The sequence below is a fragment of the Bemisia tabaci genome, chromosome 9 (genome assembly GCF_918797505.1).
Source record: "Bemisia tabaci chromosome 9, PGI_BMITA_v3".
In the NCBI taxonomy this organism is placed as follows: domain Eukaryota; kingdom Metazoa; phylum Arthropoda; class Insecta; order Hemiptera; family Aleyrodidae; genus Bemisia; species Bemisia tabaci.
The window spans coordinates 9,016,536-9,300,644 of record NC_092801.1 but is presented as its reverse complement, the minus strand read 5'-3'; the positions used below and the strand labels follow the sequence as shown (position 1 = coordinate 9,300,644).

At 40.0% G+C, this 284,109-nt stretch overlaps 7 protein-coding genes and 3 non-coding genes across 24 annotated transcripts; 6 read left to right on the top strand and 4 right to left on the bottom strand.

The window, feature by feature from the left end:
* Positions 1-6,640: 6,640 nt before the first annotated feature.
* Positions 6,641-6,759, bottom strand: LOC140225556 (5S ribosomal RNA). Its single transcript, XR_011900602.1, has one exon. It is a non-coding gene; the product is annotated as a 5S ribosomal RNA (ribosomal RNA).
* Positions 6,760-11,866: 5,107 nt separating this feature from the next.
* Positions 11,867-11,985, top strand: LOC140225546 (5S ribosomal RNA). Its single transcript, XR_011900592.1, has one exon. It is a non-coding gene; the product is annotated as a 5S ribosomal RNA (ribosomal RNA).
* An 8,411-nt stretch (positions 11,986-20,396) lies between these two features.
* Positions 20,397-46,625, top strand: LOC109030916 (uncharacterized). The gene is made up of 4 exons (XM_019042140.2): positions 20,397-20,608; positions 29,489-29,683; positions 41,726-42,137; positions 44,753-46,625. The coding sequence occupies exons 1-4, from the start codon at positions 20,597-20,599 to the stop codon at positions 45,214-45,216; spliced, it is 1,083 nt and encodes a 360-aa protein (XP_018897685.2). The 5' UTR covers positions 20,397-20,596; the 3' UTR covers positions 45,217-46,625.
* On the bottom strand, positions 30,841-30,959 carry LOC140225547 (5S ribosomal RNA). The gene has a single exon (XR_011900593.1). It is a non-coding gene; the product is annotated as a 5S ribosomal RNA (ribosomal RNA).
* An 8,165-nt stretch (positions 46,626-54,790) lies between the features above and the next one.
* On the bottom strand, positions 54,791-105,324 carry LOC109030947 (uncharacterized). The gene is given in 5 exon segments (XM_072304222.1): positions 54,791-56,977; positions 56,979-57,031; positions 58,533-58,841; positions 63,887-64,094; positions 105,191-105,324. Coding segments are annotated over 5 exon segments (924 nt in total). The 5' UTR covers positions 105,215-105,324; the 3' UTR covers positions 54,791-56,647.
* An 11,232-nt stretch (positions 105,325-116,556) lies between these two features.
* LOC109030939 (uncharacterized) lies at positions 116,557-205,236 on the bottom strand. Of its 14 annotated transcripts, XM_072304175.1 has the most exons (11): positions 205,041-205,228; positions 203,680-203,948; positions 158,977-159,102; positions 155,464-155,595; positions 148,652-148,796; positions 132,377-132,477; positions 129,690-129,805; positions 127,398-127,736; positions 122,112-122,234; positions 120,695-120,826; positions 116,557-116,937 (listed from the first exon to the last, which is right to left on the bottom strand). In XM_072304175.1, exons 5-11 carry the CDS (start codon positions 148,706-148,708, stop codon positions 116,687-116,689), a joined length of 1,119 nt encoding a protein of 372 aa, XP_072160276.1. In that variant the 5' UTR covers positions 148,709-148,796; positions 155,464-155,595; positions 158,977-159,102; positions 203,680-203,948; positions 205,041-205,228; the 3' UTR covers positions 116,557-116,686. The 14 variants fall into 14 exon arrangements, with proteins under 14 accessions (XP_072160276.1, XP_072160284.1, XP_072160277.1 ...); XM_072304183.1 differs by lacking the exon at positions 148,652-148,796 and having other exon boundaries at positions 205,041-205,229; XM_072304176.1 differs by lacking the exon at positions 158,977-159,102.
* Positions 174,840-186,646, top strand: LOC140225399 (uncharacterized). Its single transcript, XM_072304189.1, has 4 exons — positions 174,840-175,323; positions 183,205-183,276; positions 185,096-185,260; positions 185,710-186,646. The coding sequence occupies exons 1-4, from the start codon at positions 175,252-175,254 to the stop codon at positions 186,184-186,186; spliced, it is 786 nt and encodes a 261-aa protein (XP_072160290.1). The 5' UTR covers positions 174,840-175,251; the 3' UTR covers positions 186,187-186,646.
* An 8,203-nt stretch (positions 205,237-213,439) lies between the features above and the next one.
* Positions 213,440-222,127, top strand: LOC109035768 (uncharacterized). Its single transcript, XM_019049516.2, has 4 exons — positions 213,440-213,590; positions 218,609-218,837; positions 220,436-220,659; positions 221,152-222,127. Exons 1-4 carry the CDS (start codon positions 213,534-213,536, stop codon positions 221,479-221,481), a joined length of 840 nt encoding a protein of 279 aa, XP_018905061.2. The 5' UTR covers positions 213,440-213,533; the 3' UTR covers positions 221,482-222,127.
* A 6,277-nt stretch (positions 222,128-228,404) lies between these two features.
* LOC109035767 (uncharacterized) lies at positions 228,405-240,772 on the top strand. Of its 2 annotated transcripts, none has more exons than XM_019049514.2 (4): positions 228,405-228,545; positions 232,315-232,489; positions 236,776-236,993; positions 239,328-240,772. In XM_019049514.2, the coding sequence occupies exons 1-4, from the start codon at positions 228,420-228,422 to the stop codon at positions 239,379-239,381; spliced, it is 573 nt and encodes a 190-aa protein (XP_018905059.2). In that variant the 5' UTR covers positions 228,405-228,419; the 3' UTR covers positions 239,382-240,772. The 2 variants fall into 2 exon arrangements, with proteins under 2 accessions (XP_018905059.2, XP_072160163.1); XM_072304062.1 differs by having other exon boundaries at positions 228,405-228,551.
* A 1,585-nt stretch (positions 240,773-242,357) lies between these two features.
* LOC109035766 (uncharacterized) lies at positions 242,358-260,474 on the top strand. The gene is made up of 4 exons (XM_019049513.2): positions 242,358-242,621; positions 256,217-256,388; positions 258,041-258,258; positions 259,903-260,474. The coding sequence occupies exons 1-4, from the start codon at positions 242,565-242,567 to the stop codon at positions 260,293-260,295; spliced, it is 840 nt and encodes a 279-aa protein (XP_018905058.2). The 5' UTR covers positions 242,358-242,564; the 3' UTR covers positions 260,296-260,474.
* The last annotated feature ends 23,635 nt before the right edge of the window (positions 260,475-284,109 follow it).

Below are 284,109 nucleotides of genomic sequence, written 5' to 3'. Positions count from 1 at the left end.
TTATTTTTCGTTTGATTCATGTCGATCGAATACATATACCCTCTCGTTACATGCAGAATACTTATCATGCTCTTTTTTTTAAACTGAACAATTTGCCTTCTTCTGCGTCTGCAGCAATTGTTGTTACCAATATGTTGAGCTTGCTAATTTCAGCTCATAATACATACTGATTCTCTAAAGGCTTGGGCGAAAGCAATCCGCCTTCAACTGCGTCTGCAGCAATTGTTCTTACGATTATGTTGTGCGTGCTGATTTCAGCTCATTACATACTCGACTCTCTGAAGGCGTTACATGAGCGAAAATAGCGCGATCTATCGGTAAACGAACAAAGTAGGGATTGAGCGATTCATTCGCTCACTTCTGTTGTTCCCCAACAGGGTTCTCTACTCTCGTACATTAAACGCCTTCAGAGAGTCAATTATGTAATGAGTTGAGATCAGCACGCACGGCATATTCATAACAACAATTGCTGCAAACCCAGCTGAAGGCGAATTGAAAACAACAGAATTCTACACGTTAAAAAACATGCTAGCTCTTTAATTAATATTGTTACCGACAGAGAGTTGTATTTTATGGTGTTTTTATGGAGGATTTTTGATGAACTTTACAACATAAACTATAGCATAAGCTCAAAATTGGTAACCGGGTGGTTACCATAGACAAAATAGGTAAGTAATAGACTAACTAATGGCAACCGACAAGAGACCCGACAGTTGGACGCATTTCTATCAAACGGACCTAAGCGCCATAGGGTGAGGAAGGTAGAGGGGGGCTTGGATTGGCGGCGGAATCGGGCGTCCGGCTTATTCCGTCCTATACTCGCAATGCTTTTCCATGGCGCATAGGTCCGTTTGACAGAACGCGCTATCCGGCATTCTAAATTCCTCAAAAGGAACTCAATTTGGCGCTTAGTTCCGTTTGATAAAAATACGTCCAGTTAGTCCATCATTTCCTCTCTTAGTCCGTAAAAACCACCAGTTGCTACCAATAGGATCGCTCCATACTCCCTACGTCTCTTTGGCTATAGCTTCGTCTATCAATTTCAATAAGCACTCCGCAGCAAAAGTTTGCAGCAGACCCATTGTCATTATAGCAAACCAGACAGGATTCCTCAGTAGGAAAAGTGAGAGAGCAAAAGACGGTGGAATTCACACATGATCCATTACTTTTCGCAAAGAAGGGAAAGACAACTTTTCCTTTTTAGTGGGACATCGCAACGCGTTTCCCGCTTTTTTTCGCTTGCACGTTGAACAATCCCTTGCTTTCGAGAAGCGGCCATTATTCACAATGCGTCTTACTCAGTCTGTCAGTAGTTCCGTGGGAGTGTGGGGGGGAGGAGGATGGAGAGGGAGGGGGAGGGGGGTCCGAACTTCTCGACTTTTCATTTGAAGGGACGAGAGAGAGAGCTGCGTGCCTCGGCATGCCCCTCGTTTGCAACAGGCGAACTATCCGTGAAAGCTAAACCAGCATTGCCACATTATAACATAAGTCAAACGGTGCACTGAAAAAAATTCTTGGCGTTTTTACCAAGGTCCGTTGGTACCTTTACCATCTCACTTTTTTTACCAATTATTGGTAATTTTACCAAGACAGACTGGTAAGCTTACCTAAAAACCGGTATTTTTACTGTTTTTTTTTCAAGTAAGAATATCACTTTTATTGGTAATCAATTCCCGGTAACTTTGCCATTTTATCTCGGTAATTCCGTCACAGTCGATAAAAAATATTGGCGTTTTTACCGGGGTCCGGTAAAATTACCAAGAAAGTCGATAATTTTACCGTGATTTCTCGGTAAAATTACGAATTTCATAAATGGTAATTTTACCAAGAAAAAACTGGGATCAAATAGAACCCTGAGTTCTCGGTCATTTTACCTTTTTCTTAGTGAATACACCAAGATTTTTTTTTCATTGTGACGGTGAGAAATTGCGTATCTCCGTTTGCAACATTGCAGATTTTCCGCCGTGCTTTATTTTTTCTTCGGAAAACCAGTTAACTTATAATTTCTAGAAAAATTCCTTGAAATTTTATCTCCGTTGACAAAATATTCGGTTTAGATTTCATGCTATAAAGTCGGCTTGTTTCTTTTAGAAAAAGTAAAATAGGAACAGAAATTTTAAAACGCTGTGATGGAGATGTATGGACCACATTTTGCAATAAGGAACCACTATTTCTAGCATATTTTAGAAACAACATTCATGCCATAGATTTCCCTACGCAGGAAGGTCCTTTCACAGCCAGCTTAGAGCCAGAGATAGTGGTTTCTTATTGCAAAATATACTCCATATAATCTCGCTTTTTGGCTAACGATAGCACGTAAAGTAAGTTTCAGTAAAAATGGATTAATTTAGTGCGAGTCCGAATAATCGCGCGAAACACGGTAGGGCCGGCGTTAAACGCATATTACCGCCTGCAAGACTGCATGAATACTTCACGCCTTGCGCCAAACAGAGTGCGGCCGGCGTTAAACGCATATTAGCGCCTACAAGACTGCATGAATACTTCTCGCATTGCGCCAAACGCCCATGGCCCATATACAAGGATTCCTACATTTTTACCTCATGTATTCATCCATTTTAAAGGGACCACCCTAAAAAGGGGTGGAATATTAAGATCAAAGGGTCGATGCGGGACTTTCTGATCAGAGGACGAGGCGTGAATGATCCATTATCGATATTTCCCCATTTGAAGCTGTGGTAAAGAATCTATCTTTAAGGTGATCGTTGCGAACACCCTGTTTATCGATCCTTTTCCAGAGGTTTAAACGGCGGACCAATCGATATATCGCAAAGCATACGTCACGCCACTGATCTGGTTCTAATTTGCCTAATTTTTTAGTCTGTTAATAAAAAAAACTAAGCTATCTGAACAAATATCTGTGAAGTGATAAAAAAAACTCAGTACGTTAACGACGATGAATACGACCCTAAACCACCTTACGTTTTTAGCACTATTAACTTCTTTGTATATGGATCCTCGTATTCAATGACGTTCAATATGCAAAAATGGCTTCAGGGATGAACCCACTTTATTTAAATCATGATGGACTCTGCACTCAGATTTGCGTGGAAGTTCTGGAAAGCAGCGACCGAGTTTCTCTGCTTGTAAAATACCATTTTTCTTCAACTCGTTTCTGGTTTTGGAATGCGGACGTCCATTTGACATGTCTGTCAAAACCGAACGGAGCTTTCACAGTGAAGGGATAACAACTTTCTGACGTCATTATTTGCCGTCTGTGCTTTCTCGAACAAAAGGATTTGATTTTAAATGGGGGTTTTTCCCAAAAATATTCAGTTTTTAAGTGAAATTCTTTGAGGCACATGGACCCAACTAGCATTTTTCAACGGGAAAATCTCGATATGTTGCGATTTTATCGGCGATAAAATCGCTAGGATCATCAACATCTGAGCAATCATCCTCGATCTTGTTAAAATATAATCGCAATTTTATCGCCCGGAAATTTATCGCGATATTATCGAAACAAAAATCACGATGTTTGGCGATCTAATCTCGATTTTATCGACGAAAATTGATCGCGATTTTATCGAACAAAAAATTGCGATGATAGCGATTTAATTGCCATAAATCGCAATTTCTTATTCGATAATATTGCGATAAATTGCCACCGATAAAATCGCGATAATCAACCGATAAAATCGCTATTTATCGCGATCTCTGCTACTTGGGGACGGATAAGCATATTGGCTCCATTAAAGGTAGAGTTAAGACAAGTCGCCTGCCCCTTTCCCAAAAAAGGAATTCCACGAATTTTAAAAAAAAATAAGTAAGGGAAAAGGTTGAAAAATGTGTGAAAAATTTCCGTAGAGGAGGATTGCCGAAGTTACGCGAAATACGTAGTTTTATACGAAAATAATTGGAAATGGAACGATGTGTTAAAATCACCGTTATTATTCCGTGGCATTATCATGCATTATGAGAAAATCGTAGGCTTAAGTAGAGCGAGGCAAATATGGAAGGATAGGGGCGATCCTTCAAATTTTGAGTAAAAAAGAACACAAAATAATTTTACCACTGTTAGAGATATGCCAGTTGTCTAACTCACCACACATTGGTCCAGGGTCGGTGAAGAAGAGGTCGAATTCATCTCCAAGATACATGATTCAGATTTTCAACTTTCCTCAGATAAACTACTGCGTCCTAGAAAAGTGTGCAAGGTATTAGAATTGCAAGCAAGGACGAGTTACTTTTTTTAATCAAGTTTCATTTTTTCCCGAAAATTAATTTTCTTATGTGTGTCAAACACGTGACGGAATCAAATAAAATGATCTGCCGCATGAGTTTCATGAGAAAATATAAAAACCTGATTAAGTCCCACGGGGCAAAAGGAAGAATAACAATATTTTAAACTAATAGACAGAAATGAAATATAACAAAGTGCTTTCAAGTGACATAACCATTTTAAAGAGGAACTATCGTTCTTCCACTTGATAAGACGCCCTCACAGTCATAGCATTCGGCCAACTGTAACCGCTCGATGTCGCATTGAGAAACAAATACGTAGATATGAATTTTACATTAGGTTGCGATCCAGTGTCACCTATTTTTACCATTGAAACATAGTTTAGATAAAAATAAAAAAGTCAACGGCACGCAGTGTTAGGGATATGGTTTTCGTATATTTACCATTGATACATAGCCTAGAACAAAATAAAAAGGTCGAAATCAAGCAGTGATCCCAAGCGGTCCCCCATCTGAGTACCAGCTACGCCTGACGTTGCTTAAATTCGGTAATCGGACGAAAACCGGTGCATTTAACGTGATATGACCGTGGGCCATGAACGAGGGTTCAACCCCGCGCTTTGCCCAAAAAGATGACGGGGCGATAGCCTGATCAGAAAAATTTTAGGGAGGTATTCCTTTTCTAGCATGGGTCATGAAGGCTATCTCCATTTAAATCTTCCGTCACATTCTTACAGCGCAATGATACAACTATTTGAACTGTCCGGAATGCGTGAGGTATCACGCCGCTTTTGAAGGCGTTTTCAAATCAGCCAAGTTCCGATACCCGGATTATCGTTTTCCATAGTTCATATTCTTTAGTTATATTCCGTACCACTCGTTTATTTTTAATCCTCGTAGAAAAACCACCCATTTGCTAAATACAGTTCTAGCTGAAGCGCACTTAAGCGCATTCATGACTACAAAAATGTTAACGGAAAATCGAAAAGGCCAGCGTGCATGAAGGCTCTTTCAATTATCATCTTCCGTCACATTCTTACGGCGCAATGATACAACTATTTGAACTTTCCGGAATGCGTGAGGTATCACGCCGCATTTGAAGGCGTTTTCAAAACAGCCAAGTTCCGATACCCGGATTATCGCTTTGCATAGTTCATTATTTTGTCATATTCCATGCCACTTGTTTATTTTTAATCCTCGTAGAAAAACCACCCATTTGCTAAATACAATTCTAGCTGGAGTGCACTTTAGCTATAAATTCACCACTGCAAAAATGTCAAAGGAAATTGACACGCTCAGCGTGCATGGAGACTATTTCCATTTAAATCTTCCGTCGCATTTCTAGGGCGCAATGATACAACTATTTGAACTCTCCGGAATGCGTGAGGTATCACGCCGCATTTGAAAGCGTTTTCAAAACAGCCAAGTTTCGATTTCTGTATAATCGTTTTGCATAGTTCATGTTCTTTGTTTTCATTTCTAACCACTTGTTTATTCATAATCCTCCTATAAAAACCACCCATTGGCTAAATACAATTCTAGCTGGAGCGCACTTCAGCTATGCATTCACCACTGCAAAACTTTTAGAGGAAATCGACAAGCCCAGCGTGCATGAAGGCAGGCCAGCCACAAGGGGGACATACTGGGTCCCTGGTACCGGAGCTCGGGCCCCGGAGGGGGCCCGTGTTACCCGTGAAAGACCACTACGAATTCATATGCAACCCTTGTTTCGTAAGAAAAAGTGAAAAATTTACCCTAAACATATCGCAAAAGGTGAATAGATTTTCAGAAACACGCTGGGGCACTGTAGAATTCTTCTTAAATTTTCAAAGAAGTATACTCCTTGGAAAATTTCTATCTATTTTCAAGATTTTCAGCACAGAGGGATATTTTTAGTAACTGCGTTTCATTTTCTTCCGTCGTCCGATGCTAAGAGTCTCCAGTCTGGGCATCCTCGACTTCAATGGCTCATGGCTCAACTCCCTTGCCAAAAACAAACGAAGGGGGAGTACAGGGGGGCCTGGCCCTCTCAGAACTGAAAATAGTATCATATGAACCCCCCCCCCAAAAAAAAAAAAAAATAAATAAAAATTTTCCATATGTTTTGAATGCAACAATTCGCAAGTATTTTGGGCTGAAAGTAGGAAAAAAACATAGTTATTCCACAGAAATTGATGGACAAATTCTTTATGGAAGCTTCAAAATGCGTCCGATTACTCGTATAAATTCTAAAATTTCTCGGGGGATGCCCCTCGGACCCCCCCCCCCCCCTCCGTGCTTGGGGGCCGGACCTTAAAACTGGTACCAGGGCCCGAGATCGGATGTGGCGGGCCTGCATGGGTGAACCATTAAAAAACTAAAAAAACGTGATGAATTCCGGCCCGCGGATGTCTTGTTCTTGTATTCTCGCCATTTATGCATACTCCAGAGTGAAATAAAAAGTCAACAGCACGCAGTGTTCCCAAGCGGTCTCCCATCTAAGTACTAACTACGCCCGACGTTGCTTAACTTCGGTGATCGGACGAGAACCGGTGCTTTCAACGTGGTATGGCCGTTGACAAATTGAGGTTTCAGCCATCCGGATGTTGAGTAGCCGCAAAAAGGCACGATCTTGTCGGACCTACCTCCATCTTTCACTGGCTGGGTAATACAAATGATCCAACAAGGGTAGATCGCTAGACCATAAGAGTACGTTTAATGGGTAAAACGATGACATTTTTCACCTATAAAGTCTTTTCTAAAATTGCCCTTTGAAGGAACCATACATGCACGCCCCCACCAATTTTTGGGGGAAAATCATAGTTTTTCACTTTTTTCTGAATTTCGGTAACGGTTATGACTCGGAACTCGTGTAAATTAACTGGCCCCATCATTCTCAGTGCTACATTCGTTTCATGCTTTTAAAATATAAGTATCTCAAGTTAAAAGGGGATTTGGGGGTCTCACATTTTTTGAGAGAAATAAACTCGTAATAAAGGTCCCTAAAGTCCCTCTGTAACTTGGGATATCGATAGCTATGAGGTGACACATGAGTTTGGAGCTAAAAATCATGGGGGCTAGTCGTTTTGAAGGAGTTTTAGAACATAGCCTTTTCTAAATGAATGAAAAACGATGATTTTCCACGGAAAATTGGCTGGGGCGTGGCTCCTTAAGGGGGCGTTTTGGGAGAAATTTTTTTAAAGGAAAATATCTTATTTTCACCCAAAGAACAAGCTCTGATGGCAGTCTGCGAGATGATTGTTGAAAATGATAGACAAAGCGGTAGACAAAGAAGACATAAGGAGTATGGAGCGATCCTACTGGTTCAAACGGGTGGTTCTTATAGACTAAAGGAGAACACGATGGGTTAACTAAAGGGGCTCTCGTGGGTTGCCGTCAGTTAGTCTATTAATAACTTCACTTGTCCATTGCAACCACCCGTTTCCACCAATGGGATCGCTTCTTATCCTTTTTGTCCTCTTTGTCTATAGCTTTGTCTATCAATTTCAACAATCTGCCCACTGGTGGTTTAACATTGGATCAATCTGTAGATTGGATGACTATTACATGCTGAACAGTGGCGTGGCTAGATTTGCGATATATCTGTCGCAGACAAATAGTAAAATCAGGCATTTTGTCAAATGTCTAGGCAAATAGTAAAATATTCTAACGTAGATTGAAATTCTGATTCTTTTCCTGATTTTAGAAAAAATAATTAATTGCTCCAGGAAGAAAAAATTCTCGATAAAAAATTTGCATCTCGCCATTGTATTTTAAAACGATTTTTAGCTCCTGAACAGACACTCATCTCGAAATTTTTAGCATGTCATAAAATACAGAATTTTGAGAATGTGAACATTTATAAACATGAGAAGGAATTGAAGAGGTAGAGACAAAAAGAGTCCGTAGGTTTGATGAGTTATTTTTCCAAAAATATTGAAAACTCGCGGGCTCTTCGCCATAGATTCACAAAATTGTGTAAACCGTCAAAATCTCCGAACCTGTTATAATTTTTTAAAGGAGAATAAATCAAAATCATTCCTTGCAGTTTTCACAGAATTTTCTTCGCGCAGAGAGGAAAAATTCAGAAGTTCTTGAGAATTGACACACGATGGTTTTCCGTTTGAAAAATTAGGAATGATAGGAAGTCTGCAACGTTGCAAACCGAGATATAAAGTTTGGGAGTTCCACGTAGATATGTGTTTTTTTACGCGCTCCAATTCTACTTGCAGAGGAGTCTATATGAACGTATATCTGCCAAACGGAACTACGTGCATTAAGTCATGAGCCCTGGGACCCCTAAGAATGCATGCACAACAGGACTCACGTAATAATGCGCATAGTTCCGTTTGGCAGAAATACGTCCATATAAAAATCGTATTCTAGCGGAGAAAATCTGGTGACGTTTTGAACTTCAGAAAGCGTATCTTTCAATAACTTACAATTCAAATAAATCTTATCACATGAAACCGGTAAAACGCCTTCAATCATTAAGAACTGCAATTTGTAAAACAGTTGCGTCTTGTGTCGCATTGCCGCTTTGCAGGGTCATGAGGAGTGTTGAAATGGATGTAGGAATTATTTTCAATGCGTGTCTTAAAGACTGCATCAAAAACAGAAAAAACAAGGCCCCCTTGAAATTTCGCGCGGTCACGCTGTTGCGTCAATTAGTTTCATTCAATCAAGAACGGTTACGCTACCTTAAACTCAATGTGAAATCTTAAAATTATCGATTTTCAATAAGTACCGTTAACTTTAAAATAAGTGATTTGTCTAATGAAACTTTCCTACCCTGATATGCAAATAAGCCACTAGCTCTGATCCTTTCCAAGAGAATAGATTCGGCAACATATCTGCGAAAAAATGTGCAGTTTTTCGCTTTTCTCAAAAACACAAAACCCCCGCCTAGAACACACATTTTCCGCTCAGCATCTGTCACGAATACATATAGATTTTCCACCTCGCCCGTAACACATCACCCCAGGACCTGGGCGGCATCCATCACCTTGATTTTGACACTTCTCGAACAGCGCGCAATAATTCGGAACATTAGTGCATTTCGCGGGCACCTGACGAACGGAATAACGTTCTGCCGCGCTTTGGGAAAACGTCATATCAATCACTCGGAGGCTGCCGAATTTCTTCCAGTTAAATGCAAACTTGATAACTTTTTAACTTATTTGCAGACAATTTCTGGGTATATTCCTTTTCATTTTTGACGGGTCTAATTTGTTATTGAACTATACTGGATCGGAGGATTTCAGGAAAACGAAATGAATTTTCATCCCATATTAAGATTTAAAGAGTTCAGCGAGATGATTGTTGAAAATGATAGACAAAGCGGTAGACAAAGAAGACATAAGGAGTATGGAGCGATCCTATTGGTTCAAACGGGTGGTTCGTATAGACTAAAGGAGAACACGATGGGCTAACTAAAGGGGCTCTCGTGGGTTGCCGTCAGTTAGTCTATTAATAACTTCACTTGTCCATTGCAACCACCCGTTTCCACCAATGGGATCGCTTCTCATCCTTTTTGTCCTCTTTGTCTATAGCTTTGTCTATCAATTTCAACAATCAGCCCGCTGATGAAACTTGAAAACATCGGTTAGTTACGACGATCTCATATCTAAGAAACGACGAAAATTTCACTGAATTTTATCGGCAGCATAAAGAAAATTCAGTGAAATGTTCGGGCAGCTTTGTTGAACAATTTCTTTGTAAAAAAATGAAATGGCAGAAGAAATTTTTAAACTTCGCATGGCGCTTGTGGTACTTCGACCGGAAGGTGACGACATCCTGTTAACTAAATTCCACCCAAACTTTTTTCTACTTTTTTTCCACCGAACGATTAATTTGCAGTAAAGTTTGGCAACATTTGGATACACATACGCCGTTCTACCTTAACGCGACAGCATTGCATCCCGAATCCGTGGAATATGAATGCCGATTATAAATAATACCCCAACCTCCTCTCCTTCCCTCCATGGTATCACGGATTATGTGTTTCGGTCGTTTGCGAATAAAGAAAGATCGTTTGTCAATGCCTCTCTCTTGGATGCAAAGCGGCGGGCTTGTGGCTTCCGTGAATGGGAGAGGCGCTTTTGCAACTACTTACTCCGAAAAAGATGATAAGAATGAAGAGCGTACCTGATCTCAACTTCACTTTTATGGATAATAAAAAAGAAACATGGGGTATTTCACGTGCATGTTGGAGCAATAACGACAAAAAATGTTGTAACGGTTGAAGATTTCAATATGAAACATGTAGTTTTAAGATAATCTGGTTATAGTTTCATTGCCAACGATATGACCCTATCTTCTCTAACCCTTTCCGGTCCTTACAAAACTGAGGACTGCCGTGCTGAGGAAGAACGCCGTATGAACATTTGAGAGTTGCCAAATTTCCCACGATAAAATGTTCATTTTTGAGGAGAGTTGTGAATTTTTTCTCTTCAGATTTTCAGATGATTCGGATACAGTTTCGAATGAAATTCTCTGAAAAATTGGAAGGGAAATCTTCAAAAATTTCCGTGCTAAGTTTTATTTTATCCAAGGAGAATTTGCAACGTCTGGGGGCTCATATGGCGTTTTTCCTTGGCACGGTAGAGGAGGAAAGCTGCATTTTCATACACGCACGACGCAAGGAAAAGAGTATATTATTTTCAACCGCGCGCTGAAAGAAGAGCTTGGATCGACTTTGATAAATGGATTTGAAAAATGCCGAGCCCTTCTTCTTTTCTTCGCTTTTCCCACTTTGGAAAAGACGTACCAGCGAATTGTTTTGGTTTTATCGAAAATATCAGACGAATAATTATTCCTGGAAAATCGTCCAGATCAGATCGTATCCTCGGCATTCTATCACGGTAAATGGCGACGACCGGGAAAATAATCGTTTAATTTGTGAATTTTGGCAACGTTGCCGTGCTACGGAAAAACGCCGTATGAACCTTCGGGCGTTGCCAAATTTTCTCTGATAAAATACGAATTTATTGGGGAAATTGCTAATATTTTTCTTCCGATTTTTCAGACTATTTTGTTCGCAATTTCATCTAGAATATCTGAAAATTTTAGGGGAAAATTTACATCAATTTGGTCAGAAATGCATGAATTATCCAGGGAAATTTGGCAACTCTTGAATGTTCATACTCTTGAATGTTGTACTTCCTTAGCACGGCAGAGCGGTGGAAAAACGACTAGCTTCTCATGATTAATAGGGCTAAATTGTCTTGCTTCTAAACTAAAGATATCCCAATGTATACACGGGATTTAAGGGACCTTTTTTACGGTTTTTTTTCCCTGAAAAATCCAAGACCCCCAAGCCCCCTCACCTTGAGATATCAATATTTTTAAGACCATGGATGAATTTAGCACTGAGAATGAAGGGGTCACTTACCTACTTAGGATTATTTTACACGAGTTTCGATCAATAACCGTTGCCAAATTTAAGAAAAAACTATATGATTTTTCCCGAAAATTCGCGGGGACGAGGCTCCTTCAGAGAGCACTTTTGGAAGAAACTTTAAGGGAGAAAAATGTCACAGTATTACACATGGAAAGTGCTCTTATGGTCTAGCGGTCTAACCTTGGATCACTCTGTATTACCCAGCCAGTGAATGATGGAGGTAGATCCGACGCGATCACGCTTTTTTGCGGCTACTCAACGTCCGGATGGCTGAGACGGCGACTCGTCAACGGCCATACCACGTTGAAAGCACCGGTTCTCGTCCGATCACCGAAGTTAAGCAACGTCGGGCGTAGTTAGTACTTAGATGGGAGACCGCTTGGGAACACTGCGTGCTGTTGACTTTTTTATTTCGTTCTGTACTGTGTACCAATGGCGAATATACAAAGACTTTCTCCCGGTCCATTCAAATGTTCAAACTTTTGTTCCCCAACTATAGCCCTTGATCCGTCAGTCCATCTCATTTTTAGAATGGGTGAAAATACATTCTTTATTCCGGTGTTTGACACTGTGAAGACCTCAAATACATGAGTCAATCAGTAATGGACTCCCGGTGTCTTTTCTCACCGTGTAAAGGGACTCTAGTAGGAGCAGCATCGCTTTTTTTTTTCTCGTTGAATCTTAATTTTGAGGTTCCTGAATCCCTGGAAATGTGTAAGCCTAGAGCCTGGACTGCCATAATGCCCTTCGACACTAAAAAGAAGGCTTAGCGATAGATTCGGAATCGAAACATATCGACGATGAAACTGAAAAATGCGCGTAAATCGGTCGCGGTGTTTCCAAATCTCCACTTCTATTTCATTTTTTAAAGGAGACCGAACCAAGATTGTCGCTTGAAATTTCCAAAGAATATTCTTCACATGGAGAAGACAAAAGTCCAAAGTTTTCAAGAGATGACGTTCAGTAGTTCTCCATGTATATACAAAACGAAGTATGACGGAGAGTCCGCAACACCGCAAACCGAGACGCGCATTTCTGCAGTTTCACAATCGATATGTCAACAAAATCAGCAAAACCAAAAAAAAATTAGGTTAAGTTAATGTGAGAACGTTCTATGAATCGTATTTGGTAGTGGTTCGATGTATAATTTAGTTCAAAACAATAGAGCATAACCTCAAACAAAAATTTTAGGATTTAAGTTGAAAAGCTGGAAATGAGAAAATTTCTCACAATTTCAATTTTCATTGCCTTTTGATAAAAAAAAAAAAAAAAAAAATTAAAAAACATCTATCACAATTGACCCGTTCCCTCGGATTTCTAAAGTGACTTTTGAGGCTATGTTTACACGTTGAATCAATCGATATCGAAACAATAGATCGTATTCGATACATCTAACGGGTGAGATTGTATCGATATCGATTGGTTCGTCAAAACATAAACATAGCCTCAAAAGTCAATTGAGCAATCTGACGTAGAGTCCCTTTATACTGAGAGTCAAGACAACACCCCTCATGGAGTCACAAACGGGAATAAAGATTACAGAAATTGAACGTTCTTTGTAATCTTTGATCGGCCCATTCCTAAATTTCTTTCCCCATTCCTTCTCTCATTCCGTTTGTTCCTTGCCGAACCCGTAATTCCCTCGTCCATTCCAGATTATAATCTTTGCAATCGGTGAAAATGTAATCTTTATATACCCGTTTGTGACACTGTGAAGGCCTAAAATACAGGAACCAATCAGAAATGGATTCACATTGTCTTGACTCTCAGTATAAAGGGACTCTAATCTGACGGAAGTATTTTAAGATAGATTTTCGATTCGTATGCAATTCGTAAGAGCACGAAATGGCCAAGAGTAGTGAAATTGCTACGGAATTTCTCATTCAGCTTTTCTGACTTAGGTAAGCGTCCAGCCCACCTTCAAACTAGGGGCTTCAAAGAGGCTCATCGATGGAACTGTTGACTGTTGCCTTTCAAAGATCGTCGGGCCGACGATCTTTGAAGGTAACCGATGTGTTCGAGATACATCACAGATCAGATATTGAAATTTTCAAGGAATTCCGTGCAGAAATGGCTGAGAAATAGAAGAATTGGTGCCAGTTTGAGAGCCCCAGTTTGTAAGTGGGCTGGACGCTTTATATTCTAAAGTTTTAGTTCGAGGTTATGTTCTATCGTTTTAAACCAAACGGTACATCGAACCACTATCGAATACGATCTATCTCACTCGTTTGATGTATCGAATACGATCTGGTCAGAAGGCAGGATTCTGGATTCTCCCACCGAACGAAAAGCAACAAACAATCCTGGTCCAGTTTTGAGAACTTCAAATTAGCACCGTCAAAGGCGGCTGCACCCAGGCTTAGGAGCTTAAACTCGAGTCACATCAGCGTAACACAACACACGAGCTTACTTACCGGCTCGAGATGCCTCGTGGCGCGCCTTCGTCGGGGGCGCCCGGAGCCGCGCGATTTGCATACACGCGAAGTTGCAGGCGCTGCGTTCGAGACCGTTGACAGGGGCTGCGGAGGCTGTCACTTGTCACTCGGCACTTTTCACTTGTTCACTCGTTGTCGCGATCCTCGGTTCCGAAGCGCAGCGACTTTTCCGAAAGTCGGCGTAATCCCGGGAAGAAAGCCCGAGGAACAGCTGTTCGCTCGGCGTTGTTGACATATTTCCGCAGTATCCGTTTAATAGAGATGCAGCATGTGTGAAGAATTTGCGATTTGACTGTTGATTCTTATGTAAAAGCACACACCATGTCTATATTTAAGACTATCGATAAGCATGTAAATCAAGAGAAGAAAATTATTTGGCTTTTATGGAGCACGTCTCAAATGACAACAATCCATTCAGTGTGCGCAAAAACTCCATATGAATAACAAGTTCTTTTCAATTTTTAATTTTTTGTTGTTGTTTGCGGACGGGACTTTGGCCTTCGTGCATCGGCACAAACAACCAAGAAAGATGCGAACTACTCAGCTCCGACTATTTGAATTATAGCGCTGAACATATTACAGTCGGCGTAAAACACATATTAGCGCCTACAAGACCGTGTGGATACTTCAAGCATTACACCAAACACAGTGCGGTCGGCTCGGTTTACTTGACACTCATTAGCGCCTACAAGACTGTAGGAATACTTCACGCATCGCGCTTACGTGCTACGCATATCGATGGCTAACGAACGATACCGCCTATCTGTAAACGGACGATTTTGTAGAACGAAAAGAAAACTTCGCCATTTTTGTAATTTTAAGGTTAGATTTAAAATTTTTTTCATACACTACAGCATCATGGAAGCGCTCCCCAACAGAATTGAAGAAAACTTAAATAATCAGCTTGCGTTATTATACTGTAAAATGCGGCAAAGTCACCAGCTCCTTTTTGCCAAAATTATATTGTTCGTCAGTCATCGATATTAGCATCTACAAGGCTGTATACGTACTGTACGCGGTGCACTTACATCAAGGTGCAGCTTTATCGTAGCATATTAGTAATTTACCGGTGTCAGACTTACCGCCCGCGGTGTACACAATTTCTGACCGGTGTATACCGCGTGTGGCAAACACCAGTTTACATACTAGTAAAATGAAATAAAAGGAAAATGAAAAGTTAAAAATGGTGGTGTCTCCAGGCAAATGAGGAAATCTCGTCTTCATACTCTAGCGCCAGCACAGCTTTACTCTTTGCTATTCAATTTGAGGTGAGCGCGCAAAAATCTAACTGTGCTGTTCTGTTACAACAACTATCGGCCATAACGACCGAAAAAAGCTGGTCCCCTCAAGGTTGTTATGCAAAAATGTCATACATTTTTCTTTTTTCCGCGAGAAATCTTTTTTAAATGTTTGCAAGCACTTTTAGAGCCTACTACGCTGAAAAGCAGAGGAATATCCGTAATTATTGGTAGCAACTGTAAGTCCCGCTATTTGAGTGGATTGTGAGTTGACATATTATTCCCTTGCAACATACGCGAAATCGATGGTGTCACTAACTTTTTTAGCATGATTATGTAATGCTCCTCCAAATCGTTTTCTTGTGATAGGTTTTTGATTCTATTAAGTATAAAATAGCAATGAAAATTGAAATTGTTACGAATTTTCAGCTTTTCCACTGAAATCCTAACATTTTTGTTTGAGGTCATGTTCTATTGTTTTGAATCTATAACTATACATCGACCCACTATCGAATACGATATATCTTGTCCCGCTTATTGCTACTCTAGAAAGAATCGGTTTCTTCAAACAATAAAATCCGATTTTCAAATCGACGAACACCTAACTGCCGTGTTAAGGAAGAAGCCGTATGAGCTTTCAGACGTTGCCCAGTGTCCTTTGATAAAATACAAATTTATTGGGAAAGCTATGAATATTTTTCTCCCATTTTTTCAGACAACATTGTTCGCAGTTTAATAAAAAACATCCGAAAATTTTAAGGACAAACACGTATCACCTCCATCCAAAATAAACATTTTATCGGTAGGAATTTGGCAACTTTCGAATGATCATTCGGCGCTCTCCCATAGCACGGCAGAATGGAGATGTTGCATGTGTGAGGAATTTGCGATTTGACTGTTGATTCTTAAGTAAAAGTTTGCAAGAAACACGATGGTGCCACTGGTTTTCCCACAACTTCAAATAGGATAATATCGAAGATCGATCATTCAAACCTCGCCTGTGTGGAATACACTTAAAAAAACTTACGTAGCGGATACAATTTAGGCATCGCAAGCGGCACAATTCGTCATTCCTTTGACACAAGGGCGTATTTTCATTTCCACAAGAGCCTTGTTTCTCCTTTAACTCCATTTTTTCTAAGCTCCTGTGGAAATACAAATACGACCTCTCGTCAGAGGAACGACGAATTATACTAGCAATTTGACTTACGTAACAATTTAGATTTTGAAATTCATTGATTTATTTATTCTTACGGAAAATAGCCTACTTTAGTGAAATGAAATTTTTTTGCCGGTTATGTATTAGTCTTTTATCTCGAAGTATAATTCGATCCATTATTTTAGAGATCGCTGTTGATCTTGTTCGATCAGTATCTGGCATCGAGTCGGCGTATTGCCGATGGCGGTACATGATGGATCGCAAATTTTCCTGTTTTCTTGTCAGACCTCCCTCCAATTATAAGCTATTAATCTCTTTTAAACACTCCCGCTCAACTCTGCCAGAGAAAGAGGGGGGAGAAAGAGGGAAAAATCAAATCAATTTTTATATCGTATATTATGTAGATGAAGAGTCAAATCATAGGGAGGCTTAAGTAGTTTTCCCAAATAAGCCACCTTTTGAGTAGCTGAAAAAAGGTTACCTCTTGTGTAGCTGAAAAAAAATATTCTTTAGCGACGTGATCGTGAATGTAAAATCTCAATAAATCTACCTCATTTGATCTCGTGAAATTTGAATAATGTATTGATTTATTTGGTCTAACTATTCCCTCCTTTTTAGCCTCTGAGAAAGTATTTTTAAACTAATGAGGCTGAATTGGGTATACATTGCATCATATGTTTTTTTTTTTTTTTTTTTTTTTTTTTTTTTACAAAAAAGCTAATCGATTTGATGGTTCCTAGCAATTCATTTCTATTTCTTTATTTAGAAATATTTCTTCATCCTATATTCTAAAGCTGGTTTTAATAACAATGAAAAGATTAACTCTTGATGTTAAACTACGTGTGAAAATTCAGTGTCTTCATTTATATCTAAGTAAATTTTTCGCGGTTGTTTCCGACTATGAATGGATATTATTTCAACTGTAAAGATGATGTATTATAATATAAAATATACCGTCCTAAATTCCGGATACTTCTGATTTTCCTTAAATAATAACAAAAGTTTCTCAATTAAAATGCCTCACCAATGTTCATGCCTGTGCCAGAAATTATTTGGGAGGTAGAAACCACAAAAAAGTACGTTTACTTTTTTATTCATTTTTTTTTTTTAAAAAAAAGAAAGAAGAATTAGAGAAACTATGAAGATAACAATGTACTCAACAGAAGACATGGTGAACCATTCAAATGTATTTTTCTAGTTTTGACGATTAATCTTTCCATTTTTAAAGTATAATGGGCCTGTTGCATGCGAGAGATACAGCCGTGCGAATAGACTTTTCAGAGGTTAAATGACACGAAAATTACGATGGTCACATTAAAAAAGTCTGAAATACACTCCTTACTGCGCAATTTGTGTTATTAGGAACGCGCTTTTTCAAATTTCCCGCGTCTGGAGGCAGTTTTCTAACGGAAACAATTAACGGCAACTCGCGGCTATTTCCGGTCAACTAAAACTGACAACATAACCTAAAAATCGGAGCTCGTGACATCGTGAAATGAAATGTAGATGGATTGCGTTGAATATTTAAAAGTTGATCGATTTGGTTACCGCATAAAGCGTATATGGACCACTATAGGAGATCACGTTGGGTTTGTAAACAAACTGAAGGAAAAAATAACAACAACAACAACGACTCGACATTTTCCGGAAATCACCGAGCCCGCCGTTTGCTCGTTTCCGGTGATTAGAAAACTGCCCCCAGACGCGGGAAATTTGAAAAAGCGCGTTCCTAACAACGCAAATTGCGCAGTAAGGAGTGTATTTCAGACTTTTTTAATGTGACCATCGTAATTTTCGTGTCATTTAACCTCTAAAAAGTCTATTCGCGCGGCTGTATCTCTTGCATGCAACAGACCCATTCTTCTCAGTTTTTCAATGCTTTTTCCTGCGATGCAATTACTAGATTTCTTGTATATCAGTCAGGGAGACGCTTCTATCAAGTCCACTCCTTAAATATCATGGAGGTTTATAAAACAACGTGCTGGCATATCCTGTGAAAGCTAATGAGGAATGTGTATTTTCAGCGACCTTTTTGTACTTCATTAAAACTTACACTTTTTAACCATTCAAAGGCAGTCTCTCTCAAAGCTGCGCAGTAGCAGACACTTTCTGTCTTGTAAAACTCATTTCCCATGCAGACAGCGCTGAAATCTAGTTCTTGCGTCGTAGTGGCTCGCTTAGGGGCACTAACTCTTCCTCGGTGTTGCCAACTATTAAATAATTGTTTCTTCTTTTATTATCATAAATTAAAATGATCCATCGAGTCAATTATACTTTGCGTGTTGAAGATTGATAATTGGATTGCATTTTGCAAAAAGGAACCAGGAGCATTGCAATGTTGCTAAGATTGTGCAACTTCTTTTGTCTTGGAAGAAAAACCTGATAATTCATCAACAGTTTCTATTTTACTCGCTAAAAACAGTAAATTTAAGACAAAATTACAATGTAAATTTCATATTTTGTCATGGTTTCAGTAATTTTATTGCAAAGGATGAAAATTCACAATCTTAGCATCATCGCAATTCTTCTGGTTCCTTTTTGCAAAATGCAATCCAATTAAATACAACTAATAAACGATATCATTTACCAGTCCAGAACCATCTACCTCTCGCAGAGAGGGAGAAACGACGGGTAAATTGTGAATAATTTTCCACAAATTTTTCAGACAGTTGTGTTTAGTATTTGCTCTAATATATCTGAAAATTTTAAGGGAAAATTGACCGCGTTAAGCAGAAAGAAACCGAGCCACATCAGCTACTACCAAATTTAACTGGGCACTTAACTTGTTTACAAGAGAACGTCGATAAGGATTCCTTTGAAAATGATCAGGGATTTGATTCGTACTATGTAAAAAATGCACTGAAATATGCACAAAAATCCCCACAACATTTTCATGTAAGAAATTAAAGTGCCCAGTAAAATTTGGTAAAAGCTGATGTGGCTTGGTTCCTTTCTGCTTAACGCGGTTCATTTGGACCACATTTTGCAATTAGGAACCACTATTTCTCGCTTATTGTTTAAAGAACGTATATGCTATTGGTAGTATATGTAGTAAAGTGATTTTATGGAAGAGCCGGAGATAGTGGTTCCTTATTGCAAAATTTATCGTACTTTGCAGAAAATTCACTGAAATTTGCACAATAATTCTGCACAACCGTTTTCATGTAAAACATTTTAAATTTGGCAGTAGCTAATGTGGCTTGGTTCCTTCCTGTTTAACGCAGTAAAAAGTATAGTCCCTTCTCGCAAAATGGGGTCCACTTGGGCGACATAAAATGCAGTTTGGCTAGTTTCGGGTAAATGAGTGATCATACGGCGCACGGTGGATCGAGTCAATAGGGAAGGTCGGACAACATTTGGAAACTCTAAACTTACGACTTCATCTATACAAACTTTGAGGTTTCAAAAGTGGTTTCATTGGCTTCCTCGAAAAATTTTCTTCCGAAAGCACTCCTTCATAAAATGTGATGAAATAAACATCACATTTTGCAGTTTTAGTCAAAAATTCCATGTCCGACCTCTCTAATTTACTCGAACCACTCTACTGTGCTAAGGAAGAACGCCATATGAACATTCGAGAGTTGTCAAATTTCCTTCGATAAAATGTTCATTTTTGAGAAAAGTTATGAATATTTTTCCTTGAAATTTTCCGGACTTTTTGGTAGAATTGCGAGCAAAATTATCAGAAAAATTGGGAGAAACATAATCAAAAGTTTACCAGGAAAAGGTTTTATCAAAGAAGATTTGGCAACGCCTGAAGGTTCATACGGCGTTCTTCCTCAGCACGGCAGAGGCACCCTGGACTTTCATCTTCACCCTCCAAGATGTAAATTCGACAACGCTGTTTTTCCCGACGTTGCCGCTCCGGGCAAGAGACTCCCGGCTCCCCGAGTTAATAAGATGCAAGCCGGGGGGAACCTGGCACGGCGGGGGATCCACGGGTCCGTAGGCAGACACCCAATACCATCGGACGCTTGGTTCTTGGTCTTGGTGCTCTTTGTTAGTTTCCTGGAACCCTAGGTCCTGATCAGGAGGCCCCGGGGAATATCATCCCAGCTCCGCGTTTTCCTTCGTAGTCCGGTCCGGGCGTTGCCCTAGTGTTGTAGCGTTGTGCGTCGTTGTGCTATAAAGTCTGCGCCTTTTACACTCCCTGTGTTAGTCCGTGGCTGTGAAAAAGTTCAACATGATTGGATTGGTAAGAAATTGTTTTCTTCTTTTTTGTGCATAGTTCCAGCGGAAAAAAGTCGAATTATAATGGCGAAAATGAACCGAGTTCATCGAAAAGGAACCAACACTGGAAAAATAAAACACATTGGATCTAGAGTCTGGACTCTTAAAAACATCGACAAGAAAAAATACTCTTGATCCAATCAGATTTAAGCTTAAATCAAGAACCAAGCCTCTTAATTTAAGCGGATTTCCTTTTGATTTAAGCTTAAATCTGATTGAATCAAGAGTCCTTTTTCTTGTCAATGTTTTCAAGAGTCTGGACTCTAGATCCAATGTGTTTTTTTCCAGTGAACCCACTGTAAGTTGAAACTGGGAAAAAGGGATTTGAAGTTTTATTCCTGCATAAAACTATGTAGAAAAAATCTAAAAAAATACCTCTCTTAACCTTCCCTCATTTAACTCTCTTTTCATAAAAAAAAAATTAAACTTTCAGTTTTGGCAGGAGAAAATATACGACAAATGAAACGCAAAAATATTCTTAACCCAATTTTTTCGAAAATGTGGGTTACCTCCTTTTTGATAAACTCGGCCCAATAGATTCTGTGTTAGTGGAAGATTTTTTTTTTTTTTTTTTTAATTTTTAAAATTATTTATCTTTAAAAAAAAAACGACTATTTTGTCGTTCCCCTCACAAAAGAACGTAACTGCATATAAGGAGATTAAAGGACAAGGTGCACAAGTGCAGGTCTTGAAAAAAAATTGAGGTAATAATGATCTTAAATAAAACTAGTCGTGGAGTATGAACTAGGAAAAATTCGCTCTCAAAGTCAAATTTTTGAGTATCAAAAAGTCAGTTTGAACTTTCTTTCCTCCATTAGGTTATACATATAATTTCGAAACTTCAAAAGCATACTTCTGAAAATAGCAAAAACTGCTCGTATGCGCCTTCCACCCAAGCCACTCATTTCAAAATTGCGACTTTTCCCCCGGAAAAGAAAGTGTCAAGGACTATCCCCTCAAATTGTGGTACTACCTAAATTTGTTGGATGATATTGCCTTTTCCATTAGTTGGGATACTAATTCTCGGGTTAGTAACCGAATATATTGGGGTACAATCACAATTAATGGGAGGTGATATTGCAATTATTTGGGGGTACTATCAAAATTAATTTGATATTCTGAAAATATATCTTGAAGAGCTCTAACTTTCTTTTTGTTCATCGCTCAATTCCTTTTTTTGCTAAATTTTGCGCGAGTAAAACAGGCTACATACCGCATATTATTAGCTATATCAGGTAGTTCGTAAACTAGAACTTTTAGGACTTAGATGAGAGAAGGACTCTCAAAATTTCGGAACATGAGGCGACTGAATGTTCGGGAACCACAACAATAATTTCACTACTACCAACAATTCGCGGTATGCCTGTTCCACCAAGGACCACCAGGCACCAATGCTGCATAATGTTGTTATTAACGTGCCATCAAGCGCTTTCAGTACGTCACTCGGTAAATCGTCAATCACACCATTTAATCAATGATGTTGCCATATCTCAACTTCGTATCGCAATTCCTTCTCGTGGTTTGACAAGAACTGAGTTCATGAGGCTGCGATTTGACAACAACGCTTTTTAATTGCGGTGCGTTAAACTCATACCAAAGTGTCGCACACGATTGTAGTATTTTCGCAATTTCGTGTGAATCATTAAATGCAGCATTTTAAATATTAAGTATAGTAGCTGTTATCGAACATCTGCCATTTTCAGGGATAACGCTTTTTTAGAATCCGCTAATCTTCAAGAGTGTCGCAGTACCGAAATGCATTTTGCCAAAAGGAACCAAGCGCAATCCCATGTCACTAAGATCATGCAAAGTTTTCTATCCTAAAAATGTATATTGATTTTTCAAACAAGTTTAATCCTTACTTACTCCCAATGAACTATAAAGTCAAGATGAAAGTTACCGCTGTAAAATTAATTTTTTCATGATTTCAGTAATTTTATTGCAACCACGTGAGTTGCACAACTCTAGAAACATAGGAATACTCTCGGTTCCTTTTTGCAAAATGTGATCCAATTGGACTGCATTTTGCAATCTGGCTCTTCTGAAAAAACACGTATGTGCATAGGGAAACTAATGGCACATGCGTTGTTTTTGAACTGGGCTGGAATTTATAGTTCCTTATTGCAAAATGTAGTCTGATTATAAATTTTAATGTACTCACTTGCGGTAAAAAAGCAATGCATTATTAATTAACTAAATTTTACCACACGTGAGTACGCGAAATTTTATACAATTTTTATATAATTGAAAACATTGAATACGGTTTTTTTGAAACTTAAAAACGCAACATCCTCTGTTTTTACATATAAAAGCTTCGTATACCGTCTTTCAGACGAGATGAGGTGGAGTGCATTTTGCAAAAAGGAACCAAAAGCAATCCAATGTCGCTAAGATTATGCAGCTTCGTTTACCTTGCAACTATGAACTACTACACTAAACAAAATCATCCAACAAAATTCATCTTTACTCTCAATAAACTATAAATTTATGACGAAAATTACCTATGTAAATTTAATTTTTTGCGTGATTTCAGTAATTGTATCGCAAAGAATGTAAGTTGCACAATCCTAGCAACATTGGAATACTCTTGGTTCCTTTTTGCAAAATTCAATCCAATTATGATACAAATTTTATAAAAGTCTTGTGTGTGTGTGTTTCAAAAGTGTTTCGAAAAACCCATATTCAATGTTTTCAAATATGATGAAAATTTCATAAAATTTCGCATACTCACTTGCGGTGAAAAAGCAATGGATTGTTAATTAATTAAATTTTACCGCAAGTGAGTATGCGAAATTTCATAAAATTTTCATCATATTTGAAAACATTGAATACGAGTTTTTTCGAAACATAAAATGCGACATCCTCTGTTTTTACATATAAAGGCTTTGTATACCGTCTTTCAGACGAGATGAGGTGGAGTGCATTTTGCCAAAAGGAACCAAGAGCATTCCTATGTTGCTCTGATTGTGCCATTTTTTTACCTCGCAAATATAAACTGATCATCTAAACAAGTTTGTCTTTCTCCCAATAAACCATAATTTCAAGATGAAAATCACCCTGTAAATTCGATTTTTGGCAGGATTTCAGTAATTTTATTGCAAGGAATGCAAGTTGGGTGTCACAGCAATGCCCCGCAGATTATTGCCCCGTGAAACTCAGCCTGTTGCTGTTGCGCGGAGAAATGCAACTAATATAATAACTAACTAATATAATAAACTAAAATATACTGATGAGATATCAACCAATTATAAGAGGGAGGGCTGTCAAATGTAACTAGTTTAGTGATGAAAAATGGCATTAGGAATTTTTCGCTGACTTCGATGTTTTTTTTTTACCAGGTGAGGTTATCAAAAGTCAATAACATAATCTGCGGGGGAATAAAATTCTACAATTCTTGGTGCGGGGCTTTGAAACAATTTTATTTCATTCCTGCGGGGGATTGCAAACATTTTGTTTCATTGCCCCGCACCATAAGTTTTATTGCAATGCCCCGCATCTTGCGGAACAATGAAATTCCAGTTTGTTTCATGGGGCAATAATCTGCGGGGAATTGACACGTAATCCCAATGAACTATAATTTCAAGATGAAAACCACCCTGTAAATTCGATGTTTGGCAGGATTTCAGTAATTTTACTGCAAGGAATGTAAGTTGCGCAATCTTAGCAACATTGGATTGCTCTTGATTCCTTTATGCAAAATGCAATCCGGGTGATCTCACGTGGAAAATGGCAGGATTGAGTAAATTGTTCTAATTAACGACCGATTCAATTAATCCTATCAGCCGCTTGTCTCCTGGATGGACGTCCAGTTGTTCGTGTCCATGTTACTGTTAATACTTGTGTACTTACTCCTCTATGTGTATTCTCTGTTTCCGCCGTTTTTCGTTGTGATCGTTCGCTTCGATTTTCCCCTGCGTTGCGCTTTGTGGTTGTGCATGTGTTCGTGATCTACCTCCTCGTAATTTGATCGGTCTCTCCGCGAACCGTGTACGGGATAATTCTGCCGTGCTAAGGAAAAACGAAGTATGAACCTTCAGGTGCTGCCAAATTTCCTTCGATAAAAACCGAATTTACTGGGAAAATGGATATGTTGCATGTGTGAGGAATTTGCGACTTGACTGTTGATTCTCATGTAAAAGTTCGCGAGAAACACGATGGTGCTACTGGTTTTCTCTGAAATCAACTCCGAAGCTCAAAAACAGCTCTCAAGTTGAGGCCAAAATGGAGGGAATATCCCACGCTATCCTGAGAGTCCACCTCTACATCATGAAAAACTCTCCATGGAAAGATAGGGAACAAATACATTAGCAGTGATGCCGTGTTTTAAGTTTTAGAGTCCTCAAATAAAGTGGCAGCCCTGTCAATGTATTTGCTCCCTATCTTTGCATGGAGAGTTTGTCTTGATGTAGAGGTGGACTCTCAGAATAGCGTGGGACATCCCCGGCCATTTTGGCCTCAACTTGAGAGCTTTTTTTGAGCTTGGGAGTTGATTTCAGAGAAAACCGGTGGCCACATCGTGTTTCTCGCAAACTTTTACATAAGGTTCAACAGTCAAATCGCAAATTTCTCACACATGCAACATTTCCATTGTGAATATTTTTTTTTTCAAAATTCTCAGACAATTTTGTACGCAATTTTACTCAAAGCTGCTGAAAAATTCAAGGAATAATAATCACAACGTTCCGCAAAAATAATCATTTTATCGAAGGAAATTTGGCAAATCCTGCATGTTCATAGGGATTCTTCCATAGTGGGGCAGTACAGATGAATGGATCTTTCAACTAGAGAATGTGAAAATTCAAGTGCGCTGCGTCACAGAAATGTAGAGATTTTTCAAAATTAACGTTTTTTCCTAGTCAATCAATGGTCAATCCTGGAAGGAACTTGCATTTTTCAAGAAATTTACAAGGGGAACTTACGGACCTGCCGCCTCCGATTGGGCTGAATTTTTTTTTACAGACTCTATGGACCAATTCTAGAGGTCAATTTGAGCCGTTTTCCCGAATGCGCCATAGGAAGGGCGTAAAAAATTCCCAAAAGTTGCGTTTTCGGCGTGTGATTTGGTCGTGCGGCGCGTGGCAACACTGAAGCAGCCTCTAGTACCGCTTTATCGGTCTAAAGGTTTCTGTGGAGTCCGGAGCCCTACTGCACACGTACTGGTTCCATGATAATGATGTCCCGGGTTCGATCCTCGACTTTTTGTTTTCCGCATGATCACGTAACATTTTATTTTTAATTCTTCATCCGCATTTATAAATCAAGCAGTTCCGATCACTATCCCCCCCTCCCTCATTTTACGTACATTTTCCCCCGATATTTATTCACATTGGCCACGTATAATCGTATGAAACTTCATTGATATAAATTAATGAATTAAAAAGCAAAGGGCTAAAATAATGTGTTCCTTGGTGACCCTTGCATGCACATGGGTTTGGGGTTGCTCTTCGATTTATTTACACATTACATATTTTTCCAGGAAAACATTGGGAGATAATGTAGTAACAAATAAGGTTTTCTTTTGCTTTTTAATTCATTAATTTATATCAATGAAGTTTCATACGATTATATGTGGCCAATGTGAATAAATATCGGGGGAAAATGTACGTAAAATGAGGGAGGGAGGGGATAGTGATCGGAACTGCTTGATTTATAAATGCGGATGAAGAATTAAAAATAAAATGTTACGTGATCATGCGGAAAATAAAAAGTCGAGGATCGAACCCGGGACATCACTATCGTGGAACCAGTACGCGTGCAGTAGGGCTCCGGACTCCGCTGAAACCTTCAGGCCGATAAAGCGGTACTAGAGGCTGCTTCAGTGTTGCCACGCGCCGCACGACCAAATCACACGCCGAAAACGCAACTTTTGGGAATTTTTTACGCCCTTCCTATTGCGCATTCGGAAAACGGCTCAAATTGACCTCTAGAATTGGTCCATAGAGTCTGTAAAAAAAAATTCAGCCCAATCGGAGGCGGCAGGTCCGTAAGTTCCCCTTGTTAGAGCAGTGGCGAGGCGTGAGTGATCCATTATCGACATTTCCTAATTTGAAGCTGTGGTACAGAATCGATTGCTAAGGTGTTGGATGCAAACACCCTGTCTATGATCCTTTTCCATAGGTTTGAATGGCAGATCAATCGATTTATTACAAAGCACGCCACGCCACTGATCCAGAGCATTTCGAAGGGAATGAAGCAAACAGTAATTTAGTAATTTCCACCTACAGTTCGCAGATCTTTTTTCTACAAGCGCATATCCTTTTTGGATATACTAAAACAGCAGCGATAAGATTTGAGAGTCTATTGACAGTTAGATAATCTTCCCCCCCCCCCCTCAAAAACCCCCAAATATCCACTCGTTTTTTAGTGTATCCGGGTATAAAGAGTAGTAAGACTTTCGTGGAGTGGTCCCCTAAAATATCCGTCACATCCTGTAATTCACTAAAATGGAAGTTCAAGCCACTTGAAAATTTGAAATTTGAAAAGGGATGGATGGAATACTGGTTGTTCGGCTTTTTCTCAAATATTGGTTGATTCTCTCTAAATCCACAACGTTCCGCATTTCGGAGATGGTTCGCGACTTCCCTGACTTCTTTTGGTTTCTCCTCGTAGAACTCATTTTCACCAGGTGATTTCCCTGTTTTTTTCTAGATTTCGTTGATATTTAACGTGTCTTAAAAGCGCCTCGGGGGGGTTGGACCGTAGAGCGGTCAGGGGATTCACCCCCTTGAGTAAATTATAAACGCTATTTTCTCACATAAAATGTGATTTCAAGATTAAAATGGGCCATCGTAATTTGTATGAAAGTTTTATGACAAATCAAATGTTTATTGCATTTAGCGGAAGATATATCTATTGGTAGCATAGGGGTAGTGTCGTGAACACCCTGCATCTTCATCCGAGAAAAATGCCAGGAGGAGTAAAACACTTTTGCTTTTTCCCCAGAAAATTGTTGATTTTAAAGGAAATCGATCGTGTCAGTTTTCTCACTGTTCATTTGAGGGACTTGGAGGACAAGGCGCGTAAGTCTAGTTTTTGCTGTTTCGAGAAATACGTGTTTGAAGTTGCGAAATTGCAGGGATCCTTATGGACCATATGGCAGATAGAAAGTTCAAACTGACTTTTTGATGCTTAAAAATTTGAATTTGGGAGCAAATTTTTCGCAGAATTTGCGTTAAGACTGGTTTTACTTGAAATCATTCACTGGAAAAAAAGCACATTGGATTTGGAGTTCAGACTCTTAAAAACATCGACAAGAAAAAATACTCTTGATTCAATCAGATTTAAGCTCAAATCAAGAACAAAGCCTCTTAATTTGAGCAGATTTCCTTTCGATTTAAGCTTAAATCTGATTAAATCAAGAGTCCTTCTTCTTGTCAATATTTTCAAGAGTCTGGGCTCTAGATCCAATGTGTTTTTTTTCCAGTGTTGATACCTCAGTTTTTTTTTAAAAACTGCACTTATGAGTCTTGTCCCTTAAGCCCCTAATTTATATTTAGTATTTCTTTAAGCAAAATATGAATCTCCACGATTCCATATATTGTGAAAACGCATCCATTTATTGTTACTTGACCTCTTCATAGACCACCATACTAAACTCATACTGAATCGGCCAATACTACATTTACCGATTGTTTCTTCTATCTGATTTTGTCCGAGAGGGGTTTTACCCTCGTCTTCGCGACGTAGAACGCGACGCAAAACACCATTCCGCTGCGTCGCAGAGACATTCTTCGCCTGTATTAGGATTATTCTCTCTCAATCGGACGTATTTCAGCCAAACGGAATTATATGCATTAAGACATGAGCCCTGAGACCCATAAGAACATATGCATGACAGGGTTCACGTATAATACACTTTGTTCCATTTGGCCGAAATACGTCCAATTAGAACTGGTTTTGGCGATGATTCCATCTCGATTCCTGGTTATTTTTAGCGCGGGCATTTTCATTCAAAACTGGTTCACGCCTTTCCGATCGTCCGCGCCTGTCAATGCCCTCGTGGAGTTAGGGTCATCGCTCGGGAAAACCTAAGAATCATGGAATGTTCCCCAGTTTATCGAGACGCGAGATCTGAATTTTTTTTTTTTTAAATCGGACGTTTATTCCTATTTTTATCCTCGCGATTGCGAGAATGTCGGCAATCCTTCCTGACGACAAGAAAAAGTATTTAATTCGGCGATGAGTGAAAGCCACGGGCTGCGGTAATGATGGGCGTAACTTCAGAGATTCTCTCATGGTCCAGTTACACGGTCAAAATGAGCCATAAAATTGAAGCTCTGATTGGTGGAAAAAGACCTGAGGTGAGGATGCGACCAATGAGGGGCCCAATTTGATGGCTCAATTTGATCGTGTAACTGGACCTTAAAAGGCATATTGAGACAAGTATCTCGATTTGCGACGTTGTAGACTTCCTGTCATACTCAAAGGCGTGGCGTGCTTTGCAATATATCGATTGTTATACCATTTAAACCTAAGGAAAAGGATCGATAAAGAGGGTGTTCGCAGCAAATAGCTTCATAATCGATTCTTTACCATAGATTTAAATGGCATGACAATCGATACATCGCAATTCACGCCACGCCACTGTTCATACTTTATTTTTCAAATGGAAAACAATTCCATAAATGGTAATTTTACCAAGAAAAAACTGGGATCAAATAGAACCCTGAATTCTTGGTAATTTTACCCTTTTCTTAGTAAATACACCGAGATTTTTTTTTTTCAGTGTAAAACTACCTAGTGCGGCACACACACACAAAAAAAAACAGAAGAAGAAAATAAAAACGAATCTTGAGTGAAATCTCGTGCGATATCGCTTCCACTGATCTATTTTGTTTGTTTGCAGGTAGCACTGTGCGCTTTGGCCGTTTTGGCACCCACCGAAGGAAACCCGATTTTGGGGTACCCGCCGTTGTTGGCGCAGCCGGCCCCAGCCGCGATTGTACCCCTGCCCCTGCTTCACTCCATCCGGAGTCAATATCACTCCCAGGATGAGCTCGGCCAGTACTCCTACGGCTACAGCAACGAGCATTCCAGCAAGGTGAGTCGATTGATGTGTCATAACGTCGCTTGGCTGACATAAGGGCGTACACCTAGAGATGAGCCCAGGAAAGCATTGATTTATATGCACGACAGGGTTCATCGCCCAGTGTAGTATTCTTTGAGGTCATCATATATTTACAGTTGGGATAGATGTAGATACTCGAGCTTATTTCACTTCAGCTACTATAATTATTGCTGTTCCCACAGGAATTAAAATTTTCAGTTGGCTTGCTACTTTGGGTGGGATAAAGTCTAATAAATTCAGTCCTCTCGGTCTTTGATTTACAGGATTCTTATTTTTATTCACTATAGGTGGATTAACTGGAATTATTCTTGGTAATTCCTCTGTAGATGTTTGCTTGCAAAACAACCCTCACGTCAGGAGGGCGGCGATATTAACCTATGGAAAAGGATCGATAAAAAGAGAACACCTTAATAATTCTGCCGTGCTAAGGAAAAACGCCGCATGAACCTTCAGGAGTTGCCAAATTTCCTTTGATAAAACATACGAATTTCCGAGTAAACTCATTAATATTTTCCTCCCGATTTTTCAGATTTTTTTGTTTGCAATTTAACCTAAAGTCCCCGAAAATTTCTTATTTCCCCCAATTCTTACCTGTACTCAAAAATAAACATGTTATTGAAGGAATTTTGGCAACTCTCGAATGTTTATACGACGTTCTCCCTTAACACCGCAAAATTGACAATGATAACAAATCAAATAGCGGGTAACAAAGCTAATTTTCACGTAAATATACCACCAAAACGTTTCGGCTGAAAACTTAGCATTCCTCAGTTGGATATCAACAGTAAAGAATTGTAAAAATCTAAAAACGTAGTACTCAGCTGCACCTTTCAAAGCGAGGAAAATCTTGTATATAAGAATATTTGTGCGCAACATTGTGCATAACAGCATTTCTCTTGCGCTGAAAGGTAAAGCCAATCACTACGTTTTTAGATTTTTACAATTTTTTACTGTCTTCATTCAACTGAGGAAGGCTGAGTTTTCAGCCGAACCGTTTTGGTGGTATCTACGTGAAAATTAGCCTTGGTATCCGCTGTTTCAATTGTATTTGTATAGTTGTGGTGAGGTCCGACCTGCAATCTAGTCCTCGTATTTTCGCCAATGATACATATTTCACAGCGAAATAAAAAAGTCAACAGCACGCAGTGTTCCCAAGCGGTCTCCCATCTAAGTACTAACTACGCCCGACGTTGCTTAACTTCGGTGATCGGACGAGAACCGGTGCTTTCAACGTAGTATGGCCGTTGACGAGGTGATGCTTCAGCCATTCGGACGTTGACTAGCCGCAAAAAGGCACGATCTCGTCAGACCTACCTCCATCTTTCACTGTCTGGATGGTACAGGATGATAGGTTAAATCGCCAAACTATAAGAGCACATTCTATGGGTAAAAATGTGACATTTTTCTCCTGTAAAGTTTCTTTAAAAGGTGCCCGCTAAAAAAGCTATGCCCCCGCCGATTTTTGGGGAAAATTTGTAGTTTTTTCAGTTATGGATCATTACTCGTGTAAAATAACTAGGCCCCTTCATTCTCAGTGCTAAATTCATCCATGGTCTTAAAAATATAGGTATCTGAAGTTAAAGAGGGATTTTGGGTCCTTACATTTTTCAGAGAAAAAGACTCGTAAAAAATTTCCCTAAAATTCCCCTTTAACTTGGGATAATGATAGCGCTAACTTTGCTATTATATATCATGTCACGAGCTGCGGAGCATCAAACATATCTTATAAACCATAGCTTCAAATGGGGAAATATTGATAATCGCAGGGGCGAGGCGTGAATGATCGATTATCGATATCTCTCCATTTGAATTGTGGTAAAGAATCGATTATTAGGGTGTCCGCTGCGAACACCCAAATAGTCGATCCTTTCCCATAGGTTTCAATGGTAGATCAATCGATATATCGCAAAGCACGCCACGCCACTGGATAATCGATCATTCACGCCTCGCCGCTGGTTTGGACCCTACAAACACACGATATTTTCCTCAAATTGGTCCGTTGTGGTTGAAATATTGACGAATAAATTATACTTTCTTATATTAAATCTACATTGGAAGTTAACAAACATCCACAAGGTGTCTAACGTTCGTAAATACCAAAAAATATAAAGAAATTCGATGTTATCTGGACAATATCAGGAAAATTGATCGTGAATTACGAAATTATGAGTGCTTCAAGCATTTTTTGAACATTCGATTCGAGTCATTAAATATGTTAATTGGTTTGAATCAAACGCGTGCCAATTTTTTGCGCGAAAAATCAGAGAATCTCGTCTAAAATATCAGGAAAAATCGGGGAAAAATTTTAGGGAAAATTCAAAATTAAATTTGAGTCGACACCCTGGTTAAGATGTCGAACAAATTCCTGTAAACTGCATGTTAAAGAGACCAAATACAAACACTTTTCTCGATAATATTCAATCCATGGAAGTGACTGCTTTTCTCCTCAAATGAGTGGTAACTAGCCTTGAATGTCCGATATGGGATATGGCTAGTTTTGCTTCCACAATATCCTTCTGAGGCGGTTGAATCCTATGGGAAAAGAAACATTCCCCGGTAAAAATTGGCGATAGGAGCTGCGTTTCAAAATACCATAGGAATTCTTATAGCCGGCTAAAGAAGGCTACAATAAGTCATACAGCTGGCTGTAGAATGCGGAGAAAATCATACGGCCGGGCTATACGAAGCGATAAAAGATTATGCAGCCGGGTTATAGTTCCTATCGCCGGGCTTTACACTTTATCGACTGGCTGTTGCTTTTTCGCCATAGATTATAAAAGGCTATAAGAAATTGTGCAGAAATTCGTGTGCTTTGGAAATAATTAAGTTTGATACGGAACCACCTTAATATTTACAAAAGACACATAATATTTTCCTTTAATGCATATTTGTTTTCATCAATTAAAATGAGAATAATCCATACAGGATGTGCAAACATTTCAAAATCATGAGTTGAATAACGCTGACTCCGCCAGATAAATATTAGAGCCTAACACAAAGCGGAGCGGCGACGCACTGGCGCCTACAAACCTAACAGGGATACTTCACGCATTGCGCAACGCGTGAAGTATCCCTGTTAGGTTTGTGGGCGCCAATGCGCGTATCGCGCTGGCTTCCCGCCTGTCGCGCCGCAGCGTGCCACGGCGCTTGAAGCAACTATTTCACACCAGAGGTATTGCACAGTATCATACGAAACTGAAGGCGCTCTAATATATTGGGAATGGCAGGCATCTATCAAAAGTACGGAGCTTTCCTCGCAAAATAAATCAAGATACTACGGCCCGAAAAGAGAGCAGTAGTCCAAAAACTCACGAAGTCCTAGCATCCGTAATTAGCAACGTTTAGCATACACTTTATCGCTTGGCTGTTGCTTGATCACCATCGGCTGTAAAATGCGATAAGAAATTGTGTAGCCGGCTATAGAAGCTATTGGAAATCTTACAGCCGGCTGCAGGTCTATGGTATTTTGGAACACAGATTCTACTGCCAATTTTTACCAGGGTTCCCAAAATCTTGCCAAAGTATTTATCTCAGACATAGGTATTACCAGTATTTTCGATTGCACGGTTGATAAATTACTTGTCATATGCTTAATGTTATGCTTACCTCCCACACCTTTCAGTTTATCAGTGATTTGAGTAAAACTGACTGCCTAACAAAATCAAGCTTTCTATTGATGTGAGCAGTTTCGAAAATAGTTCTGATAATCTTTGTATAGTCCTCCTCAATAAAGTTTACCGAGTCTTTCTACTTAGTCAGTGCCCTGCTTCTGCCAATCTTGCTGAGTCGTTGTAACTAATTTCTGCTACGATGCATGTATTGGTGCATCACATCAGTATGTAGGCGCTTTTTATTTCAACGAAGCATTGAAAACTAGAATATTTAATTCGCTTATCACTTGGGTCACTCCAGATTCATTTACCAATAGACCAACCGATTTGCCCGAAAGTACTCGCCGCTTTGACCTGTTTTTCCATTGAGTTTCTTCGTAAAATTGGACTGGATTTTGCGAAATGGAACCAAGAGTATACCAATGTACCTAAGATTGTGCAATCTACATTCTTTGAAATAAAAATTCTGAAATCATGCAAAAATTGACATTTACAAACGTAATTTTCTTCTTGAATGGGCCTGTTGCAAACTTTTGCTAGTGCAGAATGAAGAGTTGTTTCTTATAGATAATGCCTCAAAAATCACGATGAGCGCATCGGCAAAGTCTGAAATGCACTCATAAATTCACAATCTGCGTAAGAAAATTGCGTTATTTTGAGCTTCCCGCTTCAAAAACGATACCACTGCACAGGTGAACATTTTGTTAGAGGAGTCGCTCCATCGTCGGCAATATTCATCATGGCCGACGCTTGCGCAGTTCCTCGCGTAATTCGAGGAGAGTTCAAGGTCAATTAAGGCGGGCGAGGAAAATATGAACGTAAACACGCCGATTGTTATATGGTTTAATCCTGTTCAAGTGTTATCTCGTCCCATCACACGTGTTTTGGCGGACTGGCGTCGGCCATGATGAGTATTGCCGCCAATGGAACGACTCCTCTAACAAAATGTTCACCTGTACCGTAGTATCGTTTTCGAAGCGGGAAGCTCAAAAAACCGCAAATTTCTTACGCAGATTGTGAAGTTATGAGTGAATTTCAGACTTTGCCGATGCGCTCATCGTGATTTTTAGGGCATTATCTGTAAGAAACAACTCTTAGTTTTGCTCTAGCAAAAGTTTGCAACAGGCCCATTTATAGATTACCTATTGAGAGAAGAGATGAACCTTGTTCAGATGATCAGTTTATATTGCAAGGTAAAAACATTTGGACAATCTTAGCAACATTTGAATACTCTTGATTCCTTTTTGCAAGATGCAATCCACTCAATCCACAGACTTAAACTAGATCATGTCTGCTTCGGAAAATCCATGATCAGATCACTTCCCTTCCCGTGAGCGGTGAACTTATCTTCTAATCTTTCGAATCCCTAAAGTAAATGATATGGTTATGGAGGCTATTACTTTTAATACGTGTGTTATTAAATTTTAGTTTTCAGTTTTGTTTAACTATACGTCTAGCGAAAAAAAGCCGTGAAACACCATAAAAATGTAATCTTATCAGATAAAATGATCATACTACTTCCTCACAATAAGATTTTCTAGTTTTATGATGTGCCTCAAAAAGTAAAATCCCTCGTCATGGAAAAACAGACTACTTATAATAAATTCTACCCACTAGAAGTACGTACTACTTCAATAACTTCTAGTTACTCCAAGTAATACCGAAGCAATGCCTAAAAAAGTTAATTTGAGATTTTTTAATAACCGCTTGCCGCTTGCTGTTCAAAGAGAAACAAATTTTTGCAAAACGGGAGATGTACCTGAAGCAGAAGAGGACCTGTTAATTAGACAATGCCGGATTTTCTCCATTTAAACTTACGTTAAATAATCGATTCTTGTCAGATCACCTGGCCCCTCCAAGAATCGATACATTCCCATTGTTTTAAATGGAGAAAAACAATGTTGCCAATTTGCTGGATCCGCAATGACCTACAGCAAAAAATTCCTGAGTATCGTCACAGCTATCTTTAAGGACAAATGCCAGGTCACGGGAATTACGCCCCCCTGGAGGCCTCCCCTCCCCCTCACCATTTGACTACGGCTCTGCTCATTCATGTTTTGTCAGTTCGCCTCTTGTTGAATTTATTTGTGTTTCGAATGCACCGAATGAAACGATATTGGCAAATATTGATCATATTTGTCGAAACCAATCTCGAGTAGTCATTTTCAACTGGTGATGCGATGCATTAATTCACACCGTTAACAGAGCGTACGCTTGCCTTTGCAGTCAAAATCACGGGAAATCATATTGACTCAGGTCCGAAACAAATCTGCTCTTCGATTTGAGGTTGCCTAAACTAACGTGATTTATATTAATGTTCGGAGTTTTGGTATGAAGAAAACAATTGGTTGATTTTTAACGCAAAACGGCAACGTTGTGCCGGGTATTTTCGATTTCAACGTGTGCTCATGGGGTCGTGAACTGTCTATTCCGACGGTTGCATCCAAATTGGTTCAAAATTGTTTTAGCCGTGAGGTCCATCGTTTGTCCATCAATCAATTCGTCAGCACCCGGGAGGGAACCATGTTTGAAACGTTGCCAACTTTTGAACTTAGTCGGGAGGGAGTTTACGAGGCATCTTTTTCAGACAGGATCTTACTACTATAATATCATCTTTTGTTTTTCTCTTTTGTGTTATGATCTAATGGACCACTAGACATGGTACGAATTTAAGCATTCTGCGATACATGTATCTTAACCAGAATTTTACGTGGGATACGATTCGCGCAACGAAAATTACTGACACCAACTCCTAACGGAGTTATTAACATTTTTATTTCACATTGGTTACGAGGAATTTGAACTGCCCGCTCACAAGAAACTCAAAGCTCTACGTGAGTCAAATCGCGCACTACAACGATTTCAGCAAGCTTCTCAATCGAGCAATGTTCATTACCCACCATGTGTTTTTTAAACTGCAAGTAATTTGCTGTAGCTGAGCCAAAGTGTCAAGATAGAGGTTGCCAGACTTTTATATCACAAAGACTGTCATGATAACGTTTAGCGCGCGATGTGAACCGCGTAGATCATTGAGTTTTCATGAGCGGGCGGTTTGAATTCACGCACCAAGAATCATTAAATATCTTGGAGTAGCCAAATTGCTGGATCCGCCTTTGTTTGTGAGCAACTTAAACTATATTGTAAACTTTTGAGTCGATCCATTTGCAAAAGAGAAAAAAACACACAAACACCCTAGCTCATTCACGTCACATTTTGATCTGCAATCGAATAAGAGCGCGAGAAAGCTGGCAACGTTGCGCCCGGAACAATATATGATGGATGATGAGACTGACTTACCTTTTTCCCGTCCGTCGGCAGCATGCACCGCTGTGAAAGCGCAGGGAGCAATAAGTGCATGCTGGGATGAACCTCGAGACACATAAAGGCATGTGCTAACCGTGGCTCATACAGAGATGACCTTACTGCTCTCTTCGCTGTCACGGCTGCATACAGTGCAAGAGATGCAATTTGTCATCAGATAAGTGTATTAGGGGAGATCCGCTGTTCACGCGATGTTTAGCATCGATAACCTTACTCCCATACTCTGTCAGTCCGCGATTCGGGCAGTCTAGCTGATCACCTTCGTCCGTAAAATTGTTGTCTTGAAGAAAGTATGCATTATTAGAGCGCATAGTTGACTACATAACCACCCACTGGAAAAAAACCACATTGGATCTAGAGTCCAGACTCTTAAAAACATCAACAAGAAAAAGTACTCTTGATTCAATCAGAATCTAGCTTAAATCAAGAACCAAGCCTCTTAATTTCAGCGAATTTTGTTTTGATTTAAGCAAAATCCGATTGAATCAAGAGTATTTTTTCTTGTCAATGTTTCCAAGAGTCTAGACTCTAGATCCGATGTGTTTTTTTTTCCAGTGTTTACCAATCTCAACTGTAACTTTTTACTATTTTTTAAGTGCAAAACTAGACAACGATAAAGTTTAACATTTTTACAGAAAATTTGATGTTAGAAATTAAGCACTGATAAATTGAACTTCACTAGAATAAAGAACTAATGAATCAGAAAAGACAAAGGCTTAAATAAAACAGAAGGCTGAGAAAAGATAGGGCAAATTTCAAACCAAAAGGTAATGTTTTCACCCGTGTAGAAAGGGAGAAATGTACAGAACTTTCGAAACTTCCACTAAGATACTCTCGTGATGGCCTCGTAAAGGCCTTCCATTCATAAGAAATGAACGAACAAATTATGAAAGAACAAACACACAACTTGGTTTAATGATTTTAACTTCCGCCGCCGCGCCGCGCCGACCGCACCGTGTTTGGCGCAATGCGTGAAGTATTCACGCAGTCTTGTAGGCGCTATGCGTTTCACGCTGACCACAATAACCGCACTGTGTTTGATGCAATGCGTGCAGTATTCGCACAGTCTTGTAGGCGCTAATATGTGTTACATGCCGATTGCCGCGCCGAGGGCTCCTTCTTTTCATCTCAAGTCCTCGTCATCATTTCTCCCTAAGTCGCGCCGTTCCAGGCCAAATTGTGTGTTTGGTTTCTCTCTTAACTCGACTAATTAAAGGTGCTATCTCTTGTATCAGTGAAAGTAGACAAAATTAGAAATTACTATACTCTCAGGAAATGAGAAATTTTGTAGCTTTTTCTCGTTTGTAATTTTTTTTTTCTAAATCCGATTTTTTTAATACCTACATTTAAGAAAAATTGCAAAATTTGCCGCCCCCCAGATTTGCCGCCATGGGCTGCGGCCCATGTGGCCACCCCCTTCATCCGGCCCTGCTGCCAATTACACTATCGACTCGTCCCACTAAAATACGCTTTTTGTCCCGTATCTACGTTATCCGAGCAAAACTATCAGATCGTGTTCCAGGAAACTAAAAAGGATTGTTCGTCGAAAATACTAGTTCTATCTGAGTTTTTAACGAAACCTGATTAAAATCGGCCGCCGGAAAAATTTGTCTCCGGTCTCTTTTCTTGCACTCATCACGTGTTTAATCTTTAGACAGAAATTTTTAAGTTTGTCCGACTTCTGCATTGATTTTGAGAAGCATTGAGTATTCTTCGCATTCTGCTGGGAATTTTCAGAAAATAACCTTTTTTTAGCTGTTTCGTTTATATTCTTGGTTCAATATTCTAATACAATCACATCTCGCGAAAACATTTTCGAAAGGGGATAAAAAATTAAAACGTTTTTCTTTGGAAAGCGTTACATAGAGAAACAACAGACTGGGGCTTGACTAGATGAACGTTATTTCCAGAAAACGTTGTTTTGAAAAAACATTTTAATAGAAAACGATTGAACGTTACATCTACTAAATCTAGTTTTTTTTTTTAAATCAATAAAACAATAATTAATGCCACATAGTGCCCCTCGCAAAATTTTACATCGAATTAATTAGATAATTCGTGAATCTCAACCCCTCATGACCTCATTTGTATGTATCCCGGCATTAACTGTTATTTCAACCACCCTAAATGACATGAGAGAAATGTATTGAATTATGCTCATGACTGTATATGGGGCAGAAAGCGAGTCATCAACCCTCGAGTTAGGGAAAAAAGTTTCGCGTTCTTTCGGCGGAGGGTAATTTTCAACTCTAACTCGTTCAAAGCTTATAAAAATTTATGGAATACTCTCGCGTCTCACTTCCTCGGACTGACGTTAAATACATGTTTTCAGGCAACGTTGCCTGAATGTCCGGGAAAATTCAAAGAATATCAAGGAACGTGTTAAGTGCGGATGAAATTGACTCTGATAAACGCGGAAGTTCAAAAAATGAAATTTTCCTGATTTGAAAAATGAATTTACGTGGATCGAAAAATATAAAGAGTGAACTTGGTTGTTTAAATGTTTATGATCGGTACCTTTTACTTAATATTAGAATCTCTTGACTCGAAGAAATTCCTCATCCTTAAGATGATGATTCCCACACTTACTTTGACCTTTTTGTAGAATTGCCAAGATCAGGTCACTCCCTGGAATCTCATCCCTCTGAGCAGGATTTAACCCCATACATTGATTGCGTTTCTTCTTGTACTTTGTGTGTAAAACCCATCCTGTTAAATTTCTTGAATTCATGCGTTCCACAATCTAAAATGTAAATCCCTCCCCCACCCCTTCCAAACACTTGAAATCCATTATGAAAAAGTTTTCCCCAATATCAAGCATTATATCGTCATACTTTTGTGAATCATATTTTTCCACCATCCTCTATATTAGACGTTCCCCCTACAAATGTATTTTTTTCTGCAACATGATTTACCCATTTTATCACAAAATATGTAATTTAATTGCAGAGGTATGAATGACCAAAGTTGCTACTGCTTCCCAATAAAATAAACAAATTCTACTACTACTGCACTGAGTATGATGATCTCTATCAATTAACTCACGTCTATTTTTAAAGGAGAAACGATCTTTGCTCCAATGGTACAAATGAGATCGTTGGGTTGGTTTAACTCAAACCTGGTTTTTTTAAATGCATGGTTGGCGCTTTCTATTATTTCTATTGCACCTCTGTTTTTTCTTTTTTAAAAAAAATTAAAAAATGTATTAGTTTTTTCAAGAGACTTGTGCGAAAATTTTACTAAACGCTAAGTTAGATAGATAAATATTTTATTTCGACCAAAAATACAGGGATTTCAAAAGAAGTCCTGAAAAATTTTCCACGTACAATTTTACAGAAGTATCTCTACATCCTAAGTTTGCTCAGAAACATATCCGAAAAGAGTTATCTGAAACATACATTTCGAAAGTTGCTTCGAGAGTTTTGAAAAATTCTGTTTCACGGTACTTGTTACTAGGAATACCAAGATATCTTACAACAATGACCACTCTAAAATCCGCAGAATCCAGACCAATTTTTCCAGTCTGGCAACCCTGCTTCACACAGAACGAATGAGGAAAGTAGAGGCGGGCGAAAGTAAAGCACCGAAAAAAAAAATTGCTGACTGAATGTTTCTCGAGTTGAGGACTCCTTCAGTCTGGCTTCCCTCCCCTCGCCCCCCCTACCTCCCCAAACATCCCCAACCTCCCTTCCCCCACCGTCACCCCCTTTCGGGAATTCGGGAGGTCTCATAAATCAAAGCCTCGCGTCAAGAAGCATTTGATAAAGGCAACTTAGTTTTCCCGCGCGGATTTTCCTTGAGTCTCGCCGAGTGGTGACTCGCTCAGGGATGCCAATTTTATGTGACAATCCGCCGATTTTACCGTGATTTTCCTCAGGAAATTTAAGGTCTTAAGACGAAGTTGCAACAAGGGGTGCTACGTCTCTGCTGCGCGCCACTTAAAGTGATACTCTGAGCCTGCCGCCTCGCGTATGGTGTAGGAGACACGGAGTATGGGACAACGAGAGGGATTTCCGTTTGAGTCGATAGATTTTCGTGAAATGAATATTTCTCGCGTTTCTTGCTCAAATTTTCCGATCGAAAGTGAGCTCCTATTATTTGAAAAAGAGGGGAACATTGCAAGCCTAGCTAAAGCTACACCTTCAACAACTGGAGTAGCGAATTGAAAGTAATGTACAGGGAAAGTTCCGTCAACATATTCCTTAACCAATTTAAATCTTTTTACTTTGTCCATAGCTTTGTCTATCAATGGAGATGTTGCATGTGTGAGGAATTTACGATTTGACTGTTGATTCTTCTGTAAAAAATCGCAAGAAACACGAAGGTGCCACTAGTTTTCCCAGAAATCAACTCCCAAGCTCATAAAAAGCTCTCACGTTGAGGCCAATATGGAGGGGATATCCCACCCTACCCTGAGAGTCCACCTCTACATCAAGACAAACTCTCCATGCGAAGATAGGGAGAAAATACATTGACAAGGCTGCCGTGTTTTCAGGTTTGGAGTCCCCAAATAAAGTGGCAGCCCTGTCAATGTATTTGCTCCCTATCTTTGCATTTTGGCCTCAACTTGAGAGCTTTTTTGAGCATGGAAGTTGATTTCAGAAAAAACCAGTGGCACCATCGTGTTTCTCGCGAAATTTTACATGAGAATCAATTGTCAAATCGCAAATCCCTCACACATGCAAAATCTCCATTGCTCCATACTCCCTACGTTTTCTTTGTCTATAGCTTTGTGTATCAATTTCCAGCGGGCCGATTATTGAAATTGATAGACAAAGCTATAAGCAAAAAAGACAAATGAGATATGGAGGGATCCTATTGGTGGAAGCGGGTGGCTGCAATGGCCAAGGAAGGTAGGTAACAGACTGAGTAACGGCAACCCTCGAGGGCCCCGATAGTTAGTCAATAATTTTCTCTCCTAGTCTATAGGAGCCACCCATTTCAACCGATAGGATAGCTGCATACACCCCATGTTTTCTTTGTCTATTGCTTTGTCTATCAATTTCAATAATCGACCCGTAGAGGCCTTTTTGTCTTTTTGCTCTTACACGTCTCACAGGATCCCCTCCTTTCCATGTTCCAGGTTGAGAACAAAGACTGGGCCGGCGTGACCTCCGGCGGCTACTCCTACATCGACGCCAACGGGCTAGTGCAGGCCGTGAACTACGTCTCGGACGACGTGAACGGTTTCCGCGTGGCCGCCTCCAACCTCCCCGTCGCCCCTCCCGCGCCGGTGGTGCCCCTCCCAGTCGCCCCGCAGCCAATCGCCGTCCCCGCCGCGCCTCTCCCTGAGCCGGTCCAGGACACGCCCGAGGTCCAGAAGGCCAAGGAGGACCACAAGAAGGCCTTCGAGGACGCCGAGAAGGCTCTCAAGGAGGCCGAGAAGCAGGCTGCCGAACACCCCGAAGAGCCCGCCGAGGAACAACCCCAGGAACCCGCTGAGGAAACCAAGTCCGAAGGAGAAGCCAAACCCGAGGAGGAAACCAAATCTGAAGGTAATGGACGGCGTGAACTAGAAGCAGTTTGACTGCGATACTGCCGTGCTAAGGAAGAACGCCGCACAGTGGAGCGAGTCAATTAGAGAGGTCGGACATGAAATTTTTGATTAAAATTGCAAATTTTGATGTTTATTTCGTCACATTTTCAACTTCTATGGGTGCATCTAGGAGGAAATTTCACGAGGAAACCAATGGAACCGCTTTTAAAACCTCAAAGATGTGTATAAACGGAGTTATGAGCGTTTAAAGTTTCCAAATTCTGTCCGACCTCTCCTATCGACTCGATCCACCGTGCGCCGTATGAGCTTTCAGGCGTTGCCAAGTTTCCTCCGATAAAAACTTACATTACTAGGGAAATTGTGAATGTTTTTTCCAAAATTTTCAGACAATTTTGCCGTGTGAACCAGTGGCGTGGCGTGATAATCGAATGTCGATAATTATCCCATTACAGCAATGGTAAAGAATCGATTACTAAGGTGTTCGTAGAGAACTCCTTGATACTCGATCGTTTTTCGTAGGTTTAAATGGTAGATCAAGCGACATATCGCAAAGCACGCCACGCCACTGGCTATATGAACCTTCAGACGTTGCCACAATTCCCTCGATAAAGACCGAATTTACCGGGATAATGGTCAATCTTTTTTCCCAAAATTTTCAGACAATTTTGTACGCAATTTGAACTAAAATATGTGATAATTTCAAAGAAAAATGTGCGCGAATGTCATCCAAAATACATGTTTTATCAAGGGAAATTTGACAACTCTCGAATTTTCATACGGGGTTCTTCTTTAGCACGGCAGAATACACGTTACTTACACTGTTAAAAGTTTCCGATTGTTGACTTTGGGTCACTTTGAGCGACTTTCGGTCAGATCAACCGAAGAGACTTGGTTGATCGACGCAATGTTCGGTTAAATCAACCAAGGCCGTAGGTGACTGAAACATCTGGGGATGAATAATGTGTCCTGCTGAACAACCATGTGTCTCTTTAGGCCTCATCAGCAGATTACACTCGTCGGTGCATATCGATGGCTTGCGAACAATACCGCCTACCTGCAAACTGAATACAGAATGAAGTGAAAACTTCGCCATATTTGTAATTTTAAGGATGTATTTGCAATCACTGGTAAAAAAAAAACCTCTTGGTTAAAGAGTGCAGTTTCTTATCGCCGGATTTAAGAGTGTGGACTCTTCTTTCAAGCGGATTTTGAATTGAATCAATGCAAAATTCGCTTGAATCAATGAAAAAACCGCTTGAAACAAGAGTTCAAGACTCTTGAATCCGGCGACCAGTGGCGTGGCGTGCTTTGCGATATATAGATTGTTATGCCCCTTAAACCTATGGAAAAGGATCGATAAACAGGGTGTTCGCCAGCGAACACCTTAATAATCGATTCTTTACCATAGGTTTAAATGGCATAGCAATCGATATATCGCAATTCACGCCACGCCACTGCCGGTGACAAGAAACTGCACTCTTAAGTCAATGCAACGCGGCATTGGTCCAAGAGGTTTTTTTTTACCAGTGATTGTTTCATACATTACAGCGTCATTGAAGCGCACACCTAAAAGATTGGAAAGAAAACCCTGAAATAATCAGTCTGTACTATAGAATTTGGCAAATTCGCAAACTTATATTTGCCAAAATTGTCAGTTCGGCGGCATTGTTCTCTCAATATAATATTGATGCACTTGCTGCGCCAGTCCAATGCGTCCCCTCAGTTTTGCACTGATACTCATTTGAGATCAGACTTTTTAATCTACACGGAGAAAAAAACTTCGTGCGTGGGACCCGAAGTTTAGGTCATGTAGATCTCTGAAGTTTTCGGATTGAGCATCTGAACACTTTAGATCCAGCTGCTGAGGTTCGGATCACACATCTGAAACTTCAGTTTTTACATCTGAAGTACTTCGGTTTTCACATCCGAAAAACTCCGGTTCTCACATCCGAAAAACTTCGGTTCTCACATCTGAGGAACTTCAAATGTAAGAACTGAAGTTTCAGATGTTTGATCCGAACCTCGACAGCTAAACCTAAAGTGTTTAGATGCTCAATCCTAAAACTTCAGAGATCCATACGACCTAAACTTCGGGTCCCACGCACGAGGTTTTTTTCTCTGCAGAAATACGTCTCCCAGATAAGACAGAAATATTTAGCTAATATTTAAATAATATTGTTTGGATATTTATGCAAACACTGGGCTAATATTGGTTAAATATTGAGCCAATGTTAAAAGTGTACACCATATTTCCTTTTGGCATAAATACTGTGCCAATTCTTTAAAATACTGTGAAATACTGTGCCAATACGGTGAAAATATTTTTATAATATTTCGGGCGAACATATTATTTTTAAGAATACTAAATAAAGATTCTTTATATATTTTTAAAAGAATAATTTTGATTAAAATATTATCAAAATATTGTCAGTATTGTGTAAATATTGCGACAATACCGGCAATAGTTTCCCAATATTGTAAACATATTATGTCTTATCTGGGTATATTACCACTTTGCTACTTAAAATTCAAGCCACACGTTCAGTATTTTCTTTCAGTTCGTAATTAAATTCATGCCTAAATAACACAATTTCTTATTTATCTCGTCAACAGGTGAATCACAACCAGAAGCTGCCGCACCTGAGACCCCGCTGCACCCGAAGCCGCCGCTCCAGAAAAGGCCGCCCCCGAGGCCCCCGCCGCCGCCCCCGAAGCTCCCGCCGCCCCAGAGGCCGCCGAACCCCAGGAGGCGCCCGCCGACCAACCCAACGACCTCACCAAATCCGGGGCGCCCGCTCCCGGCTCGCCCGACAGCGTGGCCGTCAACTTCGGCGAACAAGTCTCAGGAGCCGCCCCCGCTGACAGCGCGCCCGTCCAGCCCGTCGCCAACCCCGATATCGCTGCAGTCAGATTCGGCGCCCAGTTCCCAGGCGCCCAACCCGTGGCCGTCCCCGAGGGCGCTCAACCCTTGCCCGCACCTCTCGCATTCGGCGCCCCGCCTTCGTGCCCAACCCCATCTTCCGTGCCTTGCCTCCCTATGTTGGCTACGTCCCACAGCCCTACGTGGCTCTGACTAAGAGGGACGCCCCTTTTGACGGGGAGCCCCGCCCTTACAATAACAATTACCCAATTAAAGAGTACCAACTTCCTTTAAGTAGGAGGTTAGGCTCCTCCGCCAAGGCCCCTGTCCATGTTCCATCCGGGATCGTCGATGGAAACGATAATGACGTCGTTAGGCGATAGATCTTTTTCATGTCGCGCAAAAATCCTGAGACAAAGTAAAATCTCCAATTGGCAACACTGGTTTTTTGCAGTGCTAAGGAAGAACGCCGTATGAATATCCGAGAGTTGCCAGATTTCCACCGATAAAATGTTCATTTTATAGGAAAGTTGTGAATGTTTTCTTTTGAGATTCTTAGGACTTTTCGGTGAAATTACGAGAAAAATTATCTGGAAAATTGGAGGATAAATATTCATAAGTTTACCAGGAAATTAGTGTTTTATCAATGGAAGTCTGGCAACGCCTGAAGGTTCATACGGCGTTCTTCCTTAATACTGCAGTTTTCCTCCGTTGAGATGCATGAGGCACAATCGATATTTGTCGAGGGGAGGTGTCGCCTCACGATCGATTGTTCATTGCCAGCATATTTTCAGCATGCTGATGTTCTAATGCGGTTTGGGTATCGCTGTTGAAAGTTCAGACTTTGCTACACGAGGGATAGTAAGACAAAATTTCAGATTATAGTCACGATTACTTAGTTTCTGAAGAAGTGAATTAGGTTGGTAAATCTACTGAGTCGGAATCCAAGTTATGTGTTTTGAACTTTCATCAGCGTCCAAAACTCCGAAGACTCCCTGAAAATTTTACTAACTATGTCATTACCTGCCATCAAACATGGAGCAACATTCTTCATTCCAATTCTGCCACGACCCTAGGCAAAATATTGGTTCTTTAATTCTTCCTACCTGTGCCACGCAAAAAGTCTAATAAACTCAATATAGAAAGTCTGAATAGTGCTCAATTTTATCATAACTTATGGTTAAAAACAAATTAAACATTGAGTGAATTTGTTGAGGTGACCTCATACTTTTCTGGTATGGAATTTTGGTTCTTCCTATTCCAATCAACGATGCAAGTCACAACATCTTATTGTATCCATCAAATTTATTTTGCTTTTGTCAGAAGCACATGATTTTCATTTATTGTGCCATTGAACTCAACGACACTCCGACATTTAATGTTCAGTGTTAAACTGTGAAGCCCTATTTTCAACTGAATGCCTTGAACTTGGTTTTTTGAAAATCAATCATTGGTTTATTTTCAGTTAAAGCTATGAATTCACCGTACAGAAACTTTGCACTTGTTTTACCTTCGTGATACGTTCTTTCCTGGTTACTTCCAATTTTCAGTCGGTTATGTCATGAATGAAACATTTATAAATTTTCCAAATATTTGTCAGAATAAAAGGTTGTTACCCTCCAGTGAGTATGACTTTCATTGTTTTTTTTGTACCTCTTAAGTTTAAAGTTTGTCTAACAATTTATTGAAAGACACGGGTGGGAGTCGAAAATGACATCATATTCGACGTCATGACCAGACAGCTTGTCTGGTATGGTCATGTCAATAGAATGACGGACGAAAGGCTGCCAAAGAAGTTGCTTGATTGGGTTCCTCCTGGAAGGAGACGAAGGGGACGCCCAGTGAAAGGGTGGCGACAGGGGATTTCAGAAGAAATGAGGGTTTGTCAACTCCCTGAAGGGCTTTGGGAGGATAGAGGACTTTGGCGGCTAGGGGTCGCAGAGCGCCAAAGAGCGCTATAAAAGCGACTTTATACATACATACATACACGGGTAATTCCGCCAGTGGCAACTTTCGATAGGTGGTAACTAACAAAGTTCGCTGTGTCAAGTTTGTTCTATACTTGAAAGCCCAACATGGATACGTATTCAGCACTGCGGCGTGGCGTGAATTGCGATATACCGATTGTTATGCCATTTAAACCTATAGTAAAGAATCGATTATTAAGGTGTTCGTTGCGAAAACCCTGTTTATCGATCCTTTTCCATAGGTTTAAATGACCGATCAACCTATATATCGCAAAGCACGCCACTGATTTCTCCATGAAATTTGCAGGAGAAGAACGAACAAAAACTGAAACTTCATCTGATCCAATTTTCTTTTGAAATTACAACAACTGCTTAGAAGCTTTCAGTCCTTTCTACCTCGCCCCGGTAAAAATAGGCAGTAGAATCTGTGTTCCAAAATACCATAGACCTACAGCCGGCTGTAAGATTTCCAATAGCTTCTATAGCCGGCTACACAATTTCTTATCGCATTTTACAGCCGATGGTGATCAAGCAACAGCCAAGCGATAAAGTGTATGCTAAACGTTGCTAATTACGGATGCTAGGACTTCGTGAGTTTTTGGACTACTGCTCTCTTTTTGGGCCGTAGTATCGTGATTTATTTTGCGAGGAAAGCTCCGTACTTTTGATAGATGCCTGCCATTCCTAATATATTATAGCACCTTTCATATGATACTGTGCAATACCTCTGATGTAAAATAGTTGCTTCAAGCGCCGTGGCACGCTGCGGCGCAACAGGCGGGAAGCCAGCGCGAAACGCGCATTGGTGCCTACAAACCTAACAGGGATACTTCACGCGTTGCGCAATGCGTGAAGTATCCCTGCTAGGTTTGTAGGCGCCAGTGCATCGCCGCTCCGCTTTGTGTTAGGCTCTAATATTTAATCTGGCGGATTTAGCGTTATTCAACTCATGATTTTGAAATGTTTGCACATCCTGTATGGATTATTCTCATTTTAATTGATGAAAACAAATATGCATTAAAGGAAAATATAAAGTGTGTTTTGTAAATATTAATGTGGTTCCGTATCAAACTTGATGATTTCCAAAGCACACGACTTTCTACGCAATTTCTTATAGCCTTTTATAATCGATTACGAAAAAGCAACAACCAGGCGATAAAGTGTAAAGCCCGGCGATAGGAACTATATCCCGGCTGCATAATTTTTTATCGTTTCGTATAGCCCGGCCGTATGATTTTCTCCGCATTCTACAGCCAGGTATATGATTTTCTGTAGCCTTCTTTAGCCGGCTATAAGAATTCCTATGGTATTTTGAAACGCAGCTCTTATCGTCAATTTTTACCAGGGCGAGACAAACTCATTTTTGGTCAATTTGTTTTATTCCCTTTTCCGCTGACACTCACGCTTAATTTAAACTTTTTGCACTTTTTACACTGCGCGTTTCTAATATCTCCGTTATTTTTTCGCGTTTTCAACGTGCGTGTATCGTGTCCTACGCGTCATTTGCCTCCAGAGAAACCTATTTGCAAGTTAAAAGTCATTCGTGATTTCACATTATAATTTAGTACGTTGTAGAATCTACGGTTTAATCTCAGGAGAAATGTCTCCATGGGTGCTGCGTGGCTTAACTTCCAGACGATGCTCCTTGATCTCATGGGGTAGCCCCCTGGGTTGTATCTAAAAAATTCATGAAAAAAAGCACTATGTAACTTAAAACTGCGCTGAATACCGCTAAAATGATAGAATTTGGCCCAATATATTTACCTTAAATGACGTTTATGACCAAAAATTAAAATTAAGATTACTCAAATGAGAAAATTCGCGATTTCATCACATAATCTGAGAAAAACTCGCTGTTCCATGTCAAGGCTTCAAAGTAGGTTAGCTTATCAATGCACTGGGAAAAAAAAACATATTGGATCTAGAGTCCAGACTCTTGAAAACATTGACAAGAAAAAGGACTATTAATTCGATCAGATTTAAGCTTAAATGTTTTTAAGAGTCTGGACTCTAGATCCATTGTATTTATTTCCAATGTGGGTACGTAACGCAGCCATGCTAATAAAACCTTAAAAATGATAATTTTTAAATGTAACTCAATTGCCTCAAGAATATGTCATTTATCTATCTGCATAACTTTTATAAACGAAATTGGCTTTATTAAATATAAAAAGTAACGTTAGATAATAATCCCATTATCTGAAAAACAGGAATAATGGCAATATCTATATTTTTGTGGGAGAAATTGAACCGTATAAGCTATATAGTAAATTAATTTCTTATTATTCTCCCTTCTGCGCTTCACTTATGCATTACAGAAATTCTTTGACCAACTACATCTTGATGGAAGTTCGAAGGTCTCCCAATTTATTAACCTTTTCCTAAACCTAATTTGAATCAGTGAGAAGGAAAACACACCAACTCGGGAAAATAAAAATAATCAAGACACACACAAAACTGCACAGTAAGTGAAGAAGTTAGTTTCAGAAAAAGATTTTTGTTGCCGATAAAGACAAGTGCTTATGGACACTTTAAAGGTCCAAGTTAAAACAGACGTGCTAAATTCAATGACCTTTATGTAAATTAACTGTCTTTCATGGAAATTGAGTATTTTCGAGTTATCGAGTTGGTGTGTTTTCGTTCCCACTGGTTCATTTCTGAGCGGAAAGAGCAGAGCATAATTCAATTTTCAGAAATATATTTACCAGCCTTATCGTGAAACAATTTCACCACTTCACCTAGAAAGTCATACGCTTGTATTTAAACTCCAGATATTCTGTTGCATTTTATCTAGTCGAAAACGATGACTATTCCTCAACGGTCATTGTTTTTGTAACGAATTCCTTGCGATTCATCAGGATTGTTCTTTGCAAATTTTGCACTTGAACGTCAAAATTATTTTCCCCGAAGGAGGAACAAAACAGAGAATGGCCAAACAGAGGATATCTCATTAAAGAGGGTTAAAGGAAACTCTACAAATCATGCTCAGATACCTGCTTGGTTTGCGATTTCGAGAGTCCGCAACGTTGTTATACATTTAAATAGTTTATTTTTATCTAAAATTGACAATGTCGCAATGAAAATTGGTAATGGCTTCCTTCAGCTGCACAAAATAACGCTGAAATTAAGTTTAAGTGTAAGACAGACAATGGAAGCTTCAGTTAATCCCGCATGTGAAGGATAATGAATGAATTTCATTAAGGCGCCTGCATGCAACTATTCGGGCTCCGTGGATGTCCGTGTTGCCTACGCACAGAAATGAAGGCGTTCGGGATTCGAACACTAGCCGCTTCACTAGCGGCGCTCAGCGGAGCGGGTCAACCAGAGGAGTCTTACCAAATGTGGAAACATGGAGAGCTCATATCAATGTTAGTACTGAAGTAGAAGTTTGAACGTGCATTTTAGAAGCGGTTTCATTGATTTTCTCGGAAAGGATGTGTCCCATTAAGGAGGGTATTTTGACCCAAACTTTGGTCGGGAATTGAAACAGCTTAGAAAAATGTTATGTATAGTCAAATCGACTGTTAATCATCTACCCTGTGAGGACTAGTCCTTATTCGAGGTGTTTTTAAAAGGTTTTTGCCTGATTTACCAGCGCAAAGTAGTGAAGTTTTGCAGTTTTCTCGAATAATTGCTCATTTTCGGTCCTATATTAGATTTTTTATCTATGAACACAAGCGACTACCACTTTCTCCTTTAAATATGTTGTAATGGGTGTACTAAAGATTAGCATATTCGAATATAAAAGTGGTAGTCCCTTGTGTTCATAGATAAAAAATCTAATATAGGACCGAAAATGAGCAATTATTCGAGAAAACTGCAAAACTTCACTACTTTGCGCTGGTAAATTAGGCAAAACCTTTCAAAAACACCTGAAATAAGGACAAGTTCTCACAAAGTAGATGACCAACAGTCGATTTGATCATACATGACATTATTCTAAGCTGTTTCAATTTCCGACCAAAGTTAGGGCCAAAATACCCTCCTTAATGGAACACATCCTTTCTTTCAAGGAACACACCATACTATTTATATTTTGAAGAAACTAACATCCAAATGTTCACTTTCAATAAACAAATTATTTCTAACCAATTTAAATGGTAAGTACAGTTAATTTTGTGACGAGTTTAATGGTGCGAGGATATTAAATGGCATAGTTCCTCCATTGCTTCATTTAAATTTCAAAAATATCTCTTAGACATAAATAGTCGCTCTACACAAATCATACGTAGCACAAACACCACGATATCAAAACTGAAGCACGAATGAAACTCACATCCTGCGCCTGTGTGCAAGTGTTCGTGCCCAAGAGATATGTTTACAGTGTAAACGAAGAATTGAAAGCGCTCTGCCATTTATATAAGCCCTCGTCGTATAATGTAAAACCATGCATTTATTTTGAATATCTGGCATCATTTCTTCCGCGATCCAGACACCGTTTAAGAGAAAATCCAGTCGCTGGAATTAAGACCCCGCCCAAGATATAAAAAACTACAATTAGATCATATTGATGTTTATTGGCAACTGCCTTCTCCTCCTCTTATTTAATTCCCCTTGTTTTTTAAAGCACGGATTATGACGATCTTCTCACCATTCTGGATTTTTCCTTTGGGGTTTTCGTTGAAGCATACAAACTTGACGTCATTAGCATGACCGGATGTAAAATGTAATATTAGAGGGTTTTCTCAGTTATCATAGAAACCCGATTTTTGCACTCTTGTGTATCGCCGTTCCTCTGACGTAAGGGCTGCCATGCTAGCAGGGTTGCCGTGTTTTCAGTTTTAGAGTCCCCAAATAAAGTGGCAGCCTTGTCAATGTATTTGCTCCCTATCTTTGCATGGAGAGTTTGCCTTGATGTAGAGATGGACTCTCCGGATAGCGTGGGATATCCCCGGCCATTATGGCCTCAACTTGAGAGCTTTTTTTGAGCTTGGGAGATGATTTCAGAAAAAACCAGTGGCACCATCGTGTTTCTTGCGAACTTTTACGTAAGAATCAACAGGCAAATCGTAAATTCCTTACACATGCAACATCTCAATACGCGTTTCCTAAAATTAAAGGAAGGACGCCGGTAGAAGATGGTGAAAGAACGGGACGACCTGCGACTTCTGTGAATGATGCAAACGTGGAGAAAGTTCGTGAAATTTTTAGACAACAACATTTTCCCCGCTTTGAAAGGTACAGTGGAGTACTATGTTTCTAGATTTGAAAATATTTTACTGTTTTTATCCAACTGAGGAGAGCTGAGTTTGCAGCCGAAACGTTTTGGTTGTATTTATTTGAAAATTAGCCTTGTTACCGACTGTTTACCTATTTGTTATTATTGTATATCATGTCGCGGGCTGTGAAGCATCAAACCAATCTCAATTTTTAGAAAATACGCATGTACTAGCATTGCAGTAAATTGTAGTGGAATTGGATGTGTCGGTTGAGCAAGTCCATCAGAAAATTTGTGAGTTAAAAAATATCCGAGTGGGTCAAATATGCCACCGTAGAATTAACGCTCACTGGAGAAAAAACACATTTGATTTAGAGTCCAGACTCTTGAAAACATCGACAAGAAAAAATACTCTTGATTCAATCAGATTTAAGTTTAAATCAAGAGCCAAGCCTCTTAATTTGAGCGGATATCCTTTTGATTTAAGCTTAAATCTGATTGAATTAAGAGTTCTTTTTCTTGTCAATGTTTTCAAGAGTCTAGACTCTAGATCCAATGTGTACTTTTTCCAGTGCTCTATGAAAAATAAATGATATTTTTCAAAAACTGAAGACCCACTCCATTCGGGGTTGGAGAGCCGGATTTATGGCCTACAAGCAGAAATGCATCCAAGCAAGCTATGGAATAATTGCATGTGAGCGCTGGATCGTTGCCACATTTCTTCATTAAAGTTGAGTAAAATCGTGAATACTTTTTCCTTTGAATTTTCAAAGACACATGAATAAATTGCGATTAAAGTTCTCCAGCATTTTCAGAAGGGAGTACGCACAAGTTTCCCAACATTTCACACATCTGAGGAAACTTCTCGATGTCCAAATGTTCATACTCTCTTTCCCAGACAGAACACCCATTGGCGGATCTAGCAAATTGGCAACGTTGTCTTTCCTCAATTCAAACATATGGAAATGTATCGATTCTTGGAGGGGCCAGGTGCTCCGACAAGAATCGATTATTTAGCATAGATTTAAATGGAGAAAATCCGGTGTTGCCTAATTGCTGCATCCACCTCTGAGAACACCGTCTGTGCTCAATATCCAGCTCCTACGCCAAATGAATATTCGATAGTTCCGAAATTTTCGCTAATAAAAAATGCATTTCCACTGGAAGTTGTGTATATTTTTCTTTTCCATTTTCAGATATTTTAGATAAAATTGCATACACGATTGTCTGAAAAATTAAAAAAAAATAATCACAACTGGCCCAATTAATTCGTTCTTTATCGAATGAAATGTGGCAACGCCCGACATCTCGTACGGCGCTCTTCCTATGCATCGCAGTACGATACGACTATTAAATCAGAACTCTCAGTCTCGAGATCAATGTAATGGATCGTATTCGATAGTGATTCGATGTATCGTTCTGTTCAAAACGATATGACATAACCTAAAAAAAAAAATTATGATTTAAGGAGGAATAGCTGAAAGTGAGACAGTTCATAACAATTTCACTTTTCATTGCCATTTTATACTCATAAGAATCAAAAATCTATCACAACAAATCCTCTCTCAGATTACTTAATTGACTTGTGAGGCTATATTTACGTGTTGAGCCAATCGATATCGATACATTCTCACCGGTACTGCCGTCATAGCGAAGAGAGCAGTAAGTGCAAAAGTTTTGAGAAAACGGGCTGAGAAGCTTCTGACCGGAAAATTTTATTGAAAGAACCCTCCGTCTTTTGTCAAATTGCCTTTAATCGTCCGAAAGACTCTTAGAAACCATTCGGATGATTAAAAGTCGAGTTAATTCATTTTTATTACAGTCACGGCAATATTAGCGCCTGCAAGACTACGTGAATACTTCACGCATCGCGCGTACTCCACGGTGCGCATTGTTAGTGCCTGCAAGACTGCATGGATACCTCACGCATTGCACATACACCACTGCGCTGCCAAGATAGCGAAGAGAGCAATACGTGCAAAAATGAAGTTTTGAGAAAACGGGCTCAGAAGCTTCTGACAAGAACATTTTATTGAAAGAACCCTCCGTTTTTTTGTAAAATTGCCACTTATCATCCGAATGACTCCTATAAATCGTTTGGATGATCAAAAATCGACCGATTTTATTTCAATTACATTAGAAGAGTATTTCTCATTTTCACGCTAGGCTTGTGTTAGGCAAGACAGCAGTAATTGCTATCTTCTGCATGCTTTCGTGGTTACGTTTTGGACTCACAACAAACACATTTTCATGTTAGAAATTGGCAGAGGAGGGCGGCACTAAACTTGAAAGCACTGTTTTCATTGGCTCTCCGGAGGAATATTGTCACTTAATGCTATGTCTTGCCTAAAACTTAGCCATTTTTTGCGCACTTGCGGCTTCCTTATACGTCTCATTTTAATAAATTTAAGATGAATTTTGCTATTTTAGCTCGTTCAGTAATTTCATCTAAAAGAGATGAGACGAATTTTGGAGGAAACTCGGTCTCAAAAATTTGACCCTTACTGCTCTCTTCGCTATCACGACAGTACAGTTTGATGAATCGATTTAATCTATAGTGTATTTTTTTCGCGTGGACTGTCCGCAAAGTTCAACCTGCTCCAAAAAATGAGCTTGAAGGATTTTGACGAGGGTAACTGAGAGAAGACAACACAGTCATGCAAACCTTAGAGGATGTAAAAAACTGTTTTATTCCGAAGTGACACCGGTAAATTTCATTTGAAACCAATCGCAAAACGATGTTTTAAACATAACACATTTTCAGCTACATTTTCTAAAATATTAAACAGGTACGTACAGCAATAAGGAGATATTACTTATTCAAGATGGCTTAGGCATGTATCACAGAAGTATGTAGGATAAAACGATCTTATCTAGTAGCAAAATGTATGTTCCTCACACGGATCTTTTTCACTTATAAATAGCAAAACTCCAAGGCGGATTCCATGCCCATATGATAACACAGCGTGTGATATATTTTGAAGTTCAAAGACTATAGATCAAAGAAGACGAAAAAATCGAGACGAAAAGGGGAGTCGAAAAATTCAAAGTTAACGAAAGCTGTGATGCTTTTTAATTCTGAAGTCGCTTTGAACACATTTTTAAACATTTTAAAAATACTCAAAACGCTCTTTTATCTCTATTACACCAAGCAAACTTTCACTTCTTGAGAGACTTTATTTCAGTTCGTTCGTATTTTTTCTCTTTGATCGGTGTTCGAGTGATCTCGTTCAGCGGCGTGGCGCGAATCGCGATACATCGATTGTTATGCCATTTATACATATGGTAAAGAATCGATTATTGAGGTGTTCGCTGCGAACACCCTGTATATCGATCCTTCTCCATAGGTTTAAATGGCATAACAATCGATACATCGCAATTCACGCCACGCCTCTGATCTCGTTAGTTCTGAACTACACGCCAAAACAGTTTTCTTTCCAATTCAACCGAAAATCAGGAGCAAAAATTTACCATCGGATCTATTTGATTTCCGGTTGATGCCTCAGAGTAAAATCCAAAGATTCAGCATCCCAGGAATCTGTCGATTTTCTTCTGAAGTGTAAGTGGTGAGTGTTGGATAGACAGGCGAGGAGGAATTACATTTTTGTTTTTGTTTTTGTGACGCTTTTGTTTTTGTACGCACGTACATTTTTGAGTTTATTTTCAAAAGTCCTCAAGGCTCCTCGTCTCCCCATCCAACAAGGGGCCTTTCTCATGTGTGGGACTTTCATCGACGCTATCCTGGGGATGAGTGAGAGACAGGGATTGAAATTGGAATTTCTTTTGTAAGATATTTTGAAAACTCGTGAGATCTCAAGTTGTGGACTTATTCATGACAAATTGCGTGAAATGGACCACATTTTGCAGTCAGGCATCATAATTTCCGGCTTATTTTAGAAACACCATACCCGTCGTTAGTTTCCCTAGGGAGGTGTTTTATCCTAGAGCTAGAAATTATAGTTCCAAATTGCAAAATGCAGTCCAAATGTGAAGTAAGTGTGTCAATCTCGTTAAAATGTAAGTATTCGTCAACTGGACTGCATTCAGCAATTCAGAGCTATACATTCTGGTTCATCTGAAAAAACACGTATGTGCATAGGGATTCTGATGGCACATACGTTTTTTTTTTTAAACCAAACCGGAATTGGACTGCATTTTGCAATTTGGAAACATAAATTCCGGCCCGGTTTAAAAACAACGTATGTGCCATTAGTTTCCCTATGCTCATACGTGTTTCTTCAGATGTGCCAGAATTTATAGCTCCAAATTGCAAAATGTACTCCAATTGGACTGCATTTATCAATTTGGACCTATAAATTCCGGCCCGGTTTAAAAACAACGTATGTACCATTAGTTTCCCTATGCTCATACGTGTTTTTTCAGATGTGCCAGAATTTATAGCTCCAAATTGCAAAATGTAGTCCAATTACAGTTCGTAATTGCAAAATGTAGTCCAACTAGGAAATTCCAACTGCCACATCATCATCATCCCCGGAGGTAGGGGAGGGTGTCGGGGGCGGGTCTTAAGCGACGGGGGCGACGGGGAGGTTGGTTCCGGCGGCGCGGAATCCGTTGACGGGGTCGGCGATGTAGGAGACGGTCTGGGGGAGTCCGTAGGCGTCACGGTAGGTGTAGCTGCCGCGGGTGATACCGTCGGCGGTCTTGAGCTCCTCCTTGGCGGAGTCCTGGTTGGCGTAGCCGTATTTGTACTGGCCGAGCTCGTCCTGGGAGTGGTGCTGGACGGAGGTGGGGGCAGCTACTGGGGCGGGGATGACGGCGGGGGCGGCGTAGGCGACGGCGGGGGCGGCGACAGCGGGGGCGGCGTAGGCCACGGCGGGAGCGGCGGCGTAGGGCGGCGGCGTAGGTTACAGCTGGGGCAGCGACTGCGGGGGCAGCGTAGCGGACGGCTGGAAGGAGATTACGGGGTGGAATTATTGCGATGGTAGAAGGAAAGAACATATGGATATTAGGATATATTTGAATAAAATTAAGCAACCCCCGGTGAAAATTGGCAAGAGGAGCTGCGTTTCAAAATATCATAGGAATTCTTAGCCGGGAATACAGCCGTGCTTAAGAAAAACGCCGTATGAACCTTCAGGCGGGGCCAAATTCCCTTTGATAAAACGCAACTTTCCTGGTAAATTTTTGAATATTTGTCTTCCAATTTTTCAGATAATGTTTGCAATTTTACTGAAAGTTCCTGAAATTTTCTAGGAAAAATATTCATAACTTTCCTCAAAAATAAACATTTTATCGAAGGAAATTTGGCAACTCTCGAATATTCATACGGCGTTCTTCCTGAGCGCGGCAGAATAGCTCTCTCTCAGTGTTCGAAACTCACAGGCGCCAACTCGCCAAATGCGTCTAAAAAATGAAGGCTGTGCGCCAACGTAGCCCGTAAAAATAGCCCCCCTCCCCCAAAACGAAATAAATTCCTAATTTTTCTGTTTTGTGATTTTTCGAAAATTACAAGTTACAGCTACTAGTTTTGTACTTAAAGCATACTGTGTCTGACTTCTCACAAAATGCGCCGTGATATACAGGGTTATTCAAAAGTCACGCACCACTGGCCATGAGGAGGGTGGCCATTTGAAATTTTTGAGTTGCCCCCCGCCCTCCACCCCCCGAGGGGATCAAAAAGTTGAAAGTATCTAAACAAGTTTCCCCCTCGATATGAGGAAAGACGTCTGAAACCGCAAATCGATATCATAATTGAATCGGTGAGAACGAAAACACACCAACTCGATAACTCGAAAATGCTCAATTTCCATTAAAGACTGTTAATTTACATAAAGGTTATTGAAGTTGGCGCATCTGTTCTAACTTGGACCTTTAAAGTGTCTATGAGTACTTGTCTCTCAGCAGCAAAAATATTTTTCTGAAACTAACTTCTTCACCTAATGTGAAGTTTTGCGTGTGTCTTGATCATTTTCATTTTTCCGAGTTGGTGTGTTTCCGTTCTCACTGATTCAATTAGAACTAAAGTAGTGGTCAGCGGTGCGTAACTTTTGAATAACCCTGTATACTGCCGTGCTAAGGAAGAACGCCATATGAACATTCGAGAGTTGCCAAATTTCCCCGGATAAAGCATGTATTGTTGAAGAAAGTTATGCATATTTCTCCTTGAACTTTTCAGACTTTTTCGAAAAAATCTCCAACAAAATCCTCTTAAAAATTGAAGAAAAAATACTCACAAATTTTCCTAAAAACGCGCGGTTTGTCGAAGGAAATTTGGCAACGCCTGAAGGCTCATACGGCATTCTTCCTTAGCGCGGTAGTATAGGCAAAGAGTCATTTTGGCCCCTAAAAATTGAGCTTGATGGGTCACATGGCTCCTGAAACTCGAAGGTGAGTTTCGAACACAGCTCTCTCTATACGCCTATGAAGGAAGCATCGATGATGACTCACCTGGGGCGGCGTAGGCGTAGGGGTAGGCGGCGTGGGCGACGGGGAGGGCGGCGGGGAGGGCGGCGGCGTAAGGGAGGACGGCGCTACGGCGGCGACGGCTGTGGGCGAGCTTGGCGACGGCGGCGGCCTGCTCGTTGAAGAGGTGGGCCTTGGCGGCGACGACTTCCGGGGTTTCGGCGGGGGCGACGGCTTCGGCGATGGGCACGACGGCTCCGGGGGCGGCGGGGTGGGCGACGAAGGCGGGCACTGGCATGGGGAAGTTGGTGCCAGCGGCGCGGAAACCGTTCACCGGGTCGGAGACGTAGGACACTGGAACATTGGAGGAGGCATGGAATCAGTTACTCGTGTTTTGCAATAAATGAGGGATCAGCTGTTGTTGAAATTGGTAGACAAAGCTATAGACAAAGAGGACAAAAGGAATTTGGAGGGATCCTATTGGTGAAAGCGAGTGGTTGCAATAGACATAGGAGGTAGGTACACGGAGAAGAAAACTTCGTGCAAGCACTGAAAAAAAAATATCGGTGTATTTACCAAGAAAAGGGTAAAATCACCAAAAATTCAGGGTTCTATTTGATCCCAGTTTTTTCTCGGTAAAATTACCATTTATGGAATCGGTGATTTTACCGAGAAATCTCGTAAAAAAAATTATTGAACTCTCTCCGTAATTTTACTGGACCTTGGTAAAAACGCCAATATTTTTTATCGACTGTGGTAGAAACACTGAGATAAAATGGCAAAGTTACCGGGAATTGATTACCAATAAAAGTGGTATTCTTACCTGAAAAAAATGGTGAAAATACCGGTTTTTAGGTAAGCTTACCAGTCTGTCTTGGTAAAATTATCAATAATTGGTAAAAAAAGTGAGATGGTAAAGGTACCAACGGACCTTGGTAAAAACGCCGAGAATTTTTTTTTTCAGTGCGGTTGTTGAAATTGGTAGACAAAGAGGACAAAAGGAATTTGAAGGGATCCTATCGGTGAAAGCGAGTGGTTGCAATAGACATAGGAGGTAGGTATACGGAGAAGGAAACTTCGTGCATGGGACCCGAAGTTGAGGTCCTATGAATCTCTGAAGTTTTCTGATCACGCATCCGAAAACTTCTGCCGTGCTAGCGAAGAGAGCCGTGAGTGCAAAATTGAAGTTTTGAGAAAACGGGCTCAAAAGCTTCTGACAAGAACATTTTATTGAAAGAAGCCTCCGTTCTTTGTCAAATTGCCACTAATCGTCAGGAAGACTCCTAGAAATCGTATGGATGATTAAAAATCGACTAATTTTATTTCCATTATTTAAAAAGGGTATTTTTCATTTTCATGCCAGGTTATTGTTAGGCAAGACAGCCGTAAGTGCTATCTACTGCATGCTTTCGTGGTTGCGTTTTGGACGCACAACAAAAACATTTTCAGGCTAGAAATTGGCAGAAGAGGGCGGCACTTCACTGGAAAGCACTGTTTTCATTGGCTCTCATGCATCTACGGCTGCCTTGAAAAAAACTGTGTCATTTCTTGGGCACTTACGGCTTTCTCAGACGTCTCGTACTCATTACAGTAGAATGGATTTTGCTGTTTCAGCTGTCTCAGTAATTTCATCTAAAAGAGTTTAGACGAATTTTAAAGAAAACTCGATTTCGAAAATTTTGCACTTACGGGTCTCTCCGCTATCACGACAGACTTGAGGTCGAGCTGCCGAAGTTCGGGTCAGCCTCGAGGCTTTTCGGTATGTACCGGAGTACTTCAGATGTCTGACCCGAACCCCTCGGTATATATCGAAGTACTTCAGATGTCTGACCCGAACTTCGGCAGCTCGACCTCAAGTTTTCGGATGCGTGATCAGAAAACTTCAGAGATCCATATGACCTCAACTTCGGGTCCCACGCACGAAGTTTTTTCTCCGTGTAATAGACTAGCTAACGACCACCCACGAGAGACCCTATAGTTAGCCCATAATGTACCCCTTTATTCCATAATTTACCCAATTAGTCTTTAAGAACCACTCATTTCACCCAATAGGATCGCTCCATACTCCCTACGTCTTCTCTGTCAATCGCTTCGTCTATCGATTTCAACAATCAGCCCGCAGCAATTTAAATTGCGGGCCGAGTGGCACCCTGCTTATACGAATTGCCACTGATTTGCTGATCTGCCTGGTACCCACGTGGACACCGGACTGGAATATTGGAAATAGCATGAAATCAGTTACTGTATCCAGAACTATATGTAATAAGGTGGTCCACGCTACTCTGCGAGGAGAGCAAGACCAAAAAATTAAAAAAATCGCAACTATTGTAAAAATATGATCTCTGATGAATATCAGTGCAAGACTGGGGGGGGGGGGGTATCTGTGAAACACATCTACGTGAGCTGGATAATCCACTGGGGGGGGGGGGGGGCTGTCTTGTTATGATACTCTTTTCAGCTTTTTCTGGAATGTTTTTGGCCTTACTCTCCACGCAAAATAGTTTGAACTTTACAAGACAGCTGCCATGAGATTGCCTGCATATCGTGTTGCAGACAATTTCCACTTGCAATAATAGTGTACATTGGCCATTACATTGACCGGACACAAAGACATCCCGGTTTCGTAAAAACTCCTTAAAATGCAAGTGCGATAGCTATTCCGACACAACTGTCGGGGGGTTGCATACGCTTCTGTTTGAAGGCAATTGTTGCACGAGTGAGGATATGAACTCTCATCAAGGTTGAACGGTTGCAGCAACGTGTATTTTTCAAATAGCCCCTTAAAATGCGAGCGATAACTACGAGGGTCATCCAAAAAGTAAGTTTCCCTACCTTGTATTTTCCGAACGAAAAGAGATAAATTAAATCGGTAAAAAAACACTTATTAGGCATACTCTAAGCTTTAAAATAAATCCAAATTTTTGAAAATCGGTTAAGGGGTTCGCGAGAAAAGTTAATTTTACTGAGACAACCTCCTGTCGCCGCGTGCCCACCTCCGGGTCAGGATGCGCGGAGAGTCGATTACTTCAGACTCGGGTATTCGCCTCTAAACATCACATCAGAAAGGAATTTAGAGGTTTTCGTTGAGTAGGTCTTACCTTTCTTTTTGACGTAGGCCCCACATCTTTTTTGACATTTTTTGTTTCATTACAGACTACAGCAGCTTTTTGATGCCTTCCGCGAAGAAGCTCTCGCCTTGGCTCCGAAACCAGTCATTGACAGCGATCTGCACTTCCAAATCAGTTGCTTTGCGTCGGGAAATTTTCCCCCGATCCTCCATACTCTCTAAATTTAGCCATATGTGACTTTCATCTGTTCCCGAGCGGAAAAACGTCAACGATGAAAAGCGATTGCCAACCGATTCAGAGGTACAGATCACTGTCAATGACTGGTTTCGGAGCCAAGGCGAGAGTTTCTACGCGGAAGGCATCAAAAAGCTGCTGTAATGAAACAAAAAATGTCAAAAAAGATGTGGGGCCTACGTCAAAAAGAAAGGTAAGACCTACTCAACGAAAACCTCTAAATTCCTTTCTGATGTGATGTTTAGAGGCGAATACCCGAGTCTGAAGTAATCGACTCTCCGCGCATCCTGACCCGGGAGGTGGGCACGCGGCGACAGGAGGTTGTCTCAGTAAAATTAACTTTTCTCGCGAACCCCTTAACCGATTTTCAAAAATTTGGATTTATTTTAAAGCTTAGAGTATGCCTAATAAGTGTTTTTTTACCGATTTAATTTATCTCTTTTCGTTCGGAAAATACAAGGTAGGGAAACTTACTTTTTGGATGACCCTCGTATTTCAACTTGACTGTCGTGGGGTTGCATATGCATCTGTTTGAAGGCAATTGTTGCACGAGTGAGGATATGAACTCTCACCAATGTTCAACGGTTGCATGCAACGTGTATTTTTCAAATAGCCCCTTAAAATGCGAGCGATAACTATTTCAACTTGACTGTCGTGGGGTTGCATATGCATCTGTTTGAAGGCAATTGTTGCACGACTGAGGATATGAACTCTCACCAATGTTCAACGGTTGCAGCAACGTGTATTTTTCAAATAGCCCCTTAAAATGCGAGCGATAACTATTTCAACTTGACTGTCGTGGGGTTGCATATGCATCTGTTTGAAGGCAATTGTTGCACGGGGGAGACAATGAACTGCCGTCATGTTTGAACGGCTCTAACAACACAAATTCACTTAAAGGTTTTAAGTTAAAACCTTCGTTGATCGCGAGCGATTCCTGATAAATGAACCGCGTTAAACGTGAAGGAACCAAGCCACATCAGCTGTTGCCAAATTTAAGTTGGCAATTTCATTTTTTACCTAGAAACAGCTGTGCTGATATTTTTGTCAATCTCTATGAGTTTTCCGCAAATGACGAAGTAAGCTCCTTAAAATTTTCAAAGGAATCCGCACCAACGTTCTCTTGTAACAATTATATTGTCCAGTTAAATATGGAAATAGCTGTTGTGGCTTGGCTCCTTTCTGATAAACGCGATCCAATTATTTCAACACAGTTGATGAGGGGTCACACAATAAATAGTCGAGTTTCGCCTAATTTAACGCCTTGAATTGAGGGGCTAGGAGAAAAAGGCGCATAAGTGCAGTTTTTGAAGAAATTGAGATAATAATGATTTCAAGTAAAACTAGTCTTAATGCGCATATTCTGTGAAAAACTCGCTTCCAAATTTCAATTTTTAAGCATCAAAAAGTAGCTTTAAACTTTCTTCCCGCCGTAGAGATCCATGTAATTTCTAAACTTCAAACACGTATTTCTCAGAATTTCAAAAACTGCACTTATTCGCCTTATCAATGGACCACTAGACGAGGTACGAATTTAAGCAATCTGATGCATGTTCCTTAACCTGAATTTCACGTGGAGCACGATTCGCGCGACGAAAATTACTGAAACCAACTCCTAACGAAGATATTAACGTTTTTATTTCACACTAGTTACGAGGAATTTGAACTGTCCGCTCACAAGAAACTCAAAGCTCTACGTGAGTCAAATCGCGCACTACAACGGTTTCAGCAAGCTTCTCAATCGAGCAATGTTCATTTCCCACCATGTGTTGTTAAAACTATAAGCAATTTGCTATAACTGAGCTAAAGCGTCAAGATCGGCATTGCCAGATTTTTATATCACTAAGACTGTCATGATAACGTTTAGCGCGCGATGTGAATCACGTAGAGCATTGAGCTTCATGTGCGTATGGTTTGAATTCACGCATCAATAATAATCATTTAATATTTTCGTAAGTAGTTGATTTCGGTAAGTTTTGCTGTGCACATCGTGTTTTACGTGAAATGGCTAAGATACATGTATCAAAATGCTGATATTCGTACCTTGTTTAGTGGTCCATTATGAATGTGGAATTTTTGGTGTTGAAAAATGCATACCAGATTGGAGAAGACCGTAGGCGTCGATGTAGCTGTATCCACCTTGGGTGATGCCGTCGGCGGTTTTGGTCTCGTGTTTGGCGGACGGGCCACCGCTGTGACCATAGGTGTATTGGCCAAGTTCATCCTGGGAGTGGTACTGGCTCGTCACTGTGTACGGGTAGTAGGGTGCGTATTGAGCTGAGGCCAAGAGGCACGAACCGGCCAACTGCAACAAAAATTCAACAATTTCATCAAAATCCTTTCAAATTTGATAACACATTAACCGAAAAAAGTGAACTTAAGGTGATTCGATGGACGACATATTTTGTGTCAGAACGGCATGCGATATATCGCATCAATTGGTTCCATTTCTTCAGCTACTCGTCATTTTTCTCCAATTTTGAGATCGCGATTCTGTTGTCAGGAGACTAAAGCACTCATTTACCAATTTTAACAAAGAAATTCAAGTATTAAAGGCGTGGTTTTTTCAGAGAGAAAACATCGCATTCGATACTGATATCAAAACTGCACTCGAATGCAATATTTCATTTCTAAAAAAACCACGCCTTTATTACGTTGAATTTCTTTGTTAAAATCGGTAAGTGAGTTCTTTAGCCTCCTGACGACAGAATTGCGATCTCAAAATTGGAGAAAAATGACGAGTAGCTGAAGAAATGGAACCAATTGATGCGATATATCGCATGCCGTTCTGACACAAAATATGGCGTCCATCGAATCACCTTAATTTGAATCAGTGAGTTCGAGAACACACCAACTCGGAAAAAAAAATTGTTCAGGAAACACATAAAACTGCGCAGCGGGCGAAGAAGTTAGTTTAAGAAAAACCTTTTTGGTGCCAAAGGACAAGTACTCAGAGACTTTGTGAAGCACCAAGTTGAAATCGATTCACCATGTTTGATGACAGAGAATTAAGCGTTTAAGAATTTCCGAGTTGGTGTGTTTTCGTTCTCACCGACTTTCAGATACTGATTTTTCATAGTCTGCCCAGAAAAATTTATATTTTTCGACCTGAATAACGCTTGAATATTTATATAACTTGTTGGTACAAGGTATACTGAACCGAAAAAAGAAAACCGCAAAATCGGATGGTCACCCGTTTCCCTTGAAATGGCCAAAAATTGGTATCTTCGATGAAATACTTCGATTCTTCCCTTTTCCCGTCGCTGTTTCAAGAACTTCCGATTGCAATTTCGAAATAACCTTTTGCGTACAGATGCTTCTATCCATAAGTGTTACTAAACCGTAAAAAAAGTGAAAATCGAAAAAAAACCGAGTTTGTGTGTTTTCGAACTTCCTGATTCATTTATCATTCTGGGTGTAAAAAAAAGTGCGCGAGAACTCAAAGCATGCTAAATTACCCGCTACGGCAGTTAGTTTCACATCTTGACATTGCCAAAGTAAATACTGCAGCAGTTAATTCAGCATTTTGTAAGTTCTCGCACACTTTTTTCTCATCCAAATATTGAACTTCACTTTTTTCAGTGTTCTAAAGCTGAATGAAAATATCAAGTTTTTTAAACATTTGAATTTAAAATTTTTTTGTGAGGACATCAAAAAACGCTCTCCTGCAGGCTGAATTTTGAAATTGATAGATAAAGCTGTAGACAAAGAAGCGAAATAATGAGAATGGAGCGATCCTATAGGTTAATTTGGATGGTTCTAATAGATCAAGGTATAAATGATGGACTAACTAAAGAGTCTCTCGTAGATTGCCGTTAGTTAGCCTATTATCTAACTACGGAACTTGACCCCAAAATCCACAGAACGGTATTCATGTAAAAAATTAAATTGCCCAATGAAAGTTGGCAGTAGCTGATGTGGCATGGTTCTGTGCTGCCTAAAGCGGTCCAATTCCGATCACATCATGTCGTTCAACTCGGACAGGCATCTTCGCAAGACGGATTCCATTTACCGCGAGATCGAGAAAAAGTAAGAGGAATCAGCAATCAGCGAAAGTTCACGGCGGGTCAAACACCTCTCCACTTTCCTCGATTCTTCGCCAGCAGTGTTCGAGCGTCTAGCAGATCATGGACCTAAGCAATGTTGCCAACTCGAGGCAAAATAGCCAGATCTCCACAAAGGAATGCTCGCAAAACACGAATGTGTGGCAATGGAGTCGCTTCTTCCTCAGCGGTCGATGGGTTAACCAGGTGAACGACTCGTCGGCGAATGCGCTGACCCTTTCCGAGGTCAGCAGCAGTGGCGTGGCGTGCTTTGCGATATATCGGTTGTTATGCCATTTAAACCTATGGAAAAGGATCGATTAACAGGGTGTTCGCAGCGAACACCTTAATAATCGATTCTTTACCGTAGGTTTCAATGGCATAACAATCGATATATCGCAATTCACGCCACGCCACTGGTCAGCAGTCTCGTTGTTTTCCTCTGTGACGACCTCCGGGCGCCAGACCCCAGACCAACTTTGATCGAGTTTTGATTCTTGCGGTTTTGAATGCAAAGAACAATCGGGTGTATTCCTATCGAACGGAACTATGTGCATTATGGCGTGAACCCTGTTATGCACATATTCTTATGGATCTCAGAGCTCATGTCTTAATGCACATAGTTCCGTCTGATAGAAATACGTCAAATTAACTTTTGACCGTCACACACTGGACCGGGTCAATAAGAAAAGTCGGACAAAATCTGAAAACTTCGAAAGCTTGTATTTTTGGAAATACGAAAATGAAAAGAGATAAAGTGTGATTTCATTGGTTTTTGGTGAAATTCCCATTCAGAAACACCCCTTAAAATTGAATTTGTGACGAAATCAGCATCAAAATTTTATGATCCCAGACCGACATTAATTGAGTTTTGATCCGGGGGTTTTTGAATGCAAAGAACAATTGGACGCATTTCTATCAAACGGAACTGTGTGCATTAAGACATGAGTCCTGAAACCCATAAGAATAAGTGCATAACAGGGCTCACGTCATAATGCACATAGTTCTGTTTGATAGAAATACACCCAATTCATCCATTAGAGCAGTAGACACCTCTCACGTCAGGGAATCTCATTAACATATTTTTCAACCTGATCACGGGTAACAGTGGCGTGGCGTGAATTGCGATGTATCGATTGTTATGGCATTTAAACCTATGAAAAAAGATCGATTATCAGGGTGTTCGCAGCGAACACCTTAGCAATCGATTCTTTACCATAGTTTCAAATGGCGAGATATCGATAATCGATTATTCTAGCGTTGTCTCACACTAGCGTTGCCAGCTTAGAACTTTCAAGGTGTTGCTTTCCTCTGTAGGCATGGCTCTCTAACGACTTGAGTTTCAACTCACAACGCGGCTTTTATTCTCGTTCTAAACTCGGATGCTTTAATGCGCACCGTTTTTAGACTAATAAGTTTAGACGTGTAGCTAAAAAAAGATTCACTTTTCGTGTTACGTTGAGTGGTAGTAAACTGACAAATTTTTGTGCCGTGGAGAGACATTCTCAGAGAAGAATGCATCATCAGTCTGGTGGCAAAAAACAAAAAATCTTTGAATTTGCTTAAAATGACGCTTTTTCAGGGGAATAATTATTCTATCTCCAGGGTAAGTCCGTTGTAGATTATTCATGTGGGGACTGGATTGATATTCTAATCCTTTCAGTGCATAAAAAAAACTGAGTTACTCTCTGATTGGTCTGCGAGTTTTAAGCTTTCAGCAGCCCAATGTGAGAGAACATAGTTCATACGGAGCACAGTGGATCGAGTCAATTGGAGAGGTCGGACATGAAATTTTTGACTCAAATAGAAAATTTGATGATTATTTCATCACATTTTAAATTTTATGGGCTGCAACTTGTAGAAAATTTCACGAGAAAACCAATGAAACCACTTTTAGAACGTCAAACTTTTGTGTAGATGGAGTTAAAAATTTTAACAATTTTAAAATTTCGTCCGACCTCTCCCATTGACTCGATCCACTGCGCGTCGTTCTTTCGCATCTCGTCAAATCGCTGCTCGGAGTCAAATCGAGTCGATTAGAGAGGTTGGACGTGAAATTTTTGACTAAAGTTGAAAATTCTGATGTTTATTTTATCACATTTTAAATTTCAAGGGGTGCAATTTGTAGAAAATTTCACGAGAAAACCAATGCTACCACTTTTAGAACCTCAAACTTTTGTAAAAAATGAAGTTAAAAGCTTTAAAAGGGTTAAAATTTCGTCCGACCCTCCCATTGACTCCATTCATTGTGCGTCGTTCTTTCACACACTGAAAAAGAAATATCGGTGTATTTACTAAGAAAAGGACAAAATTACCAAGAATTCAGGGTTCTATTTGATCCCAGTTTTTTCTTGGCAAAATTACCATTTATGGAATTGGTAATTTTACCGAGAAATCTCGGTAAAATTATTGAACTTTCTCGGTAATTTTACTAGACCTTGGTAAAAACGCCAATATTTGTTATCGACTGTGGTAGAATTACTGAGATATAATGGCAAAATTACCGGGAATTGATTACCAATAAAAGTGGTATTCTTACCTGAAAAAAATAGCAAAAATACCGGTTTTTAGGTAAGCTTACCAGTCTGTCTTGGTAAAATTATCAATAATTGGTTAAAAAATGTGAGATGGTAAAGGTACCAACGGACCTTGGTAAAAACGCCGAGAATTTTTTATCAGTGTGGAGTTAAAAACTTTAAAAATTTTAAAATTTCGTCCGACCTCTCCCATGGACTCAATCCGCCGTGCGTCGTTCTTTCAGAGCTTGTCAAATCGCTACTCGGTTCCCTCGATGCTTTTCGTCTTTGAACTTGACCGTAGGAGGCTGAAGAGAGAGCACTGACCACGGCTGCTGACGCCGGCCGCCGCGCCCTCCCGATCTGGATGTCCGATCTAGTTCTTCTGTGGGTGGGCGCCGCGGAGGCGCGGTGGCTCCGACCTTGGGGCGGGCACGGGCGCTGATAATAATCGACACGGTGACCTTGGCAATGGTCGCGGTTTTGCCCTCTGCCTCCACCCGTCGAACCGGGAACACACGCCGCTTATGCAACCGTTGTTGCCGTTGATCGCCGAGAGACGGAGGGTTTGGATTCCACCGAATTGAATCCATCGAAAGATAAAAACGAGAATCAATTAGACTAGAGTACCTGTATAGCGAGAGGATAGACAGATGTGAAACTCCGAAAATCCATCAGGCCTTCACCGATGCCTCCGCGAATAAAGTTAGGGCCCAGAAATGCAGCCAACCTATGAATTTCAATTATCCAGAGCGATCTATTAGTACAATTGTTAAGAACCATCGTTTATAAAGCACGTATCTGACTTAGTTGTTGCATATATTTACTCATTTTTGTGGAAGAACGCTCATTTATGTACTTTCTTAGCCATCTTCGTTAGAGTTGGAATCTACGGACTGGCAGTGAAATTTTGTGCGTTAGAAGTTGGATAGAAGGGTGGCTGCACTTTTTGGCCCTAAGCCCTCCATGAAGCGATCTGTCCATACTCTCGCTATACAGGTACTCTAAATTAGACTTGAACCTCTTGACAAATTATTAAAAAAACCTGAAAATTTTGGAATGGAAATGTGGTTGCGCGATTTTTTTTAGCAAAAAAATAGTCTAAACCGAATGAAATGAAAGTTTAAGGTATTCGTGAGTGCGTGTCTATAGCAGAGACATTTTAGGTTTTTTTTTTAAAAACAATTGCTTCGCAAAAATACCCCTTAAAAAAATCACCCCTAAATTACGTCCGTAAGTGTTACTGATGATCCTGAACAAAAAAGACGATTTGGAGCTATGAAATCCGTGTTCAAATATAATTTTATTAGAAAAGCGCATTTTTAACTCCTCTACCTCACAACGAGGAGTGTCATTCCTGATAGATTTGGCGGCAATGCGATGAGCTCCAGTTAGTCCATAGTCCGTTGCCTTTCCTAAAGTCATAAAAAGCCTTTTACTCCAAGCCACCGTATTGCTCTCACTTTTATGACCTCCTCAAAGTTTTATGACTGTCTTCCTCCTCTGAAAACTTGGAGTGTTTGGACACTCTACTGGACGCTACAGGAATAATAAACCGAAAATGATGAACTGATTTTTCATTCAAGTAAAAACGATGACTGAGTTCTGGACTACCAGTTTATTGACTTCACATATTGTTTTACGCCCGAACGATCACAGGTCAGTATAATACCCGGTTGATGGATTATTAAAGGCCTTAAAAATCTCTGAGGGTTTGGTGCGGGATTTGTTTTTAGACGTGACCGAAAAGTAAAAAGATCCCCTCAAATGGCTATGTCAGAGCCTGTTTTATATTCGGACACCTGAGAAAAATATCTTCCTCTGAGAGAAAATAAGGTTGTTGATCCGTCGGGCAGTGGCGAGGCTTGAATGATCCATAATCGACATTTTTCCATTTGAAGCTATGGTGAAGCATCGATTATTAATGTGTTCGTTGCAAACATCCTGATTATCGATCCTTTCCCATAGGTTGAAATGAAAGATCAATTGATATATCGAAAAGTATGCCACGCCACTACCGTCGTGGAAAACTAATCTACCGCGCTACGGAAGAATGTCATACTGCCGTGCTAAGGAAAAACGCCGTATGAACCTTCAGGCGTTGCCATTTCTATTTATAATACATGAATTTCCTGGTAAAGTTATGAATATTTTTCTTACAATTTTTCAGATAATGTTGTTTGCAATTTCACCTGAAGTTCCTGAAAATTTCAAGGGAAAATATTCATAACTTTCCTAAAAAATGAACATTTTATCGAGGGAAATTTGGCCACTCTCGAATGCTGATACGGCGTTCTTCCTTATAGCACGGCAGCATAAGAGCCGCCAGATGTTTCCTCCAACAGAAAAAAAATTTATATTGAATGCCCTTCATGTGATGTTTACCTGCATTTACAGTTCTGTAAATGATAACTAATAAAATATGGTGATCCAGGGTTAAACGGCCAGACTGCAGGAGCCGAAACACCCCCAACCCCCCTCTTTAAACAAAGATTTCGATTTTTTTAGATCACTTACGAATTCAGGGCATAACTGTACAGCAAAGTCCGAATTTCCATGAGATTCAGTTCAAAACCGTTGCCATAATTCAGGAAAAACGATTACTTATCGATTTTTTTTACTATCGATCGAAAAAAACCCGAGTTGATGTGTTTTCGAACTCACTGATTCATTTGAAACTAAGATAAACCTGACCATTCATAACACCACGCTAGTTTAAAAATACCTCTGACATTTTTCTCACGATAATTCGTCGACAAGTACAGCGGGATACATGATTTAAAGTCGAAAATGTTTCACATCACCCAAGAGCTCCCTCTCGTGCGCAGCATTGCACTGCCGTAATAAGGAAAAACGCCATGAGCCTTCAGGCGTTGCCAAATTTCTATTCATAAAACACAAATTTTCTGGTAAACTTATGAATATTTTTCTTCAAATTTTTCAGGTAATGTTGTTTGCAATTTCACCTGAAGCTCCTGAAAATTTCAAGGAAAAAGACTCATAACTTTTCTCAAAAATGAACATTTAATTGAAGGAAATTCGGCAACTCTCGAATGCTCATACGGCGTTCTTCCTTAGCACGGCAGTGCAGTTGTGTTTACTCGCGTTAATTATTCGGCGAGCTTTTAATCTGCTTTGCTCAGCTTTTCTCCCATTTGAATAAAAAGCTGCGACAGAGGGATAAAATGAGACACTCCATAATTAATTGCAGCTAATGTTTTAGCTTCCCTTGCGACAACGCGGATAGCCGACGAGGGTTTTGCAAGGCAGAGAATCATTCGATTTCAATGTCATATCATTGATGCCAACCCTCCAACGAGATTTTTCCGCTGCTCGTGTTTTGATGCTTCACTATAATACTGCCGTCCTGAGGACGAACGCCATATTAGCCTTCAGACGTTGCCCTGATAATGTAATTGCTCCCTGTCTTTGCATGGAGAGTTTGTCTTGATGTAAAGGTGGACTATCAGGATATCCCCTGCATTTTGGCCTAACTTGAAAGCTTATTTTGAGCTTGGGAGTTGATTTCAGAGAAAACCAGTGGCACCACCGTGTTTCTCCCGAACTTTTACATAAGAATCAACAGTCAAGTCGCAAATTCCTCACACATGCAACATCTCCATTCGGGATTCGAGTACTTCTACTAAAAATTAAAATTGAAATTTAAAAATGTATCTAAATTTTTTAAATTAAAAATTTTAAGTAAAATTCTATGAGGAGCTAGATGGTGCCACTGGTTTTCTCTCTAATGAACCCCAAAACTCAGAAAAAGCTCTCAAAGTTAAGCTGGTAATGGAGGGGATATCCTACGCTACCCTGAGAGTCAACCTCTATATCCAGTCAAACTCCCCATGAGAAAATAGGGACCAAATACATTAGCAGGGTTGCCATGTTTTCTGTTTTGCGGTCACTAAACAAGGTGGCAACCCTGTTCATGTATTTACCCCCTATCTTTGCACAGACAGTTTGTCTTGATGTAGGGTTGGAGTCTCAGGGTAGCGTGGGTTATCCTCTCCATTACCACCTCAACTTTGAGAGCTTTTTTGAGCTTTGGAGATGATTTCTGAGAAAACCAGTGACACTATCGTGTTCCTCCCAAAATTTCAAATAGGAATCAGTGCTCAAATCACAAGCAAGAGCTCCATTCATTACATTATTCGGGTTGTGCGGAGCCTTTATTTTCGAACTAATCGTGAGAGGCAACCCACCGATCAAACGCACACACAGATTAAAACGTGACGATCAAACAACGTGCGTTCATGTGGAGCGACACTAATTTTTCCTTTATTTAATTAAGATTGATTAAAGTCATTTCGTAAATTGACGGATGCACTGTTTTACTCCGCGCCTTCCTTTTTTCAAGATGCCATGATTTTCATTACGGCGCACTATGGTCCACAGACCCTATTTAACGGAACTTTAGTCAAATTTTGAGGGTGGAAAAAATTAAAGTTTGGCACTACAGTTTTATCATACATACTCTCATGGATCGTCACCTAAGTTTTCATCGACTAATAATGATTTATAAGATTGTGACGGACCCTAACAACAGAGCGCGCGGTAGGTCTTCATTAGCTGATTGTGAGCTGCATTCGGTGGTGCGTTACAGGGTGTTTATTTTACCGAGTTACGCCTCATCTATGTAAATTTTTGGGCAACGTGGATCCACCTGATAGCAAGTGACTTCCTTTTCACCCCGTTTCATTAATTTTGAACCGAAATTTGTATGCTTTTGAACGCTCCAAACATACGCCAAAAAATGCTAGAAATCAGTGAAATTCGTAATTTTTAGGAAGCTCTAACTTTTTTTTAATTCTAGTTAATGCTTTGCGGATTGAAAAATCTTGTTCAACATATCCTTGACTTTAAAATGATGCCAATTTAAATTGCGCCTTTTTGCAACTAACGGTCGAAATTAATTTTTTTCGGAGTGCACCTCCGTACATCAAAATGTGGAATATTCCATGCATTTTTGGCGTTTTTGCGACTGTTAAATTTTTTCTAGGTACAAAATAAAAGTATTCCGATGTATTTTGAACTACTGAGTCCGAAAATGACCTTTGTATTTTCTTATCACCTCTCAATTTTCCGAAAAAGCAACTTTTTCCCGGGAAAATGAGCAATTTTGACGTATTTTTGTCATAATTGCAATTCATGTTGATAAATTATACTGGACCCGTGATAAAGAGATTCTGTCATGTATATTAAGCTGCTAAATCCGAATATGAAATAGGTTTTGGTTAATCACCCTCCAGTTCTCCGATAATGCCGATTTTTCCGCGCCTTTTGGGTAAAACCTTTCCCGGACTCTAAGTGTGCTAAAAATACGGTTTAAAATTGATTTCGATGTTTGATATATCGATTCTTATGTATTTTGACTTGCTAAACCCGAATATGACCTTAGATTTTTCCTATCACCCCTCATTATCCCGGAAAATTTAATTTTCCTCGGAAAACGAGCTTTTTTGGTATTTTTCCGACGATTTTCCGTATTCTGAGGAAAACGGGGGTCTGTAAGAGGCAATTTGAGGTCGAACTCCGGTTAAATGTTTCTTAAGACGTCATAGAAGACCTAAAGAGGAACTTGGAAAATCGCTACAGCTCCATAGAATAGGAAAATTGGCGCAAAAATACCGAAAAAGCTCGTTCTCCGAGGAAAATTGAATTTTCCGGGATAATGAGGGGTGATAGGAAAAATCTAAGGTCATATTTGGGTTTAGCAAGTCAAAATACATAAGAATCGATATATCAAACATCGAAATCAATTTAAACCGTATTTTTAGCACAAGAGTCCGGAAAGGTTTTACTCAAAAGGCGCGGAAAAATCGGCATCATCGGAGAACTGGAGGGTGATAAACCAAAACCTATGTCATATTCGGATTTAGCAGCTTAATATACATGACAGAATCGCTTTACCACGGGTCCAGTATAATTTATCAACATGAATTGCAATTATGACAAAAATACGTCAAAATTGCTCATTTTCCCGGGAAAAAGTCGCTTTTTCGGAAAAAAGAGAGGTGATAAGAAAAAACAAAGGTCATTTTCGGACTCAGTAGATCAAAATACATCGAACTAGTACTATTTAGTACCTGAAAAAAATTTTACCTACATGTTGCAGAGGTCAACAGTCGCAAAAACACCAAAAATGTCCATTTTTTTCCGGGTAAAATCGGCTTTACCGGAAATTTTAAGGTGATGGACCAAAATGGAGGTCATATTCGGATTTACCGCCTAAAAATAAATGAGAATAGTCTGATCTCGACAGAGAGACACTTTTGTTATTATTTTTATACATGTCTAAATAGGGTGGAAAAAATCTTCAGTCTTAAAAGCGCCAGAAATCACATTTAAGGTTAAGTTTCTCGGTCAGGATGTTAATATTTTGTTAAACTAAGATGTAAAATGAAATCAGCGACCCAAAAAACATAAGATCCAACACCTTTTATAACGGTGCAGTGCATTTTCGAATAAAGTTCCGTTAAATCCAGTCTGTGGACCATAGTGCGGCGCTCGGTGGATCGGGTCAATAGGAAGGTCGGACAAAATTTGGAAACTCTGAAAGCTCATAACTTCGTTCATACAAAACTTTGAGGTTCTAAAAGTGGTTCCATTGGTTTCCTCGTGAAATTATTTTCTAGAAGGACTCCTTAAAAGAGGGGTATTCAAAATCGGCGATTTTGCCCTACTCATGGATTTTGCCCGGAGTTGGATATGTTGTTCCCTATCACAAGACACGCTTTTTCTCGGCATTGGCAAGTTCACCCAAAATTTTTCCCGCGCGCTACAGCGTTGCCAAGTTGAAAACAGGCAAAACCCGTAAGTGGCATTAAAATTAAGCTCGACATTATAAACATGGTCATTTCCTAAAAGTGCGCAATTTTTAGAGAATTTTCGTCAAAACCGCAACTTTATGGCTCAATTTTAATGCCACTTACGGAATTTGCCTGTTTTCAACTTGGCGACGCTGAAGTGCAAGGGAAAAATTTCGGGTGAACTTGCCAATGCCAGAAAAAAGCGTGTCTTGCGATAGGGAACTACATATCGACGGTGAAACTACCAAACCACGTATCTCGTTTGCGGTGTTTAAAAATCTACGCTCACATTTTATTTTTTGGAAGTAGACCAAATCAATATCATTCCTTGAAATTTTCACAGAATTTTCTCCGCGCGAAAAGGAAAAATCACAGAAATTTTCAAGACTGGACGTTAAATAGTTTTTCATTTAAAAAATAAAGTATGACAGGAAGTCTGCGACGTCGCAAACCGAGATACGTGGTTTGGTAGTTTCACCGTCGATATCCAATTCCGGGCAAAATCCAAGAGTGGCAACATCGCCTATTTTGAATAACCCCCTTTCAAATGTTACGAGATGAACATAAAAATTTGCAGTTTTACTTGAAAATTTCATGTCCGACCTCTTTGATTTACTCGATCCACTGTGTGGTAGGAATGCCTATCGCCGTTTCTCGATTATGAATCTTGGGTACACGTCTAATACTCTAATAAGAGGACTTCGATCGGATATCTTATATACTCGATGCCGATTACAGTTAATTGCTCCGATTGATACGTGCTAGTTAAACTTGCAGGACTATTTTGTTCCTATTTTCTCATTAACTTTGCCGAGACTCCATCCATCATTCTTCAAATTATATGGTGTAGGTAGTGTTGCTTCAATGTAACATGCAATACCTATTGCATCCACTGATGAAACTTTTTGCAGCCTATCAAAGTGTATAGACGCATTTAGTGGTGACGTCACGGAGCGATATTGTTGGTTCGATATCTCGAAAGTCGAAATGTGCCCCAACAAACAAACATAACCTCCAAAATGAACAATTGATGAAAGAATGCTAAAACTAGCCCAAAACTGAAACATTAATCCATGGGACCGTAAAATTATGAAAGCTAGTTATTTTCCAAAACGTTTGAGACCACATTCACAAGAATTGATAATATAATGAGCTCGTGACATAATACTTAGTCTTTTGTTTGTTGCGGCACATTTCGACTTTCGAGATATTGAAATTAAATCGAGATGTGACGTCACACTATATGCGTCTATATGGACCGCGTTATGCAAAAAGGAACCAAACCACATCAGTGGGCTGATTGTTGAAATTTATAGACAAAGCTATAGACAAAGAAGACAGAGAGTATGCAGCGATCCTATTGGTTGAAATGGGTGGTTTGTATAGACTAAGGGGTTGTATAATGGACTTCCTGTAGGGTCTCTCGTGGGTTGCCGTTGTTTAGTCTATTACCTATACGTCCTATGTAGATTACAACTTCCTGCTTCCACCGGTAGGATCCCTTCATTACCCTTTTGTCTTCTTTGTCTATAACTTTGTCTATCAATTTCGATAATCAGCCAACAGCTATTAGCAAAAACTGCAGGCCGATTATTGAAACTGATAGACAAAGCTATAGACAAAGACGACAAAAGGGATTTGGAGGGATCCTATTGGTGGAAGCGGGTGGTGGCAATGGACATAGGAGGTAGGTAATGGACTAACTAACGGCAACCCACCAAAGACCCGACAGTTAATCCATCATTTTCTTCCTTAGGCTATGAGAACCAACCATGTCAACCAATAGGATCGCTCTATATAACGGAATATTGGAGTTACGGCGGTTTTGGAAGCAGCGAGCCAATATCGCGCCGCGAGATCGTGGATCCGCGAGTTTTTCATGACACAGCTTGTCACATCCGTCAGTGACATCGCTCGGTGACATCACCAGACACAGCCTTGTCAGATAGCCCGAGGAATCCCCCAATTGCGTATACCTCTACCTCGGGCGCCGGGCGACCGGGAGTCCACGGAGCGGCAACCTAACCAGTTGCTTTCCGCGGATTTCGGAGTCCTGACGGATGTGACATGCTTGGTCAGGGGTTTTTGGCGAGCTAACCGTGGGAATCAGCAGGCCTGGAGACCCACGAGGAGCCCTCTGAAATCCCCTGAAGTCAGTCGTCTCACCAACCGTGTCTACGCCTCCTCGCGGACCCCGACGCGTGTCTCACCCCGTGGTCAAGTCCTCGAGTATCCCTCGGCCGAAAGTTGTGGTCCTACGGTCCGTCCCCGACCCCCCTTTCGCCCCAGCGGTTTTTCACCCCCTTTTGAGTCCTCGACTCCTCAAGTTGCCCTATCCCGCGTCTCACCCCGGTGATTGAGCGTTGAGTATCCCTCCCCTCGCCGAAAGTCCCGTCCAGCATTCCCGACGGCTCTTCCGCTTGGAGACCCCCTTCCCCCTTCTTTTGTAGTAGTTATATCTGTGTGATAGTTGTTAGAGGTCTGTGTGACCAAGTTATATTTGTACCGTTACCCAATACATCGAGTGGCCACCCCCTACTTACGTGTTCCTTCTTCGCCTTAGGATTCTAGGATACGTTCTTCAGGTAGGTGACCACCTATATAGAGTGAAAGGGCTCTTACATCCCCCTAGATCTACCTTCCCTATTCTAGGACTACCCTTTCTGGTGGATATACGCCCCCATTCTGCGACCATCCCCAACGTGTTCAGCTACTTAGCTCTGAGAGCTGAGCACGTTATAAGTGGTGCCGGCCCCGGGTAATAACACTATACTCCCCGGAGTGTGCTATTGTCCCGTACCTCATTCGCAGCCAAGCAAAATTTTTTTTTTTGAGTGTGAAAATTTTTAGAAATTTTATTTTTATTTTATTTATAAATTATTTGAAGTTTTTTTTTTTTAAGTTCAACTTAATCGCGTTAAATTTTTCAAAAACTTTAGGTCATTTTTCCAAATAAAAATTTTCTTTCTGTTACAATAAATTTAGACACTCTTTGCTCTACCTAAAAATTAACTTTTATTAAAAATTACGGCCAAGAGGCCATAGTTGCCCCAATTAATCACATCCTCTTCTCCACACACACTCCGTTCAGCGATATTTTTTTTATTCTTATTTTTCTTTTTTTTTCTTAAATTTTGAACCCCAATTTTCCGACCTGACAAAATTTTCAAAAATTTCGAGTTTTACCTCATTTATCACCATATTTTTCGGTAATATTCCATTCTCATGTGCTACATCGTGCCAAAAAAACGTAAAAATACTGTCAGCCGTGTCCTATCTAATCTTCCTAACGCCGAGCAGCAGCAAATCCCAAACGGATCATTACAGGCACCTTCAGATCTTACGAACATCTTACGTGCTTTAGGATTATTGGATACAATTACAGAAACAATTGATAGAGAACAGTGAGAGCGCAAAATTCCCCAAGTAAGAGCCCTTTCACTCAGTATTTGTGCTACGCTTGCTTGCTTACTCTTCAGTACTCTTTCACTCTAAACTTTTCACTTTCAAATTTTCGCATTTTCCATTCTTCTTGTCCCTTTTTTCTTTTTTTTTGGAACATTTTTTTTTGTAGCAGTCTCCTCGACAATTAAATTAATTCACTATAATTTTGCCACTAGAAAGCCATTTTGATCTACATAGAATTAAATCAAGAAATTTGATCAAGTTAAATTACTCATTTCCGCCCTGTGACTTTTTAATAAAATCCCTTCCGGAAACCAAGCAATTTACCTGCAGAAAATTGACACTTTTAGAAGACGTCAACTACCCTGTTTACTCCATTATCTGATCAGCTCATTGGTAACGTTTCGCGTTACAACTATCAGGAATTTCAGGATCTCCAGATAACGAAGAACAACCAGTGCCAGTCTATAATAACTTGGTAAATTTACTGTTTATGTGTGTTTCCTTACAGGTGCAGAAAGAGCGGAAAACATCCAGTATCCTCAAATTTGCCCTTAATTGTTGTTTGTTTGCCTTTTGATTAACTTTCTCCTTATCTATGAACTGAAAATCTATCTCTTCACTCTAGTAAACTAACACATTGCAACACCGCTTTTCGCCTGCAAATAACAAACATCCGCTTTCTTCCCTTTCAAATTTTTTATTATTTTTTATCCATTTCAGGTCTTTATTTTATTCTTTTTTTTGAGTGCTAAAACAAAACCCACATCGCTATGTTCACAATTGTAATCTCGAGCCGGGCGAGCGCTTACAACTGGAACTAGGGATGTTTAAATAATCTATTGCAGTTATTGCGTCGAATTTTTTTTATCGTAAAACAAAATAATCATTAATTATTTTTTATTTTTTTAACCCTTTTTTCGCGTACCGATTGCGGTGTCACAACACAACTCGACACATCCATCCAGCCAAGAACCTTAAATACAAAAAATTTTTCTTCTACTAAATCTGGATAACCCTTTATCATCCCCTTTTTAGTACAAACTACGTACAAGATTCACTGATCAACCGTACATTTAGCAGCCTTCAGCTGAAATGCTCGCTCGAACCATGCCGTGCCGTGCCATGCTCGTGAAATGCATACCTTCAATTTACTCATAGATTTAATTTCATTCAAACTAACATATGTCGAAATCTTACCATTCCTCCGACAAGAAGGCAAAACTAATTTGGATAGCCACATTACAACATATAAAATAAGAGACGAGTTGAAACGTATAGATCCACAAAAAATTATTCTATTTTTAAAAAATACACTAAACAAAAACACCAGCGAGTGCGAGAAAACTGAAATTAAAAGAGTACTTACATTCTCTGTTAAATACGCGTCAATACAAGAGTATGAGGAACAATTAGAAATCCGCCCGACTACCTTCGACCATAAAGGTAATCCAAACGATATATACCGGCTTGCAAAAGACCGATTAATAGTCGAATTAGCCAAAAGGGGTTATGCTTATAATTACTCAAGTGTAGACAAAGCCAGAACAGCACTAAAGACCATAATCGCAATAAGAGAAAAACACAAAACCCAGTCCGAGCAAACACAGCATTCTACCGACGAGCAGACATCACCTATCAATCCCCTACAAACCCCTTCTCATAGCGGAAACAGCGTAAGAGACTCAGGAATCCTCAGCGACCATCAGACTCCAGAAAACCAAACACAGGAGCAGCAACTCCCGCATACATCAGACGAAAGAAACGAAGAAGAAGAACAAAGGGTAGAACATCAAGAGGAAGAAGAAGAAGAAGAAGAAGAAGAAGAAGAAGAAGCAGAAGAAGCAGAAGATATGGCGCAGAGACCCGAATTTTCAAAACTCAAGATCCCGTACTTCAGCGGAAAGACATCGGAAAACCTCACCCAACATTTCAGACGACTAGAAGCCGAGAAAGAGGCGTACGGGTGGACCGACGAAACAGCCAAAAAAGTCCTAGCCTATTTCCTGAGCGACAAGGCTAGAATCTGGTACGACAACGAAAAGAGGAACAATGGATTAAACGAAAAAACCTGGGAGGAGATTAAAGAAGCTTTCGAAGCACGCTTCGTAACAGAAAAAGACAGTTCGGCAATCATAGCCTTCAGCTCAAGGAAACAAAAACTAACAGAGAGACCAATGGATTACTTCGACGCCATGATCGACCTGAGGGAAAAGCTACCACACGAAATAGACGAAAAAACCCTTGTATTATACATCAAAAGAGGCCTTCTACCACAACCAAAAAAAATAGTCCGAGAGCAAAGACCAGAAACGCTGGAAGCCTTAAAGAAAACACTCTTAGGGGCAGAGGAAGCTCTGGAAATCCTAACATCATCTGAAGATGAAGATGAAGAAGAAGAAAAGCCGCCAAAACCAAGAACACCAGGCAAGTATCGCAAACTGGAAAAGAAAATGGAAAAGATAGAAGCACTTTTGGAAGCCAAGGGGAACAAGTTCAACTCGTAAATACAGAGAGACAAGATATCAGAGGAATAGAAAAGAAAATGGAGAAGATAGAAGCACTGTTGGCAGCCGAGGCGGACCACGTTCAACTCGTGGTTACAAAGAGACAGGACATCAGAGACATGGTGGCAGCAATAAACCGCCTATCTGCAGGACAGAGCCGGTATGGCGAAAACTCACAAATAACATCTGAAGGTACATCGAAGGAAATTGAGCGTATATGTTATACATGTGGCAACACCGGACACTACAGCAGATCCTGCGCCTTAAACCGAAACCGGAGAGATTCACGAGGACCATCGCCCGATAGGTACCGAAACAGATCGCCAAGGGACGAATCTTATGAGCGACCGCAAACAAGCCAACTACGCTGCCAAATTTGCGACAAACCTGGTCACGCCGCATTAGCATGCCAGGACTACATGAAGAACCAAAAAAACTAACTACGCCTCAGAATGCCAGTGATTCTCAGGTAATTCAAAAACCAGAGGCTTCCCGAGAATCAAAACAACCCATCAGAGTCTACCTAAACATGGACGTACAAATAGCTCCGGGAGAGGTCACAACAACGCCAGCAAGAGCCCCAAACTTCCAACGAGACGTACGGGCATCTGTAAATTTCAGCCCGTACAAGATAACTTACGCCGATATTGAGCCCAACGAAGAAACGAAGATGATTAACGAAACAGACTTCCTGGTGACAATTATAAATAAGTCAAAATCGCCATTCAAACTGCAGAAAGGCACTCCAATCGGAACTATAAAAAACGGCGAAAAACTGACAACAACGCATACACCAAAACACAGACCCTGGATTACAGTGAACTTGGTAGATGACACACGAGGAGAAGAAGAAAAACCACGCGTCATCATAGTGGGAGACTATCACATGCATGGAGCAGCGGACGAGCTCAAGAAAACGCTGACTCCCATTGCCAAGGTCGAAACGTTTTGCTCAGCCGGAGCCGAGATGAACGAGGTATTAGATAACCTAAATCATATAACACCTGAAAAAAATCGGAAAACAATTGTAGTTATAGTCGCAGGAAACCGCGATTTTGACCGCCAATATTGCCTCCTAAATCACTCAGCCATTACAAATAACATGCCACTGGGACGCATTAGGGAGCTGGTCCAATCGTACCACGTAGCATATGCTACAATACTACCAAGGTATGACGTCACCAGACTAAATGACAAAATTGGCCTTGTGAATGCGGACATGGTAGGGCAGTTGATACCAGGGAAAAACTTAACAAATATTCACCTAAACAGTGAGAACCTACCAAAGACAGCATTTAATAACAATGGCAGAGATCTTAATGAAAAAGGCAATAAATTATTAACAGCAATAATAACGGATCACGTGAAAAAAATTATAAATGATCAGCTGGAATTGGGAATTGTAAGTGCAATTGAAAATGGCACCAGAAAAAAATTAAACCTAAAACGCCCTCTCCGAATCAAGGGGGTGGTAAATTTTAAAGAAACATCCCTTATGTTAGACACAGGATCTTCCGTAAACTTAGCGCAGCCAGGATTAGTAAACAAGGACGAAGTACGAGAGGTGAGAAACTTTCAACTTTTAACTGCATCAAGTGAACAATTTTCGCCGAAAGGAGAAGGGATACTCGACGCTGACCTAGGACCGGAAAGACTGCAAATTTCATGCTTCATCACCGACAAAATTCCAGCTCCTGCAATTTTAGGAATACCCTTCTTAACATATTATTCGGCCCTCATTTGTTTCGACACGCAAAAAGTTATACTCAGAAAAAACGTGAAACACCCCATTAACCCTTTGTTGCACGGAAATTTTTTTTTCATTTTTTTTAAAAAAAATGTTATGGTTAAATTTTAATGATAAAGATAAGCACAAAAAACGCTTCAAAAATTTTTTCATCCCTTCTCTAAAATACTGTAGGGGTAGGAAAAGTGGTAGAACTGTCATACCACCGCACACTCACCTTCCAGGTTTGTCATTGTGCGGTGGTATAATTGTGATACCACTTTGCTGACCACATTGGATTTTAATATATAGAGTACATTTGTATGTATGTATGATTTCAACTTTCTAATTTTAGTGATATCGATTATCACATATATCATTTTTGGGTCAAGTATAGGTGGGGGGGGGGGGGGGTCCAGCGAGTGGAGAACGGCAGTCAAGATGAAAATAAATAAATAAAAAAAAGTCAAAATTTAAATTTCAAACACAAGCAAAATTTTTTTTAAATTAATATGAAAAAGGTCAAAATCCAAAAACTTTGTGACTACACAGAATTAGGGTGGAAAGAATGGGGAAAAGAAGAAAAAGAAAGGGGTGTATATTTGAAGTTCTAGGGGAAAATTATTTTTTTGTGGGAGGGGGGGAAGGAAAAAACTAAAGAATATTTGTAGTCATTAAAGAGTGGCATGTGCGGTATCATTTTCTGGGTCATTTTGGTAGTAGATTTAATGTATGAAGTCAAAATAGCCCCCCCCCCCTCCACAGTCAAAGATACTGCCCCGAATTCAAGATGTCTGACTTTGAAAGGCAGGAGGGGGCATTTTGTAAATTTTTACGTGATTAGGCAAGTGAGATATCAATTCTTATGAAATTTTGGTCCAAAATTCAATATAAGGATTCAAAATTTCATATAAGAAGTCATAATAGCCCCCCGGTCAACGAAAAAGCCCCAAATCAAAGATGGCGACTAAATTTGAAAGGCAGGATGGTGCATTTTTTTAAAAATTTTACGTTATTGGGCAAGTGAGGTATCAATTCTGATGTAAATTTGGTCGTCGATTTCATATGTGCAGTCATAAAAGCCCTCTAGTCAACGACAGTGCCCCAAATCCAAGATGGCGGCCGAATTTGAAAGACAGCAAGGTGTATTTTTTAAATTTTTACTTGATCAGACACCTGAAATATCAATTCTGATGTACCTTTTTTCGTAAATTTTATATGTAAAGTCTTGAAGGCCTCCTGCTCAAAGGGGTGCCCTAAATCCAAGATGGCGGCCAAATTTAAAAGGCAGGAGGGTGCATTTTTTTGAAATTATAAGTGATTAGGCAAGTTAGGTATCAATTCCAATGTCACTTTGGTCACCCACATCATATATAAAGTCATAACACCCCCACCAAACCCCCCCCCCCCCCCGGTCAAAGAGGGTGTCCCAAAAGCCAAGATGGCGGTCAAATTTGAAAGGCAGGAGGGTGTATTTTTTAAATTCTTACGTGATCAGGCATCTGATATCAATATCAGATATCAATTCTGATAAAATTATTGTTGTGAATTTCATATATGAAGTCATAAAGGCCTCCTTTTCAAAGGGGGTACCCTAAATCCAAGATGGCTGCCAATTTTGAAAGGTAGGAGGGAGCATTTTTTGGATTTTATGTGATTAGACAAGTTAGATTTCAATTCTTGTATCATTTTAGTCGCACATTTCAAGCATGCAGTCATAAAAAAAACCCCGGTCAAAGAGGGTGCCCCAAATCCAAGATGGCGACTGAATTTGAGAGGTAGTAGCTTCGAGCTTCACCCGAGAAATACGCTTAGGACAAGGAAATGTCGGTTCTCGAGCGACATTGGGATCAAAAATTGAAACGGGGAGAAAAATTTCCTCGAGAATGCACAGAAAATTGATTTTTCTACAAAATGCTGTGTGTGCGGTGGTATAACTGTCATACCACTTTATTTCAGCTCAGAAAATCGACCAAAATGAAAAATCAAGTAAAAACTGCAATGTACCTAGTAAATTACGGCTAGTTAGATTAGAGAATCACATTTATCTAAAAAATAACACCTATTTTTCACACACGACTCGAAGAAAAACAATGCGGATCCGACATAACCTAAAATACCGGGTTTTCATGACATACAATACGCTGTAGCCATGTCACTTTGTAAAAATGAATGGTCATACCATTTAGCAATGATAACTAGAGGTATATTGGACCCAATGATTCAGTAGTTGAGCCCGCTCATCACATTGGCAGCGCTGTAAAAATTAAAAACCGAAGTGGTATGACATGTATACCACCGTGCAACAAAGGGTTAAGCTCGAATTCATTCAAGATACGCCAAATTTGAAAACAATCCAGCGGCCCCAACTACAGATGATGACCAAGATGAAGAGAATCTCATAGGATTCTGCATGGCACTCGCTCCGGTAAAGGAACCTCGTGACAATCACCGGAACTCTGAGGCCTTCACGAAAATCAGCGCAGAGATTAGGCCTGTTGAGCTATCATCACCTCCGAAATTCAGGGAGTCTTATAAATTTGGCGTGCGTAACGCGTCAAGAGATCAAATTGCAAAAACCACAAGGAAATTTTGGGTAAATGACCTAAGATGCTTATCTATTATTCGACACTTCACTACTGGCCACCCCTGGCGCGCGAGTCTATGCAAAGTTTTGAATTCAAAAAACAAACTCACGCTCGGATCTTCTAAGCGGCATCGCCTTCAATGTGCAATTAAACATCGCCTATCAACACCTCGTAATTTACTGAGCAGCATAACTGAGTTAAAACGAGGAGCATGTACTGCGGATTGCATAGGGAATTAGTTCAACGAAAATCAACGAATTCGCCTACAGGGATGGAACGTACTGAACCACCCAACGTACAGATGAGTTCTCCTTCTGATGAAAAATTTGCCGACAAATTTAATAAATTGCCTCAAAATAAAAATTTACCTCTAATTCTTGTAATCTGCTGTGCCCTTGCTTGCGCAGTAATAACGATTAAAGAATGGCTAACACATTTAAAAAAACCATTACACCAATATTTCGAAGCAACGGCGAATGCAGTTCGCATTTGTGCCTTCAACACATGTGAATGCTTCCTCCCTTCCTCTATGTTACCGGTGAATTCACTTAGAGACCGTCTGAAAGTGTGCCACAAATTTTTACAACCTGGAAAATCCCAGTACTATCAAGTACTTCGTAAATGTAAATTTAAAAAATTTACACAATTTTTGAAAAAAGAACAACCAAGAACCTTTATTCAGCAGAGAAGAAACTTCGTTCCCCGTCAAACTTTCTCCAAATCACGTAAACGAAAGAAAAATAGCATGTTCTCCACTTCCTTACACTCTCCAGCTCTCACCACATTTTCAGTCCATTTTTGCGCCAGATTTCCTCTTTCTTTCCATAATTTCACTTCACAACAAAAAATCCACCTTAAAACATTTTCTTCACGGAAAATGATTTTCAGGCATACGCCCTAATTTGATAAAATGCGTTTATTCTTTATTATCTTACTTTTTTATTGAGATTCTAAATGAGTAACGCGCTCTTAAAGTATAAACTCAAACAGCTCGGGAAGAGCTAGGCGGTTGATCAGCGAACCTTAGCCTTGTTTTTTCTTCCTTCTTCATCAGCAATTTCCCAAAAATTTAATTAAATTTAGTTTAATTTTTTTCTTTTGTACCAATCGGTCACTTAAATTTAAATTTTTTAAATCGGAACGTGTTCAACAGAACCTTTTAGCTTGACTGCAAATTGCAGTTTGAAACCAGAAAATTTGACCTCTATGGAAAAACACTTGTGAGCATAGGGGGACTAAATGGCACATGCGTTGTTCTAGAACCGGGCTAGAATTTGCGCAGTCCAATTGACCTACGTTTAATAAATCAAACATTTTCTCAGCAAACTTGTTCACCAGCAACACAATTTGCTGCTCCTGCGGCACCGAGATGCATCCCAGCCACGAGATGAGACGCAGAGATCTAGCAGTCATAAGTGATACAGATCTCACCCGAGAGTTTGGATGCATCTTTGTGTCGCGGAAACAGCAAATTGAGAGCAACGCATTTCTACGCGATGGCGAAGAGACATATGATCCGGGAGCGTTGTCAATTTGTCTCATCAACTGAATAGAAATAATACCTTATACAGAGCATCTTTCGAAAAATTAAATGAGTGCATTTTTTGCCGAGCGGAGCTGCGAGCATTGAGACGTGAACCCTAGATCCCTTAGGATCACGTGCACAATACGGTTCATGTTGCGGTGCGTGCAGCCCGTTCGATGGAAATGCGTCCATTATTCTTCACGATGAAATGCGCAGAAATAATTTCAACTCTTATCAAAATACGGAACCTTCATTTTGGCACGGAGAGGGACGCGCGAGAATGGCGGACTACCGGGACCGAGCACCAAACAGATACAATTTTGAATAATTTATCAACAAATTCACGGCAATTTAATTTTTTTTAATTCTGATTTTTTTTAGTCACAGTCTCGGAAGCGTCGCGGTACTTGCGCGCCCTTATCCTTGCTTAAGAATTCAGTTAATCGAAAATTATATTGAGACACCGATCTTAATAGAGAAAAGTCGATCAAGGATTAAGTCTTAGTAGACAAAATTATTAAATTATCAGCAAAACTCTCACACTCGTGATTCTCCACCGATGTTTGAGACTCTGTTTTCCTTCACGGCGCGGGCCCCCTGTTGCAGTGATACATAATTGCCCGCCAAACGTAATCTCAAAATTAACAGCAAGCTGACCGTCATGTCACTTCCCGCAGAGTTTGACAAATTTCATTTTTACGTCTAGATAAGTCGATCAGTAATTACTTTTAAGTGAAAGAGCAGCGCTGCAATGAAGGGTCTCTCGCCGCGTCGTTCAGGCAAACTTTAACACACATTTTTACGCAAATTCCAATCACATATTCAATTTCAATTCATTCAATTCATTTCGTTTCAAGTTCATATTTCGTTAATATTTTGTTGTTCCACTCATGTAGGGGTGCGTCTCGATCTCCACATGAGCCATAATTCAAATAGGAAACCATTCTTCCTAGAGCTCATGAGGTGGTCCAGAGGCGCCCTTGTGTGAAGGGAACGACGAAGTATATGAACTCCATAAGAAATAACGGAAATTGATACCAAATTATTTCGCACACTTACCAAGGAAAATTCTTGAAATTTTACTCTGTGCAAAGAGACGAAGCGCAACGCGCAGTTTGTAAAAAGAGCAATTACGATAGGAATAAGTTTAGTTTTAATAGTTAAGTTCCATGAGTAAAAATACTTTAAGTAAAAGGCCGATAATTCGGCATTAAACGCCCCAAGTTACAGTAGAATTACGTATAGAACTAATTTGTCTCATCCTTATACTTCATAAAATAAATGTAGGCACTTACGCCCACATTACAATGGAAGAGACCTCTTAATACCTAGGTGGCTTCCTAGCAAGCTTCTCAACATTCAGAAAGTTCAACTTTTAATTATTTTTACACTCCATTTCGTTAAATCCCGTGCGGGACAGACGCGGCGCACACTGGTCCGGGCCAGCAGGGGAGGTCGAACACAAACTAATAACTTCGGAAACTTATAAGATCGAAACTAGTAACGAGAAAGTTTAAGAGCGACTACATTGGTTCTTTCATAAAATTCACGTTCAGAGACAGCCTGTCTGATTGGTTTCTTGGAATAAAAACATACCAAAATTTGAAATTTTCAGTCAACACCTTGATGTCCGACCTTTACTGTTTGCTCGTACCACTGTGCGGCGCAAATCGCAGTGCGTCAATAGCTAAGCCATTTGAAGCTGTGGGAAATGATCGATACCACGACCGTAGGTTTCCCATTAATTTGAGTGGATCGAACAATAAATCGCAAGACGCAAGCAATATGCCATATTGAGATGCAATTTACACAATAAACTACCGGCGTAAAGGAAAGAAAACTTGAGTAACGAACGGTCAACATCACTCCGAAATAGCCTCGGCTATTTTCACTAGCTACCACTAGAATGAAACATTTTGGTACCATAATGCGAAACGTACCAGGATGAATCGCGTCAATTTAACATGTACAATTCCACCATGATCAATTCAGTTTCTTTTCCTCCTTTCTTTTACAAAAAACAGGCACTACGCCTTCACAAAGGTTGATCTTTCGTTGCTCAATGCCTCGCCAGAGCATCAGAAACAAAACCAAATTAGTCCCAGAAATTAGTTCTATACTAGTCCTTAGTTTAAGACTTAAAAGTTACTGGAAATTATGATAAAATTTAGATGTTATACAGAACAAAACTTAGTCATGTCTAGATGACAGTGAGCTTTTCTCTCATTTCTTTTCTCTATTGTCTTACTTTTACGACTCGAACGTGCAAACTCTGTTAATTTACATCAACAATTTTAAAGCACGAATCATGCTCACTAAGTATTAGAATTAAAAAGGTTAAGGGTAGTATGTAGCAGAAATTATTTTTTAGGAGGCCGCTCACTTCGCCTGAGCGACAGTTTCCAAACAACATGGAAATTTCATCCACACTCCCCCTCACATGCAGAAATTAGGGACGACCCAATGGTTGTCATAGGGCAAAAAAACCACTAACGGTCATCTACCTTCAGAACACAACAAAATTTGTCTTCACTTAGGACTCCGAGGATCACCCTAACAACAGAACTCTCAAAAAAACGTGCTTCGGGGGCCTAACTGAAGATAAATATCCATTTATAACATTGATTTCAATTCACTTGTCACACGACATGCCAACAAAAATTAAGGCTCCTAAAATGCTAGATTTCTGAGACAAGAAAGAAACAAAAATCAGCATCTTGTAAAGACGAGCTTCAAAAATTTCACGTATCCAGACGTGGATATAATGCACGAAGCCCTAAGAATTGCCACTCAACTTAGGAAAACTTCGTGTAGTATGTTCAAACTGGTTCTGTCTCTTCCAAACTTAATTATAAGAGCCGTCGGGGAACATCTGCTACTGTCAATACAAACTCCAGCAATAAATATATTTTAGTGAATTAAGCTTAAATTGAATGCATTTTAGTATTTTTAGCAAAGTGAGCGCCAGAGTGGAGGCCAGCGCAGCCGCGGTGTTCTCAAAATGAAGTAACTCCTCATCTTCGACACGTTAATTAGATCTACTCACTATCTCCCTCAAAAAATCCCTCAGTTCATGACGAGAACCGAACGGGATCGTTCACGGCAGCATTTTGGCAGCACTGTGATTGCGTTGGCCCCTACCTGCCACATCATTTCAAAAACATGTAGATAAAATAAATAATAAATGAATATAACAATAATAATAGTAGCCACACCATTTCGAAATAAAATTTAGGCATTAGAAATAAGATGTAAATAACTTCGAGTAACTATAGGCTAAGAAAAATGCAATTAAATTAAACTAATTGCTTAAATGGAGACAACCCAGCGTTGCCAAATTTCTCGACCCTCCTCTGCACCTTAATTGTGAGCTGAAATGTTCTCTACGTCGAGTTATTTGCGTCGCCTAGCGCATACAACCATCTCAACCTTGTCTACTTCAGCCTTCATGCATTATTAATAGCATTGTACAGTGAAATAGTCAACTATAGAAAAGAAATTTATAAATCAATAGCTCAGTAGGTCAATATTAATTAATTAATTAGCTCATCGCAGTCAATTGTAGTTCAGTAGGTTAGTAGTTTCCTTCTCATACATAATGAACCATACTAGTGCACGTAAATAACTTTGCATAATTACATGTTTAAAAAACATGCCTATACACCCTCAACTCTCCACGATAGTTCGCATGATTTATTAACATGTCGCATGATTTGCAGCACTTTTTTTTCTTCCATGCTAAGTAGTTCCGTACTAGTAGAAGAGTTAACTTATTGAGATAAAAAAAGGCTTGTATACAGCAAGAACCTCGTACAGGGTAATTCTTACTTCCTTACGAAAAAAACTAACTTTTTCAGAAGAAAGAAAATTTATCCGTTTTCCCCCCCTTCCTCTTGTTAAAGGCCTTGTAAACAGCTTTGCACTTATGCACTTAGCTTTGAATGCACTTATCAACATTACCCAACATTGTAAATAGTATGTACATTAGAACATTAAAAATCCTAAGGAAATTACTCAACCACTCAAAATCTGCGGACAGGCAATTAATGAGCTTCCGGCAGTCGGACCGACGGACCCCATAGAGCAAAAGGGATGACGAAAAATGGACACCGCCAGCAACAACGCCCTAGCGGGGAAGGGATCCCCCCTCCCCCCCTCCCTCACAACTCCATTACCACAAGTTTCAGCGCGAAGCAGCTCATCGCGCCCTGACGAGCTCGAACACTCGAGCGCGACCAAAAAAACGTGGAACAGCAGTTGGCAACACCGCCAGGTTGCCAATTTAAATCCAACCAAACAGTGCGATTTCGGTTGGATTTACGTCAGATTTTTTCCACCACAATTAGCAGCCCCGCCGACATACCAAATCAGTCTCCGCGGCACTAACTTCATGTGGAAATCTGACCAACACGAAGATGTGGACACCAGGGTATTCAGACACAATTGGCAACTCCGCCGAATCACCCAACAATCTACACAGCACTTAAAACGCATGGAAACCCGCTATGCAAAAGTAACCCAAATTCCTTTATCATAACACCAACTGGCAACAACTCTGAACTACCAAATTGATCTCCACGACAGCAATAGGCGGAGATCTGCAGGAGGAAATAGCATTTTTTTTTATGGGGCAAAATCTTCTATATTAAGCCCACCTTTTTTTTATTCTTGCTACTTGCGATTACTCAGCACAAAATCGCAGACTGAGGTCGGGGAGATCGCGAAAAATCTTTATTTTTTGAGTAAATCCATTATATCACTGCTCAAGCCTTTATTTTCCGAAAAAGCTAAAAATCAAGCCGACCTCAGGACCTCCAGAAAATTACCATCACCTGGCCCCACTTCGACGGCCACGCAAAACGACCTGCCATGTACCGACCAACCACGAAATCGTCGCCCAAATCGCCAATTGCCAATGGCCAATGACCAATGGCCAATCGTCTCAAAGCTGCCAACACCACTCGAAAGTGTAGAGCTGGGAGTATTAGAGGGATAACATGTTGCAACTTTCGCGGCGCCGAGGAAACTCAGCCCCAGAGCTCTACCCGCGGGCCACGCCAAATTCACGGGACTGAAACCGGACCTCAGCCTCAACGGGTTCCAGGGCAGACGCCCCAACCCCCCACCCCATGCCTCTACTTCCAGGGGGCCCAGGGCGAACGCCCCCCCCCCCCGACCCCCCCCCCCCCCCCCCGCCGACACAATTTGAGTGAAATGAGTAAAAAAAACATTAGCTTTAAGTGTACATACATAATTAGGAGTAAAATATTTTTTTTTACTTTCCTATACAAAGTAAAAACCACGTAACCAGTCAAGCATCAATCATGGCCAAAAGTTTACACGCCGAACAACGCTCAGCTGTTCGAGACACCCGATATGAAGCAAGAAGCTACTCGCTCTCCGGCCCCGCGCCGAGAGTCAGCGACCTTCCCGCCAGCTGACCGACTCATATAACGCCGGCGACAAACGCCGAGCGTTCCCCAGCGTCATATTTCACTTTCCTTCTATCCCTGTACAGTTAAATCTTTGTAATTAGACCCATTGTTTAGATTTAAGAATGACAGTAGCAGGTTAATGCTCCCAAAAGGACGGGCATAATGACTGATAACAAATTTTTTTTTCTTCCCAAATCACACTTCCCCGGTCTGTACAAAAAATCATACCCCAGTGTTGACTAGCTGCTTCCAAAACGTTAGTCCTCCCAGTGACCCACTGCGGATAATGAGGTCATTATCCTGTGTCGTTGTAGGGGGAGTATAACGGAATATTGGAGTTACGGCGGTTTTGGAAGCAGCGAGCCAATATCGCGCCGCGAGATCGTGGATCCGCGAGTTTTTCATGACACAGCTTGTCACATCCGTCAGTGACATCGCTCGGTGACATCACCAGACACAGCCTTGTCAGATAGCCCGAGGAATCCCCCAATTGCGTATACCTCTACCTCGGGCGCCGGGCGACCGGGAGTCCACGGAGCGGCAACCTAACCAGTTGCTTTCCGCGGATTTCGGAGTCCTGACGGATGTGACATGCTTGGTCAGGGGTTTTTGGCGAGCTAACCGTGGGAATCAGCAGGCCTGGAGACCCACGAGGAGCCCTCTGAAATCCCCTGAAGTCAGTCGTCTCACCAACCGTGTCTACGCCTCCTCGCGGACCCCGACGCGTGTCTCACCCCGTGGTCAAGTCCTCGAGTATCCCTCGGCCGAAAGTTGTGGTCCTACGGTCCGTCCCCGACCCCCCTTTCGCCCCAGCGGTTTTTCACCCCCTTTTGAGTCCTCGACTCCTCAAGTTGCCCTATCCCGCGTCTCACCCCGGTGATTGAGCGTTGAGTATCCCTCCCCTCGCCGAAAGTCCCGTCCAGCATTCCCGACGGCTCTTCCGCTTGGAGACCCCCTTCCCCCTTCTTTTGTAGTAGTTATATCTGTGTGATAGTTGTTAGAGGTCTGTGTGACCAAGTTATATTTGTACCGTTACCCAATACATCGAGTGGCCACCCCCTACTTACGTGTTCCTTCTTCGCCTTAGGATTCTAGGATACGTTCTTCAGGTAGGTGACCACCTATATAGAGTGAAAGGGCTCTTACATCCCCCTAGATCTACCTTCCCTATTCTAGGACTACCCTTTCTGGTGGATATACGCCCCCATTCTGCGACCATCCCCAACGTGTTCAGCTACTTAGCTCTGAGAGCTGAGCACGTTATACTCTATACTCCCTATGTCTTCTTTGTCTATCGCTTTGTCTATCAGTTTCAATAATCGGTCCGCTGGGCAGTTTAATTTTTTACATGCAAACGGTTGTGCGGATTTTTGTGCAAATTTTAGTGAATTATCTGCATGGTGCGAAGTAAATTACTTAAAACGTTCAAAGGTTTCCGTGCAAACGTTGTCTTGTAAAAATTTAAATTAACCCGGTTACATTTTGCGATAGGTGATGCGTGACTTGGTTCCTTTCTGCTATATGCGGTTTATATGCGGGTTATTCAAAAGTCACGCACCACTGGCCATAACTTTAGTTCTAATTATGATATCGATTTTCGGTTCAAGACGTTTTTCCTCATATCGAGGGGAAAACTTTTTTAAATACTTTCCAGTTTTTAATCCCCTCGGGGAAGGAGGAAGGGGGGCAACTAAAAAATCTCAAATGGCCACCCCCCTCATAACCAGCGGTGCGAGACTTTTGAATAACCCTTGTATGTTCGCGTCCGAACCCGAAAACTGTTCAAACGCAAAAACTCGCCTAGCTAAGTGCTTACCCCGAATTTCATGACAATGTTGCATGCGAATTTTATTCGATTTCTTGCTCGACACATTGCTCATCAATCATCATCAGGTGGAGTTTAGCGTTGATCTGAACCATTGACTTTTTGCTCCAAATGAACTTATCGCTACGATGGTTTCAAGGAGCAGAGCGCAACAGAATCATGGAAATAATTTTGAAATTCAATGAGCGGATGGTTCGCAATTTTCGTACCACGAAATGACAATATTCTTACATCCTTTGGTCGATAAATGCAAATTTTAAACGGTCCATGAATTAGCTCCATATAGGAGAAAGAAAGGTAATTTGCAATGCAAAACATATTGCAACTTATTTCAATTTTATTGCGATTGAATTTCAATAAGTGGAGCCCCTTCAATTAGAGAAAATACGACATACACAACACTCTGGCACAATAGCAATCATTTCACTATGCAGTTGCAATTAATTGCAGTCTGCGCTCCTTCGGTAGTGCGATATATACTGTCTCTGCGTCCGATGAAGAATATTATTTTAATACTTCTAAAGTGTGAATTATGGGGCTAGATGTACCTCCAGACAAGATGGTAAATTACTGCTATGTCTACACTATTTTGCGGGGAGAACAAGGCCTAGGAGTTTCGAAATTTTTCAATTGGAGCTCAAAATTGTTGAACTCTTTGACTTTGTTTTCCTCGCAAAAAAGTGGGTGGACCCAGCACCAATTTACCGCCTCGTTACATGCAGTTCCGGCCGCATCTTTTAGTGTTTTTTTCTTGTTTGCCTCTAAACGAGCCCTGTTTCTTGCAGTTTTGAAATTGATGTCGGTTGGGTTTTGGATCTACGACTGCACAGCAGCACCGCATCCTATGCAAAGGCGGATCTAGCAATTTGGCGACACCGGATTTCCTCCATTTAAACCTGTGCTAAATAATTGATTCATGTCGGAACACCTGGCCCCTCCAAGAATCGATACATTTCCATAGGTTTAAATGGAGAAAAGACAATGATCCTATGAGTATGCCAACAAGAGGTACGGCTTTGGCCGCTACGCAGCCGAATCCCTGAAGGGGCTTCGCGCCCTTAAATGGCCGTTTCCGGGTCATTATTAGACCGCGTCAAGCAGAAAGGAAGCAAGCCACATCAGCTATTGTCAAATTTAATTTTGCAATTAATTTTTTCAGCGAAAAAAGTTTGGCGGATTTTAGTGAAAATTGCAGTGAATTTTGTGCATAGTACGAAGCAAATTTCCTAAAAGTTTTAGAGGAATCCGCACAAAAATTTCCACGTAAAAACTAAATTGCCCGATTAAATTCGGAAATAGCCGATGTGGCTTAGTTTCTTTCTGCTAAACGCGGTCCAATCACGACCCGGGAAATGGTCATTTAAGGGCGCGAAGCCCTCTCTAGAGATTCGGCTGCGTAGCGGCCAGAACCGTGCCCCCTGTTAGTGTCCCAAGTAGCATGGGATTCTATTTCCTGTCTAGCACTAATTTAGAAACTGTCTATTTTCTAGACAGAAAAATGAAATAGAAAGAAATTGGAGAGAAAAAAGATGTATCAAACAGAAGTGAGAAAATTTTAAAAAAATTCTATTTTCTGTCTATTTTCCGGACACTGAATACAAGGAAAACAGACAGATTTTGTTGTTTACGTATTGTGTTTTTTCTGTCTGTTTTCTAAATTTTAAATTTCTGAGAAATAGATAAAAGAAATATCCAATTTTTCTCCATTTTCCATCAGGTTTTTGGATATTTTTACTTAAGGAAAAAGCCCTGTAAAATTTCTAGACGGAAAAAAGACCCACCTTGTCGATAGGAAAAAGACCTATTTTCTTTGGTAAATAGTGACACTCACTTTAAATTTTCTGTCTACTTTCCGTAATGCTAGCTACTTTTTCTTTATTTTCTAATTTTTTTTCATTAATTTCTTTTTTCTTAAAATATTTTCATTTTGCTCCCCTCCTCTTCTTCTCTAGCGCTACAGCCCGATGTGAGCCTTGGCCTCCACAACAATTCCCCGCCACTGCACTCTGTCAAGTATCTTAGTTCTCCATCGTCTTACTCTCAATGCTCTAATGTCCTTCTCCATACATCCTCGATCCATCTCAGCCCGCGGCCTCCCTCTTTTTCTATTTAGTGCCACTCTTGCCTTTAGAACTACCTTCGGCATTCTGTTATTGCCTATCTTTTCCACGTGGCCAAACGATTGGATTCGTTGGGCTTTGATGAATCGCCTTTTATCTTCGTGCTCAAGTATTTGGTCAATTAATTTTCATTTTGCTACTGGGGTATTTACAGGATGCGGCGATGCTAAGCAGCCATAGATCCAAAATCCAACCGATCCGAATTTCCTTCCTCGGCGATCCTACCAAGAGGTGCGGCTGAATGTGAGTGGGAGCTCCCTGCACCACGCCCGGTGAAAATATTCGCTCGTTATGTATTCCAGATCCAGATCTCGGCACAATTGCCACTTTTATGAATCTATATTTAATTCAGTCGCTCCTCATTTCAAGGTCCTCTCTTGACCCCTCACTCAGGGAGTCAGGGCACAGCGGGACGCCAAACCGGACTCGGGCCTCCTCACGCGCTCCTGAGCTAGGAAAAAAGGACGTATGTGCCGAACTCTCTCCGATACGATATGTCGTTCTTACAGAGAGGTTTGAATATTTCGTCATGAAATAAAGCTATTTATTGGACAAAACAGGCCATGCCACTGCTGTCGTGCTATAGAAGAACGCCGTACACTCGAAAAAAAAAAAACACATTGGATCTAGAGTCCGGACTCTTAAAAACATCGACAAGAAAAAATACTCTTGAATCAATCAGATTTAAGCTTAAATCAAGAACCAAGCCTCTTAATTTGAGCGGATCTCCTTTTGATTTAAGCTTAAGTCTGATTGAATCGAGAGTATTTTTATTTGTCAATGTTTTCAAGAGTCTGGACTGTAGATCCAATATGGTTTTTTTCCCAGTGTATTGACATTCGAGGGTTGCCAATTTTTCCTTTGTATAACGTGTGTTCTTGACGAAATTTATGCATATTTTTTCTTGAAATTTTGAGATATTTTAAGTTGAATTGCGTACACAATTGTGTTGAAATCTTGAAAAAAAATATTTACAATTTTTTCAGTAAGTTCTGCTTTTATCGCAGGAAATTTGTCAACGTCTGAAGGCTTATACGGCGTTCTTCCTTATTAGCACGACAGACTGGTAATGCGTCAGATGGAACAGGACCGGGTTGGATGTGTTTGGGCCCACAACGCTCAAACTCTGGAACAGGCCCTTATAAATATGTATCTTCAATGGAGATGTTGCATGTGTGAGGAATTTGCGATTTGACTATTGTTGATTCTCACGTAAAAGTTCGCAAGAAACACGATAGTGCCCAATTGGTTTTCCTGAACAAGCATTGAGCATTATTATTTTGATAATATGTAAGGTTTTAATTGATATAAAATTAAGTTACTCAACATCCCGCCCGTAAAATTGTACATCCAGCTACTCCAACGAGTTGAAAAACTTGAAATATCTTCAGTCATTGTAAAATTCGGCAAGTTGAATGTCAATTCAGTAACTTCCTATAACTAATTGGCAACAGCGTTTGATTGCAAAGGTCGCCAAAGGAGAATTTTTCCTCCAAATAAGGAGACCGAATATCGTTTCAACTGGGCAGTCCCATACATAATAGCAACTAAACATGGTTAAAAAACTTCCGTTGAGTACATTTATCTCTAACGTCAGTTCAGTCTAAAAAATTTGATTTTACTACGACAGTGAGGCAAGTCGTTAGATTTCGGCGGAACTCTCAAAGAGATAAAAATTCGCCTGCAAAGCAATCAACAGCAAAATTCGGGAGGATAGTTCCGCCGTGCTAAGGAAAAACGCCGTATGAACATTCGAGAGTTGCCAAATTTCCGTCAGTGAAATGTTCATTTTGAGGACAGTTATAAATATTAATACTTGAAATGTTTAGGTTTCTTCGGTAAAATTGCTAGTAAAATTATTGGAAAAATTGAAAGAAAAATATTCATAAGTTCACCAGGAGATTCGTGCTTCATCGAAGAAAATTTGGCAACGCCTGAAGCTTCATACGGCGTTTTTCTTTAGTACGGTAGAGTTCTACGGCTCTAACCTAGCAAAGTGTATGAGCGCACAGTGGCACAATCCGCCAAAATATCTGCGAAAAAACATCAACTTGAGTTCAGGACTAGTTTCTGGTGTTAGTTCGTCGTTTCGCGTATATTTTCCACAAACCTTGCCTTTAAAAGTTCGATTTCATCATTGGAGAGTGCAAATGGGCAGAATTTTGCGATGAGTAATTACCGTCGTGTCTCATCTATTAAATCGCCTATATGCATGAAAGAATTGTGGAAAACGTTGTTTCTAAAAGAAAGCAGGAGTATAGTACATATAGTTTCAAATTGCAAAACAAGTTGGATTTTGCAATCGCTAGCGATAGCAATATTCGTCATGAGAACGTTAGCTTCTGGGATATGAAAATGTTAAGGTACAGTTCGTTTGTAGTATCTTCTGAATTGAAGGGGCTATGTAATTTTGTGTTGACATCTCTTTTTTAACATTTTTAATTATTTTCTTTGCATACAAGAAAGCTGTTATGTACCAATTATTTATTTTCGTTGAATTATATATGGTTTTCGGAAGTTAACGCATTTAAGTTTCAGGTTCGCTTTTTCGGCGTAAAGTATACGTAAGGTGTCCCAAAAGCACCGGGACTTGTTCTGTAACTTCGAAAGTAAGATAGATACAGACACACTGAAAAAAAATTCTCGGCGTTTTTACCAAGGTCCGTTGGTACCTTTACCATCTCACTTTTTTACCAATTATTGGTAATTTTACCAAGACAGACTGGTAAGCTTACCTAAAAACCCGTATTTTTACTGTATTTTTCAGGTAAGAATACCACTTTTATTGGTAATCAATTCCCGGTAACTTTGCCATTTTATCTCGGTAATTCTACCACAGTCGATCAAAAATATTGGCTTTTTTTACCAAGGTCCAGTAAAATTACCGAGAAAGTCAATAATTTTACCAAGATTTCTCGGTAAAATTACAAATTCCATAAATGGTAATTTTACCAAGAAAAAACTGGGATCAAATAGAACCCTGAATTCTTGGTAATTTTACCATTTTCTTAGTAAATACACCGAGATTTTTTTTTCAGTGCATGATCTTGATTTCATTTTAAAGATCAACTCAATACCTATCGATTAAAACCAAGATCAGCTCAATCGGATAAAAATTGACCGAGTTATGGCAATTTGAAATCAGCGAGGAAAGTTTACGCCTACGGTTTTTAAGGAAGATTCTTCATCGCCGTAAATCGAAAAGTCGGCCGATAAAGTGATGCTTATTGTGTTTTTTTATTTTCGAGGTGTCATTTATCAACATTTTGTACCATCAAACACAACAGTTGACAGTGCGTATTATTGCAAAGTACTAAAGGAGTGAGGATGCACATTTCCCGGAAACGGTCGGACTTGAAAGCTTCGTGGATACTCCATCAAGACAATGCGCGGCCTCACACATCGAGCTTAACACGTGAATTTATGAGTAAAAATGGAGTTGAAACAATCCCTCATCCCCCTAATAGCGCTGACTTGGCTCCATGTGATTTTTGGATGTTTCCTACGCTTAAAAAGGAGCTTCGCGGACGAAGATTCGTATCGAAGACCGAAATCCAGAATGCAATTCAAAACTTCTTCAACTCCATCCCAGAGGAAGAATTCAGGAAAACAATGTTGGATAAGTGGCAAGAGCGCATGAAAAAGTGCATCCGGTTTGATGGACGGTACTTTGAAAAGCAAAAGGAAGTTATGGAAGATTCGGAGGAAAGTGGATACGAATATTAACTTTTTGAATCCTGGTAAGCGAAAAATCTTCCTAAAAACCGTAGGGGTAAACTTTCCTCACTAATTTCAAATTGTCATAACTCGGTCAATTTTTATTCGATTGAGCTGATCTTGGTTTTAATCGATAGGTACCTGTTGAGTTGATCTTTAAAATGAGACCAAAATCATGTCTGTATCTATCTTACTTTTGAAGTTACAGAACCAGTCCCGGTATACTTTTGGGACACCCTACGTACGGTATTTTTACTCTACACATATGCCCGAATACGCATCATAAGGGACCTATGTGCTTCCTAAGTTGCCAAGTATTAATTATTGCTTGATGATTGGTCTAAAACATTCAATACAACCAGTAAAAATTAACTGTCCCCGACGAGATTCGAACCCCCGCTCGCACCAAAAGGGACATAATTTCATGCGCCAGAGCGGTGGTGTAGCCAACTGAGCTATCTCGGCACGGCCCAAATATAGGGAGAAAAAAGAACTATAAAGGGACCTCGGACGCTGAGCGGGGCTCCACAAAAGACGTCCTTGAGGTTTCGGCGGTGCGGCCACTGCCGGCCGTGATAAGAGAACGGATTAAGCGCATTTCTCTGTGAGATATTGTTTGCCTATGCTGTCATGTGTCTCAAGGTTCATCTCGGCATGCATTTGCTATCGCGGCAGTAAGCTGAGGCAATATTTCTGTATTCATGGATTAAATCCATCAATCGAGTTCTGATTTTGGCTCATACATCCGTAACGGGTCCTCCAGAGCAATTTTCCACCTTGTACGATGGTTATTATTTCTTTATATCTATGTTTAAAATTTGAGGTGGGATGATGGTGGCTTCTCAAGAGCAACGAGGTAGGCGATCTTTTGCACCAACGAACAGAAAACTGATGGCGAAAAATAGCCAATGAAAACCTCCCAAAAAAAAGAATTTGCCTAAAAACGGAACTTCGTGGTTCTGCGCAGATTTACCAGTCAGACACGACATCTCAAGGTGGAAAAAAACTCGCTGAAAGCAAATTTTAGCAATCAACACAACTTGACGTAGAGACATGATTGGCTAAAAAATACAACGGTTTTTGATACATCGGAAAATCAACCAAAAATCGGAGACTGGGCGAAACGCTCAAGGTCGCAGAGGTATAGGGAATCCCATAGCGAAAGCAACGGAACGATTGTAATATCATGGGGAACTCCGTTCCCATGACAATACAGTTCAATTGGACTGCGTTAAGCAGAAAGGAACCATGACATATCAGCTTTTGTCAAATTTAAATGGGCAGTTTCATTTTTTACATGAAAACGGTTGTGCGAATTTTTTTTTTGCAAATTTTAGTGAGTTTTCTACCTAGTACGAAGTTCCTACAAATTTTAAAAAAAATTCGCACAAAAGTTCTCTTGTAAAAATTAAATTGCTCATTTAAATTTGGCTAAAGCTGATGTGGCTTGGTTCCATCCTGTTAAATGCCGTCCGAATATAATTAAAAATTTTCTGGTTCATTTGGATTTCATCTGGATTTCTGGTTCATTTTTTTAAAACATTGTGTACCATTAGCTTCCCTATGTGCATAGGTATTTTTACGGATGAGCTAGGGATTGTAGTCTCTAATTTTCAGTGGTGTGGCGTGAATTGCGATTTATCGATTGTTATGCCGTTTAAACCTATGGTAAAGAATCGATTATTGAGGTGTTCACTGCGAGCACCCTGTCTATCGATATTTTTCCATAGGTTTAAATGGGAGATCAATCAATTTATCACAAAGCACACCACACCACGCCACTGGAAGTCCTAGTATGCATACTGACGCAAAAGTGGGCGTCACTAATTTTAGTCTCTGAAAGGTCATGCCTCCGTTGTCATCAGACGTAAAAAACTAAAGTGCAGGAAGTTTTTTTTTTTATTTTCTGCTCAACTGCAAGCCTCGATTAACTGTCAAGAATGTCCATGTAACACCGACTACTAACCGGCAACCGATTGAATCGACTCACCGTGCGACACTCCACGCTGGACATTCGAGATCTCTCAACTTAGGATAGGCGTTTGCTATAATTAAACTGGATTAGTTGGCAAAGAATTCGGAATATTTTTCAGAAGTCTCGGTTTTTCGTTTTCCATTAATTACAACCGGGGCCCGTGGGCGGAAACACCACCCAATTCGACTTTTCGCTGACTAGGGCGGATTTAATTTTTTTCTTTCTTTCTTGATACGGCGTCCATCAACTCAATGTAGCGGAAAACGCGTGCTGAGTAAGTTTGCCCTTTTAGTTTATCTAATTATACATTCCCTTTTTTCCATCGTATTGTTTTACAAACAATTGTCGAGTAAGCGTCTCATAAATTGTCACGCCATCGAAAAAAACATCTAGTGTTGAGTGGGTTCCTCTTTCTTTTTGTTTTGTCATGGGCGTTGTTGCCAATATTTAATTTTTTTAGGTGGTTTTAAAATTTTCAAGGAAACACCCAGATCCGTAGAAAAGTTTTTCCGGACGCAGTGAGAATGTTTCTTTTCACACTTCATTGATTGTGGGAAAAAATCTCGAATCCCTATCCGTAAATTTTGGAAATTGAGTCTTTGGTGCTTGGAAATTTTGATTTTTTTCTATTTGTTCGATTTTTTTCGATCCATCTATTTTATTTTTATCAGAGCACCGGCTTGGATTTAAGAAATCTTGGAAAACCGACATTGCACTGAATTAAAAACGGATAGCAATTTTCATGCATTGATGTACCTTTACCACAGAGTTGATAAAAAGACATCTCATAGGGCAGCGTTTACAACATTTTTTTTTTCTTTTTTTGACCTTAGTAGTTGCCATTGCACCTACTTGTTCAGTAATTAGCGGTATAAAATGATAAAATAACTTTAAAGACAAAAAAGAGGCCTACTTGTCGAAAAAAATAGCTGAGTCTCACATTGATACCCGAAAGAAACGTGTTTCTTCCGTTATTAGTCTCACAATTTGAATATTCTGTAAGATTTTGCTGTTTTATTTTTGATTGAGCAGATAAATTTGATTAGAAAAATCATAATTTACTCATAATTTACTGCGATACCTACTCCTAAGTAGTAAAAATAAGACAAAGCCAGTGAAAAAAGTTCTTTAAGTTCGGTTCTTCCTTGTATATCAGAAGACGGAATTTCAATTCCTACAACTGAATAACTTTGAGTTCGTATTGATTTACATTGACTCTTATGCAAAAAATTCTAACCTACAACTTAAGAACAGACCTTTGCGATGTATCGATTGATCTGCCTTTCAAACCTATGGTAAAGAATCGATTATTAAGGCGTTCGCTGCGAACACTCTGTCTATCGATCCTTTTCTATAGGTTTAAATGGCATAACAATCGATGGATCGCAATTCACGCCACGCCACTGACACAGATAGAAATTTTAGTTGAAAAAATGTATAGACACATACCCGAATTCTCACAACACTAACTTTTAGCGCTTTGTTCTACCCTTGCGTTACAGTCTCCAAGGCATTACCCAGCTGACTCGCCCTCAATCAAAAACGCTTGCAGTTCCGCCGGGCTGAGGAAGAACGTCGTATGAACGCGAGATACGCGTTGGCACTTTGGCCATCGATGCAGCGCTGAAATGGACTGCGTTGAGCAGAAAGGAACCAAGTCACGTCAGCTATTGCCAAATTGAACCGGGCAATTTAATGTTTTACATGAAAACGGTTGTGCGATTTCCGTGGATTTTCTGCTTAATACGAAGCAAATTCCTTGAAATTTTTCAAGAAATCGGCACAAACTTTCTCTTGTGAAAATTTAAATTGCCCAGTTGAATATGGCGATAGCTGATGTGGCTTGGTTCCTTTCTGCTGAGCTCGGTCCAAAGGTTGTCAGCGCTGGAGGTCGTAGTTTGGAATGTACCATCGGGAGTGGAATGCATGGGATGCATGCACTGGAAAAAACACATTGGATCTAGAGTTCAGACTCTTAAAAACATCGACAAGAAAAAATACTCTTGATTCAATCAGATTAAAGCTTAAATCAAGAACCAAGCCTCTTAATTTGAGCGGATTTCCTTTTGATTTAAGCTTAAATCTGATTGAATCAAGAGTATTTTTTCTTGTCAATGTTTTCAAGAGTCTGGACTCTAGATCCAATGTGTTTTTTTTTCCAGTGTGAGAGAATTTGGGAAAATGCGTTGTTTATAAAAAAAGCCAGAAGTATAGTAATTGCAAAATGCATCAATTGGACTGTGTTAAGCAGAAAGGAACCAAGCCACATTAGCTATTTTGAAATTTAAGTGGGCAATTTCATTTTTCACATGAATACGGTTGTGCGGATTTATTTGCAAATTTCAGTAAATTTTCTACTTAGTGCGAAGCAAAGTCCCTAAAAGGCAAAGGCAAAGGTCCCTAAAATTCTAAAAGTAAGAGTAGCACTGAGCAGAAAGAGAGGGAGCAGGCCACGGCTGAGATGGATCGAGGATGTAGTAGATCGTAGGATTTATTTGCAAATATTAGTGAATTTTCTACTTAGTGCGAAGCGAGATCCCTAAAAGGCAAAGACAAAGGTCCCTAAAGTTCTAAAGGCAAGAGTAGCACTGAGCAGAAAAAGAGGGAGGCCACGGCTGAAATGAACAGAGGATGTAGAAAAGGACATTAAAGCAATGAAAGTAAGACGATGAAGAACCAGAATACTTGACAGAGTGCAGTGGCGGGGAATCGTTGTGGAGGCCAAGGCTCACATCGGGATGTAGCGCTAGTGAAGAAGAGAAAAAAGTCCCTAAAAATTTTGAAAAGATCCGCACAGTCCTCTTGTAAAAAATTAAATTTTCTAGTTAATTCTGGCAACAGCTGACGTGGCTTGGTTCCTTTCTGCCAAACGCAGTCCAAAAGTTGTCAGTTCTGGAGGGCGAAGTTTGGAATTGCCGGCCAGGTTGGCCTAGTAGTCAGCGCGTCTAACTCTAGGTTAACAGGTCCCGGGTTCGAAGCCCGGTGGTGGCGTCTAATTTTCACGGAATTGACGAGTAGATCTGCTGAAACAGATTCTCCTAGGCCCTAATCCCTGAAAATTGGAAAAGCCTGGAGCATGGAGAACCCTCGATGTCTACGGACACTAAATATTGTCTAAAGTTGGCTGAAGGTGCTAGACACGAAGCCATTAAACAAGCAGAAAAAAAAAAAAGTTTGGAATTTACTATCTGGAGTGGAACTTACCAGGAGGAAGACTTGAGAGATCATGGTGGGAGCTTGTTTCGTCGATGAGGAGATAGTCCGACACAAAGAGCTATTACTGACGGAGGGCGTGAACTCTGTACAACTTATATATACCGCCTGGGCTCCACCGATGGACTCAAAGGGCACCACCCAAAGTGGATAATACGAGCTGCACTAAAATTCCACTAATTAGCCCTACCTCTTGAGCCCCGGGGAACCTCGGCGGTGATGGGACTCGCGGCTCAAAGCGCCGGGACCTCACTCGTTTCGGCGGTGAAAATTTTCTCTCGAGTTCGGCTTATGAAAAATGTTAAAGGATCACGGTGGAGGGAGGATGTCCATGGTTCGATACTAGGTTGAAAGTCGACAGGAAAATATATGCTTTCTATTAATACTTACTGAGATGAATCGCGACAGTACTTTTTTCCCCTTCGATGCCGTTACTCGTTTTACTTACTTTTTGCACTCACGTAGTGGATTTCATGAAATTTCACCCGATCAATAATACCCACGGGAATTCTCTCCCAAAGTTCTTTCATCCTAGAGGTTCGATCCCAGTAATTGAATCCAAAAACAGTTGCACCCAAACTTTTATTTATGCAAGATGTCTCGCAATTTTTTTATGGTACATACTTAAATGAGTCTGTAGTGAGTAGAATTAGTAGTAATTAGTGAGTAGAAATTACGAAAGTAACGAGGTTCCGTATATTTTCCATAAGTTTCAAATCGGCGGACTCTACAAAAATCAGCCTGACTTCTCTTTACATCGCCCGAATTTCTATTTTGTATAATAGTCCCAGAGAATCCTAAGCAAAATAATGCTTTGAAACTCTTCAAAAAGGTATCTTAGATTTTAAGGAGTGTACTCACAGAATTTCAAGTCACAACGTTGTTTATTTTTTGTATCATTAAACATTAAAGGAAATTAAGACATTTTTCAATGTAGATACGCTGATTCGATAAAATTATTTTCTTAAATGAGGAAACATATTTAAAATGAGTATAGCCTAAACATTAAAGTTGATAATTTTTTCTTCTCCGAGCACCCATCGTCAGCTTAAATCATCATTTATACTTCATTTGCACTTCAACAAAATCTTGAGTGCTGCAGCTGGCAGAGACTTTCCTCTATCTTTACTTTTCGCGAAGTGCACTCTTTGAATGGGGGTAAAATTAGAATCTATGATGGTTATTATTTCTTTTTTTGCCCCCTTCTACTGAAAATTTGATGCCCATATTCGGGGACAATCCCAAACGAATATGGGCTAGCGACATCTACGAAGGAAAAAATTCGTTTTTTACCTCAGCTGAGATATTAATATCTAGGTCAATGTAAAGTGGTCTAATTTCACCACAGTTTTCTAGTCGGATAAAAAATATGTAAGTCGAAAGAAACATCAGTATCAGCGCTCACAAAAAATAGAAGAAAGCTGATGAATAATTGAATAGATATTCAGGTAAAAAAGTTCTGGTGTGATTTCAGATGGAACGAAATCACATAAATTATTCTAGCACGGCCCCAAGAGGAGGAAAAATCTCTGCGCGTAGAGCTGTGAAATTCGGATCAAACTTGGCATCATTGTTCGAGCTGGGCACGGCTTAGAGTTCCAGTGGCTTAAATAAAATTACATCTTTTTTTCGACTCAACAAGTTTTATTTATAATAAGCCTAAAGTCAAAAATACATCTGAACCTGGGTTTATCTCATCCAGCAAGACTTTCGGAGTTCTTTAGTTTGCAATGGTTGAATCATTCATAAACTAAATGGCTCAATCAAAATCCATCAAGTCGCCTTTGTGCCATAGCGTTATCCACCAGCAGTAACAACCTTTGTCCATTTTGAAGCAGGAAAATGACCATTACCATTTAACTGAAGTTTTTTTAACGTTTTTGCACCTACATTACTTTATGATAGGAGAACGCACTAGCCTTACAGCTTCGATTATTTTTAGTTTTCTACACATCTATCTAGAGGGGAAAAGACGGAAATTTTCAAAAAAAGTTGTTCCACTAGGAAAAAAAAATAATGAGCAATAACAAAAAGCTTTGGACATTGTGGACCGTATGTTATTCTATTCTCTTCATCATGTCTTCTATTGTCGCTGATTTCTTCTTCAACTTTCACTCTCTACGAAAAAGTACTACGCAAACTTTAAGTCTACGAAACGATTTGCTCCATTTATATAGACGTGACGATGGTAATTAATTTTGGCGGACAGTGTTACATCTCCGGAAAGTTGCTTGAAACAATTTGTAAAAAAAAAAAAATTACGAAAATGATTTATTTGAAACACTTTATAAGCGCTTTAATTTTAAGCACATTGGAGGACTATAAAATCTCAACGGCTCTGATATCAACGTACGGGGGTATCTGAACCGAACGGATGAGTTTTACTTTCATAAAATCCGTAGTTTCTGTGTTCAATATCGACCGAAATATTCGACCTTGTCAACATTTAACTTTCAGTTCGCATGGTCAAATTTTAATTCGCACAGCCAAAATTCCCTTTCCCAATTCGATGACATCTCAGACTTCTATTTTCCAGAAAAGTTATTTTCGCTGCAAACCAAGTGTTCAGTTCTCTAAATCAATCGTTCGGTTCTGATAATCGGAAATTCAGTTTCACATACTAAAAGTTCATCAGCTCTACGAATCAAAAGCACTTCTCACCAAAAGTTCAGTTTTACTATGGTTAATACTGTACACTTCGGTATGGTTAATACTGTACACTTAGCATTCAGTAGCGTAGCGTGTTTGCGATGTATCGATTGATTTGCCACTTGAATCTATGGAAAAGGATCGATAAACAGGGTGTTGGTGGCAAACACCTTAATATTCGACTCTTTAACATAGCTTCGAATGGAGAGATATCGATAATCGTTTATTCACGTCTCGCCACTGTTAGCGTTTAGTGTTCGACAACTTTTTTACTGTTCCATGACACGAAAACAACGGTAATAAGTACAATTCAGCGTGAGCCGCAATTAGTACGTATACTTTCGCGTGTCAGGGGTCACACGGAAATGTTAGGGACTTGCCGGTGTCTACTAAACCACACGACAAACATTCTTGTTTCTCTGATGTAAGGGCGTATAGTAACATTTTGAGGTGAGCCCTGTCGGTTGTGGAACTCCATGTGTTTTACGGCTCAAAGAATAATTAAATCACGACCGTAAGTCGGAAAAGCGGCGGGTTATGACACAGAGATGGTGCAATAACAAAAGTTGACCTTGGTCCGTGGGAGAAAGTTGAAATAAGCGAGATTTGACGCACGAGTATATGATAAATGAATATCGAACCCAGTGGCGTGGCGTGCTTTGCGATGTATCGATTGATCTGCCATTTAAACCTACGGAAAAGTATCGATAAACAGGGTTTTCGCAGCGAGCACCTCAATAATCGATTCTTTAACATAGCTCCAAATGGGAAAATATCGACAATCGATCATTCACGCTTCGCCACTGATTAAATCCGACTCTCGCAAAGTATTGAACACTATAAATACTCCGTCATGAAAAGGTACTTTTGGTTAATGACACCCCCGAAAAATTTGCCGGCAGTATCCCCCCGCAAGCCCCCCTCCATGCTGTCGTGCTAAGGAAAAACGCTGTGTGAGCCTCCAGGCGCTACCAAAGCTTCCCTTAGTAAATTGCGAAATCTCGGGAAAATTTGTAAGTGCTTTTCTTCCAATTTTTCGAGTAATTTTGTTGGCGATTTCAAAGTTCCTGAAAATTTCAAGGGGAAATATTCATGGCATTCCTCAAAAATAAACATTTTGTCGAAGGAAATTTGGCAACTCTCGAAAGTTCACACGGCGTTTTTCTTCAGCACTGCAAAATGGGTCTGTTGCGTATATATGCAACTAGTCGTGATAAGCTCGCTTTGCGAGCTGACACGTCTAGCCGGGGAGTGCCCCTGGACCCCAGTTCTACGCTTCGCGACGAACTTGCGACTCGCTCCGCGAGTCGCCACCGCCCCGCACAGTTTTTAACATTAATGAGGAGACAACATCTATGTCTTAATCTTCTTTTTCACCAATTTTTACAGAAATTGATGTTCTAGGAGTCCGGACCGCGTTTTCGTGCAGGGCCGCCATCTTGGATTTGGAAATGTTGAAAATCTGACCAAAAATGCGAGTTTTCCGTCGAAATACACCTCCTAATACCGAATTTCATAAAAATCGATCGATATCAGGAAGCGATATAGCATTTTAGGCCACGGCCGCCATCTTGGATTTTGAAATTTTGAAAATCTAACCAAAAATTCGAGTTTCTCGTCGAAAAATACCCCTGGATACCGAGTTTCACGAAAATCGATATAACAGGAGCCGACTTAGCATTTTAGGCCACGGCCGCCATCTTGGATTTTGAAATTTTGAAAATCTGACCAAAAATTCGAGTTTCCCGTCGAAAAGTACCCCCGGATACCGAGTTTCACGAAAATCGATATAACAGGAGCCGACTTAGCATTTTAGGCCACGGCCGCCATCTTTGGATTTGGAAATTTTGAAAATCTGACCAAAAATTCGAGTTTCTCGTCGAAAAATACCCCTGGATACCGAGTTTCACGAAAATCGATATAACAGGAGCCGACTTAGCATTTTAGGCCACGGCCGCCATCTTGGATTTGGAAATTTTGAAAATCGGACCAAAAATTCGAGTTTCCCGTCGAAACATACCCCGGATACCGAGTTTCACGAAAATCGATCGAACAGGAGCCGACTTAGCATTTTAGGCCACGGCCGCCATCTTGGATTTGGAAATTTTGAAAATCTGACCAAAAATTCGAGTTTCCCGTCGAAACGTACCTCTGGATACCGAGTTTCACGAAAATCGATCGAACAGGAGCCGACTTAGCATTTTAGGCCACGGCCGCCATCTTGGATTTTGAAATTTTGAAAATCTGACCAAAAATTCGAGTTTCCCGTCGAAACATACCCCCGGATACCGAGTTTCACGAAAATCGATCAAACAGGAGCCGACTTAGCATTTTAGGCCACGGCCGCCATCTTGGATTTTGAAATTTTGAAAATCTGACCAAAAATTCGAGTTTCCCGTCGAAAAGTACCCCCGGATTCCGTTTTTCACGAAAATCCGTTGAAAAATACCTCCTAAAACCTCATATTTCGTCTGTAAGGCAGTGACGTCACGCAACAGGATTGAACCTGTTCGGCGCGATGCGCGTAAACAACCGCGTATCTCCAATGTAATACTATATGGAGAAATAACTTTTCGCTCTTGCGGGGATCCGAGGCAGCGGATTTGAATGGGAATAATTTTAAGCAACTCCTCATTACAATATCTAAGCGTGTACCAATTTTAAAGGAAATCGCTTCGGCCAATTTTTATCTAGGGGGGGCAGAGTGAGTGGGAACAGCAGCTTTATATAGAGTAACTAGTCGTGATTAGCTCGCTTTGCGAGCTGACACGTCTAGCCGGGGAGTGCCCCTGGACCCCAGTTCTACGCTTCGCGACGAACTTGCGACTCGCTCCGCGAGCCGCCACCGCCCCGCACAGTTTTTAACATTGATGAGGAGACAACATCTATGTCTTAATCTTCTTTTTCACCAAGTTTTACAGAAATTGATGTTCTAGGAGTCCGGACCGCGTTTTCGTGCGGGGCCGCCATCTTGGATTTGGAAATGTTGAAAATCTGACCAAAAATGCGAGTTTTCCGTCAAAATACACCTCCTAATGCCGAATTTCACAAAAATCGATGGATCGGAAGCCAAGATAACAACTTAGACCACGATCGCCATTTTTGATTTTTGAATTTTGAAAATCGGACCTAAAATTCTAATTTCCCGTCGAAATACACCTCCTAATACCGAGTTTCACAAAAATCGATGGATCGGAAGCCAAGATAACAACTTAGACCACGATCGCCATTTTTGATTTTTGAATTTTGAAAATCGGACCTAAAATTCTAATATCCCGTCGAAATACACCTCCCAATACCGAGTTTCACAAAAATCGATCGATATCAGGAAGCGAAGTAGCATTTTAGACCACGGCCGCCATCTTGAATTTTTGAATTTTGAAAATCTGACCAAACATTCTAGTATCCCGTCGAAATATACCCCCGGATACCGAGTTTCACGAAAATCGATCGAACAGGAGCCGACTTAGCATTTTAAGCCACGGCCGCCATCTTGGATTTTGAAATTTTGAAAATCTAACCAAAAATTCGAGTTTCCCGTCGAAAAGTACCCCCGGATACCGAGTTTCACGAAAATCGATCGAACAGGAGCCGACTTAGCATTTTAGGCCACGTCCGCCATCTTGGATTTTGAGATTTTGAAAATCTAACCAAAAATTCGTGATCCCCGTCGAAAAGTACCCCCGGATACCGAGTTTCACGAAAATCGATCGAACAGGAGCCGACTCAGCATTTTAGGCCACGGCCGCCATCTTGGATTTTGAAATTTTGAAAATCTAACCAAAAATTCGAGTTTCCCGTCGAAAAGTACCCCCGGATACCGAGTTTCACGAAAATCGATCGAACAGGAGCCGACTTAGCATTTTAGGCCACGGCCGCCATCTTGGATTTTGAGATTTTGAAAATCCGACCAAAAATTCGAGATCCCGTCGAAAAGTACCCCCGGATACCGAGTTTCACGAAAATCGATCGAACAGGAGCCGACTTAGCATTTTAGGCCACGGCCGCCATCTTGGATTTTGAAATTTTGAAAATCTAACCAAAAATTCGAGTTTCCCGTCGAAAAGTTCCCCCGGATACCGAGTTTCACGAAAATCGATCGAACAGGAGCCGACTTAGCATTTTAGGCCACGGCCGCCATCTTGGATTTTGAAATTTTGAAAACCTGACCAAAAATTCGAGTTTCCCGTCGAAACATACCCCCGTATACCGAGTTTCACGAAAATCGATCGAACAGGAGCCGACTTAGCATTATAGGCCACGGCCGCCATCTTGGATTTTGAGATTTTGAAAATCCGACCAAAAATTCGAGATCCCCGTTGAAAAATACCTCCGCTTACCAATTTCCTCAAAAATCCGTTGAAAAATACCGCCTAAAACCTTATATTTCGTCTATAAGGCAGTGACGTCACGCAACAGGATTGAACCTGTTCGGCGCGATGCGCGTTAACAACCGCGTATCTCCAATGTAATACTATATGGAGAAACAACTTTTCGCTCTTGCGGGCGTCCTAAGCAGCGGATTTGAGTGGGAATAATTTTAATCAACTCCTCATTACAATAGCTGAGCGTGTACCAATTTTAAAGGAAATCGCTTCGGCCAATTTTTATCTAGGGGGGGCATAGTGAGTGGGAACAGCAGCTTTATATAGAGTAATAATAATAATAAATTCATTTTTTACGGGTAAAATCAAACAAAAATTACGTCAGGCACGACAGAAAAAATTTAAATTAAGTTCAGTAAACCTATCTCTGTGTGGATGAAGCCTTTCATTTATAAGGAGAGAATGAAACAATTGGACGTATTTCTGTCAAACGGAACTAAGCGTCATCGGAGGAGGAAGGTAGAGGGGGGCTTGAATTGGCGGCGGAACCGGGTGTCGGGCTCATTCCGTCCTATACTCGCAATGCTTTTCCATGGCGCACAGTTTCGTTTGACAGAACGCGCTATCCGGCATTCTAAATTCCTCAAAAGGAACTCAATTTGGCGCTTAGCTCCGTTTGACAGAAATACGTCCAATCATAAAAGAATAAACACGAATGTGGTTTAATTATTTTATTTTCCGCCACCGTGCAAACCGCACTGTGTTTTGCACAATGCGTGAAGTATCCATAAGGTCTTGTAGGCGCTATGCGTTTCGCGCCGACCGCTAGCTGCTGACAGCACTGTTTTTGACGCAATGCGTGAGGTATTCATGCAGTCTTGTAGGCGCTATGCGTTTCACCGCGACCGCTGCTTACCGCATTACGTTTGACGCAATGCGCGAAGTATTCATGGAGTCTTGTAGGAGCTAATATGTGTTATATGCTGACCGGCGCGCCGAGGGCCTCTCCGTTTCATCTCAAGTCCTCGTCATCATTGCTCTCTGCGCCGCTCCGCTCCAGGCAAAATTGCGTGTTTGGTTTCTCTCTCAACTAGACTAATGAAAGGCGCTGTCTCTTGTATCATCGAAAGACGAACAAATTAGAAATTACTATATTTTAACTCATAGGAAATGAGAGATTTTTTCGCCTTTTCTCGTTTGTAATTTTTTTTCTGAAACAGATTTTTTTTTTGGATACCTACATTTGAAAAAATCACAACACTGGAAAAAAATCACATTGGATCTAGACTCCAGACTCTTAAAAACATCGACAAGAAAAAATACTCTTGATTCAATCAGATTTAAGCTTAAATCAAGAACCAAGCCTCTTAATTTGAGCGGATTTCCTTTTGATTCAAGCTTAAATCTGATTGATTCTAGAGTCCTTTTTTTTGTCAATGTTTTTAAGAGTCTGGACTCTAGATCCAATGTGTTTTTTTTTTTTTTTCCAGTGAACATTTGTCACCCCCTAAATTCGCCGCTATGGGCTGCGGCCCATGTGGCCACCCCCTAAATCGGGCCATGAATGAAAAATCACGGCAGTTTTAAAGAATTGCCGTTGATTGCCGTTTGAAAAATGAGGTATGACAGGAAGTCTGCGACGTCGCAAACCGAGATACGTGATTGCGGACTTACACCGTCGTCATGTTTTCCGCCTGCAAATTTTCATACCCTTTAACAGGTGCCCTCACATTTGCTTCGCGATCGGTCTACGACAGAGCACTCTCTGCACCATTGGCGAGGCATGAATGATCGATTATCGATATTTCCTTATTTGAAGTTGTGGCAAAGAATCGATTTTAAGGTATTCGTTGCAAACACCCTGTTTATCGATTCTTTCTGACAGGTTTAAATGGCAGATCAATCGATTTATCGCAAAACACGCCACGCCACTGCTCTATACCCCTGCTGATCCTAATACATGTATAATCGATCAAAAATGTCAGAAGATTTCTCGCAATAAGAGCAGCTTCTGTTTCTCTTCAACAAACGATTACGGAACGTGGAATGCAGTTTGACTGTGTTCGGTTGTAGCCTCTCATTTGGACGTATTTATGAAAAAAGGAACTATGTTACACGCTAACCCTATGTAGATAGTTCCTTTAGCATAAATACGCCCATCTTAGTATATCCAGGAATAATATTGCTTTGTTCGGGAATACTTATTCATATGAGATATACATTAAGATGGATTAAATTAAAACCCACTGTGAGGTATGGTATATTTGAAAAACAAGTCAGCGAAATTTCTGTCATCTGCGATATTTTACTCCATTTAATTTGACAGTAAGAATGGATTAAAATTGCTCTCAAGACGAAATTTTGCGAGAAATTCCCCTTGGTCCTCCTTTTGCAGCTGGTAAAGTACCCCCAGACCATCTTAGCCTTATAATACCTTTATAGACAGAGTATGGCCATTTCTGTGCCGGTTCTTCATTAGTCGCGAAAAAATAGGCTGACACGATGTTCTTACGGCCGTTGATAAACAAGTAAGATGACTGCTACAGCAGGCAAGTTTAAGGTTATACAAACTCTTACAACCGATCAACACCGATTCAATGGACAAATAATTAAAAATATAGACTAAAATCAGGAGAAAACTTTCAGTTTGTTGGAGTTTTCCCCAAAGTGCGTTAAAAATTCAGCATACAGCTAAATACCTTAATACAGCGGGGAAAAGCTCCTATGAGCACAATTTTCTCTCAAGGAGATATCAACGGTGTATGTCGGCAATCCCATAACTCGGTTTGCGACGTCACAGACTTCCTGTCATACTTTATTTTTTAAACGCAAACGTATAAGCGAGTGAAGCCGACTTTCTCAGAGATTCTTTCCCACAGCAAAAAACGCCTTCAAATTAAGGGGATACCGATTGTCATGCGTGGCGCAATTTTGATGAATGATAATGGGACTGAGTTAAGCAGAAAGGAACCAACCCACATTTTGAAAAAAAAATTGAGTAATGAGAGATTTTGAACTCAACCACTGCTCTACTATCTATCGCCGAAAATTCAAAGTTTTTCTCGGTGCAAATTTCGCAGAAATTGAACTTGAAGTTTATCTTTTACATTGAGTCTTATGCAGGAGCCAAACTTTAAACCTCTTTTTCTCGGTTCGATCCCGATGTGGCTTGGTTCCTTTCTGTTTAACTCCGGCCAATGGTGAGTACAAACTTGTTATGAAAAAAAAAAAAAAAAAAAAAAAAAAAAAAAAAAAAAAAAAAAAATTGTTGAAATTGTGAGGCCGACTTTGAAAAAAAGACCTCGCATCTTTAATATTTGAAAGTTGAACTGAAGTTGCCACTGCAGAGGAAGGAGACATAATCCTTTTAGGAATGAATTTGCCCGGTGAATAACAAAAATTATTGATGGAGATGTAATTTTTTAAAGTCCAAATGATGCAAACCCAAAAAAGTAGAGGAACCAATGAATAGAAGTAGAATGGTGACCATAGTGCGAAAGCACGTATCTCCGTTTGCGACGTTGAAGATTTCCTGTAATACTTTATTTTTCTTTTGAGAACCAGCCAACGTAATTCCTTGTAAACTTCCTTGATTTTCCCTCTCTATTCGTCGAATACTTTGTATTAATTTCAAACAATAAAACGTCTTGATTCTCCTCAAAAAATGTAATAGGAGGGGAAATTTTGAAACACCGCAATATAGAAACGTGGTTCAGCGTATGCTTGCTCTAAAGACTGTTAGAGGGTGCTCGCTATCCTGTCAAAAACTCAGTTTCGCAGATTTCGAACGTTATTGCGGGAATGAATTGGTTATTTCACACTATAAAGATACAGCTTGCAGACAGAATAGACATTTAACCGGGAAAGTAATCTCTACTTATAACTTGGGAAAGAAAATCTTACGGTGCGGTGTTGGGGGGGGGGGGGGGGGGTTAGGGGGGCTCCGAGATTCGTCACTCTCCCCTCGGGCCAAAAGAGGAAAAAAGGGAAGAAGGAAAGGGGGAAATTGACAGAAAAAAATTAATTTTATTAAACATTTATTTACTTAGAAGCTTTCAAAACAGAACTGTGTTGACCGAAACAAAGGCTACCCAACACCGCAGAAATAAATGTACGTATGAGCCGCTTTACGACGCGCTAGGGCGCTCTGCGACGATTTTTTTTTTCACGCCGGCTATTCACTCAGAGTAAATCATTGATTTTTAACAGTGATTGTTACTCGTATACTTTTATGATGACTATATGATTTACACTGTTTGAAATATACTTTTTATGTGTATACTGTCATGGTTTTTTGCTTCATTTTCCTCCCATTGAAAGCTTCTTTTTTTTCATAGTAGCACACTGCTATTAAGGAGACAAACTGGAATAAAACATTAGAAGCAAGTTGAATATTAGAACTGTTATTCAATTCAACACGTGAAACGTAGGTAGCAACGAACTGAAAAACACAAGTGAAACTGAATTTTCGATATGAGCCCCAGGAAACACAGAGGTTTACGGAGAACAGGGATCACGTGAAAGTTGGGATACGTTCTTCAGCATCAGCATCAGCAGGTTTAGTGGCAGGTCCATCGGAGTCGAATTTCGGCGTGTAGCCGGTCACTTTTTGACGACAGAAAGGGCAGTTGAAAGATCGTAAAGGCTGATTCCCATCAATTCTCCGTCCGCTCATGGTTTGGGTGCAAGTATAACAAATTTCATGATTGCATGGTATCAGCGCCAACTTGATCATCCTTTCCATGCAAATCCTGCAACTTGAATCTGAAAAAACCGCCGGACAAAATTAGTGTTATACGCCGAAAAAGAATTGTACTATGGTGAGAACAAACGGACTGCATATTGCAATTTGGACCTATAAATTCCGGCCCGGTTTAAAAATAACGTACGTACCATTCGTTTCCCTATGCACATAAGTGTTTTTTCAGATGAGCCAGAATTTGTAGGTCCAAATTGCAAAATGCAGTCCAAATGATGGTCAGAAGTGTAAACTCTCATTTAATGGATCGTGATCGTGATATCGCCCTTTCAAAATTCAGGTTTTTGATATCAGCCACCGCAGTAATGACATCCTTGGTTTATTTTTCCATCTTTCTTTCATCTGAGTTTCGCGTTGAGTAACCAGTGAAAATGTGTTTCTCTCTCTGACAAATGAAAGCAAGGCGGAAGAAACCAAGGGTGTCACTACCGCGGTGGACGACGCACAGTGGAACGAGCCAATAGAAGAGGTCGGACATGACATTTTTGGCTAAAACTGCAAATTTTGATGTTTATTTCGTCACATTTTAAATTTCAAGGAGTGCTCGTAGATGAAAATTTAACCAGGAGACCAATGGAACCACTTTTAGAGCCTCAAAATTGTGTATAAACGGAGTTATACACTGGAAAAAAAAGAATCTTAAATTTGCCGCCAAGAAGTATTTCTTCTTAAATCAAGAATTTTTCTGGGTAATATATAAGCTACTTTTTGGCTTAACCCAAGCATTATTTTGCTTGTATCAAGAAAAAGTCAGCTTAAAGCAAGAAAAAAAATTTTCTTGGCGGCAAATTCAAGAACCATCATGCTTGATCCAAGCAACTTTTTACTTTCTCGCTCCCATAGGGTAGAGAGGAAGTATTGTCATCCTCCAAAAAAAAAAAAAAAAAAAAGTTGAAATTTCATCATTTCTAGACGTTTTAAGGTCCCAGGAGTAAAAATAACCATACTTGAAAAAATGTGTGTCCGTCCGTGTGGCGTCCCCCAAATCTGTCTACAGCGATATCTCAGAATCTATCTGTTCGATTTCATTCAAAATTGGCACAGGACACCATATCTATGGTCTCCTTATGCACGTCCAACGATTTTGAGGTACGCTAAAATTTGGGGGGGCTACGCTCAATTGTCCATTTTTAGCAAAATCACACGGAAAGCTCATTTTGAAAGACTGTAAATTTTGAAAAATGTCTTTAATTCTTTAACAATGGGCATCAAGCACATCACCTGGGTCATTAATTTAAGTTCCAAAAAGATCTTTGGACTAAACTCAAAATTCAAGAGATTACGAGGCCCAAAAGTAGGCACTTTGCTCCGCGAAACAGCTCATTTTCAAGGACTGTAAATTTTAAAAAAATAAAAAAATAAAAAAAAATGCCTTCAATTCTTCGAAAGTTGGCATAAGAGCACCACCTGGTTCATTAATTTAAGTTCCTACGAGGTCTTTGGACTAAACTAAAAATTGAAGGGTTACGCGTCATATAGCGAGGAGAGCACTTCGGTCACACGGAGAGCTCATGGACTGTAGATTTTGAAAAAATGCCTTTAATTCTTTGAAAGTTGGCTCAAAAGCACCATCTGAGTCATTAATTTAAGTTCCTAAAGGATTCATGGACTAATCTCATAATTGCAGAGGGGCCGATAGGAAACGCTCAATTCTCTGATAAATGAGTCGGAGCGCTTCTAGATAATAGCAGCAAACGCTTTGAGTCAGGTGAAACCTAGGAATTCAAATGCATTATATAATGCATCATATACTATTTCCAAAATTACTCCGTAGGTAATCACAAAGCAAAATTAGACAACTAATTAGATACATACTCACATTACAAAGGTACTATGAATCATCAAGCTAACGCCAAGAACTGACACTTAGATCTTTATTAAAAACTAATATGTTTGTTGTTAATGAATTTAGAATCCCGGCAGATTCCATCTTTTGCGGTTCCTTTTTACGAGGTACTAAGCACAAATATAATGTAATAATTCGGCACAAATATGACTGATTTAATGCTTGTTAATGAAGGAGGTTATAATAGTTATAACGTGACGTTTGTTGACTTGTCTCTGGTTGACGTTTGTCGATGGCGCTCTCTATTGTTTTCGCTTTGAGTTACGGGGATACGCGGTAAGGAGATGGCGCTCCTGGCGGGCGTGTCGTGAACCTTCCAGCAGGTAGATTCGCCCGCCAAATTTAAAATTTGGGAGATGCTAAGCGAAAACCGTTTAGTTTTAAGACTATTTGAACATCGAATAGTCATTCTACCCATTCAAGTAGATATTTGATGGCTTTTGACCGTGCTTAAGGAGAGATTATAATATAAAATCGTATCTGAAGTATGATGTCAATGAATCTAATGGATCCTAATGAATCGTAGAAAAGCTAAGATTTTTACGGATCGCCATCTTTGACAGGAGACTTAGTTAATCAATTACATATTTAATTGAAGATGCCTCATAAAATCAACAAGTCGAGTCCGAATATATGAATTCACCACATATCGCGAAGACATTTACAATGAAGTTCAATGGTTTGAATAAAAATTTCATAACTATTATCCTGTGATCAAAATTCCAATCAAACTTTATGATTTTGTAAAATTGGCAGTATTTTTCTAAATATTCCAGTAAAAGTGTCTATGCCGGCGCGAAGCGCCGGCTCGAGCGAGAAAGTCCCGTGCGGTCCCCGCACCAATCCGCTAAGCGGATGGGGGGGCGAAGCCCCCCAAATGCCGGCGCGTAGCGCCGGTACGCGGCGCGAAGCGCCGCGCATAAATTGGCCGGAGGCCAATTTTTTTTTTTCAGTGTAGGGTTTTAAAGTTTCCAAATTTCCGACCTCTCCTATTGAATCGATCCATTGTGCGACGTTATAAAACGAATTTTTTAAAGGGCGATATCTCGATTATCATTGAACGTTAAGAGTTGCTGTTTGGACGGATCTTATTATTTGTAGCCAATGTACAAGAATCAAGCGTCGAAACACGGTTTTGTGACAAGTGCGACTGACCAATCTACTCATTTTCCCGGAAGAACGCTGAACGCTCCTTCATGAACATTCCTGGCAATCTTGTTTTGATATTGGAATCTGAAAATTGGCAGTCACGTTTTTCGTGTTATATAGTTGACTGCCCTTTTGGGCCCTAAGAGCTCCATGTTTCAACATGTCTGCCGTGATAGCGAAGAGAGCCGTAAGTGTAAAAATGAAGTTCTGAGAAAACGAGCTCAGAAGCTTCTGACCGGAACATTTTATTGAAAGAAGCCTCCGTTCTTTGTCAAATTGCCACTAATCGTCCAAAAGACTCCTAGAAATCTTATGGATGATTAAAAATCGACCGATTTTATTTCGATTACATAAAAAGGGTATTTTTCATTTTCATTCTAGGTAATTGTTAGGCAAGACTGCCGTAAGTGCTATCTCCTGCATGCTTTTGCGGTTGCGTTTTGGACGCACAACAAACACATTTTCAGGTTAGAAATTGGCAGAAGAGGGTGGCACTTTACTGGAAAGGAATGTTTTCATTGGCCATCATGCACCTGCGACTGTCTTGAAAAAAACTATGTCATTTTTTGTGCACTTACGGCTTTCTCATACGTCTCGTTCTCATTAAAGTAGGATGAATTTTGCTGTTTTAGCTGTCTCAGTAATTACATCTAAAAGAGTTTAGACGCGAATTTTGAAGAAAACTCGATTTCGAAAATTTTGCACTTACGGCTCTCTTCGCTATCAAGGCGGATGTCCGCACTCTCTTTCTCTCTCTGTAGACTTACCGGTTTCTTTTTCATCATCAGTGTCGGGAGCCTCTTCATCCCTCGGATCTACTTCGCCCCGTTTGGGGCTTCTCACCGGAGATGGAGTCGGCGAGCGACGGGGAGTTTCAGTATGTGGAGGGAGTCCAGCCGCTGTTGAAACAAAAGAGAAATTTGATTCAGAATCATAGCATGACAGAGTGACAAACTAAAAACCCTGCCACTTTTCTCCACGTGAAGTTTTCGGCAAGTGAGAGAGACAGTTCTTTTCGTAGTCCGCGCACTTACGAGGGGATGAGTGAATTTTCCGAAAATTCACCGCAAATAGGTCTGTTGCACGGAAGAGATACAGCCGACTGAAAATTCTTTAGGAGATGAATTCGCTCCCCCCCCCCAAAAAAAAAAAAAAAAAATTGTGGGGCACATCAAAAAGGTGTGATATTCACTCCTCATCTGCGTAGTTTATAAACGCTTTCCCGTTACGGCGTATACGGGCAGTTTCTCTTAGCGGCCGGCAGTCAGGTTTGCCCGGAGAGATGAACCTTACTCTAAATAAACGTACAATCTCGCGAACTTTAATGAACTCTCTTGCGTAAGATTTCAATCGATTCAAAGCTTTTGTTTTTGCAAAAGAAAGTAAGGAAATGGGGAAATCTGCTTGAAAACGATGAAAAGCAAATAATAGGGAAAGTTAATGAAATCATTTGTTTACTCAGGTTAGTTAATCTCACTATAAACTTGGTCGGCGGTGACTGAGAAAAACTGCCCGCAGACGCGGGAAAGTTGAAAAAGTTACAAAGTATGCAGGTTGCCGACAGAGCACAGAGTAGAATTTCATGAGGGCCACCTTGCCGTCCGTTCCGCAGCTTGTCCGCACCGTGCATAGCGCACGACCTTCATTATTGGCAGAGAGTATGGAAGGTTAGAGGCCCGACTCAATGCTAGGTAATTGAAACAGAAGCGCTCGCAGCGCGCTCGCTGGCGACGTACGCAACTACTATTTTCTATTGTTTTCCAGTGACTAGGAGCGGGTATGTTGCTGCCGGACCACCTCCACGTAGGCAATATTTTATACATCGTCCGTCCGCAACCCTCGCTTAGCCAATCAGCGCAGTGGTATGGGATTCCGCTCGCCGCGCACTCTCGCGCCAACGTAAGCAACTGCTTGCTCACGGCTCCAACTTCTGTTTCAATTATTCCCTATCCAGTCGGGCCTCTAACCTTCCATACTCTCTGATTATTGGCGCGTATACGTAGTAAACCGTCTTCCCGATCGCTTCGACCCCCTACTCGATACTTCACTTGATACAACGTATCGAGTACCTGAGTTGCTTACCGGAAAGTGACTGACGGGCGCGCTCTGAAACTTTGAGAGCTTCCAAAAAAGTGACTGATGCTGCAAGCCGAAAAAAGAATCATTTCGATCTGTAGAACTTACCGATTCGAGCTTGGTTCAATGCTTCATACATTTCTGAAAGCCATGGCACGGATCCATCTGCGGGCAAAAAGTCTAAGTGCGCCACCTCTCTTCTTACGAAGACAAAGCTTCGAGTCCTGCCATCTGAAAAAGTGGCGCCAGAACTAGGTACTCAGAGTACTCACCCACAGTCCCTCCGCCTAAGGCACTCTTCACCCACACGTTTTCACCCAATACTTTTTATTCCACGGATATTCACCAACAACTCTTATTACCTACAAGCTTTTTCATCAGGTTGCAAGTTGCTTAAGGTAGAATTAAGCACCGCTCTCCCGGTCATGCCTGCGTAACTGGAAGCTTGGAGTTAAGAATGAAGTGCGCCTTCAACTCGATGGATACAATTTGAGCGACTCAGGAGTTGAAATAGTTGTATCACGGAACTCAGTTTAGTATGATGTCTAGGGACGAGTGACTTTCGTTGTAATCTTTCTTATAAAGTTCGCCTTCAACTCGATGGATACAATTTGAGCGACTCAGGAGTGGAAATAGTTGTATCACGGAACTTACATTTTGTAGTTTAGTATGATGTCCAGGGACGATCGACTTTCGTTGTAATCTTTGTATATTCAGTAATCACCACAGCGAAACATTCAATAACTTTCACTCGATTCTCCCCACCGAAAAATATTTTGATATTGACTCTGAGAAAAGTTGCAAAAGTTAGAATTGAGCACTGCTCTTGCGGACACGTCTGGATAACTAGGAACTGGAGTCAGGAACTCCTTCAACTCGACGTCCCAAACGACTTCCAGAGGTTGTGGTATAAATAAAAATGTAGGTGAGAAGTCCTTCTTTGCAAAAATGCATGATTACAACTACAGTGCATGGGGGTATAAATGCTGTGGGTGACTAGGTGTATTATAGGCCGTGTTACCGTGATAGCGAAGAGAGTAGTGAGTGCAAAAATGAAGTTTTCAGAAAAGGGGCTCAGAAGCGTCTTACCCATAGAGAAATAAAAGGAGGTGTTTGCATCTTGAGATTTGTTTACCCTGTGACGTAGGTCGGTACAACCTAGCAAGCGAAATCCGGAATTCGAAGTATGAAAAACGGACCATAATGTCCCATTTTTTTGCTTAAATCAACTCATGATATCATTTCAAGCACTTTTTGCAAAATGATCTTTTTCGATAAATTACACCATTTTCGAGAAAATTGATGTTAAAAGTCGCTGTACCGACCTACGTCATCATAAAATTCCAAGATGCCCGAAATGCAAACACCTCATTTTCTTTCGCCATGCGTCTGACCAGAAAATTTTCACTTGAAAGCACAGTATACATTGGCTCTCCTGAGGAATATCGTCACTTCTAGCTGTTTTGCCCGAAATTACGTCATTTCTTGCGCATTTACAGCTTCCTTATTTCTCATTTATATACAATGTAGATGAATTTCGCTATTTCGGCTGTTTCCGTGATTTCATCTGGAATAGATTCGACGAATTTTGGAGGAAACTCGGTTTTGAAAAATTGACCCTTACTGCTCTCTTCGCTATCACGGCAGCGTGGCTCATGAACCGTCCGTGAGTGATGACAGGAATCGAAAACGAAAATGCTCCAGGATAACCGCAGATGTTCTTAATGTTCCAGGATTATTAACTTCAGTACAGATTCTCTCCGGGTCAAAAAAAGATTTTCTTGCCGTATCAATATAGGGTGATCCAGAAGTCCCTTCTACCCCTACCTACCTCTAACTTCTTACCCACTTGTGGTAAAGATGTGATACTTGGGGGATGTTCTTAGGTAAATGGGAGCTATTGGGCTCCCTAAAATTTTCAGGGGGACTCTCTTGAGAGGGCAATGGACCCCAGTTTCTTTTCAAATGGGGAGAGGGGAGACCCCCCCCTTAGTGATACCCCGTTTGAAAGAGCATAAGAAAAAAACTTTTCACGCAAAACCAAAGTCAATATCTGAAACCGTTTCAAAAGGGCGGCCGGTTAACATTCAACATCGCCGACAATTGACATACCGGTTGTTCGTCAATAGATTTGAGCGAGAATAAGTACTTTGACATAAAGAAAAACGAATTCGTCGTTCAATTTTAAAAAAAAAACTGAAATTTTCAAAATGCCGCCGGTTGAAGCTCAAAATGGCCAAAATGCCAGCTCGGTTTTCTGATGCATTTGCCTGAAACTTTGGACTTAGGGGTATTCTGGCATGAAAATAACAGATTTGAAGTTAGATTTTCAATGAAAAACCAATTTTCGGCCATTTTGAACTTTATCCGACTGCCCCCAGATACCGAGCTTCAGGCAAATGCATCAATATGAAAGCGGGGTACCAATTTTCGGCCATGTTGGAGCTTTACTATTCTGAAACGGATTAAGATATTGGCTTCGGGTTCGGGCGAAAAGTTTTTCTTTTTTTATGCTCTTTCGGACGAGGTATCACAAAAGGGGTCTTCCAATTAGAAAAAAAAAATTAGCATCCAACGACCCCTCTCCCAGAGGGCCCCCAGAACATTTTAGGGGGGGGGGGGTAAAAATAGCTCTTTCTGGCCCAGGAACATTCCCCAAATTTCACATCATTACCCCATAACGTGAAAAGGTAGAGGAACCGGAAGGGACTTTTAGGTTACCCTGTATAAGTAGGTCCTAATGGCAATAGCTTCAAGCAATCTTCCTATCCAAATTTCAAGTGGAGTTGAAAATCCTTTCTTTCTCTCTGTCTTTTTTTTCTTAAATCTGAGTCATTTTTAGATAGGATTACGAGAATTTGTTGGTAGCAGTAATTATCCGCGGAAAAACCACAGAGCTAAACAAATTTTAATTCGTCCACCTTGCACACGAGGTTGCGGATGGACCTATTGATTCAAATTGTTTAAACTTAAAGTTTTGAATCAAAATGAGTAATGTAGCTCGCAACCATATGAAATTTCGTTCCGCTTATTGCTTTAATGCACAATCATATTTCGACGGAGTACGTCCGCGATCACATATCTCGTTTGCGGTGTCTTAAAATATCCTTCTCTATGTTATTTTTTTAAAGGAGAACAAATAGACATCATTCTTCGAAGTATTTGCAGACTTTTCTTCGCAAAGAGAAGAAAAATCATGGCAGTTTTAAAGAATTGTCGTTGAGTAGTTTTCCGTTGAAAAAAAAAATTATGACAGGAAGTCTGCGACGTCGCGCAAACCGAGTTATGTGATTGCTGACTTACACCGCCAATTTGTAGTTATTTCTAAGAAATTAAGACACATTGGTGATAAATGGAACTTACGTGCAGAAGGGTTTTCTTGCAACACAGCTCCGCGTATCAAAAATATTCCTAATTGAAGAGTTGAAATTCAAAGCCTGGTAAGCGCCATCAGGTTTCGTTAAGATCGAGCACTTTTTTTCTCATTTAAAAGGAACTACTACTATTTGGCGATGTCAGAGCTCTTATTGATTCTGCGAATACCAATCAGAGATCAGAGCTATCAAACTACTGCGGCTACATTAATTTGCTGCCATAGTGAGAGCAGAACCAATCAGAACCTTAATTTGGCCCTGGCTTGAAACCTTTGCGGAAAAGTCTCCCATAAAGTCCGATGAGGCGGAGGCATTAAGGTTGTGATGCAACAAGAAACACCATGCATGATCCTAGCAACTCCTGATGCCACTAATGACGCAGGTTTACAATGTCAATGGGTAAGGTGCGAAACCACGTATCTCCGTTACGGTGGTTTCAAAATCTCTGCTTTTGTTTTACTTTTTCGAAAGAAATCCATCCAACTTTACAGCTCGTTAATACATACTATTCCAGACAAGTAGGGAGGGAAAATTGAGGAAGTTTGAAAGGATGTAAGTTCAAAAGTTTTCCAGTAGAAGAGTAAAGGATGACAGGAAGTCTGCAAAGTCAAAAACAGAGACCCGTGGTTTCGGTATTTGGCCATCAATTTTCGTTGTTTCAAATTAGCTCGAGTTAATGGAGATGTTGCATGTGTGAGTGATTTGCGATTTGACCATCGATTCTTATGTGAAAGTTTGCGAGAAACACGATGGTGCCACTGGTTTTCTCTGAAATCATCTCCCAAGCTCATAAATAGCTCTCAAAGTGAGGCCAAAATGGAGGGGATATCCCACCCTACCCTGAGGGTCCACCTCTACATCAAGACAAACTCCCATGCAAAGAAAGGGAGCAAATATATTAGCAGGGTTGCCGTGTTTGCAGTTTTGGAGTCCCCAAATAAAGTGGCAGCCCTGCTTATGTATTTGCTCCCTATCTATGCATGGAGAGTTTGTCTCAATGTAGACGTGGACTCTCAGGGTAGGGTGGGACCATATTCCCTCCATTTTGGCCTCATTTGAGAGCTTTTTTTGAGCTTGGGAGATGATTTTAGCGAAGACCAGTGGCACCATCGTGTTTCTCGCACACTTTCACATAAGAATCGATGGTCAAATTGCAAATCCCTCACACATGCAACATCTCCATTTCATTTCTGGATACAACGATCTTTCTACAGAGGCTTACCTCGGAGGCGATTCTTGAAAGTTGGCAACTTCGGTTCTCTATACCAATGGGCCTGTTGCAAACTTTTGCTAGAGCAAAAATAAGAGTTGTTTCCTGTAGATAATGCCTCAAAAACCACGATGAGCGCATTGGCAAAGTCTGAAATGCACTCATAACTTCACAATCTGCGTAAGAAATTTGCGGTTTTTTGAGCTTCCCGCTTCAAAAACGATACTACGGCACAGGCGAACATTTTGATGGAGGAGTCGCTCCATCGTCGGCAATATTCATCATGGCCGACGCTTGCGCAGTTCCGCGCGTAATTCGAGGAGAGTTCAAGATCAATCAAGGCGGGCGAGGAAAATATGAACGTAAACACGCCGATTGTTATCTGGTCTAGTCCTGTTTAGGTGTTATCTCGTCCCATCACACGTGTTTTGGTGGATTGGCGTCGGCCATGATGAGTATTGCCGACGATGGAACGACTCCTCCATCAAAATGTTCACCTGTGCCGTAGTATCGTTTTTGAAGCGGGAAGCTCAAAAAACCGCAAATTTCTTACGCAGATTGTGAAGTTATGAGTGCATTTCAGACTTTGCCAATGCGCTCATCGTGGTTTTTGAGGCATTATCTACAGGAAACAACTCTTATTTTTGCTCTAGCAAAAGTTTGCAACAGGCCCATTTCAACGTATGTGAAACAATCGATTCTGGGTTAAGCAGCCTACCTTTCCTTTCTTTTGAAATCAGTATTTTTAATGGATTTAAATAGAGGAAAAACATTGTTGCCAACTTTCAAAATCGTCATTGGTGTACCTACCCACGTGCGTTCGTACAAGGCCTAATGGTTCTGACTCTGTTGGTACGTTTATCCCTCTAAATCGTAATAACGACCTTGCGTCTCGTTGGGCCTCCTCCAGAATACGGGCGTATGTTTCGTGGGTAAAATGAGTCTCTGTTATGAGATAAATATCTCCACGCCAGTCATAAGTAACGACTCGCCGATTTGACCAGTCCCCGGGATCTGATCTCCCCCTTCTACTGTGATCGCCAAAATAATACCCCCAATCCGAAGATCCGAGAGTTTCGTAGTAGCGTCGTAGTCGTGGACTTATTTCTCCATAAGGTGATGAAAACGAATCCTGGGTCCGAAGTCTAGCTGAACATGCGGAAACACAAAAAGGGAAAATTCAACACAAGGTGCGACCATAACACGTCGAAAGCGATTAGCCAATAGGACGCAATTTTTAATTTCAACCTGCTTCTAGAATTATAATATGCTACACTGAAAAAAAATCTCGGTGTATTTACTAAGAAAAGGGTAAAATTACCAAGAATTCGGGGTTCTATTTGATCCCAGTTTTTTCTTGGTAAAATTACCATTTATGGAATTGGTAATTTTACCGAGTAATCTCGGTTCAATTATTGAACTTTCTCGATAATTTTACTGGACCTTGGTAAAAACGCCAATATATTTTTTATCGACTGTGGTAGGATTACTGAGATAAAATGGCAAAGTTACCGAGAATTGATTACCAATAAAAGTGGTATTCTTACCTGAAAAAACAGTAAAAATATCGGTTTTTAGGTAAGTTTACCAGTCTATCTTGGTGAAATTACCAATAATCGGTAAAAAAAAAGTGAGATGGTAAAGGTATCAACGGACCTTGGTAAAAACGCCGAGAATTTTTTTTCAGTGTAGTGGCAATGCATTGAAATGGCGCACCAGCTCATCAAAAAGTTAGGGAGGCCTTACATATTTAGAATAGATTAATTTGTCATACCTTTGCCTAATGATTCTAATGTTAAATCACGGAGGGCGATGATGGTTTATCTATGATCTATGTTTTTAGTGGTTGCGTAGTTTTCTCAGAATCGATGGTTAACGCTTTCTTGAGCGAGTTCTTTCATCTCGCTAATCTTCTAGGGGAAACTTAAAATGCGCATAGATAACAGCTGAGCGCCTCTCTAACACGAACGACGAACGTATTAAAGCTTTTCCGATTGTTTTCCCGGTGTCAAGTCATCACACGACGTTTGAATGAGAATGATATGCAGTAAGCATTTATTGCTAGGAATCAAAATTTCTTGGCCCCGTGCCGGTACAACCCCCTTCCCTCCTGGTTACTAAACGAAGTATCTAAAATCTTCTTCAACTTCGGCTCGGTATCTATAAACTTCATGTAAACCTCGTCCTACTATCCTCGCTTTTTTACACATCTCTATTCCATTTTTTTTCAAACATCCTCTCACAATCCCCACAACATGGACTCATGTAGCTGTTATAGTGTTGTTGTCGTGGTACAATGACGTAATCTCCAGCGAAAAGGAAAAACGCCGCGTCTAAGCCTTCAGATGTTGCCAAAATTTCTTTGACAAATCACGCCTTTGCAGGAAAATTTGTGAAAATTTTTCTTTCGTTTTTTTATAGAATATAGCTCGGAATCTGATCTGAAGTGTCAAAAATTTCAAGGAAAAATATTCCTAACTTTCCTGAAAAACAAATAGTTTCTAAGAGGGAATTTGGCAATATTTGAATGCTCATATACGGCGGTTTTCCTTTGCATGGCAGTAATGTGCTTTGTCAACGAGAGTCGGATGACAACTCTGATGCTGTTGGTTATCAAGGAAGCGATCACGAGTACCGAATACCGCTTTTCTGAATGCAATATTTTTTTGTTTCAGAAAAGCAAATAAATGTTTTCGGAAAGTGTTAATAGCTGTGCAACCACTGGCTTATATTGTCGCTCACTCTTTTCCTTCTGACTGATGTACGTTTATAAATTGTTTCAAGTAAACACACATTCCGCTAATTGTCGTTGGAAACCGGAAAAACAAAAAGTAGAAACGAAAAATAAAAGAATCAACAATCGGAGTGACTAACTGTCAGACATGTTTCCAATGAATATGGCAGGACACACCTTCTCTAACAACAAAGATGAATTTCGGTTTTTTATTACCCCTTCTTTTCATAGCACGCACGCCACAAAGTGTTGCTGTTGCAATTTTCCTTGAAATCAGTCTTTTTGTGCTAAAACCTAGAATATGAAATATTGTTAGTCTATGCAGTGATTTGAGTCGCCTGGCTGCTTGATTTTCAAGTTACACATACCTCTTTGACGTCGAATTTCTTCATCTGAATTTCGTCGCCCACTTAGTAATCGCCATAATCTAGAACACGCTGAATCATGGCCGCTGAGTGATCTCGATCTGCTACTCCTGCTGCCCCTGCCAAATATTAATTTCCAGTCTCAACTATATTGCGTCTCAAATTGAAGGTAAAAAACTGTCGGTCAGGGTGATATCCATCCTTATTCGTAATGTTTAATTTTTTTTTTCTTTTCAATCAAAGTGGTATTTCAAAAAAATTAACTCTAGCTTTGCCAACAATTTTTACACACACCTTATCCCTTTCTCATTCATATCGAAAATACATATCGTTTACGAGTTTTACTAGATTTTTTTCACCAATTTAGGGCATTTCACTAAATGGGCACTTTTCTTCTACCAGAATTCTCCTGCACGGTGTAAAGTCTCGACTCACTCCCTCACTTAATAAAAAATTGACCGTGGTGAAGCATGGTTTACGGGTTGCGCAGAATCGCAACATATAATAGAAGTTCAATAATTGTAAAACATTATTCATCCCAAAAAGTTGTTTTTATTTACATAAAATCACTTCCTTAGCACTACGAAACATTCTTATCAGCCTTAATCATTGAGGAATGCTAATATCCCATTAAAACTGATCTGGGCCTTGAGTGGTTCCGGTTGGAAATTCAAGGGGTAGCGATGAATACCGATTCCTCGTTACCACAGTTTATTCTTCTTCTTTTTTTTTTTTTTTAAAAAAAAATAATAATAAAAATTTAGAACCTAATTTTAGAAAAGGATTCTTGTGAAGCAAAACATTCTCGGTGCCATAATAGGCAAATTACGAACATTTTTATACCGCCGGGTCTATTTTAACCCAGGTGGTAAAGCTGGGGATAATCAAACGACTGTAAGTTTAAGGTGGAAAAGAAACTTCCAAAATATCATGTTACAATGTTCTCATGTCTTACATCTTTCATTTCAGACCTAAAAATGTTTGAGATGTAACATTTGAGGTCAAGATTTTTCTTAGTCTCTACAAACTACGAGGGTTGTTCAGAAAGTCAGTTTACAAATAAAATATCCTCTACAAATAAATTAAGATAGATAAGAAAAATGTGTAAAAAGTGTTGAAAAGCCACGATTTTAAGCTTTCAAACGCGCTATAGATTTTAAATTAGGTTTGATGTGATTCTAAAAAAGTGGATTTTTCTGAGTCCACCTCCTCTCCGCGCGGGTCCAAAATTTCACGGAGCGCCATCAGCAAGTGAGTTTCTGTAAGTGTTGTATCGCTTATCACAAGAAAGTGGCTTGGAGATGTTTGAAAGTCACGTAAAACACGCGGAAGCACATTTTTTCATTGGTCGTAGGATTATTCGGTAATTAGTAGGTCTGAACTGCAGCACGTGAAAAGGTGAAGCTGCAAGTGGTTATAACTCGAGGGAGTTGTGTCATGTCGCTGAATTTGGCTTCTGCGTGTGCGAATTTCGCTCTACAATTCGTTCTTTAATCAAGAAAGGTTACAATAGCTGATCAAATTCAGAATAATTTACAGTAAAGACGTTGTAAGTGTTGCATTTATTTTAAGATAACAAAAAACCCATCAAACTGATAATCGCATGTATCGATAATCGCAATACGGCGATGCTGCGGAGGCGGTATCCTAGCAAACGTGGGCCTGTTCCTCTCCCCAATTTTCCCATTTTTTGAAGATATAATCTCGAAATCACGACCGGGACACAATTGAAGTAGCCGTTGTCACCCACCAAACCGGGGAGGACCTGTATACAAATTTTAGGGAAGATCTGACGAACGGTTTGACCCCCATTTCGTGAAAACCGTCAAAACCGACCTTTACTTTATATATAAGATGATGCCTCTTTGAAGAAAATTTTCCAAAAGATGGCGGAAAAGAGTGATTCGGTTTTTTTTTTTTTTTTTTTTTTACAAATGATTAGAGAGTAAACATGGTCAGTCCTACAATTGGACTGCATTTGGAAATTTGGACCTATACATTCTGGCTCATTTGAAAAAAACACTTATGAGCAGGAAACTAATGGCACATACGTTGTTTTTAAACCGGGCCGGAATTTATAGTTCCCAATTGCAAAATGTAGTCCAATTACAACTCTCGTACAATGAAAACTATACCAAAAATATGGAAACTTCAGTCTCGTTACAATCCCCTTCAGTTTCCCTGACGCAACCAGCTTATCTGTAAAGTAAGTTTAGTTGCCTGAGCCGCTTACACAAGGTGCGAGGATTGGTTATGGGACTGAGTTTTCTCTACAGAATTGTTGAGCTTTAATGATCAAAGCAATATTTTAGTTTCAAACATGAAAATATTTGATATCATTTGAGATTAATTCTCACTACCATCTCCTTTACTTCCTAATGCCACTTCTTTATGCTTCAGAATACGCAGAACCTAATGACCCTTCGTGCAGGCATCGCTCTATTTTCACTCTGAGTTTTTTTTTTGCTTAAAGCAGAAACAGATTTGAAAACATAAAATTATGGCGTGAAGATGCCAGCACTCTTTTGCCCGATGAACTACGGAAAGATCGATTTCAGTGGCGTTTGAGAATCGCAAAGCGTTCTAGCACGGTAAGTTAGCGACTTGTGTATATATTTCAAAAGTAGAGACGAACAAATGATTAATCTCTCAACTAATCTAAATTTGAAACAATACCCTAGATGACTTACGGTGGGTTTCCTGTAGAGAAAGCTCGGGTGGCCTGACGCATCAAATTGCGAACAGTATCCCATCTGCTTGTTGACCTGGCTGTTTCAACATTCCTCAGCAGCTGGAATGAAAAATTCAAACTCTCGATTGAAGATAGGCGAGTAAATAGGCTCTGAGTGCTAAACCAGGGTCGATATTTAAGGACAACGCATTCGAATCAACTTGTAAGGGCCTAAGATTTTTTGCAATGTCTCAAAATTCCCGAAAATAGTTCAGTTTAGTGTGGACAGACAGTTTTGTCGTTCCCCGGACGAACAAATCTGACTCCTTTACAACCTTAAAAGATTTCTTAGAAATATCATACTTGACAACACTATTTCCAACTAAAGAACGACGTTTATTTGTTTCCCAACCAGCTTTGCGTAAACATTGTAACCTCGAAACAAAGAAAGCGAACTATGTAAGAATGCGGTTTGTAAAATCTACATCCGGAGGCACCGCGGAACACTTCCTCTTTAGTTGTGAAAGGTTTGAGAAAGAAAGAAGAAAAAAGAAGGAAAAATCCGATGAGAATTCAGATAAAAACAACGTCATGGAAAAACTGTAAGTAACTGAAGAAAACTCACATATATAACTGTTTTTATTTTCAGACGATAATTGAAAAAAAGAACAAAGATTTCGAGAAAATTGAGATGAAGCGTTAACTTAGAGTTAAAACAAGAAGAAAAATCCAACATGAATATGTTGGAAAAGCGTGCCGAATAACTGAAATGTTGGACACATACCTACTATTTTCAAATCTTTGCTATTTGTATCAAATGGCACTTTTTGCTAAAGGGAGGAAATATCGATTCATGAACGTCGAATGTAAATGAATTTTAAAGCTTCCGTCCAATTATCTTGATTTTAAGCCGATATGCGGCATTTACGCACGACCGCGATTTGGGCAAACTGCCGTGCATCGAAATCGCGTCAAGTTAATCTCTTTGGATTTTGAACTGTAATTTCTATCCTGTTCGGCCGATTTTTACAAATGAGGTATCTTTTTATTTGTATTTTAACGGAGAGTAAGGGAACATTCGCTAAACAGACGGAAAACAATTTTTGTGAAAATTTGGTGGATCCCGGCGTCACGGTGAATCGTTAATCGAGCGTGAAAGATAAAGGTTCAGTTACACGATCAAATTAAGCCATCAAACTGAAGCTCTGATTGGTGGAAAAAGACCTGAGGTGAGGATGCTACCAATGAGAGGCCCAATTTGATGCCTTTTGATCGTGTAACTGGACCTTAAGGGTCGACTGGGGCGAGCGGCGGCTTTTCTGCCGCGCTAAGAAAGAACGCCGTATGAACCATCAGACGTTGCCAAATTTCTTTTGATAAAACGTGAATTTCTTGGACATTTTATGAATATTTTCCTCCCAATTTTTCAGATAATTTAGTTCCCAATTTTATCGAAAGATACTGAAAATTTAAAGGAAATATATTTAAAATTTCCCTGAACAATAAACATTTTATCGAAGGAAATTTGGCAACTCTCGAATGTTCATACGGCGTTCTTCCTTAGCAGGGCAGTTTTGTTCTCGTGCTCGAAACCCGACACCGATATTCGATAAACGATACTTCACTGCAGTGGTTTAAGCGAATTTTTGTATGGGCCACGGCTAGGACATGGTCGATTGAGTCGGCTTTTCACATATTGCACTAATAGCGCAAGACGCTCATCGGCTAAAAAGTTTTGGCGGGAAAGAAGCTTTTAAAGTTGAGTCCTCCGAGTGTAGAAAAGCTTATATTTATAAGGCTATAGGTTTCTATAAAATGAAATTATACGCTTTTGACAGGAAAATGTTCTCAAGGGTTTTCAATTAGCAGTTCATTCGGTTTTTTGGTAAAACACCATCAGGGCTTGACAGTTTAACGGTTCAACGACAAAAAACGGGTCCGAGGAAAAACATATTTGGACGACCCGTTGAATAGCATTGGTCGATCGGTGTGATGTACTATGGTAAATCCGAGTGATTTCAAAAAGCGAGCCCTACTGGCATGCTTAATAAAATGAAAAGACTCCTAACATTATAAATTTCACTAATTTCTATTATTTTGCAGTGTTTAAAAGCATAGAAATTTCGTTAGAAGATTAATTAAAATGGAGGAAAATGACGTCACCTCCCATCATGTGGATCCATGTTACCCAAAAATTCACATACATGAGGCGTAACTTGGTAAAATAAACACCTCGTAACCGAACGCGGTCCACAATCGACTAATGCAGACCTGTTGCGCGCTCTGTTGTTGAGGTCTATCCCAGTCTTATCAGTCATTACTATAGGCGCTGAAAACTCTGGTGACGATCCCTGATTAAAGTTTAATGTTTAAGTATGAAGTTGAGATTATGTATGATGAAACTGTCGTGCCAAACTTTGATTTTCACACCTTCAAAATTTGAATAAAATTCCGTTAAATACGGTCTGTAGACCAAAGTGCGGCGGCGGTGTCGTTGCCGCTGACGTCACTGGCGCTTAATAATTTCTATTCATTCTTGCGGCCTGAGAACTAACGAGCAAACCCCTTTTTTCCGACCTGTCTCTAGTTCCGTTGGGCAGAAATACGTTCAACTGTTCGAGCAGGTTTGTTTAAAATCAGTTGGCTGGGTACCAGTGTCCGAAACTCACAGGCGCCAACGCGCCAAATGCGCCTAAAAAATGAAGGCTCTGCGCCAACGTAACCCCTAAAAATCTGGATTTTCAGAGGAAGTCACAAAGTAAGAAAAACAAATCTATTTAAATTAAAAAAAAACTCAGAATTTCCAGCACTACAAATGATAGCTTCTTCTATTCTTCACGATTTCATTCTTAGTGCTTTTGTCTTTCTCGAGTCACATCTACTTACTAGTCTTGTTATGAAAACATCTTGCATCTAATTTTTCACTAAATGCGCCGTGATATATAGGCAAAAAGTCAATTTGGCCCCTACAAAAACTTCAATGGCGCCTAAAAATCGGGCTTGATGCGCCACATGGCTCCTAAAACTTAAAGGTGAGTTTCGAGCACTGCTGGGTACTCTCTCGCTAACAACACTGATGGTCTTTGATACTTCGTAGAGAAGGTCGGAGTACGCCGAGCTGCGTAAACGTTACCGCAGTCAACGTTATTCGAATGCTCTGACGTCAATCTCCAAACGTACATACTCCCATCGCATGTCTCTCTCTCTCTCAAGTAACAGTCGCCCCGGCATTTCCCTACTTTTTTGTTTCTTCTTCTGAGTATGAGTAGGTCTGTTGCACGCACGAAATACGGCCAAATAAATATACGGTTTACGGATAAAATCGCGTGAAAAAGTCGTTGAAAAATCTCATTTGGACAAAAACTGGTTGAAGCTCATGAAATCCTGCACGTAGATTTAAAGAGCCACGTAATACGTTTCCTCTTCAAAATTTCATGAAGAAAATGAAATCACAGAACGGGATGTCTTGAAATCAACTACTGAGCAAGCTATGAGCGCTAACAATCAGCATTTGTTAAATGGCAAAAATACAAATGACACCATTTATATAATTTATCTTCCATTTGTCCGTATGGGGGACTGTACTCAGTACTGTCACAGGTTTAGCAAGCCTGCGGACCCCAGCTGGTAGCCCCTGCCTTAAAGGGGGGTGGAGGTGGTCACCGGCTTCATGGCGTATGAACCACTCATCAGAGGGGCAGACAGGGCTCATAGCTGTGGTGAAAGCAGCCTGTCTAGGAGACGGTACTCCAAAATCAAACCCTGGTCCTCCAGGTTGGGGGTTGGGGCATCGGGCTAACTCCCCGATACCCGGAAAAAACTTAATGTTAAAAAGCCTAATAAAGATAGCCTCGGTGATAATGGAAAAAAACGGATTTTGCGACACAAACTACGGAAAAGGACAATGGTTTTTGGGACATGGAATGTACAGGGCATTTCTAATAAATTGACAGAGGTTGTATCGGAGGTAAAAAAGTATAATGTAGATGTCGCCGTGTTAACAGAAACGAAAAAGAAAGGCACAGGATCAGAAAACTTAGGATGTTATGATCTGTTCTATAGTGGTGTCAGTAAAGATCAACGCGCACAGCAAGGAGTCGCCATACTTATCCGGAAAAGTTTGCGTCCGTCTATAACTACTTGGGAAGCAGTAGACCAGCGGATCATCAGAATGCATCTTACACTGCATGGTCACAAGGTGGCCCTGTTAGGAGTATATGGTGTGAATGATGATGCTCCCGTCAATCTAAAGGATCAGTTCTTTGAGCAACTCAACGACGAGGTTCTGAGGGTTGGAAGGACAAGGGAGGTCATTATCATGGGAGATTTGAATGGTAGAACCGGACGAAGGAATGGTTCTAAAGTTGTTGGACCTTTCGGTGAAGAGGCGATGAATGACAACGGTGCACGCATCATTGATATGTGTGAACAAAACGAGTTGAAAATACTGAACGGATTCTACCAACATCGAGATATCCATAAGTACACGTGGGTTCAGCAAACTCGGGGGCTGAAGTCAATCATCGACTACGCGGTCACCAGGCAAACGAGTACCATGAAGGTTCAACAAGTAAGAGTTTGCCGGGGGTTCTCCTGTGGTAGTGATCACCATTTTCTCAAGGCGGAGATTGCATTTCCGGTTAAGTATGGGCTGCAGAGGAATACCTTGCAACATCAGAAGTGCCAGCCACAAGGAACGAAGATCGAACAAGTGCACTACAACATCGATAGCTTACAGCATGAAAGCGTGAAAGCGCTCTACAGGAAGCGGCTGGATGAGAAACTGGGAGTAGAAACTTTCGATACTGCAGAAGAGTTGTACCAGTTCATCAAAAGTTGCATACATTCAGCTGCGAAGGAAGCCCTGGGTATGTGTAATGAGAGCAAGGATGTACAGAAACCCTACTGGTGGGACAAAGAGGTAGAGGAGGTAATTGAAGAAAAGCGTAGGAAGTACCATGACTATCTGGCTTCTAGGACTGCAGACACCCGCGGCGCGTATAGGAAAGCCCAGGCGAGGGTTCGTCTTTTAATCACCAGGAAGAAAAACGAGTCTTGGGAGACCAACTGCTCAAGGATTGACACATACCTGGGGGGAAGGAAGAGTGCTGAGAGCTGGAAGCTGATCAAAGGCCTAAGAAGGGACATGAAACGGGACATTATATCTCCGATAACAATCTCACAGCTTGACGAACATTTTAATAAATTATTGACGGAAGGACGACCAGAGTTTCAAACGGGGAATGCTGAAAATATAGTCGAGGATCACTCAATGGAAATTCGAGTTGAGGAGGTGGTCAAAGCAATCAGGGAATTGATGAATGGAAGAGCTCCTGGGCCAGGAAACATTCCAGCCGAGTTAATTAAATGTGGGACTGGCAAGTTGGTTAACCATCTCAGGGATTTGCTGCAGAAGTGCATTGACGGTGATGACATCCCGAAAGAATGGAAAGAGGCCTGGATAACAGCGTCGCATAAAAAAGGAAGGAAGGATGACTGTGGGAACTACAGAGGGTTAGCGGTGACAGGAACGATAAGTAAAATTTATGGAAAAGTGTTGAAAGCGAAGATCGAAGAGGAGTGGACCCCGTTCGAGGCGGAGGAGCAAGCAGGTTTTAGGGCTGGTCGGTCTACCGCTGATCATCTGTTCTGTGTTACCCAGTTAACCGAAAAGAAGAGAATTGTTGGCCAGGAGCTTCATTTAGTGTTTTTGGATATTGAAAAGGCTTATGATAGTATTCCTCTTGTGAAACTCTGGGAAGTCCTAGAAGAAACTGGTTTTAGTAAAGGACTTATTGGGGCAGTCAAGCAGTTTTATCGGGGGGCTTTTGCTAGAATTAAGTGCCAAGGAAGGCTTTCAGACGGTTTTTTTGTCACCAAGGGGCTTAAGCAGGGATGTTGTCTGTCACCGACGCTGTTTAAGATATATCTAGAGCACGTTCTGAAGGAATGGAAAAGAAAGTGTGCCGGCATGGGCGTCCCTCTAAATGACCAAGAAACACTGTTCACGCTATGCTTTGCTGACGACCAGGTAGTCATAAGTCAAGATCACGATGACGCGGAGTATATGACCCGGAAGTTGGTGGAGGAGTACCGCAAATGGGGCCTCGAGGTTAGTGTCCGTAAGACAAAAAAGATGTCAGTCGGAGGTGCTCAGCAAAGCATAGTCCTGGAGGATGGTCAACATATAGAAAGTTGCGAACAATACAAGTACCTGGGGGTGAACCTGACTTCGGATGGGAAGCTGGATCAGGCCATTCGGGACCGTAATCTTCTAGGAAGGAAAGCCATCGCCATGCTTAATGGGATCCTTTGGGACCAAAGGATTTCCAAAGACAACAAGAAGAGGATTTATAACTCGGTTGTCAAGCCTATTATCACCTATGGCAGTGAAGTGTGGCAGTTGAAGAAGCGGACCCAAGAAATGCTCAAGGCGACCGAGATGGATTTCTGGCGAAGATCGGCTGGAATCTCGAGGAGAGAACGTGTCAGGAATGAACGTGTCCGAGAGATAATGGGCGTTGAGGGGACGATTGTGCACGATATCATGACCAAGCAATTGGTATGGTATGGGCATGTGCAGAGAATGGCTGATACCAGGTTGCCGAAGAAGGTGTTGGAGTGGGTCCCCCCAGGTAGGCGACGGAGAGGGCGTCCAGCCAAACGGTGGGTAGAGGGCATCCATGAAGAGATGGAGAGATGCCACCTTCCGGAGGATCTCTACCATGACAGATTCCTGTGGAGAATAGGCGTCGCAGAGCGCCCTAGCGCGCCGTAAAAGCGGCTCATACATACATACATCTTCCATTTGACCTGTGTTTAAGATTTCCAAGTATCCCATTGTGTGACCGAAGAGGCATTTTTCGATGGAAAAATCGGGATATTTTATAATTAAGTTGAGACTTTTTTTAATGATTGTTTGGAGGTAAAATCGTCATGGTCATTGACAAAAGATCAATTATCCCCGATCTTGTCGCAATTTTATATCTATAAAAACACGTTCGATAAAATTAAAATTTTATTTCACATTAAGTGTTTTGCATGTAGTAAGTGATACAAACTAAATGACAGGAACAATCTCCAGGAAATCTCAGCGAAGCTAAATTTCATTTACCTGGAGGCTACTGACCGGTACGTTACTCCTTCATTTCCGGTCGGCACTAAGAAGTTTTGGTGACTTTCGTGGCGTTGAGCCTTCATTTCCGGTCGCTCCGGTCGTATGTAACTCGCGGTGAAAGTCTCTCAAAACAGTGCGAAGAACGCCTTCAATTCAATGCTTCTGCACCAAATACAGCAAAGTATCTCGAAATGTATGCTAGGTGTACGATTAGCGGTATCAACGCCTTCTAGAAGGCGCTTCTTGTTCGCGCGGCGATCGTTCTACTTGTGCGTTCAAGTCCCCGACCATTTTTATGACAGATCAATTGCTTCGGGCCAGAATTTTTGACGATGATTTTTTTGGCCATTTTAATTGACGATATTTTGTTCCTGCACGTAAAAAAATGTCAAACCTCAATTTCTTATTCAAATTAACTTATCATTCTGTTGCAACTTTTCTTGGGATACTCAGTCCAGTTGAAGTCTTTTAGGGACACTTTATCTTTACTTGGACATCCTACGCCGATAGATTCTCCTCAACTGCCTCTACGCAAAAACAGGTGCGGAATTTTAATTTTTTGAACTTTTTTTCCATGTATTTCTCCTCGGCTCGGGTTTGTTACGTAACGCCGGGCTTCACCCCCCTTTCCCTCTTTTAACGCACCGTAACGCTGGCTCAAACACCCCTTCACGTATTTTTGTCACACTCTCGTTATACCTTTCATGGAATTTACCTACTTAAAACCTTTGATCAATAATGTTTGCTAAGATTTAAAACATGTTATAGTTGTATTTTTCTCCTTCCTTCTGAAATCTTTGAGCACACAGTGATTGCCTTCCTTATTCGGACCGTTCGCCACTGCTCGAGCGAATTTACTGATTCATCAAATAAATAAATGATCACAAAATGTTCACATGAATGTTGCGGAAAATATGCAAAACAAATGCGCTCATCACACTCATGAACATCATTTAACGAACAATAAGATGGACGTAAACCTATGATTTTCCTTCAATTTTGCGTGATACCACATACTAATCTGGAGTTCGAATAGTTGCTTGCTTCATTTCTGCTTGTTAAGAAATTGAAGACTCCGCAAATCACCCATTTATCACGATTATAACGCGATATTTTCAGCGGATTCTTTGAATCCTAAGATATTTCGGACTTTTTATCTCTACAAATTTGAAAATGTTCAATTTTTTCAGGGATTTTTAAAAAAAAAAAAAAAAAAAAAAATTGAAATTACGCCATAATCACCGTAATATCGCGGCAAATACGCTATGTTTCCAGCGCATTCGTAAGATCATTATACTGCTGTGCTAAGAATGAATGCCGTATGAACATTTGAGAGTTGGCAATAAATATCCTTCGGTGAAATATTAAGTTTTGAGGCAAATAATGAATATTTTTTCTTGAAACTCTCAGACGCTTTTGATCAAATGAGGAACAAAAGTATCTGAGAAATTGGTAGACAAATATTCAAAAATTTTCCTGAAAATTAGTGATTTGGTACGGTATAAATTTGGTAACGCCTGAAGCCTTATACGCGGCGTTTCTCCTTAGCGCGGCTTTAAAATAAAAAAGCTTTGAAATAAACTCGTATTATTTAACATTATGTTTAATTATTATGTTTAACATTATTTTGACGGACACTTTTTTATAAAAATCCCTCCAATAGCAGAAGGTGAGACGGACATTTATCATGAAGTTGTCATCGAGTAGGGATTATACGTACATTTCAAAGTAATTTGAGAGTGATTTCCTTGTTGCTTGGCAATGAGAGAGAAAAAACAAGCAGGAAGCTCCAACGCATTCGCGTCGGAAAGCGGCTCTGGCGACGGTAGGTAGTTGTTACGCGTTTACGGTTTCCTTGGTAACCTCTGTTTGCTATCAGCTGATGTCGAGTAGTATGACTAGGAAGCTCCAACCACGGCATTCTTCGAAAAAAGCGCGAAAACTTATAGATTTGAATTTTCAAATTTTAAACGTAAAGTACATTTTTTCCAGTGCGAGATTAAAGCACAGACCCGTTTTGAATTATTGACAGTATCACCATGATTCCAAAAATACACTACACAACATAGCATTCGCTCACAGGAAAAAGATATCAATTAAAATAAAATCAGTCCCCCCTAAACAGCAGAAAATGGCGCCGATTCCCATCAACCAACACGCGGTCTCTCCAATGTAACATGGTCCGTTGATACTCCCCAGCTGGGACCGTCCGGAATAGCAGCTCTAGTGCAAGCACCAGAGCCGCTAAAAGCACTTTGCCAAGAAGCTGCGAGCCTTTCTGCGAATGTCTGTCCTTCGACGCAATTAAACCACTGAGCATGGATGCGATATTAATGGATGGATACATGTTTTTGTCTCGAAATTGCACGCAAAACATGACGAAAATTTAAAAAATTTTAAAAGGTCAACTCATGAATTTAGACCCAGAGTTTTCCTCGTTGATCGATTCGAACGTTCCACTCTCCTTAAAACCGTGGTATTCCAGAATCGAATATGAGGCTTCAATTCGAGTTAAGTGCTCTTAGCAAAAAAAGCACTTTACATTGGCCTTTGAATTCCTAGCCAAGTTCGCACATGCAAATACTAACCGTTGAAGGAGGACGTTGCTTTTTTTCCATGTGTGATGTGCAAATTCCATTGTACAAGCTTGTGATTTTCGAGGTTTCCCTACAGTCATTTCAGTAGGAGATAGTAAGTTTTGCACTTGGATGTCCAAAAGTAAATTGCAGGGCTCCGAGGCCAAGCATAAGTGCAGAGAGAAATACATGTTTGAAGTTTCTAAATTATATGGATCCTGTTCACGCCGTGAACATGGCTCGGCCAGTACCGGCCTCGCCGTCGGCCGACTCCGCGCCGCGGTCGCTCCTTCCCCGCGACCCGCGCTCCCCTCTCCTCGCGACCCGCGCTCCCCCCTCCCAGCCGCCGCGCTCCTCCGCTCGCGGCCGCTACTTCTCCCCGCGGCAGCGCTTTCCCCACAACCCGCGCGGCCCCACCGCGCGGCGTCGTCTCCGCTCACCGCTAGATCGCGCCCGCGTACCAGTTCTGCACCGTTCCGCCGCGTTCGACCGCCGTTTGATTTTGACGGCATCCCAGCGGCGCGGCCCATGCAAACTGTGATCCACCATTCACTCCTCAACCAAGCTTGAGCACCTTGGTAAGTGAATTTTCACCACTTCTCTTTCAGGTCTCCAAGAAGAAGCATCTAGTCCAGCGCCCAACGCTGTCGACTCCCCAGTCCAGCTCCTTACGCTGTCGACTCTCAGTCCGGCTCCTAACGCCGTCGACTTCCCAGTCCAGCTTCTTACGCTGTCGACTCCCCAGTCCAGCTCCTTACGCTGTCGACTCTCAGTCCGGCTCCTAACGCCGTCGACTTCCCAGTCCAGCTTCTTACGCTGTCGACTCTCAGTCCGGCTTCTAACGCCGTCGACTTCTCAGTCCGGCTTCTAACGCCGTCGACTTCTCAGTCCAGCTCCCAACGCTGTTGACTTCTCAGTCCAGCTCCCAACGCTGTTGACTCCACAGTGGCTCCCGTGCCTGGCCGCTTACAGCGCTGCACGGAGCAACCCGCAATCGCCTCATCGCGATATCCGTCCGAGCGATTCGCTTAGGCAAGCCCTGGGGGTATCCCTTGGGGGTCTTCACCGCGCTTCAAGCGCACAAACTGAAGCCGCCGCGCCCACTGTCGCGGATGCTGCCTATCAGGCGCCCACCGCCTGATCCAGTCCACTCAAGCGCTCGGATGAGCTTCCATCGCCGGCCTTACAACCCGGTGCTGCTCTCCGTCCTGCGCGCTTGAAATTACGTGCCTGCGCGCACAGATCCTCATGGCGGAAAGGAAGTTCAAACTGACTTTTCGATGCTTATAAACATTGTACCGTGAGAGCGAATTTTTCACAAAATATAGACATTCAGAGTAAGTCTTACTTGCAATCATTCATCTTTTAATTTTTTCAACAACTACCTTATGCGCTTCGCCCTCCAAGCCCCTTAACTGGTCAGATTTAATAAGAATCAGTAAAACTACACCTGTATTAGTAGTATGTAAGCTCCAAGGCCTCCTAAATCTGATTATCTGGTAACGCTTAGTTCCAACGTTCTACTGGGCCGATTTTTATGATTTTTACGGTTATCGACAGGCAATTGTTTCTAGATGAGCCCGCTTTATTCGGATTTTGAAAATATGACCCAGGTTTTTTTATATTACGTGGTAAAATTTCGAAATCTCCCATTTAAACAATGTAAATTTTTATTTTTTGTCATAGTTAGTTTGAGCGTCCTACTGGGCCGATTTCCATAATTATGGCGGCTATCTGCAGATGATAGTCCCTAGATGAGCCCGCTGTAATCAGATTGTGGAAATATCACCCAGATTTCTTTAAAATTGGGTATACCTAGGAGCTTAGAAAAGGGGCAGAATTTGAGGTACGCGGAAAATTGTGAATCTTGGGCTGTTAGTAGGGTAAAGTAAGTGAATCGGAGGTTGTGCTCCTTTACTACGGACTATCCAAAAGTAACCAAACTCTCCGTTCCATTCGTTTCGTTACGTTTTCGTCTTGGCCTGAAGTTGGAAATAAATTGCGGTTTCCTTATTTGATTCTTATTAGTGCAATCGCTCCCGGCTGGAGAAAGATTGGACAAATGAGAGTCGGGTATGAAAATCTTTTCATTTTTTTTTTGGTCGTTCTTTTGTCGAAGCGGGCCTAAGAGAGGGCGAAGCGCTCTCTGGGGGTTGGGCCGCGTAGCGGTCAGGGAGCATAGCCTCCTAGTGTTTCATAATTCCCGAAGATAGTTCATTTTTGTATGGATGGACATTTTCGTCGCCCCCCCCCCCCCCCGCAAGGAAGCAAAGAAGCATCTCGTAATCGGAGATCCTACGCAGTCAAAAACCGCTGAGCCGCCGTCGAACCTTATCTTTCACGCCCGATTAACCATTCACCGTGACGCCAGGATCCACTAAATTTTCACAAAAACCGTTTTCCGTCTATTTAGCGAGTTTTTTTCCTTTCTCCCCATAAAAATACAAATAAAAAGAGACCTCATTTGTTAAAATCGGCCGAATAGGAGAGAAGTTACAGTTTGAAATCCAAGGAGATTAACTTAACGAGATTTTGATGCACGGCAGTTCGTCTGAATCGTGGTCGTGCGTAAATGCCGCATACCAGCTTAAAATCAAAATAATTGGACGGAATCTTCAAAACTAATTTACATTCAACGTTCATGAATCAATATTTTCACCCTTTAGCGAAAAGTGCCAATTGATACAAATAGCAAAGACGTGAAATTAGTAGGTATGTGTCCTACATTTCAGTTATTCGGCACGCATTTTCAACATATTCATGTTGGATTTTTCTTCTTGTTTTTTGTTCCACTGCGATATTCTGTAATAATGCGATGAACTTTATGAATGAAATGGAATTGCTGTCACGGGTCTAATTTTGGTCACGCAGGGACGATGATGGTATCAAATTAAAAGACTTCGGTATATTTTTCTAGATCCGTCCAATGAGGCAATAAAGCTCTGACCTCAGTTTTTTCAAGCTTCTAGAAGCGGAATGATCCAGTTACAACCGAATTAGACGGCAGTGAAGGGCGTCAATGACACCACGCAGATCATCGTGTGACGCGCATCGCCGCGTTTTACTTTAATTGCTCTCGTGGGTTTGTTTTCTACCGTTAAAATTTTATCAAATCAAACCAGAATGAAGCTCACGTCTGATTTTAAGAACGAGACACTCATATTTATTTGCCCGTTGGGTATTATCTAACTACAAAATTTTCGTTTCTTTTGAAAATTTTGCAAAATCATCACGTTGACGCCAAAATTGATTAAGGAGCTGATTCTTCATGAGTATATCTGCTTATTAAAAAAAAATGATTAAAATCGATTGCAAAGCAACCGAAATACAGCGGATTGAAGGGTAGGGTGGATCGAATTTTTCGATTTTGAGAGGGGAAACGCGTATCTTCGAAAAAAAATTGTCAAATGGGCCTCATATGAACACCCAAAATTTCGCCGCATGAAATTGACCCGATGAAGTAGCGAATGAAGGCCTAAAAGGACTAAATTTTTAATATATTATATTAAAGGTTCAAACACATGTTTCCTTACAGATTTTGTCAAATTGTAGCCCTAAGGAACGAAAATTTCGTCCGTTTTGACGTATCGCGCGCGATTAAAGCACAATTGGCCTGTTTTCACCTGATAAATAGGCGGTAGCGCCCTCCGGAATGACCCATTTACCGTAGTGTCGTAAAAGTAAGTGTGACTAGTCAATCCTCACATATTTTGCCGAATTACGGAGCTAAGGACCAAAATTTCATCCGTTTTAGCGTATTTTTAACCGTTCGCCAACAAACTTGCGGGGAGGGCGTTCGAGCGATGCACCGCGCGGATCATCGCGCTGCGTCCACTTGGTGCCCGCTTTGACCGTTTGGGGCCGGCCGACCGGTCGGTCCAGGGAAACCCGACGCGACGCGACGCGCGGTGGCAAGGTGCCGGCACCGGTCGAATCTTTGAAAATTAGATAAGACGAGTGTCGATCCGCGACCTTCGGAGTTGTAGTGCTGACCCACTGTGATCAGTTTTTACTCAAGTCTCTTATCGTTACGGTACGGTCTCGCTCCTGTGACTCGAGGTGAAGTGACTTGTATCTCGATCTTCCTGTTTCTACAAAACAGCTCTTTTCAGTGCTTAATTATCGCAAACGGAATGGCAAAGAAGACGCACAATATTTCGTCGCAGCAGATTTGCCCAGCTTTGCGAATAAGTCGGGATTGATGCTCGGTACCAAATTTCAGGCATTTTTTCCACAACTCGGTCAACCACTTTATGCACCGTTGGTTCAAGTCCACCGTTTTCCGACCGTGTTACTTCACGAGTGTAAAAATAATATTCCATTACTTCCGCACAAGTTGGTAAAACAGTCCCTCTTCATTTTGCAGACGAGCCGCAAATCGGATGCGACGAACTTTTGCGCGTCTTCTTCGCCATTCCGTTTGCGATAATTAAGCACTGAAAAGAGTTGTTTTGTAGAAACAGGAAGATCGAGGTACAAGTCACTTCACCTCGAGTCACAGGAGCGAGACCGTACCGTAACGATAAGAGACTTGAGCGAAAACTGGTCACAGTGGATCAGTACTACAACTCCGAAAGTCGCGGATCATCACTCGTCTTATCTAACTTTCAAAGATTCCCCATAGGTGAAATTTACCAAACACGGGATTGAGTCAGTTAAGCTCGGGAGGGATTTGCCTGCAAATAGTCGGATCTGACAGTTTCCGGTACGAGAAGAACGATGCGCATGTTAAAATTTCACGAAAAATTGTCTCCGCGGAGATATAACGCTTCCTCTTTAGGCGTCCTCGAAAACGTGTTTGAACCAACCGCCGTGAGTCTCCGCATCTCCGCGTCATAAACGGGAAGATGGCGGCGACGAAACCAACCTACTTACTACCGCCACGCCGCCGTTGTTGACATCACGATTTCTCGTTTGAGATTAAGTAAGTTCTGTGTGAATGTTTCATATCCTACGTACACCTGTATCGCATTCTGATTGAAAAGCTTAGAGAATTAAGAACAATGGACATGAATCTCAAACAAAGTAACCGACATAACCTCCAATTGACCAACAAAAACATACCGCCAACGCGTCGCCGCCGTGTATTCTTCCACTACGCATTCCGCCGCCATATTGATCGCGACGTGTACATGCGGAACCTAAGAGCGCGCAGTTGAAACGCCGTTTTAGGACACCCTAATTGTTGGCACTTTCGAATAAACTTTTCTCTCGTTTGCAGTCATAAAAAAAATTTAGGAGAAAAACTGTAAGCTTCGGTCTTTTACTACTTTCGAATGACGCAATAAAAAAAAATGACTTAACTGACTCTTTGCCAATGAGATTACGGCTGCATAGACACCGACCGGTGCCGGAACCTTGCCACCGCGCGCGTCGCGTCGGGTTTCCCTGGACCGACCGGCCGGCCGGCCCCAAACGGTCAAAGCGGGCACCAATTGGGCTACATTTTGCAATTAAGAACTGTAAATTACGGTCTGGTTTAAAAACAACGTATGTGCAGTTAGTTTCCCTATGCACATAAGTGTTTTTTTAGATGAGTCAGAATTTATAGCCCCAAATTGCAAAATGCAGTCTAATTGGTCGCAGCTCGATGATCCGCGCGGTGCATCGCTCGAACGCCCTCTCCGCATGTTTGTTGGCGAACGGTTAAAAATACGCCAAAACGGACGAAATTTTGGTCCTTGGAACCGTAATTCGGCAAAATATTTAAGGATTGACTAGTCACACATACTTTATTATATTTAAATTTAAGGTAAGACAATTCTACTGCTCCGTCAGAGATGACAATATATTCATTTTCTCGCCTGTCAAATAGTTATTTGACCTGTAAATTTCCAAAAATTTGAAAAATTTGAGTTTTTACCTAATTTAGAAAAAAATTAAGTCTAACAAGAAAATCGGCAAGGAATAAAATTGTTTTCCTATAGTAATGACCTTTCACTTAAAAAAGAGTTGATTAAAATCGGATGACTAGCAACCGGAGGACAGCGCTTTGAAAAAACCAAAGTGGCAAAATTAAACGGCCGCCATCTTACTCCAGTCACGGGTCTCAGAGTGTTGCCCCTTCCGTATTGCTCCTGAGGGTACCACCAATGAGCCCTGAAAGCGGCATATTCCAATCAAAAAGTGCAGGATTTTTGCCATTTTTGGATTGTAGGCAACGGATTATAATCATCCATATAATGCTCGTCTGCTCATCACGTCCAAGATCTTGGACTCCATTCACCCTTCGACGAGAAATGATTTTTTCGAAAAAATCAAATTGAGCGTAGCCTCCAAAATCGTGGGATGCAGATATTTTATGATATTGGACGAGCATAGGGTCAAAAAGCTCATCAAGACAATTATTGTGAAATAATGACGATTACCATATGTTCTCGTAGAAAATCGCGCACTGGTTAGGTTAGGCCAGGTAAGGTTCGATTGGATTAGATACAAAAAGTATGCGATTTTCTATTAAGATGAAGAATGGATGGACATTACTAGGGGATGTCTCTTCAAGTTAGGTTTTAGACGAGATGAGCAGGCAAGTATATCAAGAGAAGCACGGCGTCCAATATCTTGGACGCGATGCTACATAATCGCATGTAAATATACTCACTGAACTGCTGACACATGAAAATAAGACGGCCAAGTAAAACCAAACGCGCACCCGCATCCTCCCGACACACGAGTGAACCACCAAACAGAAACTGCGAGTGACTAAATTTGCGTATGTCCTGTCGATGCTCCTTGCACACAGTCGTCTCGATTACCGAAGGAAAAAAAATATACTTTAAAATGACGAAAGAATGGATAATATGAAAAAGGAGGAGAAATGGAAAGAAAGGAATGAGTAAATCTATGAGAAAAATTTCAATTCACATGTCATGCTTTGCTTTCATCAGTAACGCACGCAAATGTTCGAACATATTTTTTACAACATTCTCAACTTTTTACCGCATTCTGACTGCGTGCCTGTTTACCTGACTGCGCTGTAGGGTGAACGGACTCGGCGTTTTTTTAAAAGTGGAAGCAAAAAGTGTATTGGTATGGTAAAAACTAGAGGTACAACGGGTTTAGTAGACTGTTTACGGGGAAAAACGCACGAAAATCACAATTGACGCACACAAACTTCGTGAATCACATGTGGGACATAATTTTTTTTTCTTTTTCGAGAGTCGTCTTCAAAAGTCATCGTCCCTCTGACGTAGAGCGTATCTCGATTTCAAAAAAATAGATCCATTAAATCCATAAAATGAATCCACTCTTTCTGACAAGCCCGTAAACCAGAGGAGTGAGGAAGTGAGGGTAATAGTGCCATTTTGTTAACGGTTCCATGAAAAAAAAATCGGTACTGAAATAGGTTTTTTTATGTCGTACTCTCAGCTTTTCACAAGGTATAGAAATTTAAATTGGATTTTCTAGAATGCTTTTCTGAAAAATTTGCTCCCAAAGTCCAATTTTTAAGCGTCAAGACGTCAGTTTGAAATTTCTTTCCGCCCTGAGGATTCGTGTAATATCGAAATTTCAAACACGTTTTTCTCAAAATAGCGATATAACTGTACTTATGCGCCTTGTTTTGCAAGCCCCTCAAATGAAAACAAAATAAAATATAATTTCCTCTCAAAGGTTCGTAATATTTAGGCCACCTTTGTATCTGACTGTTCAGGCACAAGAGAGAAGTCAATTTGCGTATATAAGAGAAAACCAAAACGCCTTCAACTACTTAGGTATGCAACACGCACATTCAATGAAAACTAAAAATTGCGTCCCCCCACTATCAGCACCTCGTACTTGTTTACAGCTGTGAAGATAGATTCCAACGATATTGCATTCGGTCAACACACGATCTTGTTGGAAGAAATACCAGGCACAGTCTGAAGCAGTGTCCAAAGCGATTTAAGTAAAAGTAAGTAACAAATGTGCTGGATAAATTTAACGCTAAGTCTGGAAGGTATGAACAAAAGCTTAAGTTATTTGGGCTTTCAAGAGCCTAGAGTAGCAATGTTCGCACTAGTCAGTCTCCTCTTCTTGTTTAAAACAAACCGGTAGGAGCTAATGAACTTTCGATAGAAAAATTGGGATAGTTCGAAATTAAGTTACGGTTTTTTGGCAGCATTATCAGCAAGTGAGCAATTGAATATATTGCCGTGAAAAAGGGGCCGTGTCCAAAAACCTAGTTTTCAGTAAATTGCGACTGAAAATTTACTTTGTTTCTACAAACGAGCAAGTGATAAAATCGTGCACCCTAAAGTAGAGTATGTTAGAGTTTGAAAAAGTCACAACCTTCAAATGGTAATATGAACACGCGTTCTTGAAAATTTCAAAAACTGCGATTGTGAAATGTTCCATTTTCCGGCAAACAAATTTTAGGAGCTAATAACCATGAGATTTTCGGGTTGAAATCAAATCTTCCATTACCTTGCATTACCATTACCATCTTGCCGAAATTTTTTATTTATAAAATCGCGTTCGATGAAATAGAAATAGTATTTCATATTACGTGCTTTGCACGTAGTAATCTATACAAACTGAATGACAGGAACAATCTCTAGGAAATCCCAGCGAAGCTAAATTTCATTTAACTGAAGGCTACCGTCGGGTACGATGCCCTTTAATTGCCGGTCGGCACTAAGAGGTTTGGTCGACTTCCGTTGCGTAAAGCCTTCGTTTCCGGTCGATACTGCAAGCTCCCATCGCTTTCTGGTACGTTGTCCATTCGTTTCCGATCGATACCGCACTCTCCGGTGGACTTTCGGTCCGTCAGCCCTTCATTTCCGGTCGAATCTGACTCGCGGTTCAAGTTCCTCAAAACGGCGTTAAGAACGCCTTCAATTCAATGGTTCTGCACTAAATACAGCAAAGTATGTAGAAATGTATGCTAGGTGTACGACTAGTGGTATCAATGCCTTCTCGAAGGCGCTTCTTGTTGACGCGGCGATCGCTCTAATCTTGCGTTCAAGTGCCCGACGATCTACACGACAGATCAATTACTTTGAGCCAGACTTTCTGTAATTATCTAATTTACGAAAATCTAAAGGATTATTTTTCACTTCTCACCGCAAGTAACAACTTGAATTCTTCAAGTTTTGAATGTTGCCTTGATTTAGACCTGCAAGTAATTTTATATCGATTATTCCTTTTAAATTAAACTACCACTAATATTTGAATTTGTATCCTGATCCCGTTCTCTATCTTTGCCGTATATTTGCCTCAGTGGAATAAGTGGAGCACATTCGTGTTAAGGAAGAACGTCATATAAGCCTTCAGATGTTGCCAATTTTGTTTTGATACAAGACTAATTTTTGATATCCGTGAATTGACATTCCTCCTCCAATGTTTCAGGGAATGTTTTTTACAACCAGATCCAAATTTTCTAAAATTTAAAGAAAGAGCATTTGCAAATTCGCCTTAGAACTTACCACACTGGAAAAAAAAAACACATTGGATCTAGAGCCCAGACTCTTGAAAACATTGAAAAGAAAATTGATTCATACAGATTTAAGCTGAAATCAAAAGAAAATCCGCTCAGAGTAAGAGGCTTGGTTCTTCATTTAAGCTTAAATCTGATTGAATCAACACTGAAAAAACGAGATTAGGGCTGGGCCCTAGAATTGCTTTACCTCCACCGCCACAGGGGCAGGCCCTGCGTGGGTAAGGCCCAGCCCTACCTGGACAGGGTCTACCTCTTACCAGGTAGGGCTGAACCCTGAAGCAGGTAGATTTGGGCTCTACGCGCGCCGGGCCTGCCTCTATGGCGGTGGAGGTGAAGCAATTTTACCTACCCGGTTAGGGCTGGGACCCTCGGTGCAGGTACCAGTCCTAAACTCGTTTTTTCCGTGAAGAGTATTTTTTCTTGTCGATGTTTTTAAGAGTCTGGACTCTAGATCCAATGTGTTTTTTTTCAAGTGTTTAGTGGCGTGGCGTGTTAGCGATGTATCGATTGATCTGCCATTTAATCGTATGGAAAATGATCGATAAACCGGGTGATCGGTAAACTACCTCCTTCATAATCGATTACCAAAGCTTAAAAAGGAGAAAAATCTACAACCAATCTTTTACGCCCCGCCAATGGTATAGTTCTAGTCATCGATAAATCCTACGATTTTTCAAAGAATCATGGCTAGCACTTCATTCATCTCAAAACTAAAAAATAACTCATTGATGCAACTATTCGTGTTCCAAGGATGTGCGTGTTGCCTGCTTAAAAATTCAAGGCGCTCTGACTTTCAAAACAACAACGCCTGAATTCAAAGTGCAACTATTTTTTCCTTGCACTTCGTACAAAGGAATCAATTTCTGGTATTTGTGGGTACGTGGTTTGCGTCAGATAATGCAACATTAAATGCTCTGAGCTAAGGTAGTTATCCCGTTTTTGTTTTCCTCCACCCTAAGGCACGTTAACCCTCTACTGCATGGAATTTTTTTGCGACGCCGATTTTGATGAAAAAAATATATGTTATAGTAAAATGTAATTAAAAAGGCACGTCTTTGAGCTTTTTTTGAAATTTCAATTTTTTCTTTAACTTTTAAAGCTTAAAAAAGCTCGTTGCCATATGGCAACAACATGTGGTAATTTCTTGCCGGAGTATCCACTTGTTTCCATATGGCAACAACATACAGTGCAGGAGAGGAATAGTGATACCAAGGCATAACTCTTGTGCGGGACTTTTGAAAAAAAGAGCTAAGAAAAAATGTTTTTTTGACTCTTCTAACATTACCAAATTCAAAAAGCGTCTAATGATGAATTTTAAGCTCCATTTTTGGACAGCACGACACATGATTGCGTCGGAGCCAGTATGTTGTTGCCATACGGCAACAGGAAAAATGTTGGGCCAGAAGTTTGCCGGTATGTTGTTGCCATATGGCATCTTGCCGTTTTTGAGTCGAAAATAATATTTCAATCATTTTTTTTCTTATCAGTCCATAAAATTTTCAATCTAGATAGTGTAGGCAATGACTGTGATTTTTTTCCCGTCTCTGAAGGCAAGCTAAGTCATTCAAAACATTCTTCAAAGTTGGGCTACTCGCGGCTACTCCTTGAAAATGGCCCCGTTAGAAAAACGGGATTATATACTTGATTTGGCAGCTCCAGTTCCCCCCACTACTATTTTTCTTAGGTTGGTAATGTTGTTAAGTTCCCTAGAATCCACACGGGATACCAATATGAGCATTCCTGAATTTACTATGAATTAAATAATTGCTGTTGCCATATGGCAACGCGATGCAGTAAAGGGTTAAGCAGCACTGCGTCAGGTATCCGCTTATGATGATTCGCATCAATTATGTATGGCCCCTGGATACAACTATTCGTGCTCTTAGGATGCATGTGCTGCCTGCCCGAAAATTGAAGGCAAATTAACTTTCTAACGCTAGTACGTGGATGGTGAGCGAAAGGATGTGCCAATTACGCCTAACTTTGGCCGAAAATTGAAACAACTTAGAATAATGTCATGTATAGTCAAATAGACTCTTAATTATCTATACCCTGTGAGAACTTGTCTTCATTTGAGGTGTTTTTGAAAGGTTTTTGCCGGATTTACCAGCGCAAAGTAGTGAAGTTTTGCAGTTTTCTCGAATAATTCCTCATTTTTGGTCCTAAATTAGATTGCTTATGTATGAGCACAAGCGACTACCACTTTCTTTTTTAAATGTTTTAATCTTCAGTACACCCATTACAACATTTTTAAAGGAGAAAGTGGTAGTCGCTTGGCTCATACATACATACATATGAGTCGCTTTTATAGCGCTCTTTGGCGCTTTACGACGCCTAATCGCCACAAAGCTCGGTCTTCCCACAGGTCATCAGGGAGTTGGCACTCCCTCATCTCGTTCAACACCCCCTGTCGCCAACCTCTCACTGGGCGTCCCCTACGTCTCCTCCCAGGAGGAACCCAATCAAGCATCTTTTTTGGCAGCCTCTCTTCAGTCATCCTATTGACATGACCATACCAGACAAGCTGTCTGGTCATGACGTCGAACACGATGTCATTAACACATAAACATCATACATAAACTATCTAATTTAGGACCGAAAATGAGTAATTATTCGAGAGAACTGCAAAACTTCACTACTTTGCGCTGGTAAATCAGGCAAAAACCTTTCAAAAACACCTCAAATAAGGACATGTTCTCAAAGGGTAGATGATTAAGAGTCGATTTGACCATACATGACATTATTCTAAGCTGTTTCAATTTTCGACCAAAGTTGGGGCCAAAATACCCTCTTTAATGGGACACATGCTTTCCGACTTGAGTGCTGAACAATCCGAATAGGGAAAAGGGTTGCCAAATTGTATATATATTACAGGAAAAATCTCTGCAGCCCTAATATCGACGGGAATATGATGGTCAAGGCCTCCGAATCTTTGTATCGTTACATTGCCGGAAAAATCGGGTCATTTCTTATTCCGGTCGCTCGTGCCGTAAAACACGCAATTGTATCGTCACGCACAATCCACTCTATGTATTTAATCGCGAAAAATTGATTTTACTGGTTTTCAAAACGACCGATATAATATTGATCCAGATACTGCCCTTAGAAAGTTGAGTTTTTGACGTCATCCTTCGAGGTAGTGACACCCTTGGTTTCTTCCACCTTGCTTTCATCAGTCGGCGTGACTCACATTTGCATTGGGCACTCAACGTAAAACTCGGATGAAAGCAAGGTGTGAAAGCTACCGCGGTGGAGGACGTCATTAACCGAATTTTTCAAAGGGCGATATCTCGATTAGTGTCGATCGTAGAGAGTTGCTGTTCGGACGGATCGTACTATCCTTAGCTAATCTACAAGGAACAAGCATCGGAACACGATTCTGTGACCAGCTCAAAAAACCCTTGTCACTCATTTTTACGGAAGAACGCCCCTTCATGAAAATTCTCGGCCATCTTGAACTGAAAAAAAATTCTCGGCGTTTTTACCAAGGTCCGTTGGTACCTTTACCATCTCACTTTTTTTTTACCAATTATTGGTAATTTTACCAAGACAGACTGGTGAGCTCACCTTAAAACCGGTATTTTTACTGTTTTTTTTAGGTAAGAATACCACTTTTATTGGTAATCAATTCCCGGTAACTTTGCCATTTATCTCGGTAATTCTACCATAGTCGATAAAGAATATTGGCGTTTTACCAAGATCCAGTAAAATTACCGAGAAATTTCAATAATTTTACCGTGATCTCTCGGTAAAATTACCAATTCCATAAATGGTAATCTTACCAAGAAAAAACTGGGATCAAATAGAACCTTAAATTCTTGGTAATTTTACCCTTTTCTTAGTAAATACACCGAGATTTATTTTTCAGTGTGCTTTGATATTGGAGTCTGAAGATTGGCAGTGATAAGTTTTGTGTTATAAGGTTGAATCCCCTTTTTGGCAGCTCCATATCTCGACTTGTCTATACTCTCCCTATATAAGTATTCTAGACTTACCGGTTTCATTTTCTTCATCAATAACGGGAGCCTTTTCATCCTTTGGATATACTTCGCCCCGTTTGGGGCTTCTCTCCGGAGACGGAGACGGCGAGCGACGGGGTGTTTCAGTATGTGGAGGGAGTCCAGCCGCTGTTGAAAAAAAAGAGAAAATTTGATTTAGAATCAGAGAATGACATAATGACAAACTGAAAACCTTCTAGCTTTTCTCCGCGAGAAGTTATCGGCAAGTACGAGAGTTAGTTCTTTTCGTAGTCCGGGCACTTACGGCGGCACGAGCGAATTTTCCGAACAGTCATCGCAAATAGGTCTGTTGCTCGGAAGAGATACAGTCGAATGAAAACTCTTCGAGATGGTAAACTCGGTTGAAAATAACGTCGAGCGCATCAAGAAGGTCTGAAATTCACCCCTCGGCGTGCAATCTGCGTAGTTTATAACACGCACTGAAAAAAAAATCTCGGTGTATTTACTAAGAAAAGGGTAAAATTACAAAGAATTCAGGGCTCTATTTGATCCCAGTTTTTTCTTGGCAAAATTACCATTTATGGAATTGGTAATTTTACCGAGAAATCTCGGTAAAATTATTGAACTTTCTCGGTAATTTTACTGGACCTTGGTAAAAGCGCCAATATTTTTTATCGGCTGTGGTAAAATTACCGAGATAAAATGGCAAAGTTACCGGGAATTGATCACCAATAAAAGTGGTATTCTTTCCTGAAAAAAACAGTAAAAATACCAGTTTTTAGGTAAGCCTACCAGTCTGTCTTGGTAATATTACCAATAATTGGTAAAAAAAAGTGAGATGTTAAATGTACCAACGGACCGTGGTAAAAACGCCGAGAACTTGTTTTTCAGTGCGCTTCTTGAAAACCGCGTATTTGCAGTATGTGTCATATGCAGTTTCTCTTGGTGGCCGGCAGTCAGGTTTGCCTAAAGAGAGACCTTACAGGAAATTAAAAAACAATCTCGCAAACTGTCACAAACTCTCTTTGCGTAATATTTTACTTGACTCAAAGCTTTTGTTTTTGCGAAATGAAGGAAGAAAAATAAAAGAAACGCTTTAAAAGGATGGAAATCAAACAATAGAAAAAGTTATAGTGAAATCATTTGTTTACTCAGGTTAGTTTCTCTCACTGCAAACTTGGTTGGCGGTGAACAAGGAAAACTGCCCGCAGACACGGGAAACTTGAAAAAGCATGTTATAAACTACGCAGATTGCTTTTTGAAACTTTTTGGATTTGCCCAATGTCATTTTTGTGCGATTTCACCCGCAAAGGGTATATTTATCTGGCTGTATCTCTTTGGATGTAACTGACTCATTCAGTATTCAATCGTTGAGTCTCGGTTGCATCTTTCACTTCAGCTCAAAATATCCATTTTCTAGAGATTTCACGCAGCCCTCCATCCCCCTTCCACGCGTAAAAATATAAACAGCTGCCCTTACAGATCGCGTGAGCCAAATTTGCTATAATTCCATTGGAAACCAGTCTTAGTGGATTTTTAACTATCATCTAATTTAAAGCTCTAAATATCGATTTTTACTCGAGCTTTAGCGCGATCCCCCCTTCCTACCAATAAAAACTATAAATGGCCACTTTTACGAAACACGTCGGGCGAATCAGAAACATGGATAAATAAGTCTAAAATTGCAGGTTTTTTGGTTAATTTTATGTGCATAAGGGTGCAATCAGGGTGGCAGAGAACGAAAGAAAGTTATGAAACATTAAAAACACTTCGTGAAATACTTCCGAAACTTCACATACCTGAGGAATTTCTGAAATTTATGACATTTTTTAAACACTGTTATCAGGGGCTAGGTATGCTACCCGCAGAAAAATGCAATGAGAACTGATTGCTCCCCCCTAATGCTCAAATGTAAACTTAAATTCCATGAATTTCTGGAATTTGCGGGAATATTACAAGAGAAATTTGCGTGCGCCAAGTGTGTAACGAATCGGTGTAAGTGTAAGCTTAATAGAGCTACGTGCGATTCTAAATGCCATAACGCATAGACGGAAAAAATAAGATTTGATGATTAGGCTGCTAATGATTCATTGATTTTTTCATTCGTATTTTTCTATTAAAAAAAAGAAAGATAAAAATACGTACTTTTAGATAATTATTAAGGTATAATAAATTCGCCGTCAAAACTTCAAAAAGTATCTTTGATAAGGAAACGTTTGGACTCTACTTATTTGTGCAGTCCGAAGTGTCATGAGTCTTTGAACCACACACATACTGTTATTAAACGTACACTAACACAAGTTTGTTACACACTTAATTTTGCAGTTAGACATAGAAGGAAAATCCTTGACCGTCCGTGAGGCCAGATTTGAAGTCAAACAAAATTTGGTCAAATCGCGTTCTGCCCAGGCTACTGAAGTCTACATTCATTTTGGAATCGACCAAAACTTTCAGGACGTTTCGTGATGTGTCCAAGTTTTGGCTTTTGCCCGTAACATATATAAATAATCATTAAGTTCATTATTAAGTTCATTAATTGTTGAATAATCATTAAGTGAAAGCGTGAGTTTTTCAAAACTTGTTTGGGCAACCTCTCCTTATCGACATTCTTTGTACATGTAAATTTTCATTGTCCATACTATACTGCGAACTGCCTGGACATGCCGTCGTGGACGATTTATCACCTGGCAAATTCTGTCATCATGGACACAGTCCCGTCTCGAGATGCTATCACATCACCGCCAAAAATCCATTTCAGTTGTCCTCAACATATCTTGTTCGTTTCGTCAAAGGCCACACATCCAGGGGGGAGGCGTGAATAATCGATTATCGATATTTCCCTAGATTATCGCTATGTGGTAAAGAATAGATTAATAAGGTTTTCATTGATCCTTTTTCGTAGGTATAAATGGCAAATCAATCGATATATCGAAAAACGAGCCATATCCCTGCACCCTTCACTACCATAGAGCACGATACTTTTCACGGTGGTGTCGTATATCCGGTGATCAACCTTCTATACAGAGAAAAATGTGAGCCACACTGGGAAAAAAACACATTGGATCTAGAGTCCAGACTCTTAAAAACATCGACAAGAAAAAATACTCATGATTCAATCAGATTTAAGATTAAATCAAGAACCAAGCTTCTTAATTTGAGCGGATTTCCCTTTGATTTAAGCTTAAATCTGATTGAATCAAGAGTCCTTTTTCTTGTCAATGTTTTCAAGAGTCTGGATTCTAGATCCAATGTGGTTTTCTTCCAGTGCTCGGTGGTTTGAGGTTTGAGGCTCAAAAACATTCTCAAAAACAACGAGGTATATTTATTTGTCATTGTTTTTATATTATTTTATTTAAGTGATGATATGCAGAACTCAGATCAAATACTGAGCTATTGACCGGTTATCACCACAGTGATAAGTAAACTCAGGCCATGCTTTAATCAAAAAACAATGTGCAAAGGATATTTATTTATTTATTTCTAAAAAATTTACCATGTATTCATTCTGAGAAGCCGAAAACTGAAGAAATTTCGATAAAAAGAACTTACCGATTACAGCGGGCCATGTTTCTCTCAATCGTCTAATCCATCTAATGGTTTCAACTGAGGGCAAAGAATCGCTAAAATCCTCCTCCACCTCTCTCCTTCCGAAGAAAAATCTTTAACTCCCGCGATCTGAAAAGATGGCGCCAGGATTACCAATCCACAGTCCATCCGCCTAAGACACTATTCACCCACACGTTTTTACCCAAAACTTTTCAATAGAGATGTTGCATGTATGAGGAATTTGCGATTTGACTATTGATTATTGCGTAAAAGTTCGCGAGTAACACGATGGTGCCACTGGTTTTCTCTGAAATCAACTTCCAATTTAAAAAAAAAACTCTCAAGTTGAAGCCAAAATGGAGGGAATATCCCACGCTATCCTGAGAGTCCACATCTACATCAAGACAAACTCTCCATGCAAAGATAGGGAGCAAATACATTAGCAGGGTTGCCGTGTTTTCTGTTTGAGGCTAGTTGAGCTTGGGAGTTGATTTCAGAGAAAACCAGTGGCACCATCGTGTTACCCTCGAACTTTTACGTAAGAATCAACAGTCAAATCGCAAATTCATCACACATGCAACATCTCCATTCACGGATATTCACCCAGAACTCTTCTTACCTAAACATTTTTCATAAAGTTGGAAGTGGCCTAAGGTACAATTAAACACTGATCTCGTGGTCATGCCTGATGCGTAACTGAAAGCTTGAAGTTAAAAATAAAGTTCGCCTTCAACTCGATAGATACAAATTGAGCGACTCAGGAGTTGAAATAAGTGTATCACGCAACTTACATTTTGTAGTTTCGTATGATGTCTGGGGACGATCGACTTTCGTTGTAATCTTTACATTTTCAGTAACCACCAAAGCGAAATGTTCAATATCTTTCACTCGATTCTCGCAGCCGAAAAATATTTTGATATTGACACTGAGAAAAGTTGTAAAAGTTAGACTTGAGCATTGGTCTCATGGACTGGTCTGAATGACAAGGAACTGGAGCTATGAACTCCTTCAACTCGACTTCTAGTCCAAAATAGCCTAAAAAGGCCTTTTTAGGCCATTTTTTCAAAATGGAGGAAAATGCTCACCGGATACGCGGTAGTAAACTTCAGATTCGGATTTAGCAACCCACAAAACATAAAGTAAGCCAAAAAAAATCGCTGTGTACCCGAAATTCCAGGTAGCCTCATTTTTAGCTACCAGGCGCCTGGACTACTACTTCAATATTAAGCTTCCATCGCCTTGCTAAGGCGAAGGGATACAACTATTTGAAGTCTCCGGAACGCGTAAGGTATCACGCCTCAATTGAAGGCGTTTTCTAGTTTACTATCTTTGCACAACGGGATTTTCTGGTCCCATAACGTTCGGAGCATGGAAGAAAGGGGATGACTGATCTGCCGAGGTACTTCCACGGTTACGCGCGCATCCCCATGTTTTCCATTTTTGTATATTACTTTCTCGAATGTCCGTCGATTCCACAATCAACTAGAAAATTGATTGTGAACTCGAAATTTGCTCGGACATGATTTGGTTCTAATTTCAGATTTTTAAACATATTTTGTTATATACCAAATTGTTTTGAATTATATTGTTGATTTGAGTTCCTTTTGGCATGGGAACGGAGTTCCCCTGTCTTTACAATCGTTCCGTTGCTATTGCTATGTGATTCCCTATGCCTCTGCGACCTTGAGCGTTTCGCCCAGTCTTCGATTTTTGGTTGATTTTCCGATGTATCAAAAACCGTTGTATTTTTTAGCCAATCATGTCTCTACGTCAAGTTGTGTTGATTTCTAAAATTCGCTTTCAGCGAGTTTTTTTCCACCTTGAGATGTCGTGTCTGACTGGTAAATCTGCGCAGAACCACGAAGTTCCGATTTTGGGCAAATTCTTTTTTTTGGGAGGTTCCGATTGGTTATTTTTCGCCATCAGTTTTCAGTTCGTTGGTGCAAAAGATCGCCTACATCGTTGCTCTTGAGAAGCCGCCATTATCCCACCTCAAATTTTAAACATAGATATAAAGAAATAATAACCATCGTACAAGGTGGAAAATTGCTCTGGAGGACCCGTTACGGATATATGAGCCAAAATCAGAACTCGATTGATGGATTTAATCCATGAATACAAAAATATTGCCTCAGCTTACTGCCGCGATCGCAAATGCATGTTGAGATGAACCTTGTGACATATGCCAGCATAGGTAAACAATGTCTCACAGAGTAATGCGCTTAATCCGTTGTCTTTTAGAACGCCAGTGGCCGAACTGCCAAAATCTCAAGGTCGTCTTTTGTGAAGCCCCGCTCAGCGTCCGAGATCACTTATCTGTCCTCTTTTCTCACCATTGAACCGAGTGGCGAAATGGCTCAGTTAGTACGACACCATTCTGACTCTGGGAGAGTGTCACTTTATGTGCGAGCGGGGGTTTGAATCTCGCAGGGGACAGCTAATTTTTACTGGTTGTATTGAATGTTTTAGACCAATCATCAAACAATAATTAATACTTGGCAACTTAGGAAGCACATAGGTCCCTTATGATGCGTATTCGGGCATATGTGTAGACTAAAAATATCATATGTAGGGTGTCCCAAAAGTACCGGGACTGGTTCTGTAACTTCAAAAGTAAGATAGATACAGACATGAGTTTGGTCTCATTTTAAAGATCAACTCAATACCTATCGATTAAAACCAAGATCAGCTCAATCGAAAAAAATTGACCGAGTCATGACAATTTGAAATTAGTGAGGAAAATTTACCCCTACGGTTTTTAGGAAGATTTTTCGCTTACCAGGATTCAAAAAGTTAATATTCGTATCCACTTTCCTCCGAATCTTCCATAACTTCCTTTTGCTTTTCAAAGTACCGTCCATCAAACCGGATGCACTTTTTCATGCGCTCTTGCCACTTATCCAACATTGTTTCCCTGAATTCTTCCTCTGGGATGGAGTGGAAGAAGTTTTGAATTGCATTCTGGATTTCGGTCTTCGATACGAATCTTCGTCCGCGAAGCTCCTTTTTAAGCGTAGGAAACATCCAAAAATCACATGGAGCCAAGTCAGGGCTATAAGGGGGATGAGGGATTGTTTCAACTCCATTTTTACTCATAAATTCACGTGTTAAGCTCGATGTGTGAGGCCGCGCATTGTCTTGATGGAGTATCCACGAAGCTTTCAAGTCCGACCGTTTCCGGGAAATGTGCATTCTCAACTCCTTTAGTACTTTGCAATAATACGCACTGTCAACTGTTGTGTTTGATGGTACAAAATGTTGATAAATGACACCTCGAAAATAAAAAAACAGAATAAGCATCACTTTATCGGCCGACTTTTCGATTTACGGCAATGAAGAATCTTCCTTAAAAACCGTAGGGGTAAACTTTCCTCGCTAATTTCAAATTGCCATAACTCGGTCAATTTTTATTCGATTGAGCTGATCTTGGTTTTAATCGATAGGTATTGATTTGATCTATAAAATGAGATCAAGATTATGTCTGTATCTATCTTACTTTCGAAGTTACAGAACAAGTCCCGGTGCTTTTTGGACACCTTATGTATACACTTTACGCCGAAAAAGCGAACCTGAAACTTAAATGCGTTAACTTCCGAAAACCATATATAATCCAACGAAAATAAATAATTGGTACATAACAGCTTTCTTGTATGCAAAGAAAATAATTAAAAATGTTAAAAAAGAGATGTCAACACAAAATTACATAGCCCCTTCAATTCAGAAGATACTACAAACGAACTGTACCTTAACATTTTCATATCCTAGAAGCTAACGTTCCCATGACGAATATTGCTATCGCTAGCGATTGCAAAATCCAACTTGTTTTTTCTTGAAATTCTCAGACGCTTTTGATCAAATGAGGAACACAAGTATCTGAGAAGTTGGTAGACAAATATTCAAAAATTTTCCTGGAAATTAGTGATTTGGTACGCTATAAATTTGGTAACGCCTGAAGCCTTATACGCGGCGTTTCTGCTTAGCGCGGCTTTAAAATAAAAAAGCTTTGAAATAAACTCGTATTATTCAACATTATGTTTAATTTTTATGTTTAATATTATTTTGACGGACACTTTTTCAAAAAAATCAATAGCACTAGGTCAGACGGACATTTATCATTAAGTTGTCATCTATTAGGGATTATACGTACATTTCAAAGTAATTTGAGAGTGATTCCCTTGTTGCTTGGCAATGAGAGAGAAAAAAAAACACTTTGCCAAGAAGCTGCGAGCCTGTCTGTGAATGTCTATCCTTCGACACAATTAGACCACTAAACATGCATGCGATATCAATGGATGGATACTTGTTTTTGTCTCGAAATTGCACGCAAAACATGACGAAAGTTTAAAAAATTGTAAAAGGTCAACTCATAAATTTAGACCCAGAGTTTTCCTCGTTGATCGATTCGAACGTTCCACTCTCCTTAAAACCGTGGTATTCCAGAATCGAATATGAGGCCTCAATTCGAGTAAAGTGCTCTTAGCAAAAAAAGCACTTTACTTTGGCCTTTGAATTCCTAGCCAAATTCGCACATGCAAATACTAACCGCTGAAGGAGGACGTCGCTTTTTTTAAAATCGTGATGTGCAAATTCGATTGTACAAGTTTGTGATTTTCGAGGTTTCCCTACAGTCATCTCAGTTGGAGATAGTAAGTTTTGCACTTGGATGTCCAAAACTAAAGTGAGGGGCTCAGAGGCCAAGTATAAGTGCAGAGAGAAATACATGCTTGAAGTTTCTAAATTATATGGATCCTCATGGCGAAAAGAAAGTTCAAACTGACTTTTCGATGCTTATAAACATTGTACCGTGAGAGCGAATTTTTCACAAAATATAGAAATTCAGAGTAAGTCATACTTGCAATAATTCATATTTCAATTTTTTTCAAAAACTGCACTCATGCGCCTCGCCCTCCAAGCCCCTCAACTGGTCAGATTTATTAAAAATCAGTAAAACTACACCAGACATTGCTTAATCTCTTCTAAAATTGAATTATTTTAACAGAGAACGAAGTAACATTCTACGTTGAAACTTTGTAAGAGTTCTCTTTACTCGAAGGGAAAAAACCAATTTCAGATCTGAAATTGGTTTTGTAAAGCTCTGCAGAGCTTTGAATTCAATTCGAAGTCAAATTCGAATTCAGCGTGAAAAACTACATAGGAAACAATCATCACCTTTTGTTTTCAACCTTTGGTTGAATTCACGATCGAATCGATTGATCAAATCGAAAATTCTTTATATTTTTTAACTACAGTGTCTCTTAAGTCGTTTAAGCTAAAAAAAAAATCCGTCAAGATTCTGGAAAGTAAAGGCGCTTTAAAAGTATTCTGGGGCTATAATAGCTAAATCACCGGGAGTAAATCCCGTTATATTATTAAAAAGAAACTGACTCCATAGTTTAATGCCTTAGTTACTTGAATACGATTATTTTAAGCACTCAAACATTTATACCACCAATTTTATCCATGGGGTGATATCCTGAGAGCCGATAATATCACGAATTTCCCATAGAACCTTTCAAAAATGGCTTGCTTTTTGGGCAGCCGATTCGGTCATCGAACCGGGATTTAAATGGAAGCTGATAATAACACAAAGCTCTGAGAAAAATTTTGAGATGAGTATAGGAACGGTTTGTAAATAACGAGGAGAGGCGGGCAAAGCGGCTAAAATCCTATCTAATTTTTGCCATTATTCTGTTGAATGGATGTTGCCGCGGACTGCTAACTGTGTCCACACATGGTTTCTGTTCTGGTTCTGGTTTTCTGATATGCATATCGATACGTCAGTATTTTTACACGTAGAATCCAATGTTCACGTCAGGGAGTCGACACATTTCGATTTTTTCGATTTTATACGGAAAATTGATGGTTTTTTGGGATTGAAATTATTATTGTTTCATGAAAAATAAATGCACCCAAAATGACTATAGCATATTGATTTTTACATATTTGCACTCACGAAATTGGTTGGTAAATTCAACGAGTGGGTGCATCGACTTGGCATATCAAGTTTTATGCAATTTTTTACGGCAAATCGGTAGATTTTCGGGATGTAGATTGCTTACTTTTAATTCATGAATGAATAAAGCATGGACATGGTTGAACTTCTTCGCATGGAAATACGTTTAAAATAACAAAATCAAGACATATCTAATGTAATTGCATTTATATCGAGTCAATTTCTTTTCAATAATATAACGGGATTTATAATGCCGGTGATTTGGGTATTTTAGCCCCAAAATACCTTTAAATCGACTTTATCTTTCAGGAGTTCGACAAAATTTTTTCTTTCTTTGCTTAAATTATTACGTAGCATTTTTCTTTAAGAATCTGATAAGATTTTGCTTGAGGCAGATCAAAAAACTTAAATTCGATCGAATAGCTTTCTACATTCACAATACACGGTCTCGTCAAGGTGCGTCTTTGACCTCGCAGTGTTGGATCGTGAATTCTCTTGTTGTGCTGTTTGCCTATTTTGAAATCTCTGTAAATGAAAACTAAAGGAGTTGATATGTGCGAGTTAATGATGCGCCTTATCAACACATTGTGTTGGAGTTCACTGCTTGTTTTTTTTTCCAGTGTACGTCCAATTAAGGGTTTAAGCCACGTATGTGCTGGCTGGAGCAATCTGCCACAATCCGTGGCAAAAAGCACTAGGAAAATAGCAACTTGAAATTTGAGGGTTTTGTTGGAGCATGGCGCCACACTGTGGCGATGGGATCGGATTTTTCCCGAGATCCGAGCCTTACTTATCACCTCCAAGTCTGTTTTATTTCAGTAAGAAATTCCGGTCCAGAATCAAGGGAGTTGTCTTTTTTACTATAGGATAGGCAGCGGCCACCCGTCTTAATTTTTTTTGGGGGGTGTGGCGAGGAAAAGCGAGAGCTCGTACGATCCTGATCGTCAGATTGCAAGCCTTCCGGAAAGGATCGAGCTTCAGCAGATCAAGCCACAAATTTTGGGTGCCAGATGCTCGTCGGGACGCCTGGGTTCGGGCGCCAACACACTCGAAGTGCGTGATCAAAAATAAAATTTTCCTGAGGTGAGGACAGGTTCTGCAGGAAGGAACAATGAGAGCAAATTTTAAACGTACTAGAGTCAATTTTTATTGACAAGAAAAGAAACTACTTTTGGAACACAATTACAAACTTAAAAAATTCTCAAGACAAAAAAAATAAAAACTAAATACGAGATCAAAAATTAGGACGATTGAAGGTGAATGTTGTTGATCGGATTGGCTTTTTTTTTTTAAAATAGGTACTTTGAAAGGAACGGAAAGGGGACAAAAAGGGTTCGAACTTTCGAATGAATTACTCTTCAATTATTTATTTTACTTTAAATCCCCCAAACAACCGGTGCTACTCACCACGTGCACTCAATCTTGAATGGTAGATTCAGGATACGAAATAAATATTTTCCAAAATAAATTCCAATAACAACCAAAATCCCAGGTGCTACTCAACACGTGCACACTTGGAAATTGATCAATTATGAGAGATTTATTTTTCATGATTAAATTAAATTGAATATAATTAAATTAGATGTGCTTCCGAATAAGAATAAAATTCGTTTAAATAAATTTCAACAAGAGATTACTAATTAAAAAACCCATGCTCATGCATTCATCCACCATAGGAGCCTCCCAGAAATGGGTGCGTCCCACAAGAGCATAATTACGATGAGATATCAAGCCCTCATTTGCAAGCGTGCTACTTGCCACGTGCACAGCTACGCCAAGGAAGGGATCCGAAAAATCGGACCCTCGCCGCGAGGTACCGGTCGGGACCCCATCAAATTCATTTCATCTACCTTCCACATGCATCGACCAACTTCATTCGACTTCAAAAAGTTAAATATACAATCAAATAAATTCATTCTTACATCAAATGATTTGCCTAAATTAGCTTTGCGACTTTCTTGAGTAAATTTGCTGAAACCAATTAACTAATAAAGCAAAAATAATAAAAAAACCGACTTTTTTCAGGAGTCTGAACGACCGAGACGTCGTGCGCACGCTAAACAGCTGTGTAGTCGGGTCCGGATCGCTCCGCGAGAGCGCTCGAGTGGCGCGCGGCGGCCGACCGGTGTACTACGGTATTCCGCTACTTCACCGTCCCTACAGAGTGCGCTACTGTCGCCATCACCTGCTACCGTTTTAGTCATCGAAATTTTTACATATGATTAAATACTTATTCGAACTTAAGTGACGGGAAAAATTTCCGTCACAGGGGGGTCGTCAACTTCTAGGGGGATTTTTTTAGGATTGGGCCGGGGTGGCTAGGCTATACCGCCACCTAGAATAGGCTAATATCTCTTGATTTCTACATCAACCATGAGTTTACATACCTACCTACTGATCCAGCAGTGATTTCAATTGTATCATATCAAATGTAAGGTAATCCAAAGTATATGCTTGGCCCACGGTCAGCTTATGCAACTTACTGGAATAAGAAAAGGCTCATCCATTTCAAAATTGGCTTACATAGTGATCAAAAGTCTGTTTTGCTTTCTATTCAGTAGGTGTTCGTGGAGTCCACGAACACTTCTGGGTGTTCATGGACTCCACGAACACCTTAAATCAATATTAAGTGTTCGTGGAGTCCATGAACCAAGTTTTCACAAATTATTCAAAGCTCTGCTTACACATGACTTTTGATGAGGATTTTCAACTGCTTTTCAGGAAGACTTTAAACTTCCAAACTTGAATTTTTAAAAACTTGGAACTTGTGCAAACATACGTACAATGCCAAATTTATTCAATTATTTAAAATAAAATTTGTGTTCGTGGAGTCCACGAACGTGGATAAATTGAACACACTAATTTAGGATTTTTGTTCGTGGTGTCCATGAACTGTGAACAGAAAGAAGCGATACCGTTTTTTTTTTACAATTCCATTTTGCGAAATTTTCATTCTGCACTTAATAGCTTTAACAAATAATTTTTTTCGGCGTATACTTTTTGCCAAATTTGGGAGGAAATACCTACAGATTTAAGAGCGTTGAATGTAATTCAAACTCCTAGGAAAAATGAAAGGGTTCGTACGGTGAACGCTCTCCAACGTCCATACGTTGGCCCCTTGTTGTCATGGGAACGGAGTTCCCCATGATATTACAATCGTTCCGTTGCTATCGCTATGGGATTCCCTATGCCTCTGCGACCTTGAGCGTTTCGCCCAGTCTTCGATTTTTGGTTGATTTTCCGATGTATCAAAAACCGTTGTATTTTTTAGCCAATCATGTCTCTACGTCAAGTTGTGTTGATTTCTAAAATTCGCTTTCAGCGAGTTTTTTTCCACCTTGAGATGTCGTGTCTGACTGGTAAATCTGCGCAGAACCACGAAGTTCCGATTTTGGGCAAATTCTTTTTTTTGGGAGGTTCCGATTGGTTATTTTTCGCCATCAGTTTTCAGTTCGTTGGTGCAAAAGATCGCCTACCTCGTTGCTCTTGAGAAGCCGCCATTATCCCACCTCAAATTTTAAACATAGATATAAAGAAATAATAACCATCGTACAAGGTGGAAAATTGCTCTGGAGGACCCGTTACGGATATATGAGCCAAAATCAGAACTCGATTGATGGATTTAATCCATGAATACAAAAATATTGCCTCAGCTTACTGCCGCGATCGCAAATGCATGTTGAGATGAACCTTGTGACATATGCCAGCATAGGTAAACAATGTCTCACAGAGTAATGCGCTTAATCCGTTGTCTTTTAGAACGCCAGTGGCCGAACTGCCGAAATCTCAAGGTCGTCTTTTGTGAAGCCCCGCTCAGCGTCCGAGATCACTTATCTGTCCTCTTTTCTCACCATTGAACCGAGTGGCGAAATGGCTCAGTTAGTACGACACCATTCTGACTCTGGGAGAGTGTCACTTTATGTGCGAGCGGGGGTTTGAATCTCGCAGGGGACAGCTAATTTTTACTGGTTGTATTGAATGTTTTAGACCAATCATCAAACAATAATTAATACTTGGCAACTTAGGAAGCACATAGGTCCCTTATGATGCGTATTCAGGCATATGTGTAGACTAAAAATATCATACGTAGGGTGTCCCAAAAGTACCGGGACTGGTTCTGTAACTTCAAAAGTAAGATAGATACGGACATGAGTTTGGTTTCATTTTAAAGATCAACTCAATACCTATCGATTAAAACCAAGATCAGCTCAATCGAATAAAGATTGACCGAGTCATGACAATTTGAAATTAGTGAGGAAAGTTTACCCCTACGGTTTTTAGGAAGATTTTTCGCTTACCAGGATTCAAAAAGTTAATATTCGTATCCACTTTCCTCCGAATCTTCCATAACTTCCTTTTGCTTTTCAAAGTACCGTCCATCAAACCGGATGCACTTTTTCATGCGCTCTTGCCACTTATCCAACATTGCTTTCCTGAATTCTTCCTCTGGGATGGAGTGGAAGAAGTTTTGAATTGCATTCTGGATTTCGGTCTTCGATACGAATCTTCGTCCGCGAAGCTCCTTTTTAAGCGTAGGAAACATCCAAAAATCACATGGAGCCAAGTCAGGGCTATAAGGGGGATGAGGGATTGTTTCAACTCCATTTTTACTCATAAATTCACGTGTTAAGCTCGATGTGTGAGGCCGCGCATTGTCTTGATGGAGTATCCACGAAGCTTTCAAGTCCGACCGTTTCGGGAAATGTGCATTCTCAACTCCTTTAGCACTTTGCAATAATACGCACTGTCAACTGTTGTGTTTGATGGTACAAAATGTTGATAAATGACACCTCGAAAATAAAAAAAACACAATAAGCATCACTTTATCGGCCGACTTTTCGATTTACGGCGATGAAGAATCTTCCTTAAAAACCGTAGGCGTAAACTTTCCTCGCTGATTTCAAATTGCCATAACTCGGTCAATTTTTATCCGAACATTACGATACTTTACGCCGAAAAAGCGAACCTGAAACTTAAATGCGTTAACTTCCGAAAACCATATATAATCCAACGAAAATAAATAATTGGTACATAACAGCTTTCTTGTATGCAAAGAAAATAATTAAAAATGTTAAAAAAGAGATGTCAACACAAAATTACATAGCCCCTTCAATTCAGAAGATACTACAAACGAACTGTACCTTAACATTTTCATATCCTAGAAGCTAACGTTCCCATGACGAATATTGCTATCGCTAGCGATTGCAAAATCCGACTTGTTTTTTTTTTTTTTTCGTGCGCTTTCTCAAAATGATGTTTGCTATGCAGATGGCACATTACAAAGTTTTTGGCGACATTTTGGCTTTGGCAACGTTGCTGTGACGTCCTGTCGGCGGGTGGGATATTGCCTCGGATATCTTGGAAACTTATCGCGTTTTGCGTTGATATCGTTTTAATGAGGGGCATAGCCGTCCACCGAAAACGAGATATCGCTGGTCGATTGTTGCATCGTTTTATCAAATGATCCTGATCGGTCCTAGCAATGCTTTTTATCGACCATGGTCGCTTGAAATCGATTCAAAAATCGAGCTGCTGTTTGGACTGACTCCAGTCATTGACGTTACTTTAGATATGAATAGAATTAGATAGGAATAGCCATGTGTTAACAATGTGTTTCAAGTGCTGGTCGGCTAGTTGCGTACTGGAGCCTACGAATATTATCGACAGCTTTTGAGTGTATTTTGCAGTAAAAGAGGCTCTTCGCGTCTTGTCTCTTATTAGCATTTAATTTATTTTTATTTCCTATATTTTTGTTAAAAATGAAAGTAATTTTGCACCAATGATTGGTCATTCTTTAGGTGGAAGGAACTTTGGACCTCTCTGTATCCGTTATCGGCTGAAGTGGGCACCAGGGGAAAAGGTAGGGAGGGGTGACACGCGAGTATACACTCCGCGCGCTTCGAAAAGAGCGCGCCGCGCCAACTTTGAACGGTCATAAATTTTGACCCATCCATTTCCCCAGGTTCAACGATAGCTCGTTTTCAAGCTTGAATCAAGAGCTTTCGTTTAAATTGGTTTTTGTAAGGATTCATACGTTCTTTTTTTAGAGAAAAACCCGAAAAACTAAATTTTTTGGGCTTGAAAAATCAAAGAATGATTTTTTCCACATTAAAAAATTACCAAAAACAGACCTTAATATACATCAAATGAAAGGTCTTGTCAAGAGCTTTCATTTGAGCCCACGATCAAGTTGATCTGTTGCTTCGTTCAAAAGTTATGGCGGTCTGTGCGTTTGACCTTTGACCCCCTCTCCCCCTTCCCCTTTGGAGGGCTAGACGGAAAATGTCACCGGATTTAGGCCTCTCCGATGAACCGTTATGATTCCTGAAAGTATGGATGGAAAATCTCTTGCGGTCATTACCTATGGAAAATGGGACAGCCTCAATTTAAGACTACAGTTGAGCACTTGCATTTAATTACTTCATTGTTAGTACGCCTTCAGATGAGTCTTACTCAAAATGACTGCTTCACTGCAGACAAGCTCCTTTGTCTGTAGTATTCACTTTTTTTCATTATTTTTTAAAAATTAATACAACTAATAAACATTTGAAGCATTTTTTCTCGCAGTCAACATGACTTATGTTTGGTTGTTATAACTGTTACAAAAGACTTTAGGAAGGTCCTAAAAAGTGGTCACAAAAGTAGGTAGGTTTATGAGTGATTGTGTAATTTAGACTGAATCTGTCATAAAATTTTTTGTGTGAGATTTTAATTTCACTAAATTAATATTCCTCAATAAGAAATGTCTGTCACCCGTGATTTTAAAGTGGGGCCAGTTTGAAATATGAACACAAAAACAAACAGAAAAAAAAAGAGAGAGAAAACGCACTCACTTTGACTGCACGCAATCCTGCGTCGCACGAAAGCAGCAATAATTGACGTGTCCAACTGAAGCCACTTACAGGAGTTCAGGGATCGCTTTGTGATGGTAAATTTAAGAAATCTACACTGTGAGATCGTGGATGGCGTTATTATTTTCTGAAAAAATTGGTTATACTTTTCTGGTAGATTTAAGTAAAATATCTGATGAAAAATGAAGTGATATCCCACAAAAAAACCCTTGGGAGGGTGCCATTCGGACGGCAAACAGAGAACTTGACCGTCCCGATTTTACAGACAAACATATATGATATGAGAAATCGGGACGGAAATTAATTCTAGGGTTTGTCTCATGCCGGTAGGCCAGCCATTTTTCTAAAAAAAATAAATGAATAAAAAAAGGAAAAAATACAAAAATTGCCGTCATGCCGCAGACATGTTTGACAAATCACTTTAGCATTGGGTACCATTTCTATGATGGGTACCTATTGGAATCTGCTTTTGATTTAGCAGAAGTCAAAATATTCACTTATATTTGATAAAATTGCAGAAGTTGCTCCTTTTCTGCGGCATGGCGGCAATTTTTGGCGCGTATACGTAGTATACCGCCTTTGCGATCGTTTCGAACCCTGCTCGATACAATAACCGAGTCCCTTAGTTCCTTACCGAAAAGTGACTACCGCGAACTTCTGAGGTTTTCCAAAGCGTGTAAAAAGTTTATTTATCCGTCAATAATTATGATTTAAAGTTGTTTCTCATTCTGGGGCTCGCTAGTTTATGTGCAGTGAATACCAAGCGTCTACGTTACTTGGTTTTTTTTAAAAAAAGCCTAAGAGTACGACGCGCTGATTTAAAATATGCATATATAAGCGGAAGCAAGCGAACTGATTCGAGGATGGCTGACCAGTTCGGCACTCCTTAAATGAGAATTTCACTCACTCCGTTTTGTTCAAAACGTTGCTTTGACATATCTCCACACCACTGTTATCCTTTTCAAAAGTTGGTACTCCTTGCTCTGATAGCCGGGGCCAGCAGGATAGTGGTAAGTGCAATCTGTGATGAGCCTCGAGACTCATTAGACCATTTGCTAAACGTGGCTCATACTGGAGTCCACTCAGCCCTCTCGTCCCCACGCTCCTGATCACTGCGTCGGCGTCACGAAGAACAATGGGCTTGGGCCGCCTTGGGTCCCAACGCGGCCGATACCCGTACCCCAATTACTCACGCTTCATTAACCATTTCACCGTCACGCTAGGATTCGTCCAATTTTCAAAAAAAATTGTTTCGCGTGTATTTAGCAATTTTTTCCTTACTCTCCGTTAAAACACAAATACAAAGAGACCACATTCAGAAAAATCGGCCGAATAGAAGAGAAGTTACAGTAATCGAAATCCGAAGAAATCAACAAAACCTCGACTTCTCGATACGAAAAATAAAATGAAGGGGAAAAAAAGAAAGTATAAATTACAATTAAATATAATTGACCTCAGAATTTGACAAGCAATTCATTTATATACCTAACGCTGAAAAAACTGCGAGAAATTACAAAAAATTCGCCACTTGCAAGGGGCTTCTTTGTAAGAATTTTGACCTGAAGACAACGGTCGAATAACAGCAGTACTCCATACAATACACGGTGTGCCTGAACGAGTTAAACATTTTTTATACGTCCAAATCGAAAAATCGTTATATTTTTAACTACAATGTCTCTTGAATCGTTTAAGCCAAAAAAAAAAAAAAAAAAATTCCGTCGAGATTCTGGAACGCAAAGCCGCTTTAAAAGTATTCTGGGGCTATTCTAGCTAAATCACCGGTAGTAAATCCCGTTATATTATTAAAAAGAAATTGACTCCATAGTTTAATTCCTTAGTTTCTTGAATACGATTATTTTAAGAACTTAAACATTTATACCACCAATTTTAGACATGGGGTGATTTCCTGAGAGCCGATAATATCACGAATTTCTCATAGAACCCTTCAACAGTGGCTTGCTTTTTTGGCAGCCGATTCGGCCATCGAACCGGAGTTTAAATGGAAGCTGATAATAACCCAAAGCTCTGAGAAAAATTTTGAGATGAGTATAAGAACGGTTTGTTGTAAGTAACGAGGAGAGGCGGGCAAAGCGGCTAAAATCCGATTTAATTTTTACAGTTTTTCTGTTGAATTAATGTTGCCGCGGGCTTCTGACTGTGTCCACACATAGTTTCTTTTCAGCATATCGATACATGAGTATTTACACACGTAGAATCTAATTTTCACGTCGGGGAGTCGACATATTTTGATTTTTTCGATTTTATACGGAAAATTGATGGTTTTTCGGGATTGAAATTATTATTGTTTCATGAAAAATAAATGCACCCAAAATGACTATAGCATATTGATTTCTTACACATTTGCACTCACAAAATTGGTTGGTAAATTCAACGAGTGGGTGCATCGACCTGGTATATCAAGTTTCTGCAATTTTTTACGGCAAATCAGTAGACTTTCGGGATGTAGATTGCTTACTTTCAATTCATGAATGAATAAAGCAACGACATGGTTGAACTTCTTTGCATGGAAAGACGTTTAAAATAACAAAATCAAGACGTCTTTAATGCAATTGCATTTATATCGAGTCAATTTCTTTTAAATAATATAACGGGATTTTTACTACCGGTGATTTGGGTATTTTAGCCCCAGAATACCTTTAAATCGATTTTATCTTCTAGGAGTTCGACAGAATTTTTCCTTTCTTTGCTTAAATTATTCCGTAGCACTTTTCTTCAAGAATCTGATAAGATTTTGCTTGAGGCAGATCAAAAAACTTAAATTCGATCGAATAGCTTTCTACATTCACAATACACGGTCTCGTCAAGGTGCGTCTTTGACCTCGTAGTGTTGGATCGTGAATTCTCTTGTTGTGCTATTTGCCTGTTTTGAAATCTCTGTAAATGAAAACTAAAGGGGTTGATATGTGCGAGTTAATGACGCGCCTTATCAACACATTGTGTTGGAGTTCACTGCTTGTTTTTATTTTTTCCTCTTTTTTTAATTTTTCCTTATTTTAATTATTTATTTTTTAGAAAAATGGCTGGCCTACCAGCATGAGACAAACCCTAGAATTAATTGCCGTCCCGATTTCTCATATCATATATGTTTGTCTGTAAAACCGGGACGGTCAAGTTCTCTGGTTTATTGCCGTCCGAATGGAACCCTCCCAAGGGTTTTTTTGTGGGATGATAAACACACATACAGACACCCACATCTGCATTTCTATCATTGGTGCGGCGTGGCGCGTTTCTCTTTGCCTCCGGCAGACACAGCGGTGGATGATAGAGCTTTGCTCGGAGGGGGGTTTGAAGGGGGAGGGAAAGGAGGGGAGTGATTGCTTCGACGGGCGTTTTCCTGGCAGTAGTGTGCATCTATTTGCAGCCTTGTTCTCAACACGCCTGTATTCTCCGTCGCCAAAACCTCCCATTTTCTAAAATAGTTTTTCCTCAAAGTTTTGAAAACTCAACTTCATAATGCACGTTGCAGCCCTACCTGTATACCTCTTGGCATTCATCCTTACAATCTATTCAGTAGCAACCAATCAGGTAAGGGTCCGATTAATTTCGATGGTCTGAGTGCGTGAACGAAATTTGAAAACTGTTGAAATGTGACGAGACTGGACCGAGTTTTCGGAAAGGAACAAACCCATATTTTCGAAAAAATGGAGTTAAGAATGTTTTTGAGTTCCGATAGCCGCGTATTTTTTCCTGCCAAAAACTAAAAGTCGAAAAACAGAAATTAGTTTGTGAAAAGAGGAGATAAAGTTTTTTTTCTACATTGAGCCTTATGCAGGAGTAAGACTTCAAACCTCTTTTTCTGCGTGTGGGTTGGTTCCTTTCTGATGAACTCGGTCCAATCTAGGTCTTCATAATATACTAGGGGGCTATGCCTTCTGGCCGCCACGCGGCCCAACCCCCAGAGGGCACTTCGCATTCTCTTATGGGCCCGCTTCGACAAAAGAACGACCCCAAAAAAATGAAAAGGTTTTCATACCCGACTCTCATTTATCTCCCTCTGGACGGGAGCAATTGGACCAATAAAAATCGAATGAAAAAATCGGCATTTATTTCAAACTTCACGCCAAGATCGAAACGAAACGGAACAGAGCGTTTCGTCGCTTTTGAATATAGTCCATAGCAAAGGAGCATACCTTCGATTCACTTACCCTACTAACAGACCAAGATTTAACAATTCCCGCTTACTTCAAATTTTGGCCCCCTTTCTAAGCTTTCTAGTCTCCTTTAATATACCTAAAACAAGCAGTGAACACCAACACAAACTGTTGATAAGGCGCGTCATTAACCCGTACATATCAACCCCATTAGTTTTTATTTCAAGATATTTCAAAATAGGCAAGCAGCACAACAAGAGTATTCACGATCCAACACATGCCAACACTGCGAGGTCAACGGCGCACCTTGACGAGACCATGTATTGAGAATGTAGAAAGCCATTCGAACGAGTTTAAGTTTTTTGATCTGCCTCAAGCAAAATCTTATCAGATTCTTGCAGATAAGTTCTACGGAATAATTTAAGCGAAGAAATGAAAAATTATGTCGAACTCCTGAAAGATAAACTCGATTTAAAGGTATTTTGGGGCTAAAATACACAAATCACCGGTAGTATAAAGCCCGTTATACTATTGAAAAGAAATTGACTCGATATAAATGCAATTGCATTCAATATATCTTAATTTTGTTATTTTAAACGTCTTTCCATGCAAAGAAGTTCAACCATGTCCATGCTTTATTCATTCATGAATTGAAAGTAAGCAATCTACATCCTGAAAATCTACCGATTTGCCGTGAAAAAATCGCAGAAACTTGATATACCAGGTCGATGTACCCACTCGTTGAATTTAACAATCAATTTCGTGGGTGCATATATGTAAAAGTCAATATGCTATAGTCATTTTGGGTGCATTTATTTTTCATGAAACAATAATAAGTAATTTCCATCCCGAAAACCCACCAATTTTCCGTATAAAATTGAAAAATCTAAATATGTCGACTCCCTGTCGTGAAAATTAGATTCTACGTGTAAAAATACGTATGTATCAATATACTGAACAGAGCACAAACAAAAATAAAAATGACACTGAACATCTCCAGCAGGGCTTCTTGATAATCAGAAAACAAAAATTCTGAAAGCTTGACACTTTTGACCCACAATTTTTAGATTGATACACTAATGAGGTCTGGAAAGCTGTTGAAATGCCTTGATTTCCAAACTTCTATTACTCAAGCAGCCTACATTTCATTAAATTTCAATTCCATAGTGAAATTATTTCTATTACATTGTTGCGTTGAGAATGTTGCCTATTTACTCATTGAAGGAACAATTTTTAGAGCAATTAATTTGAAATTAGTACCTACCCACCGAAGTTGTAATTCATCATTGGATTGCCCATCATTCTAACACACGAAACTCACTTTGTTGATTGTTTAAAATCGGCTTCATTGACCAAATGATGTAAATATTTTGTAATATCACGTTAAAAAATTACAATTTTTCTGCAGTCAATAGCAATTTTATTCAAATATATATCATTGCAATATGCTACTTGGGCACTTCACCCATATTTCATGTCGTATTTCTTTTCAGGGATATCTACATTTGAGTAGATTTTGATATTGAAAACTTATCTCCTTTTAAAACTAAGAGAGCGTTGAAATAATTATCACTTACCATGTACAACTTTCTGCTAAATTTGCCTCAGTTGATGCTCTCACAAGTTGAGTTGTAAAGTCAATTCAGCCATAGCTTTCCGAATAAAATTTCTTCTTCGATCTAACAATTACTGATTAATCGTCGAAATAGCTTTGAACTGTTTAATTAAAAATGACACCCAAGGATGTGAAAAGATATGACGGATCCGAGAAACTTTGCTACACAGCATGGAGGTATCCACTTCATAACTGAGCATTGAATGAATTACATTTTGCAATTAGGAACCACTATTTCTGGTCCATTTTAGAAACAGAATACATGCTATTGGTTTCCCTATGCAGATATGTGCTTTTATGGGAGAGCCAGAGGTAATGGTTCCTTATTGCAAGATATAATCCAATTCATTCACAAGTGGGTGACTTCATTTGGTAAAATAACAGTCTTTTTGCAAAAATGAGATGATATAAACCCCAAAAAACCCAAAAACTTGGGTAAAGGAACTCCGGGCAAGTCACCATCCTCTTGCCAAAAACCTCCAAAAGCTCTTCTTTGTTCCCCTCTTCAGTGGAAAAAGAAAATATCACACTATGATAGTTTCCATTTCTGTCATAGAGTACCCCAAGCGGACCAAAGAACGGAACTCTTACAATTAGTCGATTACACATTTAACTATTTAACAAAATCTCCAGGAGGTCACACACAGGCTGGCAGCCCCTCGTCGGACCAAAACGCACACCGTACCATTTTTTCCTTGTAGGTATGTGCCTCCAAAGTACATGAAGTGACTCTTTGAGGGGCGGGTAAGTTTGATTGAAATTCACGTTGTCTTCTGAAAATGAGCTAAAATTTTTACCTTGAAGAAGAAGAAAATCGAGTTATCATTTTCTTCCATACACGGTAGGTATGCCTATGAGAGGCACCAGGATCGCCTTCCAAAATTATTGATGCAACCCGCACGACTCCGAAGTCAGCGGAAACTTTCGTGAAGCGTCTCCCAAGATTTTCCCCACACAATAATCCCCTTCAAAAATGAATGATGCAACAAGCGCGTCCTGTATGACCGCGAAAGCTCCTCAGATGAGCAGTCTTTTGGTCTGGTCGGAAAAATATTCAAACTTTTTCGTCGTCTCTTCTCATTTCCCGCACTGACGGAGGCGAAATTTGTTGGAAAGCATGACGCGCCCGGCCCAATGCGTAAAAAAAGTGCGAATAGAATGTGGCCATCCGCTATGAATGATCGTTAAGGAATACTTGTACAACAAAGACGGTACTGTTTCTTTGGAAGTGTACAATGCCTCCTCGTAGTCATTATTGACTTTTTGCATTCTGATCCTGTACTATCAGTTCGGAAGTTGGCCTCATTCTCAGTGAGCCCGAACATCTGTTTCTTAAATATTTTCAGCAGTGTGACAAAATGAAAATGTGAACGAACATGGGAACGAGTCGGGCCTAGCCAAGTGAAGGACGATTTTTTTCATTCCATCATAAACGATGCTAAGAGCGACTGCAGATGTGCTCAATTCAGTGTTTCAGATTCCTCAGTGGATTTACAAGTTGGCAGAAATGCAAAAAGTAATTTCTCAGATTTATTGGTGGATTTAAAACTTCAAAAATACTGCAAGAAGTAGACGCAAATTGCAGTGTCCAATCTATATGTATCAACAGGTTGATCCTCAGTGAGAGCATTGGGCCGGGCGCGTCATGCTTTCCAACAAATTTCGCCTCCGTCAGTGCGGGAAATGAGAAGAGACGACGAAAAATAAAGTTTGAATATAGTTCCGACCAGACCAAAAGACTGCTCATCTGAGGAGCTTTCGCGGTCATACAGGACGCGCTTGTTGCATCATTCATTTTTGAAGGGGATTATTGTGTGGGGAAAATCTTGGGAGACGCTTCACGAAAGTTTCCGCTGACTTCGGAGTCGTGCGGGTTGCATCAATAATTTTGGAAGGCGATCCTGGTGCCTCTCATAGGCATACCTACCGTGTATGGAAGAAAATGATAACTCGATTTTCTTCTTCTTCAAGGTAAAAATTTTAGCTCATTTTCAGAAGACAACGTGAATTTCAATCAAACTTACCCGCCCCTCAAAGAGTCACTTCATGTACTTTGGAGGCACATACCTACAAGGAAAAAATGGTACGGTGTGCGTTTTGGTCCGATGAGGGGCTGCCAGCCTGTCTGTGACCTCCTGGAGATTTTGTTAAATAGGTAAATGTGTAAACGACTAATTGTAAGAGTTCCGTTCTTTGGTCCGCTTGGGGTACTCTATGACAGAAATGGAAACTATCGTAGTGATATTTTCTTTTTCCACTGAAGAGGGGAACAAAGAAGAGCTTTTGGAGGTTTTTGGCAAGATGATGGTGACTTGCCCGGAGTTCCTTTACCCAAGTTTTTGGGTTTTTTGGGGTTTTCAATATTACTACTAGCGATTTCTGCCCACTTTCAAATTATGTATTGCACGTATCGTCACCTTCCGGCCAAAGTATTACAAGCGCCATTTTTACCGAAATTGAGTTATGAACAGAATCGAAATACCGTATGGGGGACTGATTTCATAGGTTTAGCAATCCTGCGGACCCCAGTTGATAACCCCTGCCTTATGGAGTAAAGGAGATGGTCATCGGGCGTATGAACCACTAAATGGAAGGGCAGACAGGGCTCTAAGCTGTAGTGGAAGCAACCTGTCTAGGAGAGGAAACTCCGAAAACAAGCACTGGTCCTCCAGGTTGGGGGTTGAGTCTTCGGGCTAACTCCCCGATACTGGGATATAGAAAAACTGTAAAAGACCCAACAATTCCCTCGGTACAAACGGAAATAAACAGATTGATCGGAAAAAATTACGAAAAAGGATGATTGTTTTTGGAACTGGGGTTATACGAGGAATTTCTACAAAAATGACGGAAGTGGTATCGGAGATAGGGAGTCGCGGATTTGATGTCGCAGTATTAACGGAAACCAAGAAAAAGGACAAGGCTCTGTGAGTGTGCACGACTACGATTTGTTTTATAGTGGCGTGGAAAAAGATCAGCGAGCGCAGCAGGGTGTTGCAATTCTTAGCAATTCAAGAGCTTACGGAAGTGCATCACTACATGGGAAGCTGTTAACCTCCGAATGATATAGATAAATATGACAGTGTTTGGCCATAAATTGGGAGTTTATGGAGTCAACGAAGATTCTACCTACTGTCGCAGTGAAGGACCAATTTTTTGAAGAATTGAACGAGGAGATTAGCAAGATTGGATCCAGGAGGGAAATCATTGTGTTGGGAGATCCGAATGATAAAGTAGGACGACAAGTTAAAAGTACACTGAAAGAAAAAAAAAACTGCTAAAATCAACACATGAAATAGTGAAAAAAGGTGACAACTCATCAAAATATATTAAGAACACCGGGTTGATTTAACTAATTTGGTGATTTGTCACCGTATTTTAGCAATTTTTTTTTTTTTCAGTGTAAGATCGTCGGCCCTTTCCGAGAGGCGACAATAAATGATGACGGAGTTCGTATCATTGACGTATGTGAGCAAAGGGAGATGAAGGTGCTCAATGGGTTCTACCAACACAAAGATATCCATACAACCGTCTTACCCTCTGTTTTATTCAATCTACCTTTTGTCCAAACAAATCATTCTCTCTAACACATTCAATCCCTACCGTATGTTCACTTTGTTTGTTTTCCATTACCCAGTCTCTGGTCATAGGAAGTCGCTCTGCCGGGTATCAGAGCGTGAAAATGGTGATGGGTTCTCACCCTCTCTCTACTCAACTACTCTTTTTTATCAATCCCTCACCTTTTTTCCATGTTTTTAGTTTTTTCTTTTTCACACCTCTAAAGTCGGTAACTAGTCACCTGTAACCTTCTCTCTACACTATCACACTAGTCTAAAGTTGGCTGCAGGTGCTTAGACACAAAGCCATAAAACAACAGAAAAAAAAAAAAAAAAAAAAAAAGATATCCATAAATGTACTTGGGTCCAGTCCACTCGCGGGTTAAAGTCAATCATTGATTATGTGGTAGTCAGGCAAGACACGGAGATGAAGATTCAGCAAGTTAGAGTGTGGAGAGGTCTTTCTTGCGGCAGTGATCATTGCTTCCTCGGGGCGATAATAGCTTTCCCAGTGAAAGAGAACCAGGAGAGCCATAGAGAAAAAAAAGGAGGTGTTTGTATTTCGGGCATCTTGGAATTTTTCATAGAGTATCTATAGCTTTGATGACGTCATTGGGTACAGCGACGTTTTTATCCTGTCGATTTTCTTGGAAATGGTGTAATTTAAGGGAAAAAGTCATTCTATAAAAAGTGCTTGAAATTATATAAAGAGTTGATTTAAGTAAAAAAATCGGACATTATGGTCCGTTTTTACAGCGTCAACATAACCCTCAACGAGCGTCTTGTTTACATTGATGACGTAGGTGGGTACAAATCCTCAAGATGCAAACACCTCCTTTTTTTTCTCTATGCAGGAGAGCAGGCAAGCACGAAAGCAGGTTCACAGACAAAGGTAGGAGTATGGTTAACTAAGGACGGAAATTTGGATCGGGCCACTAAAGATCGGAATGTGCAAGGCAGGAAAGCTATCGCGATGCTGAATGGGGTTCTCTGGGACCAGAGCATCTCCGAGGAGACCAAAAGAAAAATTTACAACGTCATCGTGAGGAGTATCGTAACTTACGGGAGTGAGGTCTGGCAACTCAAGAAAAGAACTGAAGACATGCTAAGGGCAACTGAGAGATGGACTTTTGGCGAAGGTCTGCTGGGATATCGAGAAGAGAGCGTATCCGCAATGAAAAGGTACGCGAGATAATGGGTGTGGAGAAGGACATCGTGCACGATATCAGGTCCAAGCAGTTGGTCTGGTATGGGCATGTGCGAAGGATGGCAGACGACCGGTTGCCCAAGCAGGTCTTCGATTGGGTTCCTCCCGGAAGGCGACGGCGTAGACGTCCTGTGAAAGGTTGGCGACAAGGGGTGGAGGAGGAGATCAGAAGGTACCAATCGCCTGATGATCTCTGGGAGAATAGGGGGCAATGGCAATTGGGCGTCGCAGAGCGCGAGGCGGCGCTATTAAAGCGGCTTTATGTATTAACATACGAAAAAAATAATTTTTTTTAGAACAAAAATGTAGAAATATGAACTAAAAATGATTAAAGTTGATGTACTTTCGTATCGCAAGCGTCATTTGGGAGAGAAGTATTACCAGCGCTAAGTTCGGCTGCGGCCTACCTACCTTCTGACTATTAACAAGTTTTGTTACAGCAACCCTCGGAATGACTTGAAGCGTAAATTATTTTCGCACGTACAAATGCATCTCATTATTTCGAATATAATTTTTTTTTTTGTAGAAAAATGAATAAATTTGGAAAACACTCCTTTGAAGTTGTGGACAGGGTTTTCACAAAAAATACATCCAACACAGGTAAACGCGTCTAATGCACCTACCCCTTCCTCCCCTCCGAGGCTCCGACACGACTATTTATTGGTTCTTATTGATGTTTTAAAACGGATGATAGGGGGGCGGCAAAATACAGGCGGCCCATGGGCGGCAAATAGGTTAATCCGGCCCTGGTGACTTCCGTCGTTTTTTTCCAGCAATGTCCTCTGAAATAATATTAAACCACATATTTCTCATATCTCAGGTGAACATGATTTGAAATAACATGCATGCCTACATTAAAATAGAAGTGCAGTCATCACATCGAACAAACGCGAAAAGTCAACAAATTGTATTTAACTTTTTCATTCATTGGTTTTTCAGGCAAATGGATTTATAGATGTAAATGTAGACGCCGGCGAGGATGATTCAACACCATATCTACGCCCCCTTATGGTATGGCAATCTTCAAATTGCGTAATTATCTCACTCAAGTAGCATTGTTTCTATAGAATTTTACTCCTATCAAAACTATAGAATTTTACTCCTATCAAAAATCTCAGGATCGTCCATATCGTGTCGTATTACGCGGTCTTCCTATTTCAACCCCCGGCTCTCTTATAGCAGAATTTCTCAAAAAACATGGACATGATCCAGTTCGTATTCACTTACTTAGACATTGGAAAACCAAAGAGCCCATTCCATTACGTGAAATTGACTTAAAAAAAGCGCCATCTAACAGTTTTGTTTTAAACATTAAATCATTCTTCTGTGAAAATCAACATTTTAAAATCTCTTTTGAATCTCCGCGACCTAAAAGACATGTAATTCAATGCCTAAACTGCCAAAAATATGGTCACTCTCGCAACTTCTGCGCCCGTAAACCAATTTGTGTAAAATGTGGTCAACCTCACAAATCTGAACTTTGTGATAAACCTAAGGAGGCCCCCCCCTACCTGTGCTCTCTGCGGTACCACCGGTCATACTGCAAATTACAAAGGATGCTCTATCTATCAGGCCATTAGGAAGAAACGTCTCGCAGACAAAAAACCAACTTTTGTCAATCATCAACAAGTTTTTCAAAATCAACTTAGTCCAAACAAAGGCAAGACATATGCCGCCGCAACAGCTTCAAGAGGAGAAGCCATGAACGCTCCAACACCAGACATTATCAATCTATTATCTAAATCGCAGTCTCAAATCAATCAATTAGTCAAACAAATTTCAAATCTATGTTCTCTTTTAACTCAATTTCTCTCGGCACACATTCACCCTTGAAATGCCTGTTCACTATCACTTAATAATATCCTAAAGACTTATAAAGTCTTATAAATCTTTTCTTTCAAGTAGTAAGAAACTTCTCTGTCGTTTCTTGTATACTAATTTACCTTATTGTATAGATATTGTATATAATTCCTTTGGAAGTTTACAAAATAAAAACTTTATAAAAAAAAAAAGAAGCATTGCACAAAATCGCGTAAAAGTCGCGATTTTTTGCAATGCCACTGAGGAAGGGGCAACATACAATCCTCTCTTTTTTACAGCGTTGCCATATTGAAAAATAATCACCATACAACACTGTAATTTAATTCGTATTTTTCTGCACTATCATGCAACGCTATTGGATAATTTACTGGCCTCAAGTCCTCATTTTCATACTACTGGTTCTGAATAATTTTAACTTGATTTTCTTCGCGGAAGAAATAAAGTGGAGGTGAAGTTCTAAGCTGCGCGCTGTACTAGTTTTCTATTTGAGATTCTCTTCGAATCCATGCAATTTATTGACGTGATTTATTTTAAGTTGTTTTATTTGTTGTGGTGAGCAAAAAAACCCGAAATGCTTTCGTAATAAAATATTTTAGGAAAAAGAGAGGGGCGGAAAAAAAGGTGTTCTAAGTTCGTAGTGTTATACTAACCTTTTCCCCCGTTTTAATTGACGTGATTTTAGTTGTTTTATTCGCCGTGGTGAGCGATAAAAAACCCCGAAAAGCTTTTATGAGAAAGATGTGAGAAAGTGAGCCGGTACGGCAGTTTTATATAGCGTAATCTGATATTTCTTAAAAAACAGTTAAAATAATTTCAAACTGTTTTACCTGATATATCTATATTCTACTTGAAACTGTTGTAAATTTTCCCATCTCTGAGTTTTGTAACAATAATACAACAATAACTATTTCTGATGCTTAATAACCGAGTTGAACCGATGTACCTAGCGGTTGAAACTAAAAAATCTTTCAGTTTCTTTTTTAACTTGTTTTGTTTACCTCTTGGACAGGCACCAGGTGATGACTATGCCAACCTTAAGTCGAAAATAAGTAATCTGGAGAAAGCTCTCGCCATGAAAGAAGTGAAAATTCGTATACTAAACGAACAACTAAATGAAAAAAATAGTCTTTATGAAAATCTTCTGGGAGAAAATGGAGTTCTTAAAAAAGAAAAGGTAAGTCATAACTGTTTTTATTTTTTACCAATTACAGTTTTTGAAAACCTGAATTAAAAAAAAAGTTTACGAGTTCACAATTGGACATATTTCTATCAAACAGAACTAAGCGCCAATTTGAGTTCCTTTTGAGGAGTTTAGAATCCCAGGTAGCGCGTTCTGTCAAACTGACCTAAGCGCCATGGAAAAGCATTGCGAGTATAGGACGGAATAAGCCGGACGCCCGATTCCGCCGCCAATCCAAGCCCCCCTCTACCTTCCTCACCCTATGGCGCTCAGGTCCGTTTGTCCGTAAATGAAAACTAAAGGGGTTGATTTGTGCGAGTTAATGACGCGCCTTATCAACACATTGTGTTGGAGTTCACTGCTTTTTTTTATTTTCATTGGTCTAATTTTTTAAAAAAAATACACAGTTTATGTGATTTTCCTTTTTCTACGAATTTCCACAGATGAACTACCAAAAGGAAGTAACGCTTATCTATGCAATGGATATCATTGAAAAGTTTGAGAGTCAATACGGTCGTGAGTACAATGCCACCGGCACTGTTCGACGAGGTGATAACCTTAGGAGAGCAAAATGGACCTTCATTTTCAAAAATCGCAGGAATGAGACAGCAATCAAACACATCATAAACGAAATCAATGCGGATGGTACAAATGAAGAAAAAATAATAGATGGCATCGTGAAAATTGCTGAAGTAGTAAGTGAAAGAGAAAAGAAATTTGTGAAAGAAATTGTGGAGACGGGAACTTATTTAATCGCTCAAAAACATAAATTAATCATCCAAAGAAATCTGAATATGCCTATGATCTTTTTTGGAGACGTGCCCGAATTCGTAGTAAAGACAGCTACTGTATTAGAGAAGGCGTACGTCGAATATATTGTTACTAAAATTTCAGGAACATCTGATGGAAATGATGAGTAGGATTCACAGGGTATGAGGCTCGATACAAACCGTTAGGTTCGGCCCCCATATCCAGGCCAAAATGAGGCAACCCTGCTAAAAATGGTGAGTACAAATGAGTAGAAAATCAAAGTCATTCATTTGTACTCACCATTTATAGCAGGGATAAAGTTGGTATCTAGACACTTCGCCTAAAAATGTTCACCTACAAATTATTGGACCTAAAATTATTTTGCCTACTTCAATTTACGTACAAAATTAGACCTAAAACGTGTTTATCTCACCTACAATAGGAAATTGTGTCCAATCCCCCAAAGAAAATCCTAGAGTCTCCCCTGATCCTTGAATGTGCGGTAATTTTTCTATAGGGACTTTGACTAAGATGGAAAAAAAACCATCTAATTTGATATTGATTTTTATTGATGTTGAAACTGCGTTCCGAAATGTATATACTTTATCAATAAATCCTATGCATTGCCGCTTCTTGGTGTGTTATTTTACCATTTTATCATATCATTTATTCGGATGTTATTGATGTGACATATGCATAATTAAAAATTTAAAAACCTACATTCATACCTCAAACAGCTGATCGATGTTACTTTACAACTACAGAAACCCTCAAAAACATTTTTCGAGTAAAAAATCCGGTCGAGGATATTGACGTGTCACTTCCTTTTACTTAAAAACTTTCCCTTTTGCTTCTCCAAGAAGTTTGGTAAAATTATGCGATAGGCAAAAACTCCTATTGCCAATATATTGGAACGATATTACCACGTAAATATTTCCTTAAGTACATATATTGTTACAGTATTGCCAAAATATTTTTAAAATATATATTTAAGGAAATGTTTACGTAACAATATTGTTTCAATATTGAAAAAATTGCTACAATATTTCGTGTTGGGCAGGGATATTCACGAATGAGTTTTGGGTACTGTAGCATCGCTTCCGAAAGATTGGACTCCATGCTCCCTTAATTCATAATTTCCCGTTCATCTGGTCCGAGGTATCGGACTCCATGCTCGTTTTAATTGGAGTATTTTGTTTTAGTATTTTGTTTGAGCATAGCATCTGAGATATCAGACTCCATGCTAGGTTCAAAATATTATGCAGATTAGAATGATCATAGCATCCGAAACATCAGATATCTTACTCAATGTAAAATGAAATCCTCCAAAAAAACAAAAATACGATTTTTGTACAAAATTTCGGCCCAATCCAAAATACGTCAAGTTTGCTCATTTTCCGGGGAAAAGTGGCTCTTCCGGGAAACTGAGAGGTGATGAGCGAAAATGAAGGACATTCACGAACTGAGCGGTTCAAAATAAATCGGAAAAGTGTCATTTTGCTTGTGAGAAAAAATGTATCTACATTATCTGCGAAGAGTAACAGTCGCAAAAACACCGATTATGCATGGAATATTCCTCTTTCCGATGTACTCAGATGCACTGCGTAAAATACATACTAAAAAATGAGGGCTCTGCGCCAACGTGACCCCTAAAAATCTGGATTTTCAGAGAAAGTCAGAAAGTAAGAAAAACAAATCTATTTAAATTGAAAAAAAAACTCAGACATTCCAGCACTAAAAATGATAGCTTTTTCTTTTCTTCACGATTTCATTCTTAGTGCTTTTGTCTTTCTCGAGTCACATCTACTTACTAGTCTTGTTATGAAAACATCTTGCATCTAATTTTTCACTAAATGCGCCGTGATATATAGGGAAAAAGTCAATTTGTCCCCTACAAAAACTTCAATGGCGCCTTAAAATCGGGCTTGATGCGCCACATGGCTCCTAAAACTCAAAGGTGAGTTTCGAGCACTGCTGGGTACTCTCTCGCTAACCACACTGATGGTCTTTGATACTTCGTAGAGAAGGTCGGAGTACGCCGAGCTGCGTAAACGTTACCGCAGTCAACGTTATTCGAATGCTCTGACGTCAATCTCCAAACGTACATACTCCCATCGCATGTCTCTCTCTCTCAAGTGAAAGTCGCCCCGGCATTTCCCTACATTTTTGTATCTTCTTCTGAGTATCAGTAGGTCTGTTGCACGCACGAAATACGGCCAAATAAATATACGGTTTACGGATAAAATCGCGTGAAAATGTCGTTGAAAAATCTCATTTGGACAAAAACTGGTTGAAGCTCATGAAATCCTGCACGTATAGATTTAAAGCACCACGTAATACGTTTTCTCTTTAAAACATGAAGAAAATTAAATCACAGAACGAGACGTCTTGAAATCAACTACTGAGCAAGCTATGAGCGCTAACAATCAGCATTTGTTAAATGGCAAAAATACAAATGACGCCATTTATATAATTTAACTTCCATTTGACCTGTGTTTAAGATTTCCAAGTATCCCGTTGTGTGACCGAAGAGGCATTTTTCGATGGAAAAATCGGGATTTTTTAAAATTAAGTTGAGATTTTTTTAATGATTGTTTGGTGGTAAAATCGTCATGGTCATTGACAAAAGATCAATTATTCCCAATCTTCTCGCAATTTTATATCTATAAAATCGCCTTCGATAAAATTTTTTATTTCACATTAAGTGTTTTGCACGTAGTAAGTGATACAAACTAAATGACAGGAGCAATCTCCAGGAAATCTCAGCGAAGCTAAATTTCATTTACCTGCGGAGGCTACTGACCGGTACGTTACTCCTTCATTTTCGGTCGGCACTAAGAAGTTTTGGTGACTTTCGTGGCGTTGAGCCTTCATTTCCGGTCGCTCCGGTGGAATCTAACTCGCGGTTAAAGTCTCTCCAAACGGTGCTAAGAACGCCTCACTTCGAATGTATGTTAGGTGTACGATTAGCGGTATCGACGCCTTCTGGGAAGGCGCTTCTTGTTGGCGCGGCGATCGCTCTACTTGTGCGTTCAAGTCCCCGACCATTTTTATGACAGATCAATTGCTTCGGGCCAGAATTTTTGACGATGATTTCTTTGGCCATTTTAATTGACGATATTTTGTTCCTGCACGTAAAAAAATGTCAAACCTCAATTTCTTATTCAAATTAATTTATCATTCTATTGCAACTTTTCTTGGGATACTCAGTCCAGTTAAAGTCTTATACGGACACTTTATCTTTACTTGGACATCCTACGCCGCCGATAGATACTCCTCAACTTCCTCTATGCAAAAAAGCAGGTGCGGTATTTTAATTTTTTGAACTTTTTTTCCATGTATTTCTCCTCGGCTCGGCTTTGTTACGTAACGCCGGGCTTCACCCCCCTTTCCCTCTTTTAACGCACCGTAACGCTGGCTCAAACACCCCTTCACGTATTTTTGTCACACTCTCGTTATACCTTTCATGGAATTAACCTACTTAACACCTTTAATCAATAATATTTGCTAACATTCAAAATATGTTTTAGGTGTATTTTTCTCCTTCTTTCTGAAATCTTAGAGCAAACAGTGATTGCCTTGCTTATTCGGACCGTTCGCCACTGCTCGAGCGAATTTACTGCTTCATCAAATAAATAAATGATCACAAAATGTTCTCATGAATATTGCGGAAAATATGCAAAACTAATGCGCTCACCATACTCATGAACATCATTTAACTAACAATAAAATGGACAAAAACCTATGATATTCCTTTAATTTTGCGTGATACCACATACTAATCTGGAGTTCGAATAGGTGCTCGCTTCATTTCTGCTTGTTAAGAAATTGAAGACTCCGCAAATCACCAATACATCACGATGATAACGCGATATTTTCAGCGGGTTCTTTGAATCCTAAAATATTTCGGGCTTTTTATCTCCACATATCGGAAAATGTGCGATTTTTCCAGGAATTTTGTAAAAGAAAAAAAAATAGAAATTACGCCCGTGGCAAATACGCTATGTTTCCATCGCATTCGTAAGATCATTATACTGCTGTGCTAAGGAAGAATGCCGTATGAACATTTGAGAGTTGGCAATAAATATCCTTCGGTGAAATATTAAGTTTTAAGGCAAATAATGAATATTTTTCCTTGATATTCTCAGACGCTTTTGATCAAATGAGGAACACAAGTATCTGAGAAATTGGTAGACAAATATTCAAAAATTTTCCTGAAAATTAGTGATTTGGTACGGTATAAATTTGGTAACGCCTGAAGCCTTATACGCGGCGTTTCTCCTTAGCGCGGCTTTCAAATAAAAAAGCTTTGAAATAAACTCGTATTATTTAACATTATCTTTGATTATTACGTTTAACATTATTTTGACGGACACTTTTTTATAAAAATCCCTCCAATAGCAGAAGGTGAGACGGACATTTATCATGAAGTTGTCATCTAGTAGGGATCATACGTACATTTCAAAGTAATTTGAGAGTGATTTCCTTTTTGCTTGGCAATGAGAGAGAAATAAAAAACACTTTGCCAAGAAGCTGTGAAGAAAATGTGGGGAGTTTCTCTTCTTATATTTATTCAGATTTAAGAAGAGAAACTCCCCACATTGTCCAATGTGCAACACCTTAGCAATTGGTACAGCGGAACATACTTTCTTCCATTGCGAATCTTTCAAATCGCCAAGAATACACCTTTAGAATCTTCTAGAAGTTTCATTAACACCTGAAAACATCATTTAACAGATGACTAGCTCAAAGAAGAAATGGCACCTTATTCAAGAATTCATAACCGACATTCTCAAACAAAAGCAAAGAGCCCTAAATAAAGAAAAAAATCATACGAAGACTGAAGAAATAACCAACCCACCCTCCTCCCTCGACGACATGTCAACCGACGATTCCGAGGCAAACGATGATGAATGAATCTATAGAAGTCTGAGGAGCTTCACTGTACATTTGTAATTTATAATTAAGGCGCTATAAGGGAACTCTAAAGGGGGAACTTTCATGTGGATATTCATAGGACTTCTTATATCTTAACATGTATTCTTAGGCCTTCAGCCATTATCTGTCTAATAATGGTTCCACCTTTGTTACAAAATTAATAAATATTTCGTTATCTTTAAAAAAAAAAAAGAAAGAAACTGCGAGCCTGTCTGTGAATGTCTGTCCTTCGACGCAATTAAACCACTGAGCAATGATGCGATATTAATGGATGGATACTTGTTTTTGTCTCGAAATTGCACGCAAAACATGACGAAAATTTAAAAAATTTTAAAAGGTCAACTCATAAATTTAGACCCGGAGTTTTCTTCGTTGATCGATCCGAACGTTCCACTCTCCTTAAAACCGTGGTATTCCAGAATCGAATATGAGGCTTCAATTCGAGTTAAGTGCTCTTAGCAAAAAAAGCACTTTACTTTGGCCTTTGAATTCCTAGCCAAGTTCGCACATGCAAATACTAACCGTTGAAGGAGGACGTCGCTTTTTTTAAAATCGTGATGTGCAAATTCGATTGTACAAGCTTGTGATTTTCGAGGTTTCCCTACAGTCATCTCAGTGGGAGATAGGAGGTTTTGCACTTTGATGTCCAAAAGTAAATTGAGGGGCTCAGAGGCCAATTATAAGTGCAGAGAGAAATACATGTTTGAATTTTCTAATTTATATGGATCCTCATGGCGGAAAGGAAGTTTAAACTGACTTGTCGATGCTTATAAACATTGTACCGTGAGAGCGAATTTTTCGCAAAATATAGACATTCAGAGTAAGTCATACTTGCAATAATTCATATTTCAACTTTTTCAAGAACTGTACTTATGCGCCTCGCCCTCCAAGCCCCTTAACTGGTCAGATTTGATAAGAATCAGTAAAACTACACCTTTAGTAGTAGTATGTAAGCTCCAAGGCCTCCTAAATCTGCATATCTAGTAACGCTCAGTTCCAACGTTCTACCGGGCCGATTTTTATGATTTTTACGGTTATCGACAGGCAATTGTTTCTAGATGAGCCCGCTTTATACGGATTTTGAAAATATGACCCAGGTTTTTTTATATTACGTGGTAAAATTTCGAAATCTCCCATTTAAACAATGTAAATTTTTATTTTTTGTCATAGTTAGTTTGAGTGTCCTATTGGGCCGATTTCCATAATTGTGGCGGCTATCTGCAGATGATAGTCCGTAGATGAGCCCGCTGTAATCAGATTGTGGAAATATCACCCAGATTCCTTTAAAATTGGGTATACCTAGGAGCTTAGAAAAGGGGCAGAATTTGAGGTAGGCGGAAAATTGTGAATCTTGAGCTGTTATTAGGGTAAGGTAAGTGAATCGGAGGTTGTGCTCCTTTACTACGGACTATCCAAAAGTAACCAAACGCTCCGTTCCATTCGTTTCGTTACGTAGTCGTCTTGGCCTGAAGTTGGAAATAAATTGCGGTTTTCTTATTTGATTCTTATTAGTGCAATCGCTCCCGGCCGGAGAAAGATTGGACAAATGAGAGTCGGGTATGAAAATCTTTTCATTTTTTTTGGTCGTTCTTTTGTCGAAGTGGGCCTAAGAGAGAGCGAAGCGCTCTCCGGGGGTTGGGCCGCGTAGCGGTCAGGGAGCATAGCCCCCTAGTGTTTCATACTTCCCGCAGATAGTTCATTTTTGTAAAGATGGACATTTTCGTCGTCCCCCCCCCCCCCCCAAGAAAGCAAATAAGCATCTCGTAATCGGAGATCCTACGCAGTCAAAAACCGCTGAGCCGCCGTCGAACCTTATCTTTCACGCCCGATTTACCATTCACCGTGACGCCAGGATCCACTAAATTTTCACAAAAATCGTTTTCCGTCTACTTAGCGAGTGTTTTTCCTTTCTCTAACAATGCAAATAAAAAAACCGGCGCTCCGCTTCGCTCCGCGCCGGTTTTTTGGGGGGGCTTCGCCCTCCCAAGCCCCCCCAGGACGCGCGCTTCGCGCGCGCTTTTTAGTTTGAGTGTCCATTCCAGTTGTTCTGTCTTCTTAAGCGACCCGCGCGTCCACCGCGGGAAGAGTGTATTTTCCGAAGGGGGGGGGGGATCAATCTGTAAGGGAATAAATTAATTTCTTGAGCACAAGATAGTAGTTGCGTACGTTGCCAGCGAACGCGCTGCGAAAGGTTGTGACGGTTAAATGGTGAGATTTTGTTCAAGAACAGATCATTTAACCTGACCCACTGTGCGACGAACAATTTGTCCAGAATCTTCCTTCCCCTGACCCACTGTGCGACGAAAAGTTTGTCCAAAAACTTCTCTCCCCTGACCCACTGTGCGACGATCAGCTTGTCCAAAAACTTTCTCCCCCGACCCACTGTGCGGCCCTGCTCCGGCCGGCTCCCCTCATGCCGCGCACCCCTCGCCTAAAACTTTCAAAGCTCGCCATTTTTAAACGGCTCGGCCGATTTAGCTCAAATTCAATACCAAACCAGTCCTAGGGGAGAACTACCACCCGTAAAAATTTCAGCTCAAAATATTCATTTTCGCTCGAGTTATCGAGTGGACAAGATTTGACCTCCCCCCCTTTTCGAGCCCCACCCCTCAAAATCTATTGCCTCAAATTTCAATTTTTTTTCGCAGAATAGTAGTCCTAATGAGTCTCTACAAAATGCAAAACAATTGGTCAAAATATCTTTCAACGTAAGAAAGATATAACCACTCAAAAATCGAAAAATCTTCAAAAGGCGGAAATACATTACATACATATATATACACATGAATTTGAATAGCATATATTTTCGTGATCTACGACCCGTGATCGGTGCTCTTCACAATGTCTCAGGTCTGGGTCCGACATCATGGGAGAATGCAATAGTGTATTTCCTTCGGAAAGTACACTAAAAGAGACCTCATTTGTTAAAATCGGCCGGATAGGAGAGAAGTTACAGTTCGAAATCCAAAGAGATTAACTTAACGAGATTTCTATGCACGGCAGTTCGCCTGAATCGTGGTCGTGCGTATATGCCGCATTTCAGCTTAAAATTAAAATAATTGGACGGAATCTTCAAAACTAATTTACATTCATCGTTCATGAATCAATATCCTCTCCCTTTAGCAAAAAGTACCAATTGATACAAATAGCAAAAAACAAGAAAATAGTAGGTATGTGTCCAACATTTCAGTTATTCGGCACGCTGTTTCAACATATTCATGTTGTATTTGTCTTCTTGTTTTTGTTCCACTGCGATATTCTGTAATAATGCGATTAACTTTATGAATGAAATGAAATTGCTGTCACGGTTCTAATTTTGGTCACGCAGGGACGATGATGGTATCAAATTAAACGACTTAGATATACTTTTCAAGATCTGTCCAATGATTTTTTCGAAAAAATCAAATTGAGCGTACCCTCCAAAATCGTGGGATGCAGATATTTTATGACATTAGACGAGCATAGGGTCAAAAAGCTCATCAAGACAATATTGTGAAATAATGACGATTACCATATGTTCTCGTAGAAAATCACGCACTGGTTAGGTTAGGTCAGGTAAGGTTCGATTGGATTAGATACAAAAAGTATGCGATTTTCTATTAAGATGAAGAATGGATGGACATTACTAGGGGATGTCTCTTCAAGTTAGGTTTTAGACGAGATGAGCAGGCAAGTATATCAAGAGAAGCACGGCGTCCAATATCTTGGACGCGATGCTACATAATCGTATGTAAATATACTCACTGAACTGCTGACACATGAAAATAAGACGGCCAGGTAAAACCAAACGCAAACCCGCATCCTCCCGACACACGAGTGAACCACCAAACAGAAACTGCGAGTGACTAAATTTGCGTATGTCCTGTCGATGCTCCTTGCACACAGTCGTCTCGATTACCAAAGGAAAAAAATATACTTTAAAATGACGAAAAATGGATAATATAAAAAGGAGGAGAAATGGAAAGAAAGGAATGAGTAAACCTATGAGAAAAAGTTCAATTCACATGTCATGCTTTGCTTTCATCAGTAACGCACGCAAATGTTCGAACATATTTTTTACAACATTCCCAACTTTTTCCCGAAATGTGATTGCGTGCCTGTATGCCTGAATACGCTGTACGGTGAACGGACTCGGCGTTTTCTTAAAAGTGGAAGCAAAAAGTGAATTGGCATGGTTAAAACGAGAGGTACAACGGGTTAAGTAGACTGTTTACGGAGAAAAACGCACGAAAATCACAATTAACGCACAAAAACTTTGTTAATCACAAGTGGGGCATAATTTTTTTTTCTTTTTCGTGAGCCGTCTTAAAAGTCATCGTCTCTCTGACGTAGGAGCGTATTTCGATATTTCAAAAAAATAAATCCAATAAATCCATGAAATACATCCATTCTTTCTGATCCGCCCGTACGCCAGACTGCTGAGGAAGTAAGGGTAGTAGTGCCATTTTTTTAACGGTTCCATGAAAATAAAATCGGTACCGAAATAGGGTTTTGTATGTCGTACTCTCAGCTTTCCACGAGGTACAGAAATTTAAATGTGATTTTCTAAAATGCTTTTCTGAAAAATTTGCTCCCAAAGTCCAATTTGTATGCATCAAGAAGTCAGTTTGAAATGATTTTCCGCCCTGCGGATTCGTGTAATTTCGAAATTTCGAAATTTCAAACACGTTTTCCTCAAAATAGCGATTGTTGGCGCCGATTTTCATCGTATATTTTCGCTATATTTGTCGCTACAACAAGTCGGGCTTGCAGGACAGCAGGAGGAGAAAGCTCCGAGGCAGCTGATCGGCCAATCAGAGCTGATTAGAGATTTTCCCCTACTTTCCCAGTAAGCCATTTCAGACTTCAGCTCGCGACGCTTCACTTACGCCGAGAACGCCGCCACGTTTCGTGATCTTTCGTCGCCTCAGCCGTATCTTCTCCTGCTGCTGCCTTGCTGCTGCCTTTGGAAATCGCTGCTCTTGCCGCCTTTTTTCATCGTTCTTTTCACCGCACTTTTCATCGCTCTTGGTAGAACAAGCTTGCTTATTTAGTAGTAGACGACTATTTTCCTGCTTTAGTCATGATGGTATGAATAAGAGTGTGCATGCCGCCCGACCGCACCCTTGCCCTTTGCAACCGCTCCTTTTTCCTCGTATATCCGTATTTTAGATTCCTTACATCCCCGCTTGTGAGCAGTTACCATGCTAGGCTAGATTTCTAGCATACGCGAGTGAGATGGCGCCAGGTTTCGCCCGTGACGTCGAGAGCATGCCGCTTCAGCGCCGCATGGCTGTACCAGACTGTGGACTTCGGTGAGTGCTTAGAGTGCTTATTTTCCATATTTTATAGTGCATTTTCTCTCTGTCATGTAGATTTATCCCCATTTTCTCTCTTTATGGACTGGCCGCTTTGAGTTCGACGGGTTCCATCCATGCGCTATCTATGATAGGTCGGAGCTCGTCGTTCCGAGGTTGCCAGATCGCTTCGCCCTACTCTTCTTTCCTCTGTCCTATTCCTCTCTCTATTCTATTGCTCCCCTAGCTATTGGAGACCGCAAGAGCGATAACTGTACTTATGCGCCTTGTTTTTCAAGCCCTTCAAATGAATACAACATAAAATATAATTTCCTTTCAAAGGTACGTAATATTTAGGCCACCTTTGTATCTGATCGTATTCAGGCACAAGAGAGAAGTCAATTTGCGTATATAAGAGAAAACCAAAACGCCTTCAACTACTTAGGTATGCAACACGTACATTCAAAAATAACTAAAAATTGCGTCCATCGACTATCAGCGCTTCTTACTTGTTGACAGCTGTGAAGAAAGATTCCAACGACATTGCGTTCGGTCAACACACGATCTTGATGGAAGAAATACCAGGTACAGTCTGAAGCACTGTCCGCAGCGACTTAAGTAAATGTAAGTAACACAAGTGCTGGATAAATTCAACGCCAAGTCTGGATGATATGAACAAAAGCTTAAGTTATTTGGGCTTTCAAGAGCCTAGAGTAGCATTGTTCGCACTAGTCTCTCTCCTTGTTTATAACAAACCGGTAGGAGCTAATGAAGTTCTGCAATGGTAGGCCTCTAGACAAGGTATGAATTGAAGCACCATGCAATACGTTTCCTCTTGGAAAGTGCAAGAAGAAAACGAAATCACAGAACGGGACGTCCTTAAGTCAACTCCTAAACAAGACATAAGTGCTAACAATTAGCATTAGTTGACTGGCAAAAATTTTGATGACGCCATTTGTATAATTTAACTTCCATTTGGACGTAGTTCTACCAAACAGACCTATGTGGAAGTGAGAAATATGGGGTGTGCTCGTTAGTCTCTGGCCGTAAGAGTGAATGAGAATAATAAAGCGCCAGTGACGTCAGCGGCAACGAACGAGAGCCGCCACGACGGGGAGGTCGTTGGAGGGAGTCTTTAACTCATGAGCCCTGTCCACAACGCTCTCTTGCCATGCCCGCGGCTCATGAGTTCCGCACTCAGCTGCACATAGGTCTGTTTGATAGAATGCAATATCCCGCTTTTCCAATTCTTCAAAAGGAACCACGCCCACTTTTACATTGCTTCTTATGCAGATTTCTAGAGCACACCCCACATTTCTCATCGCCACATAGGTCTGTTTGGTAGAAATACGTCCATTTGATCTCTGTTTAAATTATTTTATAGTATCTCATTCAGAAGTTTAGTTCAAAGTACCCCGTTGTGTCCCCCAAGAAGTTCTTTCGATAGAAAAATTGGGATAGTTTGAAATTAAGTTACGGTTTTTTGGCAGCATTATCAGCAAGTGAGCAATTGAATATATAGCCGGGAAAAGCGGACACAGGCAAAAACCTATTTTTTAGTAAATTGCGTCTGAAAATTTACTTTGTTTCTACAGACGAGCAAGTGATACAATCGTGCAACCTAAAGTAGCATATGTTAGAGTTTAAAAAAGTCACAACCTTAAAATGACAATGAGAACACGCGCTCCTGAAGATTTCAAAAACTGCGATTGTTAAATGCCCCCTTTTCCGGCAAACAAATTTTAGGAGCTAACAATCATGAAATATTCGGGTTGAAATCAAAGCTTCCATTACCTTCCATTACCATTACCATCTTGCCGAAATTTTTTATTTATAAAATCGCGTTTGATGAAATAGAGATAGTATTTCATATTACGTGCTTTGCACGGAGTAATCGATACAAACTGAATGACAGGAACAATCTCTAGGGAATCCCAGCAAAGCTAAATTTCATTTAACTGAAGGCTACCTTCGGGTACGGTGCCCCTTAATTTCCGGTCGGCCCTAAGAGGTTTGGTCGACTTCTATTGCGTAGAGCCTTCGTATCCGGTCGATACTGCAAGCACCCGTCGCTTTCTGGTACGTTGTCCATTCGTTTCCGATCGATACCGCACCCTCCGGTGGACTTTCGGTCCGTCAGCCCTTCATACCCGGTCGAATCTGACTCGCGGTTCAAGTTCCTCAAAACGGCGTTAAGAACGCCTTCAATTCAATGGTTCTGCACTAAATACAGCAAAGTATGTAGAAATGTATGCTAGGTGTACAATTAGTTGTATCAACGCCTTATCGAAGGCGCTTCTTGCTGACACGGCGATCGCTCTAATCGTGCGTTCAAGTTCCCGACGATTTCCACGACAGATCAGTTACTTTGAGCCAGACTTGTAGCGGCTCTGGTGCTAGCAGGCCATGGCCTAAAATGCTAAGTCGGCTCCTATTCAACGGGAAATTCGAATTTTTTGGAAGAATACCGTGGTTGGAGCCTCCTAGTCGTACTGCTTCATGGACGGATTCGTCCCCAGCGGCATTGTTGTATGTTAATGCATACAATGCTAAGTCGGTTCCTGTTCACTCGATTTTTGTGAAATACGGTATTCGGGGGTATTTTTCAACGGGAAATTCGAATTTTTGGTCAGATTTTCAAAATTTCAAAATCCAAGATGGCGGTCATGGCCTAAAATGCTAAGTCGGCTCCTATTCACTCGATTTTCATGAGACTTGGTATCCGGAGGTATTTTTCAACGGGAAATTCGAATTTTTGGTCAGATTTTCAAAATTTCAAAATCCAAGATGGCGGCCATGGCCTAAAATGCTAAGTCGGTTCCTGTTAACTCGATTTTTGTGAAATACGGTGTTCGGGGGTATTTTTCAACGGGAAATTCGAATTTTTGGTCAGATTTTCAAAATTTCAAAATCCAAGATGGCGGTCATGGCCTAAAATGCTAAGTCGGCTCCTATTCACTCGATTTTCATGAGACTTGGTATCCGGAGGTATTTTTCAACGGGAAATTCGAATTTTTGGTCAGATTTTCAAAATTTCAAAATCCAAGATGGCGGCCGTGGCCTAAAATGCTAAGTCGGTTCCTGTTAACTCGATTTTTGTGAAATACGGTGTTCGGGGTATTTTTCAACGGGAAATTCGAATTTTTGGTCAGATTTTCAAAATTTCAAAATCCAAGATGGCGGTCATGGCCTAAAATGCTAAGTCGGCTCCTATTCACTCGATTTTCATGAGACTTGGTATCCGGAGGTATTTTTCAACGGGAAATTCGAATTTTTGGTCAAATTTTGAAAATTTCAAAATCCAAGATGGCGGCCATGGCCTAAAATGCTAAGTCGGTTCCTGTTAACTCGATTTTGTGAAATACGGTGTTCGGGGGTATTTTTCAACGGGAAATTCGAATTTTTGGTCAGATTTTCAAAATTTCAAAATCCAAGATGGCGGTCGTGGCTTAAAATGCTAAGTCTGCTGATTGTGGATGAGGACAAAGATAACATATTCGCCACTATTCACCATACTTCGTTAAAAAAAAGTAAATTCGTTCTTTTAAAAGTTAATAGCTATGAGGGGCGGCTCGCGGAACGAGTCGCAAGTTCATCGCGAAGCGAGGAACTGGGGGTCCAGGGGCCCTCCCCGGCTAGGCGTAGGCTTAGCATGGCTAGTAGTTTATATATGTCTTGGATATGAGCGGCCCAGAGCCGCTCTCCAGCGGCAGTGCGCTGGAGTTACTGCTTGTTTGTAATTATCTTCTTTTCGAAAATCTAAAGTGTTCTTTTTCACTTCTCACTGCTAGAAGCAACTTGAATTGTTCAAGTCTTAAATGTTCCCTTGATTTAGACCTGCAAATAATTTTATATCGATCCCTCTCAAATTTAATTACCACTTATATTTAATTGTGATCCCGCTCTCAATGTTGTACCGTATATTTGCCTCAGTGCAATAAGTGGACCACATTCGTGTTAAGGAAGAACGCCATATAAGCCTTCAGATGTTGCCGATTTTGTTTTGATACAAGACTAATTTTTGATATCCGTGAATTGATATTCCTCTCCCAATTTTCAGGGAATGTTTTTCACAACAAGATCCAAATTTTCTGAATTTTAAAGAGAGAATATTTGCAAATTTGCCTTAAAACTTACCAGTTCATCGGAGAAAATGGGACGATTCTATGTGGCGTTTTTCCTAACTCGGGGGAGTAGAAGAGGGACATGTACGGAGGTTTCAACGCAAAACTAGGTCACTTTCAAACTCTCATCGTTTCTATGACGACAAACACAGTGGGCAGCAGAATCATCAGCTGACCGAAAAAAAATCGCCCGGGAAACACCGAAAACCGCGCAGTTTCCAGCGGAAAAAACGGGAAATCCGATTTTTCAAAGGGCGCAAGGACACCGGAGCTCGACGCGCGAAATTTCCCCAAATTTTTTCCAAACCAGGGTTACCAGGATGGCTCCACCGACACCACCGACGCGACGCCCGGATCGGCAAGATGGTCCCAATTTTGAAATACAGAACGGGCTTACGAAATGAGTTTCCTTCAATGGACCGTTAGAGAGGGTACGAATTTAAGCAATCTGATACCGTTTTCTTAACCAGAATTTCACGCAGAACACGATTCTCAATACGAAAATTACTGACTCCAACTCTTGACGAAGATACTAACGTTTTTATTTCACATTGGTTACGAGGAATTTGAACTGCCCGCTGACGAGAAACTCAAAGCTCTACGTGAGTCAAATCGCGCACTACAACGGTTTCAACAAGCTTCTCAATCGAGTAATGTTCATTTCCCACCACGTGTTATTCAAACTATAAACAACTTGCTACAGCTGAGCTAAAGCGTCAAGATTGAGGTTGCCAGATTTTTATATCGCAGAGACTGTCATAATAATGTTTCAGGCACGATGTGAAGCATCATTGAGCATTGAGTTTCCATGAGCGGGTGGTTTGAATTCCCGCATCAAGAATCATTAAATATATTTGGAAGGAGTTGATTTCGGTAATTTTCATTGTGCGCGTCGTATTCTACGTTAAATTTTAGTTAAGGAACATGTATCAGAATGCTGAAATTCGTACCTTGTCTAGTGGTCCATTTGGCGTGATACCACATGCCTACCCTGGAGCTGGAATAGTTCCTCGCTTCATTTCTGGCTGTTAAAAAGTGAGCCGAGTTCTAGCCGCAAGGGTCGGGAGGAACATGCCTACGTTTCTCTCACCTTGGCCTCTTCGTGCCAAACAGAATCCGTTTACAGCTTCAAAGTATCTTCAGCTCTCTGGCCACATCTCCGCAGTTGAAAAGAACAAGGCACCTGAATACAACTATTCGTGGTCTTCGGTTGTGCTTGATGCGTCGAGGAAGGTTGAAGGCGATTCGGATTTCACCGGTGCGCCAGCGCTACAACCATCATATATCATAGGAGACCGACCAATACACTACTACTCAAGGTCAATATTTGATAACTCCCTTGATTTTTCTTCCCTATGCAAAGTGTAGCAATAACTTATCGTTCCGAAGAGAGAATATTCCGAACGATGCAACCGTAGATCCTTGCAAATAAGACAAAGCCTTCAATTTCGAGTGATACCACAGTGCACACGATAGCTCAATAAGTTGCATCTTTCCTTCCGCATGGTTTTCGCAGGGCCCGATGAAGGGGCAAGAATTAACCAAAATTTTGATAAATGAAGCACAACGGAGGAAACCCTGAAACGATGACTGGTTGTAAGAAGTGGAAATTTCACGAAAAAACAAAGAAAATATAATTAGAATAAAAAACGGGAAAAAATAATGAATGAGAATTTAGAAAAAATTGATAGATTTTTACGGTTTGGATCTACAAAATCTTACAAAATCTTACATGATTAATAATTTCCTTAAGTAATTTAGGGATCCAAATTTAAAGATAGAACCTACAAAATTCGGTGGAATTTACAAAAAATCTTATTTCATTAACGCAATAAAGATGGAAACAAGAAAAACTATTGAAAGATAAAAATGAGTGAAATTCATCAATATATTCGATATTTTAAGTATTTACACGCATCCAAGGACGTTAAAAAATAACTTTCGTATCAACCATTCTGCCCTGCCAAGGAAAAACGCCGTATAAGCCTTCAGACGTTGCCATTTCTCCTTCAACCAAGAACGAACTTACATAGAAAATTGTGAATACTTGTTCCAAAGTTTTCAGGCAATTTTATTCGGGATTTACCCTGAAACATTTGAAAATTTCGAGGGCATCCGTCACAGTATGCACTTCGACCCTAGGACGCCTTGAATTAAAATCGCGTTTAAAAATAAGGAAAACTGTCTACCGAATTTTTCCCGAGCGAAAGTTGCGAATGACAAGACGGAAGAACCGAAATCGCAGGTGCCGAGAAAAGCTCCTGTGACATTGATTTGTTATCAATTGGAATTTTGTCATGTTGATCGATGCTGTGCAGTTATCTTGATAAGGTTGCAAGGAGAGTAAGAAATATCTCATTCCACAACTCCGACTCAAGAACACATGTGACGCAATACTAAGAATTAAGAAAATATACGAACACCACACGAAGAATAATAACACCCAAAGACGTCTCCTGCTCCTATTAAACCTTGACATCAAGAATGCATTTAACACGTTGAGCTGGAAAGATATCATAGAAACTATGTATAAAAGAAACATACCAACATACTTAATTGAAATAATGAAGTCATATCTGACAAGCAGATTTTTAATCTTCCCAGATTTCATGATAAAACTAAACTCAGGAGCAGCACAAGACGGCTGCTTATCTCCAACAATATGGCTAATGATTTTCGATGAAGTTTCGATTGAAGAAAGTGATATCCGTCATACCACTCTTAAAATTCCTTATACGTCATGTTTGTCTCTAAGGAATCAATAAGCCATTTCACTTTGTGTTCCGAGAAACCAAAGTAAGGTCCAAATTTATCATCTCCAAGGGTGGTGTAGGCTTTGAAATTCGTAAGATCAGAAAATATACTGGTTTTTGCCGTATAAATAATCCCAATGATTATACCACAATCAGGAGGGATTTTTAGACCGTCCTTGAAAAAATACATGTAAAATTGTCTCATCAAATTTTCAGCTTCTGTATACATTTCACCATAAACGGAATTCTTCCCTGCGTCAGTTTCTGATATTTGTTTTTCAATTGCATTTTGAAATAGCGCATCGTATTCATCAACAAGTATGGCTATTTTGTAATCGTTAGCTCGAAATGTCCTTATTAATTGGTCATATCCCGCTAGAACTTGCAAAAGGTCTCCGTCCCCATAGACTATGTTTTTTATGAATTGTTTTTCATCAGGCTGAAAGTGCCGAATGTAATCTGAATAATAATGAAACAATAAATCACTCATACTTTCAGTGAACTCGTTTCGAACTTCCGAAACCGTTGAGGCGATGCTACAATTTAAAAATGAAAAATGAAGAACCGCATACTTAAGCCGATGTTCCGTCCTATTTTTTTCGAACTTGATATCGTTACCAATAGTAAAATCTGCAAATAAGTCCATGGATTATTCGAATCTTGGATTTAGATTTTGGTCCTTCGTTTCTGTGGCGCTGGGTCCGAATGTCAGCCGAGATCCGAGCAAGGCGCCAAGATCTGTGGCTCATTGCACCGTAGTCTTGTCCACGATCCATTTGTTATCTCTAACCAATGTTACAAAATCAGATATTCCATATGATAGCTCCCTCTGGCGGTGAACCTAAATCGAAGAGGAACCTTTATTAGGGGTAAGTAAAGAGGTGGTATATGTGCGACGGGTATACACAGTGGGTAGTTAGAACATGTTTACGCCTTTAAAATTTTGTCAATCTTCTTTAGAAATTTTCGCACATCGCCATTTTTAGATGCAAGCAAAACATACGCTTCAAAACATAAGGACAACCCAACAATAGGATAAAAATAAGGCTTTAAGTACAGATGGTGCCAGAAGTAGTATGTAAATGTAATAAACTTGCCCATGTTGTTTTCTCAGATCAGCAACTAGTTACATATGTTCCCATTGTATTTAAGACTAATTGTTCTTCTACAGGATGTTTTCAAACTCTTCGAAGAAACTTCGGCCATGTCAAACTATTTGAGGAAATTTATCAAAAAGATCGAAAGTAAATTAAATCTTGTTTCTTGCTATTCTGGGTGTATAGAGATCTTCGACTCTCTGATCATCATTTTTTGAGGAATTTAGAACTTCTCACATTTTTTATCTCTTGATATGCATGTGTTTCCTTCTTCCTTTATATTTCTATTCGTTAGTTTAAGAATGGTGAATTTATCGAATATTCTTCTCTTTTTATTTGTTACCTGCTAATTCACCTAAGTCTTAAACTGGCACTCTATGCTGCTTGAGTTTTCAGTCGACCCCATAGCATTTTTACTAAGTCCTGGAGTCCTACTGGACTCCTTTTTGAGTTTTTTTTTTAAAAGGATGAAAATTGCCGATTAATTTTAAAAAAAAAGAATAATTTAAAATTGAAGTTTAAAAAATCAAAATTGGAATTAAAACTTAAAAATTGGAATAAAAAATTTAAAATTGGAGTTAAAAATTCAAAATTGGAGTAGAAATTTAAAATTGAAGTTGAAAATGCAGGTTAATTTTTCGGTTGGTGGTAACTTTCCATCACCCAGAACCTGCCTAACAATCCTGCAGCTTCCTAACAATTGTTGATACAGCTTCTCTCTAAGGTTGATCTCCCTAAGACTATCAAACAACTTTATAGGAATCTCCCCTGTTGCTCCAATAATAATAGGCACAATTATTACTTACTTATCATTATTATTTTTCTAACACACTCACCTGAGAAATAAGGAACATGTAGAATAATATCATTTTGAAGGTGATTGCAAGAGGAGAACGACCAAAGATATGACCCGTGCTGGAGCTGAATAACTCACTGCTTCAGCTTGAAGCATTGATCGCCTGACCCTTAATACGTAATAAGTGATAGCAGGAGCGCCGCAAATAGAATTGAAACCGAGATAAAATTACCCTCGTGGCTGGACAAATGTAACAAGCGGGAAAGCTTAAATCATCATCAATCATATGTATGTAATCATATGTCATATCGACGGTGAAACTACCAAACCACGTATCTCGTTTGCGGTGTTTAAAAATCTCCGCTCACATTTTATTTTTTTGAAGTAGACCAAATCAATATCATTCCTTGAAATTTTCACAGAATTTTCTCCGCACGAAGAGGAAAAATCACGGAAATTTTCAAGACTGGACGTTAAGTAGCTTTTCATTTAAAAAATAAAGTATGACAGGAAGTCTGCGACGTCGCAAACCGAGATACGTGGTTTGGTAGTTTCACCGTCGATATGTAATCAATCATATGTAAACTCCGAAACCTCCTAAAGTTGCGTGTCTGGTAACGCTTAGTTCCAGCGTTCTACCGGGCCGATTTTCGCGGTTTTTGCGGCTATCGACGGGCAATTGTCTCTAAATGAGCCCGCTTTATTCAGATTTTGAAAATATGACCCAGGTTTTTTATTTATTTTACGTGGTAAAGTTGCGAATTCTCCCATTTAAACAATGTAATTTTTTATATTTTGTCACAGTTCGTTTAAGCGTTCTACTGGGCCGATTTCCATAATTTTTGCGGTTATCAACAGGTGATAGTCCCTAGATGAACCCGCTGTAATCAGAATTTGAAAATAGGTCCCAGGTTTTTTTTACATTACAGGAGACTAGAAAGCTTAGAAAGGGGGGCAAAATTTGAAATTCCCGCCAATGAACAATGACGGGAATTCCAAATTTAGCGGAAAATTGAAGTAAGTGGGAAATTTTGAATCTTGGTCCGTTAGTCGGGTAAGTGAATCGAAGGTATGTTTCTTTGCTACACGCTATTCAAAAGCGACGAAACGCTTCCTTCCATTTCGTGTAAGTCTTGGCGTGAAGTTTGAAATAAATGCCGATTTTTCCATTCGACTCTTATTGGTCCAATTGCTCCCGGCCATAGGGAGATTGGTTAAATGAGAGTCGGGTATGAAAATCTTTACACTTTTTTTGGTCGTTCTCTTGTCGACGCGGGCCTAAGAGAACGCGAAGCGTCCTCTGAGGTTGGGCCGCGTAGCGGCCAGGGGGTATAGCCTCCCGGTACTTTCATATTAGTGAAGTGCCCAGCTGTAGGGGGATTTGTCGATTCGTCAGGGTTCCGAGTTGAAATTCTGCGATAAGAGATCGCGCTACCTTCCGCGACGCTCCCGAGAGCCCGCGAAGTATGAATTAATACAGTGGCGTGGCGTGAATTGCGATGTATCGATTGTTGTGCCATAAACCTATAGAAAAGGATCGATAAACAGGGTGTTCGCAGCGAACACCTTAATAATCGATTCTTTACCATGTGTTTAAATGGCATAACAATCGATACATCGCAATTCACGCCACTAGACCAGGGGACTCCGCCCCCTGGCCGCTACGCTGCCCAACTCTCGGGGCCGCAAAGACCAGCTTCGTGGCCAGCAAAATCGTCGAAATCGCCCATGGTTGATGGGCAAATAATTTGAGTTGCATATAATAAAACGATGATAAAAAGACAAATTTCCCGCCGAACAATATTCTAAATGACTTTCTCCTTGCTCTGGCTTTGATTCCGTCGCGTGCACAGCAACGCATTTATTCATAGAGTTCTCTATCTCCCTTTCTCCCATATTTTCGGTCTCTCTCTATGAATTTTCAAAACCAAGCACCGAGCAAGCTTCACTCACTCGTTGCTGTGATCAGTCGCCCGCATCTTTCTTTATTATATTTTTTATTGCATAGCGGCTCAAGATGGATTGACTGATAAAGCTTTTTCGAAGCTGAGCTCCAATTTTTGCTACTTGGAGACGGCGCTTCGGTTTTCACCACCAAACACAGCCAACCTCAGTGCTCCCGAGTCTATCCACTCTGTAACGATTCCATTCTTAAAATATATGCGGATCATACGTCACTCAAAACTCTTTTGTTCGAATTCTTGCTCTCCCACACTTCGCTATCTCTACCGCCGCGAATTATGGTGATTCGATGGACGCCATACGCCACGAACATAAGTTTCGGCGACATGTCACGAAAATGGATTGAACATGTCCTAATAGGGATTGGTTAAGTTTTAGACGGACTGAAACATCTAAAAAATCCTTAAGGTGATTCGATGGACGCCATATTTTGTGTCAGAGCGGCATGCTTCTTTTTTTTATTTTTGCTTCTTTTTTAAATCATTCCCAACTATGCTTTTTCGAATGAGGCAAATACACGGCAAAAGATAGAGAGCGGGATCACAATTAAATATTAGAGGCAGTTTAATTTGAAAGGGATCTATATAAAATTATTTGCAGGTCTAAATCAAGGCAACATTTAAGATTTAAAAATTCAAGTTGTTTCTAGCAGTGAGAAGTGAAAATTAAGCAGTAACTCCAGCGGACTGCCACTGGAGAGCGGCTCTGGGCCGCTCATATCCAAGACATATATAAACTACTAGCCATGTTCAGTTCGCTGTGCGAGCTATCACGCCTAGCCGGGGAGTGCCCCTGGACCCCCAGTTCCACGCTTCGCGATGAACTTGCGACTCGTTCCGCGAGCCGCCCCTCATAGCTAAAAACTTTTAAAAGAACGAATTTACTTTTTTTAACGAAGTATGGTGAATAGTGGCGAATCTATATTATACAGCTACAAGCAAAATCTTGGAAGCACTATTTCTGACGAACTGCCGGACCGATAAGGATGATCTTTACATGTATGTCATCTGTAGTAGATGTAGATGTGCAAAAAATTATGTAACCCCGAACTTTTAATGTTTTAGAACTTTTAAAGCTCATGTCACTTAAGTCCAATGTTATAGCGTGAGAGATATGTCGTTTCCGCTAGAAACGTCAAGGTGTGGGATTCTACCTGAGTGACTCGAATAAACAATAAAACAATGGAAAAGCTCGTGAAGGGCTCCTCATTCGAAGAGTTGAGGAACGGTGCATTGCTCAGGGTTCAAGGTCCAAGGTATAAGGTTTTTACACAATTTTTCCTCATTCTTCCGGCTTCGATTTGTGGCATTGTTCAATTTACTTGATTGCTGAATTTCTATGATATTTACAGCAGATACAAAGTGAGAAGGCAGGCGCTGCATCGCGTTGGGACGGACCAAATATTATTAACTCTTAATGGTCGAAATCCGATTTTTTTTTTAAATTAAGTATTTAAAAATAACATAATGAATGGAAGATTCTCCAGTAAGTGGACTGTAAAATTATGTACATCCAGCTATTCCTCGTCATTTACAAATCTGAGTGTTACGTCAAAAATTTTGAAATCGATGCAGCTCGAACACAAAATGGTGTGTTAAAATGGAAGAACATTTTTGCCTATACATATGCGTATAGGGCCCGCGAAGCGGGCCTAAGGGCGCGAGGCGCCCTCCCGGGGGCTGGGCCGCGTAGCGGTCAGGGGGCAAGGCCCCCTAGTATGTTATATTTGTCCTCATCCACAATCAGCAGACTTAGCATTTTAAGCCACGACCGCCATCTTGGATTTTGAAATTTTGAAAATCTGACCAAAAATGCGAGTTTCCCGTTGAAAAATACCTCCGAATACTGATTTTCACGAAAATCGATCAAACAGGAGCCGACTTAGCACTTTAGGCCACGGCCACCATCTTGGCTTTTAAAATTTTGAAAATCTGACCAAAAATGCGAGTTTCCCGTTGAAAAATACCTCCGAATACTGATTTTCACGAAAATCGATCAAACAGGAGCTGACTTAGCACTTTAGGCCACGGCCACCATCTTGGCTTTTAAAATTTTGAAAATCTGACCAAAAATTCGAGATTCCCGTTGAATAATACCTCCGGATACCAAGTCTCACGAAAATCGTGTGAATAGGAGCCGACTTAGCATTTTAGGCCATGGCCGCCATCTTGGATTTTGAAATTTTCAAAATCTGATCAAAAATTTGAGTTTCCCGTTGAAAAATACCTCCGGATACCGAGTTTCACGAAAATCGTGTGAATAGGAGCCGACTTAGCATTTTAGGCCACGGCCGCCATCTTGGATTTTGAAATTTTCAAAATCTGATCAAAAATTTGAGTTTCCCGTTGAAAAATACCTCCGGATACCGAGTTTCACGAAAATCGTGTGAATAGGAGCCGACTTAGCATTTTAGGCCATGGCCGCCATCTTGGATTTTGAATTTTTCAAAATCTGACCAAAAATTTGAGTTTCCCGTTGGAAAATACCTTCGGATACCGAGTTTCACGAAAATCGATCAATCAGGAGCCGACTTAGCACTTTAGGCCACGGCCGCCATCTTGGATTTTGAAATTTTCAAAATCTGACCAAAAATTTGAGTTTCCCGTTGGAAAATACCTTTGGATACCGAGTTTCACGAAAATCGATTAATCAGGAGTCGACTTAGCATTTTAGGCATCAATGCACAACAACGCCGCTGGGGAGGAATCCGTCCATGAAGTAGTACGACTAGGAGGCTCCAACTACGGCATTCTTCCAAAAAAGCGCGAAAACTTAGATGTACCATTGGTAACATCTACTGCAGAGACCGACCGGAATAGCAGCTCTAGGTGCTAGCACCAGAGCCGCTTATATTTGAGGCAATTTAATTTGAAAAGGATCGATATAAAATTATTTGCAGGTCTAAACCAAAGCAACATTTAAGACTTGAAAAATTCAAGTTGTTTCTAGCAGTAAGAAGTGAAAAATAACTCTTTAGAACTCCGTAAGTTAGATGATTACAAAAATTCCGGCTCAAAGAAATTGATCAGGCATGGAAATCGTCGGGAACTTGAACGCACAAAATAATAGACAACAAGCCGCAACAAAAAGAAGCGCCTTTAAGAAGGCGTTGATACCACCAACCGTACACCTAGCATACATTTCTATATACTTTGCTGTATTTAGTGCAGAAGCATTGAATTGAAGGCGTTCTTGACTCTGTTTTGAGGGACTTGAACCGCAAGTTTGGTCCGGGCTTTGGACGTCTCGTTAGCTTCGACCGGAAATGAAGGGCTAACGTACCGAATGCCGACCAAACCTCTTAGCGCCGACCGGAAATGAAGGAGCAACGTACCGAGAGGTCACCTTCAGGTAAATGAAATTGATTTGCAAGTTGTAGTTATGGCTCACTTGCACGTTGTTCATCTCAAACCGGTCGGCCTCCTCGTAAAGACCATCATCAGCGACACCGTGTGTCATCTTGATGCTTTGTACTTTTCTTCAGTGCTTGGACGCAATTTTTTGTTAACTTTAAATGTACGTATCGCAGTTTTTCCTTGAATATGCGTGTTGCATACCTAAGTGGTTGAAGGCGTTTTGGTTTGTTTCCTTAAGGTGATTCGATGGACGCCATATTTTGTGTCAGAACGGCATGCGATATATCGCATCAATTGGTTCCATTTTTTGAGCTACCTACTCGTCATTTTTCTCCAATTTTGAGATCGCAATTCCGTTGCCAAGAGACTAAAGCACTCACTACCAATTTTAACAAAGAAATTCACCATAATAAAGGCGTGGGTTTTTTAGAGAGAAAATATCGCATTCGAGTGCAGTTTCGATATTAGTATCGAATGCGATGTTTTCTCTCTGTAAAAACCACGCCTTTATTACGTTGAATTTCTTCGTTAAAATTGGTAAGTGAGTGCTTGAGTCTCCTGACAACAGAATTTTGATCTTAAAATTGGAGAAAAATGACGAGTAGCTGAAAAAATGGAACCACTTGATGCGATAGCTCGCATGCCGTTCTGACACAAAATATGGCGTCCATCGAATCTCCTTAAGGATTTTTTAGATGTTTCAGTCCATCTGAAACTTAACCAATCCCTCTTAGGACATGTTCAATCCATTTTCGTGACATGTCGCCGAAACTTATGTTTCAAAAGTGTTAAGTCCATCCTTATTCGTGACAGATTCTTTCTTTGAAAATTCAACCTTAGGTCCGTCTTCCTCTCCTTCCTCACCCCACCCATCGAGCGTCTTAAAAATGATTTCATTAAAAGAGAGAGGATTTTAGCGACGTTGTGATACAATTTCGAAAATCTATTGCACTTTTTTCAAATTTGGAAAAAGTTGAGCTCGAGCCTTTGTATTTGAGCTACCTTCCTGAAAAATTTCAGCTCGATTGACGCTACAATGAAGTTGGATTCACCTAACCGGCGAGGGCACCGCGAGGCAAATACGGGAGTTAGGTGAGATTTGAAAAATAACTAGGCCAAAAGTTGAAATTTTGAAAAAAAAATGAATTATAGGTATAGATTTGAATAACCTATACATTTCTACAAGGAGTAAAAAACCTCGTGAGTGGGACCCGAAGTTTAGGTCATATTGATCTCTGAAGTTTTTGGATTGAGCATGTGAACACTTTAGGTCTAGCTGTCGAGGTTTGGATCACACATCTGAAACTTCAGTTCTTCCATCTGAAGTACTTCAGATGTGAGAACCGAAGTTTTTCGGATGTGAGAACCGAAATAGTTCGGATGTGAAAACCGAAGTACTTCAGATGTAAGAACTGAAGTTTCAGATGTGTGATCCGAACCTCGACAGCTAGACCTAAAGTGTTCAGATGCTCAATCCGAAAACTTCAGAGATCCATATGACCTAAAATTCGGGTCCCACGCACGAAAATTTTTTCTCCGTGATGGGTTTAGCTGGATTCGCCTATGAAATGCACATCGTTTTGACTCACCATCGGCCCCTGTCGTTCCGAGGAATATTATGGAAAAACTAGGCCGTAAATTGAAATTAAAAAAAGAAAAAAACGGAAGAAAAAAAAACACATTTCTATCGATGGATTCAAGCGACTTATTGTTAAATTTTCAGCCAAATCAATGCCCAAATAAACTCGGAATCGGCTAAACGACGACTGCAACTCGGATCGATTCTCTATCGGCTGCCACCGTTCCGAAGAATATTGTGGGAAAACTAAGCCATAAATTGTTTGAAAAGAAGTATTTCTAACTATGAATTTGAGCAGCCTACAGTCAAATTTTCAGCTCAATCAATGCCGAAATGAACTCAGGATCGGGAAAACGGCAACTGCAACTCGGATGGATTTACTATGAGCCGCACTGAAAAAAAAATCTCGGTGTATTTACTAAGAAAAGGGTAAAATTACCAAGAATTCAGGGTTCTATTTGATCCCAGTTTTTTCTTGGTAAAATTACCATTCATGGAATTGGTGATTTTACCGAGAAATCTCGGTAAAATTGTCGAACTTTCTTGGTGATTTTACTGGACCTTGGTAAAAATGCCAATATTTTTTATCGACTGTGGTAAAATTACCGGGATAAAATGGCAAAGTTACCGGGAATTGATTACCAACAAAAGTGGTATTCTTACTTGAGAAAAACAGTAAAAATACCGGTTTTTAGGTAAGCTTACCAGTCTGTCTTGGTAAAATTACCAATAATTGGTATAAAAAGTGAGATGGTAAAGGTACCAACGGACCTTGGTAAAAACGCCGAGAATTTGTTTTTCAGTGCGCATCCGTCCAGAGGCGTTTGAAAAAATCTACCCCATAAATTATTTGGAAAAATCATTCCTTGCTTTGGATTTGAACGACCTACTGCCAAATTTCCAGCCCAATCAATGCCAAAATAAACTCGGAATCTTGAAAACGGCGAAAGCACCCTTGCATAGTTACACCAGTTTTGAAGTCGTTTTTGTTATCACTGCAGGCCGGTTCAGAGGATCGACCTGCAAACAAATATTTCGAAGGTGCAACCTGGTGCTACCCCAGTCGAGTTGTGTGTTAATTTCGATTCTGCTAATTTTTTAGTACCACTTCTCATCATAGTCACATTGAGTGATTCAAATCAGTTGTAAACGGCAGCAGTTGATGGTTTATTCTGCAAATTCGCTCACTTTTATAACGCAATTGTAAAAATACCTGGATCCTATTTCCAAAATCTGATTAAAGTGGGCTCATTTAGGGACTGTTATCCGTCGATTGCCGCAAAAATCGTGGAAATCGGCCCAGTAGAACGTCTATGGGGCGCGCGGCGCCTCGTCTGGGGGTTGGGCCTCCTAGTGGCCAGGGGGCAGAGCCCCCAAGTAACATTATTCCTGGCAATCTGGCATCAAGTCTATTAAAGTAGAGAAGCTAAAAAAAAGGAGAGAAAAGTTGAAAGAAGGAAAGGTTAAGTTTAACACCTGCGCGCCCTGCAAGTGCGCAAACAACAAACAGCAAAAAAAGAAAAAGTCTACCTGCGTCAGTAACTTTGACGCGGAAAATCACAGGTGATTCGTTGGGAGAGTATAAAAGCTCAGCTCCCCGCAGAAAATTTGGGAAGTTTTTTAGAGATCGATAAAGATGAAGGCTCTCATAAAACTTGTGTTTTTTGTGACTGCGTCTGTGGTTTTGTTGCAGGTAATGCTTAGAATATTTAAAGCCTTTCTCTTGTAATTGTTGTGTTGAGAATTGAATACAAATTCGGATTTATTTTGAGCTGATAATTCCCGGCCTTTCAGTATGCTTGGACCGCGTTAAGTAGAAAGGAACCAAGCCACACCAGCTATTGGCAAATTTAATCAGGCAATTTATAATTTTTTTCATGGAAACGGTTGTGCAGATTTCTGTACAAATTTCGGTGAATTTTCTGCATAGTACGAAGCAAATTCCTCAAAAATGTTCAAAAGAATCAGCGAAAACGTTCTCTTGTAAAAAATTAGATTGCTTGGATTTTGACAATAGCTGATGTGGCTTGGTTCCTTTCTGCTGAGCGCGGTACACTTCTATTCAATTTTAACGTTAAAGAAATTTAATTTAATTTAATTATCCGGAAATTTAACGTTATACACTAAAATTTAAGTGAGAAACTGTCATCACATTACATAAGGAATTAGAATTCGTTTTCACGTTATCATTTCAAACTTTTGTTTGGAATCAATATGACGGTTCTATATTCAGACAAATTTATACCAAAAGTTATCTGCGCAAATAAATTAATTTGAAAGGGACTTTGAGGCTTGCAAATCCTGCGTTCATAATTATTTATTTTTGATGTAATTTATTTACAAATATCACATTTTAGTGTAAATACGTACATTTAGCACTGATCAATTTGAGGCATCAAACAGGTTGAAATAAAGCTGGCTACAATCCACATATTTGCCGGTTAATCAATAAGCACATGCAGATTTTTGCTGAAATGGTCGTATTTCTGTCAAACAGAAGTATGTGCATTATGACGTGAGCTATGTTATGCATGGATTCTTGTGAGTCTCCGGGCTCATGTCTTAATGCACATGGTTCCGTTTGATAGAAATACGTCTTAATGTAAACTAGGACTCGCCGTTGGGACACCAAAACCACAATTCTCCATGGGTGACTGTACAATTTATGAATGTGCAATTCGATGTACAGTGTACATCGAATTCTCCGGAGAAAAAGATTAGCCTTTCTACGCCTCATTCAGACATCGAAAAGTTCGTCCCAGTCATTTTGAACTCATTTTAAACTGGATGAAAGTATTTTAAAAAAATGTAAAGTATTAGTGGTAAAGACGGGTGTGTCTACACAAGCGACTATGATCAAATGAAACGATAATGATTAAGACGATTTGAATGATTATAGATGGTGACGAGCGTGCAAGGTATACTGCTTCATGCTATAATATAATAAAATAATAAATAATTACCTAAATTTATGATAGTAAAATAATTTACCTGAGTTTCTTGAGGTGAACTAGACATAGAATCAGATAGTGCACCGAGGAAAAAGATTGGTATAGAATTTACCATTCCTTCACGCTGTATTTCACACAGCGTCAACTCAGAGTCAATTCTGCCAGAAAAAAGGTACCTAAATATATACTGGTGCAGGTAACCATTCATCTAGTAGAATTCACGCTGCGCCATGTAAAATACAGCGTGAAGGAATGGTAAATTCTACTAATCTTCTTTCTCGGTGTGGTTTGTAAAATCGGACATCTCATTGGGCGGAGGTAACATTTAGGTACATTAGGAATCTAATGTGAGATTCTTCGGTTTTAAGAATAAATTAATGCAGGTATTATTTCTGTTCAAAATCAACCCCCTTCACGAAGGGAAACAGTGGAGAGGCGTATTTTGCGATATATCGATTGATCAACCATTTCATGACCATTAATTTTATGGAAAAGTCTCGATAAATAGGGTGTTCGCAGAGGACACCTTAATAATCGATTCTTTACAGCAGTTTCAAATAAGGGAAATATCGATAGATCGCAAATCTTGCCACGCCACTGGACGAAAATAGGATAGCAAAGCGGTGGCTATCTCATATTTTTTCCGTGTTATTCCCTTATTAATGTCTGAAGAGACTCAAATTTGTTTGGAAAATATTTATTATAATATATTAATAATTTTAGTTATAAAGCAGGTCGACAAATTCTACCTTGTGAAATTGAAATATCATTATGGTAACATCATGATCTTCAGTGACACGAGGGGATCTTTGATGATCATCTTTGATGATGATGATAGGGTCCGTTGCAATTTCTTTACCCAGAAGTTACCTTGCTCTGGCCCATGAATCTCGGGTACAGAAAATGTAGAGGACCGTATCTATTTCCATTAACATTGGATTAATGATATCTTCGTATTTCTGGTGAACACCATGATAATGTATTATTTCTTCTTGCGAATATCAACCATGCCAAGCAGTGGCATGGCGTGCTTTGCGATATATCGATTGTTATACCATACCATTTAAACGTATGGAAAAGGATCGATTAACAGGGTGTTCGCAGCGAACACCTTAATAATCGATTCTTTACCATAGGTTTAAAAGGTATAACAATCGATATATCGCAAAGCACGCCACGCCACTGATGTCAAGGGCAGAGATATGACTCACGTGCTTTGAGTGCGCTTACGTGGTTGGCTTAAGGCTACCACAAAAAAAAAAAAAAAAAAAAAAAAAAAAGTCATGCGCTTGTACACATCGAGCGCCCTTCATATCGGTCGTCCGTTTTGAGGCGTCGATTCAAATTCCAGCATCATGAACTGACGTGTGGAGAGATGTTACGCAGTCGATGCTTTTCAGTCGTCACCCAGGCAAAGTTCATTACTCATTCACGTCATCCTTGTGCTATTCGATGTATCGATGCACCGAAGTTTGATCGCGCCTCACTGGAAAAAAAGTCGAAAAAATGACGAGAAAAAATACTCTTGATTCAATCAGAATTTTTGCTTGATTCAAATAAAAGGAAATCCGCCTAAATCAAGAGGCTCGGCCCTTCGATTCAAGGAGAAGTCGGATTGAATCAAAATTATTTTTTCTTGTCAATATTATTAAGAGTCTAGACTCTAGATCCAAGCGACTTTTTTCCAGTGCATCGTAAATAAAGAAGTAAAACATTGTTGTGGAATTGGACAACATTTTGGAATTAGGAACTAAAACTTCTGGCTGAGTTAAGAAACAACGTAGGGGCCATTAGTTTCCCTATGTATATTCAAGATGAGCCAGAAATAGCTCCAAATTGCAAAATGATGTCAATTTATGATACTGGTTCATTACGAACTTTTAGTTAAGATACCGTTCATAAATCGCATCATGCTCCAGCTATAAGTAGCAGTGATCGCGATAAGTTGCGATTTGATCGGAAAACTTTATCACGATTTTATCGACTTCGATTTATTGCACTATCATCGGATAAAAAATTCCGATGAATTGCCATCTCATACCATGAATTTGCAATAAAGTCGCGATTCCATCGACGCAATTTATCGCAATATCGAGCAAGAAACGAGATAAATTGAGATAACATTTCGATTTTATGGAACGCGATTCAATAGAAATAACATTGCAACAAGATTGAGGATAATCCCTCAGATGTAGATTTATCGATACAAAATCGTGAAAAAATTGAAACTTAATTTAAAAATATCGCGATTTTTCCGGTTGTAAAATGCTACTTGCTTTTTAAGCCTGCTTCACGGAAGGGGGAATGGAGCTTCCTAAAAAATTGTCTAAAATCTGAATGAAAAATCTCCGTGAGGGGACGATTTTTCATCAAACACCTACATGTTTTTGAAACATGTCGACGTAAATTCGGATTTTTTTTGCTGCGCTAAACAATTTAAGTTCCCACCATTCGGCTCATTTACCAAAGCTCCTTTGCACAACACTTCTGCCGTGATAGTGAAGAGAGCAGTACCTAAGTGCAAAAGTTTTGAGAAAACGGGCTCAGAAGCTTCTGACCGGAAAAATTTATTTAAAGAAGCCTCCGTTCTTTGTCAAATTGCAACTAATCGTCCGAAAGACTCATAGGAATCGTTTGGATGATTAAAAATCTACTGATTTTATTTCAATTACATAAAGAGTGCAAAAATGAAGTTTTGAGAAAACGGGATCAGAAGCTGGGAGAATGGGTCACTAAACCATGAAATAATTTCGGCTTGCGAATACATTTATCTGGAGGTAAATGACGCGTAGAATACAATGCGCAAATTAAAAACGCGAAAAAGTCACTTGAGGTGCATCGGGCAATGAAATCCGTTTGATGGCATATAGCAAAAATCGCATCAGAAAGAGGATACCATGAAATCTGCTTCGAATCGGCGTAATCAAATAATAATTGTTGCGGGCAATAAAAGGCTCACCCGCGCGGACCACATATAGCGCCTTCGACATCCTAAAGATACTTCAAACGCTACACCGTTACACGTACGTCAAATTGCCTACACTGCGCCTGTTGGAGAGTACACCTTGTTTTGAGGTGTACCCCGTCCACTCGCGTTTCACGGTACGAATCGGCGGTAGTGGAATATTTTGCCATTTTAGCGAAGAGAACCATAGGTACAAAATTGAAGTTTTGAGAAATTGTCTCACTAGCGTCTGAGAGGAAAATTTTATCGAAAGAAGCCCCCGTTCTTTGTCAAATTGCCACTAATCATCCGAAAGACTCCTGAAGTTCGTTTGGATTATTAAAAATCGACCGATTTTACTTCCATTACATTAATAGGGTATTTTTCTTTTTCATACTAGGTTATTGTTAGGCAAGACTAAGTGCTATAAGTGCTATCTTCTGCATGCTCTCGTGGTTGCGTTTTGGACACACAACAAACGCATTTTCAGGTTAGAAATTGGCAGAAGAGGGCGGCACTTTACTTGAAAGCACTGTTTTCATTTTCTCTCTGGAGAAATAATTTCACTAACTGCTGTCTTGCCTCAAACTACGTCATGTTTGGCGCGCTTACAGCTTTCTCATGCCTTGTTTTGATACAATTAAGATAAATTTTGCTGTTTTCGCAATTTCCATGATTTCATTTAAAAGAGTTTAGACGAATTTTGAAGGAAACTCGATTTCGAAAATGTGTCATTTACTGCTCTCTTCGCTATCACGGCAGACATATTCACCGTTGTAAAGATGGATTTTTTTTTTTTTTTTTTTTTTTTTTTAGGTGGCAGAGTGTAAGTCAGTTGTCCAGAATGCCAAGGATGCACTTTCTCATGCTGTTGAGTCAGTTGGATTAACGCACGGAAGAAAACCCGCACCCGAGCGGGAGATGAAAGCCATCGAAAAGTCGGAGAAATTCGTCAAGAACAGGATCGATCGCTACATGGACATGAGTATCGCTGAGGAAAAAAAAGCTCTCAAGAAAATAAATCATGCAAAAAAGAAAACTGGACGTACGTATTGTTGAATTAAGAAAAAAAATATTTTTAATTAAATAATTTTAAAATATTTATAATAATTTAAAAATAATTTAAATAATTTAATAGTTTAAAAATAATTTTAATAATCTAATAATTTAAAAATAATTTAAATAATTTAATAATTTAAAAATAATTTAAATTTTAATTTTTGGAACTTCTTGGCTTTGTTTTCCCCGCGAAATGGTGTGGACCCAGCACCATTTCTCCACCTTGTTACGTATTGTTGAATTTACTGTGTAATAACTGTGTATGAGGCCGTCCACAAATTACGTAAGGCATTTAGGGTGGGGGGAGGGGGTCAAGAGGTGCCTTAAGGGTGCCTTACGGGGGGGGGTCAAGCGCTGCCTTACGTAAGCCAAACGCTTAATATTGAGAAGGAGGGAAAGTAGTCGAAATTTCGTTTTTTTTAGACGTTTGATGTTTTTCTGTTAAAATGTAATTTTTTCTGAACTTTTTGAATTTAAAAACTGGTCATTTTTACAATACAACTACCACTCTTTATGGTCTCCTACCATTGATTGGTAATGTTTAAAACAATAGCAATTTATTTCAACACCATTTTTTCATTAAATTATGTATTTACACGATAGAAGAGGGAAGGGTCTGGCCAGCCTTGTGTAATTATTTAGAGGGGGAGAGGGGTCCAGGCTGGCCTTCCTAAGTGCCTTACGGGGTGAGGGGGGTCTAAAAATCTGAAAAAGTGCCTTACGTAATTTTTGGACTGGCCCCAAGGTAGTTTTTACAGACGGTCCCAAAAGTCACATTTCCGGAAAAGTAGTGCCAGAATCGTTTTTCTCGTCCCAAAAAAAACCCCATACTTATTTTTTTAAAGGAGAACAAATTGACATAATCCCTTGAAGTTTTTGCAGAATTTTCCTCGCACAGAGAAGAAAAATCATGGAAGTTTTAAAGAATTGCCTTTGAGTGGTTTTCCGTTTAAAAAATAAAGTATGACAGGAAGTCTTCGATGTTGCAAACCGAGTTATGTGATTGCCGACTTACACCGTCGATATTTCGTTTTTAAACGGCAGAGCATCTCCTTAAGATTTACGTATTTCGTGCGCGTCCTTAAGTCTTATTCAAAAATTGGATAACATTTTGCAATAAGAAACCGCCATCTCTGGCCCTTCCTTAAAAGCACGTATCTGCATAGGGAAATCAATGGCATACATGTTTTTTGATTAACTTAAAAGTTTTTTTGAAAACCGATTATCGAAACCGATTTTGGAACCTTTCCATACCAATGCAGTCACCTGAAGATGGGCGGCCTGCCCGCTCGAAATGGCCATAGTGCGTAGAGAACAATAAGAAAGTAAGTGCTATATAATCGGTTTTCAAAAAAAGTTTTTAGTTAATCAAATAATTTGTGTAGTGCCGATAAAATTTTAAAAAATGTGCAATATACAACAACATGGGCATATATGCTGTCTCTAAAATGAGACAAAAATAGTGGTTCCTTAATGCAAAATGTAGTCCAACTCATCGATGCGAATAATTTTCCTCAAAAAGTTGCTCTTATGCTTTTCCCCGATTCATACTCTTCTTACAATCGCCCATTCCTCGTGTTTCAGCAAGAAGACACTGGATTTTTTACTCCGACTTCTTGGAGAGCAATGTTAACGTGCTACGATTCGACGTCAGGCTGAGTATTTGTGAGCAACAAAAGCATTTCACAAAGTTCATCGACGATGTCCCGTCCGCCAACCCCGAGCTTGCAAAATTCATGAAATCCGAGGAGTATCAAAGGAAAATAAAGATAAACCCGCCAACTTTGGATCCAGCAATCATCGTTGCGGTGAGCATGCAACATTTATGTTTTTCCGGAGATGGGGAAGATCCAGAAAATCCGTCTGAACAATCTCAAAAGTTCCGGAACTCGGTACTAGTTCCGGGAAATCGGAGCACTGAATTCCGCGTATCCGAACCGAGGTTCAGTCCCGTGAAAACTCCGGGTGCCTGCACTAAAAAAAGCGGCGCACTGGAAAAAAAAACACATTGGATCTAGAATCCAGACTCTTAAAAAACATCGACAAGAAAAAGTACTCTTGATTCGATCAGAATCTAGCTTAAATCAAGAACCAAGCCCCTTAATTTAAGCGGATTTCGTTTTGATTCAAGCAAAAATCCGATTGAATCAAGAGTATTTTTTCTTGTCAATGTTTTCAAGAGCTCTAGATCCAATGTGCTTTTTTTTTCCAGTGCGGACCGAAGTTCATTGTTCGTTGCAAGTTTATGGCACATTGCATGATTAAAAAATTACCATAAACCCTATTATTTTGGTTTCCAGTTGAAGAGAGACACCGATGGGAAACGCCAAATCACCGCGGACCTCACTAACCAACCGGACTCCCTCGCCGATCTGAAACGTTACTTCGCAAAGCGGGTCCACGAGGTGACTCACATGCACAACACGAAATTCGATTCCTTCGAGACGGCCGCTGTGAGGGTTTACGACGCCTTGCGAAACGCGGTCATCGTATGGTCCGACCTGAAACAGGACCTGAAGGCTGGCAGGAAAATTCCGGAGAGCATGGAAGCGAAGGCAACGGAGGTCCAGATCGCCCTCGGGGCAGGAAAAGATTTGGGCTGTTATGACAAGGACCCTCATGACCCTTGAAAGACCCATACAATCTCTTTACTACCGTCCCTAAGGAAAAACGCCGTATGAACCTTCAGGCGTTGCCAAGTTTCCTTCGATAAAACGCGAATTTCCTGGTAAACTTATGAATATTTTCCTCCCAATTTTTAGGTAATTTTGTTCGCAATTTCACCTAAAGATCCTGAAAATTCAAAGGGAAAATATTCATAACTTTCTTCAAAAATCAACATTTTATCGAAGGAAATTTGGCAACGCTTGAGTGTTCATACGGCGTTTTTCCTTAGCACGGTAGTAAGGACTGCAGGACGCGGTTGCACGGAAAAAAAATGAAACTGCTGATTTAACAATGGAGAATTTGCATGCAAATTTTTTATTTCTTTATCTGAAAGTGCTTAAAGAGTTGGTTTCACGGTATTATTTATGATTTTTATCTGATTTGGGAAACAGTATAAAAATAGACTTAAAAGTGAAAAACTGCACCGCCTGGTGACGACATGGAATTTTCGGTAAAAAATATCCAAGATTTTCCCCGTAAAAATGAAATACGAGGGGAAAATTTGCAATATTGAAATTTATTTACGCTCCTTTGTGAGAGGAATGGCATATTCCCCATTCGGTTAGATTTTCTCAACGAAAACGAATAAATATTTTCAATTTTACCATACGCTGTGTTTGAACCTCTATTCAATATGTCTTTGGTTTGAACATAACCATGTGATTAATTTTACGCATACACATTTTAAAGTAAAACTCGTTTGCAATTAATGAAAGAATTTTATTGTTTTTCACACGTTGTCGTCTCCTGCTTTTCGATATATCGACTGATCTGTCATTAAAACCTACAGAAAAGGATCGAAAACAAGATGCTCTCAACGGACACCTTAATAATCGATTATTTACCATAAGTTTAAATCGGGAAAAATCAAAAATCGATCGCTCGCGCCTCGCCACTCATCCCAAGGTTCCTCAAAGAATTATATTTTTTGAAAGAGAGTGACTGCGCAGTCTTCTTATAAATTTTGCCGATTTTTGGCCGGGGTAAAAAGAAGTTAACTGGTGCATCGGAGGCATGGGGAACGGGAATAATGCTTGGCAGTGGCGTGGCGTGCTTTGCGATTCAACGATTGATCTGCCATTTAAACCTATGGGAAAGGATCGATAAACAGGGTGTTAGCAGCGAACACCTTAATGATCGATTATTTACCATTGATACAAATGAGGAAATATCGATAATCGATCATTCACGCCACGCAACTGATGCTTGGGTGCATGGGGTTACAGTTGTGTTGCAGTAATGTAACTATAAAAATAGTGTTTCGGGATCAGTCGAGTTTCACGTAGTACTTGGCGTAACCATGGCTGATGGGCTGCGTATATCAACCAAGAACGGTTAAAATTATTTTCAACGATAAAAAGTTCATAATGGACCACTAGACAAGGCATGAATTCAAGCATTCTGATACATGATTCTTAACCAGAATTTCACGTAAAACACGATTCGCTAAACGAAAATTACTGAAACCAACTCCTAACGAAGATATTAACCTTTTTATTTCACATTGGTTACGCGGATTTTGAACTGCCCGCTCACAAGAGACTCAAAGCTCTAAGTGAGTCAAATCGCGCACTACAACGGTTTCAGCAAGCCTCTCAATCGAGCATTATTCATTTCCCTCCATGTGTTGTTCAAAATATAAGCAATTGTCTATAGCTGAGCCAAACCGCCAAGATTGAGGTTGCCAGATTTTTATATCGCAAGAGACTGTCATGATAACGTTTAGCGCGCGATGTGAATCACGCAGAGTATTGAGTTTTCAAGAGCGGGTGGTTTGAATTTACACATCATGAATAATTGAATATCTTCGTAAGGAGTTAATTTCGGTTATTTTCGTCGTGTGTATTGTGTTCTACGTGAAATTTTGGTTAAGACACATGTATCAAAATGCTGAAATTTGTACCTTGTCTAGTGGTCCATTGCATGACTGGTTTCGAAAAAATGATACAATAACTCTAGACATTATTCCAGTCGAAGTATCATTTACAGACGATATCGTTCCACAAAGAGTTACATTCAGAATCCTCTCTATTCTAATAGAATCATTTTTAAGACGCTTGATGGATGCGGTGAGGAAGGGGAGTAAGACGGTCGATGGGCAGGAGTGGGGAAGGGGAGCTCAATGGTCAGATTTTTATTAGAGTGGGTCTTCCTTTTCAGGGGTAGGGCCTTTGTTTAGTCATGGACAGCTATATGTGGTCCTGTCAAGGTCGACTCCCGAAAAAGGAATCGAAATTCAGAGTAAGGGGAAAGTCATTGAGAATAGTGTCCAGCGGGAAATTTGTCTTTGATACATCCTGGTAAAAATTGGCAGTAGAATATGTGTTCCAAAATACCATAGACCTACAGCCGGCTGTAAGATTTCCAATAGCTTCTATAGCCGGCTACACAATTTCTTATAGCCTTTTATAGCCGATGGCGATTAAGCAACAGCGAGGGGATAAAGTGTATGCTAAACGTTACTAATTACGGATGCTAGGACTTAGTGAGTTTTTGGAATACTGCTCTCTTTTTAGGCCGTAGTATCTTAATTTATTTTGCGAGGAAAGCTCCGTACTTTTGATGGATGCCTGCCATTTTATTTTATTTTTTTACTCTATATAAAGCTGCTGTTCCCACTCACTCTGCCCCCCCTAGATAAAAATTGGCCAAAGCGATTTCCTTTAAAATTGGTACACGCTTAGCTATTGTAATGAGGAGTTGATTAAAATTATTCCCATTCAAATCCGCTGCCTCGGATGCCCGCAAGAGCGAAAAGTTATTTCTCCATATAGTATTACATTGGAGATACGCGGTTGTTTACGCGCATCGCGCCGAACAGGTTCAATCCTGTTGAGTGACGTCACTGCCTTACAGACGAAATATAAGGTTTTAGGAGGTATTTTTCAACGGATTTTCGTGAAACTTAGAAGCCGGGGGTACTTTTCGACGGGAAACTCGAATTTTTGGTCAGATTTTCAAAATTTCAAAATCCAAGATGGCGGCCGTGGCCTAAAATGCTAAGTCGGCTCCTGTTATATCGATTTTCGTGAAACTCGGTATCCGGGGGTACTTTTCGACGGGAAACTCGAATTTTTGGTCAGATTTTCAACACTTCCAAATCCAAGATGGCGGCCCTGCACGAAAACGCGGTCCGGACTCCTAGAACATCAATTTCTATAAAAATTGGTGAAAAAGAAGATTAAGACATAGATGTTATCTCCTCATTAATGTTAAAAACTGTGCGGGGCGGTGGCGACTCGCGGAGCGAGTCGCAAGTTCGTCGCGAAGCGTAGAACTGGGGTCCAGGGGCACTCCCCGGCTAGACGTGTCAGCTCGCAAAGCGAGCTAATCACGACTAGTTATTAATATATTAGAACGCCTTCAGTTTCGTATGATACTGTGCAATACGTCTGGTGTAAAATAGTTGCTTCAAGCGGCGCAGCGGGCGAGCAGAGAGCGCAAAACACGCACTGGCGCCTACAAGCCTTACGGGAATACTTCACGCGTTGCGCAATGCGTGAAGTATCCTTGTTAGGTTTGTAGGCGCCAGTGCGTCGCCGCTCCGCTTTGTGTTAGGCTCTAATATTTAATCTGGCAGAGTCAGCGTTATTCAACTCATGATTTTGAAATGTTTGTACATCCTGTATGGATTATTCTCATTTTAATTGATGAAAAAAAATATGTATTAAAGGAAAATATAATGTGTGTTTTGTAAATATTAAGGTGGTTCCGTATTAAACTTGATGATTTCCAAAGCACACGAATTTCCACACAATTTCTTAAAGCCTTTTATAATCGATGGCGAAAAAGCAACAGCCAGGCGATAAAGTGTAAAGCCCGGCGATGGGAACTATAGCCCGGCTGCATAACTTTTTATCGCTTCGTATAGCCCGGTAGTATGATTTTCTCCGCATTCTACAGCTAGCTGTATGATTTTCTGCAGCCTTTTTTAGTCGGCTATAAGAATTCCTATGGTATTTTGAAACGCAGCTCTTATCGCCAATTTTTACCAGGGCATCGTTTTGTTATTCAATTAATATTAACTGCTCATTAACCACCAACGAGTGATTTCGATTATTTCGCAGGCCGCGAAGCGACCTTTGGGGGTCGCGGCCTGCGAAATCGTAGAAAGCGCTCCGGGGGTTGGGCCGCGTAGCGGCCAGGGGACAGAGCCCCCTTGTAATTCAAATAGCTCGAATACTCAAAAACACTACACAAGAGTGAGTTAAATCGTTGATGTTCCCGCTGGGGAAAAAATTAACACGGTCGCTTGAAGTCTTAGAGGATCTCATTTCAATGAAGACGGAAAATTATTTAAAATTTCTAGGATTTCGGTTTAGTAGTTTTCCGATCAGAAAAAAAAATGACACAGAAATTATCCAACTACGTAAGCCGATTCGTTGTAGTCTCTAAGTTTAGCCATGAAGATTCATTTGCGGTGAAAGCCGAGCGAGCTTTACCGCTTTACTTCGTGCCCTTCTAATCCATAATGCATTTGAAACTGCAAAAACAGGTATTTCAATTGCGGTGTTTCAAATTCTCTCCTCCTATTTTATTTAATTAAAAAAGAACGAACCTACATTAAGGCTTAAAAGAATGTGTCCTATTAAGGAGGGTATTTGAATTAAGGAACGTTGACTCTGCGAGTTTAAATATTCGAGCCATACGTAGAGCGGAGCGGCACGCGCACCGGCGCCTACAAACCTAACATGGATACTTCACGCATTGCGCAATGCGTGAAGTATCCCTGTTAGGTTTGTAGGCGCCAATGCGCGTGTCACGCTGATCGCCCTCGCCCGCCATGGCGCGGCGCTTCAAGCAACTACTTCACAACAGAGGTGTTGCACAGTATCGCGTGGACGTAAACTACCAGAAAAAACAGGTGCGCAGACGAAAAATTGTTGACGAAATGTCCTATAACTGCCGACAAAATTCAAGGACATTGTAAAACAGATTCAACCAACAATTTCTCTGTAAAAAAATGAAATGGCGGCGGAAAGGATGTGTCCCATTAAGGAGGGTATTTTGGCCCTAACTTTGGTCGGAAATTGAAACAGCTAAGAATAATGTCATGTATGGTCAAATCGACTCTTAATCATCTACCCTGTGAGAACTTGTCCTTTTTTGAGGTGTTTTTGAAAGGTTTTTATCTGATTTATCAGCGCAAAGTAGTGAAGTTTTGCAGTTTTCTCGAAAAATTGCTCACTTTCGGTCCTAAATTAGATTGTTCATGTATGAGCACAAGCGACTACCACTCTCTCCTTTAAATATGTTGTAATGGGTGTACGAAAGATTAACATATTCGAATATGAAAGTGGTAGTCGCTTGTGCTCATACATAAACAATCTAATTTAGGACCGAAAATGAGCAATTATTCGAGAAAACTGCAAAACTTCACTACTTTGCGCTGGTAAATCAGGCAAAAACCTTTCAAAAACACCTCAAATAAGGGCAAGTTCTCACAGGTTAGATGATTAAGAGTCTTGACCATACATGACATTATTCTAAGCTGTTTCAATTTTCGACCGCAAAGTTAGGACCAAAATACCCTCCTTAATGGGACACATCCTTTGCACAAAATAATTTTTAGGGGGAGGATTCAGGGAAGTTTTTGAGAGTCAACATGGAGTAGTTTTCTCATTTGAAAAACAAATTATGACTAGAAGTCTTCAACGCCGCAATGTGTTTTTGCGAAATACTCAGTTCAATGAGTCTCATTTGATTTAAGCGGAATAGCTTTGCAAGTAACCTTGGGAACATTTCCACTAGATGAACAATGCGTGTCTACCGATGTTGGCTCCTAAAAGCATGGAATGATGATTCATATACATTTGCTGAACCCATATCCACCTGATTCTCATGAATATCTTTTGATGTGAAGCTCATACTAAGTTTTGTGATGGAACATGCTATGATTCACGAGGAATGATTCTAACTATTAGCAGAAAGTTCCGCATAAAAGTAGATCACTTCCAGGGTACCAGTGACGATAACTTATCAGAATCGATGGGGTATAAGCATGACACCATGAGTGATATTTCCATCTCTCAATTAAGTTCAGACATGCCTAGTTTACAAATTGTACAAAACGGAAATGAATTCTGCGCGCCATGTGATAATGTGGCTCGAGAATGAATGTATGCAACGATTCTGTTGCAAAGTTTAACTGAAGTTAAATTAAGAATCAGTTTAACTGCTTTTGGCAATTTGGAACAACAATATCATGGCCAATTTAGAAACGACGTATTTACTTTTAATGTCCATGTGCACATGATTGCTTTTACGAATGAGCCCGGAATTGTAGTTCTTAATTGCAAAATGTATAGTCGTCAATGGACCGAGTTCATCAGAAAGGAACCAATCCACATTAAGTTGGAACTGAGAAAAGAGGTTTGAAGCTTTATTCCTGCATAAGGCCCAATGTAAAAAATAAACTTTAAACCCTCCTTCCACGAATTATTTTCTGTTTTTCGACTTTCAGTTTTTGGCAGGAGAAAATATACGGCTATTAGAACTCAAAAACGTTCCTAACTGAATTTTTTCAAGAATGTGGGTTGGCTCCTTTCTAATAAACTCGGTCCAAATGTACCCATAGATACATTTTAATGCTAAATTTGGCTGGCTGAGCTGCATAGAACATGGTAATTGATTTTAAAAAAAATCGAGAAAAAAATGTCTCATCTCCGTGTAGTTTGAAATATTACTTTTTAAATTTATTTTTGGCTTTTTTATTTCTTTGTAGCTCGATTTTTTTAAATCAATTACCATGTTCTGTACTCATAGACTTGGCACTCGGGTGATGAAACAGGGAAAATATAGGATACCAGGAAGTCTATCCTTCCGTTTCAGAACGAGTAAAAAAAAAATCAGGGTCAAAACTGGAAAACAACCTACGTCATAGATTCCTACCCAGCTTTTGATGAAGCAGACATATATATTTGCAGCACCAGGTGAGATTTTGAGTTACATCCTAAAGTTATCTATTTACAATGTGGGTGCTGAAGGGAACGTGGCTTTCGCGTTTGCGGTACTGGTTGTGCTCCAGGTCAGTGTAAGCAAATTGGCAACATTGCCTTTTCTACATTTAAACCTATATAAATGTATCGATTCTTGGAGGGACCGGCTGCTCCGAAAAGAATCGATACATCGTCTTTCCTCCATTTAAACCTATGAGAACTTATCGATTCGTGGAGGGGTCAGGTGAAGAGATGACAAGAATCGAATATTTAGCACGGGGTTTAAAGGAGAAAAACCGGTTTTGCCAAATTGCTGGATCCACCTACGAAGTTTCACGTCACAATCTTTAAATTTGTTTTCTTTGTTACTCATACAATGAACATGCAGCAAATTTCAGCTAGAGCAAAGAGGAAAGTTTGATTTTACAAAAACTGGCTCAAAAATCACGATTAGTGGATCGGGAAAGTCTGGAATACACTCCTAACTTCACCAGCTGCGAGAAAAATATGCGTTTTTTAATGCTCCCCACTTTAAAAACGATACTACGGCACAGATGAACATTTTGTAGGAGTCCTTCCATCCAGCTCTTGCGCACTAAGGTGCCAGCGGGCTGATTGTTTAAACTGTAGACAAAGCTATAGACAAAGAAGACACCAGAGGTATGGAGGGATCCTATTGGTGGATGTGGGTTGTTGCAATGGACAAAGGAGGTAGGTAATAGACTAATTAACAGCAGCCTGCGAGAGACGCTATAGTTTGTCCATCATTTTCTTCCTTAGTCTATAGGGGCCACCCCGTTTCAACCAATAACATCGCTCCATACTCCCTAATGTCTTCTTCGTCTAACGCTTCGTCCACCGATTTCAACAAACAGCCCACGGGCAATTTTCATTATGTACAATGCCAACCCGCCGAAACACACGTGTCTAGACAAGATTTTATTGACCGGCGTGTTAATATTTGCATTTGCCATGCATTGATAAAGACCGTATCGACGGCGCGGCGTAAGTCCACAATCACATATCTCGTTTGCAGTGTCTGAAAATCTCCGCCTCCGTGTAATTTTTTTAAAGGAGAACAAATTGACATCATTCCTTCAGGTTTATGCAGAATTTCCTTCGCACAGAGAAAAAAAAATCACGGCAGTTTCAAAGAATTACCGTTAAGTAGTTTTCTATTTAAAAAATACAGTATGACAGGAAGTCTGCAATGTTGCGAATGAAGAAACACAAATGGTTTTGCACTTTAACTACGCACTCTCTTGTAGAGTCCCTTTATACCCAGAGTTACGACAACTCACTTTTGGTTGGGCTGAAAGTGGCCAAAAGAAAATCCAATCCTATTGGTTCTCGCTCATGGAGCCACAAACGAGTGCACCAAGATGGCGGTGACTCGAATGTGAACAAAAATAATGAAAATATTACCTAATTGTGGTTTATCAAGAGTAAATCGTTATTTTCATCGATCCAAAATTAAAATAGATTAAGAAATTATTCACAAACCAATCTCATTTTCTTTTTAATTGAGCAATTTGTATGTATGTTGTTGTTTTTGTGTGACAGACATCGCAGGATTCCTGATCCTTATCCCTCAATATCGTTCGTTTGGGTGCACTCGTTTGTGTCTCCATGGCCAGTCAAGGCCGGCTGCCAGTCAGCTGATAATCGAGTTGTCTTAACTCTGGGTACAAAGGGACTCTACACTCTCGCTATGACGAATCGGCAAGGGACCGGGCGATGGCGATCCCCTCGCAAAAGAGAGATTTTCGTTTTGATGAGTGTCGTTATAGCGAGAAAATCGTTCAAGGGACTGGGCGATTATTTCGCAAAAGAGAGATTTTCATTTTAATGATAGTGTCGTTATAGCGAGAGAATACCGTATATTGATATCTTCCATACAATCTAAATGTCGGGGCGAGGCCCCTTTTTCGTTCTGTGAACTAGCAGTTAGTTCTTTTGGGTTTGAAAAACCCTGACTTTTCGTATCGTTTTCATAGCATTTTTTCTTGTATGATTTTTTCTCGCACCGCGTCAAGGACGGCGCATGCGGCACGTGTTGGGCCACGTGCGGTCCACGAAAGTTGCATAAGCGGTTATGCAACGGAACTTTCCATCGATTCTCGGCACGTGCGCCTCCACGTGTCGGCCACCTTCGTTACATAAGTGCGTTATGTAACGGAATTTTCCATCATCTCAGCGGTTATGCAACCACTCTTATATATACTCGGCCACATCAGTTGGTCATCGCCACTCTGCCACTCTCAGTCCCTTGGACTACACGGCACTCTGCCACGCTCTGTCTCATAGACTTCACGCTAGTACTTACTGTCTCCCTGCAGTTTTGCTACACTCTCTCTCTCTCTCGAGCACGCCTGATTGGATGCTCATCTCTCTCTCTCTCTCCCCCTCGAGCACGCCTGATTGGATGCTCATCTCTCTCACTCTCTCTCCCTCGAACACGCCAATTGTGGATGTTCATCTCTCTCTCTCTCTGACTCACTAGAGCACGCCAAATGTGGATGCTCTCCTCTTGCTCTCTCTCACTCTAGAGCACGCCAAATGTGGATGCTCTCCTCTCGTTCTCTCTCTTTTTGAGCACGCCAAATGTGGATGCTCCCTTTTCTTTCTCTCTCCTTTTGAGCACGCCAAATGTGGATGCTCCCTTTTCTTTCTCTCTCTTTTTGAGCACGCCAAATGTGGATGCTCCCTTTTCTTTCTCTCTCTTGTTGAGCACGCCAAATGTGGATGCTCTCTTCTCTCTCTTGCACGTTTGAGTACACCAGATACTCCCATTCTCTCTCTCTTTTCTCCCGGGCGCTCGCTGATGAAACCCGCACCGACTGTCTTATGACGTCATCGCGACTCTGAGAGCGCCCACAATCCCTTCGGTAGATTGGCCTGGTCCTCCGAGTTCTCTCTCTGGCTGGGGCCGCGACACTAAAATATCCGGGGCTAATTTTCCCCTCCAACCCTCTTTTGGATGTGGGAATAGCTAAATTGCAAAAATGCAACACTGTATTCTCTTAACAATTCTCAGTTCCAAAGTATTCCATTTAGCATCCCTGGTAAAGTCTTCAACCACTGTCTTTTTTAATACCATGGCCTGGTTCAAGGGAGTATAGGAATTTAAAGAGGAAACTCGGTTTTTCTTCATTAGCACGGTTATGCAATTTGAGCCACTAAGGAGACAAATAAGGAGACAAACTAGTTGCATCATACTCTGGTGTCTCAGTTCAACACTATTGCATCAAACACATCAGAGATTCCAGTTCTCCTTCGATCCAGCGTCTATGCAATTTGAGTCACTCAGGAGTTATAATATTTGTATTACGCAGTGGAGTTAAACTAGTTTTTTACTATTGTAAAATGTACATTTGAAACATGTTGGACATTTGTTTTAACGATTCAATTCGTCGTTTCCCGCACGAAAGAACGTAACTCCATTCCAAGGTTGCCAAATTGACTCAAACAATTAATTTATTTCACAAAAATTCACGCAAGCAATTTGTATCCAAAATATTTCTACTTTTTGCTTGGAATCTAGAGAATAATTAGGGAAATTTTCAGTTAGAAATGCTCAAGATTCTCTTGATAAATAGGCAATTTGCGAGGGGAAATTTGGCAACATTGAAATGGAGTTACGTTCTTTCGCCCGGGAGACGACGAATTGTTGTATCAGCAATCCGTTTTTTTCCGTGCGCGTACTGCTTGTCGCTTGAGGCGCGAAGCACTGGAGGGTATAGACCGCAAAGAGGTCAGGGGCCGTAGCCCCCTAGTTAACTATAGCTCAACATTACGAGAACGGTTTTTTAGACCAAATATTCGGAATAATCCTGTCCAAATTTTATCTTTTAACAGTGCGGCAGTCCCATTCAAGGTGTTAACGTAAATACGCCTGAGCAAGAACTCAAGTCTATCGAAAGCACTGCGACCTCCATTGAAACCACCCTCGATAAAAATTTGGAACGTGCAACGCCGAATGAAAATGCGGCACTCACTAAAATTCAAGCAATGACAAGCTCCTATTCCCATCGTGAGTGTAGTGGTGAATATTCTAAAAGAGCAAAATACAAAAGGAGGAAAAAAGGAAAGCCGTATTTATTTTCAATGAGTAAAAAGGGATATTTTATGGGAAAAAATGTTTCTACATGAACCTCAATACCAACCTAGGCTCTGTTTTCCTGAAAATGTTCCTTACCGCCCTTTTGAATTACTTTGCCCGATTCCGTGATATTTTTTCCAGCACATCAGTCAATAATATTTGCTCAAGTCATTCTATATTTAATGCTCATGGATGAGATATACAGGAGTTTCAATCACTACACAAGTTGTTAAGTATGTAAAATTTAAAAATTTTAAATATTTACGAAAATTTAAAAACTTTTAAAAGAAACTTCGAAAATTGAAAACGTTTCTGTAAGTGAGTGATTTTAAAGTTTGTTTCAAAAGTTTTTAAATTTTCGAAAATTTTTAAATTGTTTAAATTTTACATGCTTACGGATACCTGAATTTTTCATTTGAATATGAGAACGCAATTAAAGGAAATAACATGACAATGAGTTCTTTTCTTTTTAGATAATTGTTCATTTACTTCCCTGGTAAAAATTGGCAGTAGAATCTGTGTTCCAAAATATCATAGACATAAAGCTGGCTGTAAGATTTTCAATAGCTTCTAAAGCCGGTTGCACAATTTCTTAAAGCCTTTTATAGCCGATGGCGATTAAGCGACAGCTAGACGATAAATTTTATGCCAAACGTTATTACTAAATACGGATACTAGGACTTACTGAGTTTTTGGACTACCGCTCTCTTTTTGTGCCGTAGTATCTTGATTTATTTTGCGAGGAAAGCTCCGTACCCTTGAAGGATGCCTGTCATTCTTAATATGTTGGAGGGCCTTCAATTTCTTATGATAGTGCCCAATCGGAAATTTGACCTTGGGCAGATCGGAATAATATTGTGGCAACCTTAGCGAGATTGTGAGCATATTTCAACAGTAAGGTTGGCCTGAGAATCTTGGTACAATATACCATCAATACTGGATATATAACCTTAGTATTTTAATATTGCACCAATATTAGCAACATTAGAAATCCAACGTCAGGTGGTGCTCGGTGATTCCAAGATTGTCACAATGTTGTCACAATATTGGTTATACAATATTGGTAAACTAATACTGTCGTAGAGTTATGTTTTCAATATTGCAGTAATATGTTAGTTTTAACATTGGCACATTATTAAAAAAAATACTGAACATAGGCTTCTGCTTATAATATTGACACAATATTGACACAATATTAGGAAAACAAAATTGCTAAAATAATATCGAGACGATGTTATCTCTGTGATACTGCGGTATTGTTATTATGTTAACATTCAATTAACGTTAGAACAACAAACATAACAGGCTTCTGTTCGTAATATTGTCATAATATTGACACAATATTGGATATCTAAAACTGCTGAATTGATATTATGCTAACATTATTTTTACAACATTGTGGTAATATTCGCACTTTAACATTGTCACAAGATTAAGAAAATAAACATTTTAGGCTTCTGTTTCTAATATTGTCATAAGATTAACACAATATTGTGCGCGGCGAGCACAATTCGACCGCGTTTGCTATTTCCGCCACCAGGGCGCGCTCGCCGCGGATCTGCCGTTGCGGTCCCTTTAAGGGCAAATTAAAGGGCAAAAACTGCGACCTTTCGCTTTTTGACGTAATAGGCACATGATCCATAGGCGTCTAACCCATCTTACCGATATTCTTAGGCCAAGGGCTCAAATGGAGCTTTTTGGCAACGGTCCGCGCGCGGCCGCCCCGTCAATGGGGCTGGTTCTCGTTTCGCCTGGGCAGTGCCCGTTACAAGTGGGATCCAAGTTGAATACTTCAGCCAGTGCAAGCAGCCAAGAAAGTAGCTGACTTAGGAAGGTTCCTCGGCACTCCAATGTTCCGTATGCCTACATTAGGCATTGCGACGCTAGAAATTTCTTCCGCGAGGACGGCAGGTAATACGGCGTTCTATCGCCTACCTTGCCTCAGAGGTAAGATTGGAAATCCAAGCTTGTCTCAGAGGTAAAATAAATATCCTGCCAATACTATGGCAATATTTTAACATCAAGTCTATGGCAACATCATGATCACAATATCCGCTGAACAAGCTTGGAGCAATATTATTAACATAACGTTGTCACAATATTGAATATCCAAGTTTGTCTCGGAAGTAAAATAATGTCCCACCAATATTGTGGCAATATTGTCAGGATAGGCTTGGAGCAGTCTTACAAACCTAACCTTGGCACAATCTTTGGGCTCAAGCTTGTCCCAGAGGTAAAATAAATGTCCTGCTAACATTGTGGGAACATTAGCAAGATAAGCTTGGCAACTCTATTCAAATGTGAAAAAATGTCATACTAAGCTTGTACCAAGGTCAAATTTCCGATTGGGTGTGCACTGGCGCGAAATAGTTGCTTCAGACGCCGTGGCACGCTGCGGCGCGGCGGGCGAGCAGAGAGCGCGAAACGCGCATTGGCGCCTACAAACCTAACAGGGATACTTCACGCATTGCGCAATGCGTGGAGTATCCCTGTTAGGTTTGTAGGCGCCAATGTGTCGCCGCTCCGCTCCGCTTTAATATTTATCTCGCGGAGTCAGCGTTTTTCAACTCATGATTTTGAAATGTTTGCACACTCTATATGGATTGCTCTGATTTTAATTGATGAAAAAAAAATATGATTTAAAGGAAAATATAATGTGCGTTTTGTAAATATCAAGGTAGTTCCGTATCAAACTTAATGATTTCCAAAGCACACGAATTTCTACACAACTTCTTATAGCCTTTTATAGCCAATGGCGATAAAGTGTACAGCCCGGCGATAGGAACTACTAGGGGGCTACGCCCCCTGGCCGCTACGCGGCCCAACCCCCTGAAGGCGCTCCGCGCCATCAATGGGCCGCTTCGCGGCCCTATTTTTACCCTCCTATCGATGTTAAATTTATTTTTCCCCCAAAAAATTACGATATGAGGTATACTTTACTTTTAGAATGAAATAATTTTTGGTTTTGATGAATAAAGAAACACAAATTTTTTTTTGAAGTCTAAAAGACGCGTTTTGGAATGACTGCTTGATGAAATATTGCAGTAAAACAACGAACATTGATAATCAGGTAATAATTAAGATCATCGGGAGACGGGGATCGAACCCACACTTTGAGCAATGTTGACGCTTCCGACGTCTATGACGACTCGGCCACCGCTCGTCATGGGGAAAATAATGCGAATCTTGTGTAGATAAGTGTAGAGCTGATGCGCAGGCTACACAGCTACTGCGCAACCTCCTCGACCACTGCGCATCCTCCCGCGCATAGCGGTAGCAGTCTCGGAGCATTCTGAAAATTCACTCACTTTTATAACGTGATTGTAAAAAAACCTGGGTCCTATTTCCAAAATCTGAATAGAGCGGGCTCATCTAGGGCCAATTACCCGTCGATTACCGCAAAAAACTTGGAAATCGGCCCGGTAGAACGCTCAAACGAACTATGACAAAAAATATAAATTTACATTGTTTAAATGGGAGAATTCGCAACTTTACCATTTAATATAAAAAAACCTGGGCCATATTTTGAAAATCTGAAAAGAGTTGGCTTATCTAGAGACAAATGCCAGTCGATAGCCGCAAAAATCATGAAAATCGGCCCGGTAGAACGCTGGAACTAAGCGTTACCAGTTTCGCAAAATTAGGAGGTCTCGGAGCTTATAGTATAGATAGCTCGACTGTATACTTTTTTTATAGCTTCGTAAGGCCCGGCTATATGATTTGCTCCGCTTTCTACAGCCAGCTATTTGATTTTCAATAGCCTTCTTCAGTCGGCTATAAGAACTCCTATGGTATTTTGAAACGCAGCTCCTATCGCCAATTTTTACCAGGGTTTGTGAGAAGCAGAGGCATGTCAAATCGTCGTTCTTTTGGCGTAATGACGTATCTTAATTTCTACATGAGCCTTGTGATACATATAAATCCATGCTTTCTAGGGCTCATGCGGAAGTCGGGATACGCCCTTCCGTCAGAGAATACGAATACTATGCTATACTATGCTAATACGAATGCTATCAAGTAAAGACCTGGAGATAAAGTTATGCTGAATGTAGGCCCTTGAGATATTTCATCATTTTCTCCCTTAGTCTATAAGAACCAACTATTTCAACCAATGGGATCTCCCCATACTTCCTAAGTCTTCTTTGTCTATCGCCTTGTCTATCAATTTCAACACTCAGCCCACTGCTCCGATTCAATTTCGTGCTTCCCTCTTTTAGCAAGCAACGCTTGGAGGAATTACGAGGTAATGTTGAGCTCTGAGATAGAGTGGACTCAACACAAGCTCCGCGCCAGTCTCTGCAACCAGTACTATCAGTTCAAGAAGTTCATTGCTGAAAGGCCTCCTGTTGATGCTACTCTTAGAGAGTGGATAAATTCCGCCGAGTACAAGTCGAAAACAGTCTTCCCTCATTTAGAGGCAGAAATCATCGCTCCGGTAAGTGATTGGCAACACCATTTTCGAATGCTTCACCAGCGGGCTGATTGTTGAAATTGATAGACAAAGCGATAGACAAAGAAGACAGAGGCAGTATCCAGCGATCAAATTTATTGAAATGGTTGGTTCCTACTGACTAATGGTGGAAATGATGAACTAACTATACTTCCTTGATAAGGGAAGATGCCTTATGAACCATCAGGCGTCGCCGCAGATTACCTCTAATAAAATACGAATTTATACTGGGAATGAATATTTTTCTTCAAATTTTTCAGAAAATTTTGTTCGGACCTTGATATGAAATATCTGAAAATTCCAAGGAGACAACGCAGAACTTTCCTCAAAAACAAACGTTTTATCCAGGGAAATTTTGCAACTCTCGAATGCTCGTACGACGTTCTTTCTTAGCAGGCAGTGTAGGGTCTCATGTGGTTGCCGATATAGTTAGTCTCTTCCTTGTCCATTGCAATCGCCAGCTTCCACCAATAAGATCCCTCCATCTCTCTTTTGTCTTCTTTGTCTATAGCGTTGTCTACCAATTTCAACAATCAGCCCATGGGAGGTTTTACTATAAGCCCGTACTGAAAACATATTCCTCAAAATCAAGTCTAATTACACAAAAAGCGCGATACTCACTGAAAAAAAAATCACGGTGTATTTACTAAAAAAGGGTGAAATTAAGAAGAATTCAGGGTTCTATTTGATCCCAGTTTTTTCTTGGTAAAATTACCATTTATGGAATTGGTAATTTTACCGAGAAATTTCGGTAAAATTATTGAACTTTTTCGGTAATTTTACTGGACCTTAGTAAAAACGCCAATATTTACTATCGACTGTGGTAGAATTACCGAGATAAAATGGCAAAAATACCGGAAATTGATTATCAATAAAAGTGGTATTCTTACCTGAAAAAAACAGAAAAAATACCGGTTTTTAGGTAGGCTTATCAATCTTGGTAAAATTACCAATAATTAGTAAAAAAAGTGAGGTGGTAAAGGTACCAACGAACCTTGGTAAAAACGCCGAGAATTTTTTTTTCAGTGTGCAGGCCGAATTTGGCCCCAGAATATAGATGACTATAGTGCGAAACCCCGTGCCTCCATTACGGTGTTTTAAAATGCTCCTTTTTTATTTTTTTGGAGAAGAACAGTCAAACGTTTTAGCTTAATTTATACAGAGTGATCTGTCAGTAGAAAAAAAATGTAGGCAAAAATTTTTAAGAAATTTATATTACGTAGACTTGTTTTTCAAAGAAAAAATGAAGTATGGCAGGAAGTCTGCAGCAGCGCAAACGGAGATACATGGTTTCGCTCATCAGCCATCGGTATAGATTTTTATTCTTTGGTACCGAACGCTGCCTTTATTACTCTCAAAAACAGCGGGTCGAAATTTCAAATCATTATTGGCTTTTATAAAAATGTTTTTGGACTTCAGCGTATTTGGACCGCGTTTAGCAGAAAGGAATCAAGCCACATCAGCCATCGCCGAATTTAACTGGGCAATTTAATATTTTACATGAAAACGGTTGTGCGGATTTTTGTGCAAATTTCAATGAATTTTCAACATAGCACAGAGGTAATTCCTCACAATATTCAAAGGAATCCGCACAAACGATATCTTGTAAAAAATCAAATTGCCCGGTTAAATTTGGCAATAGCTGATGTGGCTTGGTTCCTTTCTGCTTAACGCGGTCTATTTAACATCCATAATAGCTTCAATCAATCAGCTGTCACATGCTTCGTCATGAAGCTAAGACTTTTTCGGTAAAAGGACGTATAAGGCCTCCAGTGCTGCTAACATTGTGCGGCTTGGTTCTTCATCTAAGCTAACCTATTTCAAACCTCTCGGACGATTTTTTAGATACGCTTTGGAGTTTCCTCACTATTGCGTGAAAGTAAGTTGGATGTGAATTAATTTCATTCGCTACTACACTGGAAAAAAAAACACATTGGATCTAGAGTCCAGACTCTTGAAAACATCGACAAGAAAACGGACTCTTGATTCAATCAGATTTAAGCTTAAATCAAAAGGAAATCCGCTCAAATTAAGAGGCTTGGTTCTTGATTTAAGCTTAAATCTGATTGAATCAAGAATCCGTTTTCTTGTCAATGTTTTCAAGAGTCTGGACTCTAGATCCAATGTGTTTTTTTCCCCAGTGTAATGCTTCGAAAAATTGCACAATCTTAGCAGCATTAGCATTGCCTCACATGCCATTTCACCTAGATACCCCTCTCAATAATTCAATCTGCAACAGAAAGAAAAAACACTGTAACTTTTAAGATTCTATTGCACATTCTTTGAACAATGTTAATATTTTTCCTTGTTTTTAATTAGTTGCTGAAAAACAAACATAACAGGCAAACCGTCTTTTACCAGTCCCGGAGTTAGAAACTAAATCTATCGCTGAGAAAAAACGATTCTTTACACGACGCGTTCGAGAGCTAACCCACGCAAATGATCAAAAAATGGAGGCTTTCGAGAAAGGGGCGAAATCAGTTTTGGATGCCTTGTACAATGCAGTTTTGACTTCGAGCGGAATGGACAGAGACCTGAAGGGTGATTTATCTAGGCCCTACAGCATCGAAGAAAAAGCGGACGTGATCCAACTTGGCCTCAACATCGGCGATGATTTGAACTGCCCCAGACCTAAAATTTGAACCGTTTTATCTGCTCTTCTGCCGCGATAGCGAAGAGAGCCGTAAGTGCAAAATTTTCGAAATCGAGTCATCTTCAAAATTCGTCTAAACTCTTTTAGATGAAATTACTGAGACAGCTAAAACAGCAAAATTCATCCTAATTTAATGAAAACGAGACGTATGTAAAGCCGTAAGTGCACAAAAAATGACACAGTTTTTTTTTCAAGACAGCCGTAGATGCATGAGAGCCAATGAAAACAGTGCTTTCCAGTAAAGTGCCGCCCTCTTCTGCCAATTTCTAACCTGAAAATGTGTTTGTTGTGCGTCCAAAACGCAACCACGAAAGCATGCAGAAGATAGCACTTACGGCTGTCTTGCCTAACAATAACCTAGCATGAAAATGAAAAATACCCTTTTTATGTAATGGAAATAAAATCAGTCGATTTTTAATCATCCATACGATTTCTAGGAGTCTTCCGGACGATTAGTGGCAATTTGACAAAGAACGGAGGCTTCTTTCAATAAAATGATCTTGTCAGAAGCTTCTGAGCCCGTTTTCTCAAAACTTCATTTTTGCACTTACGGCTCTCTTCGCTATCACGGCAGTCTTTCATTCCCATTTAGAACCGCTGTTGAGTACCCGCCGTTTTCTAGGTAAAAGGATGTACTTCCGCTCCAAAGTTGTGAAGTTGACTGAATCAATTCAATTTTTCCGGCAATACGACTGCTAGATCCGTACACAATTCCGCAAAAAAAGGAAAGAAAAACAAATTTATCTTACCAAAATTCTTTAAATATCCTAATGTTTGCTTACTTCCGCTATAGATTCTCCTTACTAGACGGTGTGATATTACCCATTACCTTTCGTTTTTTTCATAAGCATGTGAGTTTTCTAAATCCAATGGTATGTAATCACAGTTTAAAATTTAAATTTTGCAAATAGAGGAAAGAAAAATAAATGTATTTTAGCAAAATTTTTTTTAAAATATCCCAATGTTTGCTTATTCCGCTATGAATTCTCGGTAACAGACGGCGTGATATCAACCATTACCTGTCCTTTTTAAATACGCATGTGATTTTTTCTGAATCAAATGGTATGTAATCACAGTTTAAAGTATAAAAAATATACACATCATCATATTATCAATATCGAATATTTGTCTCCTACTACCTTATTTGAACAAATTTATTCTTTCATGGCCGAGCTTCAAAACTACGCATCTTCACTGCAAAGTTACAGAGGATTACAGGAGAAAAAGTTGATAGAAAAGTTTTTAACTTTAGCTTTTCTGCTCCAATTCTCATCTCGTATAATACATGCTGGAATACAGGAATGTTACTTCTTTTGAGATGAAGAGAGGGAGAAAAAACAAGTTGATGTATACGATATAACGGATTTTAACAGAAATATTTCCTCAAAGTATAAAGATTGAGAGGAATTAAAATCGCGTCGAGGTATAAAATAATATTATTAAATTATACTTGGAACAAGGTGGTAAAATAGTGCTGGGTCTGCACACATTTTCAGGGGAAAACAAGGCCAAAAAAGTTCAAAAATTCCAATTAGGAGCAAAATTGTGAGCTCTAATAAATATTGACACGAGACCCTGGAGGGGGGGGGGGGTGTTCAGTTTTATACTGGTACTCATTAGAGCTCAAAATGTTGACTGTATTCGAAATGTTTTGGCCTCCGCATCAACGGTTGAGCTAATGCATGATGTCATAAAAAAAGAGAAAATACCACCAAATAATTCTAAGTGCAACAAACGGCTGACGCGTCATCGGGGGGTGGAGGGGGGGGGGGGGGGGTTGCCGACGAACAGGGACAGGAATAATTAAAGTATTAAGTGCATAGTGGAATCAAACATTTTCAAAATATTAACGTCGCAAAGTTCAACTTGATATCAGAAAACCATTAGACGAGCACTCAATCTGAACAATGGAATATTCCGATGCAATTCCGAGAGAGACGTTCTCTACCAGTGGCGTGGCGTGCTTTGCGATATATCGATTGATCGGCCATTTAAACCCATGGAAAAATATCGATAAACAGGGTACCCTTAATAATCGAGTATTTACCACAGATTCAAATGGGGAAATATCGATAGATCGCAAATCACGCCACGCCACTGTTCTCCACGCGTCTCTCTTTAGGTAACATAGATATACTGCAGCATTAAGGAAAAACACAGTATGAGCCTTCAGACGCTGCCAAATTTCCTTGGACAAATCGCAAAATTTTTAGAAAAACTACTCGACATTTTTCTCCCAATTACCTACAGAATTTTGCTCGTGATTTGATCTAAAGTGACTGAAAATTTCGATGAAAAATGCTCATCACCATCCTCAGAAATGATTATTTCCTGAGAGGCAATTTGGCAACATTCGAATGTCCATACGACGTTCTTCCTTAGCCCGTCAACTTTTAACGAGATGAACGGATGAATCAGGCACTTCTGCCGTGCTAAGGAAAAACGCCGTATGAGCCTTCAGGCGTTGCCAAATTTCCTTTGACAAATCACTAACTTTCGAGGAGATTTGTGAATATTTGTCTTCCGATTTCTCGGATAATTTTACTTGTAATTTGATCTAAAAATTCTGAAAATTTCAAGGAAAATATTCATAATTTTCCTTAAAAATAAACATTTCATCGGAGAAAATTTGACAACTCTCGAATGTTCATACGGCGTTCTTCCTTAGCACGGCAGACTTGGGGGATGAAGTCGGGAACGCAAATGACAGAAAGTCGATCCTCTTGCCTGGAAACGGAGGGCAAAAAATAGAGGTGGATCCGAAAATAAAAATTCGAAAAAAAATCGTTCGCGTCACTGACTCTTACGCACATCTCCAGCCTTGATGTAGCAGGAGCAGGCTTAAAAGCGGATGTTCTGGCTCGAGTTGTTAGTGATCACCGGTTCATCAAAGTTCCGTAAGGATGTGGGTGTTGAAGGAAACGGTGGCTTTCGTGGCTGCCACTTTATTCGTGCTGCAGGTAATTGCACTTTTTGAAAAGTAATACTCTTTACTTAAATTCCTAGTAACTTGATTACACTTTGCAATAATAAGGAACCACTAGTCCTGGCTCTTTTACAAAAGCACCTTCCTGCTTAGGGAAACCAATAGCATATATCGACGGTGTAAGTAGGCAATCACATAACTCGGTTTGCGACGTCGCAGACTTCCTGTCATACTTTATTTTTTAAACGAAAACTACTCAAGAGCAATTCTTTAAAACTGCCGTGATTTTTCTTCTCCGTGCGAATAAAATTATGCGTAAACTTCAAAGAATGATGCCAATTTGTTCTCCTCTAAAAAAATAACAAAGAGGCGGAGATTTTCAGACACCGCAAACGAGTTATGTGATTGCCGACTTACATCGTCGATATGTTGTTTCTAACACGAAAGAAAAAATGATATCTTATCGCAAAATGTAGTCTATTTCGTCGTTTCCATCACAAGAGAATGTAACTATGTCGCAGGAAATCACTTAAATCGGGCATTTTATTAGCAGATAGTCAAATTTTTACGGCTCATGAAAGTTTGTAATCTTATGTCGAAGAGCTCGCGAGTTTTCAATATTTTGGTAAAACATCTTATCAAATCTACCACCTCCTCTGATTTCTTCTTTTTCAAACACTTCTCATACATTTAAATGTGAAAATTTTAAAAGTTGCGTTTCTATAGCATTCTGAAAAACGGCGAAAAAGTGCGCTCTTGCCGTAGTATCTTGATTTATTTTCCCAGGAAACCTTCGTACTTTTAGAGGATGATTGTCATTCTTAATATGTTGGAGCGCCTTCAATTTCGTATGATACTGTGCAACACCTCTGTTGTGGAATAGTTGCTTGAGGCGCCGTGGCCGTGGCGCGTTGCGGATAGCCGGCCAGCGCCTACAAACCTAAGGGAATACTTCAAGCATTGCGCAATGCGTGAAGTATCCCCTTAGGTTTGTAGGTGCCAGCGCGAGTTTTGCGCTGGCAGCACGCCACTCCGCTGTGTTAGCCTCTAACACTTAAACTCGAGGAGTCAGCGTTTTTCAACTCACGATTCAAGGCGTGTTCTCAAACATCTCATCGAATCTACCAGCTCCTCTGATTTCTTCTTTTTTAAACGCTTCTCATATATTTAAATGTGAAAATTTTAAAAAATCGTGTATTTTATGGCATTCTAAAAAACGGCGAAAAAATGCGTTCCATTACAGTGACGGATATAGTGCGTTCCGTTATCGGCTGTGAACATAATTTTCTACACTGCCTTGTCTCAGATTGATGGATACTTTTTTAAGTGAGCCCGTAATACGCGATTATTTTTCTAGGTTTTGTCTCCACCCTCCGCAAGGTCCACACTATACTGAGTACCACGCTTGAGTATCGTAGCGCTCCACGCGTATCTTTATGAGTGAGAGAAAGCAAACCAAAACGCCTCCAATTTTTCACGTAGGCAACGAGGACATCCTGAAAGGACTAATAGTTGCATCTAACCTCAAACACAATCGTCACTTCACGTCCTTTTAAGTGCACACGTCGATGCAACTATTCGTAGTCTGTGGATGTCAGAGTTGCATACTTTAAAAAATGAGAGCGTTTTATACGTGAACAAGTGTCTTTTCGCCAAAAATTTTCCTATTGAATTTCCAAAGATCAGTCATTCCTTCCCGCAATTCCTTTACGCCGTCCCGTTCCTTGACTCTCTGGGGGAGTTTCAGGCCAGCCCTACCTTTTTTAAAAAGGGGGTGAGAGGTAAGCTTACGAATGGCTCACAAGAGGGGTGCTGGACATCAAAAAGTGGGCCAAAGAGGGTTCACGTAGTACTTAAACGGCCCGCTTGCTGTGAGTGTGGAAGCGAATATTTTAGACAAACTACCTTGATCAATCCTCCATTGAAAATCATGAAAATTCTAAAACTTTCGAAACTCATATACCTCAAAATGTATTTTTTCTTCAATGAAATTTGGCGTAAATAGGCTTAGCAGCTAATTGTCTCCCAATAAACTAACTCAGCAATTATCTAACTTTTTGATCTAACAGCTCCCGTCAAATCATTGTGTGAAATAATAAAACATATCTGACCGACTTTAGGTTTCGATTGCTTCAATTCTGAACGAAACGAAATCTGATCTGTTCAATTGGACAACTGAGGTAAAAACTCTTTGAAGATACACACATGTATTCTCATCATCAACCCTACACAGAGATAGATGAAAGCTATCCTCATTGAATATGACCTTATGGAATATGGAAAAAATACATTTTGAGGTATAAGAGTCTAGAAAGTTTTAGAATTTTCATTTTTTTTTTCAAAAACCTAACCTTTGATTTTCAATGGAGGATTGATCAAGGTAGTTCGTCTAAAATATTTACTTCCACACTCACAGCAAGCGGGCCGTTTAAGTATTACGTGAACCCTCTTCGGCCCAATTTTTGATGTTCAGCACCCCTATTGTGAGCCATTCGTAAGCTTACCTCTCACCCCCCTTTTAAAAAAGGTAAGACTGGCCTGAATCTCCCTCTCTCTCCATCTCTCTCTCCCTCTCTCCCTCTCTGCCATGGTGAAGTTATTTTTAAACCGAGCCTCATCACACTTTCCAAAAAAATGCCACCCTTCACGAACTGCGTCAGAGTCATTTAAGACGTCCCGCGAAAACGAACTTCTCTCGATAAAAAACATGAGCGAATAGCTCATGACGCGTTCGGATACATCATGAAACTCGTGCTGATCTCCAGTTCTCCGAAAGTACTCCCGTGATAGCCAAGAGAGGAGAAATTCTCAAATTTTTGAAATCGAGTTTCCCCTTCGAAATTCGTCTGATCTCTGTCAGATAAATTCACTGAAATAGCTGAAACAACACAATGGACCACCAGACAAGGTACGAATTTTAGCATTCTGATACATCTCATGTAACCAAAATTTTACGTAGAACACGATACGCACAACGAAAATTACTGAAATCAACTCCTTACGAAGATATTCAATGATTCTTGATGCGTGAATTCAAACCGTTCGCTCATGAATACTCAATGCTCCGCGTGATTCACATCGCGCGCTAAACGTTCGTTATCATGACAGTCTCTGCGATATAAAAATCTGGCAACCTCAATCTTGACGCTTTGGCTCAGCAATAGCAAATTGCTTATAATTTGAACAACATATGGTGGGAAATGAACAGTACTCGATTGAGAAGCTTGCTGAAACTGTCGTAGTGCGTAATTTGACTCACTTAGAGCTTTGAGTTTCTTGTGACGGGCAGTTCAAAATCTGCGTAACCAATGTGAAATAAAAAGGTTAATATCTTCGTTAGGAGATGGTTTCAGTAATTTTCGTTTAGCGAATCGTATTCTACGTGAAATTCTAGTTACGAAACATGTATCAGAATGTTTGAATTCGTGCCTTGTCTAGTGGTCCATTCTTCCCAGAGTTCTTTATCCTCAACCGGTATTCAATACGATTTTTCGCATCAACACGCGGTTCACGATCGATGAGCGAACTGGCCGCTAATGGGTTTTAAATTGAGGTCTAGTTACCTTTCCCCGAATTTTGGGTTCTCCATCGACGAACTCGGAGCGGTTGTCCCGGCTACTGTATGAGTTCATTGATTCCGAACTTTATACCTGGCCTTTCGGTGTCCGATCTTGATTTAATAGCAAAAGACGCTGGTATTCTATCCCCTCACTTGAGCGGATACCAAATGGCCCGGCTTTTGAATCAGATCTCGGATCGGATTTAAAACCGTGGCCGCCGCTTATTAACTCAAGTCGACGCCTGTATGATACTTCCACCACGACACGCGCTCTTTCAATGCGTGGACCTCCCCTCCCCGCCGTCTTGTTGCCCTGCACCCTCCAGCCGATTCTGCGTTGCACGGCACCCTTGCACCTTTCTCTTTGGCTCTGGCCTGGCTGACCAGGTATCACACCCGCGCCGCGCCTCCGGATCCGGCCGGACTCCTGTTTCCTCTTCTTTTATGAATCTGAGAAAGAAAAAATCCTCCGTCTCCGCAACTCTCGTGCTTTTTTCGTACCGTTATGGTAAGAGAATCACGAGTTGAAAAGTCAAACGTCAAGGAGGCACGGACGACTAAGTTTCGATGGCTATGAATGATTTTTCAGTTTTAATGACTCTAATAAATACATTTAATGTTAATAATTCAATAAAAGTCCGAAGAAAAGTTTATTTTTTACCAATAAATTTGGTACTTGAAATTTTGCATCTTCTGAGGAATTTATGGGGGGCGCAGTGAATATAATAAATCGTTGGCAAAACTTCCACGCCACATATCTCGGTTTGCGACGTCGCAGACTTCCCGTTATACTTTATTATTTATTTGGAAAACTACTCGGCAATACTTCAAAACTGTCGTGATTTTTCTTCCCTGTGCGAGGAAATTTCAGCGAAAAGTTCAAAGAATTAGGTTGACTTATTCTCCTTTGAAAAAATCAAATTATAGCCTTTCTTCATAAAAAATCACTAACTCTCGTGCAATCCGTTTTGTTAGATATGTGCTTCAATTGAATACAAATCATCCGTTCATTGCAGATACACGTGCACCGTATTCAATATTAATCTAATTCTAAAAATCCCCTTTCCCAAAAAAAATTGAATAGTCATGAATAAATATATAAATAAAAAAATTTCAAAATTATTTTTAACAGATGCAAGCATCCATCGCATCTCAGGCGCATCGGTGCATACGTGGCGCCATAAAAGGAAATCTAGCGTTGTTCCATTCAGAAAAAATTCTCCTTCTGGAAATCTACGGGATGCGAAATTACCGTTTCGGCTCGCTTCAACAGGATCCATTGAAAATACTGTTAAAAGTCTCCGATGGTGACAAACATATCAAAAATTTTTGTGGTGCATTTTGTGATTAAAATAGACACTTTCACACACACCCTCCCTCACCCTCACACACACACAAAAAAAGGCCTATATGAATGAAAAAATTCCAATAAACCCTTAAAAGCGGGGAGACAAAAAATTATCGGAACGGCCTGCTTCAGAAGCAACTGTAGTTAGTGGATATTAAAAGGCGTCTCTGGAGATGCAAAACGTCTCCACGCGTATTCGGAATAATGCAATCGTAGGTGATTTCGAGAATTAAATCACTGAATTTTTAAAGGTAACATCTTGATAAAAATTAAATTAAATTCCTTGAAAGAAGCAGAGGGAACCAGAAATATTCTGTTCGATTTTATTATTCCCTACATTCGAATTAGGATATTTGGACGTATTTCTATCAAATGGAACTATTTGCATTGTGACGTGAGCCCTGTTATGCACATATTCGTATGGGTCTCAGGGCTCGTGTCTGAATGCACGTAGTTCCGGTTGATAGAAATACGTCCATTTCATACATATACTTATATACCTAATTTTTGGACGTGGAGACTGACTGCCGTCACTTGAAATCTTTACCTTCCTTTCCTTGATTCATCCCTTTCATCAAAATTAAAATTAACATCCGTTCCCGAGGCTCTTAAATTGCGAGATTGCCAGTCAAGCTCTAACAGGCCAAGCATCGGGAAAGAATGGGAATGTTGCATAGTTTCATTTCCTCTCTGATTGCTTTTTGCATTCTCCCTGGTAGACATGATTTTTCGTATTTACCTAAATTACTCCTGATTGTTCCTGACTTCCTCAAAAATTCCATCATTTTTAAAACATTTCATTTCATTTTTCGACAGATTTTTACCTGAAGAACTACTTTTTTACGATTTTAAGGCAAATGGTATTTATCTTATTCTGGAAAAGAAAGCTTTTCACGGCTTCACTTATTGAAAATTCAAATAGTATCTATACATTACAGAGTACGCCCCTGACTACTTTGCGGTTAGCCGCCCCGCCCCCCCCCCCCCTCCGCAACGCTTCGCACCTTCGGCGCTGGGTTTTATTCTTACTATTTTATATCACAGAGTAAGATATGATCCCAGAATAGACATGAAAGAAGTGCTCTGTTCTTATCACCCATTCCCTGAAAGGTTTTTGTTTTTATCCATTTGCTTTCTCCTTTTTTTTTCTTTTCTATTGGTCATTTCAGAGGCTCGATTGTACCTTATTGCAGGGCCGGGCAAGATAGTGACGAGGTTCTTCTTGATTTCTTGTTTAACTATTTACCTTGGAACAGAAAACGCTCATTTTCCTACAATTCCCTCGATTTTCGACGATTTTTCCGCCTCTTTTTTCAGTTTCGTCATTTCGAACTGTTTTCCCGGCTCGACTCAAAAACGCATCATCATTTCACATCTGCTTTTGACGCCCTCGATTTCTTGCTTGCTCTTCAAAAAATGCGCGAATGCCGTTTCTCCTACTAGGATTTCTAGGACTTATGACTTATGAAAAAATTTGTTGGGAAAAAATATTTTAAACTTAAAAAAACTTGGAAAAATCACGAAACCTCCATACTTCCGTGCTACGGAAAAACGCCGTATGAGCCTTCAGACGTTGCCGGATTTCCTATAAGAAAAAACGAATTTACGTTATAATTATTCTTATTTTTCAGTGAGTACCGCCACTTGGGCGGTTATTCAACGGAAGCAGGGTCGTAATATCGTAAGGAAATTTTTGGTAGTAGATTCATTATCGATTTTGCGATTGTTATGATGATAAACGTAATATTACCATATCAGTGCAGTACTAGTGCACTTAGTTATAGTTATCCGCATCCAAAAGCTTACTAAAATCCACGGTTCTACTACGGTGGATTCCAATGTGACAAGAAGCCCGCTTCCGCTAAGAAAAACCACCCTGCGGAGACCCTCTCTGTTCCGGCAGGGGTCGCCAATCGAAAATACAGATTTCGACAGGGGCCAATTGGAAAACTAAAAGAAAAACCTTCGCCCCAAGAAACGAGTATGTAAACGTAGTCGATAAATAAGAACAATCTGGAATAGTCAACAATAGGAATGTAGGCGAGCTGATAGGACGTTAAAGTCACTTATACCTCTCGTGCCGATGAGTGTTTCGAGTAAGCGTGGCATTTCACGATGATACCACTATTCGACCATGGGGGAGCTCGTGTTGCCTACACCTAAAATTGTAGGCAAACTGCCACTGCTACCGGTGTATGAGCATCACTTCTACACGTTTGGTAAACAGATAATTTTGTGTGCTCCGACTTCATATACGTTCATGCCACAATATGACCACGTGGGAGCTCGTGCTGTCCACACTAAAAGTTGCAGGCAAACAAACTTGACGTTAAAGTCACCGCTATCAACGGCTTTTGTGCGAACAGCGAGGAAGCAGGACATTTCACAGTGATACCACTATTCAGCCACGGGGGAGCTTGTGTTGCCTATACCAATGACTGTAGGCAAACTGCCAAATCTACCAATCTGCCCAGGATTACGCCTCTACGAAAAGTGTATTCGCCTTACCAACATAAAAGTTAAGAATTTGTGATTTAAGATAGGATACATGTCACAGGGCAATTTTGCCGATGAAGGTACTGTAGATTTAAATTAGAATTGACACGTGCGACAAGCGACACATAATGCAACTCAACATTTTTGTAAAGCGCATCGAAGTACGCTTGCCGCTTAACATAAATTTCAAGCGAAAGATTTTTTATTGGAGGAAGAGAAAATAGGAGCGAAACACGAGTCATCTTTTTTCCAAGGTAGCAGTCCCAGGACGGATGATTCACTTCGAATTATCGCAATTTAATGGTTGATTGTATTATTATTCCTGAATTACAAAACAAATTCATCGAGCTGCATATGCGATTGGTCGTCGGAGAGCATGGGGCTGGGCTGTGAAAGCGGCTTTATGTATGCATTCATCGAGGTGCATTTATCGGGCAGTTGCTTATGGGACAAAGAGGTTATGCGTCCAGTCGCACTCATGATTTGTAATGTCCGATGGTGATGATGATGATGCGGTTGTCAAAGTCGTTTTCTTGGATTTGGGATGGGTTTCAACAGGATGACAGGTTTTCCTGGGTTTAGGTAATCCTTGAATTTCCCATAATATTTTAAGGTTTTTGAAAATTAAACTCTCCCGACTTTTCCATTTTTTCAGAAATTATACAATTCAGTGGCGTGGCGTGCTTTGCTATAAATCGATTGTTATGCCATTTGAACCTATGGAAAAAGATCGATAAATAGGGTGTTCGCAGCGAACACCTTAATAATCGATTCTTTACCATATGTTTAAATGGCAGAGCAATCGATACATCGCAATTCACGCCACGCCACTGATACAATTTCCCAGGAGTCTTAGTTTAAAAACTATGGAAGCTCGCGGGAAAATTCTCTTTTTACAATTCCTGTCTTTCTATTTGCGGATCAGGAATATCATCGTAAAGGGTAACTTCTGCCCTCGAAGTTTTGATTTTTGGGTTTTTTGGAATTCACAAGGCTTGACACTAAAACGTGTTTGTGTAAAGCAGATTAGCAGATACATGAGAAATCATGCCGAAAAATAAAACGTTGGTTGGAAAGATATAGAAAAGACAGGGAATTTTAGATTGAAAAACCTGGAAAATTTGTAAAGTGTTGGAAAACTTAAAGAGCCAGTAAATCGACAATGAAGCTCCCAAACAACGCAGCTCGTTTGGGATGTTTTGAAATCTTTGCTACTATTTTACATTTCAAAATGAAAAAAATCAATATCATTCCCTGATTAGCTCATGTTTTCTTCGCACTTGGAAGAGAAATCATGGCAGTATTTAAACATTAGTGTTGAGTAGTTTTCCATTTAAAAGATAAAGTATGGCTGGAAGTTGGCTGCGTCGCATAAAGTAAGATACGTGGTTTGAGAGCTCTCTTTTAATCCTGGCGGTGAAAGGATAGGTACATACCTCAAATTTAAAAACAAAATGGATTAATAATATTAATAATAAATGAGAGAACTCTGAAACCACAACTGACAAAACTGCCATGCTAAGGAAGAACGCCGTATGAACCTTCAGGCGTTGCCAAATATCCTTTAAAAAACACGAATTTCTTGGTAAACATATGAATATTTTTCTTCTAAATTTTCATATAATTTTGTTCGCAATTTTACCTGAAGATTCTGAAATTTTGAAGGACAAATCATTATTACCTTTCTTTCAAAATAAACGTTTAATCGAAGGAAGTTTGGCAACTCTCGAATGTTCATACGGCGTTCTTCCTTAGCAGGGCAGAAAACCATCTTAGCTAACAGGCCGGACATAGTGCTTGTTGATAAGCGAGATCGCTCTGCTCACATAACCGTCTTAGCATCCCTAATAATCATATCTAGAAGCAGAAATATCAAAAGAAAACGGCAAAATATCAGCCCTTAGCTGAGGAAATGAAGCAATTATGGAACCTAAACTTTGTTTGCATCAAGCCCCTGATAATGTCAGTAACAAACATAGTTCCAGAAAGTGTAGATAAACGCATCTTTGAGACCTTGGAATAGAACACTTCATTCAATGCAGAAGTTTGGCGTCATAAGCACGTCAAGTATTGTCAGGTCGTTTCTTAATGTTGATTAATTTTTTAAGTTTTGTTTTGTTTTATTCAAGCAAGTTACGAGGAGGAACCCAAAAAACCGAAATTTTGCTTTAACTTGGCAACGGTGGAAAATATCCGGGTTCTACCGCTAAAAGGTGTAACTAGAAGCTATGAAGAGCTACTGGGCCAAATTTTAACGTCGCAGCACATTTTCTTTTACTTTGGCGAGACTTGAATTAAGGGGTTGTCTGGCGAGTTCGCCGTTTTGGAAGATGGGTGATTTTCATGGGCAAATGGACAATGCGCAATTAACTCTGTCAATTTTTGAAGTGAATCTTGCAGGGAACATGTTCCACTCATGATATAAGTGAATAAATTTTTCTCTTTCTTTGAGAGAGTGATTTATTATTCGAACTTCGGCTGAACGCCCAGCGATAGTCACCGGATAGAACGCTAAATGGGAAATCAATGCGGGAACAACGGGTTTTATGCCCAAATTTTTCACAGCAATGTTTTGAATATTTCTGCATGACATTCAAATGATATTCGCTAGTAAATTGAATGATCTATAACCAGCCTCATTCACAAAAATGCATTTTTTTTTTCATTACTTGCATCGGGATTGGTTCTATCAAATGGCGATGGTTGTTTGGAGCCATACAGGGGTTTTGGGTGATACAGCACCATTTTTAAAGCAAAAACCCGTACTTACACTTTAAAGTTCTTGATATGATTTGTCCTCCAGAAGCAGCACTTCAAAAGGTTAACAGAGAAAGTCGTGTTTTCATCGAGTAAGAGAGAAAAACTTGAGCGCTAGGTGATGTTACTGAAATTGACCCATCTTCAAGAACGACCAACTCGCCAGACAATCCCTTGAACCAAGTCTCGTCAAAATAAAAGAAATTATGCTACGACGTTTAAATTTGACCCAGGGACTCTTCCTAGCTCCTAGTTACACCTCCTTGCGGTGGAACCCGAAAATTTTCCATCGTTCTCAAGTTACAGCAAAATTCCGGTTGTTTTGGGTTCCTCCTCGTAGTGTGTATTACTGACTTTGCCCGTGAGTAATAATTATACCGGAAATGTTCCCTCTTCCGAATTTTTTTAAAAAAAGAGGGGAAAAAATGAGACAAAATTTAGGAAAGTAACCGATGTTTCTACAGTTTATTAGTTCAAAAGGCTGCATTCTGCACACTTCAGGTACTTGTTAATGTTATAACTTGTAATCGTTTAGGGATTTTACACACAAAGAAATTCTCCAAAATTAGATGACATGAAAAACAATTACGACAATCACGAGTCGGCCTCCTATAGTGAAGTGGTTGTGGCGCTACCTCTCTATGATCGGGAGGTTCCGGGTTCGATTCCCGGCCAGGGCATCCCGAATTTGTTGGTCTCAAAAATTGGTTGGTTGCATGGGACTAACTGTGTTCGGTAGGGACGGATGAGGGACGGGACTAAAGCGCAGATTGGATTACCTTTTTCGAAAAGGAACCACTATTTCTGGTCCATTTTAGAAACAGCATTCATGCCATTGGTTTCCCTATGCAGATATGTGCTTTTGTGGGAGAGCCGGAGATAGTGGCTCGTTATTGCAAAATTTAATCCATTTGAAGTAGTAGGGAAAAAAGAATATATTCATTCTCACATGCGTCACTCGATGATTATTTTTTTTTTATTTTTTTTTATTTTTTTGAAAATTTCTTTTCATAAGTTTGACACTGTGCAATGACTTTTTGGAAAGAATGAGAAATGATTTTTTTTTTTTAAGATTAAGGCTCTAATGAGCCGAGGATTAAGGAACTGTTGGAAGCGCCAAGAAACATGGCTAATATAGGCGGTGAAACTTCCAAATCACGTATCCATCCCATTGGCGGTTTCAAAAATCTTCGCTCCTGTTTCATTTTTTGAAGGAGAATAATTATTCAGAAGAATGACAACATTATTCCTTGAATTAGTCTAAGAATTCGCCTCGCACAAAGAAGAAAGATCACTGAAATATTTAAGAATCGATCGATGTTGGGTAGTTCTCTATTTAGAGAATAACGTATCGATGGTGAAACTCCCAAACCACGCATCTCGTTTTCAGAGTTTAAAAATCGCCGCTCCTATTTGATTTTTTCAAAGGAGAAGAAGTCGACAATTTTTTCAAATTTTCACACAAATTTCCTCTCACAGGGAAGAAAAATCACGACAGTTTTTAAGTATTGCCAAGTAGTTTTCCAAATAAATAATAAAGTATGACGGAAAGTCTGCGATACATGTGGTTTGGAAGTTTTGCCAAGTATTTATTATATCCACTGCTCCCCCGCGCGGCGCGGGTGTGATACCTGGTTAGCCAGAGCGAAAGAGAAAGGTGCAAGCTGCAAGGGTGCCGTGCAACGCAGAATCGGCGGAAGGGTGCAGGGCAACAAGACGGCGGGGCCGGGGAGGGGAGGTCTACGCACTGAAAGAGCGCATGTCGTGGTGGAAGTATCATACAGGCGTCGACTTGAGTTAATAAGCGGCGGCCACGGTTTTAAATCCGATCCGAGATCTGATTCAAAAGCCGGGCCATTTGGTATCCGCTCATATGAGGGGATTGAATACCAGCGTCTTTTTCTGTAAGTTCGAATACTTCGAACCCGAAGCAGCGGCTTTGCTAATGAGTTTCGGAGGGGAAATCCAACCGCCGCGGGACAAGTTCTCGGATCTTGAGCGAAAACGCGCTACCTGCCGTCCGAGTTCTGGATGAGTATTTGTAACCCGAACTAATTGCCGCTTCATTGGAATACTGATCGATGAGTTGATTAAATACGAGATTTTGAGGATAAAGAACTCTGATTCTTCCTAACCTTATGGAAACGAGACATATAAGAAAGCCGAGAGTGCGCAAAAAATGACGTAGTCTCAGACAAAACAGCCGAACGTATCCTTGATTCTCCAGAGAGCCAATGAAAATAGTGCTTTCAAGTGAAGTTCCGCCCTTCTCTGCCAATTTCTAACCTGAAAATGTGTTTGTTGTGTGTTCAGAACGCAGTCACAAAAGCATGTAGAAGATAGCACTTGTGGTTGTCTTTGCCTAACATTAGCCTAACATAAAAATTAAAAATGCCATTTCAAAGTGTTTGAAATGAAATTCGTGAATTTTTAATCGCATGTGCGATTTCTAAGAATCTTTTGGATGATTGGTGGCAGTTTAACAAAAAACGGAGACTTTTTTCAATACAATTTGCCGCTCAGAGGTTTCTGAGCTCGTTATCTCAAAACTCAATTTTTGCACTTACGGCGGTCATAGGATATTTCATCAACGCTTTTTTGTCCGCGCACATGTTTTTTCCAGTAATTTACGTCCACGCGTTTTTTCGGCACGGAAGTTTTGGTCCACGTGCCAGTTGAGACCCCAAATTAATTGGCCCACATGTAAATACAAACGACAATTGCTCACGACGTTTTTGGATGAAAATGTATAATGTCCTGGAAGAATGAGAGTTTGCTTGTTTTTTTTGTTTTGTCTGTTTGGTCCAACGGAGAATAATATATAGTTGAGAATTTTGGTAAAAATGGGGAAGCGTCAATTCCATGAGACAAAATTCAATAAAACTCTCTACACCTCTTTGGTGTAACAGGACCTAATTATCTTTCAAGAAATTCCCGCCTTGTTATACCTGAACCGAATGAACCTCTATATTTGCCTCAGCTAAAGGCTCTTAGATTTTTCCTGTGTACGATAAGTATCTTGATTTATTTTGCGAGGAAAGATCTGTACTTTTAAAGGATGCCTGTCATTCTTAATATGTTCAATTTCGTATAATACTGTGCAACACCTCTGTTGTGAAATAGTTGCTTCAGGCGCCGCCGCACGGCGGGCGGGCGGCCAGCGTAAGACGCGCATTGGCGCCTACAAACCTAAGTGGATACTTCAAGCATTGTGCAACGCGTGAAGTATCCACTTAGGTTTGTAGGCGCCAGTGAGCCTCTCGCGCCGGTAGCACGCCGCTGCTCCGCTCTGTTAGGCTCTAATATTTATACTCGTATATTCATATTCGGAAAAATGAAGGCGCTCTCATTTCTGGGAAGACAACGCCTGGATGTAACTAATCCTGCTTTGAGGATATTTGCACAGGCGGGTCTAATTTTTTTAGCTGACATATTTTTCTTGATGAAGGTCAAATTTGTTTTCCAACAGTATGGGACTGCGAGTCAAGGTGCGGCAGTCGATGCGGCTGAGCCAATGATTAAGTCGATTGAAAACACTGGGACCTCCATCGGGACCGTTCTTGATAAGAATTTGGAACGGACAGAACCTAAGGAAAAAGAGATACTTGAAAAAATACAGACTACATCCTCCATGCATCAGCGTAAGTAACAATCAGTGGCGTGGCGTGAATTGCGATATATCGATTGTTATGCCATTTAAACCTATGGTAAAGAATCGATTATAAAGGTGTTCGCTGCGAACACCCTGTTTATCGATCCTTTTCCATAGGTTTAAATGGCATAACAATCGATATATCGCAAAGCACGCCACGCCACTGGTAACAATTTATATTCTAATTCTGCCGTCCTCCAAAAAAACGCCGTAACTCCATTCTACATTTTTTTCAGCTGTTTACTCACAAAATGTTTTACTACCGAGAAACCAATGACTATCCTTATTGATGGAGATGTTGCATGTGTGAGGGATTTGCGATTTGACCATTGATTCTTATGTAAAAGTTCGCAAGAAACACGATAGTGCCACTAGTTTTTTCTGAAATCAACTCTCAAGCTCAAAAAAAGCTCTCAAGTAGAGGCCAAAATTGAGGGGATATCCCACGCTATCCTGAGAGTTCACCTCTACATCAAAACAAACTCTCCATGCAAAGATAGGGAGCAAATACATTAGCAGGGTTGCCACTTTATTTGGGGACTCCAAAACTGAAAACACGGCAACCCTGCTAATGTATTTGCTCCCAATTTTTGCATGGAGAGTTTGTTTTGAAGTAGAGGTGGACTTTCAGGGTAGGCAACTTGAGAGCTTTTTTTGAGCTTGGGAAATGATTTCAGAGAAAACCAGTGGCACCATCGTGTTTCTCGCGAACTTTTACATAAGAATCAATGGTCAAATCGCAAATCCCTCACTCACGCAAAATCTCCATTCTAAAGTAACTGTGCATACCGTACATACATTTGGCTGCTGTCAGGCAAACATCGCAGGGAATCGACGTTGCCCCTTTTTAGAGTCATAACATTTAAATATGCATAACTTTTGCAAAAATAAGTAGTCACAGAGCTCGTTTTTATGCCAAAAAACGCAGGAAATCACACTCTATCGCACTCACAATAGTTGTCACTCTCCCCATCCACTCGTAACACCATGAAGAGCGATCATTTACTATTTAATTCAGACACGTATCTCCGTTTCCGAAGTTGCAGACATCCTGTCATACTTTATTTTTTAAATGGAAAACTACTCAACGCCAATTCTTTTTTCTTCTCTAAGCGAAAAGTACTCTGCGAAATCCTCAAGAAATGATGTTGAATTGTTCTCCCTAAAAAAAAAATAAAAGCGGAAGCGGAAATTTTTAAACGCCGCAAACAAGATACCTGGTCTGGTAGTTTTACGTCGATTTCCATTCCTCTCTTAACACATGAACAGAGGCGGATCCAGCAAGTTGGCAAAACCGGATTTTCTCCATTTAAACCTATGCTAAATAATCGATTTTTGTCGGAGCACCTGGCCCCTCCAAGAATCGATACATTTTAATAGGTTTAAATAGAGGAAAGACAATGTTGCCAATTTGCTGTATCCGCCAATGCACATGAAACATTTTCTAGTGCCTTTATCAGCCCCTTTTAGATAAATCTGCTCCACTTCAAAATATATAAATAATAGAATATGCTGAAATTTCATATTTGTCTGCCAGTTAGCACCGAGATAAATCACTCTTCAAACTTATTTCTAACAAGTAATATGAATTTGAATTTCAACGTAAAACAATTTTTTTTTCTTTCTTTCTTTCTTGTACAGCGAGTAATCTTTGGTTGATCCACGAGCTCTATTTGAGCTCTGAAATTGAGAGGGCTAAAAACAAAATCCGTGCGGGACTCTGCGACCAGTACCGAGGCTTCAGGAAGTTCATCATTCAGATACCACCCGCTGATGCTAAACTTCGGGATTGGATGGGCTCTGACGAATACGATATGAAAACCGTTTCTCCGCATCTTGAGACCGAAGTCATTTCTCCGGTAACAAGCAATAATAGTATCCTTCCAAATGGAAAAAAGCACATCGAATGCTACAGAACGCGTTTCTTGGTTCAGAGAACTAAACCTTTAGCTCGGAAAACCAACCGTTTCAGTTTACAGAGCTAAACTTCAGTTCGGTGAACCAAATGTCCAGGTCAACGAACTATAGTCTCAGTTGGCCGAGCTGGAAAAGTTTCAGGCGATATAGAACATGTTCCATCTGAGCCGAAGCTTTTTAGTTCGTATAACTGAGCCGTCAGTCCATAGATCTGAATCCTGGATTCACGGAACTGAAATTCAGTTATTATGGAAGTGGTCGATCCGTTGAAACAAAAACACGGTTTTCAGGGACGGTATTGATTCTATCGACATATGAATCGATCGAGAATTAAAACCGTGAATCGATCGACACCGATTTCATCGGCATATTATATTAAAAAAACGGCGTAGATTCTATCGACATAATTTGGTCGAGAATTATAAAAGTGAATCGATCGACGTGATTCAATCGACACCAATTCGATTGACAACCTTGAATCGATCGACAACCTCGTGAATCGACTGACAAATCCGTAATTATTTCAAGATTTATATGAATTGATCGAATTTTGTCGATCGGTACGCGTTTCTATTTTTCGATCGATTCGTGTCGATCAAATCCATACCCTCAGCTCTGAGTTCTGAGATAGCGAGTTTTTATTAATTTGTCGATGGAATCGGTGTCGATCGGTTCAAATCGATCGACTGTCGTTTTAAAGTTTCGGTCGATCCATCCTCCGTTCTGAGTACCCATTGAAATATCCACGTAGGCCTAAAAGTGAAAACTACTTTTAAAAGATAGTAATCAAGATCATGGAGTCATTAACTGCCGGAAATTTTATCTGAGAGAGGGGTGGGTTTAGCTCATTTTGATGAATAGAAAATTGTGAAATTACTCTTTTTATCACAAACATACATGAGAGTCACTCTCACAGCGCTCTCTGGCGCTCTACGACGCCTAACCGTCACAAAACTCGGTCCCCCCACAACAGGTCATGAGGACTCTTTTTATTATCCTCCTACATAATTTATAAAATTTTCAAACTTTTTGCACTGAAAAAAAATTCTCGGCGTTTTTACCAAGGTCCGTCGGTGCTTTTACCATCTCACTTTTTTTTACCAATTATTGGTAATTTTACCAAAATAGACTGGTAAGCTTACCTACAAACCGGTTTTTTTACTGTTTTTTTCAGGTAAGAATACCACTTTTATTGGTCATCAATTCCCGGTAACTTTGCCACTTTATCTCGGTAATTCTACCACAGTCGATAAAAAATATTGGCGTTTTTACCAAGGTCCAGTAAAATTACTGAGAAAGTTCAATAATTTTACCTAGATATCTCGGTAAAATTACCAATTCCATAAATGATAATTTTACCAAGAAAAAACTGGGATCAAATAGAACCCTGAATTCTTGGTAATTTTACCCGTTTCTTAGTATATACAACGAGATTTTTTTTTCAGTGTGAGCTTCAGGTATGCTTCGTTTATGGTTAAATGACCCATTCCCAGATGCTGCGTATTTCGAATTTTGAGAAAAAAGAGTGACTTTTTTCTTATGTCCTGTTTTCGTTGACCATGACAATATTTACGGGGGTTTCCCAGTTACTGGTGGACAGACGCAAAAGAAAAGACCGGCTCCTGCCCATACCGGAATTCACCTCAGGAGTGGTTGCAGACAGAAAAAGATACTTTTCGAGACGAGTTCGCGAACTCACAAACGCATACGACTATCAAATGGAGCTTATCGAGGAGGGTGCAAATGCAGTTTTGAACGCCATGTACAATGCAGTTTTGACCTGGGCTGGAATGGACGAGGAATTGTTCGGTGACATGCTGAAACCAGAAAGTATCGAGGACAAAGCGGACGTAGTCCAACTTGGCCTGAACGTCGGTGATGATTTGAAGTGCCCAAGGAACGTCCTGAAAGGTCCAGAGAAGGTCCTGGAAGGTCCAAAGAAGGTCCAGGAAGGTCCAAAGTCCACCGAAGAAAATTAGTCTATCTCTTTTAATAACCTCGAGTCTGGCCTCTGAACAGTATTACCCCGATTTTTAAAATATATTATCGCAAAATAATCAACTTCTTTTTTTCAAGTTTGAGTAATCATTTGATTTTTATGTTATTTTTAATTTTAGTAGTTTACGTGATAAGCATGGATAAACATTTTTATATCATGTTTATGTTCTACTTCATTGTATGTATGCATGCTATTTCAAATCACGCTCACCTGGGAAATAATATATATCGACGGTGAAACTATCAAACCACGTATCTCGGTTTGCGACGTCGCAGACTTCCTGGCATACTTTAATTTTTAAATGGGAAAGTACTCAACGTCAATTCTTGAAAACTTCCGTGATTTTTCTTCTCAGTGCGAAGAAAATTCTGTAAAAACTTCAAGGAGTGATATTGAATTGTTCTCCTCCAGAAAAATAAAATGAGAGCGGAGATTTTTAGACACCGCAAACGAGATACGTGGTTTGGTAGTTCCACCATCGATATGTGGAATATTAAGAGAGCGAGAGACACAATAGCCCGAATGCAGACAACAATAAAAACACACTACAATACAAAAAAAACAAATGGGTATACAAGGCTAGAAGATACATAAACAACCAGGACGTTTCGGGCCAATTACATGCCCATTCTCAACTGGAACAGGAGCTAAAAAATGTGAAAATTAAAATAAGAAAATGAGCATGCAACTGACTGAGGTAGGTCTGCACTGATTCTTACCTCGGTCAGTTGTATGCTCATTTTCTCGTTTTAATTTTTACATTTTTTAGCTTCCGTTCCAGTTGAGAATGGGCATGTAATTGGCCCGAAACGTCCTGGTTGTTTATGTATCTTCTAGCCTTGTATACCCATTTGTTTTTTGTATTTTAGTGTGTTTTTATTGTGGAATATTATTATTGCTGAAAAAAAACGGCAAAAGTCACCCATATTGAAAATCAAGAACGAACTGAATCAGCTTGAGCAGACTATCGTGACTATATGGCTGTCACGATGAAGGGTTTTGTTGAGTTTAGACGGACTGAAGCATCTAAATATCCTTCATACGCGCACTAGAAATAGCGGAATTTGTGGGAGAGCAAGAATTGAATAAGATAGTTGTTTGAGCCGAAAGGTTGTATTAGAACTTTGGGAGAGTTCCAGAGTTACAAAGAGTAGTCACACGCTTCCAGGACTTTATGTCCACCTACCTTTCGTCCATTAAATAAATGTCCACCGCTATTAGTGTCCACGAAACGTTAAGTCCACTCTTTATTAAGTCCATATGATTTAATGTCCAACCATGAATATGTCCAAAATTGTCCAAATTGTGGATATGTTATGTCCACATTTTTTTCTTATCATTTAAATGACAGGAACCACCTCAAAAATAAATGCATACTACTACTACCTTTATTCTTAAAAACATTTCTTTCATAAATCAAGTCACGAAAGAGAACAGAATCTAAAAGCAGATAAAAACATATGTTCATGGTACAACTGTACGGATATGATAAGATGAAAACCAAAGCAGGAGCCTAGGAAACGCTCCAATGCCAAATTAAACATTTTTCAGTAACAGTCAAAATTGAAAGTCCTCTTTAACAAGTTATTTCGTTGTAGGATACTGTGCAACGCCTCTGACGCGAAATAGTTGCTTAAAGCGTTGCGGCGCGGCAGGCAACCAGCGTGACACGCGCATAGGCGCCTACAAACTTAACGGGATACTTCACGCGTTACGCAATGCGTGAAGTATCCCATTAGGTTTGTAGGCGCCAGTGCGCGCTCTGCGCTGCTAACACGCTGCTCCGCTCTGTGTTAGGCTCTAATATTTAAACTCGCGGAGTCGGCGTTTTTCAACTCATGATTTTGGAATGTTTGCACTCTCTGCATTGATTGTTTCCTTTCAAACTGATGAAAAAGAAATATGTACCACTGGAAAATATAATGTGTTTTTTGTAAATATATTAGTGGTTCCGTGTCAAATTTAATGATTTCCGAAGCATTCACATTTATTCTTTTAAGTCTTGGGCTTTAAGTGTGCTGCAGCGTGGTGTAAGCACAACTAAACGCTTAAAATTGGACGTATTTGACTAAAGGAGGTCGATGTACAAATAAGTTCAAAACAAAAAAATGCGTGCTTCTTAGTTTTTTCCTCTTTTATTAATTTGTTTATAGTTTCTTTCTTCACAGCTACGGTTCGATGAGATTCATACCGATGCCATTGCTTGGAAAAGGTTTTACAAATACGGTAAGTGCGATTTGACCAAAAATCTATACAGTTCTTTATAAGACCAAAATGGACAAAATTACAAAATTTGAATAGGCTAACGTAAATTTAACGATAGTTATCGTGAACGAAAGAATTGACGACATAGGTCCGGTAACTATTATAGGTGGGATGGGATTAATTTGAATGTAATTGTAAAATGCTCTCGAGCATTTCACTCGTGAGTGTAAAACTAGTATAATGCTAGCATAATGCGATTCTCTGTGCAAATCACATTATACTAGTATACGACTCCTTAGTGTATGAATAGCATTACACTCTTCTTTAGCAGGCCTCCTCCATTTTCCTCTTTTTCTGCTCTTTTTTTATCCTTTTTTCTTCGCTCCAGAAATCCGTGTATTATGCCTCTAAGATTTGGTTCGAATAAATGTTTACTCCGGCTCAGGAAGATACAAAGACTTTCAATATCCGCTGTGAATTTTTCGGCAAATACGCTTTCATCTGTAGCTGTTGGCCCAATTTTTTCAAGAAATTCAATTAGTTCTTCAGGTTGAAGGGTAAAATTTGGGTGTTTCCTTTTGAAATTCTTGAATTCGCTGGTTATATTCTGTTTTTCTTCCGAGTGCAATTGAAAACTTAGCAATATATTTCCATCTTCCTCAATTAGCTTGCCGTGGTTTGAAAATACGGCAACGCCCCAAGACTCGATGATTCCAGAGCGCGTGAATTTCAAATCAAAACACGTAACATTTTCTTTCTGTCCGAACAAATATTGCCGAATATATTTCTCTTTACACTCATAAACTGGGTTTTCCGGATTATTGTCCATTTTTGGTTGAAATATTATTACTTCTTTTCCAACGGAATACACAATATCGGCTCGCCCTTTATTTGTTGTATCTTCCATTACTAAAAGTTTGGACTGACATCTATCGTTTTTCAATTCGAGCATAATGTACATAACAAATTGGAACCAAGCTTCGAGGCGTGGCTTCTGGTAGGAGAGGTGTTCAAATGGGATACGACTGTAAGTAGCATTCAGATGTTCGATGAAAGAAATCCATTTACGGTCATTCAGGTCTTGTACAGCCGAATCCATTTGATTTACCATACTTCTCTCCGCCATGCCAGTGATACCCATGTAAACACGAAGAGAAAAATCCTCTTTCAGTTCAAGATTGGTGAATTTCAGGGTGAAAATGTTCATTCTACTGTCATACTTTGAGATACTCAGGTACCCATTGTGAAACAGAAGCGATATCAATGATGCAATATTGTCCTCTGAGTAGACATATTTACCAGAAAGGTCCCCTTCAGTAGCAATGAGTGCTGAGTCTGTTTCATTTGATTCATCCTTCAAAACCATTTCCATAGTTTGTACTGGAAATTCATTCAGTTTATGGACCAAACATTGAGTGGGGCCTCCTGATTTACTCCAAGCACGTACTTCACTACCGGTACGCAAGAAGGCGAGAACAGAGACGGGACTATAAAGGGACTCCTCTCGGATGGTGAATCTGAAACCATCGTGCCATTTTTTCATAATCCCCATGATTTCCTCAGTGTTTTTTCCTTTTGATGTGGCCAGTTTTTTAACGAAGCCCCCGAAATACAGTTCCAGTTCATTTTTGGTAAAACCCATGATATTGGCGTACTCTGGGTCCATTGTAATGTCACGTACGGCATTCGCCCCGGAAAAAAAGTCTGAGAGAGCAATCCTTGTTATGCCTGTAATAAAAGAGTAGCGTATTTTCGCTACTCTCTTTTTAAGGACGCTGAAAAAAGTCCGCAGTGCCTCTAAAATCTCGCCGGCTAATTCCTTATTATTTGCATAACTTCTTCTGTACGGTGCATCATACTCGTCTACCAAAATGACCACGGTATTATTGAACTTTTTATGCAGTGAATCGACCAATCGGCGAAAGGCTGTTGCGATACGCGGCACACCTAGGTGAATCTCGTGCAAAGATGCTGCTTCCTCCAATTGTTCTAACAGGGTATGATAAAATGAATCGAAAGAATGACTTTCAACATCGGAAAAGTCAAGAGAAATCACGGGATGTTTAGGCCAATCCCTGTCCCGATAATGCTGATAAATTTTAGTGTTATCAAACAAAGTTTTCTTTCCTTCAAAAAATGATTTTACGGTGTCGACAAAGAGACTTTTCCCGAAACGTCGGGGGCGAGCCAGGGACCAAAGCTCTTGTGGTTCCTGGACCATTTTATATAAGAATTCAGTCTTGTCGACGTAGCACTTTAAATCGACTAAACGACTGAGGACTGATTTAGCTTCTCCTGGTAAAACTGCACATTCATTGATAGGTACTAGTGGTTTGTACGTCGCTGGAGGAAGAGAATCATCCAAAAATTCTTCATTTGGGTACGGAATATGTGGCACAGCACGCCCAAAATAGCAAAAAATGATGGACGCGGTAATATATAAATAATCTTTAAAGTCCATTCTTACCAGAAATTTACACTTCAAGATAAATAACTTTGTACTTAGGTCCTTCAAAATAGTCTTTGAGCGTTGGACTGCACAGAATATAACTGAATCTTTTTTCAATGACGCGGAATAACTAAAGATACGTGCTGGCAACGAATATCGGCTCAGCGTTATCTAATTTTAAGTGCTGACTTTGAACTGTTCGCGAGCTCATCACGCGCAAACACACGCATACAGACCCTAGGCGGTAGACAGTAGGCACACAGTTGATCAAGTTTATAGTAGAGGTCGGACAAAATTTGGAAACTTGAAACGTTTCTAGGTCCGTTAATACGAAACTGTGAGGTTCTCTAAATAGTTCCATTGGTGTCCTCTTGAGATTTCTTCTAGAAGTTCCCCTTGAAATTTAAAATGTGACGAATTAAAAATAAAAATTTGCAGTTTCCCAAGTAGCATTTTTCAACGGAGAGATCGCGATATTTCGAAATTGAATTGCGATTTTTTTACGATTTGCGATAAAATCGCTAGAATCATCAACATCTGAGCGAATATCCTCGATCTTTTCGCGATTTTATCGCCCGAAAAAATTGCGATTTTATCGCGATAAAATCGAGTATAATAGCTCAGGTGTTGACGATCCTAGCGATTTTTTCCATTATAATTCCAGAGGCACAAAGACTAGTCACACTTGTGCCAGAAGGGCTAGATAGGGCACATACGTACTAGTACGGGTCAAGTTGGTAAAGGACCATGAGAAACGGGCAGCACAAGCTTTTATAGACATGATGACGTCACGAGTGGCGAGACAACAAGTCTATACGCTATTGGCTGGCTATAATCAGTGGAGCTATCAGTTGCAAGTCAAGTCATTAAGTTTATGGGTGATGGCTGGAAGATAAAAGTGAAAAAGAGGAAAGTGGACGAAATCCAGCCATCCTAAATGACTAGCTTGAATTTAAATGAAAAAGTTAGACGTCTAAGAAAAGGAAAGTTACAGGTAATGCAGTACCGGTGATAGTGACTATCGCAAAAATAATGATAACGAAAACGCTGAACACTAAAATCGAGATAAAATTATTTTCAGAATTGTTCGAATAAAAAAAAAAATGTTTTAAATTATAATACCACCTTGTCGCATTCTACAGTGTAAAATACCCAAGCTCAGATTATAGTTTTTTCTCAAGTTTGTAGGAGAGCGCTGCAGTGGAGCTGTAATGTATGAACAAATTGCAAATTCAACCTATAAAATTAAAAAAACAAGCAGGAAGCTCCAACGCATTGGCGTCGGAGAGCGGCTCTGGGGGCAGTAGGTAGTTGTAGTCAAGAATGAGGGCCTAGACACATTTTGTCATTGATGTACAATCCGACAACTGTCGATTCAATCAACGAAAACGATTCAAACTGTCGAATCGCCCCAATGGCCACGATAGTTGTTAGACGTTTACGGTTTCCCTGGTAACCTTTGTTTGCTATCAGCTGATATCAAGTAATATGACTAGGAAGCTCCAACCCAGTGGTTAAAGCTTCCTTAACCGCGAAAACTTTAAAATTCAAATTTTCAAATTTTGAACGTAAAGTACATTTTTTCCATCACGAGATAAAAGCACAAACAAGTTTTGAATTGTTGACTGTATCACCATGATTCCAAAAATACAATACACAACATAGCATTGACTAACAATAAAACAGTATGCAATAAAATAAAGTCATGACAAGGAACATAGCCGAAAATGGCGCCGATTCCCATCAACCAACGCGCGGTCTCTACAATGTAACATGCTGCATTGATACTCCCCAGCTGGGACCGTCCGGAATAGCAGCTCTAGTGCAAGCACCAGAGCCGCTAATAACGAAGTTTTCTCTTCGATCTGAAAAATCCTCAGTTTGCAAATGGCGGATATTGTTCCTTAGCCATCAATCACAGTGGTCTCGAAGCAAAAAAAAATGCGACGAAAATGAACTCAAAAACGATCTGAAGGTTGCGAGTCTATGGTACATGTAGGCAAAATCGCAAAAAATCAAAATCTTGGCTAATCCTATTTTTAAGATAACATAATTTGAAATTTTCATACATCGAAAAAAAAAGGATGCGGATTTAACATTCTTGATGTAAGAAAGTGTGTGACACGCTGAACGCTGAATTATCCGCCACAACAGTTAGTTTTACATCTTGACGTTGCTACAGTAATTGCTGTACCAGTTAATTCAGCGTTATGCTTGTTGTCGCACATTTTTTTACGTCCCAAATGTTGACTCAGCATCCCCTTTTTTTTGGTGTAGTAAATGCAAGTTTTCTATTGATTTTGATCCGGCTTTTATTTATTTGTCCATTGATAGCCTGCATATTGTGTTCAATAAACAAATCCAAAAAGTTTAAGGTGGAAACACGAGATAGAAAGTAGCGAAAATGATGCTTTGAATTCAAACATACGTTTTTCCACTCATCTTGAATGCGTGGTACCAGCTAGCACAATCGCGAGTTTGCGTAGTGCGATCAATAATCGGCGTTGGGTTTCGTTTGGTTAAGCAACTAAACTAACTCCCTGGTAAAGCGGTGGGTATCCCTTGATTTGAGGGCGTTCCAAGCTGAGGTCATATGGGAGTTATTAAGTACGGAACTTGCAAATTCCCGGCGATTGCTGACTGCTTGCGACCAAACGTCAATCATGGTAACGTAATTGTCGCGGCAATCAGGAATCGCCGGCCATTTGCAAGCTCCATGCTTGTTAACTCCCATACGACCTCAGCTTGGAACGCCTTCAAATCCAGCGATACTCTCCGCTTTCGCAGGAAGTTAGTTTAGTTGCTTAACCAAACCAAACATAACGAAGATTATTGATGAACTCTGGAATGCATTCAAGAAGAATAGAAAAATGATTGTTTGAATTTAAAGCATAATGATTACTACTTTGTATCTCGTTCTTTCACTTTAAAATTTTGAATGTGTTTAATCAGCGTAAATAGACTGCAATTTGCCAGAGATTGCAAATCACCTGTGACATACGCATTCATGGATGAAAACGCCGAGAAAAATTAAATAAAATAGACGAATTTATCGGGTTGCAAGCAAGTTGGACGTACAGCAATTTTGTCATGAACCTTGGATGCATCCAATCATGTTCTTACTTTCAGTGTTGAATATAAAAAAAATCGAATAAAAAAGACGCTCTAACTCTCTCAATAGCAACTCTTAGATGCAAGATACAACTATTCTTGCTCTATGGATGTCCGTTTTGCATATTCGGAAAAACGAAGGCATTCCGGTTTCTGTATAAACAACGCCTGTATATAACTAATCCTGCTTTGTGGATACTTGTAATGGCGGGTCTAATTTTTTCAGCTCAAATGTATTTCTTGATGAAATTTAGAAGATTCCAATTATTGGAGTATCATTGAGTTTAGACACCGTAATAGCATCTATATAAGTATCGGGCAAATTGTTTAAGAGACCAAAGATGCTGAAAAAATTTAAAATTTTAAAGTATACAAATTATTCGTTCATTGTTCAATTATTCAAATTAAATTACAAATGTTCAGCATCTATGGTCTGCTAAACAATTTACCCAATATTGCAGTGTTAGGTGAGTGAAGTGGAGATGTGGACCAAGCCACTTCCATTCTACTGGCGTTGTTAAGTAAATACACAATCGTGAAGTGAAAACACTCTGAGCATAAAGACGTGCCGGTTGTGGAGGAAAATCTAAAACAAAAGGAACGAGTGTTAAGATTACAAAATGGAACAATTTTTTTTGACCTCTGCACTTTCTGAGTAAGTGGATATGTCAAAAAAAAAAAAAAAAAAAAAAAAAAAAAAAAAAAAAAAAAAAAAAAAAAAAGTGTATATTGCACGTTACAAACTAACTTACGAACGGGATGCCAGTGACTGACTTTTTTTACTATCCGTTTTGCGTTATTTCATCACAAAAAAAACAAATCGCCAACTGAATAAAATTGAATGTATTAAATTTCTATCCTCCATTTCTCGGAAAACTAATTACAATCAATGATAAAATTCGAAAAAACACAGGTCCATAGTCACAATGAAGCGAACTTTTCCGAGAGAGGTTTACTGAGGGAAATTTAGAAACTTAACCTGAATACGAAATCCTCTTACTACAACATAAAGGTTTTCCAAAAAATCAAAAATTCTCCCGAAACAGAAAGTTTCCAAAGAAAATGCGATTACTTTCTGAGCAGTGCATGTTAGGCAAAAAGCGAGGTTGAATACGGTAGCAAAAAATTACACACGAACATTAGGGAGTTTAAAAAAAAAACCTTTTTTTGAAAAACTTTGCTCAACCCAAAATTTCTGGTGCAGTGGACCCTAACATGAATCTAAGTCAAACCTCAGTCTCGCTTATTTCCACGTGGATCATGAGCTACCCTTTTTTCGAGAGGTGGGCTAATTTTTGAAATCCCCGTTTCTATAAGCAGAAAAAATCCTCAAATCAGCTCATTTTTTTTAAAAGGGGGGGGGGGGGCTTGGGATCCCCGCAAAAATGTACGAGACCAAAATAATATTTGACCCATTGCATTTAACCGAGGTCCAGTTGCACCATGAATTTTGAGTGGTGCAAAAGTTTTCAAAAATAAAGTTGTTTTTGAAAGACCCTAACGAACATTCGTACGAACCTATCACGGTCCATAAACTAGAGGAAATGACGCTACCGATCAGAGGGCGTCACAGATTTTCAGTTCTAAAGAGATTAAAATGGAAATACTCTTCCTTGAGGGCAACCGAAGCGCCTTCAATTTCTGCATAGGCAACACGCACAATCATCGAGCAGGTATAGTTGCATACATAGGTTGTCCCAAAAGTACTGCACGTTTTTTTCTTATTGACGAACGGTAGTAGATATCAAAATGCGGTTTGTGTAGTCTTAAAGACCGGCCAATTACCGATAAAACAAGACAAATCCGAGCTTTCTAAGTCAAAAATTGACCAAGTTACAGCGTTTTGAAAATGACTTGTAGAGGGGACCCCTACGGGATTTTCAGCTTCTTTTCTGGAAAAAAACAAAGAATTAAGGATTCAAGTGGTTTTATTAAATCAATTTTGCAGAATCTTACCAAGATTACTAGCATTTACTCTTCTTCACTGGATGACTAACCACTAGTTTCCGTCTCAAAATACCCTCCATCTCTTGCCACACAGCGCCGCAACCGTTCTTCCCAATTCTTCAAAGATGGTTTTTTCAAATTCTTCTTGCCTAATGTTCTTTAAGAAAGTTTCAACAGCTCTTTTCATCTCGTTGATGGAGTTAAACTTCCTGCCTCTTAAGCCCTTTTTCAACGTGGGGAATAACCAAAAATCGCAGGGTGCAAGGTCTGGGCTGATATCATGTTACCAACTTCATTCGATCGTGACGATTCCTCTGTAGAATTTTTGATCAATCAAATCTTTGTTTTTTCCAGAAAAGAAGCTAAAAATCCTGGAGGGGTCACCTCTACAAGTCATTTTCAAAACACTGTAACTTGGTCATTTTTTGACTTAGAGAGCTCAAATTTGTCTTGTTTTATTGGTAATTGCTCGGTCTTTAAGACTACACAAACCGTATTTTGATATCTGCTACCGTTTGTCCAAAAAAAAAACAAAACAATCAACTCTTTGTTTTTTCCAGAAAAGAACCTGAAAATTCCGTAGGGGTCCCCTCTACAAGTCATTTTCAAAACGCTGTAACTTGGTCAATTTTTTACTTAGAGAGCTCGGATTTGTCTTGTTTTATCGGTAATTGGCCGGTCTTTAAGACTACACAAACCGCATTTTGATATCTACTACCGTTCATCAATAAGAAAAAAACGTGCAGTACTTTTGGGACAACCTATGTACAAGTGTATAAAGAACGCATATCTTCAATTCAACCAGTGGCGTGGCGTGCTTTGCGATATATCGATTGATCTGCCATTTAAACCTATGGAAAAGGATCGATAAACAGAGTATTCGCAACGAACACCTTAATTATCGATTATTTACCATAGCTTCAAATGAGGAAATATCGATAATCGATCATTCACGCCTCGCCTTTGAATGCAAGGTTGCTAGATTTCCCAAATTGTATCCCAACCTGTATGCTGTTGGGCAGTTCTAACTGAAATTTCCTCATCACAGCATAGAAAGAGGTTGGAAAAAATTCATTGCACTTCGTAGTGATTAAGTTTATTGTCAAAAAGTCGAAATTGACTAAATTTCGTGAAACCATAGATATAATTTTTTCTCCTCCTTTATCTTCAAATTTTCCAACGGTCCTTGCTAAACATTCTTCAAAATTTTGTAAGCTTCCTTCTAGATTGTATCCTTTAAGACACAATTTTAAGTTCTCGATTCATTGACTCTATCAATACATCGCAGATCGGTTGACGTAGTTAATATGTCAATGTTTGACATCCTTATTTTGCTGTCACGTCACTTGTTTGAAGGACAAAGCCGATTGACGCACTTCCGCAGCCTGTGCGTCAAAAAAGAAATAAAAAAAGAATAAAAAAGTGAAATGAAAACCTGATAAAAAAGATTAAGTAGTTTTGTTTTAAAAGCTTTATTCCACAATGATTTTTAAAGTTTTAAAGTTCTTGGCTACATCAACTTTTGTCGGTTTTTTCTTGCATAATATTTATGCCTACACCCTTCCATGTTAAGCTCAAACTTTGTATAAATATTCGGTCATTGCTAAGTTTACTGCAATAAAATGGTTCCTTTCTTAAAGCTTGTAAGCTTTCTTTCTTAGAAACTGTCAGATAAGCCATAAAGCGTGTGTATAAAGTTAAAATTGTAGGGTTCTACGCGCGTAAGATCGTATCATTGTTCAATACCTTTAAAAACTAAGTTTGAAGTTAGTTTCATTTTCTCCAGAAAACGGAAACTTTCATGAGATACACGTAGAGAGAGAGATACACAAGTTGTTTGTAAAACTTGCAAACTCCCCTATTTCAGTCTAGATATTGAGAGAGTATGGCCACTGGTGTTACCACCTTTGATTGGCTAAGCCATCTTAGGCTGAATGGAGCCCTTAGGACCCAAAAATGGCGGATGCCATCTATATTATACAGCTACAAGCAAAATATTGGAAGCACTATTTCTGACGAACTGCCGGACCGATAAGGATGATCTTTACATGTATGTCATCTGTAGTAGATGTAGATGTGCAAAAAATTATGAAACCCCGAACTTTTAATGTTGAGCTTTTAAAGCTCATGTCACTTAAGTCCAATGTTAATAGCGTGCATGAGAGATATGTCAATTCCGCTAGAAACGTCAAGGTGTGGGATTCTACCTGAGTGACTCGAATAAACAATAAAACAATGGAAAAGCTCGTGAAGGGCTCCTCATACGAAGAGTTGAGGAACGGTGCATCGCTCAGGGTTCAAGGTTCAAGGTCCAAGGTATAAAGTTTAACTCAATTTTTCCTGCATTCTTCCGGCTTCGATTTGTGGCATTGGTCAATTTACCTACTTGATTGCTGAATTTCTATTAATATTTACTTACAGCAGATCAAAAGTGAGAAGGCAGGCGCTGCGGTGCGTCGGGACGGACCAAATATTATTAACTCTTAACGGTCGAAATCCGATTTTTTTAAAAAAAAAAATTAAGCATTTAAAAATAACATAGTAAACGGACATTTCTCCAGTAAGTGGACTGTGAAATCGTGTACATCTAGCTATTCCTCATCATTTACAAATCTGAAGGTTACGTCAAAAATTTTGAAATCGATGCAGCTCGAACACAAAATGGTGTATTAAAATGGAAGAACATTTTTGCCTATGCATTTGCGTATATGGCCCGCGAAGCGGGCCTGAGGGCGCGAGGCGCCCTCCCGGGGGTTGGGCCGCGTAGCGGTCAGGGGGCAGGGCCCCCTAGTAAATTAATGTAATGCAAAATGACTCTAAATGTAGTTTTCTTTGCTTATCGTAACGAGAAATTTACCCAAATGCACTATTGCGACTTCTTTACATATTTTTAAGGCTAATCGTGTGCAATTTTTGAGAAAAATTATCTTGGATGTAGTAAGGTTGGCAGCAAGTGCGGTTGGTGATAACCGTCAAAAGTTGGCAATGACCCCCCTCCCATCCACAAAAACCAAAACAAAGCACCGCCATTTTTGGGTCCTAAGCCTCTCCATGGGGCCCAGTGGCCATACTCTCTCAATATAGGCACTCTATTTCAGTCGAACACCGTCATCAGCTTCTGTGGTATAGCGGTCAACGTTATAAGCGCAAACAAGTAGGCTAATTTGGAGAGAATTTTGAAATATCTGGTTTACTATAGGAACAGCATATGTGACACCAGTTTCCCTATGCAATTGGGCGCTTTTATAAATGAGCCTGAAATTGCAGTCCCTACTCGCAAAATGTGAGTGCGGTTTTAATCCCGGTCAGGTATCAGAAATCGTCGCTCCTCAGAATTAAGGGCGTATTTTGATTTCAACGTGAGCCCTGTTCTCCATAAAACTCCTTGAATTTCAGGGCTCATATGTGAAAATTAAAATACGCCCTTATGTCAAAGGAGCGACGAAATGTGTATTGTGTTTCGTGACGGCGAATCGCATCTAGCGCAAGAGATCCGACGGTATAGCAATGTTTTCAAAAGCATGCAACTTTTTTTTGCTTCAAATGTGAGTGGATGTATGTATATTAATATAATTTACACCATCTTTTACCTTTTAAATATACCGTTTTTTTAGTAGAGCAGAAACACTATATTCGTCATTCTGGTCTTTTTTTTTTAGTTCAGATGAATGTGAAAGATTCTTACAACACTGCAATCATCCCCGGTAGTGCGGTGCACTGATAATATTGTGGTGAAATTGCAATTAGTTTACCTTATTGCAATGTTTTTACACCATACGGTAAAGATAGGTCAACTTATTTAAATTTTTCCGCGAACAATTCCAATAAAAATTGCTCCCCGAATCGGTATAGGCAACATACAGAACATTTCGAAACAGTAGCAATAACTTTACCATATTATTGCAATTTGTTTCATCCGATTCTCTTTGGAGGAGTTGGTTTTCTCGGTAGTCCAGGATTGCGCGAAAGGTCTAAGGAAATGTGCGAGGATTACGCGAATAAGGCACAAGGATCGGGCGAATAGAAACCTTAATATCTGCTGCAGGAATGCGCGAATTTCAAATGAAGTTAATTCAAGGTAGAATTTGGGAAAACAGGAAGAAGTTGGGAGATAAACGCATTTTTATGTTAATGCTACATTAAGTTAGCTCATTGAAAAATCATCGATGCCGCGATCACTTTAACGAGAGTTCAGATAATCGCGCCAAACACAGTGCAGCCGGCGTTAAATGCATATTAGCGCCTGCAAGACCTTCGGAATACTTCTCGCATTGCGCCAAACGCAGTTCAGTTGGCCAGTCAATCAGTGAAACGCATCTTAACGCCTACAAGACTGAAGGAATATTGTAGGACTGCTTTTCATCATTCCTGACTTTCTGTTCCAGTTTTTACTATAATGAAAGAGGAAACAAGTATATTCATTGTTACGATTCAGAAACTCAGATGACATTCATTTCTTTTATTTTTTTTTTCTTGTTACATTAAAAGAAAATGGAACAGACAAAAATATCTGGTCGAAATTTTCGATACTTTTATTGGAGATCGTTTAGGTAATTCGCAGAAAATTTCCAGTGTGTAGCTTCTTAAAAACATTTATTTAATATAAAACGTAAAAGTGGCGCATAACGTTGCAATCACAGATAAATGTACCCTTCCTTTCGGTTGCACCCGTCGGGTTTCGAGTCCATTCATTTCTTCGAAAATTTGAACATGGTTGCTCTACGATTTTTTACGTGTATTTTTTTCAGTGGTTGGCGGCAAAGTGGCCATAGGTCAGCAGAACTAACCTATCGCAACCTGATCTCCTCTGCTAAATGTATCCAATCGGGCCTGCGGTTATCAAATGACGTCTGGCTCAGTGTTCGGAACTTGGAATCCCTCAGCTGCCGTAAAAGAGGTACTTCAAATAAAAACTAAACTTTGGTTTGGTGGACTGAGGGCTTAAGTTCTGTGCGCGCAATGAATGCTTAAGTTCTGTGCGCGCACTAAAGGCTGAAGTTCTGTGCGCGCACTGAGGGCTTCAGTTCTGAAAACTGAAGTATAGATCTGGTATCTGAAAACTTAAGTTCCTCGAACTGGGGAATTTCATTCCTGTGCGCTAAAATATTTCGTGTTCAATATGAATGAAATTTTCCCATTCCGAGAACTAAAATTTCGCCCATACATCAGAATTTTTCAGTGTGAAGCCATGATAACCACCTTAATTTTCAGTTCATTTAGCTTCTTGCCTCAAGCTTCTATATACCAGCCGTTTAACTTTTCGTTTTAATTGCAAAAGTTTTCCGCCATCCAGATTTCCGTGCGCCGCTTTTTCGTCGAAGAACAGCACGAGAAATGGACGAGGACATGAGCATTTGTACATTCTCTCGCGCAACTGTTGTCAATCAATCTCTTTTTCAGTCGGTTTTCTTTTTTCCTCCATCCAGGCAGGACATTTTAAGCGCACGGACTTTCCCGCTATTGTTAGTTACGCCATCTCGCCATGTCTCCCGGACGAAGAAACGTAACACCAATCCAAGGTTGCCAAAATGACTCAAACAATTATTTTATTTTACGAAAATGTAGCGGTACAATTTTCGATCCAAAACTATCTGATTTTTACATGAAATCTGAGGAAAAATCAGTGAAATTTTCTGTTCAGAACCCATAAGGTTTTTCTGATTAATATGTACTTTGCATGGGGAAATTTGGCAACATTGAAATAGAGTTACGTTCTTTCGTGAGGGAAACGTCGATTCGATTCATCTATAAATGCTCAACTCTGCCCTCCGGAAACCAAACGACATCGGTCGGTATCACTCAATGCCCGCGCGCTTCTTCTGGGTCTGGATGGTGATCAACTATGTTACTCGAATGGCGGCTTCGTGCGATAGTTTTGTTCATCTTCGCAGTCGGAGGGGGTCAGTGTATGGGTTCACAAAAAGACGGTTCGTTTCAACCCAGTTTGTCCAAATCCAGTTCGTCCAAACCCAGATCTTCCAGCTTTGCGAGATTTGTCAGCCATCTTAGCTTCTCGACACCGGCCCGCCCCGAAAAAGACTCGTAAGTGGACTGTCCTAAGTATCCTAACCTAATAGAGATGTCGTCAGCTAAGTTGACGGTTGTTTACTTTCGGTTTGCACTGAACAAAGCGGCGTTCGCTACTATCCACATTGAAAACATCAGTCTCATGATCGTATCGTAAAAAAACTACTTACCACTTATGATTTGCGACTTTTTTGTGGTTGAGATTTCTGTGTGGCTAAAAATTAAAGTGGTACAGGGTTTGAAAGTATTAAAAAACTTATCTAAGCTTGTGTTCTTGCTTCTGAGAGAGTCTGATGTTTTCATGAGGATAGTAATGACGCGAAAACGCCTGCAAACCGAAAGTATACAACCGTCAACTTAGCTGACGACACCTCTACTGCCGTACTGAGGAAAAACGCCGTATGAACATTCAAGAATTGTCAAATTCAATTTCCATAAAATGTTTATTTTTGAAGAAAGCTATGAATATTTCGCCTTGAAATTTTCAGGAAATCAGGTGAAATTGCGAACAAAATTATCTGAAAAATTGGAGGGAAAACGTTTACGAATATTGCCGAAAATTCGTGATTTATTGAAGGAAATTTGCCGTCACTTGAAGGCTCATACGTAAATTCATAATGTGATAAAAATCGAATTTACAGGGAAATTTTGAATATTTTTCTTCACATTTTTCTTACAATTTTGTTCGCAATGGACTACTAGACAAGGTACGAAGTTAAGCATTCCGATACATGTTTCTTAACCAAAATTTCTCATAGAACACGATTTGCGCAACGAAAATTACTGAATGTAACTCTTAACTAAGATACTTCATGTTTCTTGACACGTGAATTCAAACTTCCCGCTCATGAAAACGCAAAAGGTCTACGTGAGTGAAATCCCGCACTAAACATTGCCGTAAAAGTCTCGGCGGTATTAAAATATGGCAACCTCAATCTCGTAGCTTTGGCTCAGCTGTAGCACATTATTAACACTTTGAAGAACAAAAGGCCGGGAAAAATATTGCTCAATTGAAAAGCCCGCCACTGTTGTTGTAGTGCGCGATTTGACTCACGTAGAGTAGAGAGTTACTTGTGAGCGGGAAATTCGAATTTTCCGTGACCAATATAGAATAAAAACATTAATATCTTAGTTAGAGATTGATCTCAGTAATTTTTGATGAGAGAATCATGTTCTACGTGAAATTCAGCTTCAGAAACATAAAGTGATTGAATTCGTGCCTTGTCTAGTGATCCAAAATATCTGAAAATTTCAAGAGAAAATACGTATATCTTTTCTTCAAAATTACATGTCTTATCTTGGAAAATTTGGCAACCCCCGAATTTTCATACGGCGTTTTTCCTTAGCACGGTAGAATTGTACCGAAACTCTCATGTGTCGAAGGAGAAGCACGGTATCTGAATTGAGTGTTTCAGACTCTCCGCATGTGAATTTAGTGTGCATATTTCTGCGTGCGCACTTGTTTTAGTTGTTTTCATTTCTATTTTTTCTGGGGGGGGGGGGGGGGCATTATGTAGACAATTTTTCCTTGTCGTATAATTATTGATAGATTACGCTTCCTTTCATTCTCCTCACCAAGAAAACTTTGCGTGAAAAGAAAAGTGATATGTAAAGTGTTTTTGCGCACTGAAAAAAATTATCGGCGTTTTTACCACGGTCCGTTGATACCCTTACCATCTCACTTTTTTTACCAATCATTGGTAATTTTACCAAGACAGACTGGTAAGCTTACCTAAAAACTGGTATTTTTACTGTTTTTTCCAGGTAAGAATACCACTTTTATTGGTAATCAATTCCCGGTAACTTTGCCATTTTATCTCGGAAATTCTATCACAGTCGATAAAATATATTGGCGTTTTTACCGGGGTCCAGTAAAATTACCGAGAAAGTAAATAATTTTACCGAGAAATCTTGGTAAAATTAAAAAAAATCGGTAATTCCAAAATATTCGGTAAAATTAAATTCGGTAATTCCATAAATGGTAATTTTACCAAGAAAAAACTGGGATCAAATAGAACCCTGAATTCTTGGTAATTTTACCCTTTTCTTAGTAAATACACCGAGATTTTTTTTTCAGTGCAGCAAGAAAACTATGCGTGAAAATAATGCGGGTAATATGTAAAGTGTTTTTGCGTCCCACATCAATAATTCGAGCCTCGATGCCGCGAAAACATCGATAATTTTGAGTAAAAAAATGTCCCATTTTCCTCCATAGAAGCCTATTGGAAAGTTTTATCTCATTATCAGTCGTTCCATAACTGGATCGCATTTAGCAAAAAGGAACCAGCGCGATTACGTTGTTGTAAAAATGTTGCTTCTTTAAAATCATCTGAAAAATCTCCCAAAATAGCAAATAGTTTTTGTTTCCCGCCAAAAAATTGTTAATTTCAACGGAAATTAACTGTGTAGATTTTAAAACTGTGCATACATATAGTATGTTTAAGAGGAAAGAAGTTGTACGATTTTGAAAACGCTGTAATCGCGCTGGCTCCTTTTTATCCAACTTATCTTCATAAACTTTTTAAAATAGTTTTTGAATCCCCCTCCCCCCAGTTTAAAGGGAAATCTATTTTGTATTTTACTTGTTCTAAAAGCTATATTAAGATATATTCCACACCTCCTAGTATTTTACCGTGCTCTAAGTAAGAACGCCATATGAGCATTTGAGAGTTGCCAAATTTCCAAGTATAAACTGTGGATTTTTGAGGAGAGCTTATGCAAATGTCTCATTGAAATTTTCGGATATTTTAGATTAAATTGCAAGCAAACTTGTCTGAAATATTCTAAAAAATTATTAAAACTTTTCAGAGTAAAGACTTTAATCGAAAGAGCTATGGCAACGTCTGAAGGCTCATACGGCGTTTTTCCTTAGCACGACAGTGCGCTAGGATAGGCAGATAGTCAAAAATTTAAGAACCCACTCAATTTCTGATATTTTTTTATGAAGATTTCTGAGAGAATTAATACCTGCAAGGAAACAATTGTATCGTAACAACATTAATTTTTACATTTGACGATGTAAAATACTTCACCGTCAAACATTGAAAAGTGATCTTTATTTTTGTGGAGTATCGAGCAATTTTGCGATAAATGTTAAGAGAGTGCAAACAAGGCATAAGGACATTATCCTCAGTCAATCAAAAATTTTACTGAGAGCTAAATTTGTAGATACTCGGAAAATTTCCCTTTTGATTTCAGGAAAAATTTTAGAATTTAAATAAAAATGACCGTATTTCATTACTAACCATCCGCCTCAGGTTTTGAGAAAATATCTTGTTTTTTGTCGAAACCACCTCAACTTCGCATTTTCTTCGCGGTAACTTTAATCAATGTATGCCGTTCTTGATTTCAGTGTCCCTCTAGAACCCCCAGCTTAGATGACAACGAAGCGTGTAGGTTCGAGTGCCTAAAAGTTAAAGACGAAGTAAACAAGATTGCTAAAAAGTATCCAAATGATCAGTGTGTAGAAGGTCTCCTCGAGAGATGTGGCAGTATGTTCGATGGAATTTGTGGAACAACAATGGTGTTGTGTAAGTAAATTTTTTAATATAGCCTCTCTTTTGGCAGAGTTGTTTTGTTTTATTAAAGCCTCATACTTTAGCTCGACCGAAAATATTAAGAAACAGCACTAATAAAAATACTGATGAAACATTGAATGTTGGGATAAAATAATCTGGAAGAATTTTCATAAATATTTTATTTTTATTATTATTATTATTTTATTTATTTTTTTTATTTTTTGCCCATTATTCTAGCGGAGTAAAATTCAACTTGATTTTGGACAAATTTAGAACAGTTTTAAAACGTTTCTGAAACATGTTTAAGAATTAAGGGGGTTCGCCCCCTGACTGCCTCGCGGTCCAACCCTCGGAAGCGCTTCGCGCCTCAGGCGTTGCATAGTGGATCGAGTCCATGGGAGAGGTGAGACAAAATTTGGAAATTTTAAACGCTTATAACTCCGTTTATATAAACTTTGAGGTTCGAAAAGTGGGTTCTTTGGTTTTTTCGTGAAATTTTCTACTGAAACACCTCTCATTGAAATTTAAAATCTGACGAAATAAACATCAAATTTTGCAGTTTTAGTCAAACATTTCATTTCCGGACTCTCTCATTGACTCGATCCACTGTGCGCTGTGCGTCTTACGATACACTTACGATTTTACATTGTAGAATACAATTTTGTAACCGAACCTAACACAATTGGGCGTATTCCTATCAAACAGAACTATGCGCCATCGGGGGAGGAAGGAAGAGGGGGGCTTGGGTTGGCGGGTGTTGCGGAACCCGTCCTATACTCGCAATGCTTTACTGCCTAGATTACTAGACTGATTATACTGCCGTGCTAAGGGAAAACGCCGTATGAACATTCGAGAGTTTCCAAATTTCCTTCGATAAAATGTTCATTTTTTAGGAGATTTAAAAATATTTTTCCTTGAAATCTTCAGGAACTTTAGGTCAAATTGCGAAGAAAATAATCTGAAAAATTGGAAGAAAAATAATCATAAGTGTTCTCAAAAATGCGTGTTAAATCTAGGGGAATTTGGCAACGCCTGAAGGTTCATACGGCGTCCTTCCTTAGCACGGCAGTATACTCGCAATAATTTTCCATGGCGCTTGGTTCCGTTTGACAGAACGCGCTGTCCGGGATCCTAAAATCCTCTAAAGGAACTCAATTTGGCACTTAGTTCCGTGTAACAGAAATAAGTCCAATTTGTGTTCAGTATATTCCGCTTGCACCTTCAAATATTGTTTCACTGATCTGTCTCCAAAACGTAGCCAAAACATGGCATTAAATATTTGTCAGTAGAAAAGCTCTGAAAATATCTCATTGTGTTCCGTTACTTAGTGCCTGTATGCAAGTGCCGCTCTCCGGCCTTCGAAGGGCTACCGGTGGGGCATGTGGCGCAGCGATGGCGTCTTAACGATCTTTGGATTTGCCGCCAGCAAGTCCCGATAATCAAAGCCAAACTCAAATTCAAGGCCAGACCCGAAGGAGGCGGAGGAGGGGAAGACGAGGGAGACGGTTATCATGGAAGTACTTATCAAGGAAGCGAATATGGTGGAGGCGCATATCACGGAAGCGAATATTCAGGGGGTAAGGTCGAAATAAGTGGATACCCATCGAGCGAACATCCAGCAAACGGACATCTAGTAGGCGGATGGGGATATCAAGGACCTGGAGGAGGTGGAGGCGGAAATCAAGTAAGCGGAGGCGGCGGTGATAAATTAAGTGGAAGTGCTGAGGGCAAAGGTAAATTGGATGGAGGCAGTGGAAGCAAAAGTAGATTAGATGGAAGATTTGGAAGTGGTGGAAAACTGAATGAAGGAGGTGGAAGCAAAAGTAAATTGGATGGAGGAGCTGGAAGCAAAAGTAAATTAGGTGGAGAAGGTGGAAGTGGTGGTAAAATTGTTAAGGTAGATGGAAATAGTGGTAGAGTAGCTGAAGGTAATGGTAGATTAGTTGGAGATAGTGGTAGACTAGGTGGAGGCAGTGGTAGACTAGGTGGAGGTAGTGGTAGACTAGGTGGAGGTAGTGGTAGACTAGGTGGAGGTAGTGGTAGACTGGATAAAAGTAATGGTAAAGTAGGTGGAGGTAGCGGTAGACTAGGTGGAAGTAGTGGTCGACTGGACGAAGGTAATGGTAAAGTAGGTGGAGGTAGTGGTATAAAAAGATTGGGTCGTGTTTTCTCACACTCGAGAATAGCCAGGGCTGGGAGCAAAATTGCGGGTCATGTGTTAAAGGCAGGAAGGGGAGAAAAGAGGAAGAAGAGGAGGAGGCACAGAAAGGGCTGGAAAGAGGGCGAAGAGAGTGAAAAAGAGGAGGAGCAGGGTGACGAAGAAGGGGCAGAAGAGGAGGCTTTGTCGAGGAGCTCTTCTTCATCTTCCTCCAGGTCCGGAAGACTCTTTGAGCCGTTTGCCAGGCAGGAGTCCTCCAGGTCCGAAGTGCTCCCTGACGTACCTGCCAGGCAGGAGTCCTCGAGGCCCGAGTGGGTCCCTACCCCGCAGGAGCCGGCCGCTTCTTCTTATAAGCCAGCCGCCTCTTCTTATGAGCCAGCCGCCTCAACCGATTATGGTTACGGTGGCTCCTCATATGACACGGTCGATTATGGTGGTAATGATACTGGTGGTTATGATTATGGAGGTTATGGGGATGATTGAGGATCAGGTGTCAAAGGGGAGAGATCCGCTTCAAAAAAAGAACAAAAAAACGGACCGCACTAGATGCTAAAATGGCTAGACTTATCAAAAACTATTAAAACTCACTCGCACATGAAATAAGCATAATCGGACCTGTTTCGAATGCTTGCCTTCAATCTCAGCGAACACCCGCCCCGCCGCACAGTGGATCGAGCCAATACGAGAGGTCGGGCAATATTCGGATGCTTTAAACGCCTGTAACTACATTTATTAAATTGAGACTCTAAAAGTAGTTCTATTGGTTTCCTCGTGACATTGCCTTCTAGAGACACCACTTAAAGTTGAATATGTGACAAAACAAACATCCAAGTTTGAAGTTTTAGTAAACAATTTCATGTCCAACCTCTCTAATGGAGATCGAGTCAATGGAGATGTTGCATGTGTGAGGAATTTGCGATTTGACTGTTGATTCTTGCGTAAAAGTTCGCGAGAAACACGATGGTGCCACTGGTTTTCTCTGAAATCAACTCCCAAGCTCAAAAAAGCTCTCAAGTCGAGGCCAAAATGGAGGGGATATCCCACGCTATCCTGAGAGCCCACCTCAACATTAAGACAAACTCTGTATGCAAAGATAGGGTACAAATACATTGACAGGGCTGCCACTTTATTTGGGGACTCCAAAACTGAAAACACGGCAACCCTGCTTATGTATTTGCTCCCTATCTTTGCATGGAGAGTTCGTCTTGATGTAGAGGTGGACTCTCAGGATAGCGTGGGATATCCCCTCCATTTTGGCCTCGACTTGAGAACTTTTTTGAGCTTGGGAGTTGATTTCAGAGAAAACCAGTGGCACCATCGTGTTTCTCGCGAACTTTTACGCAAGAATTAACAGTCAAATCGCAAATTCCTCACACATGCAACATCTCCATTGACTCGATCTCCATTAGAGAGGTTGGACATGAAATTGTTTACTGAAACTCCAAACTTGGATGTTTGTTGTTGAGAAGAACTCTCCATGCAAAGATAGGGAGCAAATACATTGACAGGGCTGCCACTTCATTTGGGGACTCCAAAACTGAAAACACGGCAACCCTGCTTATGTATTTGCTCCCTATCTTTGCATGGAGAGTTCTTCTTGATGTAGAGGTGGACTCTCAGGACAGCTTGGGATATCACCCCCATTTTGGCCTCAATTTGAGAGCTTTTTTGAGCTTGAGAGTTGGTTTCAGAGAAAACCAGTGACACCATCGTGTTTCTCGCGAACTTTTACAGCAGAATCAATTGTCAAATCGCAAATTCCTCACACATGCAACATCTCCATTGACTCGATCTACTGTGCGCCGTGCTAAGGAAGAACGTCGTATGATCATTATGACGCACTCATATCGTCACTCCACCGACGTAAGAGCGTATCTCGATGTACACATGAGCCGCGGAAAGCATAGAGTTATGCGGAGAACAGGGCTCACGTCGAAATTGAGATACGTTTGGAGTTTATACGCTTGATGTCCATGTTGCGTCTGCAAAACTGAAAGCGCGATGGTACGAGGCGTGGACTCAAAATGCTTTAATTTTGCTATCATATCATATATATGGATTGCATTTTGCAGAAAAGAACCACTAGCATTGCAATGATGTTAAAATTGTGCAACTTCATTCTTTGCAATAAAATTGCGGAAATCGTGAAAAACTATGAAATTTAGATGGTAATTTTTGTCTTAAATTTACAGTTTTTAGCGAGTAAAATAGAAACTATTAATGGATAATCGGGTTTTTTCTCCAAGACAAAAGAAGTTGCACAATCTTAGCAACATTGCAATGCTAGTGGTTCCGTTTTGCAAAATGCAATCCATACAAGCTCCGAGACCTCCTAAATTTGCGTACCTGGTAACGCTTAGTTCCAGCGTTCTACCAGGT

Excerpts from the sequence above, each read along its gene's own strand:
- LOC109035768 (XM_019049516.2), top strand. The coding sequence starts at position 213,534 with ATGAAGGCTCTCATAAAACTTGTGTTTTTTGTGACTGCGTCTGTGGTT. Across the intron at positions 213,591-218,608 it reads CGTCTGTGGTTTTGTTGCAG|GTGGCAGAGTGTAAGTCAGT; the intron begins GTAATGCTTAGA and ends TTTTTTTTTTAG. Across the intron at positions 218,838-220,435 it reads TGCAAAAAAGAAAACTGGAC|CAAGAAGACACTGGATTTTT; the intron begins GTACGTATTGTT and ends CTCGTGTTTCAG.
- LOC109035767 (XM_072304062.1), top strand. The coding sequence starts at position 228,420 with ATGAAGCAGACATATATATTTGCAGCACCAGGTGAGATTTTGAGTTAC. Across the intron at positions 228,552-232,314 it reads TGGTTGTGCTCCAGGTCAGT|TGCGGCAGTCCCATTCAAGG; the intron begins GTAAGCAAATTG and ends ATCTTTTAACAG. Across the intron at positions 236,994-239,327 it reads AGGCAGAAATCATCGCTCCG|TTGCTGAAAAACAAACATAA; the intron begins GTAAGTGATTGG and ends GTTTTTAATTAG.
- LOC109030939 (XM_072304173.1), bottom strand. The coding sequence starts at position 203,753 with ATGGACTTATTTGCAGATTTTACTATTGGTAACGATATCAAGTTCGAA. Across the intron at positions 122,235-127,397 it reads CCTTGTACGAACGCACGTGG|ATGGCAGGACTCGAAGCTTT; the intron begins GTAGGTACACCA and ends CCACTTTTTCAG. Across the intron at positions 116,938-120,694 it reads TGATGATGAAAAAGAAACCG|ATTCAAGTTGCAGGATTTGC; the intron begins GTAAGTCTACAG and ends CGGTTTTTTCAG.
- LOC140225399 (XM_072304189.1), top strand. The coding sequence starts at position 175,252 with ATGCACGTTGCAGCCCTACCTGTATACCTCTTGGCATTCATCCTTACA. Across the intron at positions 183,277-185,095 it reads CATATCTACGCCCCCTTATG|GCACCAGGTGATGACTATGC; the intron begins GTATGGCAATCT and ends CCTCTTGGACAG. Across the intron at positions 185,261-185,709 it reads GAGTTCTTAAAAAAGAAAAG|ATGAACTACCAAAAGGAAGT; the intron begins GTAAGTCATAAC and ends GAATTTCCACAG.
- LOC109035766 (XM_019049513.2), top strand. The coding sequence starts at position 242,565 with ATGTGGGTGTTGAAGGAAACGGTGGCTTTCGTGGCTGCCACTTTATTC. Across the intron at positions 256,389-258,040 it reads TACATCCTCCATGCATCAGC|CGAGTAATCTTTGGTTGATC; the intron begins GTAAGTAACAAT and ends TTTCTTGTACAG. Across the intron at positions 258,259-259,902 it reads AGACCGAAGTCATTTCTCCG|TTACTGGTGGACAGACGCAA; the intron begins GTAACAAGCAAT and ends GGGGTTTCCCAG.
- LOC109030916 (XM_019042140.2), top strand. Across the intron at positions 29,684-41,725 it reads GCAACGAGCATTCCAGCAAG|GTTGAGAACAAAGACTGGGC; the intron begins GTGAGTCGATTG and ends TCCATGTTCCAG. Across the intron at positions 42,138-44,752 it reads GGAGGAAACCAAATCTGAAG|GTGAATCACAACCAGAAGCT; the intron begins GTAATGGACGGC and ends TCTCGTCAACAG.